The sequence below is a fragment of the Gadus chalcogrammus genome, chromosome 15, assembly GCF_026213295.1.
Source record: "Gadus chalcogrammus isolate NIFS_2021 chromosome 15, NIFS_Gcha_1.0, whole genome shotgun sequence".
Taxonomy (NCBI): domain Eukaryota; kingdom Metazoa; phylum Chordata; class Actinopteri; order Gadiformes; family Gadidae; genus Gadus; species Gadus chalcogrammus.
In genome coordinates this window covers 5361619-5617709 of record NC_079426.1, presented here as the reverse complement: position 1 = coordinate 5617709, position 256091 = coordinate 5361619, and the positions used below count along the sequence as shown (strand labels likewise).

The 256091-nt window shown below is 48.2% G+C and overlaps 13 protein-coding genes and 1 long non-coding RNA gene across 24 annotated transcripts; 5 read left to right on the top strand and 9 right to left on the bottom strand.

Annotated features, from left to right (window-relative positions):
* Window positions 1-18236: 18236 nt before the first annotated feature.
* Window positions 18237-26681, bottom strand: LOC130404797 (interferon-induced, double-stranded RNA-activated protein kinase-like). Its single transcript, XM_056609698.1, has 17 exons — window positions 25785-26681; window positions 25064-25354; window positions 24828-24951; window positions 24658-24734; window positions 24420-24569; window positions 23603-23723; window positions 21687-21748; window positions 21539-21596; window positions 21416-21447; window positions 21274-21333; window positions 21054-21173; window positions 20839-20964; window positions 20543-20744; window positions 19792-19932; window positions 19591-19689; window positions 19429-19491; window positions 18237-19310 (listed from the first exon to the last, which is right to left on the bottom strand). Exons 1-17 carry the CDS (start codon window positions 25886-25888, stop codon window positions 19152-19154), a joined length of 1989 nt encoding a protein of 662 aa, XP_056465673.1. The 5' UTR covers window positions 25889-26681; the 3' UTR covers window positions 18237-19151.
* A 2006-nt stretch (window positions 26682-28687) lies between these two features.
* LOC130404120 (interferon-induced, double-stranded RNA-activated protein kinase-like) lies at window positions 28688-40472 on the bottom strand. The gene is made up of 17 exons (XM_056608727.1): window positions 40197-40472; window positions 32984-33274; window positions 32778-32901; window positions 32608-32684; window positions 32367-32519; window positions 31871-32003; window positions 31442-31503; window positions 31303-31351; window positions 31127-31158; window positions 30970-31041; window positions 30729-30848; window positions 30512-30637; window positions 30216-30417; window positions 29987-30127; window positions 29787-29885; window positions 29628-29690; window positions 28688-29509 (listed from the first exon to the last, which is right to left on the bottom strand). Exons 1-17 carry the CDS (start codon window positions 40340-40342, stop codon window positions 29393-29395), a joined length of 2007 nt encoding a protein of 668 aa, XP_056464702.1. The 5' UTR covers window positions 40343-40472; the 3' UTR covers window positions 28688-29392.
* An 815-nt stretch (window positions 40473-41287) lies between these two features.
* LOC130404122 (interferon-induced, double-stranded RNA-activated protein kinase-like) lies at window positions 41288-47025 on the bottom strand. Its single transcript, XM_056608728.1, has 17 exons — window positions 46807-47025; window positions 45384-45674; window positions 45178-45301; window positions 45008-45084; window positions 44767-44919; window positions 44361-44493; window positions 43969-44030; window positions 43830-43878; window positions 43655-43686; window positions 43507-43569; window positions 43268-43387; window positions 43051-43176; window positions 42755-42956; window positions 42523-42663; window positions 42322-42420; window positions 42166-42228; window positions 41288-42048 (listed from the first exon to the last, which is right to left on the bottom strand). Exons 1-17 carry the CDS (start codon window positions 46911-46913, stop codon window positions 41932-41934), a joined length of 1959 nt encoding a protein of 652 aa, XP_056464703.1. The 5' UTR covers window positions 46914-47025; the 3' UTR covers window positions 41288-41931.
* A 288-nt stretch (window positions 47026-47313) lies between these two features.
* gpatch11 (G patch domain containing 11) lies at window positions 47314-50239 on the bottom strand. Its single transcript, XM_056608729.1, has 8 exons — window positions 50063-50239; window positions 49629-49855; window positions 49497-49538; window positions 49263-49383; window positions 49066-49156; window positions 48349-48498; window positions 48064-48145; window positions 47314-47982 (listed from the first exon to the last, which is right to left on the bottom strand). Exons 1-8 carry the CDS (start codon window positions 50110-50112, stop codon window positions 47927-47929), a joined length of 819 nt encoding a protein of 272 aa, XP_056464704.1. The 5' UTR covers window positions 50113-50239; the 3' UTR covers window positions 47314-47926.
* A 185-nt stretch (window positions 50240-50424) lies between these two features.
* Window positions 50425-79538, top strand: heatr5b (HEAT repeat containing 5B). Of its 2 annotated transcripts, none has more exons than XM_056608726.1 (36): window positions 50425-50483; window positions 50998-51206; window positions 51303-51514; window positions 52273-52381; window positions 52761-52910; window positions 53669-53840; window positions 54364-54521; window positions 54679-54928; window positions 56927-57082; window positions 57905-58155; window positions 58718-58829; window positions 59008-59160; window positions 59342-59441; window positions 59998-60107; window positions 60623-60786; window positions 61744-61919; window positions 62338-62443; window positions 63017-63207; window positions 63788-63947; window positions 64055-64244; window positions 64445-64614; window positions 65111-65252; window positions 66031-66210; window positions 66776-67039; window positions 68301-68482; window positions 68621-68689; window positions 70423-70602; window positions 71066-71315; window positions 72485-72730; window positions 73564-73691; window positions 74787-74931; window positions 75450-75725; window positions 76443-76667; window positions 77084-77235; window positions 77414-77627; window positions 78493-79538. In XM_056608726.1, the coding sequence occupies exons 2-36, from the start codon at window positions 51081-51083 to the stop codon at window positions 78798-78800; spliced, it is 6177 nt and encodes a 2058-aa protein (XP_056464701.1). In that variant the 5' UTR covers window positions 50425-50483; window positions 50998-51080; the 3' UTR covers window positions 78801-79538. The 2 variants fall into 2 exon arrangements, with proteins under 2 accessions (XP_056464701.1, XP_056464700.1); XM_056608725.1 differs by having other exon boundaries at window positions 54679-54973.
* A 252-nt stretch (window positions 79539-79790) lies between these two features.
* LOC130404397 (striatin-like) lies at window positions 79791-108784 on the top strand. 4 transcript variants are annotated; one of them, XM_056609102.1, is made up of 17 exons: window positions 79791-80149; window positions 89716-89819; window positions 92368-92441; window positions 94470-94548; window positions 96098-96271; window positions 97134-97269; window positions 97776-97938; window positions 99421-99525; window positions 101511-101654; window positions 102192-102328; window positions 102979-103154; window positions 103245-103292; window positions 103383-103504; window positions 103761-103928; window positions 104380-104520; window positions 104904-105092; window positions 105819-108784. In XM_056609102.1, exons 1-17 carry the CDS (start codon window positions 79937-79939, stop codon window positions 105986-105988), a joined length of 2343 nt encoding a protein of 780 aa, XP_056465077.1. In that variant the 5' UTR covers window positions 79791-79936; the 3' UTR covers window positions 105989-108784. The 4 variants fall into 4 exon arrangements, with proteins under 4 accessions (XP_056465077.1, XP_056465076.1, XP_056465079.1 ...); XM_056609101.1 differs by having other exon boundaries at window positions 97776-97950; window positions 105819-108783; XM_056609104.1 differs by lacking the exon at window positions 99421-99525.
* Window positions 108785-109204: 420 nt separating this feature from the next.
* Window positions 109205-131387, bottom strand: vit (vitrin). Of its 4 annotated transcripts, XM_056609801.1 has the most exons (23): window positions 131217-131387; window positions 126357-126438; window positions 125612-125677; window positions 125092-125248; window positions 123913-124046; window positions 123438-123515; window positions 122900-123070; window positions 122246-122293; window positions 121793-121825; window positions 121647-121697; window positions 120479-120547; window positions 119243-119308; window positions 116455-116529; window positions 116106-116171; window positions 115470-115532; window positions 114591-114653; window positions 113560-113607; window positions 112747-112812; window positions 112374-112521; window positions 111788-111891; window positions 110813-111039; window positions 109904-110417; window positions 109205-109388 (listed from the first exon to the last, which is right to left on the bottom strand). In XM_056609801.1, the coding sequence occupies exons 2-23, from the start codon at window positions 126388-126390 to the stop codon at window positions 109210-109212; spliced, it is 2460 nt and encodes an 819-aa protein (XP_056465776.1). In that variant the 5' UTR covers window positions 126391-126438; window positions 131217-131387; the 3' UTR covers window positions 109205-109209. The 4 variants fall into 4 exon arrangements, with proteins under 4 accessions (XP_056465776.1, XP_056465778.1, XP_056465779.1 ...); XM_056609803.1 differs by lacking the exon at window positions 115470-115532; XM_056609804.1 differs by lacking the exons at window positions 121647-121697; window positions 121793-121825.
* LOC130404865 (uncharacterized) lies at window positions 113837-115095 on the top strand. Its single transcript, XR_008904274.1, has 3 exons — window positions 113837-113890; window positions 113988-114080; window positions 114745-115095. It is a non-coding gene; the product is annotated as an uncharacterized LOC130404865 (long non-coding RNA).
* A 973-nt stretch (window positions 131388-132360) lies between the features above and the next one.
* LOC130404852 (visual pigment-like receptor peropsin) lies at window positions 132361-138278 on the bottom strand. The gene is made up of 6 exons (XM_056609790.1): window positions 138103-138278; window positions 137278-137483; window positions 134638-134737; window positions 133675-133779; window positions 133326-133549; window positions 132361-132977 (listed from the first exon to the last, which is right to left on the bottom strand). Exons 1-6 carry the CDS (start codon window positions 138230-138232, stop codon window positions 132510-132512), a joined length of 1233 nt encoding a protein of 410 aa, XP_056465765.1. The 5' UTR covers window positions 138233-138278; the 3' UTR covers window positions 132361-132509.
* Window positions 138279-152633: 14355 nt separating this feature from the next.
* LOC130404476 (spastin-like) lies at window positions 152634-158246 on the bottom strand. The gene is made up of 16 exons (XM_056609228.1): window positions 157918-158246; window positions 157744-157827; window positions 157572-157655; window positions 157053-157231; window positions 156576-156712; window positions 156386-156479; window positions 156186-156260; window positions 155981-156052; window positions 155316-155391; window positions 154750-154841; window positions 154556-154635; window positions 154285-154327; window positions 154089-154168; window positions 153902-153972; window positions 153769-153809; window positions 152634-153373 (listed from the first exon to the last, which is right to left on the bottom strand). The coding sequence occupies exons 1-16, from the start codon at window positions 158033-158035 to the stop codon at window positions 153248-153250; spliced, it is 1452 nt and encodes a 483-aa protein (XP_056465203.1). The 5' UTR covers window positions 158036-158246; the 3' UTR covers window positions 152634-153247.
* A 452-nt stretch (window positions 158247-158698) lies between these two features.
* memo1 (mediator of cell motility 1) lies at window positions 158699-165263 on the top strand. Its single transcript, XM_056609700.1, has 9 exons — window positions 158699-159119; window positions 160065-160146; window positions 160228-160296; window positions 160449-160561; window positions 160979-161090; window positions 161694-161836; window positions 161948-162024; window positions 162145-162249; window positions 162458-165263. Exons 1-9 carry the CDS (start codon window positions 159059-159061, stop codon window positions 162587-162589), a joined length of 894 nt encoding a protein of 297 aa, XP_056465675.1. The 5' UTR covers window positions 158699-159058; the 3' UTR covers window positions 162590-165263.
* Window positions 165264-167383: 2120 nt separating this feature from the next.
* On the bottom strand, window positions 167384-170979 carry mkks (MKKS centrosomal shuttling protein). Its single transcript, XM_056608960.1, has 4 exons — window positions 169771-170979; window positions 169277-169458; window positions 168790-168900; window positions 167384-168432 (listed from the first exon to the last, which is right to left on the bottom strand). The coding sequence occupies exons 1-4, from the start codon at window positions 170753-170755 to the stop codon at window positions 167998-168000; spliced, it is 1713 nt and encodes a 570-aa protein (XP_056464935.1). The 5' UTR covers window positions 170756-170979; the 3' UTR covers window positions 167384-167997.
* A 193-nt stretch (window positions 170980-171172) lies between these two features.
* Window positions 171173-206487, top strand: slx4ip (SLX4 interacting protein). 4 transcript variants are annotated; one of them, XM_056608957.1, is made up of 9 exons: window positions 171173-171211; window positions 171349-171468; window positions 172033-172109; window positions 179979-180071; window positions 180923-181043; window positions 194088-194165; window positions 195324-195412; window positions 204141-204247; window positions 204420-205898. In XM_056608957.1, exons 3-9 carry the CDS (start codon window positions 172083-172085, stop codon window positions 205711-205713), a joined length of 1809 nt encoding a protein of 602 aa, XP_056464932.1. In that variant the 5' UTR covers window positions 171173-171211; window positions 171349-171468; window positions 172033-172082; the 3' UTR covers window positions 205714-205898. The 4 variants fall into 4 exon arrangements, with proteins under 4 accessions (XP_056464932.1, XP_056464931.1, XP_056464933.1 ...); XM_056608956.1 differs by having other exon boundaries at window positions 171202-171267; window positions 204420-206487; XM_056608958.1 differs by having other exon boundaries at window positions 171203-171267; window positions 171349-171472.
* Window positions 206488-208157: 1670 nt separating this feature from the next.
* On the bottom strand, window positions 208158-239952 carry jag1b (jagged canonical Notch ligand 1b). The gene is made up of 26 exons (XM_056608955.1): window positions 239580-239952; window positions 238977-239282; window positions 232170-232215; window positions 229063-229320; window positions 228617-228677; window positions 226285-226415; window positions 225715-225834; window positions 223905-224018; window positions 223690-223803; window positions 223478-223591; window positions 222383-222429; window positions 221457-221630; window positions 220390-220540; window positions 219263-219427; window positions 218474-218587; window positions 217928-218041; window positions 217492-217605; window positions 216721-216837; window positions 216021-216048; window positions 215286-215371; window positions 214258-214371; window positions 213707-213816; window positions 212006-212245; window positions 210914-211045; window positions 210439-210580; window positions 208158-209689 (listed from the first exon to the last, which is right to left on the bottom strand). The coding sequence occupies exons 1-26, from the start codon at window positions 239637-239639 to the stop codon at window positions 209181-209183; spliced, it is 3681 nt and encodes a 1226-aa protein (XP_056464930.1). The 5' UTR covers window positions 239640-239952; the 3' UTR covers window positions 208158-209180.
* Window positions 239953-256091: the final 16139 nt, after the last annotated feature.

The window sequence follows — 256091 nt, the reverse complement described above, 5'->3', positions numbered from 1 at the left end:
CTCTCTCTCTCTCTCTCTCTCTCTCTCTCTCTCTCTCTCTCTCTCTCTCTCTCTCTCTCTCTCTCTCTCTCTCTCTCTCTCTTGTTCTCTCTCTCTTGTTCTCTGTCTCTGTCTCGTTCTCTCTCTCTCTCTCGTCGCTGCTAATGTACTTAACCCACTGTGGGCTCTATCCATGGCTGCTATGCATTCTCCTGTCAGGTCGTGTTTGTAACAAAAGAGTTGAGTCATGCAGGGCTGAGGCGGTGAACGCCTTACGCAAGAGTGCCGTGTTTTCATCTGAATGAATGACTAACACAGCCAGGCTAGGAAAACGTAGCCTCCAAAGCTAACAGGGCATTTCTGCAGAATTAAGGATTGACTCAGGGGACTTTGACGTTGTTTTCCTGTCTTTATCGGTCGCGAAATCTCCCGGGATCTGGCAGACCGGCTGGGATGGGGGCTTAGCCAGAGCAGCTTCTCTGACAGGCCGAGCTAAAGTCAACTCGTCTGAGCTCTCCGGTTGGTTGTGGAGGACGTTTAAGTATTTAACAACAGCCGCGGCGTCTGCCAATTTGCACGTGTTCAACAATGGTGGGCTGATTATTATTATTTATTCATGGTCGTCTGTGTCAGGTATTAGGGCTCGGTGTGGTGTGATCCTAGGAGCTGGGGATGCGGCGGAACATGAAAAGAGATGTACCTACACTAAGATCAGCCCGGCGTCTCATCCAGGCGCACGGTGCCGGTGGAGCGGCGCAGTACGCGCACATAATCCTCCGATATCAATTTCTAAACCTCCGCCAAAGATACCGGGGACGGGTCAAGTTTGAATGTCATGCAAGATTAAATGCGGTATTACAAATTACGCATGAGCAACCGACGCAGCATATCACACGCCTCTTTACTGCGGCGGAGTGGGCCAATAAATTACCACGGCGGTGTGCTGTGGCTGAGTTAACCTAATGCCCTGTTTACCGTGTGCATACGTTGAATGCGTAAGTCATCACTCTTATCGCGGCAACGCCGTCAGCGCCTCGCTTTAGAGCCTCGTTTTAGGGCCTCCAGGTGCACATGCAGGAGAACGGCGACGCAAACGACCTGCATGCATTGTATTTACAAACTCACACATGCACACAAACACACACAACGATCTGCATGCATGTATTAACGTACACAGAAAGCCACACAGAAGCGCACACACTTTGCACGCACTTTGCATGCACACGCAGGCACGGACACGTATGCACGCACAAGCGCACGGCGACACAAGTGCGCACACACACAAGCGAGCGCACACACACACGCGCGTATGCACACAACGGCTGTGATCCCTCCTCACAGAGCTTTCCTCGTGCAGCGGCCTCTCTCTCACACGCTCACACGCTCACACACACACAACGCCACGCATAAAACCTGCTAACCCAACTAGCCGCGCTGGCTGCTGGATCAATGCGCCTGCAGGTCAATAGGCTTATTAGAGGGGCCGCCGAGTGGAGAACAAAGCCGATTAGCCCAGTCTGCGCCGCCGCCGCCGTCTAGCATGTTCCCCCTCGGGTTGAACAGTGGAGCGGAGAGCTCGCTCGTCACAAGGTCAACCACGACCGTGTGAGGAAGCTCCTAGAGAGCAGACGCCACCCTCCTCCACCCTCCTCCACCTTCCCCCACCCTCCTCCCTCTCAATATAACGATTCATAAAACCTCTGGAACATTGATCAGCGCACTCTGTGCGTGCTGCTCTAATCCATGGCAACAACAACTGAATCCCATCGATTTTTTTTCGCTGCGCTTTCGCGTTCCCAGTCCGGAGCGTTGTCCGTGGTTACCGTTGACGTGCCGTGCGGCACGCTGAGTGTCCTGAAGTTAAGAAAGAATGAGTCGATTAAACCATTTTTATGATTAGCGCAACGCAGATGCACGAAGGCTTGTTTCTGGAACGCCCTCCCGTGTTTCGGTGAAGGTCAGCGATACAATGGGGGCCATTAATGACGGCAGGGAGGAGAAGCATCAGGTGAAAGCATTCGTACCGGCGGCCAAGGCAGAGTGGGTGGGTGGGAAGGGGAAGGGGCGGGGGGGGGGGGGGGGAGTTGATGGCCTGTCTGTGACACTCAAAGACGCTACTGTTCTCCGGCCAGAAGATGTATCATGAATGGACCCAGGGAGTCATTTCGTAACATTTACACCTGAGCCAATGTTTGAAAATCTGCCAAGACACACTCAGGACTTTGTCAATTCGGCCCTCCTAGGCAGGGGGAGGGCTGGGAGACTGCAACCGAGGAGTAAATGAAAGGAGGTTATTCATGCCTGGAGGGGAACGCTGTGATCATGGGAAAGCAGGGACTTATAAATCCGATCATTTAGCAACTTATGTGCCATGAATTATTGAGATTCCTCAAGCCAAACACGAGCTGTTGTACGACAAACGCATTTCATTATTCTTCAAACAGGCACATTGGGCAGAGCCTTGCGGAAGGGCTGTGCTTTGCGTGTTCAGGGTAAACAAACCAGCAGGCCGTGGTATAGAATGTATTTATTTACAACATGGAGATGATTCCGCGTTGGCTCGCGATCTGAGGAATAAGTGAGAGGGGGGGGGCACCAGTGGATACGCTTGAAAGGGAATGCAAATGGAAAAAGTACCATTTCCCAATCACATCCCCATGTGTGAATCCCGTCCCAAGGCCGAAGATGAATGGGCCACTCTTCTCTCGCGGAGATACAGGCCTTGTGTTTTGATCTCTGCCTTATGAATGGTGGGCACTCTGCCCTGTCACTTGTCAGTATCCTGAAACCCAGTACGGGTTTTCTTTTTTAAAAGGAGGTGGAGTGAGGGTGGTGGTGGTGGTGTGTGTGGGGGAGGGGGTGGGGGTCCTAGATGGGCCTGGCAGGCTCTGACCTCCTCCGCACAAAGGCCACCTTTGAGTGGGGGGGGGGGGGGGGGGCTCGGGGGCCTCGGATGAGGGGGAGGCCACGGCGGAGCAGAGGGCAGCGGGTATCTGATGACTAAGAGATTGCACACGCCGCCGTTGCAGCGACGCTACGTTGACAAATGCAAATCATCCACGGCCGGTCTTCACCCCCGGCCGAAACTCCCCTGCTCTGGGCCTCGCTTCTTGGGCCACGGCATAGGAAACTCCCCTGCTCTGGGCCTCGCTTCTTGGGCCACGGCATAAAAAAAAAACCGAACCCGAAAAAAAAAATATATATATAGGTGAAATCGTGAACTTTATTACAATTATTTTACAAATATTTTCCTCGCTGCCGCTGCAAACACAGCCATGTGACAGCGGCGGGCGGCTCTAATTTATGAATGCCAGGGTAGCGTCTGGAAGCCCATGAGATGAAGCATTGTCTGCAGATATTGACCCGGGGCCCGGTGTATCTCGTGCGCTGGCTCAGGGTTTATTTTCAGATGCTGTTACTGCAAATGGATCCCCGGAGCGCTCCGGATTCAGCTGATCCAATTAAAGCCCCTGAATAATTGATCCGACAGTGAAACCGAGCCCCTGTCACGCGGGGCCGGTGACATCATCGTTAAAGGGAGGGGGGGTGACGGTGGTTGGGGGTGGGGGTAGTGTGTGTTTGGGTGGGGGGGGGGGGATGAAGCTGTAAAACCTCTGCGACCGAATCATCCCGGGGTGGTCTGTTCCACGTCCGGCCTGACGTATCTGATATCCACACCGCCCCCCCCCGCCCCCCCCCCAGACCACCAACCGTCCCAAGACCACTAGACTCACTCACAGGCCGCGGATGAGGTCGTCTTTCCCGCTTGGACACACCAAAGTCTGTCGGACCGCAGCACCCCCTCACCAACGCTGCCCTCGGCCGTTGGGATGGCGTGCGAGGGGAACAGCGCCCGTCCGCTCGAGCCAGGGCCGCTGCCTTTGTCCTCTCACCCTGGCCGGCAGTTTGTTTGGGCTGCAGAGCTGCAGGCCTGATGGGGGTTGGAAGTTCGTGGAAGGGGGGGGGGGGGGCTCGCCTGCTGCATTGCGTGCAACGGAGAACAAGCTCAATAAACAAGACCTCCATGTGAACCAGATGGAGCCGACGCCGGCCTGTTTATCTCCCCGGCCATGAAATAAGGTGCAAATGGAAGCCATCTTTGACCCCCAGCCCCGGAGGAAGCTTAGATTGTAATATCTACTGATTCCCCCGCCGCCTCCTCCTCCTTCTCCTCCTCCTCCTCCTCCTCTTCATCTCCGTCCACGCCACGCTACACAAGTGGGGAGGAAGGGAGGGGGGAGGGCCGTCGGAGCCGTCGACATCTTGTCTGCATTATCCACGAGACCCCTTGGGCTGTGATTGGACGGCGTGATAGATGGGAGATGTGTGGGGGGGAGGGTGGGGGTGGGGTGGGGGTTGTGGGGTGAATGTACCCTGGATGTTCCTGGGGTTGCTCATGGGCGGTGGAGGGAAGTGCGTCGGCCGCCAGGGTCCTTGCGGTTGGATGCCGCGGATATTCCGCCGGCTCTGCACTTCTAGAATGGATCATTATCGAGACGGGGATCATTACGAATGGATGGTTTTCCCAACACGCGTGCCTCCTCGCTATGGTACATTGTGTACTCGTTGTACTTTGTGTGCTACGGGTCAGGGCCGGGAGCTCTATGTAGTAGTATAACTAGATGTGTTCACAGCAGGTGTTTTTTCTTTCTCTCTCTGTCTCTTTCTCTGTCTCTGTCACTTTCTCTGTCTCTTCCTCTCTCTCTCTGTCTCTCCCTCGCTCTCTGGCTCTCTCTGTCTCTGTCTGTCTATATGTCTCTCTCTGTCCCTGTCTCTCTCTCTCTCTGTCCCTCTCTCCCTCTCTCTCTCTGTCTCTGTCTGTCTATATGTCTCTCTCTGTCCCTGTCTCTCTCTCTCTCTGTCCCTCTCTCCCTCTCTCTCTCTGTCTCTGTCTGTCTATATGTCTCTCTCTGTCCCTCTCTCTCTCTCTCTCTCTGTCCCTCTCTCCCTCTCTCTCTCTCTGTCTCTCTGTCTCACTGTTTCTCTTTCTCTCACTCTTTTTGTATGCTATTTTCTCCCTCTTTTGCTGGTTGGAGAGGACACAGTCCTCCTCCACTTTGATCCTACAAAGAGATCAAACCCTTCAGCACAAACTGGTGTTCCTGTTTCTGAGTATTCACGTCCAGAGGTCATGAGCAAACAGAGTTCTCTAGCAATGACAAAGAGAACGCGTTTGTTTTTTTAAAAGTTTCGGGTTACATGCCCAAACCCTGGCACACTTAAACGACCCAAAAATACAGTTGTAAACATGGCTTACGATGAGCAACGTCACCACATCAGAGGGTGGGTTTCTCATCGGGTCATGCACATTTCCACCGCCAAAACCGGGCGTGGATCGTGGTCCTTCTCCTGAAGCAGCCAACCAGAGACTATGAGCTTCTCTGACCTACAAACCCTGACCTGTAACAACGACCAAATCCAACAGCAGCTCGGGTGAGCACCGCTAGAACAAATAAATAATATCCTCCGAGACATCTTGATTTGATTTGCATGTTAAGTAGCCCGGGTGATGTCGGCTTGACCCAAATGCCCGCGCACCTGAGCACACATCTATCAGAACCGAATCCATTTTCCTGGCACTGAACGGAGCATGTCAATTAATTAGCAGCCGGGCGGAGATGGTTCCATCCATCACCCCCGGATACTACCTTCTTTTTTTCCTGCCCAGAAACAAAGTTCAGTTCGAACATTCTCCTCATCCATCAAATGGGGGGGGGGGAATTTGCAGCAATTACAAAGACCACCAATGCCCCAAAGGGGGGAGCCGGGAAGCCGTCATGGCAGGAATGAAATTTTAAAACCGAATAACATTATGACATAAGCTTGAACCTTTCCCAGAGAGAGAGAGAGAGAGAGAGAGAGAGAGAGAGAGAGAGAGAGGGTCATACGGTGTGTGTTACCATAGCAACAGGGAACACTAGCAGCAGCAAAGTACAAAAAGAATGTGTTTGTGTGTTCGGCTGCTCGCTCCAGTCCATAGCGATGGAATCCAGTGGGCGGGTGGTGATGCTGGTGGTGGTGGTGGTGGTGGTGGCGGTGGTGGTGGCGGTGGTGGTGCTGCTGTGTGTGCATGCTGAGCGGCGATGCCACCATTCATTACTCTGCTTGGAGGTTTTTTCGGCCATTAACATCCATTAGGAGCCATGCCGTACCGTGTATATCCAGCTCTGGCCAAGGGAGCGTATTTTTAGACACACGCTCATTAACGCAGAGAGACCATCGCATATGAAGGGCAGAGAGAGAGCGAGGGGGAGAGGGGGAGAGAGAGGAGGCTAGTCCACCCTTTTAAAAATGGAGTCTGGGCCTGAGAAAGTGAAAAATAAGATAAAAAAAGAAAAGAGTCGACTTTACAGAAGGTGATGAAATCATAAGGGGTGAAACGTCAGCCCTTTGAGTCGGCTGATGTAACACGAAAGGGGGACAGAACAAGAGTACTAAACTGTTGGGCGGCGATATCAATGCAGCCGTACAATACTGTTGACATAAGTATTCATAGATTGAGTTTTTCCAATGAGCTCTTGGGCTTGAGGCCGCCAGTCAAAACCCATCCCGGTATTCATGAGTTCCTCATTGAGAAACATTGAATTACATGGTAAACGGACTGCATTTATATAGCGCTTTACAGAGCCTACCCGGGGAAAAATCCCTTTCCAATTTATGCCTGGCCTTTACCCATGCGCACTCTCATTCTCATTCACAGCGTGTCCGTCACACAACCAGCCTTGAAAGCCACCAACAGCCTTCGTAGTTTGGGGTCCCTCCTGTCTAAATCGGGGGACAGGGGAAGGGCCGGGGCATCAAACTAGCAACCTTACAGATACCTAGGCAGCCTACTGAGCTAATGCGGCCCCTAGCTTGTCCAACTCATTTCCATTGTTGGATATTCTGCAACTGGAATTTAGCATGCTTCCTGTTTTGGTCGTACAATGGCAGTATCGAATCAAGTGTTATCTTTGTTTTTTCTTTCGATAATGGGATTGCTATTTAATTTGCTGCAGGGGGGAAAGTGCCTCTCTCTCTCTCTCTCTCTCTCTCTCTCTCTCTCTCTCTCATCTCTCTCTCTCTCTCTCTCTCTCTCTCTCTCTCTCTCGCCAGGTAGAGGTTAGATTGAATAAAAACATAGTGCCATTGTCTTACACAGTGAGGACGCTGATACAGGATAGTCAACAGAGCGACTAGTTCACTCCTCCAAAGTGTTTACGCGTGCCGCACGCTGGTACAACAGTGCCCCCTGAAGGACATGTTTAGAAATGATCCGGCCGTCGCTAAAAGTTCAAGCTGGAGCCAAATTCAAATGTGGCAATTTAGGTATTTTGAGTTGTCTTTGCGGGCTAAACATGACACTGTTTACCATGTACATGAATAACACACAGCATCTGGGCCTTTAGTCAGTCATCCTTTTATTGTGGTGGGAGGTTTGGCAGACCATTCAGCAGTACAAGGAGCAGCTGAGTGAAAACACTAGCCATGCATATTTCCTCGAACAGACCTAAAAAGTTTAAGCACACGTTCTTGAGGTGCATCACGGGTCATGTCCCACCAAACACTACAGCTCCATAGCCCGGCGAGGACTCTTCTCGGTGGGACAAAAACTGTGTTTGAACGCCCATATCGCCAGCGAAGCACTGGAGATGCCAAGTGTTCTCTATGTTATGAGAGGCTGATCCAAGTGGTCCGGGCCAAAAGAGCCCCTGAGATTCTGGACTCGCTCCCAGTAAGCTGACAGATGGGTGTGTGTGGGAGGGGGGAGGCTGAAAGGTCAGACGGTTACAATGCAAGTCAGGTATTGGACGGTTATATATCATTTATGTTTACACACGTCAATGAATCCTAACGCATAACAAAACCTGTAGTCATTTATTTTTTTACATTTGGCATTCCAGACAGTCTAAAGCAGTTGCGGTTGTGGCAATTCGATTTCTTCCTACACCGCCAACAACGAGGTATTTGAAATAACACGTAAACAAGCATCTCAACGGAAGCATAAGGAAAACGTGTGAGCGTTAAAGATCTTCAATGTCCCCACGCTGTGGCCGGTGGTCGGGGTTAACGTAGGAGCTTTGAGACGCATGAATACAGGAACCACCGGACGAAACAGCAAAGCCCTCCTCAGCAGTGTAACCTTGAGAGGACACCAGAGACGAGGGAGTTGGAGTCAGAGGAGCCACACTCATTCCTCGTGCTGCCCTCCACTTGAAAACACAAGGGGGGGGGGGGGGGGTTTGTCTCGTAATTCCGAATAGCAGAATTCCCACTAACTCACAGCGCTGACACATCCTATAAACAACCCTAGCGAGGCTATAAATTGTATTAGACTCTGTGTGTGTGTGTGCGTGTGCGTGTGTTTGTGTGGGTGTGTGAGCCCACGTGTGTGTGTGTGTGTGTGTCCCTGCGTGCATGTCAGTGTGTTTGTGTGTGTGTGTGTGCGCGCTGACGTGTGTTTGTGTGTGTGAGTATGTGCACACTGACGTGTGTTTGTGTGTGTGAGTGTGTGTGTGTGTGTGTGTGTGTGTGTGTGTGTGCATGCTGACGTGTGTGTGTGTGTGTGTGTGTGTGTGTGTGTGTGTGTGTGTATTGGTGTACGTGCACACTGGCGTGTGTGTGTGTGCCTGTCTGCTGAGATGGGCAGTGCCTTGGCTCGGCACCAAGCGCACTCCAATTCAGCCCACGTCGCCTGCAAGGCGCCGCTCTGCACCTGAGAATTAATCAATCTCAATGCCCAGCTATTATTACCCAGCTCCCCTACTAGTGTTCATTGTAATTCGTTGCTGGTGCTCTCTCTCTCTCTCTCTCTCTCTCTCTCTCTCTCTCTCTCTCTCTCTCTCTCTCTCTCTCTCTCGCCCTAACTCTCATGTCCTCCCTGACAATGGCTCTCCACCTTTCTCTCAAACACAAACACCCACATGACATGTTCATTAATCCGTTCATACATTTGCCGGTCTCATCAGTATGCGTTTCAGCTCCACACCGACCGTGTCTGCTCATTGTATATAACACGGCATGAATAAAATATGAGATTGTGCTTTCAAATGTATTAATTCAGTAGTTGTAATGCCTGTGTGGTCGCGTTCCCCCCCCCCCCCCCCTCACCCCCCTCACCTACTAAGCTCGGACGAGAAGACGGACAGACTCTCAATCGGCCGCCTGCTTTCTGCTGCTATTCTATTTTGGAGGTGCCTTTCTCCAAAAACAACATACCACAGTAATATTGAGTAAAGTGGGACAGGTCTACTATGTACAGGGATAGACGGAATATAGGCCTTGTGTTCAAGGAAGCTAAGGTGCCAATATCGGATGCCAGTCACACCTCACACACTATTCAACCTCCATTTTTGCCACTGGCTCTGTTCCAAGTCTGGGGTGTCTGAGTGCGTCTGTCAAATTGTATATTTCTCCTTGTGCATCCGAATCCAATAATCAAAGGACATTTATACATCGCTGCATGTACTCATTATCACCCACGACGAGCTGCCGTGAGATAACAATGAGCGGGTAAGGAGAGGTGATTACGAACGAGCATGTGGAGAGAGACGCGGGCGCCGGGGTCTCGGGCGATAATCAGCCGTAAGATGGAGGAGATCTCAGTCATCAATCAGGCGGTCTCCGTCGAATCACTTCAGAGTGCCGCATGCAAATGTCACCCCATGCCTTTCCCGTCACGCACACACCCCTGGAAGTCAAAGCCGCGCACGTTGAAAGAGCTCTCAAAGAGAACAGCGTTGCTGTTGGTGGTGGTGGTGGTGGTGGGTGGATGATTTCCTCGGCCCCAGGGTTTTTTATTCACAGAATAATTTGTCTTTGTTCAGGTGTGTGGGTCGGGGAGGGGGGTTCAGGGAGGGGGTAGGGGGGGGGGGGGGGGGGCAGCACACAGAGGACAAGCTGTTGATGCCCCAGACTGGTGGTAATAGAAAAGCACAGGCTACACCAGCGGCGAGCGTGATGCCAACACGCAGGGCGGCGGTCTCAGAAGGAGGGCGGGGCGTGTGTGTGTGTGTGGCGGGGACACACACACACACACACGCAAGCACGCACGCACACACACACACACACACACACGCAACACACACACACACACACACACACACACACACACACACACACACACACAGACACACACACGGGGGTGGGTGGGTGGTGTGCATGTGGGGTACGGGGAGGTTGAGGAAGTGGCTCGGGAGGACGCTGGAAGTGCGCCGTCAGATCCAATGACAGATGGGCCGCGCGGCACGCAGACTCTCCTCTGATGCCTCGCACACAACCAGAAATCTATTTAGGAGATGGCTCTCTGTCTGGAGCGCCGCTAATTTGGCCCTGATGAAGAACACTGGAGCGGAGCGCGAGCGCCGGGACCCTCGCATGTCCCTAAAAGGATTTGTAAAAGGCCCAGATGTGCCACGGACCGAATTCAAATTAACTTTGTTTACCCTCGCGGGGGCTATTTTAGAAGCTGCCCTGTCAGATTATATAGCAGTCTTTGTATCAACCCGAAATGTCTGCAGTGATCCTGCCGTCCCCGATGTGCAGCCATAACCTGGAAGCAGCGTGGACCCGACATGTTAAACAGACGGAGGGTTTTTCCTTCCTTTTCAGGGAACACTGGGTGGGGATACGGTGGTCTTGGTCTGGGATCTGGGTGGTGGATCAGGGATGGGCTCGGCCTAGCTCAGGAGGTAGACTTGGGAACCGGACGGTTGATGGTTCGCTCCCCGGCTCCTCATAGCGTGCTCCTCCTGAGTGTCGAGGTGTCCCTGAGCGAGACACTGACTTAGAGTCACACCCTAGCTGCTCCTGACGGGCTCGCTGTCGCCGTTGTAAGTCGCTTTGGATACAGGCGTCTGCTAAGTGGCCTAAATGTAAGTGTAAATGTGAGGGGTGGATCCTGCGACCCCCCGACCACAGAGGCCTAGGTGTAGTCCACAGAGGGGCCATCTGTGCAGCAGGCTGTAGATACCCAAAGCAAGAGCGTTTGGAACATCAAGTACGTCTTGAAACACGTTCCCCTGCCTGGACTACGGCTTCCCAAGCATGTGTTTGATCTTTGCTTTACATTCCTCCTTGTTTCATTTTTTTCCATTTTTCTGTTGCCACGTTTCTGTTGCCTCCTCCGCGGTGGAGGCGGAACTACCCCCTCTACACGATTATGGGATGGTCTGGCCCATTTTTGTTTGTCCGAATCAGGTGAGATTGCGACAAACGGTCTGGAAGGCAACGCAGAGAGGGCCGACCGGCTTCACGCCGCCAGAGGCCCACGTCAGGCGGGAGACAAGGGGCTCAATCCCCCAACAGATCCCCGGCCCAGGGGCCTGATTCACAGAGGACCAGCCCCCCCAGAGGAAGCCCAGCCTCGCCTGAAGCCAGGCCCGACACAAACCAGGAGGAGGGCCGTCCAGAAGGGGCGTGGCTGTACGAGCGTGGGGGTGCGAGCGGCCTGGTGGTGTTGGGGGCTGGGGTGGTGGTGTTGGGGGCTGGGGTGGTGGTGGTGTTGGGGGCTGGGTAGTAGGGATGATTGGGGGGCTGTGATGGTGATGGTGGTGGAGGTGGGGGCTGGGTAGTAGGGATGATTGGGGGTTGGTGGTGGTTGTGTTGGGGGCTGGGTAGTGGGGGGTGGAGGTGCTAGTTGGGTGGTGGTGGCAGTGTTTGGGGCTGGGTAGTGGGGGGGGGGGGGTGGTGGAGGTGTGGGCAGAGCAGATGAAACAGATCCTAAAGAGCTCCTGGCAGCAGAATAAAACAGCTGAACGGGCGAGCGTGGCAGCGGCGGGGAGGCAGAGCGGTTGGCCTTCGTCTTCCTCTCTCCCTCCCGCCTTTGTTCCCTCCTGCCCTGGTGCGCCCAGAGAGAGAGAGAGAGAGAGAGAGAGAGAGAGAGAGAGAGAGAGAGAGAGAGAGAGAGAGAGAGAGAGAGAGAGAGAGAGAGAGAGAGAGAGAGAGAGAGAGAGAGAGAGAGAGAGAGAGAGAGAGAGAGAGAGAGAGAGAGAGAGAGAGAGAGAGAGAGAGAGAGAGAGAGGTGGCGGGAAAGGGTGTGCCGCAAACATTAACGCACAACCCTTTAATGTGTCAGTTCCTCTCACGGTTTGGGATCAACTCTTTCTTTCTCTTCCTTTCTTTGCCGTGACGTTCCCCCATAAGAGTAACAAGAAGTTGTGTGAATCGGGTTTTCCAGTAAACCACTGTAAAGACACGCCTCGACTTGTTTTTCTTCCCATATGAAGTTATGCAAGAGCACTTCCTTGCTCCACTAACTACAGTGAGGTAAAGACGCCGTGGTGGCTCATTGCCATTCTATCTGAGTCATTCGGCGCATTTCCACATACAGCCTGAGGGGGGTGCTGTTGCGTCGGCCACCATCCTCTATTTCTTATTTGTTGTTGCATCATTTATGGGCAGATATTTAATGTCATGATTATTTCAATAACCCTGGGAACAGAGGCTCAGTGTGTTAAGGTCATGGATGCAAAAGGTCTGTACTGTTGCTTTACAATCGCAGGGTCACTTCTGCTAGGGGAAAGCAGAGCGAATAGCACATGCTTTGTATAATTTATTTATACTTTATTATAAACATACATATACTTCGGTAGGACTTGATGTGCAGTGTTATACCTTTCTTTCTGCTCATGAATAGAATCCTATTTTTCCAAGGCCTGCTCTTGAGAATGGCTTATTTCTAAACGTTTTCCCTTTTTTATATGTAAAACCGTGATTTTTCTGTTTTATTTCTCGCTTAACCACCAACATACCTCTCCGCAGGGACCTATTTTCTATGATAACATCCCCATCGCATCATCTCACACGTGTGTTTCATTCGGACACGAAGGCAGCCAAACAGCTGGTTTGCTAGACCACTTCGTTTTTTCGTTATCAGACCAAACGTGGAAAGGGATGCTGATTGGCTAACACGTGATGTATCCTGCCACACTGCCTCCCTCCCGCCCGCTGCTGCATGCTCCCATGATGATTGGTCGATACTTCACATGGGAATGGATAAAGCACCAGTGAGGCTGGGCTATAGCAAATACACATGGAGATGAGGGTAAGGGCCAGGGAGCTGGTAATAGGCCAATGGATGGAGGCTTGTCAACAAAGAAAAATGCAGTCTCATCTGCGTTTTGATTTTGGCCCATATGAAGTGGTAAAAGGCAGAGTAACTCAAGAGTTTTTGACAGGTCTGCAAGCTGCCCCATAAATATATAGTTGTGAATGCACGCACACACGCACGCACACTCTATGTATGCACACTCACAATCTATAGACGCTTCGCAATACAATTCAAAGTGTACTGTAATAATTGGTTATGGTGATGTAACCATATTTTTTACTGAGACTATCAGTGAACAGTGTCAATTCAACTTTCATTTAGATGACCCCAGAGTCATTTTCCGAACAATTATTTGCTTTTGCTTCATGTTCTGGAAAACCAGTGTGTGAAAACTGAGTAAAAGTCCAACTATAAGCATTTCAACATTTAGCACTTATACTATTAGTGCTTGCTAAATAATTAATAAAAACTGAATAAAAGTCCTACTATCAGCCTATCAGCATTTAATTTAACTATTAAGCAATTATACTATATTAATGCTAAATAGTTTAAATCCTTTGACCAAAGATAAGAAATATGATGATTACATTCTATACCCTATTCAAATTTTACGCTAAAGCAACAACTAACTCTGATCCCATCCAATAACCGCCTGCTACACTTTGTGCCTAGCTGCTGTCAGGTGATTATGAAAAAAAATCGGAGGCAAAGTGCTTGATGGCTACGACCTTTGACCTCCATGAACGGCAGTCAACTCATTGTGAAGTCCTCTGCTCACTGATTGTTGGGTGCAGTGTACAGTTCTAAAGCCATGGGATCTGATTGGTCTACTGATTACCTTGGTCCAAGTGACCAGGTGCTCCAAGGCAAGCTGTTTCACTGGAATCCTACCTTCTCCGTTAGGGAATGCTGTTTTCCACACAGACCAGCATGTGCTGAAGGCCTGGTGAGAAATGTCACAGCCCTAGGTTAAGGCACTCACCTTAAACACTCGTAAACCAACAGCTCCCCCTAGTGGTCCTAATCGGTATGTAAGTGTAACTTCAGCCAGGCATGATTCAGATTGAATGATGTCCGTTGGCACCTATCTGGAATATTAATCAATAACCAAGTATATTAAGTAATAATCGTATATTAAATACTTTTTATCTATTAAATGAATCTATTGATTCATTGATTAAGCGTAAAAGGCTTATTGCTAAATGATAACCAATGCTTTGTATTAAGGGGTCTATGCAATGATGCTTTAAAAGTGCCATATTAGGGATCTACAATATTATGCAATGACATGCATGGAAGGCAGTGTAGTGAGCTGCCTTGCTTATTTAATATTGTAGCTTTCATGTTCTTGTTTACTGTTTGTGTTATTGTTTTTGTGGTAGCCTTTGTTGCATTGTTGTCAATGAGGGTTGTTGTCTGAGGTATTTTAATTCAGTCCAAAATAGATTAATGGTAGCAGCGAGAAGTAAACACTACATTTTAGTGATTTAGTTGCTAATTTGGGGGATTTTTTTCCAGCATCTTTTATATCTGAAGGGACTTTACGCTGCAGCAGTAGCAATAACTGCCTTAGTGTATCCTAGCGCAGCAAGCCTACAGCTCACCTCAAGTTCTGTGAAGCGAATGTTGTTCAGAATGTAAATCAACGGCCACCCCCTATATATATATTTAAATATAGGCCTAATATATATCTAAAATAAAAAAACCTGCAGCAAACTTGTATAATAAACCTGAACCAACAGATACAACTATGTTAACGTTCTCCATAAAAAAAAATTCTCTTTAAGAACAGTAACACTTTTTTTCATCAAATTTGTACTGGAGTAGTTTGAACTGCCACACTATATCCAACATGAGAATGATGACGCAATGAATTTAAGTAAAACCCGTTTATTACACAATTACAGACATGGATTAACAAAGGAAAATTGTGAATTCCTGATTTTAATTTAATTTGAAAGGTATTAGTTATGGCTTTTATTATTGCGGCTTTGTAAATAAAAAGAAGGCAGTGCCTATCCCTCCTAACAGACAAGGAGGGCCACCGCACTTCTTTTTTTTGGGCACAATGGTTTCACCACACAAGTCATAATTACTGTAGTTATGAAAACAGTGATCAATAGTGCAGTGCGAGAAAGGGATCTGCCAGGGAGGGCCTGAGGGCAGGGATAAGGTGTCATCAACTAACACTTGGGTGGGATGGAAATCCAATGAGGCGAAACCTTATCTAACTTTAGCTGTAGTGGCTAAAGCTCCATGGTTGTGATCAGTAAATATCTCTAAACAAATTCAGTCACTTAACCATGACATAAAGAACGAGGTCTACGTGTTTACTGTGTTGAAACGACGGTAGAGAAAAAGTGTGTTCGCTCCGTCTTTACTGAATGAAACAAATTATACAAATACAGTTTTACTCTCCCTAAATGCGTGAAACCCTACGTCATAACAGCTCGCTTTAAAGCAACTAATATATCCTATGCATCTCTAATAATTCTAAGCAATGAAAGCAAGTACACTAAACAGTTATTAAACAAAAATGTAAAAACTATGCAAAACAATTAGTCAATCAATATAATAATCAATCACTATATATGACTGTAAGGCAAGTAAACAAGACACCATAACGCTTGAATTGCACGCGTCCACGCTATGCTTCAAAAGGGGCCGAAATAATCGACACCGACGTTAGTCAACGTAGGATGGTCGAGCAGTAGACGATCAGGTAGTAGATTCGCCATCTTGTGTTCACTCACAGCAGCTTGACACTTCCGGTATTTCACACACTTTGAAAGCAAACTTCTCACCGCAGCAATTCCTTTGCATATCCAGACATTTTTTCTCAGCAGAGCAGGAGCAAGGGTATCTCCCTCCGTGTCCGATTTCCTCTTGAGCGTTCCTGATGATCAGGGTCGTGATGTGTTGATCCTTGGCCAGGATAACTGGATGCTTTGTGTGTTCTGGCAAGGCTGCACGGTGCAATCTTCCACCAACCCGGAGAACCCCATCTTGGAGGAAGGGATCCAGTTTCATGATAGAACTGCTTCTCTTGATCTTTTCCCCTTTCTGCAGAGTGCGAAGCTCCTCATGGAAGGTGTGACTGTGGCTGAACTGAATGATCACAGTTTCTGCTCTTCTGACGTCCTTGACAGTCAAATGGGTTCCTTTCAGGGTAGATCTCTGTTTCTGCATGTGGTTCTTAACTGTCTTGATTTTCAATTCTGGACTTTCAGAAGACTGGGTTTGAGACTTGTTACGCACAGACTTCGAAGCAGCTCCTTCAGCCTCAACATCCAGGCGACTGCCTTCTTCAGACTGTGCCAATCGGAGTAGTGATGAGTCAGCTTGAAGAGAGGGTCTGTGCTTGAGTCGACAGTCTTGATGATGTTCACACTGGTCGTACGCTTCACATCAGCGTCATCTTCACTTATTTCTCTTGAGAACTCTTGATAGGACAGGCCAGTGAGACTCACTCTTGGCTAGGAAGTCAGGACCTTCAATCCAGTTCTGACACTTTATGAAGTGCTCTGCATTCAATCCTCTTGATGCTTGATCAGCTGGGTTGGAAGCCATGTTGACATACTTCCATTGTGCTGGCCTTGTGTTCTCTCTGAATGCCGACACTCTGTTGGCAACAAATGTTTTAAAACGAGCGCCGTCGTTGTCGATGTATCGGAGGACGGTGGTGCTATCTGTCCATAGCATAGACTCTTTGAGGTCCACCCAAAGCTCTCGCTTCATGAGCTTATCCATTTCACCGCAATCGTAGCCGCTGTGAGCTTGAGGCGTGGGACTATGACTGTTAAGCGGCGTCACTCTGGCTTTTCCTAGAAGAAACGAGCAATGAACTTGACCGTGTCTGTTCTCGATGCGGAGGTAAGTGACGACACAGTAGCCCTTCTCGCTAAGTAAGTAAGCATTTTATTGTCTCTTTCACGAAATAAATTTGCTTTGGGCAAACAGAGAGCGTCGGCGACACATACATAAAGGTGTTTACATAGACATAACATGAAACACATTGCATTACCCAAAACATGGCCTCACCCAAACACATGGCCTAACCCCCACCTTGAATAGTAGTATAGTATTGCATTATTGCCACCCCAGTTATTGCACTTGTTCCATCACGGAAAGCTCCCTCCATTAAGTAGCTTAATTGATAGCGGTACCAGGGAGAACTTTAATTTATTTAGCATACAAAATGGGAGCCGGTATCTTTTGCCCAGAGGCAACAGCTCATACTCCATGTTTAGGACATGGGTTGGGTCTGTGGCTATCTTAGCACCTTGCTTCCTAACTGTGTCCTCAAAAATCTCCTTTAAGGAGGATGGGGGCTAGGTCCCCATTATTTTCCCTGCCCTCTTAATAAGGTTCTTGTTAACGTCCATTGCTAGTGTCTGAGAAATGATGCAATTGTGCTGACGTAACTGGACCAAATCCCTCTGGCTTGATGCACCTCCTGACAGAAAAGCTAGCGTACTGGCTCAGATCAGACAGCCAGGCGAACCATCTTTTTGCCACAAATTCTGGAATCTCTTCATCCCAGGTAAGTTTCATTCGACAGAGACTCTGGACGATGGTCTTCGCAAGAAGAATGAACGGAGACAGGAATCTAAGGGGGTCGTATACTGAACTTACGACCGAGAGGATACCTCGTCTGGTGATGGGCATGCTTTTCACGTGAATACGGAACTTGAAGGAATCTGATTCTATACACCAGTCCACTCTAAGGGCCCTTTCCATGGGTAGTTCATCCCTGTCCAGGTCTAGATTCTTGATCTCCTTTGCTCTCTCTTGTTCGGGAAGTGATGACAGCACTTTGCGGCTGTTACTTGACCACTTGGCCAAGCGGAATCCTCCACTCTCACCCAGTGCAATGAGGTCCTTAGTCAAGGTAATAGCTTTCTTCTCGACGGACGTTGAGACCAGGCAGTCATTGACGTAGAAGTGCTCTAGGACTGTTACTGCTTCAGGTGATGACCTGTCCTTTCCATCCTCTGCAATCCTTCTTAAAGCGTAGTTGGCGCAGCTCGGGCTCGACTTTGCCCCAAACAAGTGGATCACCATCTGAGTGAGGTCTGGACCCTGTAACAGTTTGTCGTTCATTGACTTCCCTTGAAACGAAGCAGCACAATCGAAAACAAACCGCAGCTTTCCCTTTTGTGGATGGGTCACGCCGTGATGGGGATGTACCATACACTCTGCCATCGTTGCGGTTGCGCTAGTCTTCAGGAACTTCCATTGCGTAGCCTTTGTTCAGCAGGTCTGACATGAATGCGCGAAACCCTATGTCATAACAGCAGGCTCTAAAGCAACTAATATATCGGCTGCTACTCAATTCAGGGGACGAATCCTTCGAAGGGCAATTGCGTCACTGCGACGCGTCAAGGCTGTCCCAAAGGCTCCTTCAAATGTTTGAATACTCAGTGGTTAATTTCATGCACTATATAGTGCACTTAAAATACCCAAAATTTGAGCATTCGAGTGTACACACGATGTACTATACATGTTACTCCCGTATACCACAATGCAATGAGGTCGTGTTTTTCCGGAGAAGAGGCGGAATAACCGCGAAAAAGAATACTTTTAATGATCACCGGCCTTCTTTTAGAAATGTCAATTTATTTGGGATTTAACATTGAAAATGTAACATTCAAAATTTATTTAAAAAAAACCTTGATCAAGGAAACGTAACATTTAACATCAATACTACCTCCAGGTTACCTCGTGAGTGCCCGTTTGTTTACATAATTTGGGCGCGTCTGTCTGCGTCACACAAATACCCGGCGCATTTACTGACGCAAATGACGTTTAGAAATGTTCAGCGTAGTGTCCGAATTCTCGTTTGTTCGTTCCCTATTTAGTGCACTATATCATGAACACTATATAGGGATTAGTGAACGATTTCGAACACAGCTAATGACCAAACTGTGTAAAAACATTTTTTTTGTTTAAAATAAAGTTGGGACCACTTTAAATTAGAAGCATAGAAGAAAAGATTATAAAAAATAGAAAATTACATATGACATAGAATAAAATAAAAAAAATAAAGTAAGAAGTGGACATCTTAGTGGGTTACATAAAACGGCTCCATGTTTCTCCTCCGCCGTCAGAGTGACAAAGTTACATAGTGCAGTTTAATAGATTAATAAGAATAGGGCGCTGATGACCAGGCCTTGTCCGCCCAATTGGTTCTGATCGGTCTCGCTGTGGGAAGATCCAACCGCTCCAGCTTAGCCATTATCTCCTCAGCAGAGGGTCGGGATTCAGGATTTTCATGTAGCATTGATGTAATTAGAAATGACTGCAAACAGACATAACAAATATATATTAAAGCATGCTAGGTCGTCATACATGGCAGTATCGTAAAAGTTGACTAGCATAATTGTAGGTCTACGCATGAAAGTACAAATTAATTTGACCTCTTTAGGAAATGACAGTGTGAAGTCTGCTGGAAATTTTTGTTTTCTGATGTCATCCCAACACTGTTAACATGAAAAATAATATGAATTAATTTATTAACACAATACTTGATATGGTGTTCAAAGATATGATTAAATAATGCCATCTATAAACAGACTTACTTTACTCTTTTCATGAACGGAGAAATTCCACAGCATCAAAAAATATACCAAGCCGGATGCAAATATATCCACCTTATTGTTGTATACGTTTTTGTACCTCTGTAATCAAACATACAGATAAAGATCATTGATAAGAGATATCCTTTAGGCTGCACTTTATGACAAATGTTTTTTTTTAGTTTATAAAACGGGTGTTCTCACTTGTTCAGGCGGCATAAACGACCTAGTGCCCGTGCCCATCGTTTTCTCCAACACGTTGCCTTCCTCGTCACTCTCTGCCGTCACCTGACCAAAATCCACGATCTTCACCTCTCCATCCGATCCAACCATAATGTTAGAGGGCTGAAAGTCACAAAGACAATATTTGAGTTGTTCATCAAGAGGTAACCATGTGGCATAGTAACTAATGTCCTTTTTCCACCGACAGTACCAGCTCAACAGCTGCTTGACTTAGCCCATCTTTTTTCACGTTTCGATCACCAAAATGAGGTACCTGGTACCTGCCAACTGGTACCTTTTTATTCTTACCTCCGACGAGGTTCCAAGAGAGCTGATCTGATACTTTTGTATGATGTTAACAGGCTGCTGACCACTGATTGGCCAGAGAGTGAGGCCACTGGAAGAGTCATGATGAATGCGACGTCCGAGCCTGACACCCAGCTTCTATAAATACAAGTATCAGCGCAAGAACACGTCTTGGACCGTGACAGAGATGGACACGCTCCTGCCCCAAGCCAAGCCCTTTATGTGTCGCGTGGATAAGTATGTCACTGCAGTTTCGCGCATGCGTGCTATGTCGACCTGCCCACATTGAAGAGGTACTTTATTCTAGATGGAAACAAGACGTTCCTTGCCTGGAACCAAACCAAGTCTTGCCACGCTAAATCGTGGCGTGTAGAGCTGGTACTGTCGGTGGAAAAAGGCCATAAATGTAACCCAAACTGTATGCCACCTTTAGGTCCCGGTGCATTAGATTCTTGGAGTGGATGTATTCCACACCACATATTATCTTCTTCATGATGTCTAAACTCTCCTTCCTCCGAGTGGGATCCTGATGCAATGAGTTCTTCTCCTGTATCCACTCATACAGATCCTTCATTTCACACAGCTCCATTTGGATGCACAGGAAAGTCCCGGACGTATCGCTGCTTGACCTTGTTATGAAGATAGAAATCAAAGCGTGAACCACCTGTAGCTTGCCGGATATTGTTTACTGTTGAACCTAATTGTAATGGTAGAATTACTTACTGGGAAGTCCTGAGACATTTACAGTTGGGAGGAATGTTTTCCTGATCCTCAGTCCAGGAGGTGTAATATCGAACGATATTAGGATGCTGTAGCTTTGCTAAAATCTTTGCCTCGCGCAGAGCATTCCTGATCAAATGAGTGGTAGCATGAAAATATTAATTTAGGTAAAATGAGCAACAAACTATACAATGAGATAAAAGCTGGAAGACTCTTACTCTTCATTGAGCACCATCTTGACCGCGTAATACGTATCCAAGTGTTTCATCCTTGCCTTGTGAACGTGACCATAGCCCCCTTGCCCAATACACTCAAAATTGTCGTATTCTGTTAAGAACCTATTGAAAGTAAGATGAGTTATTTTCTTCTCACACATTCATACAGACATTATCATGCAAAACAAAGACATTTGCAGGTGGAGGTTCGTGTTTGCCTTACTTAGAAGTAGTTGGACCTCTTGGTGTATCGGATGGTTCTTTTTTGAATTTCTCTCCAAGTCTTACAAAACAGCAATAATCACAATTCAGATTAAAGAAAGTGTACAGACATGGCAATTCTGAGAAATATTTAAATTACTTACTTAATTTTAGCCTTGATACCCAATTTTTCTTCCTTCATAATAGAAAAATATAAATGTTATAACTGAGAAACACATCAAATTAGTAACCCATGAAATGCAACTTTCCAAAAAAGCAATTGGTACCTTGGGAGGTGCAGAGGAATTGCTGGACTGAATCCAGCTACCAGATGCGGAGGATGCCCTTAGTGATTAAAAACAAGGATATAAAATAAACTTCTGGAAAGCAAAGTTACTAGTAGTTAGTATGTCATGGTTCCTTTTGAATCCTTACGTGTCTGATGTTGCTTTATTATTTGTGCCATCCTCTTCTGATTTGGCAGACTTCCCATTTGCCTGAAATAATAACAGTAATAGGCATTATTTAGTGGAGAACAATCTATCTATCCCTCCATCTATCAAGAGAGGCAGAGAGACAGGCATAGAGAGAGAGACAGAGACTGAGAGACAGGGAGAGACAGAGCAACAGAGAGACGCAGAGAGAAACAGAGAGGCAGACAGGTGTATTGTTTCTGTATTGCTCAACCGCTTTTTATGTCAATTTAGTTTCTCATGCCATTTAAAGGTTGGGTATGGAATTCTCTTTTTTGGGCATTTTTGCAAAATTACTTGAAATCCTTATCATAACCCACTTACAGCCACTGAGTTAGAAGTACTGACATGAAAATTAAACCAGTCAATCATCTGTGGAACGGGCTCGAAAGATTCAGCCAATGATTTCCAGACCCACCGAGTGGCATTGGACAGTAAGTACGTCAATCAAACAGTCGTACTGCACTCCCCCTCCCCCCGCACGTGACCCCTTCGTGCACGTACTCAAAGCTTGTGACCCAGAGCAAGCTTCTGTTTGTCGTTATCCTGCGGTAGCTACTGGAGCTAGCTAACGGCTCACTCTCGCGCATCTGTGTTTGCTCATGATTGCGTGTCCATGTACTTGGAATGGGTGGAGTCAAAGTCAGCATTGAAGGAGAGGGGGTAGGACCATTTGAGTAGTGTATTTTCAGAGTCTGCTGGGGTTTCGCAAATCCCATACCCAACCTTTAACCTTGTATTAGGGATGCACCGAAATGAATATTGTTGGCCGAAGCCGAAAATGCTGAAACAGTTGGCCGAAAGCCGAAACCGAATGTGGCTTTTGCTGTTTTTCATTCATTTTGCTTAATTTTCCCCATTGCATAAATCAAACAATTAAATGTCCTTTATAAACTTTTTTGTCTTGCTTTTCAATAAAATACATCGATTTTTTGATATTTAATACTGAACGATTTCTAACATTCCAGCAGACCTTATAGCAAGAATTTAAGATATGGGGGGCTGGGCTTACAAGGGGCAGGATATGACTTGGGGTCTAAGGTCGCAAGAGGCGGGATAAGTGCGGCCGCTGTCACTTTTTTGTTTTGTTTGACCGCAGACAGTACGGAGGCAGAATGGGCAGAACTCATCGCGATCATCTTAAATGTTTCTGCAACGATGCATCATTGGTCCATGCATACACAATATCAGAAGCATCGTTTGATGAAAGATTGGAGCATGAGTTAGAGACAAATAGAAGAAACGACGAAGAAGAAAGGCATCGCGAAAGACTGCGTTACCGGAGAAAGAGCGTCTTGTGTTACTTTATTTCACATATAACAAACACTGGGTCAAATGTAGTTGATTTCTGTGTTAGATTGAGAAAACGGAGTGGAATGCCGGAACCCTATAATGTTCAGCTACAACTGTTGTAAATAATAATAATAATTTTTTTTTGTAAGATGAATACTTTTAGGGTTATGATGAGACCTATCTTTTAGCGTTGACCACGAATGACTCTGAAAAGCATTGCCAACATTTAAATATTTTTATAACCATTCAGCAAAAAAGGCGACAGGCTGATTATCATTTAGGGTGCCACTCAATGACATGCAAATGCAGACCAAAGCGTCATCAACATGCCCACTGAAATGGTGTGAAATACGACTTTCTACTCCGCATTCACATATAAAAGGTAATTAACGTTTCCGCCGGCGAAAATACTACCTCAGGGCGAGTATTTTTTCAGGAGGCACAGAGACGGAGAGAGACAGAGGTGTATTGTTTCTTCATTGTTCACCCACATTGGCAATGTAAATTTTGTTTCTCATGCCATTTAACCTTTTTTGAATTTGAATTGAGAGGCAGAGAGACAGAGAGACGGAAAGAGAGAAATACCTTGCTGTCCCAGTCTGACAGCTCTTGGAGCACAGGCCAGGCCTCCTTTGCCGTCCTTTTTCTGGCCTCCTTTGCAGTCTTCCCCTTGACTTCAGGGTACTCCCTACCGCCAATAACCTCCCTGTAGAAAAAAAAAAGTTACTTAACAATAATTATATTTTCAATCATAAAAGTAACACAAGCAATTAAGATGGAAAACATTGGATAATAAAACAGTTGTACCTTCCGGTTTAGTGAATTGTGTACTGTCACGACCCCACTGGTATATTCAAAATGGCTCTCTGTCTAGGCGGGAGTCGAGACACATAAGTGGTAACAAACCACAGCTGGCAGGCAACTAGCTTCCGGCCACGTGAGCAGTGACACACCTGGGTTCCTGGCGAGCTCTAGTCTTCCCTCTTGTTGAGGGATAGCCCAAGCGTTGGGGTAAACGGTAGCCTGTCCCGTTTGGTTATTGTTTGACACATAACATAGACCAACACTTGACAAACATACACAACAAAGGAGTGGTCACGTTCCCTGTAGGAATCCCTAATCCAGTTACTGTCCTTGAGGGCGAATAGGCTTTACATAGTCTTATGGGTTCCAATAAGTGTAACCAAGTCTGGGCACCATGCTGTCTATTCAGACACCATCCTGCTTCTGTCCGCCATCTTGGATCCGTCAGGTGACCCTAATCAAGGTTCACCTGCAGTGAGCCACTCCCACAGTTACCATGACAACCAGTTACCCACCAGCTTAACATTACCCAACACTAGGATCGTAACAGTACACAATACATTTACTGATTCTCTCTCACATTACTGTTGATACTCACTGAGGGCAGTGTGCAGGACCACATCTTTTCACCAATAAGTCCACATTGCACATGTTCTCCTGCTGATGCTGGCTGTACAGTCCTAAGTATGTAAACTCAGTCAAGCCAGAAAGCTCTCCGAGGCTCACCTCCATATTTGCAGGTGAACCACTGGGGGATAGACGGTTAACAAAAACATCAACACTTAATCAAGAATCGATCGTCCACCGTGTGATGTGTTCATCCTCTCTGTACTCACATTGCCTCCGACATGTCTTGATTCAATTCATTTGTTTGAGGACTCGATGGCTCAACACTGCCACTCTGATCTACGGTCTTTGAAAGAAGAAGTTATATTGTGCTTTTATACATTGTGTTTATTACATCAGAACACACTATCTCTATTCCCTGCTCCCAGCCTGCACTTACATTTGATGGTGGATTTCTACATATCTCCTCATATGCAAGCCTGGCTGCTTCCTCCTTTGCATCCTTCTTCGTTCTCCCAGAGCCAGACGGGTACTCCGTACCGTCAAGCACAAACTTACAACAACTGAAAACACAGACAAGCACAACTTGCAACATCTGAAAACAGACATTCTGAGCCGAATGGCTAGCTCAACAGATGGGTAATGAAGGGACGAACCGCAGTCGCAGGGACTTACTGTTTAGTGTGGCCTAGTTCCATCGCGGTGGACTCCAGTGCCCGTATACGAACCCGGTTCTTCTGACTGTGCTCGTAGAGCCAACATTTGTAGTTGGGTTGGGTGAGCCTTGCCTGATTAATTGGCTCTGTAGCGTCCCTCATGGACCACCCCGAGACATGGGAGTGGTCTGAGTCTGTCTCCAAAACGCTCTCTAAAGCGTGTTTGGCTGCATTTTGCCGGGCCTCCTTCTTGGTTTTTCCAACGCCCTCTGGGTATGGTTTGCCGTTTAATATCACCGTTTGAGCAAAACTGAGGGACACATTTTAAAACCATTTTTTACAAGGGCTGAAAGAGTAGTCTACAGTGTTATACAAGGTTGAGCAGTAGGCCTTCTTACACATCCTGATAAGCGATAGGTGGTGCTCATTGTGTCTTATTGGCCTATTATCCAGACATTCCTTGCTATAACGGCAATTGCATGTGTTGGAGGAGGCTTGCCTTGATATTGACATATGTGATTGTTCCTTCTCAACATTCATATAATACAATACAACAGATGTTGGTTTGCGTTATGAGAGGTAGGCCTAGCTAATGGGACAACTGTTAATGAAAAATAAATTCCCTGAAACGGAGTCCAAATAACAATCCGATGTTGAACAAGCTGCAATATATACAGTATCAACTACAACAGATGGGCTGCCTAATAAAAACCCTATGCGTAACGGTGGAGCAAACTTACGTTTTAATATGAGCAGGGCCTTCGGAACCCACGTCGTACTTCAACTCACAGCCACTTTTCTGCACATACTCATTGAGTTTAGCGATGTAGTTGATTGATTCCATGGCGTGGTATGACAAACTATCCTAAGTGTATGTGCTCATGCATGTGTAACCAATAAACAGAATTTACTTGGGTTTGTGATAGCAGTGTACTATCATCCAGATTTACTCAACAATTGCTGGACTGAAACGCATCTTCTTCATCATAATGGAAATCGGATACACCATATAACAGTATCTTTAAAGCACATGGAAATTAAATTATGTTTTGGTTAACAATTGGAATACGAAAATAACATACATTTCCTTTTTTTAGGACGTTAAACAAAATACTCAAATGTCTCAAAAACAACAACAACAACAACAACAACAACAACAACAACAACAACAACAACAACAACAACGTATGGTCTTTCTCAGTCCATAAACAAACTAAATACCGAACGGTCTTGTTATCCAAAAAAATAGAATAAGTCTTCAAGTGTCCTTGTATTGTCTTTAGCAACAAGAAAAAGTAATAAAGTAAAGTAAAGTGCTGGCCAGCAAAACAATATTATAGAGCTGGTGATTTAAATGGTTTTGCCTGTAATCCTCGGGTCATTCAAAAGATGGCGACGGCTCCTGACGAGCCACTGGGAAAGGCAACTGAGGAACCAGAAAAGCAGCCGTCTCGTTCACCAATGTTCATTAACTCGGCGGAGTTCCATTCTTGCGGATACACGGCTTCTGGATTTTTATCAAAAGGAAACCGAGTACTTTTTACGGTAAATAAAATACTTTTAACAAGTTAAACTTCGAAGTAACAGCAGGAAAATTACAGACTGTAAACACATTGCTTGCAATGTGAACCCGCGCATTTTCTTCTTCTTTTTTTAATTTCCGGCAGTCTGTATGCCTTTGCGGCACATTGCTGTCACCCACAGGACAAAAAATAAATAATCACACAAACAACCAAAAAATAAATTGTATATATATATATTACCTATATGTATTTCAAACGCAATCAGTCCATCCTATTTCCATAGGAATAATCCAGTGGCCGTTATGAAATCCAGGACAGTTTTTATAGTCCCAGGCTGATTCTCAATGGGATTTAGAAGGCTCTTTAACCGGTGTAACCGGTGTTGTGCCCAGGCTTTCCACTGCCGCATACAGATGTTCCCTCTGTCGAGTGAGTCCAGTACATTCCATCAGGATATGTTTTACTGTTTGCTTTTTTTTACACACTCCGCATAGTCCATTTTCCTGTTTCCCAAGTCCCATGCCAGTCCGCAATGCCCCAGCCTCAGTCTGGTCATCATGACTGTATGCCTCCTTTCCTTTCCCAAAAAACACTGGCTCCTTGTGACTCTATTCTGCAAGCTGTAGTAATGCCTCCCCTTTCCTTATCCCACTCCCCCTGCCACACAGCCATGATGTTCTTTTTGATAATTGACCTACACTCAGTTAACCCCAGCCTCACTTTTACATCCACATCTTCCCTTCTTAAAGCCCTTTTTGCTGCCCCATCAGCTAGCTCATTCCCCTCAATCCCCACATGAGCTGGGACCCACATGAACCCCACTGACTCTCCCACCTGCTCAGTCCTGTACATCAGGGTAAGAATCTCCACCATGAGGTCCACCGTCCGACCTGGCTCCAAGCCCTCCCTCCGTCAATGTCATCAGCACTGAAGCAGAGTCAGAGGAGAGGAGCATATTACAACTGTCCCTGGCCTGACCTCCTCCAACCACTGCATAGCCCAGATTATTGCAAGCAGCTCTGTGGTGTAAACTGAAACCCCCTCAGACAGTCGCCTATATTTAACAACATCCAAATCTGGGATACAAAAAGCAAACCCAGACTTCCCAGTCCTTGGGTCTTGAGCCCCGTCAGTGTATATTTGTATAGTACTGTCCCCATTTGTTAGCCTTTCCTTTACAATGCCCCCAAATGTTGCAGTTCTCTCATGAGCTAACACACTTATATCTATCTCTGGCACTGGTAGAATCCACGGTGGTACAGTTGGCCAGTGCACTACAGGGGACACACCCTCCTCCCCAAACTCCATCCTCCCCATTTCCTTATTGACTTTAAAAATGAAACATTCCCTTTTCACTCTTGCTCCTCCCCACTCCCATGCACCTTCCAACGCCAGCTCCCCCACATTCTCCCCTCTTTTAAAGCTTTTGGTGTGAACGTACAGTAAGACTCTAGTTTTGATTTCCGGGTGTCTACGTCCACATCAGCTCATCTCACAACATGTCCCCGCCCATCTGGTGAAATTGTTTCTAAAGTACCACTCCTTATTGTATATAATGCATATACATGTATTTACAAACCATGTCACGTCCACCAAATTAATGTCAAGTTATGTTGGTTTGTTAATATACATATTATTATATCAACTGTACAAAAACATGATTTGGTGTTAGAGCAAGTCTGTTGAACCGGATTGGCCGGGCCATGAAGGGGACGAGTTTGAGTCGAAACTATGAGTCGTGGGCTCTCCTTTAGATCGTGTTTCGATAAATCCGAGCTGTTTGGGGGAGGTTAGGGTTAGGCTTATGGTTATGGTTATGGTTAACCCTAAACCTAACCCTAACAAGTCGGAGGAGAGCCATTCTAACCAATCAGAGGCGAAAAAGTGGAAGGGTATGCCGATGGCTAACACGTGATGTATCCTGCCACACTACCTCCCTCCCGCCCCCTGCTGTAAGCTCCGATGATGATCACATGGGACAGGATCTAGCCCCAGCGAGGCTTTTCTAGCCTTTTCTCTTAAAAACACTAACACATATTTTTTTATCCAATAGGTAGTAGTTTAAACTGCCACACTATATCCAACCATGAGAATGATGACACAATAAATTTAAGTAAAACCGCTTTATTACACCATCACAGACTGGTTAACAAAGGCAGATTATGAATTCATGATTTTATTTTCATTTGAAACGCATTAATCATATGGCTACCGTTATTTTCTTCCCGACGTTACACCACACGAGTCATAATTACTGTAGTTATGAAAACATTGATCAATAGTGCAGTGCGAGAAAGGGATCTGCCAGGGAGGGGCCTGAGGGCAGAGATAGGGTGTCATCAACCACCCCTGGGGGTCAGACCGGGAGGGGTGTGAGGGCAGGGATAAGGTGTCATCAACTAACACTGGGTGGGATGTAAACCCAATGAGGCGAAACATTGTCTAATTTTAGCGATTAATACCTTCCTCAACAGAAGTCATGGCTGCAGTGACAAAGTAACATAGTGCATGGCATCGTAAAAGTCGACTTGCATAATTTATGTCTATATGAAAGTACAAATTAATTTGACCTTTCAGGAAATGACGTTTCCATTACACACACAAGCAAAGTGAAAAAAATATATGTATCTTATAACGTAGAGCTACAGCAGGCCGGTAACAACCGCAAACCAAACACAACACAGATTTCCTGTTCCGATGAATACCTTCCTCAACAGAAGTCATGGCTGCAGTGACAAAGTTACATTGTGCATGTTAAAAATCGATTAAAAATGTTAAAAGGTTGTTGGTCCCAACACCTCCTTCCCCTCGTCCGTCCACTTGGGTCAGATCGTTCTCGGACTCCCTGTAGAACTATCCGACCCCTCCAGCTTAGCCTTTATCTTCTCAGCAGAGGGTCGGGATTTGGGATTTTTATGTAGCATCGATGCAATTAGATCTTGCTGCAAACGGACAAAAATATCTATATTAAAAATGTATATATTATTATCATGCATGGCAGTATCGTAAAAGTTGACTGAATAATTTATGTCTACGTATGAAAGTACAAATGAATGAGACCTCTTCAGGAAATGACTTTGTAAATTCTGCTGGAAATATTTGTTTTTTGATGCCGCACAACATCTGTTGATGGATTAAACAAAATTCATTCATGAACACACAAAACTTATTTATGATCATAAAGATATGGTTAAAAAATGCCATCTATAACAGACTTACTTCCCTCCTTTCCTGACGGGAGATATTCCACAGCATCAAGAAATATACCAAGCCCGACGCAAATATATCCACCTTTTGGTCGTATACGTTTTTGTTACTCTAGAATAAAACATACAGATAGAGATCATTGATTAGGCATATCCATTATGCTGCGCTTTATCACAAACGTTTTTTTTACTTTATAAAACAGGTCTTCTCACTTGTTCAGGGGCCATAAACGACCTAGTGCCCGTGCGCATCGTTTTCTCAATCACATTGCCTTCCTCGTCCCTTTCCGCCGTTACCAGACCAAAATCCACGATCTTCACCTCTCCCTTCGATCCAACCATAATGTTGGAGGGCTGTCCGACACAAAGACAATATTTAGAGTTGTCGTAAACAGGTAACCATGGGGCATAGAAATGAAATGTAACCCAAACAGTATGACACCTTTAGGTCTCTGTGGACTAGATTCTTGGAGTGGATGTATTCCACACCACATATCGTCTTCTTCATGATGTCTAAACTCTCCTTCCCCCGAGTGGGATCCTGATGCAATGAGTTCTTCTCAATTATCCACGCCTCAAGATCCTTCATTTCACACAGCTCCATTTGGATGTACAGGAAAGTCCCGGACGTATCGCTGCTTGACCTTGTTAAGAAGATAGAAGTCAAAATGTAAACCACCTGTAGTATGCAGAATATTGTTGACTGTTGAACCTAATTGTAATGGTAGAATTACTTACTGGGAAGTGCTGGAATGTTCACCTTTGGGAGGCTTGTAGTGCGAATCCTCAATCCAGGAGGTGTAATATCGAACGATATTAGGATGCTGTAGATCTGCTAATATCGCTGCCTCACGCAAAGCTTTCCTGTTCAAGATGAGTGGTAGCATGAAAATATTAATTTAGGTTACATGAGCAACAAAACTATACAATGAGATAAAAGCTGGAAGACTCTTACTCTTTATTGGTCACTATCTTGACCGCGTAATACTTATCCAAGAGTTTCACCCTGGCCTTGTAAACTTGACCAAAGCCCCCATCCCCAATTGGCTCAATATGGTCGTAATCTTTTAAGAACCTATTGAAAGTAAGATGAGTTGTTATCTACTCACACATTCATAGAGACATGATCGTGCATCGTGCACACCCATTCAAAACAATAACAGACATTTGCAGGTGGAGGTCCGTGTTTGCCTTACCTAGAAGAAGTAGTTGGACTTGTTGGTGTATTGGTTGCTTCTTTTTGGGCAATGTTGAATTTTGCTGCAAGTCTACCAAAATAGCAATAATCACAATAACGCTTAAAGAAAGTGTACAGACCTGAAGGGAATTTCGAGAAATATTTAAATGACTTACTTAATTTTATTCTTGCTACACAATTTTTCTTCCTTCAAAATAGAAAAATATTGTGACATTATAAAATTGTGATTACAAATTAAATAATAATAATGAAAATATTTTTTTTATGTTGGATGTAATAACTGAGAAACCCATCAAATGAGAAACCCACCAAATGCAACCTTTCAACTTACCTTGGAAGGTTCTTTGAACTGAATCAGGCTATCTGATGAAGAGGTAGCCCTTAGTGATTAAAAAGAAAGATATAAAATAAACTCCCAGACAGCAAAGATACTAGTAGCTGGAATGTCATGGTTCCTTTTGAGTCCTTACACTTCTGATGTTGCTTTATTAGATGTGCCATTCTCTTCTGATTTGGCGGACTTCCCAGATGCCTGAAATAAGACCAGTAATAAGCAATATTTTGTTTTCCATAAGTGAAGAACAGGTGGTTAAATCATTATTTGATTTATTTGACTAAATCTATTAATCTATCAAGAGAGACAGAGAGAGGCAGAGAGACAGAGAGAGGCAGAGAGACAGAGAGAGGCAGAGAGACAGATAGAAAAAGAGAGAGAATGAGAGGCAGACAGACAGAGAGATACAGAGGCAGAGAGACAGAGAGAGGCAGATAGAGATTGGGACAGTGAGAGGTGTATTGTTTCTGTATTGAATTGAATTTGACTTTAAGATGCAGAGAGACAGAGAGAGAGGGAGGCAGAGAGATAAGAGGCAGGGAGAGGCAGAGAGAGACATAAATACCTTGCTGTCCCAGTCTGACGACTCTTTGAGCACAGACCAGGCCTCCTTTGCTGCCCTTTTTTTGGCCTCCTTTAGAGTCTTCCCCTCGACTTCAGGGAACTCCTTACCGTCAATAACCACCCTGTAGACAAACCTGGGGGCACAAGGGTACAGGGATTACAATCTGAATATTTACTGTAAGGTCCCTCCATGAGGATACCATCATGGATTGAGGCAATTGATCCAGCTGTTTAACCAATCTTTTTATATATATATTGTTGGCAGAAACTATTCCGGGGATAATACACATACATTACATATACTTTCAGATTGAAGTAGGAAACAGTCAGACCCCAGAAAAGTAACTTGAAAACAATAACCATATTTTCCAACATAAAATGGACACTAGCATTTTAGCTGGAAAACACTGGTTTATAAAACATTTGTGCCTTTCGGTTTAGTGAATTGTGTACCGATTACATTTTCTTATCCTCTAATCATTAATGTTGATACTCACTGAGGGCAGTGTGCAGAACCAGATCTTCTCACCAATGAAAAGACCACTTGGCACATATTCTTCTGACAATGCTGGTTGAGCAGTCCTATGTAATTAGGCTCACTCAAGCCAGAATGCTCTCTGATGCTCACCTCCATGTTTGCAAGTGAAACACTGAGGGATAGACGGTTAACAAAAACATCAATACTTATTCAAGAATCATTCGTCCACTGTGTGATGTGTTCATCCTCTTTGTACTCACATGGCCTCTGACATGTCTTGATTCAATTCATTTGTTTGAGGACTCGTTGGCTCAACACTGCTAACGTGATCTACGGTCTTTAAAAGAAGAAGTTATATTATGCTTTTATACATTGTGTTTATTACATCAGAACACACCATCTCTATTCACACCTCGCACCCTGCACTTACATTTGATGGTTGATTTCTACATATTTCCTTATATACAAGCCAGGCTGCTTCCTCCTTTGCTTCTTTCTTCGTTCTCCCAGAGCCAGACGGGTATTCCGTACCGTCAAGCAAAAACTTGCAACGTCTGAAAACAGCAACATTTTGAGCTGAATGGCTAGCTCAACAGATGGGTAATGAAGGTACGAACCGTAGTCGCAGAGACTTACACTTTGGCGTGGCCCAGTTCCACCGCGGTAGACTCCAGTGCCATTATGGGAACCCGGTTCTTCTGACTGTGCTCATTGAGCCAGCACGTGTAGTTGGGTTGGGTGAGCTTTGACGGATTAATTGGCTCTGTAGTGTCCCTCACGGACCGTCCCGAGACATGGGAGTGGTCTGAGTCCGTCCCTAAAACGCTCTCTAAAGCGTGTTTGGCTGCATTTTGCCGGGCCTCCTTCTTGTTTTTTCCAACGCCCTCTGGGTATGGTTTGCCGTTTGATATCACCCTTTGAGTAAACCTGAGGGACACATTTTTAAACCATTAGTTATAAAGGCTGAAACAGTACTCTACAGTGTTGTAAAAGGTTGAGCAGTAGGCCTTCTTCCTACACATCCTGATAAGCGATAGGTGATGCTCATTGAGTCTTATAGGCCTATTATCCAGACATGCTTTGATATAACGGTAATTGCATGTGTTGGTGGAGGCATGCCTTGATCGTGGACACTATTTTTAGGGGTGCTCACGCATACCTAAATATCCTCTCTTACCCCTAACCCCTAGGAATTATCATTCATTGATATTATTTCAGAAATCATTTTTAGAATAGGCAGAAGTAGGTAGTGAATTTTAATGTTGTTATTACTGTGCAATTGACAAATCCAGTCAAATAAATGGACTTGTAGTAGACATATAGAATTTTTGTCTCAGAACAGACTCTTTATAACATTCTTAAATTTTTTGGAATAAGAAATAAGTAATAGTGAATTTAAGATCGTTATAACTGGTCAATTGGACTTGTTACATTGACTTGTAGATGGAATTTCCAAGTTTCAGCTAAGACTTTAAATAATATTCTTAACTTGACTTGAACTACATCACTGGTCACCCCAAGATTGATCCTTGATGATTCAGCCCCTTTTCGAAAAAACAATGGCTTAACCCCTAGGAATTATCATTCATTGATATTATTTCAGAAATCATTTTTAGAATAAGCAGAAGTAGGTAGTGAATTCAAGGTTGTTATTACCGTGCAATTGGCAAAACAAGTCAAATCAATGGACTCGTAGCATAGATAGATAGCATTTCAGTTTCAGCACAGACTCTTAATAACATTCTTAATATGGCTTGAACTACATCCCTGGCCACTTAGAGCCATGGCTTCTGTCGTGCCATGATGTCATGTAGGCCATTATTCAGAATACTACACATTTTCTGTACTGTAGCATTCAGAAATGTTGATTCAGTCACTCTTTTTTGGATGCAGCAACTGATCTTCGGCCACTGAAGGTTTTTTTAGTCTGAGACCGTCAAGTCTGATCAGTTTGCTTCTTGTCCAGATTTTAAGCTTCTTTCATTGCTTGCTGATTTGGTAGACGGTCCCCACGTGGTTCAGAGATTTAAACGACTTTGTTTGCATTTCTCCATATCTGCTTTTCTATAGCTTGTTCTTTTATTTACTTTAGAAACTTTGCCTAATTTTTCATAAACTAACTGAGTTCCTCTCTGAAACAGATATTATATTGACATCTGTGATGGTTCCTTCTAAACCATTAATATAATCGTTTAACGCCTACAGCAGTGGGTTGGTATAAGTAGTACCGCTCTTCAATGGTTTTCCTCTTATCTTAGCAATAGGTCTTTCACAGTGTCTATCGGCCAGTTCTCCTCCCCCTCTGCCCCAGTGTCCTGTGGGGTCCCCCAGGGGTCCATTTTAGGCCCTGTCCTCTTCTGCCTATACATGCTCCCTCTAGGTAATATAATCAGGAAGCATAACATCTCATTTCACCTTTATGCCGATGACTCGCAATTAGGTTTGCAAAGGGGTGGAGAATTTCCGGTAAATTTCCGAAAAGTTTCTGGTAAATGACCATGGGAAGTTAAGCTTGGGAATTTTGGAAATTTTAAAAATCTGAACATTATGGGAATTAACTAGGAATTTAGGGTAGTTTAATCGAACTGTATCATATCCAGGAATGAATATATATATATATATTTTTTGTAAGTAGACACCCCATCATGCAAAATAACACTACACAAAATTTATTAAAAGATTACAAAAACTTGAAAAACTTCATCTTAGCAGATTTATTTGTAAGTAGAACTTGAACAAGTTCTGATTATCTTATTCTTTCATTGAAGAACCAAAACATGAATATTGAGTTAAATATGCTCTGGGCTCAAAAGTGTGGTCCAGGGTTCGTCAGTGCCATGTGATGGAGGAATGCACAGTGCATGTAGGGGGCGTGGTCTCAATAGCCCTGCAGTAAGCAGTGTGCTAGCGTGATTGAGGAATGGCATAGATATTCAAGTTTACTTGCATGAAATCTGGTTGGGTTAGTCAAGATTATGCTAAAATATATTTTCCCCAAATATATTTAAAAGGGGACCTATGCTTTTTCGATTTTTATGACCTATAAACGTTGTTATAATGATTGATAGTCATGTTTAACCATACACAAAAAACGATGTAGATTTTCGGGAAACTCTTCCTCTAATCTGGGCGCTTTCAGCATTCTCTGTAAACGCTCGGTTTTGTCCTTCTCCGCCCCCTCGCCCCCCTCCTGCCAACCCAACTCCGTTGTGATTGGTTACCTTCCTTGAAGTGCGCGAGCGGGCAGATTTGACCAGGCATATGGGGGCGCGGCAGGAGTGCCTCTACGTAGATGATTTCCCGGAAATGTGAACAAGTGAATCGCAAACTTTGTCCCGAGTGTTTAGAGTTCTGCACAGCCACCCCAGACTGTCAGAAGGGAACACGTCGAAATGCATGTACGTCATTATTTGACACTTTATCATGGTTAAACATGACTATCGATCATTATAAAAACGTTTATAGGTCATAAAAGTCGAAAAAGCATAATAGGTCCCCTTTAAGTCCCTTGATAAGAGCCAACCTTCAATTTTGTAAATTCCTGTTAATTCCCATGGAAAGTTTCCAACTTTGAAAATTCCCGGAATTTTGCAACCCTACTCGCAAATATACATTCCTCTCAGATCTGCAAACCCGCTCCAGACCCTCCTTGACTGCCATTAACCTGCCATTGGGCCCTGGGGCTGAGAGGTTTCGTAGGCCCCCTGAGAGGGGATCTTACAATGAAGATGTGTAAATTATTTTCCGACATTTTGCCGTTGCCGACGAGGGGGGCCAGATTCACAATCTGGAAATAGTAATACATGCCTTCATCAGATCACGGCTGGATTACTGCAACTCTCTTTACCTAGGACTCCCTCAATTACTCCTGTCTCGCCTACAGCTGGTCCAGAACTCCGCAGCAAGACTGCTGACTGGATCCAGTAAGCGGGATCATATAACCCCCATCCTAGCATCCCTCCACTGGTTGCCCATTCAGCACAGAATTCATTTAAAACCCTACTTATGGTTTTTAAAGCCCTAAATGGCCTGGCCCCGCCCTACATCACATAGTTCATCCATCACCACTCTGCTCCAAGGTCCCTTAGATCATGTAGCATGGGTCTCCTGCACGTTCCACGCACTACATTAAAACAGAAGGGTGACAGGGCTTTTGCTGTGGCTGCCCCCCTCCTCTGGAACGAACTGCACCCTTCAATTATAGACGCTCCTTCCGTCAACATTTTTAAATCTAGGCTCAAAACACACCTCTTCTCCCTTGCCTTTCCTCCCCTTTTGTGATATGTTGTTATTTTTATGTTTTCATCTACGGCCTATGTATGTGGTATGTGTTCTTGTATATGCCTTTTTTGCACCATGTACGGCACTTTGGCCAGTGAAAACAGTTTTTAAATGTGCCTTATAAATAAATTGTACTTACTTTACTTACTATAATACAATACAACAGATGTTGGTTTGGGTTATGAGAGGTGGCCTAGGCCTAGCTGATGGGACAACTCTGAAAGGGGACATCTTATGAAAACACCACTATTCGTGGGATTTGGGTTGTTGTTTTGGGTCTCTGGTGCTCCCACACGCATGCAAACTTTGAAACAAGTCCGTACATGATTTCTTGAGTGAGATATGTATTTCTGAAAGTACCCCGCCTACAGTTACCAAACGAGCGAGTCAGTTTCGGCGCCCCCTCCTACGTAGGAAGGGGGCACAGTGGAATATTACCTCCCACTTCCCCACTCCCCTCCAATCAGAGCATAGCAGCCGGACTGCTGCCGAAGCTTCGGTGAGGCAGCTCCGGCGTGGGTAGCTCGGTGGCAGATCGGCAGCTCAGCTCCCGGAGTACAATCCCTTTCTCCTCCATGTCGCGGTTCATGGACTTCAGAGAGTCAAGGCAAAAGTTCCTTTCCCCCAATTCTTCTCAACCATGGCCGAGATATCTCCCACTACGAGTCTTTACTTGTTGTGAAAGTACCAGAGACGTCAGACGCAGTATTTATGATTCGTAATATCATCCGAGGTGCACATAGCTTTTGGCCGTTAGATTAGCTATAATATTATATAAATACCCATATATATTATTTATATTATATTATATTATATTATAGAATATACAATCCCTTCTCCTCCATGCTGCAGTTCAGTCTGACAGCTCATTGGTCAATGGGCAGCAGCTCATTTGCATTAGAGCAACACACACCAGAAACAGCACATTCGGAAGGGACTGAAACAGATGGGAATAGCGGTAGGCGAGATTTTTTAAAATCTCAAATACAATTTTAATTGTTGTGAAAACGCCATAATATGTCTCCTTTAACTGAGACTCTCTCTCTCACATATATGTATACATATCAGATATAATATTATAAAATACTATAAAAATTAAAATGTGCGATATTATAAAAATGAAAGTATCTCTTAGAAAGATAGATTGAAGATAAATTAAAGGGTGCAATGTGCAAATATCTCCAAATTCCCGCCGTCGATTTTTGAATTCGTAGTAGGCTCATTGGAAATCTGGGGAGGTCCAGTATCCATATCTGGTGTTATATTTAATGCCATTTCAAAGCTGTCCACTTGGAGGCGCAATGAATTCAGTAAAATAGCCAAATAGCCACACAACTTAATTCCTTTTTTTCCATTTCCTCCATGGATTTTTGATTTCAATTCAGGGTGTCAACAGAAAGCTTGGGAGGTTGATACTATATACCTGACCGTTTTATTTTAGTGTTCACTTGCTTTGGCAATGCAAATGTATATTTCTCATGCCAATAAAGTTTTCGAGAGAGAGAGAGAGAGTTTCTCTCTCTCTCTCTCTCTCTCTCTCTCTCTCTCTCTCTCTCTCTCTCTCTCTCTCTCTCTCTCTCTCTCTCTCTCGCTCTCTCTCTCTCTCTCTCTCTCTCTCTCTCTCTCTCTCTTTCTCTTTCTCGCTTTCTCTCTCTCTCTCTCTCTCTCTCTTACATACATATATATATTATTCAGCTCATTTGCATTAGAGCTACACACACACACCAGAAACAGCACATTCGGAAGGGACTGAAACAGATGGGAATAGCAGTAGGCGAGATTTTTTTAAATCTCAAATACAACTTTAATTGTTGTGAAAACGCCATAATATGTCTCCTTTAACTGAGACTCTCTCTCTCACATATATATATACATATCAGATATAATATTATAAAATACTATAAAAAGTAATATGTGCGATATTATAAAAAAAAACAGTTTCTCATATAAAGATAGATTAATTAGGTTAAAGATAAAAGTATTTGACAGAGAGAGAGACAAACTCTCTCACACACACACACACACACACACACACACACACACACACACACACACACACACACACACACACACACACACACACACACACACACACACACATATATACATATATATTTAAGCAATAGATCACGCCAGGCTGTGGTATGTGCTCATTATACCACTGTTAAGGGGCATTGTCCGGCCCCGACGCGCAGCGGAGGGCCGGCGACCCCCTTCACAGTGGTATAATGTAATGAGCACATGCCACTGACTGAAGTGATCTATTGCTTTTATACAACGGTTACTGTTATGGAGAAACGAAAGTCATGGACACACGACATTTAAAAAGAAACCAAGAAAGTCAGAGTAGCCGTTTTATTATAGACTACCAAAAGTAGTCCCTCCTGGCTGGCTCCTGGCATAAATATATTTATACAACGGGGGCCTGAATCCAGCGATCTGATTGGTTCCTAACTGTTGTATAATGAGCGTATACATAACTGCTATGACGCCCAATCATTTTGTGAAAGTATCACTCCGCGCCTTGAAGTGGAAAGTGTCAAATAATACCGTATTTTTACTAGTGTGTGTGTGTGAAGTAATTTTGCCATAATTTTAACAGTTGTATAAAAGCAATAGCACAGTTCACTGAAGTCTAAAATCGGCGAGTGAACTGCTCCATAGGATAAATTGCCGGCGAACCGCTCTATCGGAGCCTTCTCTCGGAGGGACGCTAAAGTGTGTTGCATAGCGACCGTCGATGCATAGCGGCAGCCAGGAGGGACTACTTTTGGTGGTCTTTAATAAAACGGCTACTTTGACTTTCTTGGTTTCTTTTTAAATGTAGTGTGTCCATGACTTTCGTTTCGCCATAACAGTAACCGTTGTATAAAAGCAATAGATCACTTCAGTCAGTGGCATGTGCTCATTATACCACTGTGAAGGTATCACTCCCTCCCCCCACACATAAAACAGTCAGACACCATTACAACCTTCAAGTCACAACTCAAAACTCACCTGTTCAAACTCGCACACAACGTCTAACTGATCACTGTTTTGATTGTTTGTTTGTTTTGTTTTGTCTTGTTTTTGTTTTATTTATTTCTTACGTTTATTTATTTATTTGTTTTTTTCCACAATGTCTTGTTTTTTTTTTAAAAACGATTTATGATGACTATATGCTCTGTAAGGTGACCTTGGGTATCTTGAAAGGCGCCTCTAAATTAAATGTATTATTATTATTATTATTATTATTAAGGGGGTCGCCGGCCCTCCGCTGCGCGTCGGGGCCGGACAACGACCCTTAGACAGTGGTATAATGAGCACATACCACAGCCTGGCGTGATCTATTGCTAAAAAAAAATATATATATATACACACATATCAGATATAATATTATAAAATACTGAGAAAAGCCGGATCATTGAATGTGGGGCTAACTTCAGCGTCCTCCTGTCACTCATATATCAAACTCCCTGAAGCCGAGTCCAAATAACCATCCGATGTTGAACAAGCTGCAATACTGTATCAAATACAACAGATAGGCTGCCTAATCAAAACACTATGTGTAACGGTGGAGCAGACTCACGTTTTAATATGAGCAGGACCTTCGGAACCCATGTCTTCGTATTTCATCTCAGTGCCACTTTTCTGCACAAACTCATTGAGTTTAGCGACGTAGTTGATTGATTCCATGGCATATGCAATATAAATTTCCCAAGTGTATGTGATCATGCATGCATATAGCACATCCTAACGGAGCATGGTAGGTGCCTCACCACTTTATCTGCCCACTAAAGGTTTAGGAAATGGACATTGGTTTATGACTCTGTTAGTTTCGATTTCCCGGTGTCTACGTCATCATAAGATCGTCTCACAACATGGCCCCGCCCATGTTGTGAGACGCCGTCACCGAGAGTGACGGTAAATACAACATGTCATCTCATCCATCCCGTGCTGCACGCAGCAATATAATGCATGTACTTATATTTACGAACCATGTAACGACTACCAAATGAATGTCAAGTTATGGAGGTTTATTAATATAAATGTACATTATATCAACTGTGCAATAACATTAATTGGTGTTAGCGCAAGTCTGTTGAACCGGATGGGCCGGGCCATGAAGGGGACGAGCTTGAAAGTCGAAACTATAAGTCATCACCTGGTCATGTATACCTTTCCAAACATGTTCCCTCTGTTAGTTGCTTGGATAATTTAAATAACGAAGGAATCGCTTCTGATCATTTTGATCAGTCCAATCAGTAGTTAAGCCCAAATGGTTGAATGAATACTAATACATTTTTTTAAATTATTTTATGATTTATTATTTATTTTAGAACAATACTACTCACTCAAAAGAACACATCTGAAACACATTATACATGCTAATTAACATGTCTTTAATTATATAAGCTATAATTATATGCTTTAAGGTCAGAGGCGAAAAAGTGGAAGGGGATGCCGATTGGCTAACACGTGATGTATCCTGCTACACTACCTCCCCCCCGCCCCCTGCTGTAAGCTCCCATGATGATTGGTCAATACTTCACATGGGACAGGATCAAGCCCCAGTGAGGCTTATCTAGCTTTTACTCTTAAAAACACTAACACATATTTTTTTATCCAATAGGTAGTAGTTTAAACTGCCACACTATATCCAACCATGAGAATAATGACACAATAAATTTAAGTAAAACCGCTTTATTACACCATCACAGACATGGGTTAACAAAGGCATATTGTGAATTCATGATTTTATTTCATTTCAAACGTATTAACCATATGGCTACCGTTATTTTCTTCCCGACGTTTCGCCACACGAGTCATAATTACTGTAGTTATGAAAACAGTGATCAATAGTGCAGTGCGAGAAAGGGATCTGCCAGGGAGGGGCCTGAGGGCAGAGATAAGGTGTCATCAACCAACCCTGGGGGTCAGAGACTGGGAGGGGCCTTGGGTTGGGATGGAAACCCAATGAGGCGAAACGTTGTCTAACTTCAGCGATTTAATACCTTCCTCAACAGAAGTCGTGGCTGCAGTGACAAAGTGCATGTTAAAGGGGACCTATTATGCTTTTTCGACTTTTATGACCTATAAACGTTATAATGATTGATAGTCATGTTTAACCATACTAAAGTGTCAAATAATGACGTACATGCATTTCGACGTACTCCCTGATTAAACATGACTATCAATCATTATAACAACGTTTATAGGTCATAAAAGTCGAAAAAGCATAATAGGTCCCCTTTAACAATAGATTAAAAATGTTAGATGGTCATTGGTCCCAACACCTCCTTCACCTCGTCCGTTCACTTGGGTCAGATCGTTCTCGGACTCCCTGTAGAACGATCCGACCCCTCCAGCTTAGCCTTTATCTTCTCAGCAGAGGGTCGGGATTTGGGATTTTTATGTAGCATCGATGCAATTAGATCTTGCTGCAAACGGACAAAAATATCTATATTAAAAAATATATATTATTATCATGCATGGCAGTATCGTAAAAGTTGACTGAATATTTTATATCGACGTATGAAAGTACAAATGAATGAGACCTCTTCAGGAAATAACCGTGAAAATTCTTCTGGAAATATTTGTTTTTTGATGCCGCACAACATCTGTTGATGGATTAAACAAAATGTATTCATGAACACAAAACTTGATATGATTACAAAGATATGATTAAAAAATGCCATCTATAACAGACTTACTTTCTTCCTTTCCTGACCGGACATATTCCACAGCATCAAGAAATATACCAAGCCCGACGCAAATATATCCACCTTTTGGTCGTATACGTTTTTGTTACTCTAGAATAAAACATACAGATAAAGATCATTGATTAGGGATATCCTTTATGCTGCGCTTTATCACAAACCGTTTTTTTTACTTTATAAAACAGGTGTTCTCACTTGTTCAGGGGCCATAAACGACTCAGTGCCCGTGTGCATCGTCTTCTCCATCACAATGCCTTCCTCGTCCCTCTCTGCCGTCACCAGACCAAAATCCACGATCTTCACCTCTCCATCCGATCCAACCATAATGTTGCAAGGCTGTCCGACACAAAGACAATATTTAGAGTTGTCGTCAACAGGTAACCATGTTGTGGCATAGAAATTAAATGTATCCCAAACAGTATGACACCTTTAGGTCTCTGTGGACTAGATTCTTGGAGTGGATGTATTCCACACCACATATTATCTTCTTCATGATGTCTAAACTCTCCTCCCCCCGAGTGGGATCCTGATGCAATGAGTTCTTCTCAATTATCCACGCCTCAAGATTCTTCATTTCACACAGCTCCATTTCGATGTACAGGAAAGTCCCGGATGTATCGCTGCTTGACCTTGTTATGAAGATAGAAGTCAAAATGTGAACCACCTGTAGTATGCAGAATATTGTTGACTGTTGAACCTAATTGTAATGGTAGAATTACTTACTGGGAAGTGCTGGAATCTTCACCTTTGGGAGGCTTGTAGTGCGAATCCTCAATCCAGGAGGTGAAATATCGAACGATATTAGATTGCTGTAGCTCTGCTAAGACTCTTGCCTCGCGCAGAGCTTTCCTGATCAAAATGAGTGGTAGCATGAAAATATTAATTTAGGTTACATGAGCAACAAAACTATACAATGAGATAAAAGCTGGAAGACTCTTACTCTTCATAGGTCACTATCTTGACCGCGAAATACTTGTCCAAGAGTTTCGACCTGGCCTTGTAAACTTGACCAAAGCCCCCCTTCCCAATTCGCTCGATATGGTCGTAATCTTTTAAGAACCTATTGAAAGTAAGATGAGTTGTTATCTCCTCACACATTCATAGAGACATGATCATGCATGGCACACCCATTCAAAACAAAAACAGATATTGGCAGGTGGAGGTCAATGTTTGCCTTACCTAGAAGTAGTTGGACTTGTTGATGTTGGTTCTTTTGGGGCATTGTTGAAGATTGCTGCAAGTCTACCAAAATAGCAATAATCACAATAACGCTTAAAGAAAGTGTACAGACCTGAAGGGAATTTTGAGAAATATTTAACTGACTTACTTAATTTTATTCTTGCCACCCAATTTTTCTTCCTTCATAATAGAAAAATATTGTGAATTATAAAATTGTGATTACAAATTAAATAATAATAATGAAAATATTTTTTTTATGTTGGATGTAATAACTGAGAAACCCATCAAATGAGAAACCCACCAAATGCAACCTTTCAACTTACCTTGGAAGGTTCTTTGATCTGAATCCAGCTATCTGATGAAGAGGTAGCCCTTAGTGATTAAAAAGAAAGATATAAAATAAACTCCCAGACAGCAAAGATACTAGTAGCTGGAATGTCATGGTTCCTTTTGAGTCCTTACACTTCTGATGTTGCTTTATTAGATGTGCCATTCTCTTCTGATTTTGCGGACTTCCCAGATGCCTGAAATAAGACCAGTAATAAGCAATGTTTGGTTTTCCATAAGTGAAGAACTGGTGTTTAAATCATTATTTGATTTATTTGACTAAATCTATCAAGAGAGTATCAGAGAGAGAATGAGAGGCAGACAGACAGAGAGACAGAGAGATACAGAGGCAGAGAGACAGAGATTGGGACAGTGAGAGGTGTATTGTTTCTGTATTGTTCAGCCACTTCGGCAATGTACATCTTTATTTTTCAGGCCAATAAAGCTTTTTTTAATTTAACCTTAAGAGGCAGAGAGACAGAGAGAGAGGGAGGCAGGGAGAAAGAGGCAGAGATAGACATAAATACCTTGCTGTCCCAGTCTGACGACTCTTGGAGCACAGACCAGGCCTCCTTTGCTGCCCTTTTTTTGGCCTCCTTTGCAGTCTTCCCCTCGACTTCAGGGTACTCCCTACCGTCAATAACCACCCTGTAGAAAAACCTGGGGGGTTCAAGGGTACAGGGATTACAATCTGAATATTTACAGTAAGGTCCCTCCATCGGGGTTTCCATTAGTGATTGCGGTTATTGATCCAGCAGGAAACAGTTGGTAGGAAGCAGTTGGACCCCAAAAAGGATAATCATATTTTCAAACATAAAAAGAACACAAGCATTTTAGCTGGAAAACACAGGTTTATAAAATATTTGTACCTCCCGGTTTGGTGAATTGTGTAGTACATTTTCTTATTCTCTATGCATTAATGCTGATACTTACTGAGGGCAGTGTGCGGGACCACATCTTCTCACCAATGAAAAGTCCACGTGGCACGAGTTCTTCTGACAATGCTGGTTGAGCAATCCTATGTATTCAGGCTCACTCAAGCCAGAAAGCTCTCCGAGGCTCACCTCCATATTTGCAGGTGAACCACTGGGGGATAGACGGTTAACAAAAACATCAACACTTAATCAAGAATCGATTGTCCACCGTGTGATGTGTTCATCCTCTCTGTACTCACATTGCCTCTGACATGTCTTGATTCAATTCATTTTTTTGAGGACTCGATGGCTCAACACTGCCACTCTGATCTACGGTCTTTGAAAGAAGAAGTTATATTGTGCTTTTATACATTGTGTTTATCACATCAGAACACACCATCTCTATTCCCTGCTCCCAGCCTGACCTTACATTTGATGGTGCATTTCTACATATCTCCTCATATGCAAGCCTGGCTGCTTCCTCCTTTGCATCCTTCTTCGTTCTCCCAGAGCCAGACGGGTACTCCGTACCGTCAAGCACAAACTTGCAACATCTGAAAACACAGACATTCTGAGCCGAGTGGCTCGCTAAACAGATGGGTGATGAAGGGACGAATCGCAGTCGCAGAGACTTACGGTTTAGCGTAGCCCAGTTCCATCGCGGTGGACTCCAGTGCCCTTATGGGAACCCGGTTCTTCTGACTGTGCTCATTGAGCCAGCAGGTGTAGTTGGGTTGGGTGAGCTTTGGCGGACTAATTGTCTCTGTAGTGTCCCTGACGGACCGTCCCGAGACATGGGAGTGGTCTGAGTCCGTCCCTAAATCGCTCTCTAAAGCGTGTTTGGCTGCATTTTGCCGGGCCTCCTTCTTGTTTTTTCCAACGCCCTCTGGGTATGTTTTGCCGTTTAATATCACCCTTTGAGTAAACCTGAGGGACACATTTTTAAACCATTAGTTATAAAGGCTGAAAGAGTAGTCTACAGTGTTGTAAAAGGTTGAGCAGTAGGCCTTCTTCCTACACATCCTGATAAGCGATAGGTGATGCTCATTGAGTCTTATAGGCCTATTATCCGGACATGCTTTGCTATAACGGTAATTGCATGTGTTGGTGGAGGCATGCCTTGATCTTGGACCCTATTTTTAGGGGTGCTCACGCATACCTAAATTTCCTCTCTTACCCCTAACCCCTAGGAATTATCATTCATTGATATTATTTCAGAAATCATTTTTAGAATAGGCAGAAGTAGGTAGTGAATTTGAATGTTGTTATACTGTGCAATTGGCAAATCAAGTCAAATAAATGGACTTGTAGCATAGACAGATAGAATTTTTGTCTCAGAACAGACTCTTTATAACATTCTTAACATTTTTGGAATAAGAAGAAGTAAGTAATAGTGAATTTAAGATTGTTATAAACTGGTCAATTGGACTTGTTACATTGACTTGTAGATGGAATTTCCAAGTCTCAGCTCAGACTCTAAATAACATTCATAACTTGACTTGAACTACATCACTGGTCACAAAAACAAGGGCTTCTGTCTTGCCATAACGTCAGATAGGCCAATATTCAGAATACTTCACAAATTCTGAACTGCAGTATTCAGTACATTTGTGTTTTTGTCTAAGTCAATCAGTTTGCTTCTTGTCCAGATTGTATGCTTCTTTCGTTGCTTGCTGATATGGTGGACGGTGGACGGATGTGGTTCAGAGATCTAAACGATGTTGTTTACATTTCTCCATATCTGCTTTTCTATAGCTTGTTAATTTACTTACTTTAGAAACGTTGCCTTATTTTTCCTAAACTAAACGAGGTAATGTGTGATTGTTCCTTCTAAACCATTACTTTTATACAAAACAACAGATGTTGGTTTGCCTTATGAGAGGTAGGCCTAGCTGATGGGACAACTATTCATATCCAACCTGTCACTAATATACCAAACTCCCTGAAGCCGAGTCCAAATAACCATCCGACGTTGAACAAGCTGATACATGTTCGGTATGAAATACAACAGTTGCCTTTGAAAAACCCTCGTCCATGCATAAAAGCAGAGCTGACTCACGTTTTAATATGAGCAAGACCTTCGGAACCCACGTCGTCGTATTTCAACTCGAGACCACTTTTCTGCACAAACTCATTGAGTTTAGCCACGTAGTTGATTGATTCCATGGCATATGACAATATAAATATCACACGTGTATGTGATCATGCATGCATATAGCACAGGCTAAAGGGACATGGTAGGGGCTCTCTACTTTATCTGCCCCATAAAGGTTTATGTTAGTTTCGATTTCCCGGTGTCTACGTCACCATCAGGCTCGACCCACATCATGGCCCCGCCCATCTGGGGAAAATCGGGATTATTGTTCTAAAATACCACTCCTTATTGTTGGGCTGTTATTATAATGCATCAACATGTATTTACAAACCATGTCACAACCACCAAATGAATGCCAAGTTGTGGAGGTTTTACCGGAAGGGCCGGGCCATGAAGGGGACGAGCTTGAGTCGAAACTATGAGTCAGTCACCTGTCACCTGGTCATGTATACCTTTCCTAACATGGAAATGTTCCTTCGGTTAGTTGCTTGGATCATTTACATAATGAAATGAACGAACATTTTTAAGAATCCAATCAGTAGTTAAGTCCAATTGGTTGATTACTAATAACAAAAAATCGTATTATTTTACATGTAGTATTCATTTTAGAACAATACTACTCACTTAAAAGTACACAGCTGAAACCCATTATATTATACAAATCAACATGCCTATAATTATACGCTTTTGGGTGACTGCATTGGCATAAAGTATTTTGGATGAATTGGTTCTAACAAGGTTAACTGTTTTCAAGTATTATATTGTATATTGATATTTTATGTCAAAAAATTGTTTTACTTAGTACCTTCTTACTACTCACCAACTTGCTGGTTAATCTTAAATTGATGCACCAGGTTCATGATAAATAACTGTACAATAAAACAAAAGTCTAATGCATTTCTGGATCCAACAGTGGTCTTTATACAACCACTGGTTCCATTTGGTAGTACTCTCGGAACAGACAATATACATACATTACAAAACGCTTTATTTACAACAAACAAGAGCTATATAGTTAAATATAGTCAGTTACACCATGATGAGTGCTCTGTCCCTGGTATAAAGGCAGAACCCATCATCTGCTTTACATATGGTCGGCGTCCGTATCCCCTGGACAATTGGCACACAAATCCTCTTCATCTGTTGAAATAAGTGTGATTTATTATTATTATTTTTCACACAGTAACAAAGCAACATAATGAAATCTTGTATTTCCCTTACCATTGTACGTGGTCCCACACCATATGCAGTAGAAATGGACCCCCCTGAGGTAGGAGGTCAGGATCTGCAGCTTGTCAAAGGTCTATGATAGACAGAAACAGAGATCTCCTTACACCGTGTCAGTATATCCTGAAATTGGCAAATAGACTTGCCAATTTATGTGGAAAATAAATAGAATCCAAATGCTTGAAGGAATGCTTGGTCTAGATTTGGAGGTGTCCGAGGGCCGAAATGGCCATAGTTAGTGGCACACTCATTTAAAATCAATCATCAAGAGGGTAATACCGTTAATTCCACTATCTCCTCCTCATCCTCTTCTTTTTCTTCTTCCTTTACTTTCACTTCTTCTTCTTCTTCCTTTTCCTCGTCATCATCTTCCTCCTCAACCGGCTCTGGTGTGGGCCAATACCAATCCTCCCTGGGAACGGAGATGTTCTAGAAATAGGACAAGAGTTTCAGTAAAGACCCTGTTCAATGGAACCCAGATAGCATTTTTCAAAGGTTTTCCATGAGGTGTATGCATAAAACCGGAGGTTGTTGGAGGACAACGCTTTTCAATAATGGGAGGGTTTGTCGCTGTGGCTAGGCTAGTGCTTCACTAGGCAGCTTCCCCAGATTGCGTTGCCGCATGAAAGTGAGCTTGCTAGCATTGATATTTGAATAATGGGGAAAACCAGAACCAATAAATACCAAAATATTGTCCCGTTGCCTACAGATTCTGCATGTATATGCAGATATCTGTACTGTTTATAGAGATGGTTTAACCCGGGTGCAGGCGTGTGTCATAACTACATTATACAGAGATGGACCAGAAGTAAGCGCAACATTTTTAATGTATATCGTGGATTTGAAGGAATTCGACAATAGCTAACCAAATTTGGACCTTAGAGCATATTTGTATTTCATGGGAACTTTAAAGATGTTCTTTTCTGTGATGAAATGAGAAAACAAACCAAGCAAGTTCAAAAACCAACAAGTTAATGTGCAGATGAGTTATCCAACCTTTTGACTGTCAAGTTGTTCACATGCCCGCTGACTCCTTCTAAGATCTCCTTCAATCTTCCTCTCCTCTCGCTCACTCCTCACCCTCACTCTGGAAAGAAGGTTGAAAAACGATTTGTATGATTTTCCAGCTTACATATCAACACATTTAGAATATCAAATTTTCTTTGCCGTCTCAAGATTGCTGCGAGCCTTACTTGAAATCTTCCAATGATTGTGTCTCATTCTGCTGCCTCACTTGTGCTTTATGTCGATAGTGTTCAAGTTCCTGCTCTGCTTTTCTCTTTTTGACTTTTTCCATTCCAATGCCCCCCCTGTCTTAGGTATAAAATAAATAAATAGCACAGGCACATTACAAGAGTACTTTACAATCAGGAGAATGGCATGTTATGACTAGTCAGTTTTTGGTTTAGATAAATTTAGTAACCTACCGGTTTTTATATTAAGCGGAATTGGTTCAACTCTTCCTGCACCTGAAAAAGACAGAGAAACACAGTAAATATGCAAAACTAAAAGTGATCTGTTAAAGGCAAAGATAGACAAGTACAGGGAAGTAAGGTTACCCTGTTTTCCAAGGCCTTGCCCAGCTTTGTAGCCCATTTTCTGCAAAAGTGCAAATCCTTTGTTCCCGCTGGTGATGGTGTTGTGCATAGCTGCTTCTCTGCTTTCCTTCTCTTGCTCTTTATAGGTCTTCTGACGATTCATAAGATTCCTCTCCTTCATTTGCAATTCCTTCTTCATTGCATCCTTTACCCGCTTAGCCATCGGCAAGCCTGGCTTCACATCTTGTCTGACAGAACAGAAAGCAGAGAAAAGCACGATTACAATAGATGTTAATCTAATGACAGCCTTGAACTATTTTAATAATCTATCGACGTCTGATGGAGCTGTAGTATCAGTGGGGCCACAAACGAGTCACTTTGTTAAAAGTAACGTTACATTTATTACTCTGAGATGTCTATTTTTTTTTAACACGAAACACATTTAGTCAAATTACGTTTTACTGATGAATGCGTCGGACATATAGTCCTCTTCCTCGTCTGACATCTTGAATTCGGGACAAAGTTTGAGCTCTGCTGTTTAAATGTGACTTCTTAGTGCTTAGTAGTAGCTTGCTCTTGTCGATACAGCTAATGTTTGGTTCGCTGAAGAATGCATTCCGAAAGACATGTAGCGAAGCGCATAGTTCCTGTTTATCATCCATCAAACTCACATGGTTAATTAATCTAATACAAATGTAAATAAAAAAGCATATAGATATATTTTAATATTTATAAACGTTTATATTTTATACACCTACACATATACCTGTGCGTCCTTACCTGTTATGTTTGTTTCCAATCGAACCCAATTCTTCGCAACACCTCCATTGCCCAATGATACGTCGTCATATTCATCCCTGGTAAAGCGATCGACAGGTAGGATAAACAAATGACCCGCGTTTCCGATTTTTAATTCTTGTTAATGTCATAATTTCCTTGTACAACACACCCGGGCTGATTTGAGAGCCGGGTTTGTCTCTCAATAGTACGATAGTACAGAACCCAGCCGGTTCCTTAACGAAGCTAGCTTATTTGTAGCTCCCTCCCATCCCCTCCACAGCTGGAGGATCGGACAGACCGCTGTCAACAACATAGAGTTAACTATACTTACCTTATTGATGCCGGGTTAGGGCCCGATACACAGCACAGATACACAACACGGTTGGTACATCATCGTACCACTTTCTGCTTCCGCCACACACTCCCTCCTCTACTGCACACAGTGCAGTAGAGGAGGTATTTCACCCAACTTTGATGAATGTGTCACAGCCACCTTTGGCGCTGTGGGGGTTTTAAAGGTCTGACGTGAATGGATGCATGGATCAAGAATATAGAGTGTAATGTAAATAATGTATAATGGCGTGTATTCGTGTTCGATATCTCAATGCAGGGTGAGGTTGTCTTGGCGTCGCCGCATCGCTCGTCCTTGGAAATATCCGATTCCTCAGAGCCCTGGGTGGTTGGTAGTTCGACATGGAGCTGGCGCATAGTCTCCTGCTCAACGAGGATGCCTTGGCCCAGATCACCGAGGCCAAGAGGCCCGTCTTCATCTTTGAATGGCTTCGCTTCTTGGATAAAGTTCTCGTGGCAGCCAATAAGGTGAGTTTGTATATTAAGCGTTTGTTATTGTGCGCTGATAAGACAAACTGCGGCGCATTGCATTGCAGTTAAATGGTCCAATCTTCTGTCTAAAAGGTGGACGTGAAGGAAAAGCAGAAGAAATTGGTGGAGCAGCTGACAGGACTGATAAGCAGTGCTCCTGGACCCCCGACCCGGAAACTACTGGCCAAGAACCTGGCAACCCTTTACAGCATTGGCGACACCTTCACTGTCTTCCAAACTTTGGACAAGTGTAATGACATTATCAAAAGCAAAGATGACACACCAGCATACCTGCCAACCAAACTGTGAGTTCCCAATTACATAAATCATTATTATATATGTTCATAGGAGTTAGTTTCATGCCAGTTTTCTTTGCCTGCAGTAGCGATTGAGTGTTAAGGTCATCTGTGCAAGTTATAGGCCAAAACCTTTCAAACTTGCGGTTGGTGTATAATGGGTGTGCCCACAGGCTGGTTTATTAGAGGATGAGATACGTTTTAATCCGTCGAATGATGATAGTATTTAAAAGGGAGGATTAGTGCTAGGGATCCTCTTTTGAAATACTGCGGCCTTCTGGGGCAAAGCAGCGTCAGTTGTTACATGCATATTGACTATTAAGCCATACACAGTGTAGTATACAATCGTACAATATAGTGGCAATTTGTAATCTGAATTGTTTATGTCATTTGTGTTAAAATAATAATTGCCATGAATATGTGGAGGTTTCCACATATTCATATCTTACCTTATATTGATACATTTATAAATTGTATTTCAATATAAAGAAAAAATGTATGCACTTGTTTTATGTTGTACATCCTGGCACTTAAAAATAGTACTTAGCATTGTTTAGAATCTTATTCTAACTATCTTTGTGTATGGGGAACCTAGTAATGGGTTAACCTAGCAATTGTTGGTGCTTTGCACTTGTTTCTACGAACATTCTTACTGTACCGACAGCATTATATTGTTTCTCCTTCTGACAAATGTACTTATTGTAAGTGGCTTTGGATAAAAGCGTCTGCTAAATGTAAATGTAAAATGGCCTGTCTTGTGTTGGCAGTGCTGCCGTGGCGTGTGTGGGGGCCTTCTATGAGAAGATGGGCCGAATGCTGGGGAGCTCCTTCCCTGACACCATCAACAACATGTTGAAGGCCTTGAAGAGTGCAGAGGTGAGCCTTTCATACACAACAAGGTCTGAGCCGTATTAGTCAATTTTGAATAATGAAGAGCACTGTTAACAGCGTGCAATACCATACGTTATTATAAAGCAGTAATAAAAAGTTATTATTATGTTCTTATTTATTTGCATTAATGAATGAGAATGACCCTTCTCTCATAATGTATGTAAAAAAAACAACACTTATAGTGTTGGTAGACAGTACCTACTTCCACACACATAATGATCAATTTATAAGTGCGAGCAACAATAACGCAACATTACTTGGACCAGGTTTACCACGTAAAGCTAGGTTTGAAAAACGGGAATGTGTGATAATGATAAAATCCTCAAAATCCGAATGGCCTTGTCTCTCTCTGGCGCCTCTCCAGTCCCAGGGTAGGGGGGAGATGCTGATCAGCCTGCAGAAGGTGCTCTGTGGACTGGGCGGGGCCGCGGCCTCCTGCCACAGGGACATATACAAGAACGCCCGCTCGCTGCTCACGGACCGCTCCATGGCTGTGCGCTGTGCAGTCGCCAAGGTCTGTTGTCGCCCCTTCCACCTTGGTACTATATGTTCATCAGCGTCGGGCGACGGTGCTGACGAGGAGGCAGGACGGATGAATCGTGTCAGCATTTGTTAGTCATGATTAGTAATATTATCAATTGGAATACAAATGTATATAATAGATGACCCAAAGTACATCAGATGTAATTGTATTGCATAATACATCAATGTTGTACAAATGTATGATACATTGTGTATAGATTTGTAACATCAAAGTAAGTGCTTCTACCGTTTCAAAAGTCATCTATGTGTGAAGAATCTAAACTTTGTACCAATGTTTTGGATAAGTGCAAGTGTGTTTCCGTTCTTTTTTGGGGAAGACCTGTTTCACAGCTCTTCCATTTGTATCGAATGTTTGTTACATTGCTTCTTCATAGGGATCGACCGATATGGATTTTTTTAGGGCTGATACAGATTCAGGTTTTTTTTTCATCAGCCTTAGCCGATGACCGATACGCCGATACCAATTTTCTTGAGTCGATATTTGGAGCCGATACTGCTTTTGCTCACTCCATTAACATCATAAATAATACACAAAGATAATAACAAATGTTACAAGTCTCAATTTTAAAAAAGGAACATTTATCGGGCTGTCTGTAAATCATGCGGGGAAAAAATAAACTAAAAAAATGTTTTTTCTTAAAAGAAAAATCGGCGCAAAATATTGGCCGATGCAAATACACGTAAAAAACGCAAACTAGTTCATGCTCTCCATTCCTCCATGCTGTGCAGTGCCTGCTGGAGCTACAGAACGAGGCTGTGTTCATGTGGACCACGGAGCTTGAGAGCCTGGCCACGCTGTGCTTCAAGGCCCTGGAAGGCTCCAACTATGGTGTGCGTGTAGCGGTGTCCAAACTACTGGGGACGGTCATGGCCACAGCCCTGATGCCCAAGCAAGCAGCAGGTCAGATTCCTCTCTGGTGGTAAAGCGGTCAAAACACGATGAGCGACCAACGCAGCGCTAGGTGGTTAAGTTGGCCGGGCCGAATATAGCCAGTCAACAGACGGGACTGCTATTAACTCGTACCACTAATACAGTGTGGTGCTTGAAGTGGCTTACATTTACATTTAGTGCATTTCGTTGACGCTTTATCCAAAGCGACTTTCAACCATTTTTAAACACACACTGACAGCGGTGTCAACCATGCAAGGCGACAGCCAGCTCATCAGGTTAGGTGCCTTGCCCAAGAACACCTCGACACTCGAGGGCGGGATAAAACTAGCAACCTTCTGGTTTCAAATATCACCACCGACGTTGAGAGCTCATCGTGTGTTGTTCACAGCTTAAGACCGGTCCAGTGTTTGGCGTTTCCTCTTCTGAGCCGTCTAGCTCCTGTGCTAACTAGCTAGCTGTCTAGCTCCCGTGCTAACTAGCTAGCCGTCTAGCTCCTGTGCTAACTAGCCAGCTGTCTCCCGCTTGTCCACAGTCATGCGTCAGAACGTGAAACGGGCCACCCTGGAGGAGGTGCTGGAGCTGATGGCGACCGGCTTCCTGCGCGGGGGCTCGGGTTTCCTGAAGAGTGGCGGGGAGATGCTGAAGGGGGGGGGCTCCGTCAGCAGGGAGGTGCGGGTGGGCGTCACACAGGTGAGCCGCCTCCTCCCACTCACAAAACAAGTTTGCCAATAAACTAAATATTGGAGAGTCATTAGTATTTCAGGTTTTTCGTCCACACTCTCACATCCGGCCCCCTCTTCTACCTTTGACCCCCCCCCCCCCCTCTACTCTGCTTGCCCCCTCCCAGGCCTACGTCGTGTTCGTGACCACGCTGGGCGGCCAGTGGCTGGAGCGTAACTTTGCCACGTTCCTGTCCCACGTGCTGGACCTCGTCTCGCACCCGCGGGCCACGCAGACGCACGTCGAGGCGGTGTACTCGCGGCGCTGCGTCTCCTTCATGCTGCGGGCCACCCTGGGCGGCCTGCTGGGCGAGAAGGCCCAGATCGCCGCCGGCATGGAGCTCTGCCAGGCCATCGGCAAGCAGATGAGGGCTGTGGGTAAGGAGGAAGGGGGGGAAGTGTCACGGTTCAGAGCGTTGCAGAGTAAGTACTCATCTGTTATTATTACCTCCACTTTTTCGTTTGAAACGTTCTCTCCCCTTCTCACCTCAAAATGCTTTTATTGTTTCAGTTCGGGCATGGTTTGCTGGTGTGGTGTTGCGCGTTTGTGTGCGTGTCCCGTTGGGTTTTTCCATCTTTCCTGCATGTTGCATGCTTTTATTATTTTGGTTGATCTGATTGGTTTTTCTTTGCACTTTTCATAAAGTTATAATATCAAGAATACAATTTAATCATAGTTCCCTTTGTCATTAAAAATTCGCCCTATTGCCATTTTGCTGACTCAGGCCGTGCCGGGCTTCTTGCCTGTTTATTTCCAACACTAAGTGTCAGTTAGCGTCTTTAGCTACCATTAGCCTTTAGCATACATTGCAAGAGAGCTGGCATGTGTCTCTTCACTCACCCGCATGCAAACTAAGCTGAGTAGTCCCTTCACCATCCCTCATTAAGCCATAACATTTGAAAGAGTTCCTTTCATTTATTGCACATGAATTTATTCCCCTACATTACATGACTTGTCCATCATGTTTCTAACCCCCCCCCCCCGCCCCCATAACAAAAGGATGATCCTTACTCTGTGATTTGCTTTGAAACCTAAAAGATGACACATTCACGTGTCCCAATGCAGTCTCACAATGCCATGTGTGTTCTTGTATTCTGTCTTGATGTTGGTACAGGATGGATCAAGTCCACCTCAATATCCACTGAGTCTTTCAGCAATTAGGATTTAATCATCTTGGATATTATAGTTTTATTTTCTGAAGACTGATGAGCCAAAGTAAAGGCTCTTAATTTAAGTATTTTTAACATAAAAAAGGGCTAAATATAAGAGGTGAAATTCCTTCTGGGAGAGTAGCAGTAATCAGAGCTCTATTGCTCTCTAATGGTTGATGACCAGAGTCCTACTCGTTTAGAATAACGTGCCTGGTATGTTTTGGTAAACAATTTACTTATAATATGATATAGAATATATTAATACAAATAATAATAACAGATATTCTTAATATTATAAATGGGCTTCCTTCTTTTGTGTTTTAATCTGATCCTCTTCTCTCTAAATCATAAGGCGACTCAGGCCAGTGTAATTCAATCTTTTTCTTATTGCCACCTCTTATTTGCAGAAAAAAAGCATTTGTGTGCAGATTTACGATGCTGTAAATACATCGGCTTTTCAGTGGTTTGGTAGTCAATTTGATCAATAAGAAAAACAGAATCACACTGACCTTCTGCGTATACTTTGCCACACTTGATCAAAAAAAGTCTAAAATCCTGTAGAGCCCCTTTCATCAAAGATTTGAATAATGGTTCCAATTTGTTAAAAATCAAATAGAAAAATATAGAGATAATATAATATATTTCAATCTTAAATTATCCAACACAAAACAATTAATTAACATGAGTACAACAAACACCACAAAACCTTGGTGGATATTTTAAATGACACCCCTGATAGTATTAACTGTGTATTGACAGCACAGCGAACCAGTTCTAATGATAATTGTTAGGGGTACAAAACAACAAGGTGATGGGGTCAGAGGGCCATGTGCCAGGGGTGTGGTGCCCCAGTTCCTTATCCTTTGTTTCCATTTGATTGCGTGTGGTGACAGTGGTAGCGTGATGGATGCCACGGTGGCCTGGCCCAAATGAGCTGCTCTTAATTTGGAAAACCTTGCCGCAGTGCAAGTTCAAACGAATCACTTTAACGGAACTCGAAGCTCAGCAGATTTTAAATCGGCGAGGTCACCGCAATCCCACCATGCTGTGCGTTGATAAACGGCGTTTACGCCGCAAAAAAAGCCATCGCTAATGAATTCATCTACCGTATATTGTTATTGTTCTCCTTACTGACCATGTCCCCCTCCACCACCACCACCACCACCACCACCACCACCACCACCACCACCACCACCACCACCGCCGCGCTCCCCTCCCCCACAGAGGCCGTGGTGAGCGACCCCAGCGGGGATAACAAGTCCGGGGCGGCGGACGTGTCGGCCAGCCAGCATGTGATGGTGTGTGCCCTGAAGGAGCTGGGCAGCCTGGTGCACAGCCTCAGCGCCACCGCCTCGCCCCTCATCCAGGAGCCCTCCGTCGGTAGGAAGGGGACCAGGGGGAGCCCTTACATTCAAGATTTCTTATCCTTAGCCATCACTGTTTTATACGGGGAACGGGTTATCCTGGCAATTGTTGCTGCTTGGCTCTCGGTTCTACGAATATCCTTACTGTACCAACGGTGATATATGGTTGTTTCTCCTCTTCTGACAATTGTACTTATTGTGAGTGGCTTTGGATAAATGCGTCTGATCAATGCCCTGAATGTAAATGTAAGAAACAAAGAGTTTTATTTGTCACATTCATGCAAGTGTGCGGTGAAATGGGAAAGTGAACGTGCCGCAGAAGCAGTGCAATATAAAACTCACTCACTCTCTCTCCCTCCCCCAACACTCACTCACCCCTCCCTCCTTCCCTCCCTCCCTCCCTCCCTCTCTCCTTCCCTCCTTCCTTCCTTCCCTGCCCCCCTTCCTCCCTCCTTCCCTCCCTCCTTCCCTCGCCCTCCCTCCTTCCTTCTTTCCCTCCTTCCTTCCTTCCTGCCCTCCTTCCCTTCCTTCCCTCCTTCCCCCGCCTCCCCCCTCCTTCCCTTCCCTCCCTCCTTCGTTTGTTCGTTCCTTCCTTCCCTCCCCCCTCCCTCCCTCCCACCCTCCCCCCTCCCCCCTCCCTCCCTTCCCCCTCCCTCCTCCCTCCCTCCTTCCTTCCCTCCCTCCCTCCCCCTCCCCCATCCCTTCCTCCCTCCCCCCCTTCCTCCCTCCCCCCCTTCCCTCCTTCCTTCCCTCCCTCCCTCCCTCCCTCCCCCCCCCTCCCTCCCCCCCCCCCTCACTCCCTCCTCCCTCCCTCCTTCCTTCCTTCCCTCCCTCCCAGGCCTCCTGGAGACCGTCACCTCCGTCCTGCTCCACCCCAGCATGGCGGCGCGCCTGGCGGCAGCGTGGTGCCTGCGCTGCGTTGCCGTGGCGCTGCCCTATCAGCTGACCCCTCTGCTGGACCGCTGTGCCGAGCGCATCAACAACCTGAAGAGCTCGCCGGAGGCCGTCAGCGGCTACAGCTTCGCCGTCGCCGCCCTGCTGGGCGGAGTGCACCAGTGCCCCCTGGGGATCCCCCACAGCAAGGGCAAGGTGTGTGTGTGTGTGTGTGTGTGTGTGTGTGTGTGTGTGTGTGTGTGTGTGTGTGTGTGTGTGTGTGTGTGTGTGTGTGTGTGTGTGTGTGTGTGTGTGTGTGTGTGTGTGTGTGTGTGTGTGTGTGTGTGTGTGTGTGTGTGTGTGTGTGTGTGTGTGCAATCCTTAATAATAACAATCATGGATGGGAAATGATAGCTGCCACGGCAGCAAGTACAAGAATGTACTTGCTAAAAATAGAAAACAAATTATACAGAACATATGTCTGTATTTTTCACAATATACATTATGCATAGAGAGATATGGAGGTTTATATCTCCGTAATCATTAGTGGTGGTACTGTACTGAGGCCCCGCCTCACCATAATCACTTTACAGTACAACCTTTAGAGCACAAAAATCAATGTTACAATTACACAGAGATGTACATTATAGGCATTTCCTGCAACGTAAATATGTAAAAGATAAATCAGAACCATAAGCCGAACTTTGATGGTTTCAGTAAGATGACTCCCAGGCACGTTCGCTGATTACAACGTTGTGTCCCCCCCACCACCCTCTAGTTAGTGGTGAGCATAGCAGAGGACCTCCTGCGGACTGCATCCCAGAATAGTCGCCTTTCCCTGCAGAGGACCCAGGCAGGCTGGCTGCTGCTGGGGTCCCTCATGACTCTGGGTGAGACGGCCGCTGCATCCGATTGGTTCGAATCGGATTCTAGCCAATCGAAATCAACAACTGCATTTACCTGTGTTTTGTGTTTTCTAAAGCGTTTTTCCTGATCCTTTCCGTCTTTGGTCGCTCTTTCACACGTCACACGCTCAACATTCTGTCTTCTGATTGTCTGCGGCCCCAGGCCCCTCCCTGGTGCGCTACCACCTCCCCAAGATGCTGCTGCTGTGGAGGAACGTGTTCCCCCGCTCCCAGAAGGAGCTGGAGGCGGAGAAGGCCAGGGGGGACTCCTTCAGCTGGCAGGTCACCCTGGAGGGCCGCGCCGGAGCCCTGTGCGGTACGGGAACATCGGCCCAGTCGTTCTCCAGACTCCCCCTGTTCCCCTCCCTGTGCATCGTGACTCATTCCCCTTAACATTTACCCCCTCCATGGACATCCCGACTCATTCACCTTAACCTTTACCCCCTCCCTGTGCATCGTGACTCATTCACCTTTACCTTTACCCCCTCGGTCTGCAGCCATGCGGAGCTTCGTGGCCCACTGTCCCGAGCTGCTGACGGAAGACGTGATCCGCAGGCTGATGACGCCCATCGAGTGCGCCATGACCATGCTGTCGCAGTGAGTAGGAGGCCCCAAGGTGTCTAGGAGTCCCTCTATGAAGGGAACAGGGAGGGCGTGATACTCATGCCTTGAAGGAGTGCAAAAAGAATTGTTGATTTCTGTCGTGTTGTTTTGTGGGGATTATAGCTCTGATTTGATTGTCGGCTCCGCAACTATGCCTGTGTTTTGAGAGAATTATGTTTCGGAGGGTACCATTTTCCATTATTACTTAGACTTGGAAGACTTGCGGTCGTCTTAGCTCAGGAGATGGAGTGGGTCGACTTGTAACCGGAAGGTTGCTAGTTCGTTCCCCGGACACCCTGAGTGTCGAGGTGTCCCTGAGCGAGACACCTCAACCTCACTGCTCCCGACGAGCTGGCTGTCACCTTGCGTGGTCGACACCGCCGTCGGTGTGTGGATGTGTATGAACCGTCTCTTTGGATAAGAGCGTCTGCTAAAAGTAAACGTAAACTTTCCCCTATTTCGTGCTCCGCTGTCTGAAGTTGTAGCATGTAGCAGACTTGATAAGCGTCTTTTCCTCATTGCTGCGGTGGTGGGTGTGTGTTCCTCGCAGTGTCCCGGCCATCATCAAGTTGTACGGGGCTCACCTGAAGGCCAGCGCGGCCATGGTGAGGCTGAGGCTGTACGACATCCTGGCCCTGTTGCCGCCCAAGACCTATGAAGGTACGGTGGCCCGCCGGTGCACTCAGTCCTACTCTGGGCCAGAATATGAACCCTTTGAAAAATTATAGGTGTCATTTTCAACTTTTTATGTATTGCAAAATGTGTGCCCCTGACAAAACTGGATGAGATTAATCCAATTGTTTTCTATAAAATCAACTGATTCAATATCACGTTAATATAGGTCTAGATGTATTCCTGTTAGCATAGGATAATTGCCCAATTCATATTTTAGCCAAATTGTTATATCTAACCTAACTACTCTCCTAATGCTAAGCCAATCAGAGTCATCTTAAGCTTTTTTTTATGCTAAATACAAGAGGAACCTTAAAATATGACTTGGGCAATAATGCTATGAGGCTAACAATATACAGGAATTATATTTTGTATGTTGAAATAAACAAGTAGAGAACACGGGGGAATCTTTGATGACCACATTGAATGTTCAGGGTCAGTTCTTCGGCGTATTAAGTCATTGCCCTTGAGGTGTGATCTGAATCGCTGTCCGTCTCCTACAGGCAGCTACAACGCTCTCCTGAGAGAGCTGGTGGCCGAGTTCACGCTGACGGATAACTCGGCCAACACCACCACCTCGTTGCTGCGCTCGCTGTGTCACTATGACGACAGCGTGCTCATGGGCTCCTGGCTGCAGGAGACGGACCACAAGTCCATCGAGGATCAGGTAACGCTCGAGGTCTTTGGTGGGGATGACGCTGGGTTCACTTTGCTCACATGTACACACCTATAGCAACCATTTCATGATGAATCTCACTATAGTGACACTCTCATGACGCCTATAACTATAGTAACACTGTCATGACGGTTATAACTGTAGTAACACAACTGTCACGAAGACTATAACTGTAGTTACACTTTCATGACGACTATGGGATGGCAACACTTTCATGACGGTTATAAAAACAGTAACACAGCTGTCATGACAACTTTAACTATAGCAACACTGTCATGACGGTTATAACTAGTAACACAGCTGTCATGACGACTATAACTATTGCAACACTGTCATGACGGTTATAACTGTAGTAACACAACTGTCATGACGACTATAACTGTAGCAACACTTTCATGACGACTACAAGGATAGCAACACTGTCATGACCGCTCTAACTATAGCAACACTTTCATGACGGTTCTAACTGTAGTAACACAGCTGTCATGACGACTTTAACTAGCAACACTGTGATGACCACTGTAACTATAACAACACTGTCATGACGGTTATAACTGTAGTAACACAGCTGTCATGACGACTATATCTATTGCAACACTGTCATGACGGTTATAACTGTAGTAACACAACTGTCATGACGACTATAACTGTGGTAACACTTTCATGACGACTATAAGGATAGCAACACTGTCATGACCGCTGTAACTATAGCAACACTTTCATGACGGTTCTAACTGTAGTAACACAGTTGTCATGACGACTATAACTAGCAACACTGTCATGACGGTTATAACTGTAATAACACAACTGTCATGACGGCTATAACTGTTGTTACACTTTCATGATGACTAAGGATAGCAACACTGTCATGACGACCATAACAGTAGTGACAGAGCTGTCGTGACGACCATCGCCATGGTAACAATGTGCTGCTGCGGGGTTGTGTAGCTGCAGCCCAACAGCGCGTCGGGCAGCGGCGCCCTGGAGCACGACCCCTCCTCCATCTACCTGCGCATCCCGGTGGGCGAGGCCGTCCCGGGGCCCCTCCCCCTGGGCGTGTCCGTCATCGACGCCTCGGTGGCCCTGTTCGGAGTGGTGTTCCCGCACGTCTCCTTCAAGCACAGGTGGGAGAGCGCGCCGACGGGGGGGGGGTGGGGGGGGGGGGGGGGGGGGGGTTTGGTGTCACTGTGTTGGACAACTGTGACGCAACATCAGCTTTCATCCCCTCTGCTGCATTGAGTACATTTTCTGTCCATGGTCCTCCTCTCTAAGAGGTTCCGTTTCTTATATATTTTGCATTTTTCTGTAAAATTTGGGTTAGTGAATTTAAATGTGAATCAATTAAGGTTCCGTTAATATTCAGACTTTAGGATCGCATTCCTTGACCCCCGATCGATTTTCAACAATGGTAGAATTGATGCTGACCTGTCCTTTTCTGTGGCCTGCAGATTTTTCGACGAACCCAACACCCAATGTGTTACCAATATGTGTACTATTAGCTCAGGCACCGTTTAACACAAGGGTCCCCTCTGTGGAGCGCAGGCTTCAGATGCTGGACCACTTCGCCGAGTGCATCAAGCAGGCCAAGGGAATCCGGCAGCAGGCGGTGCAGCTCAACATCTTCACCGCAGTACTCAGTGCCCTCAAGGTGAGCCAAGACCGACCGCCTGCCCCCGCCTCACTCTCCAGCGGAGAGAGACTCCAGCACACTGTCATTACTCAGATGACCCACCTTCAGCTGTGACCTCTCCTTTCTCCCTCCTCTGCACTCTTATCTCATCTTTTCCTCTTCTGTTTTTTTTTTCCCTCCCCTTTCCTTCCCTCCCTCCTTCCCTCCTTCCCTTCCTCCCTCTTTCCTTTCTTCCTTTCTTCCTAATCCTCCCTCTTTCCTTCCTTCCTACCCCCATCCCTCTTTCCTTCCCTCCCTCCCTGTTTCATTCGCTCCCTCCCTCCCTCCCTCCCTCCCTCCCTCCCTCCCTCCCTCTTTCCTTCCTTCCTTCCCTCCCTCTTTCCTGCACTCCTTCCCTCCCTCCCTCATTCCTTCCTTCCCTCCCTCCCTCTTTCCTTCACTCCCTCCCTCCCTCCTTCCCTCCTTCCTTCCCTCCTTCCCTCCCTCCCTCATTCCTTCCTTCCCTCCCTCCCTCTTTCCTTCACTCCCTCCCTCCCTCCCTCTCTCCCTCCCTCCCTCCTCCTCCCCTCCTCCTCCCCACCCTGCCCCCAGGGCCTGGCGGAGAACAAGAGCACCCTGGGCCCGGAGGAGGTGCGTAAGTCGGCCCTGGCCCTGGTGATGGGGGCCCTGGACAACCCCAACCCCATCCTGCGCTGCGCGGCCGGGGAGGCCCTGGGCAGGATGGCCCAGGTGGTGGGAGAGGCCACCTTCATCGCCAGGATGGCCCAGTACAGCTTCGACAAGTAGGCCGCTGTTTATCACAAAGTAACCTATATCCGACTTTAGGTCACTGAACTCTGATGGCGGACGAGCTCAGATCTGGGTGAACGGAGAGTTCGTTTTTCTTTTGCTTCACATTTATTTTAGACCAATCATGTTGGCAGGGATCTGTCTGCGCGTAATTGGCTATTAAAAGCATACACAAACCTGTAGTAAACAGTATAAAAAGTAAGGGTTTCCAATCAAAGACCGGCCACTGTAGAAATACACAAATTCGTTTCTCTTCGGTGGAATAATTTTGATAATGAAACATTAAACAAGGTGTTCCTCTGCCCCTTACCTTCTCGGTGCCCTAATCCGCTCCCTCCCCTCAACTCAAGGACCTTACTCTATTATTGAACACATAACCTCTGTTGAAAGTGTTCCGACTCCGTCAGTGTCCCGTGTTTGTATTGCCTTTTTAACTTAATTGCAATAACATCAAGATCATGACCATTCATTTCATGTGTTTAGCGACTTTTAATTTGATCCATCGTATTGTTTCTTATTGTTTTAATGTTCTCATTTTGCCCTTCCGCCACCCTCCACACCACCCACCTCCAGGCTGAAGTCTGCCCGGGACGTGGTGTCCAGGACGGGCCACTCTCTGGCTCTGGGCTGCCTGCACCGCTACGTGGGGGGCATCGGCTCGGGCCAGCACCTCAAGACCAGCGTCAGCATCCTGCTGGCCCTGGCACAGGACGGCTCCTCCCACGAAGTCCAGGTGGGCGGCGGCGGCGGCGGCGGCGGCGGTGGCGTCCCAGCAAAGAATCGTTCCCCCGCCATCGGTCCACTTTAATTAAATTGTGCTGCTCTTTTGTTCGTTTCCAGACCTGGTCCCTGCACTCGCTGGCCCTGATCGTGGACTCCAGCGGTCCGATGTACCGGGGCTACGTGGAGCCCACCCTGTCCCTGGTGCTCACCCTGCTGCTCACCGTGCCCCCCTCCCACACGGAGGTGCACCAGTGTCTGGGCCGCTGCCTGGGGGCCCTCATCACCACCGTGGGCCCAGAGCTGCAGGGTAACCAGCCATCCTGATATAATGGGAGCTCATGTGGGGCTGTTTGGTAGTTTGACCAGCAGGTGGCAGTGTGATCTCCTTTTCTTCTTTTTTCAAGCAACGTGAATCAACACACATAAACAGGGACACTTATCTACTCGATTTTTTTTCTCTATTCTGTAACTTTCCGACCTCAACCCTTGAGTGTTTCGTCTCTCCAGGGAACGGTGCCACCATCTCCACCATCCGCTCGTCGTGCCTGGTGGGCTGTGCCATCATGCAGGACCACTCGGACTCCCTGGTGCAGGCGGCCGCCATCTCCTGCCTCCAGCAGCTGCACATGTTCGCCCCGCGCCATGTCAACCTGTCCAGCCTGGTGCCCTGTCTCTGCGTAAGAATCCACCCAGCACCCTCCTGCCCATGGACCCTTCCAAGTATAAGTCCAGCATCCGAGGATCCTGGTTCCCTCGGTCAAAAGTCTCTGGGAAATATTTTTTTTTTTGAATGATCGTACTTTACAAACTCTGTAGGTGTTGAAGTAAAAGCCGCGTCTCGTTTTGAACTACACACCTTTTCCATCTAGTTTCGACTGGGTTTTGGGATTTTCGGTGCCGTTAAAGTAATATACGATTATTAATGCTACTTTAACGGCACCGGCAATCCAAAACTAGAGTGGAAACTAGATTGGGAAAAGTGTGTAGCTCAAAACAAGACGCAGCTTTTTACTTCCTCGCCACCTACAGAGTTTGTTCTGCACGATCATTCAAAAACACCACGTAATGTTGCCGAGGAAACCGGAGCGCTCGGAGGCGGGACTTATTCTTCAGCGGCCTATTGGCCTGATCTCGGGTGACTCAGTCGTCGTTTACCCCCCCCCGCCCCCGCAGGTCCACCTGTGCAGCTCTCACCTGCTGCTGCGCCGCGCCGCGGTGGCGTGTCTGAGGCAGCTGGCCCAGAGGGAGGCGGCCGAGGTCTGCGCCTACGCCATGAGCCTGGCCAAGAGGGCCGGGGACAGCAGCGGCAGCATCAGTGAGTACGAGTGAGCCCTCACGCTACCCCCACCGCGGGGACACACCAAGAGATTCGAGAGTTAAAGAGGGAGCGCTGAAGAGAAGGGTTTTAAAGGTAAACAACCAGGAGGAGTCCCCTATCTCTCAGCTCCCTCGCTCACTATGTTCCTCTGCCCAAGAGGAGTCTTGCATTCATGCACTTTTGATCGACAGGCCAGATGGACGCCTCTGAACCAATCAGGGAAGAGATACCTTGAACGGTCAGAAATGTGCCTGGAGCGGTCTAAAATCAAAATTTGTTGCACAAATATTATTAATAAAATCCTTATATGCCACAGCGCATTTCACTCACTGACAGCTGCAGAATGGCTGGGCTACTTCTAACAAATCACCCTAAAATAATAGCTGTTAAATCTTACTACAGCACCTTCAAGTCTAACCGACTTTATCCGACATAATCATGATAAAATCAACGTGGGATTTGCGAGTGTTTTAAATTTAATTTCCGTGCAAACGCTCACGCTATTCTCGGCCAACTTCGCAGTTTAAAGGTGTAAGAACGCCGCGACGGAGAGTCTGCTGCGCCACCGACTCTTATTGGCATCCACGCTCACACTTCCCCCCCGCTCGCCCTCCTCCCGGCTCCGACCTCCACCATCTGGAGGCTCGACCCCCCCCCTCCCTGGACCGCTGAGGCGAGGCCGACCCTCTGGACAGGGGGCAGCGAGTGACGGCGTGTTCCCTCTCTATGCTCTGATCATGTGCCCCTCCCTTCCCTCTCCCTCCCGCCGGCCCAGAGCTCAACATCACGGAGACGGGCCTGGAGGGGGTTCTGTTCGGCATGCTGGACCGGGAGACGGACCGGAAGCTGTGCGCCGACATCCACGACACCCTGGGCCACATGCTGTCCTCGCTGGCGGTGGAGAAGCTCTCCCATTGGTTGAAGCTGTGCAAGGACGTGCTGGCCGCCACCACAGGTGAAGTACTAGTTAGCAATGCTGCGAGTCCCTTTCGTTGAGATATGTAGGAGAGGTAGTGTTTTCGTTTTTTGGTCGCCCTCCTTCCACTTAGATTTGGTTTCAAAGGTCAGCGGGGAGTAGGCCTTTTATGCACAATGTGGGTATGCGGTCTCTTCACACAGTTTGTGTCTGTGTGCTCACAGAAAGGCCAATGTCCCCGCAGCCTGGAGAACTCTTGGCTGACGATAACTCTATAGTCTGGGAACGCCGCGGCGCGATTCGCACCAACTGAGCCGAACATAATGCAATTTGTAACGAGCGCATATTCAATTAGTAACGGCATAGCCCAGAAGGGTAACGCTTAAAGACGGGCTGACATCAGAAGCAAGATTAAAATTGATTTAAATTGAAAAGGGAAGGGGGAAGTGATTTCACAAGTTTAAATTTAGACCTGGATCTCTCTCTTGTGTCTTTCTCCGTCGAATCAATCCGACGGACGACGCAGAGGGAATCATTATAAGCACGAAGCCCTAATCATTATATAACATTAAAAAAAACTAACATCCACCCCCCGACCCCACAGAGGTGGGAGGCGGCGCCGTGACCTTCAACGCGAGCCGGGACGACGAGGACTCGGAGAAGAAGGACGCGGAGATGGACGACGACATCATGTTCACGGGTCTGGGGGAGGACGACAAGGCCAAGCCCTCGGTGGTGGCGCCGCGCTGGGTCACGCGCGTCTTCGCCGCCGACTGCCTGTGCCGCATCATCCTGCTCTGCGAGAACGCCAACAAGGCCCACTTCGACCTGGCGGCCGCCCGCGCATTCAGAGTGCAGAACCCCAAAGGTACCCCTCAATGAAACGCCGTCTCCCCCCCCACCCCACCGACACCAATAGGGCTGAACGATGAATCTAATTCAAACCAACAACGCAATGTAATAGAATGCGATTTGCAAATCCTAAAGGCTGAGATTAAAAAAAGGTTTTCCAGAGTGAATAATACAGAACGTAAAGAACTTTTAAAAAGAGAATTTGCGTACTAAAGCGCAATCCCAATCCCAATATTGGTCCGAAATAATCACAATTCGATTATTTCCCCAAATCGTTCAGCCCTAGTCACCAGACAGCTTGGCTCCGGTATCCCTCAACGAAACCATCCCCCCCACCCCCCCGTCCCCATCCCCGTCCCGTCCCGTCCACCCCCCCGTCACCAGACAGCCTGGCTCCGGTACCCCTGGAGCCTTCCTGGGTTTTTGTGATTTGTCACCTGCTGTTTCCCCTCACTCGGTGACGGCTCATTAGTTTCCTCTCCTTTCTCTGGGAGAACTAAAGAATAGTCCAATTTGTAGGAGAAGGGCTCCCCCTTGTAATTGGTTTCCTCCAGTTGAGTGTGTCGATGTGTACTTTTGGTTCTACTGCACGATTTCGGGGGGGGGGGGGGGGGGGGGGGGGGAATGCTTCAAGGCGACCCGTCTGGTCTGAAGGTTAGCTCATTTTGAAACCACTGTTTTTGGGGGTTTTCTGCCATAAGTGGTGGAAGAGGCCGCCCTGGCTCTTCCCCGGCGTTTCAGAATGTAACGGTGGAGCCAGGCTAGCGATGATGAGTAAGGCTGCTCATGCTGTCAGGGAGAGAAGCCGGCGTTTACATAAGATTGGTACACTCCAACGCAACGGCTAAAAATAAATGCTCCCTGTGAACGAGCCACTCTGTACGCCGGTGTATCTGTCCTTTATGAAATGTTCTCAATTATCCCCCCCGCCCACCCCCCTTAAAGGTCAAAGGCCTTTGATCCAGTGAGTTTCAAATATGCTTCTCTCTCTAACTCTCTCTTTGTGTGTCTCTCTCCCTCTCTCTGTCTTTCTCTCTTTTTTTTCTCTCTCTCTCTCTGCCTCTCTGCCTCTCTCTGTCTCTGTCTCTGTCTCTGTCTCTGTCTCTGTCTCTGTCTCTGTCTCTGTCTCTGTCTCTCTCTGTCTCTCTGTCTCTCTCTCTGTCTCTCCTTCTGTCTCTCTCTCTCTCTCTCTCCTTCTGTCTCTCTCTCTCTCCTTCTGCCTCTCCCTCTCTCCCTGTACCCCCTGTGGTTTCTCCCATGTGTCCCCCGGGGTGCAGGAGACCTGCTGGTACTCCACCTGTCAGACCTGATCCGCATGGCCTTCATGGCGGCCACGGACCACAGCAACCAGCTGAGGATGGCCGGCCTGCAGGCCCTGGAGGACATCATCAAGAAGTTTGCCACGGCGCCTGAGCCCGAGTTCCCCGGACACGTCATCCTGGAGCAATACCAGGCCAACGTGAGTCACTCGCAGGCTCGGTGAAACATTCTGCATACGTTACCGAGTTGAACTGTTTGCAAAGCAGCTCTACTCTTGTAAAAAACAACTGCAACAGTTGCAGCTTCAAGGCTAACCACTAATTGCACAATCATGCAGGTCGGAGCGGCCCTCAGACCTGCCTTTTCTCCAGACACCCCGTCCGACATAACGGCCAAAGCATGCCAGGTAAGTCGCACCCGATGGAGGAACTCCCTCAACCCTCGCTGACGTGTCCTTCATGTATTCGCCCGGAGCGTTAGCGGCATGAGGCAAACTAAATAGACCTGTCGTCTGCATACAGCGGTAGGCATTAGTGCTTCGACTGCATGGGTCCACAGTAGCACTGCCACAGCAGCAAATTGCATAGTGCCGAACACTGCATAGTGAGTCATCGTCACCGTTGGAAGCTGATTGTGCCGGTGCTCTGGCAGCAAAGGCTGTTGTGCGGAGGATGTAGCACTTCACTTTAAAGGTTTCCCCTGCCTCTCCTGGTTCTCTCTCTCTCTCTCTCTCTCGCTGGCTCTCTCTCTCTCGCTGGCTCTCTCGCTCTCTCTCTCGCTGGCTCTCTCGCTCTCTCTCTCGCTCTCTGACTCTCTTTTGTGTGTGTGTGTGTGTGTGTGTGTGTGTCTGAGCTTGACCCCTTTGCTTTATTTCGAGTGTTCCCTTCCTTACACTGTACAGAGTGACTCACTCTGCCATTTTTAACACAGCATTTTCCCGGAGGGGGGATTGGCAGCACGCCCACAGGCCGCTATAGAAAGAGATGCATCGAAGCGTCAGGCAGCTTTACATGCATAATACAACGGAAGGCAGGAAGACGTGGCTCTGGGACGCTGATGGAGAGCATACAGTCAGCCATACAGCCAGCCATACAGCCAGCCATACAGCCAGCCATGCAGCCAGCCATAGAGCCAGCCATACAGCCAGCCATACAGCCAGCCATACAGCCAGCCATAGAGCCAGCCATAGAGCCAGCCATACAGCCAGCCATACAGCCAGCCATACAGCCAGCCATACAGCCAGCCATACAGCCACTCATACAGCCGGCCATACAGCCAGCCATACAGCCAGCCATACAGCCAGCCATACAGCCACTCATACAGCCAGCCATACAGCCAGCCATACAGCCAGCCATAGAGCCAGCCATACAGCCAGCCATACAGCCAGCCATACAGCCGGCCATACAGCCAGCCATACAGCCAGCCATACAGCCACTCATACAGCCAGCCATACAGTCATCCAGCCAGCCATACAGTCGATTCCTCACCAGTGGCCGTTACTTTAGGAAGCTGACCTCTGTCTCCCACTGGTGAGGTTTGGGTCAACCCTAAAACTACTTATCTAGAGATCCAGGGATCCCCCTTTGCCAAGTTCTACTTCCTGATTTCGTCCTAAATTGGCAGCCAAACAGGCAGCAGAAATAGCTTAATTAAACGTTGTGACCCCCAGTGTTGAACAGCGTTAGTGTCAGTGTAGTGAGATTGACTGATGCACAGCGAGCTTTGTTTTTCCCTGAATTTTTGATTATTTATGTATATATATAATATAACTACACCAATGTACGTCAATAAATATAATTTAGTGGTGCATAATATAACCCTTTAGGTCAACTTGTTGCCCAGAACCATTTTGTTAATATTGAAGCTCGGAATACATTTTATGAGAAGGATCTGCATCAATAAAATAATAAAAATATGTTGTAGGTTACAAATTGTTTAGACTATAAAAAATGAAAAGGTCATGAGATCTCATGACCATTTCATTTTTTTATAGTTTATACAATTTGTAACCAACAACATGTATTTATTATTTTAATGATGCATTAAAATAAATAAATGGATCATTCTTTAAAATAAAAAATCGTGCATCTGTCACCTCGTTCTGATGAGGAGGAGGATCGTGACGCGTGTGATTGACAGGTGTGCAGCACGTGGATCGGCAGCGGCGTGGTCAGCGACCTCAACGACCTGCGGCGCGTCCACACCCTGCTGGTGTCCTCGCTGGACAAGGTGCAGGCGGGGACGGGCTCGTCCAGCCAGCTGTACAGCGAGAGCGCCACCACCATGGAGAAGCTGGCCGTGCTCAAGGCCTGGGCTGAGGTCAGAGTCTGCACGCACGCACGCACACACGCACACGCATGCACAGGCACGGGCAGACACGCACCTGGCAGGCACATACATGCAGACACACACACGTAAAGACACACACACACACACACACACACACACACACACACACACACACACACACACACACACACACACACACACACACACACACACACACACACACACACACACACACACACACCCCCACACCAACGCACGCACACCTGGCATGCAAACACACACCTGGCATGCAAAACACACACAACAGCCATGCACATAAACACCTGGCACACACACACACACATACACTTGAGATACACATGTCTGTACAACACTAGTCTCAATAGCGGTTATGTTGTTTGGCATCCAGTCGGAAAGAGTGCCGTGTTCGATCTCTGATGCCGACACCAGCTTACCCGCAGGATGTCTTAACGGCCCCTGCCTCCCCCTCCAGGTGTACGTGGTGGCCATGAAGATCAAGAAGGAGGCGGAGTCCAAGCCAGAGCCCCTGGCGCGTGGCGGCGGAGGCGAGGAAGACGAGGACGAGGAGGAGGACCTAGGGGGCGCGGTGCTGCCCCCAGACAGCCTGATCAGCCTGGTGCAGCCCGAGCTGCCCTCTCTCAGCCGGCTGTGGCTGGCCATGCTGCAGGACTACGCTCTGCTCACGCTGCCCGCCGAGTTCTCCAGCCAGCTGCCCCCTGAAGGTACCGCCTCCGTCCCCCTAGGGCGTCCACCGCACGCACACCCAATGAATCCCGGGCTCCCATACATCTGCGACCTCCTCCAAGAATACCCTCCCTCCCGCTCCCTCCGCTCAACCTCTGCTGGACTACTATGTATCCCCACATCACGACTCACTACAATGGGTGCCCGGTCATTCAGCTGTTCAGCACCCAGGCTCTGGAACTCCCTCCCCCCACACATAAAACAGTCAGACACCATTACAACCTTCAAGTCACAACTCAATACTCACCTGTTCAAACTCGCACACAACGTCTAACTGATCACTGTCTTGTTTGTTTGTTTGTTTTGTCTTTGTTTTATTTATTTATTTATTTATTTATTATTATTATTTTTCCACAATGTCTTGTTTTTAAACGATTTATGATAACTTTATGCTATGTAAGGTGACCTTGGGTGCCTTGAAAGGAGCCTCTAAATTAAATGTATTATTATTATTATTATTATTATACCCCCTGTCCGTCGCGTTTCCTCATTACATATTTGCATAAAGCGTGTTGTCTAGTTCTCTCGGTGTACTCCGGGAGTGCCTTGCCCTTTTGACTGTGCTATTGATTTGATTTGAGAGTGCGGTAGAGATGCCACGGTGTGAGTCAAGCCGAGTGTACATTTAACACCCCCTCGTCCACACTCGCTTAGTCTTTAATCACCAATTATTTCATTCCGCACGTGAACTCACTGACCTGTGCAAATAACAACCCGACAGCTGATCACACAACCCTGTGCTTTTTTTGATCATGCAAAAAAACGCGAGCCAGACTCCAAGGGAACGACCGTGTTATAATCAGACACCCTTGTTCGTTTGAAGTCCATCACTAAATGTGGCAGCGTGTGGCTCCGGAGGTAGAGCGGGTTGGCTGGTAACCAGGAGGTTGCTATTCCGATCCTTGGCTCGGAGTGTGCCTCGGAGACGCCTCACCCTGACTGCTCCCAACGAGCTGGCGGTCGTCTTGCATTGTGGAGACCGCCGTCGGTGTGTGACTGTGTGCATGAATTGGTGAATGTAAGGCAATGTTAAAAAAGCGCTTTGAGGTGTCCACTGGTAAGGAAAGCATTATATAAATGCAGTCCATTTACCTTGTATGTACTAACCCCCCCGGTGCCTGTCTGCTGTTGGGGTGTGTGGCTGCAGGCGGAGCCTTCTACACGCCAGAGACCATCGACACGGCCCGCATCCACTACCGGGGCTCCTGGGCGCCCGTGCTGCACGCCGTGGCCCTCTGGCTGAGGAGCACGGGCTTCGGGGCCGGACAGGAGCCCATCGAGCCCCCACCGGACCCCACCAAGGCCCCTGGGTTCTTCCCCAAGGGGGCCTCCTCCGCCGTGGCCCCCAAGAGCTTCGAGGACCTGGTCAAGGACAGAATGCATCTCATGTTGGGTAAAGAGACACAATACACACAAATGCACACACACACACACACACACACACACACACACACACACACACACACACACACACACACACACACACACACACACACACACACACACACACACACACACACACAGTGGGGTAGATGAGTCCTGGCATGCTTTGATGTCTGGTATCTGATCTTAAAATAGAGCTGTGGAGAGGTTCATTCCGGAATGGATACCAGAAGCTTCATCAACCTTGTGCCTCTCTGTATTTCAATGAAACACACATTCCACATAATTGTAAGATTACGGAGGGATCTAGACTCTACATTGATACCAACCCTTATGAAGTTGATATTAATTGGTACATTCATATCACCAATCCAAAAAATACATGCATGCATCCCGAAAACGTTCAACACAAGATCAGCATCCAGCAATGCACTGGCTCTAGTTTTGTTGTTGGGAACAGATTTTCGCTCTCATAATATAGGATTTCCGTGCTTTTAACTCTATACTCTGTATTAAGGTTGAGGCATCAAGAAGGCTGTTGGCGTTTAGGTTCAGTTTCTGTTTCAGAATGTCACACAAGCGGTAATCTGATTGGACGCACTTCGACGGGTAGCCGTCAACCAGGTCAAAGTTGCATTAGTTTGAACTTTGGGGGCGACTTCAAGGGGTGAAAGAATCCCAAGAAGCGTCAACACCGAGTTGAGCTGCAACGCCGGACTCCAGCGGAACACATTTCCACCGCCGACACGAATAACGGCTGAAAGCTCATCACATATTCACGCCTAACACCAGACGTCCTTCTGGTATCTGACCCTGGGCTGTCTGTGTCGTCTCCTCTCGCAGGCGTCAGCATCGAGTTCCTCTGCTTCCCACGCGCCGAGGAGCCCATCGAGAACGTGACGTCGTGCCTGCAGGGCCTGTGCACCCTGCTGGACTCGCCGTGCGCCAAGACGCACATCGCAGAGGACCAGGTACGGGCTCGGGTCCAGAGCGTTACAGCATGCATGGACACCAGTCAAGTGCAGCTCTGGAAAGATCAGCTTTCAGAAGGAGAGATAATTGCCATGCAGAACACATTAGAGACGGTGCTATGTGAAACTCCTTGGGTTTTCCTGCAGCTTCTTGAACAGTACAGTATGTATCGTTTTACAGTCTAAGAGCTTAGTCTTCTTGCGGTCTATATACATTTGCACAGTTAATCCATTTTTACAGTTATAGAAGCGTTGCTTGCTACCGGTGGCCCGTTGGAGCTGGGCCAGGGGGGGATTAGAGTTATAGAGTGTAGGGCTCTGAAACGCATTCGACCTCCGGAAGCATAATGTACTCTGACAACATTCTAGTCGACTTTCACGGATGTATCTTCGGAAAGGAGAATAAAAGTTGTTTCTTTCCACTCTCAAGCAATTACTAGGAAGTACCGGTACTTAAAATTAAACTTCTAATCAATTAATTGGGTTTTAATGGACCTCCCTCGTATTGTTGCCAACTACTCAAAATAATTGCATACGGTCGCACCTACATCCTCTATTCCCCACCTTCTCGAATGTTCCCCCCCCCCCCCTTCACCTGCCATCCTATCCTGACAACCGCTACGAGTTTTGGATCTTTCTGCTCTGTGGCGAAGGCAGACTCTGGGTCATTAATATAGACTCTGGGTTAGGGCTCCTCGATTATGGGAAAAATCATAGTCACGATTATTTCGGTCAACATTGAAATCACGATTATTCAAACGATTATTTTTGAGTTTGACAACATGATGTATTTATTCAGCATGTCTCTCCCAAAAAAAACGTTTTAACTGAGAACTTTGAAATTTCACTTTTAAAAAACATACATAAAAAGAAAATGTTCCAATCTAAAATAATATACAGATATGTATCAGCTGTTCTGCCCTTTCTATAAAACATAAAATAAAATAAATAAAAAATAATAATAAAAAAATCGAAAAACTGGATTATGTTAATTTTGTGATTGTTTGACGCGAAAATAGAAACCGCGATCTAAATTCGACTAATCGCCCAGCCCTACTCTGGGTCTGTACCAATGGACGTGTGCCTGTTCCCCAGCTGCTGGCCGTGGAGCTGCTCAACGTCCTCCACCGCCTGCTGCTGACCCGGGACCCCCCCGCCGTGCAGCTGCAGGTCACCGCCGTGGTCCAGGAGACCATCAGGGCCGCCGTGGAGCACCTCCAAGAGAAGAGGACCCAGCAGGGTCAGGCAGGCAGACAGACAGACAGACAGACAGACAGACAGACAGACAGACAGACAGACAGACAGACAGACAGACAGACAGACAGACCTTCAGACAGACCTTCAGACAGACCTTCAGACAGACCTTCAGACAGACCTTCAGACAGACAGACAGACCGTCAGACAGACCGACCTTCAGACAGACAGACCTTCAGACAGACAGACCGTCAGACAGACCGACCTTCAGACAGACAGACCTTCAGACAGACCGTCAGACAGACCGACCTTCAGACAGACAGACCTTCAGACAGACCGTCAGACAGACCGACCTTCAGACAGACCGACCTTCAGACAGCGAGACCGTCAGACAGACAGGCGGTCAGACAAACAGACCTTCAGACAGACCGTAAGAACACAAACACAAAAAGGCTAAAGACGCGTTTGTTTGTTTTGCTACAGCATCCTCTTGCAGATTAAAGGGTGCCTGTACATCGTTTCTATATGGAGCTCCACTAGAGTGTGTTACCTTCTCCTCTTCAGGCAAAGAGGACGAGGGGGAGAAGGACTGCCCGCCCACGGTCCTGGGAGAGGGGGGCGAGACGGGGGAGCTGGTGCCGGGCAAGTCGCTGGTGTTCGCCGCCATGGAGCTGCTGGTGTTCATCCTGGTGCGCCACCTGCCCCAGCTCAACACGCGGGTGAAGGAGTCCCCCAGCCACGCCGCCCTGAGGCCCCAGCGGCTGCCCGGGGAGAGCGCCTGCCTGGTGGCCAACACCGTGTCCATCCTGGCTGAGCTGCCCTCGCTCTGCACCCCGGCAGGTGAGGCCCGGAGCCCACCCACACTGCACGTACAGTCGGAAACGCACATGCAGTCACAAGCCCCCTCGCCTGCACACACCACACACAGACACACGGATAGACAGACGCACACTCCAGAACACACACACACACACACACACACGGTCACACACGCACATACTGTGTGAAGCCCGCTCGCATGCACACACACACACACACACACACACACACACACACACACACACACACACACACACACACACACACACACACACACACACACACACACACACACACACACACACACACACACACACACACCAGAATGCACAGTCACACACTAGAATGCACAGTCACGCACGAACACATGCACTACACTACAACTAAAACATAAATACAAGATTGTCGGACTGACTAGACCTGATTTGGCAGACAAAAGTCTGCTTGGAAGGCTGTTGGACTGGCTAGCCTATTGTGTTTGTTTGGGTGTGGACGTGGCCGAGTTTGTGTATGCATTGTTTAACGATTAAGAGACACAAATGTTTTCATCAAGTCAACATTGTAGCGGTAATTCTCTCTCTCTCTCTCTTTCTCTTCTCTTCTCTCCTCTCCTCTCCTCTCCTCTCCTCTCCTCTCCTCTCCTCTCCTCTCCTCTCCTCTTCTCTTCTCTTCTCTTCTCTCTCCTCTTCTCTTCTCTCCCCTCTTCTCTTCTCTCCCCCCTCTCTCTCTCCCTCTCAGGGAGCATGACCATCCTGCCCACTGCGCTCTTCCTCATCACCGGCGTGCTGCGGGAGACGGCGCTGAAGAACGCCGACCTCTCGGTCCCCATGCCGGTGTCCGCCGCCCTGCAGGGCCTCAAGACCATCATCACCTCCCCCCTGGCGCGGGCCGACTGCACCCAGACCCAGTGGACCAGCCTCGTCCGGAGCAGCCTGGCCTCCGTGCTCGAGTACTCCCAGCCCGGTGGGTAGAGAACGCAGAGCAGTACCCCGCGGCGACACACCTCCAGGGGGCTGTGTGGTTCAGCTGGTAGAGGGTGGCAATTCTAGGCGGCATGTGGCTCAGGAGGTAACCAGAAGGATGCTAATTCGAGTGTCGAGGTGTCCCTGAGCAAGAAACCTCACCCTAACAGCTCCCGACGAGCGGGCTGTCGCCTTGCATGGTTGATACCGCTGTCAGTGTGTGAATAGTGTATGAATAGGCGAATGTTAGGTAATATTGTAAAGCGCTTTGAGTGGCCACTGGTTAGAAACACGCAACATAAATGCAGTGTTTCTTCCTCGTTTACTAAGATGCTTTTATCTCAAGCATCACACAGTATATAACCAGCGCTATTTTACACATGGGAGTGATTGTTGTGGTTCATGTGTGTTCCTCAGATGACTCCAGGCCCGACATGGACGAGGTCAGCATGTTGACGGCCATCACCCTCTTCCTGCTGTCCGCCAGCAGCGAGCTGGTGGGGGTGACCGTCCTGCAGAAGGGCTGCATCGACCGCTTCAAGAACGCCCTGAACTCCAGCGACCCCATGGTGAGGGGACCCCCCCTCCCACGGACGCCACCCCCGTCACACCGGGCGGGGCGGGGGGGCGCTGACACTGTGTTGGCAATGATCTCCACACCTGACTCAATTTATTTTGTGTGTCGGTGTGTGTGTGCGTGTGTGTCTGGTGTGTGTGTCGGTCTGTGTCTGTATACTACTGTGACAGGTCCAGACGCGGTGTTACCAGCTGTTGCTGTCGGTGTTCCAGCACCCCAGCCGGGCGCTGGCCACCCCCTACATCCACGCCCTGGCGCCCCTGATGGTGGAGAAGCTGAAGGCGGTGGAGCGCAGCCGGCCGGGCTCCGCCGGGGAACTGCAGGCCGTCCAGGAGGGCATCAGGGTCCTGGAGAACCTGGTGGGCATGGGCGAGGAGCAGAACCGTAAGTGCACTCCCATGGGTAACAGTCGCCTCCTTTTTGAAGTAGAGATTTTTCCCATCACATTGTTACCTCCGCGATTCCGATTCCTGAACTTGAGTATCGGCCGATACCGAGTATACAGCATACCCATACAGCGTCTACCATTGTAACTACTGATAGCGCTTGTTCTTATTGAAGGGTTCTCTTACGATGACAGCAATATATAGTCGGTTCACTCTCTGTCGACAATTTACATTTATAATCTATAATCAAAATAGCACATTTGCATTCTTGTAGTGAAGCGTGAGCATCTATGTTTTTCTGACTTGGTAGCTTGAATGGAGGATGAAGGAATTTCCGATGCTGGTATCGGTATCGGAACGATTCTATTTCAAAGCTTTGAGTTGTTGTTGTTGTGGTTGTTCTGCTTATAATGTATTGACAGATCATGTGATCATCACGATGATCAAGTAGCTCAGTGAACATTTGTAACATTTGTGAATTAAGCGTGTTACTATAGCGAGTTACACACGGGTATGTGGGGCCATTCAGAACAGATATTAGTATATTATATATAGGGTTGTCGATTTCTCTCCGTTATTTGTTTGAACAGAAGGGCATTTGAAAGCTATGTGTATGTTTTTGTCATCTGTGCAAATACATGGCCAATCCGCATGTGAACTGATTGACAATCTCTGTGTACATTACTAATCTGTATGCATATATTGACAATCTGTGTGTCAAATTTGTTTAAACAAACAGAACTTCAACATACGATTTCAAACATTGATTCCAAAATGTAAACGTCAGACAGCCAGGGCTTGAACGAACGAACCAATGCACAGTAGACCGAACGCCCCTCTCTCCATCCCCACCCGCCCTCCAGGGGTCCAGCTGCTGGCTCTACTGGTCCCCACCCTGATCTCCTACCTGCTGGACGAGAACACCATGGCCCAGGCGGCGCCGGCCTCCAGCGGGCTACACGACTTCGCCCTGCAGAACCTGATGTGCATCGGGCCGCTCTACCCCGCCGCCTTCAAGACGGTGATCGGGGCGGCGCCCGAGCTCAAGACCCGGCTGGAGTCGGCCATCAGGGCCAACCAGGCCAGCAGTAAGGCCCGCGAGGCCGCCCGATTGGCCCAGCCCGCCGTGCAGGCCGCGCCCACCATCAAGCTGAAGACCAGCTTCTTCTAGACACTCTGGAGATGGCCTTTTTGTCTTTGTGTGTGTATGTGTGTGTTTTGTTTGCTTGGAAATGTGTGTTTTATTTTTGGCTGGTGTATATTTTCCATATCGATTACAAGCCTCTATCCGGTTTATTTGTATATTGTAAAGCTACATTCTGACCGTCGTTTCTCTTGAAGTGGGCTCTTTTGATTAATGTATTCTCATGTGATGGCCATTATTAAAGGGTATTTGAATGTTTACTGTCTACTGACTGAATGTTGACAGATTTCTGTTAGAATGTACTTTTTCACACAATGCACATGCATAAAGGGACACAATCAAATATTTTTTCTTCAGTACGATTGTGTTGTTTTTTTTCCTGGATGCCCAGCAGTTAAATGTCACCAAGCCATTGTTAGACTTAGTTATAAATTAACATTTGAATGGCAGTCCAGTTACAATTTAATTTTAAATATTTTTCTTTTGTTCATTGTCTTTTAAATCGAGATTGTTCACTGAATGAGGCCAGCTGATATGTTTGACACTTTCACTTGTTCTGTTCTACTTGAAGTTATGAAATCCAATTACTGATGTACATATGCGATTCACTTGCCTAATGTTAGATACTTACAATTAACGTCAGTAAGTGTCTTTAATTTAAATTGGATAACAAAAGTTAAAATAATTTACATTTTTCTCTGCTTATGATTTAATCGTGAAGAAAATAAACTCCCTGCAAATACATGAAAGCTTGTTTGACCCTTAATAATCCTTTCTCACTTTCGGTTCATGAAGTTCTTTTAAATGTAAAAGTCGCTGTAGACAGAGCGCACTGCTCTCCTTTTCCTTCTTACATTGCGATATGAGACCCTAATATATGGGTTGTTGTTCCATATTGTTTGCAGATGATGAATAATGCAGGATGAGAGCCTCCTCGCAGAGCGCTGTGGTCTGCCAAATCAAGTGCACCCGACTTACATGTTAGGGGCGTGTTCTTCCCCGCTGACGTCACCCAGTGACAGCTAGCTGTCAGAAAGTGAGTTCATTCCCCGGAGCAGAGACACGGAGAGCGTTGACAATAGTTTTTTTTTTGCCTTTCCGTTCTTTACCTTGTACCTTAAACCGGCGACACAATAGACAGGGGTTTTTCACCGAGCCCGGCCATGGACGAACAGGCAGGGCCCGGCGTGTTCTTCAACAACAATAACAACCCTATTCTACCCGGTGGTGGTAAGGGACCGCTGCCTGATGGCGACGCTGGGGAGGCGGCCCGGGCTCAGTACAGTATCCCGGGGATCTTGCACTTCCTGCAGCACGAATGGGCCCGTTTCGAGGTGGAGAGGGCACAATGGGAGGTGGAGCGGGCCGAATTACAGGTGAGAGGAGTGCTAAGTGTGTGGGCTATGTCCGGGGCTTCGACTGTAAATACCGTAGTTGTGTTACTACGCGTCCGTGGCGGTGTCACGCTATGTGTTGGTCTGATTGTGGGAGCTAGCGGAGTTAGCTTGCTAGCCGCCGCGGCTAACGGACTAGCAGGGCAGCTTCAGCGCCCCCTGTCCTACCTGAGCTGTTAGCATAGCTTTCCTCTTAAGCAGCTAACTGGCTAACGGCTAAGCTATATAGCTGCCGCAGCTAGGCTAGCAGGAGCAGCTGCAGCGCCCCCTTACCTGAGCTTTTAGCATAGCATTCCTCTGAGGCAGCTAACCGGCTAGTTAGCACCAAGCGCTGAGACAGCCGACAAGCCGAGTAGAAATTATGCATTTCCGAATACTTTGAGGACGGGGAACTCATAACCTTTCGTGAAACCGTCACTCGCAGCTCGATATTACAACTAGTGTAAAAAATGTGGTTGTGTTACTTCTTACTATTGTGTCGTGACGTTCTGCACCCGTGTCATTCACGTATTTAAAAGCGAAACGCCACACTGAGTGTTCATGGTTGAGGAATGATGGCCTGTGGTAATGCGTGTGAACCAAATGTCCCGTTTGTGTGTACGGGATGTTTCTCTGCCTCCCAAAGCGTTACATCAACAACACCATTTCAGATTATAGCAATACGTCAGTCCAGCATGTAACATGCGTATAGTCTACTCTAAATGACCCAACCTTTCAGCCAATATCATCCTAACAGTAATCCAGTTTGATGGAGTATATTAACAAATTCTTGTTAAAAGATATGTCATTCCTAATGTATTAAACGTCTTTGTTTGATCTTTTGTCTGCCTTCTCTGGTGGGTACAAACCTATTCCTATTTAGTGGAAGCAGCAGGCCTATTTAGACCAAAACAACTTTGCCTATTGGCCTGGGGGCACTATTAGGTTTGGGGTCTGTTCAATGATCGTTCACATGCCTAGTTGACCCACTACACTGACCCATTCGTCTCCTAGTACAATCCGCTCGTCCCCTCAGCTTCACAGTGGTACTCCACTCTGTTAGATTAAATTGTGTTTCTAGCAGTCAAAGAGCACTTTGAGATTTTGTGTGTACATTGAAAATAATTATTGTGCCTGTAAAACACTTAAAGACTTCGATCTCTTCAAAGCAACGGTGTAAGCTTCATGAACACAATATTGACCCTGTGTATTTACACTGTAATGAAGCCAGATATCGGTGAGAATGTGTCTTAATCCCATCCCATCAAAACTTTCCCCTTTTGCGGTAAGTGAAACAGTTCTGTTTGGTTGTGTAGAAGTGATACCCCATGGGTGGTGGGGTGAGATGAGAACATGAAGGGACAGTGGAGACAGCCTTGCAGGGCGCTTCCTTGATACTTGGCCCTGGCTAACAAAGATGGGAGGAAAGAATGGCTGATCTATTGTGTCTTGAAACGGATGATATCAAAGGCTGATCCGGTTAGTTTGGCGCGTGAGTCATCTACGTAATGCAGCTCTCCTCTGATTGGCGTGTAAGGTTATGTTTCCTGCCCGTCGTCGGTTAGCGAGCTTATCGGAGGAGAAACACTAAGGCTTCTTAGCGAGCTCATGGGTGGTTTGTGGTGGAATGGTTGTTATGCGCTCTGGCTTTCTTCTTTCTGCTCCTCTTTTCTTCTACTGTGCCACTGTAAGATGACCACTGCATTTTAGAAGGTCTTTCTGCACATATGACTCATTTGAAGGCTTATCCCTTTCTCTGTGCAAGTGTGTACACACAGTCATACTATGCAAAGCCTTTGTAATTATGTTCATGGGAAAAGACACATTGGTATTTCCCTGAATTTGCCTGCTGTTCATCCCCATGTTTTTATGTAAATGTTGCACTATTCATTGTTAGTATAAATGTGCAAGAATATCTTGATGATGAAAAATAAGTCTGCTCCTCGTTGATGCTGACTTCTTGCATAACAGTAGAGTAACCTTAAATAATAGAAACATGTTCAAAAGAGGTAGGCGTAATTGTTCTTCAATAAATAATGAATGCGGTTAGTGTGTTTGTAGTCGTCAGCATAGAATCACACACATGTAGCTGTCGTTGTTTCACTTCGCAATCGTAACGGCTTTGACACAATATTAACGTTATCAACATATAAAAGCCAAAACAGTGTGTACCCGTTGAGGACACTACCTTTTGCCTTTGAAACTGTTCAGCCTAAGTCAGTGAAGCCAATCCCTGGGCTTGCTTGGAATGCAGTCAGGCCAGCTTGTTAGGTCATGCTGCAGCCACTCCTCTCTGTTGAAGCACGCCTATGTCCGTTCAATATAGTGCTGTGCTAGCCTCCAACGCACACGCTGCTCTCTCCCCTGTTTACTCCTAGTCCAGTGGTCATTGATAATCAATTAAAGGACCCGCTAACCGGAGATGATATGCCTTGTTTTTATCCTTATATTGGCTGCAAAAGATGCCTCAGTTTTTACATCAGGAGGCTTGAGTGGGTCTCTTGGGTCTTGGCTGTGTTGCCTGAATTCAGAGTCAAGTGGGCACCGAAATTGAATGTTCAGGATTTCTCTAGGATCTCCTTTGTTGCAGACACCCACATGGCTTTGTGCTCTGGGCGTCAAAACCGAGATTAGCTTCTGAGATTCTCTCTGGCAGGGGGCCGGTGAAGTGGGCTCCGGTTACGCAGCCAAGAAGCCACCCAGTCCGCCCTGTCAGCCCCCTCCCCGTCACGGGAAATCCCTGCCCGACGGCCGTGCTTCCTTGCCAAAGGTATCTAGTCAGCATTCATGATCCGACGCCCGGTGAAGGGCAAAGGTCACTCCGGGTGTAAGGTGGCCGCAGGAGAGTTTAGTGGTGAAAAGTGGGCAAGGTCGTGTGACTCTTTTACTCATTAACTGAAAAAGGAGACGCATTTATATGTTTTACTCATTGTTGTTTAAAACCCTTTTTTGTTGTGGTATGTTAAACGTCTGAAGATTTGTGTCACATTTTATGATTTTTATACTCTTTTTTTCTAGGTCTGGACATGGTTGGACACTTTGGCTTTTCACTAATGGTAAACGCACAGGAAGAGTCTAGTAGTGGATCAACAAGAGGGAGGACACTGAGCCTAACACACATGGTGTGCTGTTGGAAGCCGTCCAAACGGGTGCCACTGTCGTTCCTCGACACCGCCTCCTCCCCGAAGCTGTAGTTATTTTTGCTTGCCTGCTCAACTGGGCTCGGTTTAGACTGGACCAGGGCAACAGCACGCAGGCCCAGTTAAACATAACCTCCAGTTTCTTCATCTCTGTTCCCTACACTTATTTAACTATTTGTCTCTAGCATCCAAACAAAGACTACCGTAATTCGATTTCGATCAAATCCTTAGGACACCAGAATTTGCTTTTTAAAGTATTTTATTGGCAGAATACAATGTGGGGTTTTGTAATAAGAAGTGTGAGTCACTATCTAGTTCAGTCCTTTTGGAGCCACACAAGGGCCTTTCACCCTGGTCATAGGGCTTGACCCGGTCAGCTTGTTAAATCCTCTGTCCTCCATTCACACTGGCAGGCTCGGTCTGTCTACGTAGGTGGGAGGAACAGCTGTCGTGTGTGTTTGTGCGTGTGTTTGTGTGTGTGTGTGTGTGTGTGTGTGTGTGAGCGCTTCCCTCCCCCGGTCTTACAGTAAATCTGAGTCCTACTAAATCTGGGTCCTCCGATCTGTCAAGGAGTTGTAAATACCAGTTCAAACTGCCTGGTTCGTCATCTGCTGGGAGTGTGCACTTACTGTACTTGCCACCATTCACCACAACTAGAGGCTTTCCCAAACCGGTCTGCTGTTGTGACTGATGATTATATCTTATTATTATCAGATCAGTTGTTGATACTGCTACTCAACAAGCCTTTAATAATCCCCACAGAGCTAAACGGCCACACTCGTTACTTCATTCATTTTATTAATTTGCCCGAATTTGATTGTGTCATGATTTATTTTCTCTGCTCTAGCGCTTCCTTGAAACTGCCTCCCAGTTCTGGGAAAGTTTGTCATGATATTTGCGGTAACAACAACGCTGGTTGCCGTTTGTCATTTAGCTCCAGGACATCATGTGAATGCATTTTGTGGCATGGCCTAAAAATCAACCAGCCCATTTGTCAGGGAAAAACATGGAGGTGGCTGGCCTGAGTCCCATACAAGGGGGCAAGTGCTCTAAATGTATTCATAATGTCGCAACATAGGTGGCAGCAGCAGCAGCAGCAGCAGCAGCAGCATCCTCCCACACATGGTCAATGAATGTCTCTGTCTGCACCTACCGCAGGGTAACACTGCAGTGTCAACCTGGTGCAGTCAATGTAACGGCACACTGCAAAATGTAGATCCGGTTGAAGGCGGCACACCCCCGGGTACGACCCCAGACTTTAACGGGAGGAGGGGAACGGTCGGTTAAGCCAGCATGGGGCTGTGAAGTGGGACCTTTCACACTACACACACAGCTATATATTTACCTTTTTTTTTATCTCTGGAGCAAAGTAATGGGGGGTAGCCTGGGTAATTCCTTACCAAGCGAGATCTGAAATATTGAACCATACCCCGGCCTCACCTTGACCTCGATGGTGATTAGAATAATCCTCCTTGGAAGTGTGCTGCTTGAGTCGGTCGGCTGTGTCTTCGTGAGCAGGATTGACTTATCTTAATCGGGCTCCAGCTGTGGTCGGCCTGTTCTGTGTGTGTTGGTCCCCGGAACTTATTTGTCAGAAGTAAAAGCCCTGTTTTAGAATGCAATCTCACAGGTCGGTGCGCTACCACCCTCATGATGCTCTCTGCTAGTCTAGGAAAATACAATCAGCTTGTTGAACAAAATTGACTCGATGTAATGGACAAAGGGGAAAACTACACTCCTGGCTAATGGGTGTGTTTTAAGATCAACATGATCATTAAACTACTGCCAATAATGTAGGCCCATTTAATAAGATGGATTAAATCTTTCTATTTTACATTATGGACATGAAGACTTGTTTTTGAATCAACTTAATTCCACATTTCAAGCTAATCTTTATGCTCTCCTGCCTTTGAGTTTCAAACATCACTTGAACATATTCTGGCATCGATATAAATAGACCTGCTCTGATGTAGCTGTGTGGCAACATAACAGCGTTTCTTGTTTTGTATGTCTAAACTTTAGCCTTTTATCCTAACCTCGTTGGGTCTATTTTAAAAGGGACGATTGTGGTTGTTGGGATTGCATATACGGTTCTGGAATTTTTGTTAATTATTCATAGCTATTTGAGTGTTGGTTTATTTTAAAAGCTTTGGGATGGTGCCTGCTATGTGTTTTTTAACAGCTTCTCTCTGCACACGGGAAAGACAGATTTGTGGGAGCCATACACTAGTCACTTTCCATAGCAGCACCCTCTCTGCCTTTGGCTGTGTATTTTTCTTTACTTGTCTCTTGGTACTAGTGTAAAGGAATTCATGGAATGTACTTGGCTTGTTATCAGGTTGGCCGTCTTGCATTTTTAGGCTTTTGTAACTGACTGAGCAGTCCCCTGTTTTAATTGAAAGTGAGTTTGATTGTATTGCAAATATTAGGGTGTTTCCCAGGTTGTCGTTGGGCTGGTTGTTGTTTGGTTCCGGGAAACTGAAGTCAGGTCTGTGTTTTTGTCAAGTAGTTCTTGTTCTGGGCTCCATTTTGTTTGTAAGCACATCGCGCTCCCAAGTGGACTTCTATATATTTTTGTTCAAGTTTAAGTCTCCCTGTGGTGGCGAGATGCACTGGTCTTCTCACAGCGTTGGCTGTGTGTGGATTAAAGGGCCTCATTGTGTCTTTGGCCATGACGCAGAACTAGTCTGGACGAAAACATGTCTGGAATGCACATATCCCAACCTTTAATAACCTCTTTTTCGAAAATAATTGACGCTGATGTTTTGCAGTCCATACATGTACTCGCAGTCCTCATTCTGGGGTGGTCTTGATGATATTTGTACCATATCAATGTCTCGCCAGTGCAGGAACGGCTACAAATATCCAATATTTCTTGATTCTATCTAGCTGTTATTTAAATGCCTAACTGTCTCGAAGCATATATTATTACATTATCCAGCATAAGATGAACCTCACACTTCTAAAAACTGAGGGGGTTCACCCATATTTTCAATTTTTTTTGACTACATTTAATATTGTTTTCCCGCCAGACTCCATTGTTTCTTTCCTTACCATTTCTTATGATTCTTTTTACAGCGGATGTGGACAACATATCGACGTTGATAGAGTTGCAACATTATGGCTCATAATTGCACATATCGCAAGGTGTCATTGCTTTTCAATCATAAATTGGAGAAAAAAAACTGTTCCGACAAGCGACCGACACAGGCGGAGACAAATTTGACCGGCGTTTGGCCGGCCGCCCGTGTTGACGTCCCTCCCCAGTATATCAGGCCAGTTCCTCCGTCTCCCCCTTCCTGTGTCTGAAAAGGCCCAGCCTCACTCCATGGACGACCCATTCTACCAGCCGCTCTGGGACAGACTAAGAAGCCCTTATCCGCCCCGGGCCAATAATGCAGTCAGTGTGAGGCGCTGGAATCAAACGCTTCCTGTGTGTCCTCCGCGGCCTCCTCCACTCACTTTCACCGCATTCCTTCCACCGTTAATGTTTGATGGCCGGGAGAGGCCGCGCCAGATACTCACACAGCGACTCCCTTCTCCGTCTCTGGCAGCGCGGGGTGCCCCGGCGCCCCCCTGGGGCCGGTGTGTCTCCAGACGAGGAAGTCAGCGGCGGCTGTCTCCCGTCCCATCAGAGCAGATGCAGCGGCTACGTCTGCAGCGACATGCTTTAGTGGGGTTACGCGATGGTGTCACTCTGTTGTGGTCCAGGGTACCACAGTGTCAAAAGTAGAGTTGTTTTTCCGACATCGATACCAGTATTGGACATTCCTTGACTCATCACAAAGAATATCACAAACGCGTGCGGTGTTATGCTGCGTTCTTTTTATGGTCGGAGGTGTGAAGTCGGACATGGGAAACGGGTCATCTCCGACCTATGTTCCTCGAGCTACCATGTCGGAAAAACATGGATGCATGGACACGTAACAACAAGAATGCAAATGTATCATTATAATTATAGATGTGAATGTTCTACTTTTGAAAAAGGGAACCGACTCACTACATTGCGGTCGTCGTAAGAGAACCGTTCATTAAGAACATTGTTATTAGTAGTAACAATGCTAGATGCTGTATCGTATATACTCGGTCAGCCGATACGTTCAGAAATCGGTATCGGGAAGGCAAAAATAGTATCAGAACATCTCTATCAGGAAGAACAACAAAGCGATTTAGCATCGTATCGAAGTCTTGATTAAAGGACCTTCAGCAGCTAGCCAAGTTTGAGGGAATTTGCATGGCAGACATCAGATAAACAGGCAGTCACCTTTTTATTCCCTCACAAGTTCGCTGCTAAAGAAGCTATTAGCCTAATTGGCACCTTTCTGGAACGGTCGCACTCACTCTTGGATGGGAGCCATTTTAGTCATTGTGATATTTTGGGCCAGCACACAGTCTGGCCTCTCCAAAACAGTGACATATTTCCTTGTGTGCATCTTGTGCTGTATGTGTAGGTGTCTGCCCCATATCTGCCTGTAGGCATTGTCCCTGCAGTCCGCCTTCAGTAGTACGCAGTAGTATTCACCGTATAAGCATTCTCCTTGTATATAATGGAAAGGCCTCCATCCAGTCAGCTGGTTGTTTTTTATCAATGGAGAGAGATCGGATGTGTGCTTTTTTCTAACATAGGAAGTTGCTTACTTGTGTTCACTATGTTGTATAACACGTTAGATAACACTGTTTGTTCTTCATATGCAGTGTATTACATATCTCTCCAACTCAAGCTGTCTGTTTTTATCTGGTATTGATCACCTACCCATCAAAACCATTTTGAATATGGCAATGTGTTCTGCACACTGCAATGTGTTCTGCCTTCCTTAACATGATTTAGAAAATGTAATTGGTATGAATCCATGAGTTAGAGGCTGGAGATATTGCAGTTAGGCTCAGCATCTCGTATGACAAGCACTTAACTGAATCATTGTGCGTTGGGGTTGTTTGGTCAGAATTGACAGTGCAGTTCTATGCTAGCCGGCTCTAGATCTTTACATTATTTAATTTGGTTTGTTAACTGAAGGTCGTTTTTAGTTGCTATCATGACTCTGTTCAGAGGGGCTCGCCCACCAACAGAACCGACATGCAGTGCTGAAAGCAATTATTTCACTGAGATAGTTTTTTTATTGGATTTAAAAAACAATATATATATATATAGAGGTTGAATCGAAGACATCACTTGGGAACCCTTGATTTGTATGCTTAAAGTCAATAGATTAAATGAGACTGGCCATAATCCTCATTAGCTCTAACGGCGAGTTCTGTGACTCCTGGGGCGGTAGCAGCCCGGGGATGGCTCCACTACCCAACACTGCTCTCATTGTCTGGCTTAGTTATTGTGCTGCAGTGACAACACGGCAATGCAGAATGACCGGAAATGATGTTCACAGCCTCCATGAACCAGCATATCCACCACAGTTCAGTTTAGTTCAGCAGGGCATGATGCATGGTACACACAGACAAAGATGTAACTCGAATGATACAAAGATAACAGAAAAACAATAACAGAGATACAAGACAGATGGCATTGGTAGGAGAACTATTCGTATACAGAGAAAGTGCCAAGTGTGCAAGATTAAGTACGAGAATCATATTATTGTGCAAATGTATTGCACATGGTACGAATAAGGGTCTATGTCTCCCCCATGAACGCAGATGACAGCTTGCGAGTCATTTGGCGGCTTTCGCCTTGTTGATGCTGTGTTTATTAATTTGTGCAATTAATGAAACGGCATATGCTAATATGTTATTTCAAAGTGCGTGAAATGTAAGAAGTCATAAAGAAGGCTTAAGTTTAAGGTTAAAGGCTTTGCACACTGAGGAGAGGGGAAATAAAATCTGGATCTAAAAGGATTTGCATGAGTCAGAAATGAGTAGACGAGAGAGGGAGGGACACTCAAAGGAAGAGCCGTGGTGTCTTTGCATAGTTCTGCTTAAAAGGTTACTCTATTTAACTATGTAGTAAAAGCGCTTGCATAAAGTCATGTGGTACGTGCCTCTAACCGTTGGAAGGCTGGACGACTTATACCCCATTGTGTGTTGTAACGATGACTCAAGACCTGCTGTTGTTACTGAAGAGGGAATGTGGAAATGAGAATATATATACACTAACATGCTATACGAGTGGGTGCGTGGGGGGGAGATTTCCACTTAAAATAGAAGCCTGCAGACTTAAAAAAAAAAAAAAAAAATTCTCATCCTCAACACTGCATATCGATTTGCTAAACTCCTATTCCAGTTTGTTACCCCCTACCCCTTCATTCCGTCAGACGCCTGCCGCGGACTAAGTTATCTTCACCTAGCCAGCCAGCAAACCCCTCAAGACGCACAAACGCTGTCTGCTCTGCACCGGCTTAGGTGCCGATTATCTCGCGCTCCCCCCCCCCGCGACTGTGTGCAGCAGCGCCGCTATAAGACGTGATGTTTCTGTGTTGGCAGGCCCAGATCGCCTTCCTGCAGGGGGAGAGGAAGGGCCAGGAGAACCTGAAGAAGGACCTGGTGCGGCGGATCAAGATGCTGGAGTTTGCCCTGAAGCAGGAGCGGTGAGTAGCCCCTCCTGGGAACCAGCCCCCCCAACACCCCCCCCCCCCCCCCCCATACACACACACGCACACACACACAGGTCTTCCACTGTGAGCTTTCAAAATAGGTGAAGAGCATATTTGACGCATGGCAGAAACACGCGCCGCACAGCAGGCTTCAGAGGGCCCCTGTCCGCGTGACGTCTTGTTCCGAGCGCCTGCGTCAGTCTTCGGCGTTGTCCAATGAGGAGAGGGCGTGTGACGGGACAGAAAGCTCCCCTTTTCCCCAGAGTGTTAACCCATTCGTCACGGTTGCTTCGTCCCTTCACCCAATCAAAGATTATGCCTACGGTCAAGCAAACATTTCATTTCGGAAGTGAGTCTGTTGCATATTAATGTGAGCCTCTACAGTCAGTTGCTTTCACAAATAAACGGTGATGTTTGTGTCTGCATACAATAGTCCCCCACGCGTGCGTCAGGACAAGACACCGCTACGCCTTTGAGCTAGCGGCTACGGGGCTCACGTGGCTAGTTGTCGTAGAAACCGTAAACAAAGCACAGGGATGCAGCAGCTGTGTTTTTTTTCTTTTTTCAGCGCTCATACGCTGCATCCCAGCACATCACGCTCTGTGGACACGGGCCGTGATGGTGTAATCAGCTGAGCTAAACGGCACTATGCGCCTCCACCACACAGACAGACCATCTCCTGCCTGGAACACTCTGTTTGTACACGGCCGTTGTATACAGATTATATAAGGGCCGGCGGGGGGGGTTGGGTCCGTTTAGAGGCTGCATGCGCCTTTTCATTTGATCAATCGAAGAGGCCGGCTGTTGGTTTGGTCGCGGACATGGTCAGTTGGCGTGGCAACGCAGCATCGGCCGCCCCGGGATTCCCAGGAGCTGTTTGCTGGTGTCATGTGTCTGCAGAGGAGTCTGCCCGTTCTGTTGACTCTGCATTGTCCTCGTGGATGAGGTGCAGGGGATAGAAAGCCTGGTAAAAAATAAATAAAATGTTTACTACGGGAACAGCGATCAAGGTCGGCTTCCCCCCCCCCCCGTAGAACCGTTTGTATATTTCTCTCCTCTTCTCGTTGTTAGTTTAGCGTTTTCCTCCTCCTGCTCACAAGCCTCTCTCTCCAGACCGCTCGGAACCAGGTCCCCGGAGCAGCTGCGTGAGCGCGGCACGTTCTCATTTCCTGTCTGCGCTACACATCACATGGCTGAACCCCGGAGCAGGGACACAGAGATGATGTCACTGCGTCTTCTCTTTCATCTCCCCCCTTTGTTATGAGAGAGAGAGAGCCAGAGAAAGAGAGAGAGAGAGGGTTCAACAGTGGGGGGAACGGCGTTAGGAAGGCTTGTAACGGCATTGCACTGATGCACAACACTATAAGGGGATTAGGAGGTCTATAAGGTGTCGCACCCACAAACGCAGGTGTGTTCCTAACCACATGAATAATGTGGTGTAAAAGGTGTCCTCCTGACCTTACCTTTTGTTATGCTGTGGGTACTACAAACAGTAAAGACAGCTCGCAGGGGTACTCACAGAATTTACTGGTGCTAAATTACACGCTGCAAGGTACACCATTTTTCACAGTAATTTGAGTGCCGCACATGACACTGCTATGCTCGTTATGTCACCATTTTCTACGGTGAAAGTATACAGGACGGGAGGGTAATTAAATGTAAGTGTCACATCAACAATTTTTTTGCTTTAGCCATCCAACTCCATTGTTGTCGTTTTGATTTGTTGATCACAGGAATCTTAAGCTTTCATTTCTATTATATTATTTCTAATATTTCACACTGATACCGAAGTTTTTGGCTTGTGGCTAAATATAGGAGTTGAAATGTATCAGATCAGTTTGGTTATGTGTAACCTTTGAATTCAGAGCGCAGAGTCAGGAAACGACAACCAGAGCGCAGCATCAGCCCAGTAGCATTGCTGTGCTCTCCTATGACCACAGTGGGTAAGGTGAAGAGTTGAACTGGTGAAGTAGTTCCCACGATAACGTGGTGAGATCAGCTGTCCGACCCGTGGCGGTTGTCTGTTTGTGCGTCTCTCACCTCACGATCCCCACTGCTTGCTCCAGTTGCATAGCAACAGGTCATGCCTTCGAGGGCTTCTGAGTGAATTTGATCCGGACTGGCTGCTAATGCGTTTACGTTGTTCTTTCCGTTTGACGGCACAGTGCGAGTTGCGTTCCCATTATGGCTCCTTGTTTAACTCTCGGACTTGCCTTCAAGTTTAAGGGGTTAGGGTCAAGTCTGTCAGAAATGGTACTAAAGAAGGTATTACTGGGGCTTGTGTAGTGCTACAAAGGCCTCTGTACGCAGCTCTCATCAGATGAATAGCTGCAGTTAAACTAGATGTCCCAGGATGGGTAGTGTTGAATACCACCACAGCCACCTTCTGTGAGTAATAGCGTGTTGGCGCGAACATGATGGTTCCAAGTGCATTCTTTCTATCATATCTTGTGTCTTCACTCTTCACAGCCTCAAATGACACCATTTAATGAAACATTCTCTCTCCTATCTCTTATCTCTCTCGCTCACTCCTCTCCCTCAGGGCGAAATACCACAAGTTAAAGTATGGGACGGAGCTGAACCAAGGTGACATGAAGGCACCAACCTATGACTCTGGTAAGAGGCACACGCACACACGTCAGATGTTGAACCCTGTTCTTCTCTGTGGTTTCATCACAGCAGTGTTCCTACCTTGAAGGTATTCTAAGAGCAGTTCTCGCTGAATGTTTGCTTAAGTTGGGCAAGGGGTGGGTGTGTGTGTGTGTGTGTGTGTGTCTGACAAGCCCTCTTTGTATTCGTAATGGAGCAGAGCAGTATAGCTCTGGTATAGACCCTGAATTGAACAGTTTTGTTTGCAACTAGATAGTACACAAACTGGAACAAAGGTCTTACAAAAAGTAGTCCAGAGACAAGTGTTACCCAGTAGTCCTCAACACCACATGTTAAAAGGCCCCAACATTACCACCAGGTCTGAGTGCGTTTCAAAATCTGCCCTTCCCTGGGAATTAGTGACATCACAAGTGGGCGTGTCCACCCAGTATGACGGACAGATCAGCCTACTGGGTTCAACAGTCCAGAGTACGCTACAAGTAGCGCAATACTTTCTATTCCTCCGCCAATCAAACAGGCTTTCAACCGTCTGTCAGTGGTCAAATGGTTGGTTGTGTTCGTTCCCCTCGATTTGGTGCGGCGGCCAACTGAACGAACGACGGACCCCGCCATTGGTCGGGAGCGATTCACTCAGCGTATGCCAGAGATGGATTGGTCTGCACGCTTGTCTCGCTGGGAACTGCTGTTCATCTACAACGGAAACACTTCGGAAACACTGCCCGGAGTCGGACGATAAAATAAAAATAAGAGTCTAGGCCCGATTTTATGAACCCTGATTTATTATTACTTTGGTCTGCCCCCCCCCCCCCCATCCCCCGGTGGTACCAGGAACCCCGCGGCTAACGTTTGATCCAACCCGCTTGACTGTTGACAACGTGGACGGTGTAAACCTGGCCGTCTCCCCACACACGCGATAAACAGTTTGTTTGCGATGGGTCCGCTCCGTCTCGTCTCTATTCATGAGGACTGCTCAGGATTGGGGCGGGGGGGGGGGTCGTAGCCCCCCCAAAGTGTTGATGAGACGGGGAGACGTGTCAGCAGGGGAGAGGGAGGTGTTTTTAACACGTAGAGCGGCGCACCTGCCTGCTTTGCCACCCACACATCCCCCTCCCCCGCCCCCCCGCCCTGCCTCAAATAAGCCATGACCCAGTTTTGAGGCAACCTCCAGCCTCTTCCCCTGCCGACTCCCACCCGCAGCCTCCTGCCGAACAGAGACCCCCATCCAATCTCCATCCTATTAACACCACACACACACACAGTGACTTATGCACTCTCTCTAACACACACACACACACACACACACACACACACACACACACACACACACACACACACACACACACACACACACACACACACACACACACACACACACACACACACACACACACACACACACACACACACACACACACACACACACACACACACACACACACGGCCCAGGCCCTCTGCAGCAGCAGCCAGAGTGCTGACTGCGTTGAATGTGTAATATCAACGAGTGCTCCGATTCCCCATTGTTGTCGGTCACGTATTGGACCGTGTCGGTCAGGTATCAGGCTGTAGTTAAAGCCGCAGTACAGTACCAGGCCGACGGTAACATTGTTTGCCCGGTTGTTACGCTATCGACAACCTCGAGGGAGGGGGGGACCTGGTCGATTATCTGAGTCCCTTGTTTGGTTTCGGTAGTCTTTTAGCGTTGAGTGTTAGAGACCAAGTCTTTGAAAAGAGATGAGTGTTAGACCTAGTGGTTCAACCGGGTCCTGGGTTGGTTCGCTCTGTGTTTGCAGAAAGCGTTACGCTCACCCCCCCCCCCCCCCCCACTCACCCTCCTTTGAGTAAATTACAACTTCCGCAGACCCAACGAGGCCTCGGGCAGGCCGAATGTTTGCGGTTGCCTGGGTTGCCCTCGTACATGCAGGAATGTGCTGCTGCTGTTTGTGGAGCTCAATGTGTGGCTGTGTGTATCTTTGGGGAGTGCCCGCGTTGGGATTTGCGTCTTCCTTAATCAATCCATCACTGATCCTTCCCCAGATGAGGCCAACGAGAACGAGGGGCCCGGCCAACTCAACAATCAGCTGTCGTGGAAACAAGGCAGGCAGCTCCTCAGACAGTGAGTACACGCACGCACGCACGCGCACAAAATCAACACAATCTCGCCATCTCAATCGATGAATCATTAAGAATAGCGATGGTTAAATATTCTATTAGGCTGTCGAGCTAGTCTTCTGTTATTTGCGTTTCCTGATGCTCAGCAGCCGAGGAAACACTGCACTGTAAAAACACATGGAATAGCTCCCCCGTGTGGTCAGAATGAGACATTACTTCCATCAGTGCTTTGAAGAGTGTTTGCTGCTCTCAATCCTGAATGCGTTGCCAGTGAGCAGGCCTCCTTTGGCGCCGTTCACAGGCTGTGTCACACATCATCTGCCATAACACGCCTCCTCGCGAGCCAGCGTGTGTCAAGTGACAGATCAACAGTGTTAAAGGCTTCCTCCACCAGCCTGCCCAAGCAGTGCTCCCACTGTGGACTCTCATACACGCCGCGCTCAAGAGGAACAGGAACATTAGCAGTCACGAAGCGCTTACAGGCAGCGCCAGAGACTTTCTTTCACCAGCTAATTTATCGAAAAAGTGGGTTTGTTAAAATGGAGAAACCGTCTGCTTGTATGCAAAATTAGGCATTGTTTTCTACAGCTTTATAGATAGTAGGGATGCACTTTAATGAGTTCTATGTTATCTATTCATATTGTATACAAAACAAAACCATTAATTTTATATTCTATTGGTTTTTGTTTTGTCTGTGAAGTCCATTCCTCTAAGTCAGGGGTCAGCAACCTTTTCAACATGCAGTGCCAGTTTGACATTTTCTCGTTAATGAGTGTGCCTTAAGCAACAATATATAAAAAATGAAGCTGAATTATGACACAGCGACCAAAAACATTTCCAGAAGACCTGGAATTGTACTATTTTCATATAGTCCACAATCATGCATCAACATTTTAAATGTTTTTTTGGTTGTTATATTTGCAACATGGGCTTACAAATTATAATTACATATGTCCCATCTTAAAACACCATTTTCAGAAACTCATTCAAAAACATATTTGCACTGTGAGAAATGTAAAAAACGAGAATATATGAGAATGTTGAAACAAACCATCCACATCAATATCTTTATGACATGTACAGCTATGCAAAACCATGTGAAGGTGATGCATACAGCAACAACACCACTTGCAACCATATTTTAAAATATTTTCTTTTCTATTACTCACAACATAGGTTTAAAAACTATTAATTGATCCCGTTTCGGAACACTGGTTTCTGTAACTAATTGTAACATATTTGCACTGGGAGGAAATGGCCAAAACAGAATAAAGTGCAAAAAAAAAAATATATATATATTTTCTTTTTTTTTAAAGTGTGCCAATGATTATGCTGCCCCGTGCCAGTGGTGGCACGCGTGCCGAGGGTTGTCGACCCCTGCTCTAAATAGAGAGTTTTGTCCCAGCCCTGTCCCAATGCAAATCCTACACCACACGGATGAATCCTATTAAAGGAGACCGGTTCAATCCTCGAACACTACCGTTCAGCAACGACCCGCCGATTTGACTCTGCTCGTTAGTTGCTGTGTTTCACTGCATTCTTCACCCCCCCAGGTACCTCCAGGAGGTGGGCTACACAGACACCATCCTCGATGTGAAGTCCCAGCGGGTGAGGGCCTTGCTGGGCCTGGCTGGGGACAGCGGAGGGGGGAAGCCGGGAGAGAAGGCCAGCGCGGAGCCCCTGGTCAACGGGACGGACACCTCGGCGAAGGGCATGGCGACCAGAGGGTCAGTTGGAGGAGTGGAGTAGTGTATTTAAAATGGTATGCCAGTGCGTATGTATGCGTTTCAATTAGGGCACCCATTGCACTGCTGATCGTCCCTGGAAGGAGGGATCTGCGTTCCAGCTCAAGATTTCTTCTTTGCTTATTAAGGGAGTTTTTTTCTTGCCCTCTTGGGGGCTAGGGTCACGGTCACGGGGTTGTCTGACCCTAGCTAACAGGCCATATAAATATAGGGCCTGTTAAGGCCTTTGAGACTGGACCTGATTAAGGGCTATACAAATCAAATGTTATTGAAGTGCTGGGTGGGTGTAGGATATAACTTCCGTGTTTCACGTCGGAGCTTCATTACATGTGCTGGTCGTAGTGTGGTCTGTGGTCTGCCTTACACGGGAAGGAGAAGTGTGTGTGTGTGTGTGTGTTATCGGCCATCGTTCAGCCACTCCTTGCTAACGACATCTGACAAGTTTGAATGTGTCGGTTTCAGCGCCAAATAGTTTGTTTTGAGCCCGGCTTGGCTGTGTATGCTCTGTAGGGAAGTAACTCATAACCAATATCGTGGTGTATAAAAGCTTCAATGAATGTATGGTATGAATGGTTATCATTGACTGGAGTAGATCCGGAAATATGCACCGCTATCTATTTACTGAATCGGTATCGATTTTGAATCAGAAGATTTTTAAATCTGATTTGTTTTGAAGCTAAAATCTATTTTGAATCAAGTAGCGATTATTATTATAATATTATTCTTATTATATCGTGACCACAACCACTTCTGAGAATCACTCAAAGATCCACATTTTGAGACAGAGAGTCCCGCCCCCCTCCCGGTTGTGTGCGCGGCGTCTGATTGGCCGGTGCGTCCACAGGAAAACGGAGCTGTCGGACCCCAGCGCCGTGCTGGAGGCCTTCAAGTTCATCGAGAGCACGGCGGCGGAGTACAGCGACGAAGACGAGGACGAGGAGGGCGAGGGGAAGGACCGCACCATCATGGAGTCCAGAACGGTGAGAAAAACAAATGTTCTCCAGCAGACACGCAATGCACACACACATGTGACATACACACGCATTCACGCACCCACATGCCTAAGCACACATGCACGTACTAGCACATACACATACATATAAACAAGTATGGTCGTGCACACACATACACATAAACATGCACACGTGCACAGCACACACACGTACACACTGCTTAGGTTTTGGTTATTGGTGTTACTGTTCAACAACACGCATATCTTTAATTTTTTTTTGCCATTATTTTTTGTGCGTACGGTTAAATAGAAAAAAAACACATCATCTCTGAAACCTTGTTGAATGAAAACCAATAAGCAACACCCACTCTCACTCACTCACTCACTCACTCACTCACTCACTCACTCACTCACTCACTCACTCACTCACTCACTCACTCACTCACTCACTCACTCACTCACTCACTCACTCACTCACTCACTCACACTATTTCCCACCACGCTCTGAGATTTCCTCTCCGTGCTCCTCCTCAGATCCTGAGGAAGAAGCCGTCGTCGTCGTCTTCCTCCACCTCGGTCCCGGCCAGCATGGACACCAGCGAGGACCCAGACACAGAAGAGGCCCTGAAGGGCTTCGACTTCCTGTCCAGCCCGGACGAGATGGACACCTCGCCCGAGTCAAGGGGCACGGGCGACGGTACGGACTGGGGTAAGCCCTGTTGGGGTGGGGGGGGGGGAGACCACTAGGTCTGGAGCTAGTAGGAACCGGCCTTGCAAAGCATGATGGGAAAAGGAAAAACAGTTGACAAATCAACCTCAAAGTAGTACTACAAAAAAAGATCCTTTACACTTTTTTTTAAATCAAAATAGTTTTGTCATTTTAAGTGTTTTTGAAGAAATATGTAGTTTCTTTATAACACAAATTTCCATTCTGTGTGTGTGTATTTTTTTTTCAATCTAAATGTCGATCATCTGCCCATAGTTTGGTGACTGTCGTAATATCTCTGCCCATTATTCCCACCCAGTCACTCTGTGTAAATCATCCAAATCTCCACGCTTGAACTCTCTGTATTTAATCCATAGTGTGTGAAACGTGTCCACTGTGTGTTCCCATAGCTAGCCCGTCAACACAGTGTGTGTCCCCCACTCCCACCCCCTGTGTTATTATGGGATTAGCCCTCCACATCTTCTGTCCGGAGCGTTGAACACCAGGTCGTGATGTCCCCTGCAGGTGTCCCAGTGTGTGAGGTTGACACCGTGTGAGATGGGTGACCCTTCACGAGATATTGCGGGGAAGGGCAGAGCAAAAGACCTCACGTTTTAAATTGAAATTTTTAACTACAAGATATATCCAAATGGCCAGTTAAAGGAACCCTTAAACTACCAAACAAAGACCCTCCCTCCTCTATCCTCCACATTAGGAAGAGCTGAACAATGTGTAGGTCCGCGATCATTTCCCACATGATGCCAGGTCTTGGCAAGGCCTGCTGCCACTCTCCTTGAGGCTTTCAAACCCTGCCCCCCCCCTACCCCTACCCCCCTTACCGTATGGAGACTCACCAGGACTCAGATCCTGGCCTCGTTGAGCTTTGTTGATCCTAGCCTTGTTGAGCCTAGCCTTGTTGAGCCTAGCCTTGTTGAGCCTAGCCTTGTTGATCCTAGCCTTGTTGATCCTAGCCTTGTTGATCCTAGCCTTGTTGATCCTAGCCTTGTTGATCCTAGCCTTGTTGAGCCTAGCCTTGTTGATCCTGGTCTTGTTCCTAGCCTTGTTGTTCCTAGCCTTGTTGAGCCTAGCCTTGTTGTTCCTAGCCTTGTTGTTCTTAGCCTTGTTGTTCTTAGCCTTGTTGAGCATAGCCTTGTTGACCTAGCCTTGCTAACCTGGCCTTGTTGACCTAGCCTCGTTGATCCTAGTCTTGTTGACCTAGCCTCGTTGATCCTAGCCTTGTTGACCTAGCCTCGTTGAGACTAGCGTGTTGCACGGTGGACGTAAAACTTCCAGGAGAGATGCTGAGCACCAACCAGAGACAGTGGCGGGCTAGAGGGGGGTTTCCACACTCTACCCTGCCTGCCTGGCTACAGTAGGGGACTCCTGGACCAGGGCAGCTCCTCAACAGCCTCTTGGTCTGGTTTTGTCCTCTCCTCCTCCTCCTCCTCCTCATCCCCAACCTTCCCTGTGTAGACAAGGACGAGCAGGACTCTGAGGCCTGGGATGTGGACCAGGGCCTGATAACCAAACTCAAGGAGCAGTACAGAAAGGAGCGCAAGGGCAAAAAGGGGGTGAAGAGTAAGTCCTTGTCTGCGGCCTGCTGCCACCCCTCTCCGCCTACTCCTCCATCTACTCCTCCTCCTCCTCCTCCTCCTCCTCCTCCTCCTCCTCCTCTGCCTCCTCCTCCTCTCTCTGGTAGACGCTGGTTTCCTCACAAATCCTGTAAACCAAAAAAAAAAACGAAAGCCTCAAATCAGGAGCAGACATCCTCGCCGTGTTTCTCATTTCCCACTCCTGGCTGCTCTCCTGTCCTCCCCCCTCTCCTCCCCCCTCTCCTCCCTGCCTCCCGTGCTCTGTCCTGCACTCCTTCCCCTCCTCTCTGCGATGTCCCTCGGAAACGTAGCCTTTAGCAACAGCCAAGCCGGCATGTACAACCATTGGGACAGACCTGTTGTTTCACCGGCTGGACGGTACAATTGTTGTACGTCGAAGGCCACGTAGAAACCAGCTGAACTCTGACCTGCTCCTCTTTTTGCAACGCCAACCGTGTCATGCGGGTTCTTCCGTTGTACCGGCTACACGCGCCCTTCACTCACGCGCCCTCTCTCGGTCACCGGGGCCTTTCTCCTCAACGGACGTCGTGCTTTAATGTCTTTACGCTGCATGCTTTCATCCCCCGCTCCACCTACTCCCTTCTCATCCGTTTGTGCACTTCAGTTTTAACTGTGCAGAACCATGTTGTCTGTGATTACCATGTCCTCTCCCGGCTAGTGTTTGTAATCTACTACAACACGGACAGCTTCACCATTCACCGTCATACTCCATATTCTATTCATAGTCTATTTCGTCCAATTCCATATTATTATATTTTTTATTTTGGTTTAAGTTTTTCATTGGGCATTTAATAGTTATTATAACGTTATCATAGTTGGGTTATAGCTGTAGTTTTTGATTATACATTTTCAGGGTCTCAGATGTCTCCACCTTGTCTTTCTGGGTTTACATAAAACCCCAGAAAACTCTACTTTTTTTCTGATAAGACGTATTATTAATTAACCGAGACGAGGCCTGTTGAGGTTCCACTTTGTTCCCAGGCTGACGTCTTCCCTGACCCCCCCCCCGCCACCACATTCCCTCTTTATTTAGACCCATGAACGTCATCCTTTTATCAGTCTTTCTGTTTCAGGCACGCTCGTTTCTCCTGCTCTCATTGTGGCAGTTAAGGTGTGGGTGTGGAGGAGGAGGATAATTTGCTACAGCATTGAGTCATCTGATTGTCTTAACCCCGCCAGTGCATAATTAATCATTGTTGGCAGGCCTGGTGTTTTCTTCCCAAAGTTATGAAACCCTCATTGGGCCTAAAAAAAAAATTTGTTTGGTTCCGGTTTCCGACCGACCCTGTCAATTTATGTGTGACCCAAATTATTTTATGAGCTTTATAAAAAAAAAAAAAAAAGATTTTTTTTGATGCAAACTATAATTACGTTTTGGTACAGCACCTCTTCATTCTGTACAAGGATGAGCGAATTTTCTCGTTTTTAAATGAAAACAACCTACCTATCATTCGCTGCCGCTGGAAATAAAAAAATAAAATAAATTCCCTACCTACCCATGACCTCAACTGACAACCAACAGGAACCAAACTTTTTTTTTTTTTAGGCCTTGTGGACGTTTAAACTCCATGTGGACAACGTATCGTACTTTAAAGATCTTCCTCGTTCGCACACCACAGCTTTCACTGCGTTTTCTTTCAGTTCGGCTAACAAGGACTCCCAGCTGCTGCTTCCCTTTTCATATTTTCTCTCCCTCTCCACCTCCCTCGCTCCTATGGTGCATCGATTATTCACTCATTTGTATTCCCTTTCAAGGCTTATTTTTTTTTTCAAGGCTTATTTTTTTCCTCACTCACATCGTAGGCTTCTCTTCCAGAGTGCCGTAACATTTCTAATCCTTTTCCTCGACGTGTCTCCGGCTCTCTCGCCTCCTTCCCCCCCCCCCCCCCCGCCCACCTTCCCTTCCTAAGTCGTGTCCGTGCTAACATGCACCCGCCTGTCCTATGTCAGGGCCCAACCGGTCCAAGCTGCAGGACATGCTGGCTAACCTCCGCGACGTGGAGGACTTGTCCCACATGCAGCCCCCCGCCGCCCCCCAGGCCAGGCCCAGCGTGCCACGCCTCAACGAGCACGAGGCCAGCCGGCCGGACGAAGGTCAGTTCGGTTTGGGTCCACAGTGGGTCCGCTGCCACGGGCATATTTACAATTCTGTTAAAAAAAATCAAATTCAAAAAAACTTTATTTTTTTCCCGTGAGGGAACTTCATTTGTGGTCAGACACATACAAACAAGACATACTTCAAAAATATCTGTGTGTAGGGGTGGAGGTGTGGTTAGGGACAATAGATTGTTAGTCTGGGGAAGGTGAATAGGTTGAAACCTTTGAAAGTGCATTATCCTCCTTCCTAAGTAGCAATCTCATCCAGAGTCAAGCTCAAAGTGCTTTAGGTTTTGATCTTTGAGTTGTGAAGAGAGAGACGGCAGAAGAGGGCAAGATTTTGAAAGTGTACCGCCCCTTCGCTCTCTGGTCCCTCCCTCACTACATATCTCAGTCGTGTCTCAAACGACCCTGAACTTAAACCTAATAAACACCTGGGTCTGTTGCCTTCGGCCTGCGGCTGACCGCTGGCCCTCAGCCCCCCCATCCAGGGGTTCTGTGTTAAACCTGCCGGTTCTGCGTGTCCCTCCCCAGTGGAGGCGCTGACCTTCCCCCCCGCCTCGGGGAAGTCGTTCATCATGGGGGCCGACGAGGCCATGGAGAGCGAGCTGGGACTGGGCGAGCTGGCGGGGCTCACCGTGGCCAACGAGGCGGACATCCTGACCTACGACGTGAGTGTCCCCCAGGGGTGGGAGGAGACGCACAGCCATGCGTCGGGGTCAGAGGTCACGGCCGTGGGATACATTTCTGAAAATGCAATACTAAGCACTTTTACATAAAGTTCATATGAGTGCTTAAACTGGCAAAAGTAGTCACTATTGTGTCCTGGTCAGAATATTGGCATAATATGTTAGGGATAATGTATAGAACGCCGGTCATTATCGGGCAAATAAGCCCTGGCAGCCCCCTGAAGGGGATTATTTTCGCTAATGACCGGTGACGTTCTATACATTATCCCGCTTATTACACGGCTATTTGCCAAAACGAGAAAGATTACTTCACGCGGTATTTCTTTTTACAATTTATTTGTTACCAGCATTCATAGTGTTGATCAGCAGAGAAATAGTCTAAAGACGTTGACGTCGCTTAGCAACCAAGTACACTGGGGTTGACAAGTTACTGGAATACTTGAGGAGTGATACGAAAGCCGCCAAAAAATCCACTTTCCTTGACAGCGGTCAATTATACTTAGCAACGGTGAATTACCAAATATAATTCACTGTCGGAAGTTGGGAAGGGCCGATGCAAGTGAACGGAGCGTTCCACAAAAACACACGCACACGCCGACTCTGAACACTCTGTTCTGATCCTGTCTCCTCAGATCGGCAACAACAAGGACGCGCTGAGGAAGACCTGGAACCCGAAGTTCACCCTGCGCAGCCACTTTGACGCCATCCGGGGGCTGGCCTTCCACCCAATTGAGCCCGTCTTGGTCACGGCGTCCGAAGACCACACCCTCAAAATGTGGAACCTCCAAAAGACAGCTCCCGCCAAAAAGTAAAGGAGGCCGCCGTTTTTCATTTACCGTTTTCTACAATACATTATCGACTTCAACGTGCCTTAATGAAAATCTTTTTTTATCCACAGGAGCACCTCTCTAGATGTAGAACCTATCTACACGTTCAGAGCTCACCGGTAAATATTATGTTTTTAATCATTGATTAATGGTTGGGTCAGTGAAACTGAATGGTGGTCGCTCAAACATGTGGTCCTCCACTCCACCAGGGGAGCTGTTCTCTGTGTGGTGATGAACAACACGGGGGACCAGTGTTTCAGCGGGGGCGTCGACGGGACCATCCAGAGCTGGAACACGCCCAATCCCAACATCGACCCGTACGACTCCTACGGTAACGGCATTTCCTCCTTTACAGACGATGATTAAGAACGACCAAATGTTGTCCATGTTCTGAGCCACACAAGGTGGTCGTCTTAGCTCAGCAGCTAGAGCAGGTTGACTTGTAACCGGAAGCTTGCTAGTTTGAACCCGGCTCCTGCTAGCTGAGGGTCGAGGTGTGTCCCTGAGCAAGACACCTCACCATTGCTGGACATACAATTTGTCCCGCAGACCTATAAGAAACGTATCTCTCTCCCCTGCGATCGCAGAGCCGTCTGTCCTGCGGGGGGCGCTGTCCGGACACACGGACTCGGTGTGGGGGCTGGTGTACAGCAGCGCCCACCAGCGCCTGCTGTCCTGCTCCGCCGACGGCACCGTGAGGCTGTGGGACGCCAACAACACCAACCCCGCGCTGGCCGTCTTCAACGAGAACAAGGGTAGCCATTTTAGAGTTGACGTGTGTGTGTGTGTGTGTGTGTGTGTGTGTGTGTGTGTGTGTGTGTGTGTGTGTGTGTGTGTGTGTGTGTGTGTGTGTGTGTGTGTGTGTGTGTGTGTGTGTGTGTGTGTGTGTGTTCGTGCTCTACGGCCCCTGTTTAGTGTAACTTGTAGCATCGTTCTGGTGCCAGTGAATCAGAGTTAAAATGGATATCAACGTCTCCACCTGCGTTTTTGTGTCACTCCGTCACTTACAAGTTATCCTTATATTATATAACGAGCATAATGTGTATATAGAATGTTTCTCTGTACGCATTGGTCCTTGTTTAAAGATAATTCAAGTATGTGAAACGGCGGTAATGCCGTTTCACATGAGGCTTCAATAAATTACTCTTTATGACTTGAGTGCAAAATAAAATCGGTACTGACGTGTTGCTCCTTGTGCCTGTCCAGCGCTGGGCGTGCCCTCCTCCGTGGACCTGGTGTGCAGCGAGCCCGCCCACATGGTCACCTCCTTCACCAGCGGGCAGATCGGCCTCTTCAACATGGAGACCAGACAGCTGGTCCTCAGCCTGGAGACCGCCGTGGACTCGGGTAGGCCCCAGCCCCCGACGCACCCCCCCCAGCGCACCCCCCCAGAATGCACCCCCGGGAATAGGGCTCATCCAAGGCCATTCCTCTCTAAAGTCGATTTGGATAAAAGTGTCAGCTTCTGATAAATGACTCAATGCTAATCCTTCATGCATAATAATTACATATAATCAATCGCTTATTTCTCATCTGGGATTAATAAAGTAGGTTTTAAACTAACGCATAACCGTTACTACAGAGACCCTCAGCGACGACTAAATGTCGTCTAACGTTTACAAAGTATTTTCCGTCACTTCGGAACAAAACGTCAGCCGCATCGGACCCCCCCCACCCCAACCCCGCCGATTTGGTTGCCCTAACCGCGCCCCCGGCCTCTCTCGCTGCAGGCACGCCCTGCCAGATCAACAAGGTGCTGAGCCACCCCACGCTGCCCATCACCATCACGGCCCAGGAGGACCGCCACATCAAGTTCTACGACAACAACAGCAGCAAGCTCATCCACTCCATGGTGGCGCACCTGGACGCCGTCACCAGCCTCGCCGTGGACCCCAACGGACTCTACCTGATGTCGGGCAGTGAGTAGCCGCGCCGGGGCCCTCGCCCCGCTCGCCGCTGGGGGGGGGACCCTGACCCACTTGACCCTGACCCTGACCCACTTGTGCGAGGGGTTGGATTCAGAGAGTAGCACATAGTTGAGAACATGGGTTTTTTTTCTTTGGGGCGCTTTCAAGCCTGTGGATTTGATTTCGGGGTCAAACAGGTTGTATTGGGGCGAAGGGTTTGAGCAAACAGAGTACAGTAGGGGGTTTTACGGAGTGGTTTTTGGATTGGATGCGTCTTCATATGTCTCATCCATTCATTTTAAATGGAATCGTGTGGGTGCCAGTGCGGTATGCTAGTGCAGGTGTGTGTGAGTGTGGGAGATCAGGCATCTGTGCTAGGGGTAGGGTTGGGGGTGCATGTGTGAGAGAGAGTGACCCTCCATGATGGATGTTTGGTAGATAACGTAATCCTTCATGTTATAATCAGACACAGAACCCTTCAGTTGTACAGTAGAACACGTGGGCTCACTGTGCCTCACGCAGACGTTCAGACAGCTCACTAAGACTTAATAACAATGATGCAATATCCAGAGATATCGAAATATCCGTCAGTCTAGACTCCAAGCGCTATAGGGCAGTGTTTTGAATAAATAAATTCCTTCCCTCAATCTCTTTCTCTCCCTCCCTCTCGCCCCTCCTTCTCTCCCTTGCCCTCCCTCTCTCTCTCGCCCTCTCTCCCTCCCTCCCTCCCCTCCTTAGGCCACGACTGCTCCATCCGCCTGTGGAACCTGGAGAGCAAGACGTGCATCCAGGAGTTCACGGCGCACAGGAAGAAGTTCGAGGAGTCCATCCACGACGTGGCCTTCCACCCGTCCAAGTGCTACATCGCCAGCGCCGGGGCCGACGCGCTCGCCAAGGTCTTCGTATGACGCGGGTGCGGGCCCATCACGCCTCGCCCCGCCCTCCTCCTCCTCCCCCCCTCCTCAACCGCCACCGCAGTCCCCACCACCACCACCACCGCCGCTGGCACCGCCCCCCCTCGCCCACAGACGCAGCCTCCAACGGGTCAGGGACCAATCAGAGAGAGAGAGACGGACGTAAGGGCGGGGCGAACACCGCACGCAGGTTTCCAGTGATCGCCGGCGCCCGCTGCCCTCCTCCCTGAACGTGGGTTGGTTGGTTCCCCCCCCCCCCCATTTTGACGGGCAGACTATGTAGCCAATCCCCTGCTCCCCTCCGGGGGGGCGGGCCCTGAACGCTCACGCTGTGCGGGCCGTGGTTGGCTGGGAGGCGCGTTCGATGGACAGCGGTTCCGGGGCGCACGGTACCCGAGACGCCCATCGAGCATCCAGGCCGGACCTGGTTAACTGACAACAAGAGGACCCTCTCTCACACACACAGCCCCTAGCCTACCCCTAGCACCTAGGGGCTCATCACACACACACACACACACACGTACACCTGCACTTGCATCTCACACACACAGTCGCATAACACGCACACACACACTCGCACCGCACACACTCGCATAACACTTACTCACACCCGCATACTGCACACACTTGCATAACATCCACACACGTACACATAACATGGACACGCAGCATTATCCACTTCACAGGAGATGGAAGAGAGTACACTGGAGAAATGAGATTTTAAACAGCTCCTCTGCCCCCCCCCCACCCCGCTCCCCCAGGTGTGAGCCGCTGCTCCCCCACCTGTGATAGTGTTGCAGACGCGGGGGTCTCTGCAGGCTTACCCGAGCTATTGTGGAAATATTCTTTGGCTTTTCTCTAACCCCCACCCCCACCCCACCCCTGAGACGGACTCTGCCTGCCCGCCTGCTTGCCTTTTGCTTTTCTTTAGAAAAAATATGACAACAAAACACTTATTGACAAATGTGCCTTTGATTAAAAAGAAAAAGGTATTGAAAAATGTAATTTTACCTTCCTTGTTTTGGGCAGCAGGAAGGGTTGGGGTCTATACGCTGGAGGTAAGGGTTGTCCCAATGTTGTCCATTTTAAGAAAACATTGGATGTACAATTACAAATACTTATAATAAACAAAAATATATATCCAGTCTTAAAAATCTATCGTGCAGCGTGAGTTTGATTTCCTGTTTTTGGTAAAAAGTGGCCGGGGAATCACATTCTGTTTGTTTCAGTTTGCGTTTTCTTTTCGCTGGGGAGCGCAGCTGACAGAGTGACACAGATTACTGAGTATATTGCCTGTGTGTTGATGAGTTGTACACGTGAAAGAGCTAAGATAACAAAAAACTATGTCTAAACAATGTAAACCATTTTGGTTATATAACTACAATTTCAAATTGGTCCTACCTACTTGTCCGTTTTAGGAATATCCATTTGATATTTTGGCCAGTTTGCTCTTGTTTTAATGGATTGGCTTGTGCTGTATGTAGTTTTCCCCCCGATGGGTAAGACCTGCCCGAACCGCAGTCTTGACTGTTCATGTCCAAAATATAGATGAGTAGACCAATGTTTAGCAGGACGGTTGGCGCAGTACATTATAAGACTATTCTAACTGAAAATGAAACCTAAAGGAGCGGCGTCTATGGTTATCCTTCGGGCCGAAAGGTTTTACTGGTAGGATGTGTGCAGAACCGGAGTGGTCAGAATCCACATTATGTTTAAAGTACAGCTTCAATGAGCCTCTTTCTCAGTCACTGGTTTGTATATGAAAGTCTGTTCCAAATAAAAAAACTGCTGTAAAATCTTAACCGGGATCCTAGTTTTATTAGTCGATTTGTCCAGTGTTGTCAAATTTGGTAAAAGTCTACAACTTTTTTAAATTATTTTCAGACTTACAAATGCTAAAGTCCGACGGGAAACGTTTTTTAAGACAGTTTCAAGAGTGCTGTTAAAACTGTATTAATTGTGTATGAGCTTGAAAACAGAATAGAGTACAAAAACTTCTTTAACAAATGCTAAGAGCTTGTCACTCTGAATCTAAGACCTTGGCTCTCGTCTCTCTCGTTTCAGAGATGATACAAAGGAAGAAAATGTATATATTTTTTTTACAATTTTATTATAAACAGAATTTAAAATAAGGATTAATTATATATCTGAACATTATAAGCAAAATACCTTTTTTAATATGCATATGTACAAAGAGGCCATAAGAAGGGGTAAGATATTATAAATACTCTCATTCAACACATCCAACAAATAACTGCCGGGTTAAAAAGTAACCCGGGCAAACTATTACAAAAAATATGAAATGGATTTCACTCAGGAGAACTGCATGTCCAGGTTTATATCATTGCTGTTTACAAGGGCTACGATCTTGCCGGCACCTTATTCCTCGTCAGTCGGATTCTTACTGTTGTATTGTCCAATTGCAAACATGTAATGGCCTATTTTACATCAAGGTGTCGATGTATTGGTGATGGAATGTGAATGCGAGATCTACGATCGAATGGATAATACCAACACGAGCATGCAATAATATTATGCACCATTGTCTTCTTTTTGTTTGAGGAACTTCAACAATGTCCTCACTGGGAAGTCTCTTCTAGTACGAAGTTCACAATGCACCTTTGCCTCATCCTAGCTCAGGGTAAGCCATAGGAGGAATTGCCAGGCGTTCCTTTGAACGCTAAACTCTCTCCACAGGCCACACAAGGTAGTATTACTTTACATTGCACCAATAGAAATGGAGAATACATCCTGTTACCTTAGCGTCACTGACTGTCATCCACACACAACGTTTCCACTGGCCTTGTGGTCCCCAGTGTCCGGCCAGATAATGCCTTTTAACTTGAGATCATTATTTGTTTTTCCAACCCCCCCCCCCATCCCTCACCTTATTCCTGAACACTGACCCACCTGCCACAATCAAATAGTTTTACCCTGCAGTCAATCTATGACCGCAATCTGGGCCAAAGAACGCTTAACGTTTACAACCTGTCTGCTTTTAAGACCACCCCCAAACGGATCTCACCGTACAACTAACAAATAGACATTGACGTTGCCCCCCCCCCCCCCCCTTCCCTACCTATTCCATGTGTCCTTCCCAATTTGTCCCACCCCCTAGCCACCCTTCCCCTAATCTGATTGGTCAATAGGAACTTTAACCTGGTAAGGGCGGTCTCCCCCCTTCCCTCCCCCCCAGGCCCCCGTCCCGCCATGCTTCAGTTCCGTGGCTGCGAGTTGAATTCCTGGCAGATGTTGTTGATGATCTTGGGCACAAACTTGTACAAGCTGTCGAACTCGTCCACGAAGAAGGAGTGCTCTTTGTCTGGGTCGGTGGCGATGTACTCCAGCTCGTCCTGGGCGGCCCACGCGATGCCGATGGAGTAGGCAATAACACCTGGAGGGAGGGGGAGGGAGAGAGAGAGAGAGAGAGAGAGAGAGAGGTTAGGAGGGAGGGTGAGGAGAGAGAGATGGGGGAGAGAGAAGTAGAGAGAAAGGGAGGGTGGGTGGGAGGGTGAGGAGAGAGAGAGAGGAGAGGGACGGTGAGAGAGCGAGAAGGTGAGAGAGAGAATGAGAGATGGTGAGAGAGAGAAAGAGAGGGCCAGAGACAGAATGAGGGAAAGAGAGGGCGAGAGAGAGAGAGAGAGGGCGGGTTATGAACAGGCCTCACATCGCCCTGCTGATGTCACATGCAGACGCTCACCGCCACCCCGCACCTCTGTGTGAACTCACACACACAGGCGATGAAGCAAGGGGGGCCTTCGGACAGGGTTAGCATGCGTGTCCGTCGGCTAACTACCGGTCATCATCATGCCAGTGACGAGACAACGTCACGCTTGCTACCGGATCGAGGTCGGGTCAGTCTTGTCAAAGTCGTGTACTTTACCCCCCCCCTGCTCCACCCCCCCACACCTGTGCGGTGGACGGCCAGCGCCGGCGCCCTGACGTCGTCGTAGCTCCGCCCGTCGGTGATGACGATCATGATCTTGCGCTTGTTGGGCTTGGACTTGCTGAAGAGCTGGTCGGCGGCGTAGGTGATGGCGGCGCCCGTGCTGGTGCCGCCGCTCCAGTAGTTGACGCGCTTGATGGCGTTCAGCAGATCCGCCTTGTTGTTGTGCTGGCCGAAGCCGAACTCCAGCCGCTGCTCGTAGGTGTACTGCACGGCGCCGACGCGCGTGTCCGTGTCGGAGATCTCGAACTCCCGCGTGACGTTGGCCACGAACTGCAGCACGGTGCGGAAGTTGCCCGTGCCCACGCTGCTGGAGCCGTCGATGACGAAGGCGATGTCGTTGGCGTTCAGGCAGGTCTTGCTGCACATGAGGCGGTCGGTGTCGCACACGCGCTTCACCAGCGGCTGCACGGCCTTGCGCAGGGCGAACCAGCTGGACACGGGCAGGGAGTAGAAGCCGTTGGTGCGACACACCGCCTGCAGGGGGAGACGTTGCTGATTGAGGCCGCTGGGGACACACGGTGAGCTCGGATGGACATTGGTGAGCATGTGATTAGGTCTGGATGTGGATCTTTGAATCCCAGTCTCAGAACTCCTTTTAAAACAAAGTGAAGAGTTCTAAACCCAGCGGAGAAGAGTTCTAAACCAAGTGGAGAGATCTTAACCCCTGGGTTTAGAATTTTTACTAAACCCAGTGCGGAAGAGTTTTAAACTCCCTGAGGAAGAGTTCTTTCTAAACCCAGTGAGGAAGGGTTTTGAACCAAGTGAGGAAACTTTCTGACTAAACAAGGTGAGGAAGGGTTCTGAACTCAGTGAGGAAGGGTTTTAAACTCCTTGAGGAAGAGTTCTAAACCTAGTGAGGAAGAGAGTACCTTATCCACAAAGTTGGCCTCGACCACGTTCAGCTTCTCGTTCTCGTCGGGGCCCTCGATGGTGACGAAGAAGATGTTGATGCCGGACTCGCGGGCCAGGCGCGAGGCCTCCTCCACCTTGTCCGTGGGCCAACCGTCCACCAGCACCACCACCACGTTGGGCGCCGCCCCCCGGTTACCGTTGCTGTCGCTGAAGTACTGCCTGTTGACGAAGGAGAGGGCCTTCCCTGGGGAGACACAAGGGGGCAGCAGAGCGGCGCGGTCAAAGCCGTTCCTGGAGTACCAACACCTCAGGGGATGTCTGTCGGGGCAGGCTTTGGTTTGGTGTGGAGATGATAAGCCTGATGCTCAAAGTGAAACATCTGGGACAGGTTAACATTGTTTACCGTGCTCAAAGCTAAATTATATACGATCTTAGACGTGGAGTCTGTCCTTAGTCTATCTGAGATCTATATGGAACACATTCAATAGGCTCTTATTATGAGCCTGAAGGAATAGTTGCAGGGTCCATCTGAGAGGGAAATATCTGTCATCAAGTATGACTCGAAACACAACTACTGGAATTGTCGTCTGATTAGTAGGGACATCGGCGCAGAAATAAAGAACTCTGTTTGCTTCAGGCTTCTGCATTTAGGACACGGGCACAAAGTCCAATGAATAAAAGCTGACGCCAGAGAGAGGCAGAAAAACACCACTTACAGTTTGAAAGCTGACCCCCTGGGCTGGTAAAGCCAAGATATGCGTTTTGGTTAGACCAGGCGAAAACCACTGCTTACAATAGCTAGGCTGTAATTTAGCAGCGCCTCGCAACAAATTTAGACATAATTCCGTCCTCGCATGAGAACATGTGAGTGGAGATTGAGTGAGTGACGAGTGGGTAAAAACATGATAATCGCCTCGCTTTCCACTTTCACACTTTCAGCCGTTTGCAAAAAGCCTTCATGTGGCGTTCCTCAGGGCAGCTCGATCGCTTACCCACGTTGGAGAGGCCTCCCTTCTGGGCAATCTTATCCACGGCCGCCTTCACGTCCCGGGAGTTGGAGAAGGACTTCAGGCTGATCTCTGTCACCGGGTCATCTCTGAGGGACGAGGCGAGAGAAACGACACAAACCTATTGTCACCGCATTCACCTCAGTGAGTTTGCGCTATTAGACGCAGAGAAATTATAAAACAAAAAGGCAACACATTGCAATAGCATTGATTAAGCAATTTATAACCATTAGTTGATGCAGCAATGCAAATTAACTGACAATTAACTAACAGTTAACTAATGCCTAGTATTAATTTACGAATGGTGTTCATGTTTACTACTGGTGTACAAGTTAACTAAGGTCAATGTGTTCATGTTAACCAAAGTATTAATTAATACAATATTTAATAGGGTTAGGGTTAACCCTAAACCCACTAACACGAACCTTAACCCTCGCCCTAACCCCTATGCTAATACTATGACAATGCTTGTCACCTCAGTACCTAACGTTAAACAGTTAGTTAACATACACTAACCGTAAAGCGGACCAACAAGCAGAAGTTAAACACTACAGTATAGCGCGTTGGTTACCCGTATTGGATGACCCCCATCATGGGCCCTGCCACCCCCAGGTTGATGACCTGGGCCACCTCCGCCAGGAAGTCCTTCTGGATCTTGAAGCGTCGCTTCCCGATGCTCCAGCTGCCATCCATTAGGAAGGCCAGGTCCACCTTGCAGTCTGCAGAGGGGAGGGGGGGGGGGGGGTCTCAGTGAGCATGGGAGGGGGGCGGGTCTGGTGTGTTGGTGTGTGTGTGTGTGTGTGTGTGTGTGTGTGTGTGTGTGTGTGTGTGTGTGTGTGTGTGTGTGTGTGTGTGTGTGTGTGTGTGTGTGTGTGTGTGTGTGTGTGTGTGTGTGTGTGTGTGTGTGAGAGGTTCTGGTTGGTTGCTGGAGGTACGGGACCTACTTGGGTCTCCCTGGGACACGGGTTCTGGGGCTCTGGGGATGGGGTCTTGCTCCCGGGTGTTGAAGCCTGGAGGTCAAATCAGGGTCGTGTCAGGGAATCAGGAAGGGTTCTCTTGTATACAGATGCAGCAGTAGGATCAACACGTATGTATACTTACCTCAAATGTCTTTACATGGTTCACTTGTTTATGCTTTTATATTCGCAAGAAAAATGCTTTATGGATAAAAATAAAGTACTAAAATTGAGGTACAAATTAAATATTATTTTTCTTTCTGTTAACTTTTATTTCAGTGGTTGCCAGTTTTATACTTGGTACAGTACCATTCACATTTTATGTTCCCACATTGATGGTGGAAACGAAAACCCAGTTGCCTCTAAAGTGGTGGATATCAAGACTTACCAGAAGAGTATTCTCATCCAGCGCACCGTTAGAATAACCAGTGGAGCGCCCAGTTTAGACACTCCTTTACAGCCTGTGATTGTCAGAAGCCAAATGGGCCGGGTGGATGTTTTTGCGGACTGAATTGGCCACTGACTAAGCAGAACAAATAACCAGGAATCCTGCGCTGAGCTTAAGGTCGGAAGAAAATCACTTTTCCCTTTTGATCTCGCCATGCCCTCTCTGCGTCCTCATAAACCCCAAAACACAGCATGCCTGAGGTGCCATTACAAGACAAAACCAAGGGATCAACGACATGACCTTGTTTGGGTTTCAATTTTTTTGGGATATTTTCTTCGGACCGAACCGTAAAATCCGAGGCTTTAACTAGAGCCTGGGAAACAGTCGCAAAGGAGCCAGGCGTCTCATCTCACCTGATTCATACAAGGGAGTGTCTGGCCTCCAGGAATCCACCGGCTCCACTGAATGGAGGGAAGCACAATATTAGCACAGGAAAGGCACATACACACACGCCTGCTGGTTATGTGTGGATATGGTTCAAACAGTAAGTAACCCATGCACGGTTAAGCCTATTTCTTTATGGATGACACACGCATCACACTGCATAACCTGTAGAGGCACTGCCATTGAGTTTGGGAGTGAAGTGGTTTTGGGGGCGGAGCTACAGCCAGGTAATAGAGAATGGAGGGAAATTCGAACAGTGGGAGGGGCAGATGGGACCAGGAAGTACACAAAGGAGATCAGGTATTTTGGGCTCTGGTGGGTGGTGGGCCATGAAGAAATGCAGGCGACTGGAACAGCTCTGCTTTAGCTTGCTGCTGACGTTTCATTCCGCCATTAGAGTGTAGAACTGGAGACTATTTGGAAGTGACTCAAGACACACACCATACCGGATGGTCCCAGGCCTGGAAGGCCCAACTATCCTGTACACCAGGTGAGATCTTTCCTTTTGGATTATATTGTAGTGTCCCAGATGGTGCACATTGTTGAAGCATGTGTTGGTTAGTTAGTCTTTCAGTTCTGTTGTATGCTACTAAAAGGTGTCTGTGTTTTGTGCTCCTTGTTTTGGTGTTGTGTTTTGGAACTGAAGTGGGGGTCTCTTTTTGGGGGACGGACACGCTGTGTTTTTAATTAGCTATTGGGTGATACAAGCTGTAGCTTTGTGTGTAAATGTCATCATTTCATGGCGACAAACCTAAACGTCGAAGCTTATAACATTAAGTAGACTCATACAAATATCACCCAGCTTCACAAAGTAGACCAACAATATGAGGGGTGCTTGTTCTCCAAAAATGGAACAGGCGCTTAAAATCAAAACCGGTTATTCAACCAAACAAGAGGCCCATCGCCTTCTGCTTAATTATACAGAAGAGAATCACGGCTTCCTCTCAGAAGCAGCACAGCAGGAGGAGGGCTGGTGGTAATAACAGCACCGGCGGCTCACCTCGGGTGTGGGTTGCGTCTACCGCTGGTTTGCGAATGCCTTCTGAGTCAGGGGCGCGGGGTGCTGAACATAAAGAAAACCGTCAAAACCACGTACACTCATCTGGACATTGGCAGAAGATCAACGTTGAACTCTGAATGTCTTCCATTTGCAGGACACATGGTCGCGTCGAATGAAATCGAGTGCAGCATCAAGACGACTTGCAGGCCCACACTTAAAAGAGGGCTTTGTGGTGTCTTTATGATTTGTTAACAGAGTCGTTTGTGTGTTCTGCTGTGACGCTTGTGATTTTAAATGAGTGACCAAACACTGCAATAAAACTTCAGCCCCAATCAGCGTCATGTTCCTTGCCTTAAGAACCATAGCAACGGGTGTCCTCTGGTGCAGTCTCTGAACATGAAGTGCAGTTGCAATGACAGTGTTTCACCATGAGTGGCGCTGTCTCACAGGTTAGAAGTTCTATGTGAAGAGTTACTGTTGTTCTTGGTCGTAGTGTTCTAAGGAACTAGATAAATGTTGTGTGGTGGTTCTTCATTCGTGATGTTATTTACATGGCTTGGTTCGTGCTTAATGGTGTTGTTATGTTATGATGGAGAGAAAGAAGGAGGGTAAGTTTACATGGGAAATGAAACCTACTTAAGTTTAAAATAACATCGATCTCACCTTCGAGGGACCTTAAAATGATGCATTCACATGGAACAATAAAAGCTTCAAACATAACAACAAACTGTATTGAAATACTAAAGGCACAGCAGTAAACAAGAGTGTCAGTGAGTGTCAGTGAGTGTGTGCGTGTGTGTGTGTGTCAGGACAGCATCAAAACAACCCATCCCCTAGACGTTTGTTAGTTCCAAGTAAATGAAATAGAAAGTCACTTACGGTAAGGTCCATAGTTATAAAACCAGCGCTCATACTCTGACAAGTCAGGCCTGTATTGACGAGCTAGAAGAGGATGGCGTGAAGCCCCATTAGTAGTCCCAACAGTTTGCCCGTGAAAAGAAAAACCCACACATTTTCATGGTTGGGATGTGGTCTTCTCTTATACAATTTATATACATCTAACCAATCCCATACCAATGAAAGGAATTCCCAACGTGCCTACTAAACCGCTAGCGGCGTCTTTATTGACATGCGTAAACAATAAACCCAGCTGTATCATCCCGGCTGTGGCATACATTACAGGGAGGAGAGCCTTTCCATATGGCAGGCATACAGAGCCCCCCCCCCCCCCCCCCTAGCCAACCCCCCAGCGCCGAGAGCCAGGCCTGTCATATGGACACACTTACACACTGAAAGAGCGGAGCCAATCATTGGATACCAGGTTCAACTTTGTTTACATTCAGACATGTATCAGAAGCAGATATCCATGGAGGGGGTCAAGGGTGCAGGGATGGGGGGTGAGGGGGGCATGCTCCTGGGACAGGGGGAGAGATGGGGAGGGAAGGAGGGAGGGAGGGAGGGAGGTTGGGGTTGGGAGGGAGGGAGGTGTAGGACAGTAGGTTGGTGTTGACTTACGTGCAGCCTCAGGTGTGTCCGTCTCGCCCCAGCTGTAGCCAGAGTCGGGAGCCACGTAGCTGACGTCTGATTGGACAGTGAGGGGAGAGGGTCGACCAATCAGCAAGGGAAGGGGTTGTGCTTCGCTGCTGATCACTAATTAAAGCCGGATCGGGACTGTGACTTCTAGCAACAATGTTTTATACCCTCCTAAATCCTAGGAGAAACATAACCAATGCTGCACTGAACTATCGTTTGTTCACCTCAACACGAGGTCACCTTTAGACTATTAACCTGTCCACATGATTAGAGGAGATTTAAGCAGGGTTAAATGATGAAGGTGGACAGTCCGCCCTCTGTGACGTGATACCTGCCGGTCGTCGGGCGCCGGGGAACCAATCGGGACGTGCGAAGGGGGGTGGCGGCCAATCCCGTCGCGGCAAAGCTGTGCAGGAAGAAGACAGAGAAGAGAGCCTGGTTTCGTTTACAGGCATCAGCGGCTGTCACTCAACAGAGCCGGCCTATCTGGGATCTCCACAGGAGCGGTCACGTCGGTGGGCCCGGGGGTCGTGCACAATGTGTTTATCCCCAGGGTGGAGACTCTGTCAGGGTCTCCACGCTGGGGATAAACACATTGTGCACGACCCCCGGTCTCACCGATCAGCAGGAGACGCGCATTGAGGCCGCGGACTGCAGCCTGCTTTCAATTCAGTAATTGCGCGCCGGCTCCTGTTGTTCCTACCTTCGGGGCAGAAAGATAACCCCAAACGCACAGGAATCCCAACACTGCTGTCTGCCTTTTTGTTTGCTCAGGGGCACGCATTCAGGCTCTGGGCGGCGCAGGCGCTCGGAGAGACAGTCAGTCAGTCAGTCAGTCAGTCAGTCAGTGACGGAAAACCCACTTTAGTGTCGAGCGTCGGCCTGGTTGCTTAAGACGTAGGAGACGACGGAATACCTGTTGACCTAAAACGGTCCAAACAAATACACGGTAGCAGCACCCTACACTTTAGCGGCCGGCTTTAGCTGACCCGCAGCGACACACGTTAATTAACCTCTCTGTTTAGGGTGGACGTGGAGCTTGTTAAGCATACAGCCCTGGGCTCCAGGCTCCCGTATGAGTGGAGCCACACAGTGCAGGGTCTCTGTTGACCGGCCATGAGCCGCTCGGGGAGACTGTGGAGCGTGGGAGTATTGTTGTAGCGCTGGTGTCAACCCAGGGACAGTATACTCGGCCGGTGCATAGATTAGGGCAGTTTGGCGCTGGTCGAGAGCCCATCCAGAGAGCAGCAGACAGTGGGGTTTAATTCGACCTGAACCTGGGGGTGTTAGAGGATTACCTTCAACACACACCCGGTTAATCTCCACTTTTTCTTTTGTCTGTGATTGTTGCGACCACAAGGGTACCAGGAGGCCTCTGTACACCTTTTGGGTAAGACGGTTTCAAACTGGATCAGCCCATGGCTTCCATGTTGCAGAACCCACTTGATGACCCTTTAATAAGGGGATACTATTCTCTTATTGTTGTGGTTACCAAGGGGATATTGAGGGCCTCATGGTGGAATGGAATGGAACTCGGATCATAGGTTCCACTTGGGGGGGGGGGGGGGAAACCCCAACTGTTGATAAGTAACGGGGCTGAAAGGATTCTGGTATCTTTGGCATCCCAAACCTATTTTAGACAACCATGGTTTTTGTGTTTCACAAACAACAAGACCAGCCTTCCAACATTCCTTGGAAGGCGGATCAGAGGGTTAGACTGCTGTTCTAGAAAAGATGCATGGATTGCAATCTTTGTCTCCCTCCCTCACCCTCCCTATCCTTCCCTCCCTCTCACCTCTACCTCTCTATCCTTTCCTCTTTCTCTCCCACCTCACCCTCTCTAGTCTTCCCTCCCTCTCCCTCCCTCCATTTGAACCTCAACCTCTGTCCTTCTCTCCCTCCCTCTTTCTCTCCCTCTCTAGCCTTTGCTCTCTTTCCTTCCCTCCCTCTCTCCCTCCCTCCCACCTCACCCTCTCTAGACTTCCCTCTCTCTCCCTCCCTCCCTCTGAACCTCAACCTCTGTCCTTCTCTCCCTCTCTCACTCCCTCCCTCCCTCTTTCTCTCCCTCTCTAGCCTTCGCTCTCTTCCCTCCCTCCCTCCCTCCCTCCAAACCTCAACCTCTTTTCATTCTCTCCCTCTCTCCCTCCCTCCCTCCCTCTTTCTCCCCCACCCTCCCACCTCACCCTCTCTATCCTTCCCTCTCTCCCTCCATTCCACCTCACCCTCACTTCTCCCTCTCCCTCCCTCTCTCCCCCTCCCTCTCTCCCCCTCCCTCCCTCCCCTACCTCCCTCCCTCTGGTAACAACACAGGACTGCGTGGTGCTTCGTCTTTCATCTCGCTCCATGTTTCGGAGCATTTACGAGCAGAGGGACGAGGGCCAGAGCCGACGAGGGCCAGAGCCACCGAGGGCCGGAGCGAATGAGATCAGGTCGCCAGATTGGTATCGCAGCACTGACAACAGTTCATTACTCAGCCTGCTCTTATCTGAGGAGGGGGCAGCCAACTGTACTCCGAGTTCACCGATGCTCAGCGAGCCGGCGGAGACCCGCAGAGAGAACCATGACTCTCAGGTCTTGTGGTGATTTTGCCTGTCACTATTCTAGTGTGCGCCCCTGTGTAATACCGTGTGTGGTGTTACCGTCTGATGTTGTTGTCACTTTTGTGTACTGCTGTGTATCACCGTGTGTGGTGTAACTGTTTGAAGTTGTGTGATGTGTGTTAGTGTGTAGTTTTGTCTCTCCTCGTGTTTTCGGGGAAATGATTTCCCTGTTGGGTCAACTGACTAACTGACCTACTGACTCACTAACTAGCTGTGATGTGTCCCAACACTCACGAGTCTGGTTCATCTTTGAGCCATCTCAGGTCCTGTGTTTCGCTGATGCTTCAATCACAGCTCACATGTTTGCCCTCTCAGGCTGCTCCACCGATTAACCTCAGCCTCAGACAGAGATTTGTTCTGGTGAATTCTCGATAATCATGTACTTTGAACCTGGTTGATGAGCCGAGGGTTGATGAGTCGAGGGTCTGTGTTTGGGGTGCAGCAGGTCATGCTCCCTCCGCTTCACATCCTCCTACACTGTTTATAGTATTCCCCCAGCCAGAGCCTGCTGGTTCTTACCGGGGTTGGCCTGGCCAGCGCTGGGGATCCTCTCTGCTGCTGGGGCCGGCTGCACCCTGTTAAAGGCTGAGAGAGAGAGAGAGAGAGAGAGAGAGAGAGAGAGAGAGAGAGAGAGAGAGAGAGAGAGAGAGAGAGAGAGGAGAGAGAGAGAGAGAGAGAGAGAGAGAGAGGGAGAGAGAGAGAGAGAGAGAGAGAGAGAGAGAGAGAGGAGAGAGAGAGAGAGATGAAGTTGGGGCAGAGTCTAAATGCAATGGCCCACTGCTTCACCATTTACCCCAGCAATCAAAAGTTTTTCCAACGGCGGTTTGATTTCACATCACACACCGCGGTGTATTCGCAGGTCCTGAAACATACTGTAGTTATTTTCATCGTAGTGGTCGGAATATGAATACAGGAATACGACGAGGGGCGATGGGTGGTGTGTGTGAACCTGCAGAGGCTTTGGGGAGGAATGCCATGAGTGGATGGAGATCACAAGATCACGGTGACGGCCAGGAGCCAGGAGGGGTCAGAGGTCAAACCCCGGAGGGCTCCTGGATCTCTGCTTTCACTCTCTCCCAGTAAAACAAGCATCTGCGGCCCGGCTGCCTGCCGCTATTGACCTTGACCTGGTGTGTGTGTGTGTGTGTGTGTGTGTGTGTGTGTGTGTGTGTGTGTGTGTGTGTGTGTGTGTGTGTGTGTGTGTGTGTGTGTGTGTGTGTGTGTGTGTGTGTGTGTGTGTGTGTGTGTGTGTGTGTGTGTGAATGTTATTACCGCTCTGTTTGTGAACATGTGTACGGGTTAGTACTTGTATGTTTGTGTGTTAACATATGTACAAATTAGTACTGGCCTGTGCGTGTGTCTGCATGTTAGTATTGGTCTCTGTGTTTGTTTACATGTTTAGTATTGGTGTGCATGTGTACTTCCTAGCAGCGGCATGTGGGTAATTAGTCGGTTCTCGTGCATACATGTCTGAGTGAGCACTTGTTGGGTTGTGTTTGTCCGGGGGGGCCGCGAGACCCACAACTCCCGGGCCCTGACGGTCATGTGCGTGTGAATGGGCCTGTATTGCAAACAGAAATCCACACACGCGTCACATGTTTGTCTTTCAGAGCGTGTACATCACTTTATGGCCATACTTAACCTAAATGTGTGTGATTCATATTTTTCAGTCTCTGTGTGTGTGTGTGTGTGTGTGTGTGTGTGTGTGTGTGTGTGTGTTGCATGCTTGTGTGTGAGTGCATATCAAAGATTAACCTGTGCCAACTGGAGCGATGGGCTGCCTTCGAATGGTGGACCCTGCCCCCGCCTCAGGTCTGCGCAGACCTGCGACCCCAAGAGAGATGTAACACAATGCACTCCAACACAATACAACACAAAGCAACACAATGACAGCACAATGACAGCACATCGTGAGACAGCAAGGTAATAAACAGAGGAGGTCATCCCACACAGTGACCGTGATGCTGGTAAACAACGCGTCTGTATGAATGGCGTGCGACAAGCAGAGTACAAGGTGTTAGTAGCATAGAGCTGCAGTTGTAGAAGACGGCTTACTCTTTGCCAAAGACCGGCTGAACAACACTATCCACACAAAGGTGCTGAGAACATGATTTAAAGGTGTGATATTATGCCACCAGGTGCGAGTTTGGTTTGCCATTACATCGGTTTGAAAGTCTGCCTTTTCCTGTGTTTTAGTGTTTCCACCTAGATGTATGCTGGATAGATCAGTCTACCAGCCTCCCAAGTTGACTGTGGCCAATGTTGCACGGCTATCCATCCTACAGCTGGGCGGACTTTCAAACGGCTTGTAATGGCTGATCACACTCACACCTGATGGCATAATATCACCCCTTTAATTTGTGGTGTTGTGGTGGAAAGATTAGAGAAACTAAGATAAACAACGTACATTTGATGCTCCCTTCCTCCAACAGTTCATTTCTAGATTGACAACGTAAACCTCCGCTCGTCCTTCCATCATGTTGAATACTAAGATTTCAAAGGATTCTCCTTTTAGAGATAACAAAATACGTTGAAACAAAACAGGCTCTGCTGGAGCCTTCTGGTCCCTTGGCTATAGCGGTGTTGTCAAAGTAATGGCGCGGTGTTGTCAAAGTAATGGCGCTGTGCAGCAGCAGGCAACAGAGACAGCATGCAGAGTCTAAAGAGTTTGGCCCGGCGAGAACAGGGCAGCGTGAGTACATGTGTAAATATGTATTCTAGATGTGTGTTGTTCAACGTTGTGCACGTGAGTGTGTTGGCACGCACGTGTGTGTGTGTTTGTGTGCGAGTGTGTGTGTGTGTGTGTGTGTATTTTTATGTGTTGTGTAGTTATGGTTGAGTGTGCATGTATGTAACCCTACATCCAAACGCAGACATAGTATAAATGAAAGTGATACATCAGGATAATTAAAGCAGGGTTTACCTTGATTTACACGTGCTGGGAATCTATTCGGATAGACACTTCCTCTGAGCACTAGAAACGCAGGCGTGTTCGTTATTATACCACGGGATATTCAGTCATAACAGTTTCCCAAGATCTTTTTAAAGTCTGTGAGAATGTAAACATACCTTGACTGGTCGCCTTGCCGGTCTGAGTCTGCCCTACAGCAGTGTCGAGAATAACACAAGGTGGGCGAATTTAAGTGGAAAATACACTCGTTTGTTGTAATGTTTACACACAACATACACAGGCCTCGACAACTACCACCATCTGTTAACCCGAAAAACATCCATAAAATGAATTCAGACGCGTTTCATTCTTTTAAAGAACTGAACCCAAGTGCCTTTCCGACGCTGACACACCACAGTCCCGTAGGACTAGCGTGAGAGCACTACTGCTGTTCACCTCACCCACGAGCACCGTGGCTGCCCTGGGCTAACCCCACTACCACCTGCACCACCACCACCACCAACAGGCCCACCAGCTAAGCAAAGCACCCCCCCCCCCCCTTCACCCCCCTGAGCCAGCACCACCGCATCCTGCCTCGACCAAGCCACCAGCCCTCTGCTGGCTTCACTTACTTGAACTAGCAGCTGCGGCCACCGAGGCAAAATAGGGGTGGCTGCTGCCTGGGTAGGACAGAGAGACGGAGACAGTCACGCAAAGAGGAGGGGAAAGACGAAGAAAAAAGAGGTGGATGGATGGGAGGTGGTCAGGAAGAAGAGAGAGAACATGTGGTTTGTTATACATTAGCATGTGGGTCTTGGGTATAGATAAATATACCAGACCAACAGACAAAGAAACAAACAAGGCACGGTGAGCTTTTCATTTGAGGGTTCAGGAGTGCTTTGGTCAAATGGAACAGCTCTAGAGGCCATTTGTCCGACTCCTTCTCCTCTCTATCGATGCAAATGAAGGTTTCACGACAAAGCTGCCAAAGCAATAATTGAGAGACTGCCGGTTGTCAGTTGTCAGTTGGGAAATCGTTAGGTCTCAAGCTGACGAACAGACAGAAGTGGATCATTCTGGTTGGATTGGCACTATTGGATCGTCTCTTTGCAGATGATAATCAGAACATGTGATCCTTTCTGTTATTTCTGCATCCAAATGAATACGCAATCCTTCCCATCACATACATGGATCCAATCCACATGTGTGTAGATAACATTTAAAATGTGTGGGTCTGACAAATATAACGGTCACATTTGTGTGTCCATTATAGATCTGTCTCCTACCTGCATCCCTGATCTTATGGATTGCGGTGCGGGCTTTGGTGGTGGTGGGTAGGGGTGTGGTGGTGGTCGTGGTGGTGGTGGTGGGGGCTTGAGTGGTGGTGGTGGTGGTGGGGACTGGCGTTGTGGTCGTGATGGGTTCGGGTGCCATCGTTGTCGTGGTTTCCTTCTGGCCTGTAACGAATGGAGGAGGGCGCGGGCGATGCAGATTAAACATCAATGAAACAAGAGCGGGAACACTGGAGCTATGGTGCTCTAGAGCTACGGTTTTCTAGAGCTGCGGTGCTATTAGAGCTACGATGCTATAGAGCTGCAGCACTATAGAGCTACAGCGCTACGCTCATGTATTCTTCACATTCCTGGAAACCAGCTCATGGCTGCTCACGCCTGGAGAGAGTTCAAGGAGCCAAAGCCGTACGAGTGATCTTTTGAACTGTAACAAAACGTGATGTGTCGAGTTCTGTCAGGTACACAGGTGTGTTTTTCCCCTATTCATATTTTCCGGGGAAATTCCATTCAAGTGAAGGGTGGGACTGCTCACTGGTTTTCACGTAGGTTGGTCTGGAGGGTGTGAAGAATAGGGTGGAGGGGTAGATCACTCCTTTCTTTGGCTTCCCCACTGAAACACAGCAATGATAACAATTTGTCAAAAGTACATTTGTCAGAAGAAAGAAAAACAATATATCGCTGTCGGTACAGTTAGGATGTTCATAGAACCAAGTGCAAGCACTAACAATCACTAGGTTAACCCATTCCCCGTATGCAACAAAGATAGCTAGGATAAGATGCTACACGATGCCAAGTACTATTTTTAAGTGCTAGGATGTACAACATACAGTAAGTGTGTATATATCGTAGTGCACAGTGATATCGTAGTATAATGAGTACATGTTATTATGATTGTAACATTAGTTGTATTCATTGTTTTAGTATTGGGGTTAGTATTATGTGTTTTGAATTAATATCAGATATTAATAGTCATTTTGTGACATGTTGTGTGTCCTGTTGTCGGGTACCTGAGAGAACGAAGGACTCCCTCCACTTGGGCAGGGAGAGAGAGCGAAGTCCATTGGAGTTGCTGCCCTTGTATACATTCTGCCCCGGCATCTTCTTCACGATGACCTTCCCCCCAGAGTTGGTGATGATCCCACTGAGAGGGAGAAGAGCGAGAGCTTTCATGACCAACACAAAAATACGACGCAGCAAGAAAAACCCATGAACCTCGTTTATGAGAACTTAAACCTGCAGTATGTGCTTTTTCTACTGCAAATATTTACTCCATTAAAACCAGAGCTGCCAACTCTCCCGTTTTTCCCGGGTTTCTCCCGTTTTCTGATCCATCTCCGGCCGCCCTCCCGTTTTGTCATTTCTCCCGGTTAACTCCCGTATTTCACGATGTCCAAACTTATTTTATTTATAATCAAATCAAAATGTGTGTTGAATGTTCTAAAGTTGCCAGAACATGTATCAAACGCAAGCATGAGAGGCAACGCAAGCGTCAGCCAATCAAATGCATTTGCAGCAAATACGACAGCACAGGCTGTAGCCAATCAGATCACGTCTATGGTCACTTCTCAAGAGCGCAGAGCTAAAAAAAAAAACATGGCGGAGCAAACTCCGTAAATGGTCGTGAAGCGGGTGGCAAAAAAAAAAAAAATGGCAGAAGCGGGTGCACCATCGAAGAAGATTAAATATATGTGTACTTTTAAGTCGGAATGGACCAAAGAGTATGATTCAATATCAAATAGTCACCTGGACAATAGTCACGCTTTTTGTAAAGCGTGTCGGGTTGATTTTAATATAGGGCACGGCGGTAAAAATGACGTCCGTCAACATTTAAAGTCCCTGAAACATGTCCGTGCTGCCGGGGAAGCACCACCTCTAACCACCTCTGTCATCCATGCTCCCCACCACCGGCCCCGCCCCCCGCCGCCGAAATCTCCCGGATTTTGCTAGTCAAATGTTGGCAGGTATGATTAAAACGAGTATCCTAACTAGAAATGTTCCCAAGAATAAAACGTGGCCCATTCACGAGTCAGTCCATCCAGTGAATATCCTCTATAAATTGTTTTATATTTGATTTTCTGAAATCATTTACATCTCCAACTGTAGCTCCAACTCTAGCCACTAGAGGCCGCTTATGTAAAAACGTACATAGTGCAGGTTTAAATAGAGATTTAGAACGAACACAATACTTGTGTATGGCGGCATTGCAGATGCTGGAGATGGAGGCGAACACCCCCGTGCCGTAGACCTGCTGCTTGGACTCCTTGCAGTGGGAGGGGCACTTCACTATGAACTCTGGGAGGTTGACCTTCCCCGCTCGGACATCACACTCTATGGCTGGAACCACTGGAGACAGACAGACAGGGAGGGGGGGGGGGGGGGTCACGGACCATACCATCCTGGGGGGTCCAGTGGGTAAAGCAGGGTTGTGACACCTAACCTTCCCCCCCTGTCTCAGATGGTGATACGAACATCTATCTAATATAAAAAGTATTTTTATAGAACAACCAGAAAATGCTTGGCATGCTCTTTATCCACTGGGGCTTATGGATTCCGGCCCATTTTTTATTAAAAACTGCATTTGATTGAAAGGAGCACCTCAAGCGATATACAGGATGGACGTGAAGGTGGATAATACAATACAGGGGTGAACCTGGGGTTACAGGGGTGTGTGTGCGTGTGCGTGCATGCGTGTGCGTGTGCGCGTACCTTGCTTCGGCTTCTTGTTCTTCGATCCGTTGGGCTTGGCCAAGCAAACACAAGACACTAGGAGAGCTGTGGGGGGTGAAGGGGGGTTGGAGGGGGGGGGGGGACAAGATGGCTTCATGCAACAGTAGTCAAGGTAACACGACTGCCGGCGTGTTTACTGTACGCAGAGGCTTTGTGTGTTCGGTTGGCATCCGCTGCCCACCATAATAAGCAGCTAATAGTGATGGATTCAGCCCTGTTATGAAGACATTAGTAGCGGGGACTGTGTTATCCACAGGGACACCATTCAGACGTGTTTGCTTGTTGTGGCCCGGCCAAACAACATGACACTGTAATGTGTGGGGAGCTGTGCGGTCAGGGGGAGAACAATAGAGAGCCCCGGAGATCGACAGGGGGAGAGACAAAGAGATGAGAGGGAGAGAATGAAAGAGGGAGTGAGAGAGAGAGCTAAAGAAGGAGGGAGGGAGGGAGGGAGAGCGAGAGAGCTATAGAATGAAAGGAGGGGTCAGTGAGAGAGCGAGCTATAGGATGAAAGAGGGGGAGAGCGAGAGAGTGTGAGCTATAGAATGAAAGGGGGAGAGAGAGGGAGTGAGCTATAGGATGAAAAAGGGGGAGAGCGAGAGGGAGTGAGCTATAGAATGAGAGAGGGAGGGAGTCAGTTATAGAATGAAAGAGGGGGAGAGAGACAAAGAGAGCTATAGAATGAAAGCGGGAGAGGGAGTGAGGATATGAACAGAGACGTTACCCAGGCCGATGGCGATGACCGGTGCTCTGATCATGATGCTAGGGGGCTGGTTCAGAAGATCAGGGAGACGTCCTGATTCAACCTGACAGTAGGAAGAGAGAGAGAGCCTTAGAGCAGAATTGCCAAAGTCATATTTCAAAAGTTTTCTGAAAAACTGAAAAAGACATAGGATTTTTTTATTTTTGCTGTAACAGTACGTTCGACCAGATGTAGCCAATATATAGACATAGCCAATGAGGCACAATAAACCAGCAGCGTATGGAGAGTAGAGTTGGGCAGATGTTACAATTTGGCCAAAATATGACTTGGGCAATTATGCTATAATGCTAACGATTTGTATCTTAGTCTTCCATCCTCTCATTGAGCCATAGGAGTTCCTCAAGAAAGTTGGAAACTGCAGCCATCACTTTAATTCTACAATTGTTTTGAAAGAAACTTCTGGGTTGATGGAGCCTCTTGTGTTGCATCCTTATAAAACCTAAAGCAATTCAAATGCTTCGGCACAAAAGTGATGCTAAAGTAACCTTAACATTGTGACGAAGTAGGTGCTTTTGAAGTACAAACGTGTAACATTATCAGCTTGTGCTTTTCTGTTTTCTGATCCAATATTACTTTATATCAAATGAGTTCACATGCAGTGCATCTTGATTTCCATTAGTGTCTACTGTTATTAGACCTGGCTTGCTGTTCCACTACACTTATGGCCGTAAACATCTGATAGAATCTGAGACACGACATGTTTGAACTTCATGTGCAGCATTTCGCAAGAAAGTAAGCCAAAATCTAAATATTTGATGTCTCAATCTCAAAAAACAGACCATCGGGTTAAACCCAACGTGCTTCATCTAACCGACACATCACTTGTCATCGGAAACCGGGAACTGTAATTTTCTCCTTATTACATCTGGAAGTTCCTCAAGCCGAGATGCGATGGAGGTGCTATAGTTACAGCACACAAACAGAAAGCTCTTACAGTGAAACGTGCACAGTCAACAGAGAGATCCCGCACAAAGAGATGAAGCCCCACCGAGGAGCCTGTGTCAACATGAAGCCGGACAGACCGGGCGCCTGCGGAGACAGACACCTTGATGTCACGCACCACAAGCCCTCTTAATGACACCGCGAGAGTAATAACGCAGAGGAGCTTTCACTGGAACACTGGAGCTCAGCCTCTGGTGCCAGACGTCCGTCACAAACCCAGCAGCGGCTCGAGAGGGCTAGTGTTGCCAGGCGCGGGGCAGGGGGTGGGTGGGGTGGGTGGGTAGGGGGGGGTCAGAAGGGCCGGCCTCAGAGTGTGTGCCAGGGCGCCCGGGCAGAACTCATCGCCTGCGAGGTAATGACTGAAGTCTCCCCCTGGACAATGGAATGCCATGCCACCCACTGAGAGGGACATTGTGTCTGGCCCTGTGGTGGCCATGTCGGGGAGAGGGGTGGTGGAGGTGGTGGAGGTGGTGGAGGTGGTGGAGGTGGTGGTGGGGCGGTAGTACCATCAGATGAAGTGGAAATATTTAATCAGAGGACGAGGATGATGATGATGAGATTCATTAAAACATGTCTGCACGCTCCGCATGTGTCGTACCCCGGCTCCCCGAACAGTCCCCCCGCTGGTAATCATTTGAGTCCACCGACAGTGGGATCCACTCCTGTAGCTTCACTTTCCCCACCACTCTGAGGTGAGTGAACACGTCCATCTCCAACGCGCTGCATTCAAAGCGTTCGTAATAAAGCCCTCTGGTGCACTTTCTACTGACATTCATAGGCGTTGACATCGCTTTTTCCACAGCGGTGTGCTTTGACAAGCTGAATCCCCGCTGCACCAAACTACAATATGCACCCATGATGGGAACAAGCTGTGGCAGATGGCAGGGTGACGGGCGGGAAGGTGTGTGTGTGTGTGTGTGTGTGGTGTGTGTGTGTGTGTGTGTGTGTGTGTGTGTGTGTGTGTGTGTGTGTGTGTGTGTGTGTGTGTGTGTGTGTGTGTGTGTGTGTGTGTGTGTGTGTGTGGTTGAGTCAGCAGTCTCCGACTGGATGAATTGAGGCCTCACATCAACCACTTGTCAAACACCTTTTAAGGGGAATCCGCGACACATACACACACACACACACACACACACACACACACACACACCCATCCCGACGTCCTGCATCAATTGATGCAGGACGTCTGCAATCAATGTAGGTAAGATTGATCGCAATCACTTCATAACTCTGCTGCGCCTTTCATGTCGAAGGGCATGTGTCTGTGTGCGTGCTTGTTGCCGTGTGTGCCTCAATTTCCACGGTCAAAGATCTACTGCGTCTGAAGTTTCCGAACACACAATAGATGGCGAGCAGACATGCCAGGGCACAGCTCTCAGTTCTGTCGATTAAAAAAGAAAAAGAAAAAAGAAACTGAGCGTCAGAACATCGTGTGAAGACGGACATCAGACAAACCCACAGCACTCAGGCAGCGCTAGATGGATGGCGCTTGTCGCGGTATGTGCGGGCGTCTACAGTGGCATCCGCTGATCCACGTAATTCAAGATGTGCGCTGGTGCGACGGCAGGGTCACGTACTGTATTTGTGTTGTAAATCTGGTGGAAAGGGCCCGACACACCTGTGCTGTACCCCAGACACTTTAATGCAGGGGTCTCAAACTCAACCTACCTGGGGGCCGCTGGAGGTAGAGTCTGGGTCAGGCTGGGCCGCATCAATTATTCCACAGAAAAAAGGAGCACAACTGACCCAGTCTAAGCTAATGATCGGGCTATTATTAGATCACGTTGGCTATGTAATCGCTGACAACAGCGGACATTTCATAGTGGTTGGTGTAAACCGGGACATTTTAGCGTCCTTTGGCTTTTGTCGGGACTCAGGACACGCAACTCAAAATTGGGACTGTCCCGGCAAAACCGGGACATCTGGTCACCCTATCACAAGTGATAAAATAGCGTGGCAAGCCACTCAGCAAAAATGTGCGTTTGACAGAATGCGCGGGCCGCACCAACATCAGACTTTGATGTCAAGTAGGGGGCCACAAAATATCATCCCGCGGGCCTCAATTGGCCCCCGGGCCGCGAGTTTGAGACCCCTGCCTTAATGGCTCGGGGCGTACTGGTGTGTTACCCTTTGCTACCTGCATGAATGAAACTCTATCCCGTTGCCTCGTTTGCTGTGAATGACACCAGAGATGATGGTGTGACAAGAACTGGTTTCATTGTGCACATCGTTTGCTACAAGTGTGTGTCATACAGCAATGAAATGTATAAAAAAATGAATTTGAGAATGAAACAAGGGGAAGTTGTTGTGCACAAAGCAAGGGCTGTGAGTCTGCCCTGAAGTGAGTGATTCAGCCCGTGTGTGTGTGTGTGTGTGTGTGGATGTTTTTCTTTGCTTTATGTGGAAAACTCAACATGCCGAAATCTGATACAGAGCTTGGCAAAATCTGCCCTTAATGAAAGTAGGCCAACGCATTGTTTTTACCAAATGTTTACGTGGTGAGGTGAGTGTAGTTGAGGGGGGTGGTGAGTGCGAAACATGACTTGCAGTTGTTCTAGGCGTGTTTCAAAGACCGAGACATACGATAGCTTTGGTGAGCTCTGTTTGGCTCCTTACTGTGGAGTTCAAAGAAATTCAACATTTGTGGTGTGATGTGATATGGTGCATATTGTTACGTAAGACGAGTAAAAACAAGACCAGAAAATGCAACCGGGAGCGTAGATCTCATTTCATGCAACTTCATTTGAGGTTTTTTTCCCTCCCCTTTAACTTTAGGTTAACTCAGTGTTGCATTTCAGCAGCACTGCATTCCTCGTCGAGGTGCATGGAGAGTGGGGGGGCTTAGGGAAGGAAGCACGGTCGTCAAATCCTGACAGGCTGTATACTCTACTCCTGATAGTGTGCTGTGTGAGCACATTACCTATTGGCGAACTCTGGTTGGACAGTCGCGCACTTTGTGATTGGTGCCATCGCCTTAATCGCCGGTAACACACAACTGAGCGTGTTCACAGGTGCCAGTACACACATTGCATGGGCTAAAATTCTATAGCAGCAAGCCAACTGTGAATTATTGGACAGATCAGAGCTGAATGAAAACCCAACAAGTCTCTACAGGGTCAATCCCCTGCACAGTCTTTTCATTTGAGGCTGTGTTTGTTTATCAGGCATAACACCGGCGTTACTTTAAAACCTGGCACTGCCTGTGTTGCAAGCCGGATCTTGAATATTGCTGCTGGACATGTTGTAGGTGGAGAATCCCTCAGATTATCAATAGGTCCTTTTTAATAACATAAAGTGGAGAATTGGTGTCTCCTATTAATTTCTAAGTCATGATGCAGCATTGACAGATATGCTTCTCTGATGAAGAGGAAAGCCTGATAATTATAGTCGTAAAGATAATGTGGTTTAAATTACCCCTACCATTACTCAAGGGGGAGGCTGTCATGTACACGCTCGTCCCCTCCACAGATTGGGACAACCAGAGGGGGAGAGGGAGCGTTGAGCTGGAAGCCCCTCCAGTCAGGCTCTGCTGGGGACGTCTGGGGCGTCCTGAACTCGGGGCAATAAACCCATTTCTAGAAGGTTATTTGAGGATTTCATTGGCTCTCTGCCAACCTCTGTGTGTTTTTTGTTTTAAATGGACCACTGGTTTGCTATGCGTCGCAAACACGTTTATTAAGGCTTTATTATCATCACATACCTGATCGCTTCTAAGATCTTTGACGATTCCTCAACAACGTGGTGAAAATAACCCCACTCCAAGTAAACTTCGATTTCCACCTCGTAGCCTACTTCAACGTGAGCAGTGCAGATCCAGCAGCCAATATCAGTGCAATAACACAAATAAAATAATAATTGAAAAAAACAGAGACGCGAACTCACCTGCAATGTAAAAACAAAACAAATTCCCAAAGCAACAATTCCCCTGCAGCGCGGTGTTCAGAATCGATGCTCTCCGTTCGTGTGAGGAGCAATGTGCATGATCAGGCATGTGCACTATCACTGGTCTCCTTCAGTGGGACCTGGAGAAGTGCTGCCTGAGCGGAGTTATGGAGGAGCGCACGTTAGGAGCAGTGTACGGGATGGGGCCACAGCAGAGCATTCTCCCCCCCCCCCCCCCTCCCTCCCTCTGCCCGCCCCACTCTGAGCGCACACTCCCGCTGGCCTGCAGAGCTCGGCCCAGGTCGAGCAGTGGAGGATGCTTGCTCATGTCAAATTCAAAAATTTGGTGGAACTTTTCAGCGTCGGTGTTTGAACGAGTGACGTTATGGCTAGTTGATTAACATACGCATGATTTGCGTTTTTGCAAACCCCCTTGTTGCGCAATGCTTCTCCAGGTGCGTAGGCCTAACGCATTCCTGGAGTTTATACAGAAAACCAAGATTTTAAATTCCTTGGTCTGATCAATGTATACAAACTTTGCGCACACATGCACTCACTCACTCACTCATGCATGTACTCACGCACGCACTCACACAAGCCTTGCTCTTGCAGTAGTTTAGCACGGGATGCTTGCTCGATGTCACTGTGCCAAGGACACCGCGGACTCTGCGTGATGCATCCGTTAACTAAACGTGTGGGAGCACATAAGTGAGATGATCCAATTGGGAATGAACGGGCTTCAGTATGGAAAAGTGCTGCTGGGCAACAGGCGTGGGATAAAGGAAAGAACAACTGGGAGGAGGATCACGTGACATTGTGTGACTCATGCGTCTAAATGTCGTCATGCTTCATTTAACTCACCGAGATTACAGACTGCAGTTTAAACTAGAAAGATACGTTTTAATTTGCCTGCATTATGGCTAACTGTGCAAGCACCACTAAACAACACAATGCATATGATTTATAAGCGCACAATGCTATTTTGAGTGTGTGGGTGTGTGTGTGTGTGCGTGTGTGTGTGTGTGTGTGTGTGTGTGTGGGGGGGGGGGGGGGGGGGGGGGGGGTGGGCGGGGGGCAACACCCCAGAATGACAAATGAAAACTTGCGCAAAAAGGCGTGTGTGAATCACCGATCGAGGATTGGATGTTGTTTATTAAAAGGCTTACATACACAGGTTGTCGGTGTTTGGCGGGACCACAAAATAAAAATGTTTGCCTTTTTTTATAATTCAAGTACAGTGTAATTCAAGTTTATTCCAAGTCAAATATTCAAGGCGGCGGCGTCGGCCATCTTTCAAAGTCTGTCGCACCAGTATTGTGACGTTTCGATGTGCGAGGGCAAATCGCCGCCGACGCCTCCCTTGGCGTGAGGGCACGGGTTCGGAGGCGGGCCGGTCACCCCCTGGTCGACGTACGGGTTCTTCGGGTTCGGCTCGGAAACGGCGTATTTGCTCCCTGGCTTCTGAACACGAAGGGCTCCCCCGGGTCCGCCCTCGGCCCTGGGTCCGAGGGTCTGGAAGTGCTTCAGCCGCACCACCTCGTGGCTCCTCCGGATGCACGGCATCAGCTCCGCCACCTCCTTGCGGAACTTGGAGCTCATGCCAAAGTAGATGAGCGGGTTGTAGAAGCTGGCGGACTTGGCGAAGAGCCGGGTGATGATGCTAGTGGTGTTGGGAACCTGGAAGCCCCAGGCGGACCACATGGACACCACGGCGTAGGGGGACCAGGCCAGGACGAACGCTGTGCAGATCACGATGGACACCTGGAGACGGGAGAAACAGGAGCCACAGCGGTCAGGCATCAACCATAATCAGGCTTGAGCGAATGCTACTTTATCCTAGCTAGCTTTGTTGTAGAGAGGAATGGCTTAACCCTAGCGATTCTTAGAGCTGGGCACTTTGTTCTATGAACATCCTCACTGTACCGACAGGACAGCGTTATCTTGTTGGTTTACTTTCTTCTGACAAATGTGCATATTGTAAGTTGCTTTGGATCACGGCGTCTGCTAAACGCACTCAATGTAAATTAACAGATCCCAGGCACTGACAGAACCCAGCATCTGCCCCCGGGTCCCTTAAGGGAAACAGTGTGTGTCATCCCGTCGGCTTACCCTGGTGACGTCCCTCTCCACCGTCCTCTGGTGGGAGGTGAGGTAGCCGTCGGCGGACATGGCGTTGGTGTTCTTCACAGATTTGATGATGGAGACGTAGGAGAAGAACATGATGGTCACCGGGACCACGAAGCAGGAGATGAGGATGGAGATGATGTAGGACTTGTAGATGGTGGAGTAGTTGGCCTTGGACCAGTCGATCTCACAGGTGCCGTAGCCCCGGTCTAGCGGAAGACATGGGACATGAGTATAAATGAGTATAAGGAGAAGATCAGGGGTTTCATCGTGCGTCTCTCAGTAGCTCGGTCGTCTCTTAGTGAGGTGGGAGGTGGGCCGTGTGGAGACAGACCTGTGAAGCTTCCCCATCCCAGCAGAGGGGCCGCAGACCAGAAGAGGGCCCCCATCCAGATGCAGAGCAGGGAGACGGCGATGGTGTTTATGCTGATGCAGTGAGCTGTGAGCGCACAACACAAGGAGAACGTCAAACCGTCTTCCTTTAACGGGACAGAACGGTAAAAAAATAAGATTCTATAAACCGCATTCTGCAAATGTTTTTGCTTTGGCAACCCTTTAGCAGAGAAGTTGACAAGCATTCCCGCCATGTCTTGAACGTCAAACTTTGACATTTATTGAACAATAAGTTCTTTTCTAGGCATGCCAGCTTTGGCAAAGAATTTTGACTGAAAAGAACCACTGTTGACTCGGTACACATGGCTTTGTATTCAGTGACAGATAAAAAAAAACAAGAAATCAATTGGGTTGTTCTATTTGCGGCCTCCGACCTGCCTCATGGAACAAGTTTGAACAAGAACACACTCTATATCATACAATACACTATCTATTCATCACAGTTTGTCTTGCCTCTGATCGCTGTCGCTGATGTGTCCGGGTTCTTTTTAACGTAGGCTAAATGTAATTTCATGTTTATGTCGATTTAGGCCAACAGATGCTTTATTTAATTTAATAAAATGAATAATATACAGTATCAAATCAAATGCATGGCATTCAACTCCAAACACATACCAGGCCAATCTTTTCATTCCCACTCCGACAACAGAGGCGGTTACTCTCCGTCATTTCCACATATAATTAAGACATTCTTCAGTGTATATTGCCTCAAATGACCTTAATTACATGTAATTCTAACATGTAAATGGGATTGCTTTGAGTGGTGATTACGACAGAGAAGTTGGAGAAAGATAAGAACCAGTGGAATGTGCGTGCAGGGGGGGGGGGGGGGGGGGGGGGGGGGGGGGGGGGGGGCGAAGAGCGAGCTCAGCCAAGGCCAACTCCTAACTCGTAAGGCCCTTACCTTTGTTGGGGTGGCAGCCCCGGATATACCTGGTGACGCTGATAACAGTCAAGGTGTTGATGCTCGCAAGGCCAAAGAGCAAGGTGAAAAAACCGTCGACCTGCAGAGAGAGGGGACGGGGGGGCGGGGGGGCGGGGGGGGGGGGGGGACGGGGTCAGTATGTGAGATTACGTCCCCGGCTCTTGTTTGTTTGCTCCGGCAAAGGAGGGATCAGCAGGGGGGCCTCCTCCAAGCTCTGGGGGGGGGGGGGGGGGGCAGGGATTAGACCGAACCGAAGACTTAATGGTTCCTTCCAGCCTTGTTTGGTTGAGAGTGTTTTGGTTTTGGGTGCTATCAGATCGAGACACTGCAGTTTAAGCTCTTTGAGTCCATGTGAACATGAAGCCATGTTGTCCTCCGAGACGTGATCTGGCGATTCAGAGATTGTCATCCGGCCATCTTGGGGGTCGCTGGTGGGAAGGAACCAGCTGATGGAGATACAAGGCTCAACATGTCTAATGAATGTAGAAAACCGTTAAGCATTTTCACGCTTCAACTGTTTTATTTGTCACATACAGTGAAATGAAAACATCTAAGCGTTGTCATCCAACCCTGGAGACTGAATCTGTAACGCGGAGAGTCTACATATTAACTCCTTTCCTGATTTGACTTCTCCTTGGACTCAGCAGACTATAATCTCTGAAGTGGTGCTCTGGCCTCATGAGATTAGCCAGGGACTAAGGGATCCGGGGACACTCGGCAGACACTGCTGGTCTGAGTACTACTGCGCGACAACCATGAGACATAATCCTATTACCAGCACGTTCTGCTAGCCGTATCCTTTCACGTTTATGGCATGGTTTTGCAGAAACTCTTTCCAGTTGGACAAATAAAAAAAACTATTTTCCTCAACACATTGAAATGTATAGCCCATTATGCCCTTGGGATTCGATGGGCTGAGTTGATCCCAGTCTATCCCACATTGCACTATAGAACTACAACACCGGTTCTCCATATGAGCCAATAAAAGGAGAACAGGGGTGCTTTGGTAGACTGGAACTGGGTCCAAGTCTGGTTCTGCCCGTGCTCTGTGGAGCTGTTCATGTCCCATCACGCTGATGCCGTAATCTGGTAATACTTCTCACATGCCTGTCTTTCTGTCTCTCCCACTCTCTTGCTCTCACTCGCTCGCTCTGTGTCTGTCTGTCTGTCTGTCTATGTCTCTCCCCCTCCCCTGAAGCCAAGCCAATCTCACTTCTTCTGCTTCCTCTTTTCACACCTATCAATGCTCTACCCCACTCTCTCTCTCCCGGGGGACCATGTATGCACACTATACCCTTTACCTCTCAAAATCCCTTCACCACTCCAAAACACATCTGAAAGTTGCATGTGGCTCCCCGGTCACCCAGGTAGATGTTTCGGGAGTAGTTGCTATATCGCTGCCCTGCTTCTGGTGCTCTCTATCTCTTGGCAGAGATTATAGGATCTATGGGTCCGAGAGCAAGGCTGTTATTGTTAAGCCAATGTGTTTTTCCCTGACTCCACAGAGACCCCTCTCATTGGAGCAGGGATATCATGCTTTTCCGCCATGGGTTTGCCTTGAGCTAGAAAAATAAGCTGGAGAAATTCCAGGCGAAGGTATGAGAACTATTTCATTGCGAACCCAAAGGCCAAGGTAAATAAGCCCGAACATAAAGGCACAAGTACACAGAGAGGTGGGCCGTAAATGCTGTCCATATGACACGAGAGAGATCTTATCGCGGGCGATAGGAAGGCGAGCTTGTTGAAGTGTGTGACATGTTGCCAAAAGCCGTGGCTATCCAGTGTTGAGTAAAGTGTTGATGTACAGATCTTAATACTCCATCGGTGCATCAGCCTCTATCAAGTTTGCCACGTTAGCCTAGCTTCAGGTATTCGTCAGGCTTCTTAAACTCTTTGTTCCGGAGCTCATGAAAGGCGGACTGTGTGGTTTCTCCGGGGCGTGTGAGCCTCGTCTTCCGCCGCGCGGCCGGGGATCTTATCTGATGGTGTCGTTGATTAGCGGAGGCCCCTGGGGTTAACCTCTACTGGGAGTGGATGGGGAAGAGCTCCGTTCACACTCTGATTCCCTCCAGAGAGGCCGGTCATTGGACACCTGATTGACGTGAAACACGGCTAACACATTCCGGAAAAAGGCTTTCCTATTGTCAGGTATCCCAAAAGATGAATTGGACGTTTTAATGGAGGGGCATAGACTAATTCAATTGCAAACGTCCATTCTTATTCAGAGAGTACGTGGCTATTGGCCACAACCAAGAACCAATGAGTTTTCCGCCCTTATTTAAAAGGACCTCCAACGGTAAGCTGATTACAGAATTAACCTTCTGCCCACATGCGTGCTAGAATAATCCCTCACACATACATACACGCACGTGCACACACACACAAACACACTCTTTCTCTGATTATTTCACTGTACTGCATTATTTGGACGGACATTGCGATCGGTTGTGGATTCATCCAATGGAAATGGCTGTTGAATGGCTAGGCGAGAGCCTTGATTGGATGGATTCAATCCCCAATGAGCTGGTGTTTGGGACCTAATCATTCCTTTTATAGACTTGGACCAAAGCCAAGTAGGAGGAAGAAGTGTTACAGGAAAGGTGTGGGTGATGCCTTTACCTGGCAGGTCCATATCCAGGTGATCAGGTATCCGTCATCCTTGAAGAGGTTGAATATCTCCAGGATTCCTCTGGAGTAGCCAAACACTGAGATGCTGGCGTCGGAGAAGGCGAGGTTAAGAGTGAGGAAGTCTGTGGCCTGCAGTGATGCCCTCTGTCTGTATAAGACAAATATCACCAAGCTGTTGCCGAACCAGGAGAGCCATCCTACAAGAGAACAGATAGGAACTCATGAAGGCTAACATTTCTTAAATTAAATGTTGGGCGTTCTTCCAAGAATGTAGATTTGTTGACCATCAGCATTTCCTATCTCCCAAACAATTAAAGTAAACAACTAGTGGGTGTTATGCACTGTATTATATTTGTTAAGATTTTGCACTGGTTTCTAACGGCATCATATGAGGAGATAGGGTTATCATATGACAACACTGAGTGTGTAGAAACATTTAAATTGAGTCTTTCTTGTTGATACGAAGTAAGAGTCAAGTGTGCCACCTCAAAAGCAGACAAGCAACACATCGCAGCTGCTTAGTTGACCTTTGGAGACAACAATTGTTCGCATTCATAACTCGGTTCCAACAATGTTTCCCTCACACTGGCTGACATTAGAAACCAAAAAGAATCAATAGTGACATTTAGGGTCTCATTGCAGCATTGTCTTGCCTGGGAGGCGTGTGAAAATTCACAATTTAATGATCATTCCAGCACAGTACACAAAAACCCAAATTTGGATGCACTTTTTTCCATATTAAAGACTCAACGATATCAACGCAATGAGGCCAACGCTCCTTTCACAGGGGAACCAAAGAACCAAAGAGAGCCTTACCAAGCACCAGGAGATACACTCCGATGACGGTCTCTCCTTGCTCTGACAACGGGGGCTCCGTGTGCACCAGGCTCAGGTTGTTGTTCCTCCATGGTATGTTCTTCACAGGAACCCTCAGTGTTAACTCCATGGCGTGGCCTGCGGTGCATGCGGCGGCATGGACCCCTCGCTCGTATCTTGTGTGTGGGTCTCTGAGCGCCGACCTCAACAGATACGAGCGCACATGCGAGGACGGCAGAGGGCAAGCGGTGGTCAGTCCGCTGTAAATCCAGCTTAGACACACAACATGCGCTAATGCTCCGCTACTCGCTTTGTAAATGATGAGTGCCTGTAATCCCACTCAGTTTCTCAACGGCTAATTAGAAATAGATTGTGATTGACTGGAATTAAATCTTCATTCACGATGCGCAACTCTTCATCATAGTGGCCTCTAAGTCTATCCACAGCTCATAATCAAGCCTTTAAATGTGTTTACTGTTTACAATTTAGTCATCTAACATATATAATTCTCCTAAATCATTCTTTGCATTTCATTAATGAACAGTTTTAGGTGGGTGTTCAACATCTTGTCGAGTGAACATGTAAAGGTGGGGTTTCACCATTTTGCCCAGCAGACATGTAGGCCTATACAATAAGATTACAAGCTCACTCAGATGGCAATGTTGTGAATCTGCGAATGGCTGAATGGTTTTTTCATCGTTGCCGTACTGCAGTCGCACACAAGAGATCACAACATTATTGTTAAAGTCCCCCCCCCACGGCCGCGGCTAATATTTCACTGGACTGTATCGAGGTCTGTTAACAATTAACGTCACAGTAATCATTTACATCATTTAAACCTCACAGAGGAACACAGAGTAATGTTATCTACTCTTCCTTCATCTTCCTCCGGTTCTCTGCCAGTTCTTCATCGTTGGTAATTGCTTCCACAGAGAGCTGACCTGGGAGGTCAACGCCTCAGTATACTGGGCTGTAAATGTGTCGGCGCTCATCTGGAAAGCTCAACTCGTATTCAAGCGAGGGAAGAACAAGGAGGGACGAACGAGAGTGTATGTTCTTCTTCTGTAAGAGCGTGAATTCAAAGTACATGCGGTGAGGTACAAGTTATTAGTGTTCAAATAAATTCCAATCGAGGAGTTCCAATTGATGGAATTGAAAGCACACCCCGCCCCTGACCACATAATCGTCGTGCACACACACACACACACACACACACACACACACACACACACACACACACACACACACACACACACACACACACACACACACACACACACACACACACACACACACACACACACACACACCACTCCCTCTATCCACAGTGCGCTTTTCTCCAGTGAGGCAGCATGCAGGGTAACCCGACTACCCCACCCTCCCAGAACCCTCCTCTCTCTCTCTCTCTCTCTCTCTCTCCCGTCTGTTTAGATCACAGTGTCCACCTTGTTCACCTCCTCCCTTCAGGATGTGGAGGGGCAGGGCCATGGCTACTGCTGCTGCCATCACGCCCCCCCCCACCCACACCGGTACTGACGATTCGATCCTTAAAGGCAGGGAGGGAGAGGGCTGCCTGATCCAACCTCTGACCCCACCTGTCACTCGTCTGGCGGTGAACACACTGCTCCTAGTCAGCCTCCCTCGGTCACCCCCACACCCTCCCTGGGTCTCCCCGCACCACCCCACACCACCCCACCCAGCGATGGATCATCCCCAGACGCCGCACCGTGACAAGGCACCGGCTCCCCCTGGCTCCTGGCCCCCGACTCTCTCTATCTCAAGGACCCAACTCTCAGACCCCCCCCCCCCCCGACTCCCCCTGACACCCCTGCCTACAGATCCCTGACTCCACCTGGCTCCAGGCACAGCTGTGGTTTGGTGTGGTTTAGGTTAGCCGGGACGCAGTGATACACAGTCAGACTTTCTACTGAGACTTTACCCTACAGAGGTACTATAACGCATATCACTCATCGATGTGCACCCTGATCGGTAATGTTCATCGGAAAAATAACACAGGGTATAGATCTAGTGTCTGGAAGGATGGAATCCCTGCACTTTCCTGAAATGGGATTGCAGCTGTTGAAGGTCCGCTGCTCAGGACCAAGCAGGAAGACCGCTTGAGGGCTGTGGCGAGCATCCTGGCATGTCATATAGTCTGACAGCTCCCTCTGGCTCTTTACTGTAGCCAAGTGGAGAGGCTGGAGGGTGGAGGGTGGAAACCCTGCCTTCTGCAGGTGCTAAGTAGTAGAGCCCGTTTAATGACCATTGATGCAGACTCATCAACGGTTTCATTAGCTTTTTTTTTTGTTATGGCTTTGTGCTGGCCAAGCAAAATACTCTGCCGATACAGTCCCCTCTGTGCAATCCACAATGGGGAGGTGTGAGCGGCTTCTGGAAGTGGTTGCACTGATTAACTTAAACCCCTGCTTTGTGTGCTTTGGCACAAGGGCGTAAAGCGTGGAAATAACAGTACGGCCACACTAGCCCACTGTATCATTAGGCTTATGGTGATTACATCTCTTGTTTGCTCTCTCCTTCTCTCTCGCCTTGCTCGTCCCCTCGTCTATCAATCTTTCTCTCAGTCTCGCTCTCTGTCTCTCTCTCGGTCTCTCTTTGTATATTTCTCTCCCTCTCTCCGTCTGTCTCTCAGTCTATTTCTGTTTCTTCCTCCTTCTCGGTCTTTCTTTGTCGCTCTCTCTCCTTCTCTTTGTCTCTGTCTCTCACTCTCTCTCTATCTCCGTCTCTGTCTATGTCTCTCTCGGTCTCTAACTCAGCCTCTCTCGGCCTCTCACTCGCTTTCTCTCTCTCTGTCTGTCTCTCGCTCTCAGTCTCAGCCTCTCTCTCTCTCACTCTCTCTCCAGCATTCTAGGGGACAGGGGGTTAAAGGCTTACAGTTCTCCCAGTGGAAAACCACAGACACGGATACCATTATGGAGGTGTGTGCTGGGGGCTGTCTGTGGGGCGACAAAGCCCCTCTTCAGGGGAGGAGATACAGCAGGTCAGGAGTCCCCACATAGGTTCTCCTTATGGGCATGGCCTCGCCGGCGGCCCGACACAGCAGCCCTCTCTCTTGGCTGTCACTTAGAAGCAGTCGGCATACAGGCGCTGCTTGTGTGAACGCCACACAGCGCTTTTTAAATTTCCATCCCCAATGTGTGTGTGTGTGTGTGTGTGTGTGTGTGTGTGTGTGCGTGTGCGTGTGCGTGTGTGTGTGTGTGTGGGCAGTGCATGCGTGCAAGCAGTGCGCTGCACCCGCACATCTCAAGTCAAATATGCTAACTTTTGCCGCACGTCTGACACGATTGGATCCACTGCATCTCAAAGAGGAAATGTTTTCCTTTCGACAAACAGCAACCAAGCAGCTGGTTCGCACCTGAGGATGGCACCGCTCCAGCAACACCGGCCAGTAAACCGCCACCCCCCCCTGCGGACACTGTGTTCACACCTCCGCTCGGAGAGGCAGCATGCCGCTGGACCCAGCCGCGGAGTGACCGAGGTAATGACAACATGTGTCATGTGTGGGAGAGTGCTCGTCTCGAGTTTGTCTCTACGCCACGGGGCTGGGGATCAGTGTGAGGATCAGTGATGAGGGACGGATTCTGAAACAAGATGCAAGTGTCTTACCTCAGGGGCCCGGGGCTGCCAACGCAGATCCAGTGGCTCCGACAATGTGGCTCTGAGGTGGAGGAAAGTCTCGGGGCGAGGAAAGGGCTGCTGAAACTCATCAGTGTCGACCACAGTTCATACAAGTACTTAACCGACGGTACAAAGGCCCGTCTGTGGTGCACTTTTTTCTGCTAACACCACAGCACTTCCCACTCTAGACAGACCGAGCCCCGCTAGAGTAGACTCCCGGGGAATAATCAGCTTCGTTTAACAATATCAGAAACGTAATACCCGATGCGTGACAAGCGCTTTGCAGGCGAGAGACTGCAATTGAGTTATGCACAATTTAAGTAAACCGCGCACAAATAAACCTGGTGCATTCATTGCGCGCCTTGAGTGGCTTGCAGATGTGTTTTTGTCTCGGTGAAGCTGGCCCATTGTGTTCAACAGCTTAGGCGTCGTACCGCTCGAAAGTAAACTCCCGTGAGGAAATAATGGTGATATGGTTTGGTACGAGCGCCCTCAAACGCGAGCGGACAAAGGCTCTGTATGCAGAAACGCTGGATTGGTTTTGTAGCTTAATTTCTTTGGCAGAGAACCACATGCAAACATTTATTTAGGCAGGCCGACTGAGTCGCCGTTTCCACACCGGGCTTGTTTGTTTTAGCAGGTAGCTTATGTAAGAACGGCCACATTTAGGACGGAATACTGTACAACCCTGTCCCAGCGGGGCTGGGGTGCCATGTTCTCCACACAGTGAGACTTGGACGGATTACAGAGCAACTTCCGTGCAAAATAAATAGCAAAAGTTTAAAGAGACATTGACCTGCGATGGCAAAAACAAAGTATTGACCCATGGAGAAAACCAAAAAACTTTGACCTTTTTCTTTGCGGTTCTGGTGAAGCACTCTAAGAGATGCACAGAAGTCTAATCTTTCTTATTATTCTTCTTATTGAACCACATATCCTAAAGCTAGCATGGCTTCACAGTCTAAAGAAAAACCCATTCAAGTATGTGCATCCTTTCGGATCCTTTGCCCCCTGAGAGAACTCTCTGGTTGCTCTCTGGTTTGGCCGACGAACGGCTGTGGACCGTGGTTCTGACCAAAGGCTTCCCAGAGGAAGGAAGCCCTGGCGGGCCTGTAGCTCTGCTGGGCACGGCCGGGACAGCCTACGTGTCTACACTGGACACAGGAAATTGTCCTTATGCCTTCTGGAGGAGGAGTGGAGTGGAGTGGAGGGAAGCGAGAGCTGAGGTTGCCTTAACCCATCCCAGAACTCACTCATCTCTGAAAGGAAGAGCCCACCTACCCCTCCGGCTGGGCCAGCGGTGACACTAAGCCCACGTTGGAAGGCAGTCAACAAGTTAGAAACTGTCACAAAGGATCAAACCAGCTTTTCTAATCCCTTTAAGGACCGTGACCCTGGTGAAGACGTTGACGTTTCTCAGCTGTCCTGACACCCTCCCAGGTCACCACCTTGGCCTGGGTGTGACCGAAGGCTGGCGGTAGGGAGGTTGGGGGGCTGGGGGGTTTTAGGAAGGCATAGCAGTGCAGACACCCACCCCTCCTCCAACGACATGAAGGGCAGCTGGGCCTAAAGATGACACCTCCAGTCCATCTGATGACTCGCGAAGCATGGCCTGTTTGGGCTCATTAAGGAGGAACTGGGAGATGGCCACAGCTACTGACCACTGGCTGAACGTGGATCTGTCAGAGGGGATGAGGGAGACATATCTCTGGTCAGTTCATCTGCCACAGGAACACTCCTGACCGGGCCCTGAGATAAACCCTATTGGTCATCCGACGAATAGATGCATGACGACACATTTCTTTCATGCTTTAAAACGATGATTGTCTGATCAAGTCTGTTTCTATTGTTTTCATTACAGTTGTTTTCCCGACCCTAAGATGATATAAGCTGAGGATGTTCAGGTCAGACTTAAGAGAGCACCGTCTTTCCTGCGAGGTAACTCAGAGAGGGAAAAGGTCACATCTCTGTTTACCACCCAGCTGTAGCACACCTGGCATGGACCAGAGTCACACTTAAAATACCTGCCACACTGTATTCTGTGTTTACTGACGTGTGCGTTTCGAGTGGTTCTCTACAGAACAGGTGGGTGCTAAAGATTGAAAAAGGTATTTATCGCCAATGAAATACAAAGCTGTTAAGCAAAGAACCTATTTGGGGCTGCACTGTTTATCGTAAAGGAAACATAGTATAAACAATAGCAGACACAAATCTACAATGCAAGCACGGCAGGACTTGGACTAAGACAGGGGGTGAAGAATTTTGACTTATTATTTAACAATTCCCTGGGAAGCAGACTGAATCAGACCCAACACACCATCATCTCATTTTTAGGGCTAGCCAAACCAAATTGGTTGCAGACAGGGTACTGAGCCATTTGAGTCCAATCCCTGCAGCTTTGGTTGAAACACCTTTCCAGAATCAACAGAAGTTATATTTACTCGATTTTTCTTCATGGTGAAAAAAAGAAAATGTCTGGAAGGCCGATTCACAGATTCCCTTTTTAATTGAGGCTTCTAAAAACAGGGTTGTCTCGGGCCACAGATCCAATGACCTACGGGCACGGACGCCACACCAATTACCCTGCAGAGCGAACGAATGCTTATCAGTAATTACAGAGGCGCTCAGAAAAGGATTCTCCAAGGGCGTGGCGTTATAATAGTAGCCATGATACTTCCCTTATTCAGCATTATCTCGGATGATCGCTTTTTCTCCTTTAACCGACTAGCTGTTACTGGAGTGAATCAGCACTGAGCATCTACTCTCAGCCTTCTGACATGCGTTGGTTCTTTACCATGACATTGTAATTGGGTTCTTTACCATGACATTGTAATTGTGTTCATGGTGTTCCATGACCTTTGCACCACACGTTAAAAAGGTGCTGGGCGAATTAGCCGAAGACGTATTCGAACACCTTCAGGAAATCTGTGTCAGCCAGCCCCACCCGTAACCTCCCCCAGTAAGGTGAAGCGCTGGGTGGAACGATGGGGATAAGGAGCAGTCCTCTGTATAAGGAGTCCTCTGTCTGACGAGAGGAGCGTGGGGGCGAGGGGACGTCTTGTGATGCACAGCCATCTTACGACACCTACTTCCCATGGCAACAGAGGGGAAGAGAGAAAATATAAATAAAAAAATATATAATAAATCATACCTTTTCCCGAGGCGTTTTGCTCCGATCCAAAGCCCCACTCGCTAAGAGTTTTTCTAACCTGTGGTAAGATTGGGTACTGCGGGCGGTATGTGGGATTGTAATCTTGAAATAGACAAATGAAAAATAATACATGTATAAAAAAGAATGAAGATCATTCAAAATAAATATATGATGAACATTGTTCGGCATACAAAGTTTCATCAAACAAAGTGTCAACCTTTGACATTACATCATATGTTTTCTATTGGGTACGTTTTTCCATTGATGTGTGATTGAATTAGTTTGCTCAATAATCCATCTGGGAGCATAGACAGCGTTGCTGACTTTATAGTTCCACTGCTTCCCACTGGCCATGGCCTTGCGGTAATAATGTTGAGAAAAGGGGGAGTAGGCATAGGCACACCTTTTACTCAGTTATCTGCTCAGCCACTGCGTGTGCATTTGGTTGTTATTGTTTGTGTGCGTGTGCACGTGCACGTGCGCGTGCACTTGTGCATGCGTGGAGACGTGTGTGTGTGTGTGTGAGATGCTCCAGAGATGAAGGGGGTGCTGGGGACAGGGTCTGGGCACCTGGCCAGCACGGCCCAGCTCTGAGCCATCCTGATACGAGCACTCTGCAGTGTGTGTCTGTGGCATGGCGTCAGCCCGCTTTGATGTCCCCCTAGAACACATGTGTTCGCCATCCGCCGGGCTCCTCCAGAAGACATGTGTACCATGGGACATGTCTCCCACAATTAAAGTCGTTTATGTCTTTTTGGGTGAGATAAAAGAAGGCACCGGGGAACGATATAAAAACAACGCTAGGCCCTGGTGTATGATCTCACACACTGAGGTGACTCCCTCTTCCTGTGGGATGTGGATGATGACGATGATGATGATGAGGAGGAGGAGTAGGAACACAAGCGTTTGAACTGATTAGGAATGAGATTTAAGACCACTAATGTTGCAGTTGAGGTTGTCCGGAAACAGGAAACTCATATATTCGTTTGTTTGGAAACATAGTCGTAATAAAATGGACACACGACATGATATTCCTGGCTGTAAAGTAAACTCCAAAATAAACATCAAAGGCTCTAATGCAAAGAGTTAAAAAAAAAGAGGGCTTCTTTGACATAAATCTAAAGTAGAAGCTCTTAGCCTAACCACGTGAGGGAAACATATCATAATAAAATGGGTTGTCTATTCGATGTAATGTTTGGCCCTGAAACGATAATGACATTGTAAAGACAGGCAGCTGCACATCAGCATGTTCCGATTCGTTCCGATCTCTCCGCTGCTCATTAAGTCTGCCCCTGATGTGTGTTGCGGTCTATAGGAAATGCCAAGGTGGGGTAATTACTTTCAATTATATCTACTACGCTAACTTTTCTATACCCACTTTTAAACATGCCACAAAAAACTTGGCTGTGAGAAAAACTGTGTCTCAACAAGTCAGCATGTCAGATACATGTCTGATCCGTATGGAAGGACCAGGCTGAAATACCTGGTGAGACGAGGTCCGTACGGAAAGACTAGGGTGGAATCGCTGGAAGTGACGGCTTCAGCCCGGAGCTCCTTATTTTTTTCAACGGCAGAGCGCACACACATGTCAAAGTGACAAAAGTGTCAAGTGACAAAACGACGAGTGATGCCAACTGATGTAATCTGCTCGGTCTGCTCACAAATGGCAAGACTGGGGCACCTGCTGTTGGCCGGCAGTCTTTAAAGGCTGGTATTTGTGATTTGAGATATTTGGATATGTAGGATGGCATCTGGTCTTGTTTCTGCATGTCAGCAAACCTACGTAAGAGTGGCTGCTATGTTGTTCTCTGACAGGTGAGTATTCTTGTCCGATCCGATGGGATGGTTCTCCTCCCTGCCGTAGGTTGAGCATGCGATTTTTATTTTGAGCGAGTTTGTTTTATGAGAGTATTTTGCTAATCTCTGCTGACTGTATGTGTTCATATCTTGTGCAAAATACACGAACACACCTGGTTCAGTGTGCAATTTATTGGTTGTACAGGTGAGTACTTGGATGGAGCTTTTGGGTGTTGTGCTGTCAGATATTAAAGGCCTTATTCTCCCATCTGTCTTTGTATAGTCTGTTTTAGATGTCCGGCCTGGTAGACCCTAGACCCCGGGCACAGGATTGAGTGTTGCATCAGCTTTGTGTTAAATGGATTACAGTTGTGTAGCCTGCCCTGTGGACACTTGAAGCACTTTACAATTAACGCTCCACATTAACCCATCCGTACCCTCATTCCCACACCAATGGAAACCCAAACTTGCAGTGCAATATCCAGCCGGTTAGGGTTGAACGCCTTGCTCAGGAATAACTCCATAGCTAGCAGCCAGATTTATCAGAGAATCGAATCCACATCCCAGGTCTTCAGACAACCGGCTCTACTGCTGCCGATGTTTATTCCTTTTTTCATTATACATTATACATTTATGGTTTATATTTCGCGATTATAGTAAACTTAACGTTAGGCTATGCTCAATATTTCCTTACATTTATATGGCCCATTTCAAGACACCCAAAGCAGCCCTAATATTAATAGTAAAGAATAATATGAACTAATTGTGTTCATGTGTGTGTGCGTGCGTGTATGACACCTCATCCACAACCAGCGCTGCTTTGATCCTCTCCGCGGCATCGTCCACATACCTCGTCCCAAAGGTCAGTCTGCATTGTCTGGGTGGGTGGGTGAAGGGAGGCGCCTCAGCCGCCCAGTGATCCAAGTTAAGCCCACTGGTTATCGTGGCTGAAGGTCAGCCCTGATGAACCCTCTGTTTGTCTTCCTGCTCCGAGGGTCCGAGGGGTTACTCTCGGTGTGGTTGCTCGGTGTCCCATTAGCGGTTAATTGGTCATGTCAAGTGTTGAGGTGAACGCCGGAAGTGTTTCTTCAGTCCTGCTGTTGTTTTTCTTGAATGAGGACTGGGAGTGGCAGACTGCCTCAGAAAATGTAGATTTATGTTTTTGTTTTTTTTAAGATTTACTTTTGAAGGTTTTATTATTTTAATGGCAGGGTAAGTAAGACAGGAAGGTATGGGAGATAGAGGGGAAGACATACAGCAAAGGACCACAGGCAGGAATCAAACCCCGGTCGCTGTGGCAAGGACCACCGGGGAGCCTTTGTCGATACCTTTTGTCTTCGAATATCGTCTTTCTCGAAAAACCAAAGAAAAAATTACATATCATATGTTGATATGATATGCATAAAATATGTCGTTAAATATGCTCTCAATAACCTCTTAATTAAAGGTCAATTATATCCTTATTTATCCTTGATATATCCTTATCATTTCAACCATATCTTTGAACAATCAACAAGTGAAGCACTGCTTCTGGAAGACCAACAAGATGAAAGCATTCTACTATTCTCTAAAGAGTCAGTTGTTCTTTATCAGCTCAAATGGATGGGGGAAGCTGTCAGTGGCCCTGGACTTATGTCTGTCTGCATGAGGTAAGCCTGGGGCTAGAGAGAGAAACATAGTTGTTGTCAGGGGTTGGAAGCATAATCAATAATCATGTGTAGATAGTTTTTTCCACAGGTAAACAATAACCTTGTGGCCCCCCCGATTTATCTTCAGGGAGATTTCCTAAACAAACATTGGCCTAACAAATAAATCAAGCCAAAGAAGATTGAAATTCAACGTCACTGACAAGAGGGGCAGGCGAAAAACACCTTTTAGTTTGGTTCTCTTTTGATGAATAGCAGTCAAAGAACAGGACACAGCTGCTTGCGGAGAGGCGTCACTTGAGCCAAGATAAGTGTCTTGGTCTGACCGTAAAGGATGCGCACACATCTGTCACCACTGCCATTCGTCAGCTGACAGCAACAGGGGTAAACACGCTGTAGCTTCCGGCTCAGATTAGCGGCGAGTTATAAAACAGCAGGGGGGGAAACAGTTGCGTTCCACATCACGGCCCTTGTCTTGGAAGAAAAGAAAGGGAGAAAGTATGAAAGAGAAGGGATAAAAGGGTAAGAGGTGTTAATTGGCCGCAGTTCAGCCCAGGAGGTCACGGCTCCGATCTGGCACGGGGGGGGGGGGGGGGGGGGGTCAGGGCTCTCGTTGACCGGCAAGTGTGAAGTAGGAGTTTAACAGGCGGCCATCGCTGGGAGTCGAACCTGACGGGGGGCCAAAGGTGGAGGTGAAGCCCTCCTGTCCCTGCATGTAGGGCCGTGGGCGGCGGAGAGAGCAACAAAGATAATGAGAGACGGAGAGAGTGCAAAGAAAAACAAGAGGGAGCCGAGGACAAGCCGAGGTGGGGGGAGGTGTGCGGGAGCGGTGATCGCCGACGGACAGACCATCGCTCTCGTGGAAGCTCGGCACGCCTCACTTTCACTTTTCGTCAAAGTGTCTTTGGCTGCGCGCAGCCGAAAGGAATGCGCCGCCGGGTGACCCGCAGCTCACCCGATGATCAACCAGCGCCCCCTCCCCCTATAACCGCCCCACACCGCCCCCTCGCCCGCCCACTCACGCCCCTGGTGTCCCACCCGGAGCCAGGTACTGCGTCGGTGTAAAGGGGGGGCTCGGAGAGCCCGCCAAAGCACAGAAGTCACAATGAAGAGACGTCATGGATATGTCTCAGGGCATCAGGGTCAGAGAGGAAGAGGCCGTCCGCCTCCTTCAAACCTGATTCAATACTGAACATGATAGGGAAATACTGTGGATGGATGAGGCAGGCCAATGCGAGCAAGTCTGAAATGTCTGTCTGGATGTACTTTTCACAACAACAAGGGAGCTGTACGACAGAGTGTATTCTTTCAGCCGGATATTAACAAGAGTAAAACATTTAATTGGGATGAGTCACTAAGAAATGCCCAGCTTGTCCTTAACAGTTATGTCCCGTGACAACCACCCCCTAAACAGGGATACCCATATGCTCAACATTAGTTACTTTGATGTTTGAAGGTCTGACTCAAAGCAAAACATGTCTGAGAAGTTCCGCTCAGACAGACTGCAACTCTTATTCACGTTGACACAGTTTCTGTGCCTTCGAATGCGACTGCAGGCTCCATGTTTCCGTGGCACCTCCCTCTGACTCCAGAGAGCTCGCTCCCCAGGTCTAGCCCACTGTCATTCTTTATAGCTTCGTGGCTGCAGGCGACAGTTAAAAGGAAAACACATGCTGGTATCTCAGCGAACTCTGCGGCATGCAGACATGAACGTGCTCACTCTGAAACGCGTTGGTGTCCCGTAAACCCCATATCGTTAAAATCATTTGCCACAAACCCTAAACTCTCCTTAAAAGCCCCCTGTCTCTTAACTGTTTGCAATTACCCATGCCGTACATGTCCACCTTATTTTATAAGACCGTGGTGTCCCCAGGCAGGTACTGAGGTTGAAAGCTTGCCACGAGCACATTACTCCCGGGGGGATTAAAGATGGAAATGCCACTTACTTGAGTTACATTAGACTAGTCTCTCAAGGGCCGTCCACTGACAGCATAGAGAAGCGTTTCCCTGGCATCCTTCAAAAGGTGGGAAATGGAGAGGCTACCAAAACTAGAAACAACACTGGAAGAAAAGCCTTTTAAGCCTCTGTGTTCACACCGCTGTCTCGTCCCTTAATGTATCACACACATCTGTCTTGGATCACTTTGTAGCTGGTGCTGGGGTTGTTTTTTACAATGAAATCAAGGAATTGGAAAATTTATAGCATAACCGGCGCCTGATTATATTTTGGCCCCTGAAGCGAGAAATTGGCAAAGCGATAAAAAAATACCAGCGTAAGCAATGTGAGATTCCTACATATGTACTCAGACCTCCCTAGGTTTACACAATGATCCACACACACACACACACACACACACACACACACACACACACACACACACACACACACACACACACACACACACACACACACACACGTGCGCACAGGCGCACACGCAATCCATACATAAATAGTGAGCTAGAAAAATAAATTTGCTCATAAAAGACAGATGCGGCCGTTGAAAGTAAGATCAGATTTGCCAGCAGGCCTCCTCGGAGAGAGTAGGATAACACGTGCAGGGTAAAGGAGATTCTGTTTTGACTCTGTAGGGAACGCGCAACAGAAGCAACCAGTTATGAAGAATGGACACTCTGGGAGCTGAAAGAGGACCGTTGTGACAACCCGAAACACACCTTTTAAAATGAAGGTAAACGGAAATATGTGTGTGTGTGCGTGTGTGTGTGCGACACTCTCCCATCTAGTACTCTAGGGGGCAAGCTGTTGATGGACAAACGAAACAAAACAAGTACAAAGTACACTTTCAGTAACAAAACCTCACAAGAAGCGAGGTAGTCATGTAGCCACACACACACGATGGGCCCAGAACCAAACACAACAAACAGGCCCTCAACGAGTCCACACACACAGTTTTGATAGCGGACCACTTGAAGAAACACTCTGTGTGTTTGCTCAGTTGGCGGGTTGACTGTTATTCTTCTCACAACAGGGTGGGCGCCTTCACGGGACCTGTCCAATTATCACTTTCAATTCACTTCAAGGCCCTCCTCCCCTGGGTGGGTGTGGCATTCTCATTTGTTTCTTATTTAGTGGAGAAAAAGCATTGTCTGCTCCCCATTGGAGGAGCCATTCGAGATTTAAAGGCCCCTAGGTCAATTTAAAATCAACCCCATAGTGACATCACACATGGGTTGTCCACCCAGAAGTCTGAAATAGATCAGCTAACCAGTTGGTGCAGTACCCTGGGTAGGTTGACATTTACCTTTACGTGAAGGGCATTTAGCCAACGCTTTTATCCAGAGCGACTAACAATAAGTACATTTGTCAGAAGAAAGAGAAAGAACAATATATCTCTGTCGGTTCAGTAAGGAAGTTCATAGAACCAAGTGCCAAGCACTTACAATCGCTAGGTCAACCTATTCCCCGTATACAACAAGGACGGCTAGGAGGGCTGAACTGTCCATTGTGTATCTTTGTGGAAACTCCCCACGTGTGAAACAGAAGCCGTCGAACTGAAGCACAATGCTGCTGCTGCTTGACATCACGACAAAGCTAAAGGAGGCATCTTCACGGTGCTCCCAGCGTGACATCACTCTAGGTGTCTAGTACGAGGAGAGATACTATCGTTAAGGGGCAAGGAAGACAGGTTGACCCGCTGTCTGTGGTTGAACACGTTTAAATGCCTCCATGGTTGAGCGCATGCATCAGTGTATGCCTAGCTGAGTACATGGGTAAGCAGGACTGTGTGTGTGTGTGTGTGTGTGCATAAGTATGTACTGACTGATGAGTGTGCGTGCGTGAGTGAGTGACGTCTGGGAGTGTTTAGGTTTACGTACTTGTGAGGACATGTGTGGGGGTTTGTGTTCCTTCTCAACAGCAAAAGCGCCACTGACGGACATTTCCGGACACACATAAAGTAAGAGGCTGTAGCGACGGGCGACAGGGCGGGTAGGCCAGTGGACCCACAGCTAACGTCACTGGTGCAGAGGGAGGAGACCTTGCGTCCCGGTATGGACTGCAACTTTAATAAAAAACACTTGTAAAGCTGTTGACAGGTCTCAAATGACCTCACACTTGCACTAAACTAGGCTTCTGGCCTCCCTCTGTGTGTGATTTGATGACAGTTTGGGTAACGGGAGCTAAACCGCTGCACTTAGCTATTTCAGTTGTATTATTACACGGACGTGCACACACTAACTGAAAATCACAGGTAAACCAACTAAAACGCTTATTTTATATTCAACCAAGTGTAGAAAAAGGTGAAACAAAGAAAGGTTGCATAGTCTGGCATTATCTAATATAAAGACGTTACCTCGGTAAATCAGTTGCATATGATTTTATTTATTGTATGTTAGTATGATGCATTCGCAAATAAAAACAAAATTCAAACGCTCTAATTAATTTATCAACGCTTTACGTTGCTCACTACTGAGCAAGCGCGATGTAGTATGGAGAAGTTTGCTGCCCTCTTCAGGAGGGCAGGGAGTATTACAGTACAGCAGTAAAAACATATCAAAAGTCATTATGAATGGAGCAAATTAACCCAATTATTTAAATAAAGCCCCTGAAAACCCTTATTTTCAACCTATATAAATAGGGGATAAAAAAAATACTAAACTGCATTGTCGGGACCAGCAATACTGTACAACACACATCTTAAACAGTTTTTTAATGAATACCCCCTAATCGCTTTCTAAAGGTCTAATTAGGTTAATGCTGTTAATATAGTTTAAATATTTCAATGCACAAATAAAATACTATAGGTCTACCTCACATTGTGCCAAGTACCAGAGGTAGAAATTCAAGAAATAAACAGAAAGGTCAGGCATTGGGGACAAACTGCATGGCAGTCAGTGCCAATACATTCAAATTAGTAGCCAATGTATTTTACAGTGCCCACTGATTAGTTCCATGCATTTAGAAAGCTGTCGTGTCCCCAAAGTCTTTATTCCATTTCACATACAGACCCAAGGTCTGTGGGCTGACACTGGGCTTGATACGCTTCAGGGAATCCTCAAAGTCCTTCAGCCTCATGCGCCGCATCTGAAGGTAAAGAAACAAGTTTGTATTGGCTGCCGAGTTCACCTAGACTCTGCATAGCCTCCCCCCACACCCCTCTTACACACTTATTGTATGTTGTACATCCTTGCTCTTCTTAGCATTGTGTAGCATCATCTCCTAGCTATCTTTGTTGTATACGGTGAATGGGTAAACCTAAAAATTATGAGTGCTTGGCACTTGGTTCTATGAACAGTCCTTACTGAACTGGCAGCGATACATTGTTGATCCCTTTCTTCTGACAAATGTACTTATTGTAAGTCGCTTTTGATAAAAGCGTCTGCTAAATGCCCTAAATGTAAATGTAAATGTGATGTAAATAAACCCTAACTGAGTATACACCTGTACCAAACATGAACATGTTGAATGCAATGCCTCACCTCGCTTATCGCTACGCTCTTCACCTGTTCGGGTCCCATTTCTGCGTGTAAAAAAATAATTAGCAGCCGCTTTCAAAACAAAGTGGCAGTTGTAATGAAATGAGAGTATATATTTAACCGGGAACATCCTTACCCCTGATAGGTCCCAGAGCGGCGTCTTTGGCTAACGAGGTGAGGTCACTTCCTGAGTAACCAGCTGTCACCCTTTTGAAAATGCACACCATGGTATTAGGGTGATGTCATGGCCGACTTAATAGATTCACGACTGTGGGAGGGGAATAGTGTGCAAATGAGGTCTTAGAGGATAGAGAGGCACCCACTTGGCAAGATGTGCAAGCTCTTTTTGGTTCAGTAGCTCTCCTTGCTTTCCTAGGAGATGTGTGAGCAGCTTGAGTCTAGTCTGGAGGTTAGAATTGACACATCATAGGCACATTAACATTCACTGCTTTCTCCAAGACAAAAAGAAAGAAAGGACATTTAGAAAAGGCAATCGACGGATGAAAACATAGTGCTTACTTCTTCATCCGGCAAGGCCACGTATATCCTTTTGACAAAGCGTCTGACAGGGAAAAGCATGCATATTAATAAGTTAAGAATGTTGTGGTTAGCACACTTGAGGACAGATCGAGTAATAGCGAACCTTTAATGTTGAAAGGGAGACAATAGTGTGTGTGTGTGTGTGTGTGTGTGTGTGTGTGTGTGTGTGTGTGTGTGTGTGTGTGTGTGTGTGTGTGTGTGTGTGTGTGTGTGTGTGTGTGTGTGTGTGTGTGTGTGTGTGTGTGTGTACCGCAGTGCTGCCTCATCCAGCTCCTGGGGCCGGTTTGTTGCTCCCATGACTAGTACTCTGTCATCCCCCCCTGACTGCACCTGAACCAGGAAAAAAAAAAAAAAAAAGCAGGTGTTCAGGAAAAGTCTGCACTTATACAACTGTGCAGATTTTCAGTTTCTCTCGAGACTGAAGTAAAGTGAAGCTCGTCTTACGCCATCGAACTGGAGGAGGAACTCGGTCTTCAGGCGACGGCTGGCATCATGCTCTCCTTCCCTCCTCTCGCAGAGCAGGCTGTCCACCTCGTCTGAACCACACAGAATATCACAGTCCAAGTCTCTTGTTTGTCATCGGTCACGGTATAACACAGGGCCAGACTGAACACCGAACTTCCTCAAGTGGCAAATCCACAAGTCACAAATAGGAGCAAAAATATGGCAAGACTAGCAAAAATACACATAGTACAAATAAAACACCAGCACAATTCCAGAGTATATGAAAATAGGGAACATAGCATATATCCGGTTGGTTATGTATATATTGAGAGTATTTAAATATATTATAAATATAAAGTAGAGGTGCGCCGATGAATATGTACATAAATGTAGGTAATGTAAATGGAATGTACAACTGAGCAAAGAATGTCTACACATGTTCAGGTGCTCAGTATGATCAATATGTTAAAGCTGATGAAAAAGGCTGTTCAAATCAGCATTTCCCAGGCTGTACATTTGAACATGTGACATTTGTTTACAAAGTTTCACAATACATAATGACCCACCAATGAAGATGATTGATGGCTGTAGTTCCCGGGCGACAGCGAACAAAGCTCGCACAAGTTTCTCACCCTCTCCCACCTTTGGCAGAAATTGAACCAATACAACAATGGCTTTCATAACCCACAGCAATGACATACCTACCTAGCATTTCTTTTTCCAATTAAACACCGAATCAACTTCAAAATCTTGCTCATCACCTACAAGGCCCTCAACAGCCTAGCCCCCCCCCCCTACCTTTCCGACCTCCTCCATCACCACGCCCCCTCCCGATTCCTCAGGTCCATCTCTGCCATCCTGCTACAAGTCCCGCGGACTAGGCGCCGGACTTGGGGTGATCGGGCCTTCTCAGTTGCTGCGCCCACCCTTTGGAATTCCCTCCCCTCCCACATCAAAGTCTCTCCAACCCTCTCTTCTTTCAAATCTGCCCTCAAAACATGCCTTTTTACACTAGCCTGCCCAACCTAACTCCCACCTTAATCTTCATGTTTAACCTCTGTTTTTCTTTTAATCCTAGTCTGTCTTAATATATGTCTGTTACATAGTTTAGATAGGGCAATATGTAAAGCGTCATAGAGTACCATATTAAGAGCTATATAAATTTCATTTATTATTATTATTATTATCCCTCTGATCTCGCTGAAACTTGCCAGTAATAAAATGAGCTCACGTATTTAGAGGTCAGGGTAGAAGCGCTGATGTTGAAGAAGGTAGAGTCAGACTCCCTGGCGACTGCTTTGGCCTGGCAACAGGACAGGTAACAGAGGAAAAAAGGCGATACTGCTGCATAAACATCTGCCATTTGTCTTTGTTGAGAATAGGGACCACAAATATATACAATATTTGACACGGCAACATCTGTCATGGTAACTCACCAACATGGTCTTTCCATTCCCAGGGGGACCAAACAAAAGCAGCCCTCTGGCTGGAGCCCTCAGGCCGGTGAAGAGCTGAACGGGGTAAGATTCAGTGGTCACTGGTGTATCGGTGGGGTTTGCTTTACACAGAATGAAGATGGAGAACCTGACCACTAAACCTAAGACCACATGCATGCGCGGTATTACATGTGATGTACCTCTGGCCTCAATGCGGGAAGAATGACAATTTCTTGAAGCACTTGCTTCGCTAGTTCCTGTCCGGCAATGTCCTCAAAAGATATGGCTGGTCCACTGCAATGAGCAAACAAAGAAACCTCTTATTCATCGACGTTCGGGTGCTAAATAAGAAGTGGCTACATTTTCAAGTGAAGTTAACTTATTTTTTACCTGTCAACAATTTCATTGAGGATCATGTTGGCCAGTTTGCTGTCAACGTTTTTGAAGTTTTTCATATCACTCTTGCGGGGTTGCTTCGACGCTGCCGCACCTTTAACAGTCGGCCCTCTGCCTGCCTGTGGGGTAACCTTGGGGAATTGAAATTCACAAAACATGAATTCAATTCAATGTTATTTGTATAGTCGTTAATCACAGGTACAGTCTCAAAGGGCTTAACAGGCCATATATGTATGTTACCCCTCTAACCCTAGCCCCCCAGAGGACAAAAAAGAAACTCCCTTAATTAGCAAGGAAGAAATCTTGAGAAGGAACGCAGAGTGGGGATCCCTCCTTCCAGGGATGATCAGGAGTTCAATGGGTGCCATCATTTACATACATGCAGGCAAAACATTTTCCGTTCAAGCAACACAAGCGTTAGAAATTTTGTTCTACTGTTCATAACCACTCTACACTTTCTGTGAAGTTCACCTTTGGGTTGATGGTTCTGGGGGCTGGCCTGCCAGGGGGGGGCGGCCTGACCTGACTGGAGGCGCCACCAGCTGCAGCCGGGCCTTTTGGGGCAGGCTTGGGTTGGGGGGCCGGCTGGCTTCCACCATTCTGGGGACTTCTGGGAGCTGGGAGGCCTCTTGTAGATTCCAAAGTGGCCTCTGTAGAATATACATAAAATATAATAATATTCACATTTAGCAGCTCCACTACTTTGGTTTAGAGTTGGCATGAGGCATGTCTGACAATCTAGCTGCTCGACGGGGTGTTTTAATGTTTCCATCATACGCCACTCTTCCTAGGCCTATCAATTGTCTCTCATTATTGTCAACCCTATTTGTTGTTATTCTAGAAACATGAGGACAAACAAAAATTAAAATTAGGTTTTAAAAAATTGAACTTTTGCTGTAGCTGATTGCTTAGTGGGGCGGGCAGTCAACTAATATTCAAATGATATATCACTTTATTGAAAGTCTAAATGACAAGCTAAAATGCACTTACCCAAAAGTGAGACCCGATCTTTTGCCATGTCGAGAGTGTTGACCATCTTATCTTGGAGTCTCTTTGTACTTTCATACTGGTCTCCTTTAACATAAAGAGAGTGAACCGGGAAGTCAGCAGGGGCATGTCAAAACGCATACACAACATGTGTTCGATCGAAGTGCGACCCTACCCTCTCCTGTGACTTCTACGGCAATCCCACGTTGAAGGTCCTCAATGCCTTTCTTGTACCACTGGACAACCTCCTCTTTGACTCCTGTCATTCGAAAGACAGGGGAACATGTCGATGAGCAAGCCCACTGCTACACATCATAACAGACACATGATAAAAATACAATACACAAACCTGTATCATCCTCGTCGATCCTTAGCGCTACGGATATGTACTCGAATGCCTGTTTATGATAGCCTTTAATAATGTCTCTATTGCTTTTGCCTTTGCTGCTACTCATTCTGGACGCCATCACTGCAAGTTGGCTCGTAGACGTGACATATAGTTTGTAGCTCAGTCTTGAACTTGTACTAAAAGCTTTTTCACAATCAATAATGTCTTAATTAAGGCAATAATTGGGATACGGGCAAGTAAAGGCTGACTGTTTCCTGCTCAGAGAACAAAACGTAAACATCACAAAGGTTACTACTTCCGCCTTGGTCATCAGCACTTGACCAATCAGAGGCCTAGGACTAGAACATTGGCGATAGTCTTTTGTCGACCTTCTTTGACATATGATTTTACTTCCTTACTGTCGAAATTATAATTAATTATAATTAATTGACTTCGTAAAATGTTGTAACAAAAAAAAGGAATGGATTGCTTAGGAGTTTTAATAGATGTTAGTAAGTTAACTGTGAATCTCGATTATGCCTCCTTCATATATGCTTGAGGGATATTGGGCATGTTTTCATTTTTTTTCCAACTTTAAATATTGGAGTCCATCTGTACACATCTACATATTGTTGTAAAATCTCGAGAATTTATTGCACGTGACCCGGGCTGAACTGGCACAATAAACGAGCTTATGCCAAACGATAGCCACGCCCGTAGGACTGGCGTCTCATTTTACACCTGTCGTTCATTGGTTAAGAAACGACCACACTGTGACGCGCCTATTTCAGACACGCCCCGTTACCTGCCTCCATATCCTCCACGATCAGTATTCTGCCCCAGAACAACACTACTCTGACAAGCCTGCAATTGCCCACTAAACCCTCGTTACAAAGACAGTTACAGGACTTTTTTTTGCTTGATTATAAAGGTAGTCGATTACCTAGTCATTCCTTTTTATAACCGGTTAAAAAAAGAAGATAAAAAGAACTACAGGCAGACTGTACACCAAAGCCTGCTAGTCCGGTAGCTTTCTGTCTGAGCTACCCCCTGAACTCAACGAGACAAAGCACTCTATTTTATCTAAAAAACGATTCCGTGGTGGTGTTTTTTCAACCCGACCAGAGTTCAGAGAACCAAGATAGGCAGCTTTGGATCCAAGATGTCGAACCGAGTGGTGTGCAGAGAAGCAAGTCACGCCGGCAGCTGGTACTCCTCCTCGGGTAACTTGTCCGCCGACCGCAGCGCTAGCACACCACCCCGCTACAGACAGGGCTTTAACCCGCAGATCGACGGTCCTCCAGCCCGTCCTCTCTCCTGCTCGCCCTCCTAACATTTTCTGTCTAGTGGTGGTAGTGACAGTGACATCTGTAGTTTTGGTTTGACACCTCGGAGGGTGAGGTTCAACTAATCCAGCTACTGATCTGAGCTAGCTGCCGTCCACTGTGCTTCTCCATTATTGCATTTGCTGCAATGGTGGTTTTAATCCCGTTAAGAAATTTGTCAGTGGATGGACAATATACATTCCCGTATTTGACTTCTGCCATTATTTATTTGGATTTTTTTTTAGATCAGGGTGTTGTATGAAAGGAAGAACAGTCAGCTTGTCTTGTATTGCAGGACTATCCGGCCCAGGCAGCTAGGCTGGCAGATGTCATAATGTAGTCATTTTGAAGATGTTTGATTTACGGAGATATTTCAGATTGATGAGTCCACGCAAAACATATAGTTCGTCCCGCTGTGTGTGAACAAAGGATTGATAATGGCTGTGCAAAACATTGAAGGTTCATATTGCCACAAAGACCCCCTCCCCCACCGTACCAACCATATAGCTTCTCTGCAAAATCAGCCCTGCTCTAGCGTCATCCATGCCCCTCCTGCTTGTTTTTCCAGACTGTTTAACCTAGCCAACCCCTTTAGCCATCATGTATGTTGATGGGTCATGGATGTCAGCCACATTCGCGTTTACTTCTCATTCTATTTGGATGTATAAACCAAACCATGTTTGCACCAAATATTCTAACCACTTGACCAGAATATAAAGATTCATATGTAGAAGCAATTTCTCTGGTTTCTAATAAACTCGAGTTGTACCAATTTTATTTGAATGGAAAGCTGTATCGAATGAATAACTAAATGCATACATGTATTTTCTGTTTATTTCCCAGGATCACAGCTGAATGCACAACTAGATAGCTGGTTGTCTCAGGCACAGTCCACCATTGGACCTGCAAGAGCCATCATTGCACCGTAAGTAGAAATGGATTCATGACTCACCGCAATGATTAATGCCATGGTGTCCACTGCTAATATTGCATCTTTGTTTTCCAGCCACGCCGGCTACACCTATTGTGGTGCCTGCGCAGCCCATGCATACAAACAAGTGGACCCCTCTGTTACGTGAGTCATTTGCTGCCACTGCTTCACACCCTAGTGAAACGCCTCATGTTTGATAGATTGCAATAGTCGGTAGAGAGTGACAATCTGTGATGGGCAGTGGTGGGGGGCATGTGTCTTGGATTCAGTGAGGTAAAGTCCTGTTGTTGCTCCAGTCGTAGGGTGTTTATTCTGGGACCCTCACACCACGTGCCCCTGTCCCGCTGTGCCCTCTCCCTTGCCGAGGTCTACAAAACACCCCTCTATGACCTGAGGATCGACCAGAAGGGTATTGACTGTGTCTCATTAAATTGGTATTGGATGATATGTCACAGCTTCACTCATAAACGGCATGGGGAAATAACACACAGAGCCACACTGTGCCTATTTGTTCTGCTATAATCATCTTGTATAATCCTATAATACTAAAGAGTGATGGAAAAGGAAAAAAACGGTTCTCTTGATTATTCTAGTCCAGAAAGCTGTGCCATGCAGGCTTTATACAGTGCTTGGAGAGACCAGACGCCTCCCTTGCTCAGAGGGCAATGGTGTGATTAATAACCAGGGCCGGAGTGCCGCAGAGCATCGACAGAGATGTCTTTAAAGTACCTTCCTCCTCGCCGTTGAAACAAAAGCAATCCAACCCCGAGAGATTTGAACAAGGTTATATATGCACACTGAAGTACCACCCCCACTTGTCTTCCAGTTTATGCTGACCTCTGGAAAACAGGCATGTTTGAGCGGATGAGTCTGCAGACAGACGAGGACGAGCACAGTATTGAAATGCACTTGCCTTACACCGCGAAAGCCATGGAGAGGTGAGCAGGCTACCATGTTGTACTGTAGAGCCTATGTTACAAGAACAACGTACGGCACACCTTGCTTCCTGTGTGCCAAGGTTTTCGGCACTTGGCACCGATACACCGGGAGCTAATAACCATATCTTTTGTTTTCTTCTTCCACTTGAAATTAACTCAGATTTCGATACATAGCCCCCAAAGTACCGCTACAAAGTGCTACGCTCACCCATGGCATGTGTTGGACATGCATAATTAATGTAGCCTTCTGTGTGGTGGGCAGCAGTTCAAAGGCCGTTTCTAGCTACTGAAACGCTGGGAGCAGGTAATGGAACGAGTCGAGCATCTACCGTCGTAGTGTGTGCGCCTAAAATGTCAGCAGCGTAGGGGGCTCACCTTCCGAAAGGTTCGAAAGAGTTCCATAGAAGTCCTTAGTGGAGGAGTCCCCCTTAGCTTTTCCTCTAGAAGGTAGCAACAGCTCTCACCTTTTTTCATATCATTGGTCAGATTTGTTGTCTTATTTGTACATTGACCTATCAATGAACTCTTAATTGTCTCGCACACACCCCACGACATATGCAGTGTAGGACACGTAGTAAAAGTATGCCACCATCCTATCTGCAGCCACAAAGATGAGTTTAGCATCGTCCCTGTGCTGGTGGGTGCACTGAGCGAGACTAAGGAACAGGAGTACGGAGCACTGTTCAGCAAGTACCTGGCGGACCCCTCCAATCTGTTCATCATCTCATCCGACTTCTGCCACTGGGGTGAGTGCCGCCTCCATTATGTCCAGCTGTTGAAAACCTTGATCATGATTGTGTATGTTGTTTTCCACTAGCTGGTGGTGTAGCTGACATTCCTTCTACCTACCTGTTTAGGTCAGCGTTTTCGATACACGTATTACGATGAGTCCCAAGGAGAGATCTACAGATCCATTGAGAACCTTGATAAAATGGTAGGTCCAGATCTAAACTGTGCTTAACATAGAATGTGTCTTAAGAAAGTTAGTTGGTTGTTAGTTAGTTAAATCTCTTCTTAAACAATCCTAATGTCTCTTGCCGTCCGGCCTCTGAAGGGGATGGGCATTATAGAGCAGCTGGACCCGATGTCTTTCACCAACTACTTGAAGAAATACCACAACACCATCTGTGGCCGTCACCCCATTGGAGTGCTACTAAACGTAAGTGCTACCACCTCCCAACTAAACCCGAAACATCCCTCAAATTAGGAACTATGTTTAGGCCTTAACATTAGTAAGGACAGCTGTAAGGAATGATAATGGTCTGGTTCTGGAAGACGAGCTGGAGGTCTTGTTCCACACTGCGTGTTCCTTTTGGACGACTTTGATCGTCAATGTGTCCGATTTTTTTTGATTCGTTGCTTTGCAGGCGGTGGCGGAGCTGAGGAAGAACGGTTTAGAAATGAACTTCTCCTTCCTGAACTACGCCCAATCGAGCGAATGCCGGAACTGGCAGGACAGCTCTGTGAGCTACGCCGCCGGGGCTCTCATAGTTCATTGAGGTCTGCCCCGTGGGGGAGGGGACCACTGCCTATTGCCATAACCTGATCCAAACCCCCCCCCACCACCACCGTCACCCACTGAGCACCCACCATCTGCAGGAAGGACCTAGAGAACCTAGAATGCCAATGACTTCCCTCCATCATCCTCGCTTAGCTCTCCCGCCGATCTCCCCTCGGTGGGGGGGTGGACCGTTTTGCTGGGATTGCAGTTTTGCTGATTTATAGGAGCCTATGGTTCAGTAGCGGGGGGGGGGGGGGGGGGGCGTGCTGGGTATTTTGGGGTGCGTAGGGTAGGAGGAGGAGGGGGTATTTTGGATCTCGTAAGGACTGGGGTTGGTCAAGTCCACTTTTTACTCCTCTAAATAGGACTGAGGATACAAGTTGAAATGTAAATTTCATTTTATCGCGACTCTCCTCCTGTGTGCTCGTGTTTTTTTTTTTTCCCCCTGAGAAAGTATGATTAAAGAGAAACTTCTAAAATGATTCAAGAGCATTTCGAGGTCACCTGGAAGAAATGGGTTTGACCGACATCCTCAAGCATTATGCTGACTGATAATAGGGGTTGCTACTACCACGGTTTGTACAAACCTGCTTATTGGTGTGGCTGCTAAAGGGCTGCATTCAACCCAGTTCACTAACCCACTGCTGTACATACCAAATACATTTACTACTATTATACTTATACTAGTCGATTTAAATATAATCCTTTATGCATCATTTTTTCTCTTTATTTAATCAGATTTTGTTAGTTTTTCTTAGATTTACTAGTATTTACAAGCAGTGTGGTGGTACAATTGAACGAGAAAGTGTTGTCATTTATGCTCCCCATTGTTTAGCTGTACCCAGTTTTCCAGCGACCCCCTCGTAGCACTGAATAGATGTATTGGCAGTGTCTGACTGCTGTCTTCATGCTGTGTGAACATACAACTACTAATTTGAATCCATAACGTTCTACAGACCTTAGGATAAAAAAATATGATTAAATCTATTTAAACAGGTAATTTAGTCAATGTTACAAATGGTCTTCTGGGCAACCGACTCAAGGACTCAGTCAAATGTAGCGTTGCAGCACATTTTCTGTGTGCCTCACTGAATCTATTCTCTTGTTACTGGTGGATCCTTCTGCTGAAGTCAAGTGTTTACCAATTTTAAAATGATGCACTCCTAGCACCCCTCCTTTTTAGAAAATAAAAACCTTGGTTTCTGGTTTCAACATGGGAATTGGTTGAGGTTTGTTAATGTTAAGATAGCCAACTGGTCAAAATCTATTGACCGCACAACTGAAAAAGCGAGTCGGCCTTGACTCATCGAATCAGTGAAGAACACCACTAAAGCATGACACACTGTGCTATTGTGCCTTCGGATCACTGCTGCACACTGAAAACCATACTTTTCCTTGTCTTATTTTACACCATACGCTCTGGTTTGTTTCTCTCTATATGTATCTTCTTTTTTTTGAGGACCCTGTATTGTCTTGAAGTTATCTTCTTTCCTACAGTAGGGAGTGGTCTCCCCCCCCCTGCCCAAAGCCCTAAGCTGAACCTCAGCACGGCTTCATTTTGAGTTTGTTTTCTGCCGTTTAATTGTTAGATGTGTTTTTATTTTTTGTATTATCTCTCTTGCATAGAGAATGGAATTTCACAAGTCACAACACCTCCAAAATATACTGCTTAAATACTCCTGCAAAGGAGCTGTTTCTAATCTCAGGTTCCACAGAGGAAACAAATCCCAAAATACAGTCAAGGCTTAAGATTCATGTTACAAAAAAAGTAAAAATATATTGAAATGGATGCATTCTCCTGTCTTTATTGAACAATAGTGATGTGTTGCTCTAACATGCAATCGAAAAAGTAACGTATTTGAGAGATTATAATTCAAATGTCTGTAAACACGGATGTATGAAATGCCCATTTAACAGTGGTGTACAATATAATGTATGTAGACAGCTTTGTGTGTCCACATTAATGCGATATGCATACAAACGTACCTCGATTTTACCAGTAGAGGGAGCTATAGTAAATGATGAATCAAGTAAACCTAAAATCTTCCCATTTCCCAGTATTGTGGTCCTTACCTCTTCTGAACATCCCTCTCCTGGTCCCATGCCGTTTTTTTGTTGGTAATTGTCCTCCACCAATGATAACCTTAACCATCAATTATATTTTTTATTCAATTTTAGTTCAATGTACAATTAACATGAATTGGGTGTTGCCATTAGACTCCATCCCAATAAAACGTTGATATAAAAGGGTGTAAACTAATATTCTAATTCCATTCACCAAGCATTCATTACTACTTACTTCAATGAATGGTGGCATTTGTCTCTGCTAGTATTGTTTGTTCTATTTCATAATGCATTCATAAAGCATTAATCTGTCCCCTGTTTCTTTAAAAAGGGTGATTGAGTTCAACAGTACTGGCATTCATGAAGGATAATCGGTAATCTCACAGTGACAGACCTTGTATCTCTACCTTTCAATCTTTCTGTTTGAGAATACTTAGTTCCCCTCTTTAGCTGTTAAAACTGCACAAACTAGAAACTGACCTTCAAATGTTCAAATTTCTCTTCACCTTTTTCAATCAAAAGACTTGGGTTACTCCTCATATTCCTTCCCCTTCTCTGTTGAAGCTTGACGGGTTGGACTCTGAATAACCCGATTCGATCTGACTGCCGACCCATTAAAAATAACTTGTTTTAAAACGGTACCGTTGATTTTCCTGTTGCTGTTACCAAGCAGTTGTCATTTACTGTAATGGTGGTCGTCTCTCTCCTTGCCAACCATGGCTCCTTAGCGCTGAGAAATGGGTGAGACCTTCCAGGGTTGAGGTCAGAGAGGACATTTCCCAAACAGCCAGGCCACCCAAATGCTGTCGCACTGCAGTTTTCTCCCCAACTGGCAATTCAAAAGCCCACTGGTTGCCAGTGAGTGATTCATTATGAGCCCTGGGTCTGACTCCTGCCGGGCAATGTGTTGGCGGGGTCCATATAACCACTTTTATATGAGTTTCTGGTTCCTTACTTCTGAAAGAGGGACATAGAAGCTGGGGGCTCCAACAACCTCTGCATATTCAGCCAACCCCTGGGCTGCTGTCAGCCGACAAGCTGAAATGTTTTTTATTAACATGTCGTGTTAGTGTGTAGCAGTACAAAAAAATACATCCTGTCTAATGATGAGCATGCAGCTCAAGATGGCTTCCTTACAGAGACTGGTGACCGAAAGGCAAAAAAAAAGTACTTTGCCCAAACTATTCTTGTGTTGGTTTCCTCACGTTTAAGAGGTGGCGTCCTAATTCTTGTCTGACTTGCCGCACTCTCTCCTTCTATTTTGGGAAGGAGTTAGCGATGCTGTCTTTTTCTTACTGATCCCCTGCTGAGATAGGCAGATCCCTGAGAACACAGGGTGCCCCAGTCCAAACCAATCTGGAGTCAGAGTTGCATTAGCCATGCTAACCTGATAAGCTGTGTAAGCTAGACGGGAATTCTGGCAGAACTGGTTACAACTGGTCGGTCTATCGTGGCAGGCCTGGTTCCCCCAGGAGCTACCTGCCCGATCCAGGCTTCACCACTCAAGTTTCTGACATGGTACAGAGGCAGCAGCGCGGGAATGTACCTGCAGTTTGTGTCAGCCGGGATGCACTACTTCCCAAGGTAATGGAGCGCAACTGGAGTGTCAAGTTTGATCAGGGTTTTGTACTGAAGGCCCTAGCAGAACCTTAATCGGTCTGATATAGATAGGCCTATTTTGTAAATTGGGGGAACGTATTTTGAAGTTGCAATAGCATCAAGGAGAAGGGTTTGTGCTCTTGAAGGAAGGATATTGATTTTCCAAAAGTAAAGTCAAAGTAAAAACAAGGTATGTTTCATTCGACAGGCTTAGTAGGCTACTGTGGCAGCTACAGATACCAGAGTGAGGGCTTCAATACGGGTTAGGGGTTCCTACTACCCCATGCTAAGAATTCATGCACATGGTATTTAGACTGTTTAACTTGGATGCTATTAGGATTACGATGCTGTGGATGAAAGCGTTCCACCAAATGGCATGTATTCATAGCTTATCTCTGTATGATTGAGATAGTGAGCAGCTGCCCGGAATGAAGAGGCGACACCACTTGGATGTCTAGAGGCTGCCAATATTTCCACTGCACTTCATCAATAACGCTTTTGCCGTTGTTATTGTTGCATTTGTCTGGCAGATATTTGTTAACACTAATGGACGCATTTACTCTGAGGCCAGACAGCTTTGCCTGACCAATAAGCGCAAAATATTGTTGCTATTATGAAACTTGGGTAATAGTAACGTATTAATAATCTTAATAGTTTTACGAATCTTGCCTTGCCTACTGCAGGGGGAAAGGAGAAACAGGAAGGATCCTCCAGAAATTTCTAAGTGGAACAAGGTGCCTCCTGTCCAATTCTTATGAGATACCCGATCCTTATTTGTATTTCAAAGGTCCATAGATCAAAGAAGGGGAACTTTTCACTAAGTATCAGGTCTGTTTCTGCTGTCTGCCTAGGGAGATAACTCGGGACTGAAATACCTCCTCATTGAACTTGAACATTTTGTGAAGTTAATAACTATATTAGTGTTTGGTAATGTCTATCAGATGACCGTAAAGAAACATGGCTTTGAAGTAGAGACAAACAGATGTGATGATGGGCACATACACAAACACGCCACATACACAAACACACACACACGCACACACACAGGAAGTGCTCAAGCAGACACATGGTTGACCTTCTGCTGCACACTAATAAGCAATATTGCGTAGTTACATAACTTTATGGAGGTAACACGCAACACATATGGGAATGATTTCATTACTTTATTTAAGGCTTCATATTTGTAAACTTATATTTATAAACTAGCTTCTAGAAAAGAGCTGCGTTCTGACCCCAAGTATCACTGTGGTGAGGAAAGTCATCAATAATGATTGATTTTTCATGTGATGCATCATGTGTTAAACAACAAGCATACGACAAAGGATATTTATAGACCAAATAATCTTTGCACTAGACGTTTATATAAGTGCATCTGGTATAAATCGAATAAAACTGAGGGCATTTTCACCTTACAGTTGTGGCATTTTAAGCGGCTGAGGCCGCTTAAAATGCGGCAAGAAATGTTTCAGAATGATATCTTCCATGTTGTAAGGAATCACTTTTCCCCACACACAAATGTTCTATGGACGCCCAAGAGCTGATGACTCCTGTGGCTTAAAAACATATCAGTAACTAATAAATCACGATTGAACGGTCTTGCACACGCTATTCAGAGCCAATACTCACACCTAGTGTTGTGATTAAAAACTGCAACTAAAATAAAAAATAAAAAAAAAATAACTATTTACTTTGGAATAACACACAATAATACACAACACTAAAATAGAATCTGTCATCTACGGCCTAGTTTTTATCTTGAACTATATATCGAATATCCTGCAAAAGATTAGCAGTTTCCACCGCAACCTGCAGTGCGTTCATCTTGGCGGCGAAACAGTCCAGTACGGCTGGCTGCGCCGCGCTAGCACGACCTCCAGGCGGCACGGCGGGAGAGAACTCGGCGTACTTGGTGCTCAGGAAGGTCCAGCTCTCCACGGACGAGCCCCTCACCAGGCCACAGCCGCAGCGACGCAGGGGCTTCCCCTCCAGGTCCGGGGCCTCGTCTACGGGGACGGCCCAGTGGTGGCCGTGGGTCAGGTCCACCATGGGGGTCCCGCCGTCGTGCTCCAGAGCCCGGGCGACGCCCTCCAGGGAGCGGGCGAAGGCCTCGGTGCCGAGGAGGTACTCTGTGGGTGAGCAGCAGAGCGACGACGTAGCCTCGGCCGCCCTTCTGATACCCTGTGAGGGGGGAAATAGAGAGGTGATTAGTGTGGAGGTCGGCTCAGAAGTCTGTATGGTGTCGGTACAAAGGAAGAAGGAATGTATCAAAATGTATGATTGGATGATGTGTTGTCGGGGGACGATATTGTTTTTATTTATTTTTATATTGTCTTTTTATTATTGAGGGAGATAGAAAGGAAGCTTTGGGGGGAGAGAGGGGGAAGACATAAAGCGAAGGACCACGGTCAGGATTCGAACCCGGGTTGCTGCAGAAAGGACTAAGCCTTTAATGGTACATGCTCTACCAAGCGACGATATTGTTTGATTTTCATTTTTAGTCTTATCGCAGCGGAGAGGGGGGAGAGGGATCAGGACCTCGTAGCGAACGTAGGCAGCCAGGTGGGTCTCGGTGCACCCCCCTCCCAGCAGGGCAGAGGGCTCTCTCAGGGTGAGCCTCAACACATGCTGGGCCTTCTGAACCACCACCTATAAAACAACCGCACGAATCATCGTGTTGTCATCATCAGATCTTATTGTATGGTTACAGTGACCTCTGCAGAAATAGAAGCAAGCTTTAGAAATATGTAATAGGTATAAACTCCCACTTTATGAATGAATAAATGGTTCTGCTGCCAGAGTCCCAAGACCAGATCACATAGCTTATCTCTGTTTGTTGCGATGAATATGTATATGATGAACATATATAGCTTAATACTTGTAGTACACTACTATTACCATACGGTAGTGCTGTGGTCCAATGTCAGGTGGGAATGTTAAACGTCTCTTCATGGAGATAAAAAGAAAAAAGAAAAAAAAGACAACTAACGTTCTAAAAGGTTTAACAATCTTGCCCAACGTTTACCTTCAGTTCGCTCAACAGGGTCTGGTTCCTGTGGCAGAGGACCATAGTGCAGATCACTGCTTCACCGGGGGCTTCCAAATGGAGCATCTTCTTGGAGCCAAAGTTTTTAACATTCAGGCCTCTTGCGAGCCCGTACGCCTCTGGTGGTATCGTGGACAATAAACTAGCCAAAGGTTGTGAACCTGATAAGAGAGTGACAATTGAGATAAAATATAAATGGAAGACTTTGGATAAAATATACTGATCATACAATACATTACATATCAATGCCAATAATACATTATCAATCAGGTCGTCAATGTTCGATGCACTTTAAAAAGTAGGATTAATAGCCCACCTATTCAAAGTAGCATTTTTATCAGAATGAGAATCTTCTTCTCATTTTTCTATCAAGCAGTAAGTAGCGGTTGTTTTGACTGCTATACAGATTATTTATATCATACGATTCATATAAGATTACAAACATGCATATATATTATAGATATGGGGCCCACCTGTTAGTTCAGCAAGGGGTTCAACGAGGGCAGCACCAAGCCTTTCCAACACCACGACGTCATGCTGATTGAGGTACTGCTGCAGCACCGGGTGGATGACCTTCTGACACACAAACAGCTCCACTCGGTCCTCCACCGCACACCGCCCCAAGACCAGCAGCTGGTCCAAGATCTGGGACTCTACGTCTGCTCCATGGTACACCTCCACCGTCCCCTCGTCCGTTTCAAACAAGTCCCCAGAGAGAGACACACTGAACAACACCATTTTCGTTGGCTGGGATTGGAAGTTATTCTTGTTGGAAAGTTTGAAATGATCTGGTATCTCCACCATCAACCCAGGGAACACAGCAGATTGTGCAACAGGAGGGCCTTCGACAGACACTGTCACTGTGCTACCTAGCCTGACATTGCCAGGAGATTCACATGGGACTGTTAGCAAAAAGGCTTGCACAGCAAGCATGCTTATGTGCAGTGCTTCTTGTTCTCTTAGCATGCACGCTGGCTTGCTGGAGATGACACTCCGAGCTAATGTGATCAAGTTCTTGCTGCTGCTGAAGTCCAACTTCACTTTGCAGCCACATTCATCTTGGTGGAGGTATGCAGTGCATATGTCCAACAGATATTGGTTTATACTGATGGACACGTTTCTTCTGAGACCAGACAGCTTTGCCTGGTCGATGAGTGCAAAACAAAGGATTGCTGCAAACAAACCACAGTCACTGAAACGACCCACATGGTTGAGGACAGAAGCTGCAATGAACTTGAGGAGAGGGTGTGACGGGGACACAGACTGGAGGAGAACCTCGGAAGTGGATGTAGTAACAGAGTGACCCCCTATGTTGTTATGGACTTGCTTAAGTTTTCCATTCGGTCCGAAACACGACGTTAAAAGCTGTTTGAAGACGTTCAGCTTTTGACAAATATCAGGGTTTTCAAGAGGCAGATCAGTGCACAACGCTGGCGATTTCTTTGAGAGACGAGACATGACTTGGTCCTAAATAGCAGTCGACAATAGGATTCTACAACCCCAAGCCATACTAAAAGAGCATGCACGACAACTGACTTGTCTTCGGTTAGGTCCAATTATCCACCTGCATAATATATGTATCTTCTCTACAAATATTCGGGGATATATGTCATAACCTTATTGTCCATGTTACCAGTGGTTTCCGAGTCAGGGATAACGCGTCTGTAGTCTGTAGTAGGAATAGTGGGGGCTACAATATTGCCTGATGAGAAAAACATCATAACAGAGACACATTTAGATCGGCAAGAATCTATATATTTTTTAAATCGGTAAATTAATTATAAAACATAGGAGTATGGCTATTGTGTTGTATTTCCCGAAACAATTCGTCAATATAAACATACTTTCTAGCTCGGCGAGCGGTTTCTGTAACGACAACATTCGGGTCCTTTTGGGGTCCATTCGCGCGAAGCGGTTAGTTGCTGAAAATGTCCTAACTTTTCCCCTGTTTTAAACCTTGTTGAATAAAGGTGCCGTTAACTACTCTACTAGTATACTAAAAATGCCTTCATCTTTTCATGTTTGCTGATAACATAAAAGTTTACTTACAGTGTATAGATGCAAACTGTCCCTGACTGGATGCGGTGATCTGACGTCACCAATAATAAAGTCATCCCGCCGCGTTTCAAACGAAGGGTGGCAGCGGAGTGAATGTACAATTGTAATATTAAGTAAGTAAGTGGATACTTTATTCACCCCCTTGGGGAAATGCAGGTATCCAGTAGCAACAGACATTACAGTACAGTTGACAAACTATAAAATGGACAAACAGTGAAAATACAACAATATCAGTCAATATAAGTCAATAGAAAACTAGCAATATTGCACATAATTAAAGAGAGCCAGAGGTAGATGTATCTATAATCTCTATCTATCTATAATCCAATTGTACATTGTCCAGTATGTGTGGGGGTTGGTTGGGGGGGAGAGATGGATGGATAGAAAGAGACAGGATAGGCCTACCTTCGCCTGAGGTGTTGTATAGTCTGATGGTTATGAAAATGTGGTACACTATGTCAGTGCCATATATTTAAAAGTCAAAGACGATATGGATAGATATTTCAATGTTGATTCTCTTTGTTCAGCCATAATGGCGCAGTTGCAAATTTAACACAATAATGTAACATTGGAGTAACTCATAGCTCATTCTAGTAACGTTATGGGTGATATTTCATATTTGAATGTGGCAACTTCACTGTTAATTGTTATACCGTTATGCTTTATATTTATTTCAGATAGCCCTGGCCCCTATTGACTGAAGGTAACTGAGTGGTCGACTAGAATCATGGCTCCTCAAAAACTTGTCATCAAGGTAAGTGGGACGTCTCAGATCAGGATACCTTAAAATACATCTGCCCTCTTTACTGTCCAAATGTTACATCTGGCGGCCATTTAATATTTTATTATTATGGCATGTTTGTGATGACAGACTGTTGAAGACACTTTTTATTAGTCTTGTTTCCATTAGAAGCCGATGATTTGTTTTTTATTCAGAATAGTCAGATAGTTTGTTAATTTAACAAGCCCTTCACAGCTCTATGGCGCTGATGCACATTATACAAGTTATTTATCCACAAGGGGGTGCTGTAGACCCGTACCACTCATCAGATACTCGGACGATGCGTTTCAAGTCACAACGGGAAGTCTCAAGGCTGCCTTGCCCCTGAATGTAGTAACGATATTGGGCGAAGAGAAAACGCTTATTATTGAACCACCAGAACTGTCCATGCTCCGTCTGCAATAATTCACATCAGATGTTCCCGCTAAGTGCAGGTAAAGCTGACGGCCCCCTCCCCTTGTTGATGTTTCATTTATTGAACCGTGTGGATGAGTGCATTGGACCTTCTCACTGATCTCCCACATCCTCCGTAATTCCTCCTGTGCCTAGTTTGACCAGATATTGCATTTATTCAGTCCATTTGTTTCCTATGCATGCCTGCATGCCCCCCCCCCCCCCCCCCCCCCCACCCTCACCCCCACAACTCCTTCAGTTTGGATGTGGGAGACTAAAGCCCTTGTTTCACTTAAGGTTGCTTCCCAGCGGGCTTATAAAAACAGTGTTATGTGGCTCTGCCTGAGAAAATGTCGAGAGTCTACGCACTGTGCTACACCAGCTGACCACAAACAAGCATAAGGGAAGGGAACTGTCCAAACAATAGCATTTAAGGCGCAACCCAGTGCTTCCCTTTCACTAAGCAAACCGCCACCAACATGTGGTTTAATGAATGGCAAAAAAAACAAACCAATGGGAAACAACAGTTTGCCCGCCTCTTTTTTGCACACACACACACACATCCACACACACACACACACACACACACACACACACACACACACACACACACACACACACACACACACACACACACACACACACACACACACACACACACACACACACTAGCCAACATGCAGATACAAACACACACACAAACCAACTCACTCTCACTCACCAACGCACCAGCCAAAGTTCAGACACACAAGTAAACTTTAATCATACTCTACTCCAGCCGATACTCACACAAAAACACACCAGCCAATACACACACACACACACACACACACACACACACACACACACACACACACACACACACACACACACACACACACACACACACACACACACACACACACACACACACAACTTTAATCATACTCTGTAGTCTGCGGCTATCTAATGTAAAAGTTATCTCCACAATGTCCAAGGGGGCTGTGTTTGAGGTGGTCCGGCCGTTACTGGGCTTTACGATCTTGGCTCCTTGCATGTTTTTCAAAAGCGGCTCCCTCAGTTGAGGCCGCCGAGCCGCAGGGGGTGCTGGAAACCTCCTTTACACACATAGCCGTGTGCCTCCATGACCCGCCACTCAGACCTCCGCTAAGAGCCCCCGGGCGTGGAGGACAGATCCTCTGCTCCGGGGCTCACCGGGCCGGTCTGGCCGGGGGCCTCGCTGGTCTGCTGCGGACCACCATCTGCCCTTCAGTGGTGTCCCGGTACCACAGGGACCCTCTTTTCCTGATGTAGCGGGTGGACCAGGGGGGGTTTCAGATTGGGTTTGAAGGGGGGGAGGGGGGAGCGCTTGAGGGATCCCAGCACTGTACTGCGTCAGAGGTTGGGATGTGCTGTGAAGTATTACTGTGGCTGAGCTCATAGCGGACCTCACATTAAGCCCTGCGCCGTGAGCAGAAACTATTCTTTCTTTTTTTTATTTGAGCTGTGATTAGGGTAGATTAGGTGGCTGACCCAGGTTCCTCTTTGATCCCCTAATCTGCTGCTCTTCTCTGGGAATGAGGACCATGGCCTTCCTTCATGTGCCTATCTCTTCTCCAGTATATCAAGGATGGCTCTGACCTTGCTTTGCATGTTGAATGTTAGCCGGAAGATATTCCTGTCTGTTCTTGCTCTTGGAATTTCTCTCCTTGGCTGTGCTCCTTTCTTATCATCAAATGTAAAAACCCTCAGGTGTCCTTTTAGGGAAAAATTCGCTTCAGTGTGCAATGCTTTTTTGGGAACAAAGCAAAACGATTCGTTCAATTATGTCTCCCTGCAACAATGATAGGACAGGCACTGGTAATTATCTAAAGAGGAACGACAGGTGAGCCCGAGAACAAAGACCGCAGGAGTGGACTTTAAAACGCCGTGAATGTGGCTTTTAAACACGGTCGTCACATTGCACAGATGTAAATACTCCCCCCAGGGCAGGGAAAGAAAAAGAGGGAGAGAGAGAAAGGGAAAGAAAGAGAGAGAGATGCAAGTTTTATTGAGTGAGGCTGCATCTGCTGCCCCTTCTATCCCAATGTAAACATCTGTGGCTGGTTAGTGTTAGCCCCTGGGCTAAGTGCAGACCAAGGGGCTCTGGTTCTTGTACAGTGTGATAGCAAAGGCAAAGGGCAGCGAGCGAGGTGGGGGGACGCTCCGCCCTTGCTCACAGCGCTTTGGGCCCCGTGCCCAACTCTGAGCAACGCCGTTGGGAGGATTTGCTGCATGGTCTGGGAGGGCGATAAGGAAAAAGGTAAAGAGTGTTTCTTGGGGGGGGGGGGGGGAACTGAGGGTTGATGTAGGCCAGAGCCTTCACCAACAGAAAAAGCGAAAGCATCGTTCAGTGTGGATTGATTGGCCGTTTGTTTATTTACTGGTCGCTGGCCAAAAATAGACTAGTTTATGGTGCTTGGGTTTGAACCGTGGGGCAGTGAGCGGGGTCGTCGCTGTAATCTTCCTGATATGTTTTCTCTCCCCTCCTCGCTGTCCATGGCACGCCACGCGGTGGATTATGGGCAGCAGGGAACTATTAGTAGGGGAAGTTGGGCTTAGCCCGCAGGAAGACTCGTTTTTCTATTCATTTACTGTGGGACGGTTCACAAAGGATGGCACAATAAAGGAGAGGGGTATTAAATATCACTTTTTGGTGCGCTCACTCATTCCCCCCCCTGCTCCCAGTTTATCATAAAAAAACAGTGGATGGCAGAGAACAAAACACCGCTGGCCCACTTTAGCGCTCCTCTCTGTGAAGGGAGACTTCCTGTGGAACTTTCTCAGCGCAGCGTTAAAGGGCCCGATCCCTGTCTGTCTGTACCATGCCTTGAGCCGGCTGTTGTATACAACAACAACAACGATACAAGTGCTCTACTCCCAATTCCCATGCTGCTCCTCTGGCACAGCGATGATTAACATGATGTTAAAAAACAGTGTGATCCATAGCACTGCACTGGGTGTTGAGTTCATTAGCAGTCTCACAACAACACGTGATAATCTGACTTTAAATCTAGACGGAGCCTGGATTGTCAGCTTGAAAACTGATATTGTGTACTGTGTACAAAGATGGTGCATCAATTATTTATCCTTATCTGCAGACATCAACGTGCTGCACTGAATCAATGGTTTTGGTCGTGTCAATTGAAAAATGAGGTAATTGAAGCTTAAGATACGCTGCTGTCTGTAGGGCATAACAATGAAAGCAGAGGAGGAAGTGAGGGGACGAATTTCATGTTAACCGATACGGTACACAGCAACATCCAACAGACTCTGCCCTGTCTAAATGATTACCTATCACACGGAAATGGGAGATGAAAGTTCAATCTTCTTCGTCAATACTTTTGTATTGTTGTTCAAAGTTGTCAAAGTAAAAACATAAACTTTAGAGCAAAAAATGCACCCTGTTTATGTATTTAGGTTAGAGTGATAGGTTGTGGAATGTTAATTTTGTGCCTTTGATAGTAGACAGAAGATTAGGCTGACTTGCTTTTTAGTTGTGTGCACCAGGAACCTTTTTAGTTTTTTTTTCTTTTCAGAGCTCCTCATCTCTGGGATACACGGTTCATTTGGTTTCCATGAATACGTCCACAAAGGTTTCTTTTTTTTTTTTTTTGCTGCTTGTGAAGTTTTGCATCAAATGGAGACGGCAGCTTGGTTTGGAAGGCTCATCACATGGGGGTCAGGGGTCATAGCCAGGGTTCACCTCACAGGACCCTCTTTGTGTTCTAAGATGGTCAATATAATCACCCGATAGGATTGTAGTTGGAGCCTTTGTGCGCGTTTAGATTCCACCAAAACCACTTTCTTAAACCTCAGGTTAGAGAGATTAAATGTTGCAGTCTTATGACAAAAATAAAGCAACCCAAGAATGCAGGGCCTTCACTGAATCCTGAAATGCGCTAGGTGAACTAATACATTCTTGTTAGTGTGATTTTGGTAGGTTGTGTTCTTGGAAATAATAAAGCCCACTATTCAGAAAACCCCTGAAAATCACATGTTGTTTGTTCGTGTGAGTGGTAGAGAAATGTTATCGTTGATGGCGAGTTCCCAGGCTAATCTTGTCTGAGGCCTGTAATGTGATAAAGGAGGACCAGGCGAGCGTGTCTGGCTCTGTGTGCAAAAAAAGAAGACAAACTTAATAAACTCACTATTTTGGTGGTCTCTTTCTCCTCTCTCTCTCTCTCTCTCTCTCTCTCTCTCTCTCTCTCTCTCTCTCTCTCTCTCTCTCTCTCTCTCTCTCTCTCTCTCTCTTTCTCTCCCTCTCCCTCTCTCTCTCTCTCTCTCCCCCCCCTTGCTATATGCTACTCAAGAGCGACCACCAGATGCCTTCCCCTTACCTCGGGATATTGATCACATTAGTTGTAATTGTAAGCCGCGAACCCTGGTGCATTGACCCCTTGGCAAATCCTGCTCTGACCATCAACGGATCGATGGCTCGGATTCAGTGTTCATTCGTCAATAACCCTCCCAGCCTTGAGTGACCCTATCTCATCGCACATCGGAAAACAATAAAGCTCTGTAACAGCTGGCCAACCGCAACTGTGTGTTGACATTTTAGGCCCCAAAAGAATGTCATGCTAGGATCCGGACACCGTTGTCGTCCCTGCATTCAGCCCGGGACTTAGCATGCCGTCGGGGGGCTTCACGGCCTTATTGACAGGGGCCCGTTCCCCACGACTAGGGTTTCCCACGGACCAGTAATTGTTGAAAGCAGTCAGCTGAAGCCACTGACAGTCCTTAGCTCGCCATGAGACAAAAGGGATCTTTAGGGGAGAGCGGTCCCCACACTGACACACACAGACGCACACATCCCGTTCTATACGTGAGAACCACCCGCATATTCAGAGCCATGCTCCGGCTCATTGCTTTTTATGTCCCTGGAAGAACGGGTGTTTAAAAATAACTTTTATGATCGCCCGATCGCCCTCTCTAACCTATGCTTGAGTACGATGATGATGGTGAGAGCATTGAATATTTTTAAGTGACTTGATTTGAGGCCTACCCCTGTTGTTGATTATTAACAACCTTTTTAATGTGTCACAGAGTCAAAGAGGAACGACATAAATCTGGGAAGTAATATAATTGTAATTTTACCATAAGACATGCGTCAGGTACTTTGTCTTTAGGGTCATTAATCGGTGCTCGGTTTTGTCTTGTTAGTTCACACAGAAACATTGTACGTATGAGTGGATTAGTAACAGTTCATCAATAAGAACAAATGTGTCCATTATTAAAATGAGAACTTGATTCCCTTCTAATTCACCGGCGCAATGTTAACCTTGAATAAACAGACAGGGGGTTGCCGTGGTTACATCTCCACAATGACATTGCAACCATTGAGCGGGGTTGAATGAGCCTTTTGAATCAGGGGCCACACCAGAGTTTCATTGCTTAGGGGTGGTGGTGTTGGGGGTGGGGACGCCATTTTATCTTTGAGATGCCGGTTCCATGCTGTGTGACAGCTATAATTCCCAAGACTCTTTTGCTGAAATCTGGGGTTGTGTAAATCAGAAAATCAGGTAAACTGGCCGGATACACTCAGTTAGTTTAATGTTTGGCTGTATTTGCATTAGTAATTGGTTACAAACTGTCCCATATGTTAAAGAGTTGCAGGCCGACGATTCCTACACACGTTGAACGTTTAATGAACGTTGACCATGTGAGGGCGCTCTCCCCACTCCACAGCGACTCGCCGTTTAGAGAACATTAAACACTGGATAAAGACAACCGCCAACTGTTGATATTCCCCTTCAGGGGAACAATGACAATGTTGAAGCAATTGCCATGTCAGTTGGACAGATTGCATCCCCATGTTGTGTACTTAAAGTAACGTGATGGTTGTATATCTGCCCCCCTCCCTCCCCAAGATACGAACATTAAAGGTACTAAAAAAATATCGTTATCTTGCAACAAGTAGCCTTGTGTCTAGAATACGTAATCCGTCATTAATAAACGTATGAATGTATCATTCATATATTTATGATAATGTATCTATGCCAGGAAAGTTAATGTCGTGGAAGATGAAGGGGCTTTCGTTTAAAAATGTTCTTCTACAAAGAATGTTCTTGTCTCAAGCAGGCTTGGGTCTGTATTGTGGTCCTGATTGAAATAACATCTCAGTGGAGACCTCGCCCCGATGAGGCCTAAACACTCACTGTTATGAAGTGACTACAGCCCGCCCCCCCGGCCGCAGTGTCCGGCCTCCGCTCCGCTTCCGGAACCGTGACCTTGGCTTGGAAGCGCATGTGTGTGTGTGTGTGTGTGTGTGTGTGCGTCTGGTATTGTCTTCATATGCGCCTCTCCGCATGTCCCGTTCCCGTCTTCGAGGCCGTCGAAGTCCGGGGGTTGAGGTGGGGTTAGGAGGGGGGGGGGGGTCTATGTCGTTGCCTTCCGCGGCCCCGGGAAGGAACTGCTCGTCGCCCGGCGCCAGGTGTTGTCACTCGGCGGGGGGGTCCTCCGCCGCCATCCATCACTTCCCGGTCCGGCGGGACGCGGGGCTCGCACGAGAGAGCCCCGGCCTCCGCCGCCCGGCTCCGGGGGACGGTGGGGGGGGGGGGGGATGGTGGTGGTGGTGGTGGTGGGGGGACGTGCCGCTCGCCCATTTGTACTCATGTGTAAACCATAATCAGGGCCGCCCGCGGACGAGATGTAACGGCGGCCTAACCAGCTGTGGCGTCTGGAGCGGGGGGGCCCTCTTGTCGGTCCCGCGTGGCCCGCCGTCGATGACATGATGACGTAGAGCGTCGGGAATCCGGCTGGCTGGGGGCCCCCCCCCCCTGGCTGGGCTTTCTGCAAGGCTAGGAATTTATAACCCCTGGCCTGCAACGGAACCTCTGTGTAACGCTCGCAGCGGTGTGTGATGCCTCAGGACAGATGTGCGCTGTTTGTGTCTCTCTGTGTGTGTGTGCGTGTATGTGTGCGTGTGTGTATTGCTGTCACCTGTGTGCAGAGAGCTGCCCGTGTCTGGACTCTGAATGCCGGGGCCACATCGAGCGACTAAGTAACATGAGCTCACGTGCCTTCGTCGTCGTTGTTGTTGTAATTACGATGGTAAAACTGGAGGAAACAGGTTCAGCCTCACCTTATTGTTTTGCGACCAGAGAGAGAGAGAGAGAGAGAGAGAGAGAGAGAGAGAGAGAGAGAGAGAGAGAGAGAGAGAGAGAGAGAGAGAGAGAGAGAGAGAGAGAGAGAGAGAGAGAGAGAGAGAGAGAGAGAGAGAGAGAGAGAGAGAGAGAGAGAGAGAGAGAGAGAGAGAGAGAGAGAGAGAGAGACCGACCCTCGGGTGACAACGCACAGGGGGTCGTTGGACGGGGTTTTGTGTCTCCCCCTGTCAATCAAAGCGCACTCTGATTTCCCTTTGTTGTCTGGAGCCCCCCCCGACATGCCCCTCAGCAACCTGTGGCTGCACCGGCCCTCTTTGTGTTGCAGTGTGGGAACGTCGCCGTGCTGGTGGACGTGCACGCACTGCCCCTGGGCGCCCGGGAAGAGGACACCAGCTGGTTGACTGCGGAGCACCTTGAGGTACGGGGCACGCAGGGGGGGGGGGCAGAGAGGAGGGCTTGGATGGTGGCTGTGGATGTATAGCTCATGTTCCGGTCGGGGGGGTGCGGTGACAATGGGAAGCTGCAGCGTGGAATCCGAAATGACTTTAAGCCTTTCTCTTTCTTCTTCCCGGGGATTCTCACGGAGAAATGCTAACTCTTTTCTTTTACAGAGACACCCATCATCCCCCCCCCCCCCCACCCTCCACATGGGAAAAATCCCTGTAGTTGACAAAACACAAGGTTCCTAGTATACCACCATAATTTTTCCTTAGAGTTCAATCAATTAATTAAATAAAATAATGAATTGATCAAAGAGCGGGTTTAAGGGAAAACCATTGCACTTGTTATTTGATATCAAAGGAGGGAGCATTGCTCGCTCCAGACACGTTTTGTGGAACAAACCGCGGCCTGCAACATCAACACCGTTTTTGCGCAGAGATATGTGCGGAGAAGTCGGGCCGTTTACGTACTTCAACCGAAGCAGTACTCGATTATATAAAATAATATAAGTGACGGTTCCTCCTACTTTGGAAGTTGCTTCTGATGCAGATAAATTGGATTAAGGCTCACTGATCGTGATCTCCGCTGTGCTGTGGTAGGAGGTAGCAGTGCTGGTTCAGGGTGCATCGTGATCCCCCCCCCCTGTGCTGTGTGGTAGGAGGTAGCAGTGCTGGTTCAGGGTGCATCGTGATCCCCCCCCCTGTGCTGTGGTAGGAGGTAGCAGTGCTGGTTCAGGGTGCATCGTGATCCCCCCCCCTGTGCTGTGGTAGGAGGTAGCAGTGCTGGTTCAGGGTGCATCGTGATCCCCCCCCCTGTGCTGTGTGGTAGGAGGTAGCGGTGCTGGTTCAGGGTGCGGTGGAGCAGAGGGTGAAGCTGCATGCCGAGCGCCTCCATAAGCCGGCCAAGCACAGGAAGGAGCTGCTGCCCGCCAAGGCCTTTAGCGCTACTGGTATAGTACACACACACACACACGTGTACAACACACACATCCACGCACACACACACACACACGCGCGCACACACACACACACACACACACACACACACACACACACACACACACACACACACACACACACACACACACACACACACACACACACACACACACACACACACACACACACACACACATCCGCCGACGCACACACACACACACCGATCTACACTAACGCACACCCACTCACCAGTAAAGCAGTAATCTACATCCACAAAAGGAGATCGCCTCAAATGTTCTGCAGTGTAGGCAGCATGGATGATTCTCTGTTTTTCTTGCAGATAGCGATCATTGAAACATTCAGAGGACGCTAATTAGAACACATGATTTATCGGCTTTGAATTCAAGCCACAGCTCATTCCTTCAACAATCAAGTCATTCATTCTCCTTTCTTCCATTCCTCTATCAATCTTTCTTTGCTGTGTCTGTCACCAGGCCTTGGATCTGAAGGGGCTTTTATTTTTTTTTATGTTGAACTTGGCTCTTTTATTCGTTCGGCGCCACCACTTGTTCCATTTAAGCTCAAGCTGCAGAGATATGACTCTTTACTGTACACAGGGGCAGGTTGCACAAATCCTCGAGAAGGGTGGGAAGGGAGTTTCAAAACATTCGGCAATGTGTGTCATGGCTACCTTCTCCCTTGGAGAGGAGTGTGGGAGGAGAAAATAACCCGACTAGTTGAGGCACGGTTGGCTTTCGACAACCAGGGTGTGACCCGTGGAGACCAGCTCTGATACAGTGCTTTTCCTATTGTGTTCCCCTGTGTTTGCCTTGGCACATCTCGCACCCGGGTTTCACATGCACGTTGGGAGGCCATTAAACACAGCCAGAGCTAACCTCTTCCCAACGTGTTTTCTTGACACGCCTTTGTTGATGAGTTGTCAGGCAGCCTAATAAAATAGAAGGAAGAATGTTATTGTCAGTCAAATAATGAATCCATCAAAACACTAAAGCCGGTGAGAACGGCATACCAAGCAATCAGATGGAGGGCTGAGGGCCCCATGGGATCCACAGTCAGCTCATAAGAAACAAACCAGATTCGGGGCCGCTGTCATCCATTCTCTGGTTGTCTGGATTGACAACAAATTGAGAAGCCGCAGTTGCACAAGACAGGACAACACGCCTGTTACCGAATGGTTATGTCACGTCTTTAGTTTAGTTTAGTTTATTAGGATCCCAATTAGCCATTACACTTGGCAACAGCTACTCTCCCTGGGGTCCACGTTTAACAAGACAAACATGCAATCAATCAACAATACACAAAAACAGGATAAAGAAGAAAAGAGAACGGTTGACAGAAAAAAGAGATAGAGAAAAGAAAAAAAAGAAAAACAATGTACAGTTATGACATCATAGAGAGGGGAAAGAAAGACATCATATATAGGTAAAATTGTTAAGTAGCAATTATGATGTTTCATAGCAACACTCCAAATACATCGCATAATCTCCACACAATCTTTGACAATCTTTAATCGTTCTTTATTTCTCTTGACCCTGGACCATTACCTGTCCAGGTGAAAAAATTTAGACAATGTGGAGCAGCCAGCAGTTAAGGGGCTGTTAACTAGAGCTCACTCAGCAGGCCTGGCCTGACTGTCAGAGGGGGATTACAGGGCAACCAGCCCCATAAAGTTTCTCCTGTAGCAAAAGAACAAGACTCTCACGCTACACCCTTTCCAGCTATGCCTTAGCCTCAGCTGCACGTGTGCGTCTGCGTGTTTGCGTCTCCATGTCTTTGTGTGTGTGTCCGCTTGTGTGTTGGTGTGTGTGTGTGTGTGTGTGTCTACGCGCGTGTGCGTGTGTGTGTGTGTGTGCACGCGGCAGGGCGTGTGTTTATCCACACAACAATCTCACATGCGTACGTGCACCTGCCCGTTGGTATGCAGATGCACAAGGGGCGCGGGCCGCGGCGTGGGCACAGTATAAACATGTTGTCAGCATTCGCACTTGCATCAAGCTCCCCGCGCGCACAGGCTGAGGTTTATTTGCAAACTTTCTCTGTGTATGCGGTCGGTGCTTTGTGCATCGTTGTGTGTGTGTACATACTCGCACAGGGAGCGACGGGGAGGGAGTGACGCCGTGTTGCTGGGTTATAGCCTCCCCCCGGGTTAGGTGTGAACAGGCTGACAGGGTAAAGTTACTGAACAGCCTGACATGTATTCCCACTGACAGACTGCGGATAGACGGGCTCTGATGGGATGACTGTACTCAGAAAGGCAGGCAGGGAGATTGACAGGCAGGCAGATAGAAACTAGACAGACAACGATGCGCTACCGCAGACACGCACACGTACACATACGCGCACAGAAATACAAACTGACACACATTCACATAAATGAAACCCACTCATACGAATAAACATTGACATGCAAAGTCACACACAAAATTCACATTTAGGAACATGCAGGCATGCACAAATGCTCAACTACACACCAACAGTCAGAATGACTCACACATACACACAAACACACAAAATCAACTGTGTGAACAAGGGTCGAGATGAGCAATAGTAAAATATGCATGTCAAAAATAATTGTGTTTCCTGCCACGCTGCCAAGAACAAAACTATCGGAACATAGCTCCATTCCAATATCGGAGCACCACCACCAGCACCACCAGCACCACCCCTCATGCTCTCCACCTCCCCACCCCTCGCGTCCTCCACCTCCCCTCTCCACCCTCTCCTCATGACACGAACCAGAGTAGCGCCTCAGCGACGGCCTCGCCACAACCCACGGGCTCCCGGTCCTCTTAAAGGTCTTAAGGGAGCGTATTGACATTCTTGGCTTTTCGTTTGTGGCCCCACGTGAGCGAGCGAGCGAGGTAGAGCAGTGATTGAGGTGGAGGGAGAAGAGAGAGAGAGAGAGAGAGACTGTGAGAAGCGCCGGGCTTGTTGGAGCCATAAAACACGGACCACAGACTCCTGGCTCTGGGAGGGAAGCCCGGCAGACCTCAGGGTGGGGTATTAAGTATGGGGGTCATTCTTTTACTTTTTTTTTTTTTTCTCCGGCAGGGTCAAACGCTAACCTGCTAATCCTCGCAGAACTTCACAGAGCGTTCAAGAGGGGTCATACGGTGGTAGTGAAGATGGTCTTTCCCGCCGGTATCCCAATGAACGTGTCGGCTGTTTAACCTCTTCTGTTTATTCATGTAGCCCCGTGAACTACCTGAGGGAGGGATGTGTGTCAGACAGACGATGAGACACAGAGAGGCCGCGAGTGTGTGTGTGTGCGTGTGTATATCTGTGTGTATATTTTCCACGTGGTGTGCACACACACGCGGGGCCTGACACCTAAGGTGCCAAGTGCGGTTCTTTGTATTGATGTCTGGGCCAGGAATAGGACCTGGGTTCAGCGCGGAGCTGGGTTCAGCCTGTAAGGTGGTTGGCGGCGAGGACGCTGGTGCCAGTGTGGGCTCCACAGGCCCCACGCCCGCCCGCGCACCCGGCCCGTGGAACCGCGTAACGGCCTCAGCTGTTGGCTCTTCAAATGAGCCATCAACAGCTCAGAGCATTCCACCACGCTGCGACGTCCGCGTCCAGAAGGCATCCGAGGAATGGGATATTTGTGGACTTTGTGTTTTTTTTTTTTGGGGGGGGGCGTTTATTTAGTTAAGTTGCATGTTTTTGTCCGCCAGTGTTTTCTTTTGTGTGTGTGTGTGTGTGTGTGTGTGTGTGTGTGTGTGTGTGTGTGTGTGTGTGTGTGTGTGTGTGTGTGTGTGTGTGTGTGTGTGTGTGTGTGTGTGTGTGTGTGTGTGTGTGTGTGTAATGTGTGTGTGTGTGTGTCTTAGTGCAGCACACATAACACCCATTGAACATGTCATAGAGGTTTAGTCCCTTATCTCTTGGGAAGATAAATCCTGCCAATTTCCCTAAATCTCAGCTGCCAATTTTTTTTTTTAAATGTCAGCCACAACCCCCCCCCCCCGAAACGTCTCTTCCTCCTCCTCCTCCTTCTTCTTCTCTTCCATCTTCATCTTCTTTTTGCTTTTTTTTTTAAGGCATGCTACTTGAGAATTCATGATTAGCTCATAGTGATGTGATTTATTTATGTTTTGAGAGTGCTGGACACGGGGAACTTTTCCCACCAAAACCTCTTGGCTCTGGCCGAGCATAAATGGACACGCTGGACCCTAGAAGGCTGGGGAGCCGGGGGGAGAGCTTGGGAGAGGCTCGCTGCATTCCCTCTGCTGGACTGCAGCACACCCACATTTTTACAGGGTAATTACACATGGAAGAATGAGCGGGTAGTGGGTTCTCTGTGTTTAGAGGAATACTTTTTTTTTTTACGCGTGCGTGTGTTATTTGATACGAGAGGCATTCAAGGGAGGAAGCTGGTGGTTTACGCTGTTTGAATGTACTGTCCCGTCTTCTGTTGGTGGAGATGCCCTGATTTGCCCCTGCAGGAATGAGTGGGAAGCCCCGATTTGTCAGATCAGGACCATGAATAACAATGCAATGTCACCAAAGCATATTATCATTCAGACGGGAATAAAACAACTATTTGCCTTTACTTATTGTTTCATCTTATCTAATCTTACTTAAGTAGTTGACTTAAGGATATCGCTACATGTTTGGTTCTCAGTCTAGTTCTATTTATGACTCGATTCGATGTTGCTGTGTATTCGGCGAGCCGTGTGTGTACTGTGTGAGCGTCCCCCCCACTTCCCATGTCCCCAATGGGGGCGTAAAAAGAGACGCGTCCCCTCTAACACAGATTCAGCTAAAACGCCATTTCAATAAACCGCACACATGCCTCACGTCCAAGCATCCACGCGCCAACCTCGCTATCGATTCGTTGCTTGGTCGTCGGTTCCCCGGCCCCCTGCTGCGCCCGCCCCCCTTCCCAAGCCTCCAGCGGCCGCGGCGAAAGTCCCCACCGCGGTACCCAGCCTCCTCGCCTTCTTCCTGGCCAGGGCCGGCAGCTCGGGTCCCCTCTCTCTCTGGCTCTCCCCTCTCACACAGGTGGTGGGGCTTTAGGGGGAGGGAACACCTGCCAACCCGTTCCCCCATGGCCACTGCAGGCAGCGCAGGCATTTTCCCAGGCTCCCCAGATGAATGGTCACTAATAGCCGTGGGAGAGAGCTTTGCGAGCCATGCACAGTGTACCACTGACTCCCCTTGGCAGCGTCTACCGAGGAGGCTTAGAGCTGCCCCGGACAGGGCCGCCGCGGACGGAGCACAAGTGTTGCCGGATTGCTTTACTTGTGTGAGAACGTGTTTACGAATGACCCACCAAGAATGCGGAGGATGTGTGAAGAGCCGAAATGAAGGGGCGGGATGTCCGTGTGTGTGTGTGTGTGTGTGTGTGTGTGTGTGTGTGTGTGTGTGTGCGGGGGTTAATTATTGCCTTTCCTATTGCCTTTCTTTGCGGGGCGCTCGTAAAAAACGGCCTGCAGTGTTGACGTGTGTCCGAGAGTGTTTCGGTCAGCGAGGCATTTCGCTAAAATACATATTCTCCCTCCCCTGGTGATGAAAGGATCCACGCTCAGTGTGTCCGCCCGAGAGACTCTGGGGCTCAAGTTATTGTGTCGTGTGACAACCTGTATGATTAGACCCCCCCACCACCACCACCAGCACCACCACCACCAGCCACTGCTATTAATACGTGTGTCCGTTGTGTGCGGTGTGGCCTGCCTACCCAGAGCAGAGTGCAGGCTGTAAATAGAGAGGCATGCCTGTGGCAGGGTTACCTGCCACTTGCCGCGGCCTTGCCGGCTGCAAGGCTGCCCGGGATCAAGGCGGGCGGGTGGGTGGACAGGGGGGATGGGGGGAGAGGGGGGGTGGGGGGGGGGGTTGCATGGGAGGAAGGGGGGTGGGAGGATGGGGGGTGGGCGACCTGTGACAGGAACAAAGGAATTCCAAGGCCCTGGATGGAAATGGATACCAATTGGAGTAGCCACCCCCAGCCTCTGCCATCCACCCCCTTTTCCACTCCCCCCCCCCCCCCCCCCCCCCCCCCACTCGCCCGCCCTCCCAACCTCCATTCAAACCCCTCCGGCCCCCTGGTGCTTTGTGGTGTTGCCGTGGCCCTGCAAATCCTGCCTGTAAGCCTCTGGCCTTACTCAGCAGCTACACATTGGACAGTCTGACTCCAGCGCTAACCCCCTCTCGCCATTCTGGCCTGCAACACACACGCACGCACGCATGCATGCACACACTCATGCGTATCCGCACGCACACACGCACACGCGCGCGCGCACACACACACACACACACACACACACACACACACACACACACACACACACACACACACACACACACACACACACACACACACACACACACACACACACACACACACACACACACACACACACACACACACACACTTTTATCCCCAAACACACTTTTATCAACGTGCATCCACACACACGTTCTCTATTATCTCCTCTATCCTTTTCAATTCCATCCCATTCACTTGGTCTTCATGCTCCATCTCTGCCTCTTTTCTCCTGGTGTGCTGCTTTTGAGTTCCCTCTCTCTTTCTCTCTCGCTCTCTCTTTCTGTCTCTCTCTTTCTTGCTCTCTCTTTCTGTCTCTGTCTCTCTCTCTCTCTCTCTCTCTCTCTCTCCCCCAATCTCTCTCCCTCTCCCCCACTCTCTCTCTCCCCCCACAGGGTCAGCTGCAGTCTCTTAGGACATGACCGCAGCCCCAGTCATGGCTGTCACACCACACTCTTTCCCATATAATTAGGGCAGAGGAATGGTAGCCTGAGCACGGATCACATTCATGTGACTGTTCCCCCCCCCATTTCAACCGCAGCTTGGTCAGGGCGACGGCCCTCGGTCTCCTGAACCCGGGCTCGGTCGCCAGGTCCTACTGGAGTGAGCACTGTTTCAGAACTTATGCTCAACATGTCTGAGGTCGGCTGTGTTTTCCTCCTACGCACGCCGGTTGATGTTTTAAATGAGTAGTATCCCATATCTCTTACATATCATAGGATCTCCTTTGGGCTTTAGTGTGTGTGTGTGTGAGTGTGTATCTTTGTGTGTGTGTGTGTGTGTGTGTGTGTGTGTGTGTGTGTGTGTGTGTGTGTGTGTGTGTGTGTGTGTGTGTGTGTGTGTGTGTGTGTGTGTGTGTGTGTTTTATGTGTGTTTCAATGGAACAGGTGTCATGGCTGCACAGTGTGCCAAATCGACCTTGTGCTGTCCGAAACAGCGAGCTCTGAGATGGCGATAAAGCGACGCTGCCCGCCGGTGTAATTCGGCCTTTATGCATTTATTTCTAGGTACAAGGTCACTACGGCCCTTAAAACATAAAATAAACAGCTTTTATGAATTATGGATACCTTATGGATATTATTATATACACTTGTTTAACCCCTCGTGTTACCTGGCATGTCTGAATTCGTTAAGCAACGTTGGCTTAACACAGAACAAAATCTCCATGTTTTCTGTTGTGAGCCTTCATCCATCTAGATTAATAATCAGCACGGCCTCGCAGATTTACAAGGGGAACCGGCAATCACGGGCACTCTGGGTCCGATGGGACCTTGATCGGGGGGGGGGAGGGTTCAGAGAGGTTGTGCAACACAGAACTCGAGTGCTCTCCAAGAATCACACAACATTTATCCAAAGTAGCTTAGAATGAGAAGAGGGGAACGGCTTCACACTCGTTTCGGTGCTCTGCTGCAGGAATCTTTATGGCCGCTGGTGCTAATTAGTACGTAATGATTGATCAAAGCGACCGTTTGTGATTCTTTTATCAGGCCATGTTTCTATTTTTCCCCAAGAGGATTGTCCTTTGCTCTGAACCCCTCCCCCACCCCGCCCCTCCCCCCGCTCCGATCACCATGGTCACATGCTGCATTATAGGTTGGCCCCAAGCGCTAACACGCTGCGTCCCATTTCGTGACCGCGAGCAACGGTTCAACCAAATGTTTAATTGAGCGCTCATGTGCAAATATTGTTTCAGGTGGACGTTGAGCCAGATGATAAGGCACTGTGCTCCGACACGACACACGCTGAGAGAGAGAGGGAGAGGGAGAGACCGGGGGAGAGCGCTGTTCTTCCTGGAAAGCCCCTTAACCCCCCCCCCCCCCCGACTCCCCCCCCAGACCACCACTTCCACCTCCTCTCCCGTACATGCGGCCAGCTTCCTCATGCTCTCATGTAACTCTGCCCCGTCCCCCCGCTAGAGAAGCCAACAATGTCAGAGACAAGGGGAGAGTTTTTGATCAGACAATATTGCCCAGCCCGGCTCACAACTTGTCGTCCTGTGTCATTAATACGATGCTTCCCCTGGCCCACTGACAAATATACAGCCAGAATGCTGCTTTCCAAGACCCCCCCCCCCCCCCCCCGTGTCCCCCCTCCCCCCTTGTCACTGTGTTGTGCTCAGAACAGTATAGGGTGGTTGTTTTGGGAAGGACTACGTATGCGTGCACAGATACTGCATTTTCATGTGCGTTGAACAACAAGAGCAGCAGTGGGCAGTGGTGGAGGGGGGGGAAATACAAGAAGAAGAAAAAAAGAAGTGGGCCAGGCTTTTGGCTCTGTGGCTGTTTTTAATGATCTCCTCAGGATATGACTGGAGTTAATGAAGTCTGCACCATGGGGGCTTACCTTTGACCCTGGCTCAAATACCTCTCGACCCTCTCTGTTCCGTCTTACAGTGCTAGTTACTCCGGGTGCCTTTGGTTTGTTGACTTTTCTTTCCCTTCATTGTTTTCCCAGGAAGCGGTGAAAGCTGTGGGGATGTGTGAGTGTGTGTATGTATGTGTGTGTGTGTGTGTGTGCGACTCACTGCACAAGTACAGTAAAATACCCTTGGCAGCCGACCCCATACTCGCCTGCATCTTGTTCTTGTTCCGCAGTTGTCTTTGTGGTTGTGTTTTTCGATGGCTGACGCAAACTCCACTCCGAGACCCCTCTCCGGGGCCATTGCGTGACATTGCTTGTTTACTGAACGTTTCGATCCGTCATAATGTTGTTCAGCGGCAGGTTTTGACACATCAGCGGACGAGGCCGGGTCACCCGCCCTCGAGGAAGTCAGGAAATCAGAGCCGCTCTTCCAAGGTTCTCTCGCCACACAGAGCAGCGGTCTCTCTCTCGCTGCACTGTGGGTTCGAGTGGCCGCAGAGAGAGAGGCCACCCGTTCCCTGGGGAGGCACCGGCAAAACTGTTTGTGAGAGAGAGACATGAATGTAAGCTTAGCACGAGAAAGCCCGGGCGATTGGCCAAGAGCAACTCTGCGCTGCACAGGACGTTATGAAGTTGAAGCAACAGCTGATGTCTTGAGTCAGGCCGACATGGAGTTGGGAACCAAGTCCGCGTCCAGACGTCCCTGTCAGACTTTGTCCTGGGAATTGGCCGAGCTCAACCCACCAGGGGAAAAGGCAACTGGAATACTTGTCGAGCACAGACATGAGGCAAAAGAGTGTAATGGGCTGAATCAAAGCTCTTCCAAAAACACAGAGAGCCATCCATGGGCAGTGAGATGGTTGTTTCCTGGTGGCTCCATGATCCCTAGAATGGGCAGGGAAAACAGAACCCAGCTCCAGTTCTGCATTCCTCTCTGAGTAGGCATCCAGCGCGGTAATAGACGACCACGGGGGCGTCCTGCTAAAAGAGAAACGTTGGATTCTTTCCTCATAAAGGAACGGTCCCAGACAATTAAGGTGCCCTGCAATCTGTATTTATAGTAATGCATGGTTTGTTTGTCGACATCCTTGCGTAATAAATGGCTTGATCCACGGTGTTGTGTAAATGCCACCAGACCGGAGATAATTAAAGCATACTGTTTCAGATTGGGCCGTTTAAAAGCAGTAAGGGTCTGAATCAGAACCAGTCAGAAGTCTTCTATCCGGCCCTCTCTCTTGTCCTGAAAATTGACAAAACTGCAGGGGATGGACCTTTCTTTGTTAAAACACAGCTGGAAGAGTGGAGCTACCATATGAGGTCAAAGGCCCATATTTGCCAGCCATTAGTGTGTTGGGAAGCAAAGGATAAGAAATAATATATATATATTTTTTTACATATGTACAGAATCACATTTGGCATTATTAGACTTAATCCAAAACAATGTAACAGTGCCCTGAACTAAAACACAGTGGTAAACTCGCACTTTCCAACTTGTTAGTCTCATTGAAACACCAAGGCTGCCTATAGAAAACCAGCCACGAAACATGTCCTGTATATCATTCTGAGCTGCCACACGACCCACCTGTTGCTGGGAGACCCCTAGCCTAAGGGGCCCCACCGAGAATGCACCTACAACCATCTCCACCGCGGCCCATGATAGCACTGTGGACCTTTCTATAGAGGAAGTCCTCTCCTACACTTAAAAAACCCGAACCAGTTACAGCTTATCCTCGAACAGGATGTCCATATTTGGTTCCGCTGATCAAAGCGCATTTGGAACCATAAAGAAGTGTTTCCAGGGAACCATGGCTCTATTATAAGGTCGCACCACAGGAGGCCTTTTGAAGTCCCTGCATTTGCAATGCTTTAGTTATGCACTCTGTACAATAATAGAATACATTTCAACCTGTATGCGAGTTTCTCACACAGAATGCCCACTCCTGTAAAACGATCCGTCTTCAAAGCAGAGGAGCAGCAGCCAGAAAAAAAAACGAAACCCACCTCTTTACCAACAGCGCCGATTGATTACCGATTAGGCCCATTATTATAGACTTTGTAGCTTTGCAAGTTAACAAACCATTACTAGGCAACAAGTGTAGGAATAAGCCGTAGGCGTTTTGCCTGAGGGCAAATCCAGGGTGAATCTTCAAAGATTCACCCTGGAGGGTAATACATTCTTCAGCAGCAGCCAGACCGGCAAGTCCAGCAGCCTGTCACACTGATAATAGCTGCAGTGTATTATCTATGAAATATTAGGGTGTATTGGCATTTTCCTTTTCAGTTATTTTTGTCCTCGGTTTACCAGGTGTCTAGACTTGCACTGGGGATTAAGGTGGAAGGTAATGTGGAGGGATGATGGTAAACAAGAAGTGATGCCAAGATAAAATCGATTGATCATGTCAATAGATATTGCTTCTTTTATTCACCATATTCAACATATCAGAAAGGATGTGCTATTTCTTCTTCTTTTTTTTCCTGCATAATGCACAATAGGATACAACGGCATAGCCTTATGATCTCACTTTTGCTGATAAAGTCAAACAAAAGTTGTATATCTAATAGCATGCAGCTACTGTTTATTCCATCCACTTAGATGTTGACCATGCAGCCCAGTCCACATGCCAAGGGGAAGAGACGGAGGCGGTGCCATCAATCATTAGCCAGTGGGCTTTCTGTCCACCTGTGACAGTTTTGTGGCGAGACGTTTTCTCTAATACCATGTCATTACCTACTGTTCCCCCCAAAATGGCTGCCTCTTCGAAGATGATAATTAGATGCTACAATTGAACAGGGAATTCTCTAGCCAACAGTGAAAGGGAGGGAGGGAGGGAGGGCATTGACATACGCCAAATTGACCAGTATGAAACCACGTCCTGTCTACTAAACATATTATATTCAACACATCTTGTCCACCCTTCCTAAGCCACCCCATCTTGGTATGTGATCATTATCGTGGGATTTATTTAGGGGCTAAACGTCCATTATCAGTGGTTTTAAAATCTGCCCCATGGATATAAATTAGTTTCCAGAAGCTGATGGCTGAGTCTAGATGATAGCCAGGTCCATGGGTTCCAACCCTCCGCGACTCCAGGTCTTCTGCTTGATGTGAACCGCCGCAGAGGTGGACACTGATTGCCCCTCGAACCGTCCGTAGCAGGGCACACCCATAGGGCAGCAGCAGCCCCTCTTTCAGACTTGTTTCCCCCCCGGGACAGTTGTGTTGTTTATTAGCAACAACTGTGTTGCGTGTGTTCGCTGGGCCCCCGCTTTCGGTCAACAAATTCCTACCAGATTAGGCAACAGGCCTTCGTCTTTGGCCGGCGCATCGCACATTCCGCACATAATGACAAAGTTGCGCTTACGGCCTGGCCGGGCATCCAGCTGAACGCAGAGCCGGACCGACTCTCGCTAATGCTAATGCTAATCCTAATGCTAATTATTGGGCTCCTTGCACATCAACAGTCAAACCCCAGAATGAGGACAGCACTGTTGATGTCGTGCATTATTAAAGGGCCAGGCCACATAAACAGATTGAGGCTCCTGTTTTGGTACTGGGAAGAGTTTTAAACAAATGTTGTAGATATCTAATATAATCTGTGTAATCAGTTGCAGTTTATAATAGATGCCACCTACTGCACGTTTTACATCACTTCTCTGTGTCGTCGGCCGGCAGAAGGAATAGTATTTAGACTTTATGCTGTTTTTGCGGTATAAACATGAAAACACAGAAAAAGCATCGCCGTTTACTGATACTCTGCGAGCGAACAGCAAAGGTGAACACAAGGCTTTCCTTGTGGTTCCAAAGCTGGTTAAAGCCTTTTGAGTGGTAAGTCGAAGTTTGATGCCAATAATTCAACTTGGCATCAAACTGGCACCATTCAAACCACCAAATAAGTCCTTCTCATGATATAAAAACAACAACACATTGACCATGAGTTATTTTAGGAAAGTACCAATAAAGCAATGCAAATAAAATGGAAAAGCACAAGGTTTTGCTACTCTCCTCCGCTGTTCAGTTTGAACTGGAAGTGTGTGCTCCTGGTTCCATCCAGCCATGCGGTCCCCCATCAGCGGAGGTCGCGGTGAACCAGTAGTGAAACCAGTGGTGAAACTCATTCCCAGCAGAGTCTCACACAGGAGCGATCATATTTGCGTTGGCCCATCCCATCGTTGGCCTCCTTTATCCATCTGCTTTGTCCACCTGTTTTGCATGGGCCTCGTATCGATTTGAATAGCAGCATCAGAGTAGTGGCCACTCTCTCTCACTGCACCCTCATGCAATGGAACGGATTATCAAACATCAGCATTCCAAACATTCATATAAAAAAGCCGGCAGAAAGGGATCAAGTATTCAGAAACAATGTTTTTTGCCTGTTATTTAAGTACATTTTTTTCCCCTTTGTTTTGGTAGGTACAAGCTTCAACCTGGTGGCAAATTTTCTGAAGAGACATTACAACCTCAGATGTCTTGTAAAAGATCGCTATGGAGGTATGCTAGACCTTTTTTTTTTACCTTCAATACGTCTGTTTAATGGGCCTTCTCTCCGGGCTCCCACTAGGCCACATCTCACGCGAAAGTGAAGAAAGTGCTGCCTGGGCTCGCAGCGGTCAGAATATTTACCTCCCTTCCCCCTTGTCATTTCCACGTCCTGTTCTTACCTGCTCAGGTGTTGCGAAGCGAGCAGACAACCATTAAGTGATTCTCCAGCATAGGGATTCGGTAAGGGGGGGGGGGCGTGACGGGCCCATGGTCTTCAGAGGGCAGTAAGAATCCATCTCTCCGGTCTGTCTACAGCCACTGACCCTAGGCCAACTTATTCCAGAGCCCAAGGTGATCCCCTTCCTGTCGGTGGATTTAATTCCTGCTCTCACGAGATGTTGATGTTCAAGTAGCACTTGGACCTGCTGCAAGCTGCGGTCTTGACCTCAGTGAGCAGGTCCCCCTCGCGTTAAGTGACACACGCTCAACTACTGTAAATAAAAGATGTTCCATTTGTAATTCGACTTAGACAAAACACTAAAAAAAAAAAAACTTTTTGGCTCTGGTGTTTCACGCTAGTAAATGTTTATGTGTCAACGTAACAACAACACTGGGGCAACCAAATATTTAGAGAGAAACGCTTGGGACCACACACGATGTTATTAGCCGTTCCGATTCTCGATGTCACAAATCTTGTCAGTCATCGGGTAGTTAAGTTATGTTTTTATTATATGGACTAGTTCATCTGAAAAAGGATTTACTACGTCCTGCTAATAGATTATCAAGCTGCCGACGTGAACGATACAAAAATAAAAATAGTTCCTAGTGCTTCTACGGTCTTACCCCCGGAGCAGATAAAACATCGGAATCGCTTCCTGTGAGGCCGATTTTGTCGAACGTCAAAAACGTCGTAATAATTCACGCCGTTCACGTGGCTCATAAAGGCCGCCAACGGTCTGTAAGCTGTCATCTTCTCCTCGGTCTGAGGTCTAGTAAAGACTTGGAGCTCGTTCGATGGCCTCACTAACCTCCACCGCAAAACTATCCACCCCCCCCGCCCCCGCCCGTCTTAAGTCGGACCCCCCCCCCCCCCCCTGGAGTCTGAGCCCGCACTTATTAACCAGCCCTGCTTTGCTCTCTGTCTTGTGTCTCCTCCCCGGCCCGCAGAGCTGCGTGTGTTTCCTGAGCGCGGCGTGGTGTGTGTGAGCCGTCCGGAGGATGCCTCGGCGCGGCCCGGTAACCCGAACCAGGCGGCGGTGAGTGCTGTTTATACTCCGCCGTTTCCTCTTTTAGTCGCCTGGTAAAGAGAGAGAGGGAGAGGAAGAAAAAAAGAAAAAACGACCCAAAACACTCCCGGCCGCACGGTTTCTGTGTGTTATTACGGAGACGCCGCGCGCCAAGTTGTACGAAAACCCCACCGCCGCCACCCCTCTACCCCGTCTCCGCGCCTCCCCCCCCCCCCCCCCCCCCCTCGCCGACGTTATATACGCTAGACCTGTTTACACACGGTGGTCTCCCATCCCGCTGGGCGTGACGCGGCTAAGCCCCCTGAACCCAGCCATGGGGAAAAGCAGGGGGAAGAGGCTCTGAAGCCAAGGTGTCGCTGGAAGAGCCAGGGATTAGCCAGGGCCCCCCCCCCGAGAGTCTATGTGTCGCTGCTGTCGCCGCCATGGGAGCGCGGTCCCTGGGGTTTAATAAGTAAAGCAAATTAATATCAAGTGGGTCGTTAGAGGGCACCAAGCGCTCCTACGGAGGAGTTGTTATCTTTGTTTGATGTGTGAACCAGTGAAAGACAATAAACCACGGATTCAAGGATGGTTGCACAACGTTACATTCGAGGACAAGGACGTCTTCTCGTCAGCAAAATAAGCTTCGGGTGTTATCTCAGGAGATCTGCTTACACAGTAATAAACTCCGTCCCAGCCAGCGTGGAACTTGATCATTTGAGATCCTAAGCCCAAGGTTTGCCCAGTTCAGGTTTGTGCATATATTGTATTTTTTGCTCTTCTTTTACGGAAATGGAAAATGCGTTTCGATGTCGTGTTTTGGTTCCAGTAATGCCGTCCACATGCACAGGAAAAACAAACAAACAAAACAAATGATTTCTTTATTTGGAGAACATCCCGGAATAGTTTCCACATGGTAAGGCGGAAACCCCTTTTGTCTCTAAAGACAACAGAGGCATTGGCTCCCCCGGTGCCTAGCGGGAACAGTGGACGGCTTTAACAGGCAGACGTATCTAAAATTACATCAAATGTGCAAGTTATTTTCCCTTTAAGAATGCCTCCCACTGCTGCCCCTGTGTTCGCCAGGAGATACGCGGCTTGCACGCTGGAAGGGGGGAACATTCTGCCTTGTCAGCCCAGCAGTGCAGTCAGAGGCTGTGTTCAGACTGCCTGCAAACGGAGGAGGGGGTGGGGGGTGTGGGGGGGGTTACATTTTCGATCGTCTCACAAAGATGTATTTTTTCGCTCGTGTGGCGTGAAAAATGGAAGCAATAAAAAGTAACAACGTGAAATAAATGCGATTTCATTTGTTTCCATTCTGGAAGCGGGGAAGGGGGAGGACCTGCTTAGAATTTAATAACAAGAAAATCATCTGCAGAGATTCGTCAGACTGGGTCTGTTAGCTCGGTTTAGGTTGCGTAAGATTTATAAGGTTGAGCGCCGGCCAGAGAGTATGCAGGAGACTTGCTGATAAAAAAAAATAAAACCTCTGGCCGTGCAGCCGTGTGACGCTAACTAGCGTAGCACGGCCAGCTGGGGGGGGGGGGGGGGCGTGAGTGGGAGGGGCTAGGGAGTGTCCGGAGCTCCATTCCTGCAAACAAAGACAGCGGTCCGGGCTGGTCAGCATTCTGTTATTTGTACAATATATCAGTTATAAGATGGGATTTTAATGATAACATTATGGGAATAACTGAATCAATCAGCATTGAATGTAAGCTACGAGCGAGTTGAAATGTAACGCATTACGACTTTAATTCAGACATCTAATCGATTGAAGTATACATCTAATTATCCAACCATGTATTTGTTTATGGATCACTTCTAATGTGGTTAAAAATCGAATAAAGCTTGTTAGGAAAAGTGTTTACGGTGTTACTTCAGTCCTACAAACAGTTCTTCCTGTGTACGTGTACATTCTTGTCTGGGCTGTTGATATGATTGTCTGCAGTCCGGCATCATGCGCCATGATTGATTGGATTCAGGTGGAGGGGCGCTGGGTGTTTTCCCCTTCTTAATGTGTATATCATGTTGCACTAATGTCCAAGTCATGGGTCTTTAGACTGCAGCTCTCTTGTTTTTTTTTCCCCCCTCTCCATTCATGTGAAGGGCAAGTATCTGTTGACCAGTGCTAAACCCACTCCCTCCCAGGAGTATTCTGGGAAAGTATGGTGGAGCCTCTCACCTTGGCACCGAGATCAAGGGCAGACATCACATCCCGTGATCAGTGGCCCTGTTTTTCTATGGAGGCTTTTTGCTATTGTTTCCCTTTGAAAGTCCTCCGCAGTCTCCATCCACCATTTGGCGTCCAATGAAAGCATCGATTGTAATATTCTGAGCGGAGCGGCGCAGTCGTCAATGAAGAGTTCAGATGGTGTAACTGAGTTTTCCAGTTCAAGGAGGCACCGCTGTCGATTGCGTTCCTCCTCTCAGGATGTGGTTCTCGGGGCTCGCTCAGCGCGAGCCGAGGGATTTGGAAGGGGTGGGAGTGCTGTGGCAGGGCTGTAGCCAGCCCAGCCTCCACACTGCTGCGGTCGGCAGAGGAAAGATACCAGACGGCAAGACTCAAAGTATTTCAGATGACAGGAATAATTATTTGTTTACTTCCTCCACTCATTTGTCAGATTTGGTATTTTGTGTGCGATTTTGCTCGGTGCCAGGAAAGTTCGAAAGCTGAACTTCATGAACGAACAAAACAAAAAGACGGAGTGAATCGCAACTGTTTGTCAGTGGGCTAATATCAGATAATGAGTCTGTCGAAGATGTATGTCAGAAGTAATCAACGGTCTAAGAGGGGGTCTTTTGAGTCCACGACTGTTGACATTGCGAGCCCGTTGCTGCTCCTTGCCCAGCTCCCAGACCAAAGAAAATTCTTGTTTTCTAACTTTTTTGGTCTGTGTGTAATTTGTTGAACAAAATCCATCGACCACAGTGGAAACGTAGCCTCACCAAATTAGCACTTTTCATAAGGTCAGGGGGTTACGTTGTGAGGGAACCAGGGTGACATCATGGTTCTGCTCTTGCCCAGTCCAGTGAGAGTCAGCTTCATGCTGCTCTTTATCCGACGTGCCCAACAGCTCTCGCATTGTGTGCACGCAGTTTAGTGACATCCTGAGCCCTGCTTCAAGCCTGCGGATGTCGTGGATTGACAGTAAAACTCTGCCTTTTGAAAGGCAAATCTTCATAGTTGGAGCGTTTGCATGATGCTGTGGGAACCGGCTAATCAAAAGCAAAAGGCAGCTCTTTCTGACCGTGCGCCCGATGTAGCCTATTTGTATTTCAATTGACATTTAAAGCGTGTGAAGGACTTATAAAGAGATGCCCCCGCCTCTTTCGTGAGTCAGCACAAGAGGAGAAGGGGGTGGGGTTGGGGGGGGGGGGGGAGGCTGGGAAAAGACTGTGGCTGTTGTTTTGTAGTAGGGCGTAGAGCGGGCAGCCAAGGTGAGGGCCCTGCTGGGCTGAAGAAGGCTTGATCAAAGGCAGAGCAGATGTGATTCTGTCCCCCCTTCCCTTGCAGCAACCCTGACTTCCCTCTCCCCCTTTGGCACCTGGAACACTCTGTTTTTGCTCATGACCTCAGCGATGCCTCTGCTGCTACAACAGTTTTACCACAGCACGGCAACAGCTCACTCAAAATGGCCCCGGAGAAAGGACAAACTTTACTTGTTTCTCTCGTCCACCCCGGTGCAGTTTTTGCGGCGTTAGGGAGAAACCCTACAGCGCAATTCAACTGCAACCGCGAGCAGCAAACACACTGGAATCCACCGATATGAGCCGATCAGTCACAAAGGGATTCTAATAAGCCGGGCACCGCCACCAGACATAGTTGTGTTGGGTTACTTTGCGAATTACCGTGCGAATAAAAACAGATTCCCTGTCTGGTGTGTGTCTAGATTGAAGAATGTGATGGATAGTCATATACAGTACTTCAGACTCACTCTATACTCTAATACCTGACACCCTTGCGGCTGTACTTAGCATGGGGGGGCAGAGTTACAGGGCTGGCCGGTCTCAGCGCTTATAGATGGAGCCAGGGCGGGGCCAGGACTTTCTCATTGTGAGGGATAACAACACTCCTCCTCTTGATAGCAGTGTGCGCCCCTACATGTCTGTGGGCTTTGTTGCATGGGCGATGCGGTGAGCTTAGACAAATAGCGCTCGTTTCTTCTGTGGGCGTGTGTGGAGTGGAGAGATATTTGCGTTTTTGCCCTGCTTTTACGAGGGCAAGTGCCGACAGTGAAATGGCTAAACGTGTGTGTATCTATTGTGCTTCAGCTTAGGTTTAATAACTCAAGAACCCAAATATAGGAATTAAGTAATTAATCGTCTCTTTACAAAACGTGAAAATCCATCAATGTCCTGATGGTAGTTAGGATGGCTTCTTGTGGATTTAGCTTCATGCAATCAAGGAACATTTAAAGCCCTATTCAGACTGTGTGTGTTTGTGTGCAGGAGGGAGTTGTATAGAAGAACACGTGTTCATATCGCCTCTGTGGTAAAAGTTAAGTGTCTCCACAGCTTTTTTCTTCATGGAACGAACCTGGAAGTTTTCCAGGGTTTCTCTTTTATCACACACACTATCATAGTAAAAGTGTATATTAACTCCTGCAATGCCTTCCAAAGCAAACCAATATAGCGCACCATTAATAGACAAATACCCAGTTGCACCATTTTAGGGCGCCCATGGTAGAGTGACAATAAAAATATATATTATACACCCCATTTTATTTCCTTCGGGACGGGGGGCAGGGATGGGATCGGGGAAGCAGTCTGATCCTGTGAGACCACCAGCTACCAATAACCGCTCCATCACTTGTATACAATCGACCACAGCTCCCCCAGAGAAACTAATATTATCGTCCGAATGTGGCTTGAGCCCTCGCCAGACATGTAAACCAACTAACCAGGCCGGGGGCCAACATGCCCCTAGCAGACAGCGACGACCATTACGTTTGAGTCCAACACGTTGGATAATTCTAGTGGATATAGGAGTAGACATGGAGACTACTTATCTCAAATATATGCCCACACTTAAACACATACTGTTCAGATCCTGAGAAGAGGTTAAGTATCCAAAGCCAAAACCAGGAACGCCAAGAGCTTTCCTTAGCCGTGCCGCACTGTCAAGGTCTATTAGGCCAGAATAGCCCTATTACGTTCAAGAGCAGCAGCATTAAAAAACAAAGATAACCCGATATGATCTGCAGATCAGTTTTTACCGACCCCTTTATCTCAGGATGTATGAGAGGAGTCTATGAATCACCTCGAAGCAATCTGCTATCTGTCAGACGTCGGCCTCACGCAGGTCACGCAGAGACGGAATGAAATGCGGGCCGTGACATTTGGATAACGGCGTCTCGTAAAAAAATCATATATTCCCACCCCACCCCACCCCACCCCTTATTTTCCAGCGTTATCCTTATGATTCGACGTCCAGATGTGCTCGCCGTGGTGTCTCCCGTGTGCCGGCGCGGGTGTTGTCTGCATACGAGGGGAGGAGGAGGGCATGGGTAGACTGCTGCACGTGTTGCATCACGAGAGCTGTTTCGCAGCCACCGTGTGGGGGCGAGTAGACTGGATGGCGGTGGCCGGGTCTGGGGTGGGGGTGGGGGGGGCGAGAGAGGGAGAGGGAGAGGGGGGGAGAGAGAGAGAGAGAGAGGGAGAGAGAGAGAGAGAGAGAGAGAGAGAGAGAGAGAGAGGTTAAAGAGTGGTTGCCGAAGGAGACGCGGTTGTGGCGGTGGCTCGGGGTTTGTGTTCACCACCAGCCCCTTGGCTCCGCCCCCTCTTATTCACCATCGCCATGGCGACACCACCACAGGCCACCACTGCACCGCACCACTCGGGGGCCACCTCAGTTCCCACACTTTACCTGCCGGCCAGTTCCCACAACCGCTTCATAGATGATCTTTCTCTGTCTCTATGTTCTCTCTCTTTCTGTGTGTCTCTCTCTTCTCTCTTCCTCTCTTTCCTCTCTCTCTCGGGCTCTTTATGTCCCTCTCGCTCTGTCAGACTGTGTCTCTCTCTTCTCTCTCTGTCTCTTTCCTCTCTCGCTCTGTCAGACTGTGTCTCTCTCTTCTCTCTCTCTCTGTCTCTTTCCTCTCTCGCTCTGTCTGTCCCTGTCTCTTTATCTGTCTATGTACCTCTCTCTCTCGCTCTCCTTCTCTCTCTTTGTTGTGGAGCAGAAGGAAAATAAACAGATGCATTGTTGTTTTCCCTCTGCTCTCCTCTCCTCTCCTCATCTCAGTGTTGGGATGAAATACGCACAGGAACCGGCCAGGAACTGTTAGTGCAACCTAATGTTTTTCTGCTGTCGGGTTGTCCTTTGAAGTTCATATCCACAAACATACAGGCCATTACCATGCTAATGGTTGTACCCACAAAGGTTTTCCGAATTGGTGTTTTGGTGTGTGTGTGTGTGTGTGTGTGTGTGTGTGTGTGTGTGTGTGTGTGTGTGTGTGTGTGTGTGTGTGTGTGTGTGTGTGTGTGTGTGTGTGTGAGAGTGTGTCTCACATGGGAGAGAGAGGGAGCTAGGGAAAGGGGAAGGAAAGAGGCAGAGTTGAGACAGATCATTCAGCCCACACTCTTGACATTGATTCCATTGCCACACAAAGGAGAGGCTGTGGAACACTTCCTGTGTTAAGGATTCTTGTGTTTGTGGGCACGCTGAATCCCCCCCGCCCTCTCTTTCTCGTTCTCCTGTTCTCCCTCTCGCCCTCGCTCTCTCGTTCTCTCTCTTTCTCATTCTCTCTCTCGTCCTCTCTCTCTCGTTCTCTCTCTCGTTCTCTCTCTCTATATATTTTCTTCTCCTTCTCTCTCTCTCATTCTCTCTCTCGTTCACCCTCTCTCTCTGGTTCACTCTCTCTCTCTTGTTCTTTCTCTCTATATATCTTGTTCTCGTTCGCTCTCTCTCTCTCTCTCGTTCACCCTCTCTCTCCCTCTCTCTCTCTCTCTCTTGTTCAGCCTCTCTCGCTCTCCCTCTCTCTCTCTTTCTCGTTCTCTCGTTGTTTCTCTTTCTCTATATATCTTGTTCTCATTCTCTCCCTCTCGTTCTCATTCTCTCCCTCTCTCCCTCTCGCTCTCTCTCTCTCGCTCTTTCTCTCTCTCGTTCACCCTCTCTCTCTCTCTCCCTCTCTCGTTCTCGTTCTCTCTCTCCGCCCAGTCCTCCGTTCTGCAGATCATGTTGATGTACTGGCCCGGGGTTCACACACCCATTGCCAAGCCACAGTAACCCAACTTGGCCTTTGAGCGGGGGTCACTCGCTTCCTTCAGGCTCCTTGTAAACGTGCTGATGTATCGTCATAAATAATTCGAAAGGATATATTATTTTGCCTAATCAGCATCACATGGGACTAACTGGCCTGGCCGCACTGGTAACAGGATCTGGACGTTTGTAAAGTTTACCAGTCATATTGTTTGTTATACAACCAGTCTGTTTGGACGGTTGAGTAGGAATGGATAAATACACGATAATGTGTTACCAGTGGAGTACAGAAATAGCAGCCGCAACAGCCTATTCCCACAGTGTTTAGCTACTGGATTATATTGATTTGTCAAGCTAGCTTGTGCTCATTAAGTTCAGTCATTATAGTCCTAATCGTCTTTTAAAGCTGCTTATTTGCATTTTCTTTACTTAACACACACACACACACACATGCACAATCACGCGCACGTGCACACACAGAGACACACAAACGCAGGCCTTCCCCTGTGTTCAGGCCCTGGTCTGTTTGGGTTCAGCCAAGTGAAGGAGACATGATTAACCTTTTATTAGTGGCCTGTTGAAGGCACACATTGGTGGGATCCAATCTCCCCTTGTTCTGCTCCAGAGGTCGGCCAGCCCAATATTAACGGGACTTCAAAGTATGTGTGTCTAGTGAACTTTTAGCCTCTTTTAACTGGGAAAGTTAACCTAAAACACTTTTTCTTCCATGACAGTGACCAGGGTTACAAACACTGTTTACACACACACACACACACACACACACACACACACACACACACACACACACACACACACACACACGCCTGTAGAGTGAATACTAGATTAAAGGCCACCAGTCTACTCTCCTTTACATTTGTGTGGTTATTATGGAGTCACTATGCGTCCTTTCCCCTGCATTGACTACGTGTCGTTGCGTTTTCTTTAATCTTCGCTTTCACTTGTCAACAGCAACCGTTTGCCCCCGAGAGCCAACATCACTCGCAGACTGTCAGAGCAGAGACTGTTGAGGCAGAGAGCCTAGCCTGGACGGCCCGGAGATTGGTTCCCTTGTGAAGCTTTGAAGTGGTATTCTAGAGCGACGTCAGTCATGCAGAGGATCCGTCCTCTGTTTGCCAGAGGCGGGGTGTCGCTGCGTGACTCTGGAGACAGGATGGAACTCCAGCATTTCAGTGTAACTCATCGTAGCCTCGGTACAGCGGTTAAACTGCGCGCCTCGGTTCATGTAACCCAGCTCGGTTCGCGACGCTGTCTCGGGGGCCAGGAGCTGCTATGCTGTAGCCGGTCATTGAAAAAGGGAGCGGGCTGGGAGCCAGCTGTTCCCTGGCTCTCAGTCGTACTTTGTTATTCCATAATTGTTATCATCTTGCCGGTTATATTTCTTCTCTCTCAGAGATTAAGTCGTATTACAAGTAATGTGGCACTCTGGGCCGCGCAGCCAAGACGATGACACAAGGCCGAGGCAGCGCCAAGACCTTTTCTCGGCGGCCGCCAGGAATAATATTTTTTTGTTGACACTGATTCTGTGCTCGTCCTCTCCAGAGCGAACGGGGCGAACAAAGCCGCTCAGAGTATTTTTCCAGAGTGGGAGGAACCCAAGAGCCCCTCAACAGCTCCGTGAAAACAAAGAGGAGCGCACTTCAAAAGATGTGAGCAATGATCTAATGCAGAACCCCGCCCCCCCCCCAACCCGAACCCGAACCACACCCCCACCCCCAACCCCAACCCCACCGGCCCGAGTGGAAGCACGTGCAGCGGTTCACAGACCAGTAGGTCCTTCCTCAAGCTCCTCTGATTGGTGTTGTCGTGTTTCTCTTTCAGGGCCAGACACGTTGGTGTCAGAACAGAGATCCGTGGCGCGGGGAGCTGGGGGGCGGCTCACACAGGAGACACCGCTGAGGGCCAGGGTGTGAAGCCCTGGGCTGGGGGGCACCCTGGGGTGATGGAGGACCCTGGCCCTGGAAAGCCTCTGGGAGTGGTAGAGCACCCTGTGGAGGGAGGCCACCCTGAGGTGGGAGGGGGCCTTGGGCAGCACCCTGAGGTGGGCAGGAACCCAGGGGTGGGACAGCACCCTGAGGTGGGCAGGAACCGAGGGCGGGGACAGCACCCTGCTGTGGGAGGTCATCCTGGGGTGGCAGAGCACCCTGGACAGCACTCCGAGGTTGTCGGGAATCCTGGGGTGGTGGAGGGCCCCGGACAGCACCCTAAGGTGGTAGAGCACACTGGCCCTGGACAGCACCCTAAGGTGGTAGAGCACACTGGCCCTGGACAGCACCCTAAGGTGGTCGAGCACACTGGCCCTGGACAGCACCCTAAGGTGGTAGAGCACACTGGCCCTGGACAGCAACCTAAGGTGGTAGAGCACACTGGCCCTGGACAGCACCCTAGGCTTGTCGAGCACCCTGAGCCTGAATCCGTCCCTCCGGAGAAGGTATCCAGTCCTGCAGAGATCTCCGTCCCTGAGCAGCAGACCCGCCTTACCTCCCCAGTGGACCCCCAGGTCCAGGTGGTGGAGGAGAGGAGGAGCAGGAAGAGGAGGAACGCTCCCTCTGAGAAGGAGCCCCGGGCCAGACCCCACGACGCCACCGCCTCCTCCTCCTCCTCCCAGCTGGCGCAGAAGACCCGAGGCGGCAAACGAGCCAAGGCCGGCAGCGTCACCGGGGAGCCCCTCACGCCCAGCGCCAAGAGGACGTGCCTCGGAGCCTCTCCAGGTGCGTCTCCGCCCCCGCAGCCCGCCATCGCCGGCTCCTCCCAGGCCTCAGGTCGTGACCATCTCCCTCCTCCTCCTCCTCCTCTTCCGTGCCCCCCGCCGCCGTCACCCCCCCCTCCCGCGGTGAGAGCCAAGGCAGCGTCTACGGCTTCCCCGGGCCCCGAAGAAACCACAGGGGAAGCGGAGCTGCTTACTCCAGGGAAACCGGCCTCCGGGCTCCCCGTCACCAGCAACGGCACCGCGGAGCAGGCAGACCAAAACAGGCCGGCCGCAAGTCTGAGGGGCCCGTCTGTCAGGCCCCCGTCCCCGGGCACGGCTATTAGTTCCAGATTCCCGCTCCGGGGGCAGCAGGGGAGAGAGAATGTGGCCAGGACGTCCAGAATGCGACGGCTGAAGAGGAGCTGAGTGTGGGGTTACAGTGTCGCTGATTGATTCTGTATGTTGTGGCAGTTAACATGGTGTCAGGTTAGATGTTATCTCCTCCGTGTGTGTGTGTGTGTCTACTCTCACAGCCTACACACACTCGACATATAATTGCATTTTTTGCTTTTGTTACACGTGCTTTGTGCGGAATCCACTTACTTATGCAGACGCACTTATTCCCATGTTGTTCTAATCACTGTGCTTATGCACGTACACGCACATACTTGACACACTCCCCTCCTCACATTCCAGCCCCTTCACTTAACCAGACATGCACTCACACACATACACTAACAAATAAAAATGCTTAACATCTTGTGGATATCGATACGTGACTGAGTTTTGCTTTTTGTCAAATAGTTGAAAAGGCTCCACCCAGATGTAGCGGTGGTCAGGAAGGGGCTTACGAATTAAAGTGAATAAAAACCTTTAATTGGAGTTTGTATTTGGTTTTGTGTTAAAGATGGGGGTTTACAGACAGGCAGGAGCCACTGCAGTGCGTCATGGCTCCTCGCCTGAAACACTGGCTCCTACGCGTCTGAAAAGCCGCCAGTTTCCTCGCTGACGTTGTGGTGGGTGAAGGATTCCTGTTTCCACTTTTTACTTCATCACCCCGCTTTGTTTTTCGGGATTGTGTCAAAGAATCCTTTTTGTATTTTCATGGTTGATATTTATTCATGTTCATTTCTACTTTTTTGAACAAGGGGATCTTTTTAAACGGTAGTAGAACGTGAAACCCTTTGTCGCGAGAAAACACAGCAAAAATGCGAGTTGCAGTGAAGGAATAGTTGGGGTTTCTGTGGTAATGGCTGGCTGGCTCTGCTGCTGGATGTTAAGGTGTAGCTCTTGGTAAAGCCACTGACTCCATAGGCAAACCCACACTCGCATGCAGGGATACAAAGGAAGATATCCTACATTAGACCGCTAGGGGCCAAAAAGGCATACTTCAGTCCTGGCAGGGGGCCTCCAGTCAAGACCTAAGACGTTCCACTAGATGAGTCATCAAGTGGGCCTGTGAACACTTTTCTCAATACATAATTTGGTATTTCTTTTACGGAAAATAGTTTTTTTGCAAGGTTTTGAATAATTACGTTTTTCCATGTCAAAGGATTCCCCGAGTCTTTCTGGATCGCCGTACCGTTGCCATTTGTTTACAGCAACCCCGGTACACAATACTGCTAGGCCCGAATTCGAAATGCTCCCCGACACCGTTAAGGAAAGGCCATCTAGTAAATTAGCTGGGGCCTCCACGGTGTTTCAAGTGAAGTGGCTGACCAGTGTAACCTGAGCTCGGAAGCATCTCGCTGTCCCTTCCCAGAGGTCCCTAGATCCAACTGAATCGTCCTGATCAAGGAAGAGATGGTGGATTATCGCTAAGTGATCCCGGTGTTTTAACTCCTAACGTGTTCCCGGGCCACTCTAAAGAGGCGTCGTAATCTGTCGCAATAATCGGTAATCCCTTTAAAGCGATCCCGCGGCCCCCGGCGCTGTGAAACCTGGTCTGACGACACGTTTAGACCCAAGGTTTCTCAGGTTGTGCAGCATGGGAGAGAGGTTTGTTTTCCTCCGCCCAACTGGTCGAGCAACAAGACCGCCATTGTCTCGTGGATCATGAGGAGCGAGGATATTTTTGTCACAATGTCTCGTCTCTGGCAGTCAGAAGATTAATGCGTTGCTTGTTTTGCTGCAACGCAATTAGTTGTAAACACATTTAGACAGAGGGTTCTTCTCTGGGTCTGAAGATCCTGCAGCCCGCCGTTCCCACAGCGATTTCGGCGACTGAGGGAAAACCTTGTTGTAATGTCGAGACATGTTTAGACGCTAAGCATGGGAGACAGACTCTCACTCAATCTCCAGATCAGACACTTTAATTCTCTTTTCATACAAAATATTTAATAAATATGACTTTTTCAAAAATATATTGCCAGATCAACACAAATACTCCTCAAATTCGTAACACAAGAGTCAAAGGAAAAAAAAAAACGAAAGGACAAAATTTTTGCCATGATCTCATAGGTTTAACGGATGAGATAAAACATGTTTGTCTTTTAAGAGCCTTACTTAAAAAAAAACTGGTTAAAAAAAAAACGTGTGCGCAGAAGCACAGATCTCCCGCAGAGCAAGGCAGTGTATTGGATCTGAATGTTCCCATCCCTCCCCTGCTCTTCCATCGAGTACTAAGGCAGAAGAGAGTTGCGGTGTGTCGTTTTGCAATTTTCACTTTTGGTGTCAGCGAATTTTCGACAATGGCCACAAAAGGTCAAAAGGTTAACTATTGTAAGCTGCTAATGGATTTTTGTTCCCTTAAGTGTTTTGTTTCGTTTTCTGGTTGGGGGGGCAAGCAATATGTCTGCCACCTCTACAGTCACAACAGCCGTCCCTCTGAGAAGCTCCTGTCACTCCTCTAACATCAGTCACAGTAGAGAGAGGCCCTTTGCGCATTAAAAAAAAAAACTAGGTGAATGAAATGTCCAACATGGAAACAATAAAGAAGACAAAAACAGGCCGTAAGTTTCTCGTCTTCCTCGAAATGTGAAATTACCATTTAAAAGAGCGCATTTTGTTTAAAAAAAAAAATTGGGGGGAGAAAAAAAGAAATTCCACAGCCATGAAAACCTTCAAACAGAACATATAAATAAAAAGGAATGATATCTTAAGGCTCTTGATTATTAAGTTAATAAATCAAATATACACATTGATTAATAAAAGGAAATGTACATATCTACATATTCTAAATCGACACATAAATTCTTCATATTGGCAGCGACTGCTGACCGTGACCCCCCCCTCGCCCGCTCCCTCCCCCAATTTGCTTTTAAAAATAAATAATAAAGTTGATCTATCTTATGTTTTGACAGTTGCTGAGGTCTAAAGCTGAAAAAGGCATCTTCTCCAAACAGAAGTATTTGTTCATCACCCAGGCAAAATTCAAACATACACTACAAATATTTCAGCTGTGGTGTTGACGCGTGATCGACACTTTTAGTCATTGTACAACAATTACAACTACAGGCTATTTTTAAACGATGCTGAAAAGAGGAGGACCGATAAAAAAAAAAAAAAAAAAACGTCCCACCGAATGGATAGAAATGAAATGTATAGCAGGACAACGGGGGTCCACTTGTAATGAAATGTGTATCAGTGCCTAGTGTTCCCAGCCAACCGAAGCAACCGTCACTGCCAGTGTAAGCCAGCTTGTCAAAACTTAAATTAACACGGGGAACAGATGCAAAAATACTAACTGCGGGGCCAGGCGGTGACGCTACAGTATAGGAACTACACATCCAAAAAAACAGTCCCCCTTAATTTTCGTTGTTTTTTTTTTCCGTTTTTCCTCTCTCGCTCTTTTCGTTTCTTTGTTTTCTCGTTTCCGGACCCACCAACTGCGGCGGGGCTTTTGTAAAAAAGGCATCGGGCTCGGTTGCACAGCAACCTCAGCGGTCTGCGTGCTATACGATGTAGTCCATCCTGTTGATGCTGTTGGCCGTCTCGAGGTCTCTGTTGTCCTGCTTGTTAGTCCAGTTGGGCTGCTTGCCCGGCGCCGCCGACGACAGCACCCCCGCCGACGCCTTGTCGTCGCGCTCCACCGGCGCGTACGCCGGCTGCTTGGCGAAGCGGGCCTTGGGCGGGTGCCTCTCCTTGTCGTCTTCGTCCCCCGGGTCGGGGTGGTTTGTCCTTATCTTGGCGATGATGGCGTTCTTGTCCTCGTACTCCTTGATGGCCACCGACAGCCCGGCGTGCTTCTCGATGGGGTTCTTGATCTGGTTCAGCTGCTCGCGCACGTTGTTGGTGGTGTTGTCCTCCGAGCCCGGCGACAACGCCGAGCCCACGCCGCCGCCGCTGCTGCCGCCGTGGCCGCCCTGTTTTCGCCGGCGCCGCATGCACCAGAAGAAGAGCGACACGAACACCAGGACCCAGATCACGATGAAGACGGAGCTGAGGAGTGGCACCAGGTAGTCTGAGGGGAGGACAGAGAACACACCCAGGGTTAGATAGTGCTTCTGCTGCTGCTCGGGTCGCTATCGGCCACACATCACCAGCGCCCGAGGTGGGAGTCGGGGTTGGAGCGTTGCATTTACACTCCCAGGGTCGCGGCGATTCCCACGAGGGCCACCCGTGCCAAATATGTCTGTGCGCTCGCGTTATCGTGAGAGGCTTTGGATGAAAGCATCCACCAAATGCCATGTTTCAAAAACACATGCATGCACACCAAATTGGTTTACGTTCAATTATATTTAGAGATTTACATTGTTGGAACGTAGCCGCGTGTGTAACCAGATCTGCGGACCGTTAACAGGCGGGGGGGGGGAGAGAAAGGTTCCCAAGTGTGCGTCACCTTGATGATGAATGACACAAAGAGGCCAGAGCCCTAACAACAAATGTCTCCGTGTCTCCAGACGGCTGCGACTCTGAGCCAGGCTGGGCTAGCTGTCGCCAGGAAGGCTTTGGCCTTTCCAGCCCTGGCTAGGATGACTCTCTGTTGTAATAGCCAGTGAGAATTAACCAGCGTGAATGGAAGGTGCGGGGGGGGGGGTCGTTAGAGAGTGTGAGTGAGTGTGAGTGTGAGAGAGTGAGTGAGTTGCATCGCAGGACCTTGGTGCTCCATAGATTCTCAACCTCTTAAGGGACCTATAAGCCGGCACTTTGCCAGTGTGTGTTGCCACTCATACGGTCGGCTGATGGACCGTCCCGAGTCAGGGTGCCTACCTGTCTTGTCGAGACTCAGCACCCGCAGCTCCTTGATGGAGGAGATGACGGTGTCGTTCCCGCTGCGCTTGCCGACCAGGTCCACCATGCGGTCCGTGAGCTCCTTGATCGGGCTCCTGTCCAAGCGGTGGTCCTCAATGGACTACAGACCAATCAGAGGAGAGAGAGAGGGGGGGAGGGGGGGGGTCATCATTTACTGAAAGCGGTTGGAAAAGGATTGATTGCGGTTTCCTTCTGCTTGAGTTGACGTGTTGTCCCCACCCAGATATGTTTTGGCTAAATCTACCACCAAAACAGGATGTAATTTGAGTATAGACAACGGCGACGTTGAATGATCCGCCTTCCGTTCGTACAGGAAGCAGGCAAACTTGAAACAAATCCACTAGGACGTGGATTTGCTTCAAGTCGATCCAACATTGGGTTGATCCAACATTGGGTTGACCCCCTCCCCTCTCCCATCCAGGGGACTACTCACGATGCAGACGTGGATCTCGTTGCTGGCGGAGGCCGACGGCTCACAGGACACGGACACAGAGTGCTCCAGGGACAGGTTCTTCACCATGTGCAGGTTCCGGAGCTCCTTACACACTTGCTCCACCGTCAGGCCCTGGACACAGAGCAAGGGTCACATTACGTTAGAGAGACACACACACAAAAGGAGGAGGAGGACTTCTACTGCTACACCATGAGTTATCCGCTACCCAACCCTTTTCCCCTGCGTTCAGCAATGTCAACAAATGTACCCTCACGTATGCTTTACGCGTTTACCCAGATAAAAACGTATGTAACGTGCGTGCAGAGAGAGAACAAGGAAATGTAAAAATGAAAACTGGAGGGCGTCTTGGCCAGTCTCCGAGGCTCCCCCCCAGACCCAGGACCACAGGCTCATATGCTCGTCACTGTCGGCTGTCGTGCTTGTTAGGAGGCTGGCCCGTCCGGAGCCGTGCGGTGGCCGGAGCGCCAGCGGTCCCGTTTCAGGCCGACGACGTGGGATCCTGGGACTAGTCTTACGGTGTGGTCGGGTCATGAGGGGGGGGGTGCGGGCGCTGGTTGGCAGGAGTCGCGAGTGTGTTTAGTTCGCTGGGAACGTCGGGCTAATGCCGGCGGTAAGACGTCGGGAATAGGACAAGGAGAGACCATCCCCCCCCCCCTCTCCCCCCAACCCCAAGCCCACTCCCACCCTATGCATGCCATTTTTTCTCCCTGGAACCTATTCTTGACAGGATCCTCCACGAGCAAGAGAGAGAGCCAGGCAGACTCACACAAACACAGACGGAGACGGAGCGAGAGAGAGACAGAGGGAGCATGGGGGAGAGCGAGGGAAAGACCAAGACAGGGAGAGAAAGAGAGAGTCTGCTGGAAAGTTATTTCCCAGAATGGGGGCAGCCGAGCAGTCCTTAAAACCCGATCTCTCAGACTAATTTCAAAAGTAAAAACACCCTAAAAAACAAAATGTACCGGTGGAAATTTAGGGTGGAGGCCGGAAAAACAACCCCAACGCCCACCACCACCACCACCACCACCACCACCTTTTAACCTTTTCCTCCCCCCTCTCCGGCCCGCTCACCTTTGGCAGGGTGTCCTTGTCGAAGGTGAGGGTGATGTTGGCGCAGCTGTTGTCCTGGTAGGCGGAGCTGGGGTGGCACTTGGGCGTGGCCGGGGGCGGGCTGGAGCGCCAGCACTCCCCCAGGCCCACGCAGGAGCGGACGAAGCAGTGGCCCTCCCGGATGGGCACGCAGCTCTGGCCCGAGGGACAGCCACCCCGGCCCTTGGCCCCCAACTGGCAGGACTTGGGGCCACACGACATCTGGACCAGGGAGACGAGGAAATCGATCAACATCATTTATTTAACCAGGCGAAAGTTTCATTGAGCTTAAAATCTATTTTTCCAAGAATGACCTGGCCAAGAATTGGTAAATGGACTGCATTTATACAGCACTTTCCTAACCAGTGGCCACTCAAAGCGCTTTCCAATATTGCCTAATATTAACTCATTCATGCACACAGTCGCACACCGACGGCGGTGTCGACCATGCAGGGTGACAGCCAGCTCATCGGGAGCAGTCAGGGGTGAGGCGTCTCGCTCAGGGACACCTCGACACTCGGCGAGGAGGAGCCGGGGATCGAACTAGCAGCCTTCCGGTTACCAGCCAACCCCGCTCTACCTCCTGAGCCACGTGCCGTCCCCGAGGGGGGTATCACGGCGAGTTCTTCACCGCCAAGCTCAAGTTTTATCGCTGACGCCTTGCGGGTGAGGACGTCCCCTGGACTCGGGTTCTCACCGGTCTCGCTGCAGTACCGCCTGGAATTTCTCCCGTGTTTTTCTAACCCAACCTACTCCTTAAAAAGTGAAGCCTTATAATAAACATTTCAAATCTCCAGATAAAGCCACAATTACATATTGTCGTATACGTTTTCTCTTTTTTTTATGAATTAAAGTGGGTCCCTACAGTCGTTCTTTTGTTTCGTGTTTGTTAACAAAACACAGCTTTTGATTTAAAAACCTCAGCCATGTTGGCCTCATCCTCTTCTTCGCATCACTAAAAAAAGCAGCCAACACCGCAGCAAAATATACACTTTGTTACTGCATATGCAGCCCTTGTGCGTCCATGCGGATATATCTCTTGATAGAGTGAGCGTACCTGCCAGCCCTGAATCAATGGATCCTAAGATAAACTTCTTCTCTTTGGGGAGAGGGCTGTCACCGACAATGAGAATACACTGCCTCAGCCAAGACACCCCTTCTTCAACCCAGAGCCAACCCCCCCCCCCACCCCGACCTTCCTACACTTCTAATTTCTGAACCCGATGCATTTCGACCCGATTACGAAACGACGCTGGAGAACAGGCTTTGGACAGCGGCGCTGTAGTTCCTTTCAAAACATGTTTCCCCTCACAGAGACGTGAGTGTTTAGAACTCCACACCCCCGCAGACTGCAGGCCAGAAGACACGCCGGTCCTGTTGCCTTTGAGTGCGTTTCAAGGAGTCAAACTACGGCCACTAGAAACGTCTTATTCTGAGAACACTCCCGTGCGCGACCGCTCACCATGAACACAAACGGCTGTATCTTTCCTAAAAGAGACACAACCAACCGAACGTGCTCCATCTTATAGAAGTAGGTGTGGGGTGCCATGATGCTCAGGCTCCAGAACGGGACGGCACCCCCAAAGGGATCGCTGAGCGCACACGCCGCGCCGCGCCGTCCACCGCAGACACATGGAGTAATAAGGGGTGGGATGGGTTAATGAAGAGCGTGCGACCACCTACCCGTGTGCACGCCACCTTTCCGTTGGCGCAGTGGCAGGTGTTGCAGTCCTCCTCCCAACGGGCGCCGTCCGGGGTCACATGACCGTTGACGCTGCAGTAGCGGCGTGTCACTGAAACGCACACGCACGCCGACACGTTAGAACCACGCTGATTGAACACAGGTTCTTAAATGGCAGTATGTTGTCGTTTGTGTGAACGTGTCTGAGTGTGAGAGTGTGTGAGTGAGTCTGAGTGAGTGAGTGAGCGGGTGAGTGAGTGAGTGTCTTAGTATGTGAGTGAGCCTGAGTGAGTGAGTGATTGATTCTGAGTGAACGAGTGCGTGCATGTCTGAGCAAGTGATTCTGAATGAGTGAGTGAGTGACCGAGTCTGAGTGACCGTGAGTGTGAGTGTGTGTGAGTGAGCGCGCGAGTGAGTGAGCGAGCGCCTGAGCACGTGAGTGAGTGAACGCGCGAGTGAGTGAACGCGCGAGTGAGTGAACGCGCGAGTGAGTGAACGCGCGAGTGAGTGAACGCGCGAGTGAGTGAACGCGCGAGTGAGTGCGTGTGCACACCTTCTTGACACTGGGGGCCCGTCCGTTCCGGCGGACAGAGGCAGCGGTAGCCGTTGATCTCGTCCACGCAGCTGGAGCCCAGGGCACAAGGGGACGACTGGCACTCGTTGATGTCTGTACAGCGGAGGGAGAGGAGAGCGAGGACGTTAAAAACGTTAGAGGCCACGAGCCCCAAGGGCCAGCGGTACACACACACACACACACACACACACACACACACACACACACACACACACACACACACACACACACACACACACACACACACACACACACACACACACACACACACACACACACACACACACACACACACACACACACACACACACACACCAATCCAGCTCCAAAAAGGCAATTTAAGGGTAAAGTCCTCGCGTATCATCCGAACCACATGTACACGCAGTTCATAAAAAGACAAGTAAACAGGGCTGGGATTGAGGCGGGGCTCCGCGTGGGTCGATATTAAAACTCCTTCATTAGCAGGTATGCGGGTAGAGAGAGAGCTACAGGCTGGACTTAGCAGAACAAAGTCTTTCCCAATGGGAAGGAATGCGGCCATCTGAAAGCCTTTAAGAGGGAAAACAATCTGAGTAATCAGTGTCAGGGAGCACGGCTGATTAGCCGACGGCCCTGTAAGCCCCTCCCCTCCTCCCTCTCCACCCCAACCACCACCGCTACCCCACAGACCAGGGAAATTAGCCGGCGAGACAGGTCCAGGCTAGAGGGTGCTGGGGCGGTCAGCCCGTCAACCCGGGGCCCTGTCCGAGGTTAGGGCTGCGCCGTTGGAACAGCAATGGGACTTATGCACGCCAAATAGCGAGCCTGCGATTACTCACTGAGGTTTATTCAATTCAGGCACGTGAATTGAATTAAAGTTTTGAAAAAAATTGTTTTTTTATTTAGTTGTGTAGTTTGCGTACACATGGTTTTTATACAACTTCGACCGTTCGACCAACTACAGCAGAGGCCCGACCCACATCTCGATCCCCGTCAACACGTCAACAGAGAACGGCGGTGGTACTCACTGATGCGGCAGTCCGGTCCTGCGAAGCCCGGGGCGCACTCGCAGCGATACCAGTTGTCTCCGTCCACACAGGTGCCGCTGTTGTAGCTGCAGAGGAGAAGGTAAAAAAAACACAACACAGGCGGGTGCGTTTAGAGGGAAGACGGAAGAAAACAGGAGCGGGTTCACGACTGAGGCGCCCTGTCCCCTAGGGCACTGGGATGCCACACTGGTCGGCGTGCCCCGAACGCTAAACGCAATGCATATTTCGCCGCTTACTCATCGTGTAATTGGGGCCAATCAGACGCTGTGCGTGTGTGTGTTGTGAAGCGTTTTTCGTTTGATTTTTTGACAGGTTTTAAATGGCTGTGGGCGTGGCCTCAGCAGAGGGCCTAGGCGGCGCCACAATGGGGAGCTGGGTGATTGCGGTTCAGGAATGACAGTGGGGGGGGGCGTTGGTCCCCTGCCCCCCAGCAGATAGGCGGACAGATAACCGTGGATGTAGTTCAAAGTCATGGAGAGAGAGGACGGTATGTAGCGGAAGAAAAGGGAGAGGGAGAGAGAGTTATAATTAGATATGAAATGAAAGAAAGAGGGTGGGGGAGTAAGTAGGAGGGATAATTCGACATGTAATGGAAGGGAGAAAGAAGAGAGCGAGATAATGAGATACCTGAGTGAAGTCAGAGGGTGAGGGAGTGAGAGAGAGAGAGAGAGAGCGCGAGCAGGTGAAAGGGAGGCGGGCGGTGCGTCCACTTACCATGGGTGGGGACTGCAGTCGTTGGTATCTGAGGGAGGCAGACAAAAGGGAGAGAAAGCAGAAGTCAGTTTGTGTTTGAGCACGGTTTAACTCTTTCATAACACTCGTCGGAGCGACGGGAGGCACGAGACAAGGCGGGCAGGGATTGGCTGAGCCGACCCCCCCCCCCCCCCCCCCCCGAAGCTTATCAGTCAATCAATCAATCCATCAATCAATCCGAGTCTCGCCTCCGACGCAGAGACTCTACCGCCATCAGTCATGTGTGTGTATGTGTTTGTGTTTTTGTATATATGTGCATGTATGTGTGTGTATGTGTGTGTATATATATATATATATTTGTGTATATGTGTGAGCCTGGAGAAAAATATAAATGGAGCAAGGCTGTAAAACATGCCTTCATGACACTGTTTGGACAGGAATGCCAGAGGGGGGTGTGTGTGTGTGTGTGTGTGTTAGGGGAGGGACAGGGAGAGAGGGAGGGAGAGGGGGGTGTTTGCAGAAACATCTGCCTCCACTTTTCTTTATGTTTTCGGAATCCCTCCCTTTATGCTTCTTCTCATGGCCATAAATAGCACACCGCCAGAGACAAGGGGGAGACCGGGGGAGACAGACAGACAGACAGACAGACACCCTCGGAATCCCACAATGAGATTCCGGGACTCCCGAGGGAGTGTGTGTGGGGGGGGGGGGGGTAACTCACTCTGGGTGCAGGTGGGGCCCTCCCAGCCCTCCTTGCAGACGCAGGTGAAGGTGTCTCCGCTGACCACGCAGGTGCCCCCGTACTCACAGGGGTTGGGCAGGCAGCTGGAGTTCTTGGCTGAGGGGGAGGGAGAGGGAGGGAGGGAGGGAGAGAAGTGTTTAAATCGAGGTCTGTCAACCACTCGGGCCAAGTGGATTATCTGAGCATCGGCGTTCCTAATGATTTATAGCGGCCTTAAGAAGGGCTTGCAGCCCTTTTTTTTTATCTGCCCTTTAAGGGCAATTAGCATTCCTTAAGTGAGGGAAAGTGTGATGAGGAAAACGAAGCGAGAAGGCTGTTTATCATACAGGCTGTCAAAACATGTGCAGACGCAGGGGGAGAGGGCGATAAAGAGGCTGGAGGTGTTGACTGAGATTAACATCGGTGTGTACCTTAGGAGATCTGCAAGATTCAGGGCATAAAACGAGTCCGCCCGACCTCATACAGAGACCCCCCACGCACACACCCACCCACCCAACCATTAACAGAAATGGTCTCCTTCTGCAACTCAACTTCCTCTCCAGTCCATTCCGTGTAAACACACATACCCACAACAACACAACCTCCGCCAGTCAGTCTATACATTCTGCGTGTAGACAACCAGGAATTGGGTGGCCATGATGGTGGTGGCGGTGGTGGTAGGTATTGCTGAGTGTGGTGGCGGTAGATAATGACGAGTGTGACGGCGGTGGTGGTGGTGGTGGTGGGAGCGTGCACCCTCCAGGACCTCACCTATGTTACAGGTGGCTCCCTCCCAGCCCGGGGAACACTTGCACTGGAAGGCGTCTCCCTCGTCATGGCACGTGCCCCCGTTGTTACAGGTCGCCTCGTCACACTGGCTCTCCCCTGGAGGAGGAGGAGGAGGAGGAGGAGGAGGAGGAAGGAACACAAACACAAGTCAGTCGTTAGGGGGCGGCGGCTTCAGACGATGTGTCTGCGTGCTATCGTGTGTGTGTGTGTGCGTGTGTGTTAATCTGCCGTCAGCACGGCCAAGGCTGGCGGGCTGATTATACACATGGAGCCCTCACGCACATACCAGGAGCCTGTAGGAACAGACAGCCAGGCACAGGGTGGGGCATAACACTTGTTGTGTTATGCGTGTGCAGGAATGAAATGGACAAGTGGGTGGGTGGGGGGGGGGAGAGAACAGAGAGAGTGGTACTCTTACGGGAGTGACAGGTCTTCCCCTTCCAGCCGTTCTTGCACTCGCAGAAGAAGTCGGTGACCAGGTCTCGACAGGTCCCTCCGTTGTGACAGGGGCTGGTGCTGCAGTCGTCGATGTCTGCGGGGAGGAAAGGCGCGTTGGGTTAGGTTCCCTGAGCTCCACGTCTCTGAGCACCGTTATCAAGGGTCAACGGGTCAAGTTTGGGTTCGATCGTAATGACGAGTACTTCTGCTTCACTGGAGGGAGCCGAGTGTCGGTTGTGTTGCCGCATGTGCACATGTGCGTCGAGACGGTTTGTGTGTCAAGATAAAGATGTGTGGGCGAAGATGGTTGTGTGTGTGTTGTGTGTCAGCGACAGTGTGTGTATGCCTCAGAGACAGTATGTGTGTGTGTGTGTGTGTGTGTGTGTGTGTGTGTGTCAGCGATCGTTTGTGTACGTCAGCGGATTTGTGAGTTTGCGCCCGTGACCGACTGTGTACATCATTGACACAGTGTGTGTAATGTGTATGTGGCGTGCGTCTGCGTTTGTGTGTGTAGGTGATCACTTACTGATTTCACAGTGCTCTCCCTCCCAGCCGTCGCCACAGATGCACTGGTACACGCTGACTTTGTCGATGCAGGTGCCGCCATTGCGACACGGGTTGCTCTCACAGTCGTTAATGTCTGGGGAGCACACATGACACAGCTTCCCGTCAGCCTTCTTCCTCGAGTTAGCCCTTAGCTTGACTGAGATAGCCCTTAGTTTGAGTTAGCCTTTAGCTTGACTTTAGAAAGGCCTGTGCTAGATTGAGGTAGCCTTTAACTGAGTTAGCTTGTTACACGAGTTAGCTCTTTATTCAGTGGTTAGCTCCTTTTCAAATCCAAATTAGATTTGATTTGTTTCCGAAGAGAAGGAGAAAAAAAAGCTGAAAAAAAGTGTTCATTTGACAAAGTAACAGGAAGAAATGCGAATTTTCCTCCTGGCATATCCAGGGACTTACCCACTCCCTTAGTGGTGTCATTCGGCCGATTTATTCACTCAAACCCCTACATTCCCATTTAGCCAAACTCGGGTTACACCCTTATAAAAAAAAAAAAATCAGCCCCCTTTGCCGGACGCCACTGATGGAATGGAAACACCCAAAATGTTATGTGTTTGAGTGATTTGTATGCGAGAGTGAGTACATGCGTGTGCGTGTGAGTGCACACATGTGTGTATACGAGCATGTGTGTATATGCTCTTCCGCATACGTATGTGTGTGTCTGTATGGATATGAACATGTGTGTTTGTGTGTGTGCCAATGCGTGCATATATGCGTGTGTGCGTGTAATTATGCGTATGTGTGTACGCGTGCTTACTCTCATGACAGTATGTGCCTCTGAAGCCTTCCTGGCACTCGCAGCTGAACTGGCCCCCGGCCTGGCTCCGGCAGCGGCCTCTGGGCCCGCACACGTTGGACGAGATGTAACGCTCCCCACCCGGCGTGCTGTTGGACGCCACGGCAACCGTGCAGCTATCGATCACTGGGGGGAGGGGGGGGGGGGGGGGGGGGGAGTTAGTACAGAAAGCAGAACCGTCAACATGGATGGAGGTGGTGGGGGGGTATAGAGGAAAACATCCGTGCCAGAGAGGAGGGAAGGGAAAAATAAAAGTGTAGTGGTTTGTTTGTTTCTGCCGTTCTCTGATTGGATCGTTCCGGCGCTCCGAGCAAGGCGATGGAAAAGCGATGACGAGCTGGCGGCGATAAGCTGAAATCGGTTCTGCTTTCAGAACCGATTCAATGGGATCTAACCACCCCCCTCCTCCCTGCTTCTCTGAGTGTCTGGAGCACTTAGGAGTCGGGGTTGTATTTGGTCCCCCCCCCCCCCCCCCCCAACAACCCCCTTTCCACCCTGTAATCATGTAATTCCTGCCAAGAGCAGAGAGAAATCACACAGTATCTGGAATCAGGCTGCCACACACACACACACACACACACACACACACACACACACACACACACACACACACACACACACACACACACACACACACACACACACACACACACACACACACACACACACACACAGTAAAAGGGGGGTTACCCACCAAGTCATTACTCTGAACACAGTGTGATCAGCCTAGTGCCAGATATTCTGAGAAGTAAAAGGGGGGGGGGGGGGGGGGGGGGGACTGGCTGGAAAAGCTCTCTTGGGGGGAGGGGGGGGGGGGGGGCTTTTAAGGAAACCACACACACACACACACACACACACACACACACACACACACACCAGCCCTTATTTTGTTTTATACTACTACTATTAGTAGCTCCAGTACGAGAAAGCAAAGGCTCACGTTGAAGCCTCGTCTTACTCAGCGTTTTTTTCCCCCTAGGAGGGGCTGGGATCCCCCCGGTGGTCCTGAGGAGCAGGGGGAGGGGGGGGGGGGGGGGCGACGGGGAGAGGGGGGGGGGGGGGGGAGGCGCCGGGGAGAGGCTGGTTACCTTTGCAGGTGGTGGTGCGGCAGTGGTCTTTGAGGTGCGAGCAGTTCTTGCCCTCGTAGTCCTCGGGGCAGGCGCAGTAGTAGTCGTCGGCCAGGTTGAAGCAGGCCGCCCCGTTCTGGCACGGGTTGGGCAGACAGTAGTCCACGTCCAGCTGGGGGGGGGGGGGGGGGGGGGGGGGGAGAGAGGGGGGGAGAGGGGGAGAGGGGTGAGTCCAGGAGACGGACATGATCGATGAGCGAGGCCTCCCTTATGGCGGGCCGTGCCAGCAGAGGAGCACACGCATAAACACTTAGAGGGGAGACAGAGAGAGAGAGAGAGGGGGAGAGAGGGGGAGAGAGAGACACAGAGGGGAGTCAGACAGAGAGAGAGAGAGAGAGAGGGGAGACAGGGACAGAGGAAAATAGAGAGATAGTGAGCGACAGAGACAGAGCGAGCGAGGGAGCGACTCAGACGCAGAGAGTCACAGAGAGAGAAAGACTGAGAGGGAGAGAGAGAGACACAGACGGAGAAAGAGAGAGAGAGAGAGAGAGACACACAGACAGAGCGAGAGAGAGACACAGACAGAGAGAGAGACACAGACAGAGAGAGAGAGAGACACAGACAGACTGCGAGAGACAGAGACGGGGTGGGGGGAGACGAGGGGGAGACGAGGGAGGGCGTGTAGGAGGTGAGGCAGACATAAGAGCCGTCCTCTGAGTCTGGGCTTTCAGTGTAGGAATGTACCCCGCGTGCGCCAAGAGCAGCCTCCAAACAAAGCCCTCCCCCCTCCCCCCCCCCCCCCCCCCCCCCCCCCCCATTTGCTCTCTTCTTTGTAAGTCAGGACGGTGGAACAACGACCATTTAAGAGGGTGGGGAACAGTGAAAACTATTTTTTTTTTTTACAACAAACCCAGAAGAGACAGAGCGACTATTACTGGCGGCATCGCGGGGCCAGTGACGCTGCAGAGCTACAGCTGGGAGCCAGGCGTTTGGCCCCTAACGCTCAGGGGCCCGCTATTTCCCTGCATGTCTTTCTGTTTGTTTGCTTGTTTGTTTGTTTGTTTGCGTGTGGCCCTTCTCTCGCTCACCTGGCAGAGGTTTCCGGAGAACCCGGCGAGGCAGAGGCACTTGAAGCCGTCCACCTCGTTCTGACACTGGCCGCCGTTGAGGCAGGGCGCGCTCACACACTCGTCCACGTCCTGCTCGCAGTGGTCCCCCGTGAAGCCCGGAGCGCACGCACAGCGGTACGCGTTCACCAGGTCCTGGGGGGGAGAGAGAGAGGAGGGTCAGCACGGTGCAGCCAAACTCTGGTTGGTTAGGTCTGAGCGGTTAATATTCAACTGGGGAGACAATTCAGAAAGAGCAGGAGTGTGGGAATGTGTGAGTGGAGTGGGGTGTGTGGCAAAGAGTGAGAGGGAAAGAGTGAGTGCATGTAAGAGAGAGAGAGAAAGAGAGAGAGAGAGAGGGAGAGAGAGAGAGAGAGGGACAGTGACGGGCGGCGTCGGTCGGGTGGCAGATAGAGACGGAGCGAAGGAGTTGTTGTTTCTCTTTCCTCCCGGCATTATCACAGCTCCGCAATTATTTCGACACATTTTCCTGGCAGCGGCTCAACACAATAATGTTTATGGTAATCCTAGCCGGTGCGGTCAGAGAACTCTGCTGTCCCTCCCTCGGAAACCCCTGTGAACCCGTTCCCCCCGTCAAGACTGCCATTTCCAGGGAGGAATTCCACAACAATTGCGCTGCGTCGGTGGGTCGAGCGCAGAGAGAGAGGAGAGAGGAGGGGTGGATGGATATATATATATGAGAGAGAGAGAGAGAGAGACAGAGAGAGAGGGAGAGAGAGAGGCTCGGGCGGCCACTTATTTAAACCGCTGCCCAGGCCAGGGGCCCCCGCTACGCATGAGGCATGGACCGGGCGGTTTGGGGGGGGGCGGGTACACAAACAAACAAACAAACAACAACACGGGGGCAGGAGTGGTGCTGATGGCAGACGGGCTGAGGCGGGGCGTACCTTGCAGGTCCCCCCGTTCTGGCACTGGTCCTTGCAGTCGTTGATATCTAAGCAGGGGAGGGAAAACAAATGGCAGTGTGAGTGAATGAACGCGCTATTTCAGCCAGACGGTCTGCAGTCTCCCGTGTTGTCCCCCCACCTCCCCGCTGGAGGTGTGCCAGTGTGTGCGCGCGAGAGACACTGTTTCTGTATGTGCCCGTTTGTGTGTGTGCCCCTGTTTTTCTGTTTGTGCCTGTCTCCCTCCCTTAGTTTGTGCCTGTCTCTCTCTCTCTCTCTGTGTTTGTGCCCGTCTCTCTCTCTCTCTCTGTGTTTGTGCCTGTCTCTCTCTCTCTCTCTCTCTCTGTTTGTGCCCGTCTCTCTCTCTGTTTGTGCCCGTCTCTCTCTCTCTGTTTGTGCCCGTCTCTCTCTCTCTGTTTGTGCCCGTCTCTCTCTGTGTGTGCGCGTGCGCGTGTGTGTGTCTGTGTGTGCCTGTGCCTGTGTGTGTTTGGCGTCTTCGAACCTTGAACATGCGCAAGCAAAACACTTGGCCTCACACGACATCACAGCACATGTGAAACCCTGCTTTGGGGCAAAACATTCCATTCGCGTTGCCAAGGGAAGCAAGCGATGAAGTCGTTTTTTTTCCCCCCCTTTTCTCTCGGGCCGGGGCTAATCACCGTAGCCGTGGCCACACACACGGGCGTAATAATGATGAGGTGGGATCGTTTACACACAAGAGAGGCAGAACTATGCTTTGAATTCGAAATTCACAGCCCAACAATTGCCCACGAAGAGCCAAAGAAAAGTACAGACAAAAAACAGACAGAGAGAGAGTGAGACAGGGACAGAGAGACAGAGAGAGAGAGACACAGAGAGAGACAGAGCGAGAGAGAGACGCACATAGACCGAGTGAGAGAGGGACAGAGAAAGAGAGAGACAGACACACAGAGAGAGAGAGAGAGACATAGAGAGAGACCAAGAGACGGACAGAGAGGCCGAGACAGAGAGAGATGGAAAGACTGAATGAAAGAAAGAGGGAAAGAGTGACTACAGAGAAGTGGCAAATGCTGGACAGGTGTCTCGCCCCGCGGCTGCAGCTGACAGCTGTCAACTTACTCGTGTCACAGTTCTGGTCGGTCCAACCAGGCGTGCACTCGCAGAAGTATCCACCAATCAGGTTGCGGCAAGAGTTGGCATTGACACAGGGCTTGCTGTCGCACTCGTTGGCATCTGTTGGTTTGAAGAAAAAAAAAAAGGGCAGTGTTTATGCGGTGTGTGGCGCGTGTGCGTTTCTATACATGCGAGCGAGGGTCCGCCGGGAGGCTCACCGATCAAGCAGGTCTTGCCCGTCCACTGCGTGGGACAGTGACACTTGTAGCCGTTGATGAGATCCTGGCAGGTTCCTCCGTGGCTACACGGGTTGGGACTGCATTCGTCGACATCTGCAGGGGGTGGGGGGGGGGGACATGCCATTGTGTTACAGTAGAAGGACCCCGCGACGGCGCCCATGTTTGTAGTCTTTTAGAGACTCGGGTCTTCTTACTGATGCTGCAGGAGGGGCCGGTCCAGCCGGGGCCACACTGGCACTCGTAGCCCTGGCTGGTCTCCGTGCAGCTGCCCCCGTTGGCGCAGGGGTTAGACAGGCAGGCGTGCTCCGCTGTGGGGAACGGGGGGGGGGGGGGGGGGCAGAGCGGTCAGGAGGGCCCGCTGTCTACATACCCTCTCACGTCTTTCCTCCAGAGAACGCACCATTCCACACCGCTGTCTTTATACACTCACGCCTTCCTCTGAAGAACAACCTCTTCCACACTAGACGTGGTTGCCCTCTTATTCCCCCTCTCTCTCTCTCTCTCTCTCTCTCTCTCTCTCTCTCTCTCTCGAGGAACCCCTGGGATTGTCCCTCAGAACACAGCTTTGGAGGGAGAGACGGCCCACCACGAAGACCACTAACTTAGCCCCCTTAAACCACACACACACACACATACACCTCATTAACCGCACGAAGGACCACACCAGGAAATCATCTTTCATGCCGAGTTAACCCGACCGACCCGGCGTGCCCCCCCCCCCCCCCCCCCCCCATCCTCCCCCCTCCTTTCCTCTCCCCAGCCATTCTTCGTGAGAGCGTGGCCGGTGGGATAGAAAGGGAGGTACGGAAGGGGGGGGGGGGGGGCAAGCCAAGGTGAGAGAGAGGGAGGGAGGGAGGGAGAGGAAGTAGGGGCAGATGTGCAGTCTTCCCGCCCTTTTCACGAGTCAGGGATGAGCGACTCCTAAAACCAGCGCGCGGCAAACCGATGAATGATTCACCGGGACGATAAACCCAGGCCGGTGAACGGTGACCAGGAGGAACCGGACTCGGAATGTCCCGGGCGGGCGAGCGTGGGGGAGGAGGGAGGGGGGACGGGGGATGGGTGCAGGGTTGTGGGGGGTGGGGTCTGAAGGGGGGCCGGCCCTCCATATCCTCCTGGTTTGCTGACGGGCCTCCCGTTACAGAAGGGCAGAGTTTCCTGACATCCCTGCAGTTAAGCTGTCAGCGCCCCGCAAGGCTCCCATTTAATGAGGAGACGTGGTGCCGCCCCCAAACCCCCCCCCCCCCCCCCCCCCCCCCCCCTCACCACCCCACCACCCCACACCCCTAACCCTGGCCCATCATCTCCATGGTGAAGGGCTGTGGAGCAGCTGAGAGCCGGCAGCTCATCACGCAACCACGCCCGTCTGCACCTCCATGAGAGGAGCCCGGGGAGAGAGAGAGAGCGAGAGAGAGAGAGAGAGCAAGAGAGCGAGCGAGAGAGCAAGAGAGCGAGCGAGAGAGAGAGCGAGAGAGAGAGCAAGAGAGCGAGCAAGAGAGCGAGCGAGAGAGAGCGAGAGCAAGAGAGAAGGAGAGAAAGAGGGAAAGAGAGAGAGCGGGCAAGCAGGAGAGAGTGAGCGAGAGAGCAAGCGAGAGAGAGAGAGAGAGCGAGTGCGAGAGAGGCTCATCAAGCCAGAGGATGCCCTGCCCTCTGGGGTATCCAGACGCACACTCAAACAGATTAGGGGCCAAGTTACCACCTCCTCTGATTACAAACTCACGGCGACCTCTGACCTCCGAACCCCCCCTCCCCGCCCTATCCCCTCCCCCCTCTGTCGGCTCATCGAGCGCCGAGTCTTTCCTGCCTGTCATCGGGGTGGGGGGGGGGGGGGGGGAGGGTGTTCTTTTTCTACCTCCTCCTCCTCCCCACAGATTCCCGCTCACCGCACATATTTCACTCTGGGGCCGGAGCCGCACTCTGTGGAGGCCCCTGAACATGTAAACGGTGTGCTTTAACAGAGCCCATAAAGACGTCAGCGGTGCGGCGAGAGCGTCCGGGACCTACCTCGCTCACAGTTGGCCCCGGAGTAGCCCTCGGCGCAGGTACACTGGTACTTGTCGGGCCCCGTGTTGATGCAGGTGCCGGCGTTCAGGCAGGGCAGGTGGGTGCCGCAGAAGTTCAGGTCTGGTGGGGGGGGGGGGGGGGGGGAAGCGGAGGGTTTAGTAGAGGGTCGGAGCGGACCCCTTCGTCTCACTGGATGTCAGGCTGCAGATTGATTGGCTGTCTTGTCGTTAAACACGTTAAACAGCCGCAAACGACGTAAAATATCATTGTTTTGAATTGTTCGATATAGGTTGCGTTACCACTTTACAATTTATACCGTTTGCCATGTTTGTTCCATTTGTCCTTACTTTAGCATTTACTTCCATTTTTGTTTTCCCTAGCACTACTTCTGTAACACAGGAATTTCAACTCCGGGAGATTCATTTAGGTGTATCTATCAATGAATAGGTTCAGGTCATGCTCCTTAAATGGCTACAGGTAGACTGACCACCCCTCACAGATAAGAAAGCTACGTTTGAACATTGAACGTTTACAGTGGCAGTCTGAATGTCAATCCACTTGGTTTCGAACCTTTGTCGCAAAGATGGCCGCCCCAGTTGGTGCCGCAGAGGCACTGCCACGGCTCAACGCAGGTGCCGTGCACGCAGCCCGGGTGAGGGATGCACTTGTCACAGTACTGGCCCTGCCAGCCGTAGAGACACCTGCACACAGAGGAGCCCGCATTCACATCAATAAACTAATAACAGCCTGGTGACCTCATGACATTTACGGGCCTCATATTTTCTCACACACACACACCACTTAAAAGTTGTATAAATATAGTCGAGAGTTATCTGGAAAGTGATGCATGTTTATGCAATGATTTGGTGATAAGACAAACACATTAACACATAATAGATTGGAAGCCGTACAGAAGGAAAAACAAGTTCTCTTCTCTCACTCTCCTTCCTTCCTTCCTTCCTTGCTAGCAAACTAGCCGCGTTGAACGACCGCGAATGATCCTGAGTAACTCGTTTTTTGTCTGTTTTTTGGGTTTTAAACAATGCACAGGATTAACACCAAACGGGCAAACAATATCAAGTGTTTTCAGGAAACAGAAGGACACCAAATATGGTTCCAGAGGGTTCTTTGGGCTAACATTAGCACGCCGCCAGACACTCGGTCACAGCTCCGAGCCTGTGCCTTGGCAATCACAGCCGGGGGGGTGGGAGTCTTCGCCCCGTCCTCGGAGCCGGGAGCGGGGACCCTGTACCGCGGCGGCGGCGGTCGAGGAGGAGGAGGAGGAGGTCCCCCCCCCGGGGCCTGGGGGCCTGGTTCCCACGGGTCGGGATGAGTCCCGGTCTGAGCCGTGGGAGTAGTGTAGTAGGTGGTGGGGGGGAGGGGGACAGTCTGACCACAGCAGTCGTCCCGCTCCGTAATTAAGCTGATAAACGCAGTGCGCCGCCGGCTGCCTCCGTAATTAGCCGGACAGTGAGGGGCCATTCGCTGCGTTGTAAGGAGGGGCAACAACGAGAGGGGGCCCGTTGGCGATATGATGTTGATGTTCCCCCCGGAGCCTAGCGACAGGAAATGCGGCTGACCTTCTGGGGGGCGGAGGGGGGGGGGGGGGGCAAACAGACAGGCAGTAAAAATAAACGCGGTGGTAAAGAAGGCCTTGCTCTGTGATTAAAGCTATATTGATGCTAATGGCGTGCCAGGCCTTTCCCAGTGGAACTTGCATAGGATTTCTCCGCCACCCCCCACCCCACCCACCAACAGCAACCGTCACTTGAGTCATTGTACAAGCACGTCATCGCAGGAAACACTGAGGTCATCACCTTTTAAAGATTGGAGATATCAAAAAAAAAACCGACATGTATGTGCGGTGCCGTTTCTAGCGAGAGCGTGCGTGCATTCTTCTGTGATGCAACGAGTGTCAAGTCAGCTTATGCAAAACGCGGGGCGTCACTAAACAATAAACAGTAACCGTTCCATTACAGGTCGCTGTGACCCGGTGGGGTGAGCGATGAGAGGACAGTTTAGCCCGCGGGCGAACGGGAGCCCAGGTATAACCGCATTGGGTAATGGCACATCGCATCGCTCTGCCAGCAAGCACAGGCGCTGGCACACACTGGATGAGAACACCTCCACGGCTGGCCGCGCTCCAGCTCGACATGCATTGACAGAGGGCTGGGAAAGAGGGACACACCTGTGCGCACCACCCCAGGAATGTCCCGGCCCTTCCAGACGTCGCAACCTACGGGCGTTGGTAGCGACGGATGAGGACGGTTACGACGGATGAGGAGCTTGGGAAAACGCACAAGGGCCGCTAGAGAACAGAGCAAACCTCGGCACCCTATGTGCTCCATATGGGGCCAAACGACACCTGGGGCCGCTGATGTCTGGCCCCCAGCGCCCCCCCCCCCCGGTACGAAGGGGAGCAGCCCTGCAGGATGAGGATGTGACCGCGCTCTCTCCGTTTGGAAGCTGGGCACACAATGGCCCCCCCACTGATATGCATCGGTGCATGACTTTCCCCCCTGGCTGTGTTCATACACACGGCGTTAGGGAAACCATTAGCTACACAAACAGAGCACTTTGACGGGATCTCAAGAGTCCCACATGATCGCACCGATAACGCCGGCGTCATTAGAGAGGGGAGAAGGGCCCGCCCTTAACCTCTTCCTGCTCGTTCCGAGCTCCTACTCTTTTGTTTTTGACTTTCTGTACCCGGCATTCCTTTAACCAGCCAGGATAGTGGAAACCGTTCGCCAAACAGCCGGGCCAACATCATCTGTTGAGCCCTGGTCTCCGACGGCTGGGACGGCACCACAGACATGCGGTGTCGGGCCGCAGACGGCCTCTCTCTTTCCAGCGTGTGTATGTGTGTGTGTGTGTTTACATGGGGATGGTGAGTACTTACTTGCAACCACCTGGCTCGCTGCAGAACCCGTGCTCGGTGCTGCACCCTTGTCGGCAAATGGCTGAAGGGGAAGAGAGGGGGAAACTCTTTTTTTTTACTGGGCTGGCAACTGGTTCACTAGTTCATGGCCATTTTAGAACATTTCTCGTTGATTGTGTTCAGAGAATTGTAATTCCCCCCACGGCTGATTACAGATTATTTTCCAATGGTATCCAGACCTGGGATAAACTCTGCCACATTGAACAGAACATGCTCACACAGGTCCATCCAACGGTAACGTACGGCGTAGCGATCAGAAAATAAACAGCTTTTCACAGAGACGACAATAACGACATCAACTCCCCTCTAGACATCCCCTCACAGGCTACTCACGATGACGTCCCCGTTAGAGCTTGTCCAGTACCCATAATGCTCGCTGCTAGAGAGGGGGTGGGGGGGGGGCTTACGTGTGTCGCAATCTGCCCCGGACCAGCCCTCCAGGCAGGTCTTGTTGCCGTTGGAGTCGCACGTGTAGTGGCCGAAGAAGTCGTTCCGGGGCCGGCAGAACTTGTTGCAGCCGAAGCCATAGTAGTGTTCGTCGCAGCTGACCCGGATCTGGTACTCGAACTGGGCCACGTGCCCGTTGTGCGTCAGCTTCTGCCAGTTGGGCGAGGGGTTGATCATGCCGGAGTGCGAGGACATCTCGATCACCTGTCCCTCGACACCTGGCAGGACAGCGGGGCGAAGACACGGTTAACACATGGCTTTGTGTACGCTTGTGGTTAACGACCGTTCTTCAACAGAGTCCTTAATGTACAGACAGCGATAAAAAGTCGTTTCCCTTTCTTCCGACAAATGTAGCATGTCGCTTTGGATAAAAGCTTCTGCTAAATGCCCCTAAATGTCAACAATGAGGTCAATTTTATCTAGAAAAGGAAGTGAAAGCAAATGCCGTCTGATGTCATGGTTTCCACGTGCTTTGTTGTGATGGCCACCCGAACCGTGACGTCAGGGGACACGACCGAAAACTAAACAACTAAACACACACGGAACCGAGTAGCAGAAGAGTTCTTGGAGGCTGTGTAATTAATGAGCGACGAGAGGAGAGCGACCCAGCGAAATGAAAAGCCTCGACTGTAACGAGCACCGCTAACTGCTTTTTTCTCACGCTCCGTCTCCCCGCCCGGGCTCTGTGTGTCAACGCTTTACCGCCGGAGGATATGGCTGCCCTCTCTCTGCTGAGAGCGAGGACAGAACCGCACTGACCATAAATTACAGCTTAAGGACAGAGGGATGCCACAGCCACTGCTGGGATGCCTGCTAGCGCACCATCAGCAATTTCCGTCTCTCCCTCTTCCCCTTCCCCCTCGCTTACGTTCGTAAGTGTAACAGGCCTCAGTCAAAACACTCCCGACCGAGTCACGTTTGGTTTCTCTTAGAGCCTCTTTTTCCCACCGAGACGTATGACTCCGTATCTGTCTGCCTCGCGGCAGCGGCGGAGCCAAAGACACTGCCGACGCATTTTATTCCCACAACTATGCGATTCCACAAACAAAGAGGGCCTTTTCTTGTCGCTGCCACGGCAAACAGACGGGGGGGGTCATGGGCCCGGGAAGGCGGGGTGTGGGGGGGGGGCAAGGGCCGGAGCCCACACACACAAAGCAAATAAGACAAGCAAACACACGGGAGGCCAGGCGCCAACCCCTTAACGACCGCTAACCGTACTGTACACAGCGGACACGAGTGGCGACCCCCATCCCCCCCCGTTCACTGCGCGCACACAACCTGAGAGTCAAACGTCTAGCACCCGGCCCACCGTATATACCGTACTTTAGATCAAAATCGGCGATCGGGAGACAATGAAATACGTAAAAAGTGGTCAGGCCAATGACTTCGCTCGGCCGAGGTCATGGGAGAGGGGGGTGCGGGGGGGGGGGATTCTGTGAATCACTCCTCTGTGAAGTATAGGTCAACACCGAAGCCTGGACACAGATGCGGGGAGGAGGGTATTTACTCCCTTTGGATGATGTCCATGTTTGAGTGTGTGTGACTGTGTGTATGTGTATGACTGTGTGTGTGTAGGAGGCAAGGATGGGGGTGCATGCTGAATTCACAGTGCACGGTAACATTTCACAATGAGCTGGAATCCAGCGCTCAGATGTGTGGCATTTCTCTACCGGCCGGAGGCGCGCGGTCTGGACTGGCACGTCTTCACTACCTGATGCCGGGCTCGGAGCCACGCGCAATTCAGACAGGCCCGTTTTCTAACAGCCAAGCAAAACACACAACGCTGTTGCACAACCTATTTCGGGTTAGATATTTTCCCCCCTTTGTTTGGTCTGAAAAAAATGGGGCTTGAAGACCGTGTGGAAATTATTTGTGGACGCGAGCCAGATATATGTTGAAATTGAGTTGACGTTTCTGCTTAGAATTGCATATTTTAGGATTTAAGACGGCACTGCCGTTATACATGTTATACAACTATACTCACAAAACAAAGCCTTTTCCTTCGGTCCAACTTTCTTATGTTTTCTCTTTTTATCTTTCGGGGAGTTTCTCGTCAACGGGTTGAGGATAGAGGAGGCCAGCCTCACGCTTAGCACGGCCGAGCTCAGGGGGCTTAGCCGGGGCCGAGTGTGTACATTCAGGGGGGGCTTTTCACACCGCCGCCCTAATAGCTCTCTGGGGAGCGGCAAATACAGCAGAAAAGACTCAAGCCCCGCTGACCTCAGACGGACCTGCATAAACAAGCCGGCCTTAGGGCGGCGAAGGTACGAGCCTCCACTTGGCTGCAATCCCCAGGCCGTCGCTAATCCAACCGCCAACCAGTGGGAGCCCGGACCCATAAATCCGGGAGCGTCCAAACGTAACAGTGTGCAGACGAAACCCTCAACCGCCAAGCAACCTTTTAGCGGCTCTCCGACATAATGAACCGTATTTGGGAAGAAAAAACAACCCCGGGGCTTCTTCCACCACAGCCCCCTGAGAAACCCTGCACCGGGGGTCGCCCTGGCAACACACGAGCATCGCATACGTTCGACGCTTGACCGCAAGTATGCGGTTGGAAAGGGAAGCGAACCTATCGGGGCTCAGAGGTCCCGGCCTTCACGGGGTCGACCGGGGCGGCTGTGTGGACTAAAGGTTCTGCCGTTGCGACGCGAAGACTGTGTCGGTTCCTTGGCTGCACCGGCAGGCCCCCCAGCTGCCTACAAGTCCTCCTTCTAAAGAACACGTTTTTCCATAGGGGTCGGGGCCCCCCCACCCAAACGGAACCGGCCCTACATCGGCCCCGTCTGGAGCCTCTTCCTCTTTCCTGCCACTTCCCCGCCCTCATCCCCTCCGCTAAAAGGGAAGGTGTCAACACCTCCTCCTAAAAACACACGCCCGCTCCACCGGCACGCCGCGACCAGGACCGGGGACGGGGGGGGGGCGGGGGGGAAGTATAAACTTCCTGTTCTGAACATTAGCGGTCTGAAAGGAGAAGGCTCCGTGGACGGCGGTCACCTGCTTCCACATTGTGGTTATGAACACAGAGGGGGACAATGGAGAAAAACAGCAGTGTGCGGATACTCACCGGCGGTTTCGAAGTCCCAGGCCTCCACTATCAACGTGTAGGACCTCTAAGAAAGACAGAGACACGGTGTCAGACATAGCAGCACACAAAGCAACACAGAGCAGGACTGTAGGCCACACTTTGGGTGGAAATGGAACACTTTCAGAACAATGATACTTAGGAAAGCTTATGATCTGGAGAATAACAAAGAATTTATAAAATCACGATAATCTAAACACAGAAGGACCTGACAATTGAGCGTACAGGAATGAACGTTGAATGTACGCTATTTCAGACTTTGTCATACAAGTTATGCAATACGAGTTCAAATAGCATGTCTTAAACCTAGTTACGAACTCTGTTTTAGGATGCGTCAATGTAAAACAGACCACAAGCGCCTTGTTTCATATAGTTGGCACTCAGAAGACCTTTTAATAACATGAATTCATGCCTCCTCATAGCTTCTATCATTTAAAGTTAAATCAACACACTAACCAAATTAAAATCGAATTTTACTCACAGTTTACTCACCAGTACTTATAATGGATAACTTATAACGGCATTGATCAGATTTGTCCAGAGACGCAAAACGCTGTTGATATTACAACATGGGTCTAATGAAAGGTTACTGGTCAGCTCTGGCCAGTGACGCACTCAAGGGTCAAGCTCGTCTCAAATGACACAGAAAACCGGCAAGGATCACTGGCAGGTCAACACATTATATTTCAAAGAACAAAAAATAAAAATTCAAATAATTAGTCTCCTTGGAGAGGCTAACCTGCCATATCCTCATAACACACTGAAGCATGTGTCTAGCTCAAATCAGGTTGGTTTTATTTCACATAGACTTTTTGATTTGATGGGTCACTGTTGGTATTTGATGTCCAAACATGCTCTGCATAAAGCAGCCTAAAACCATACCGTTAAAAGACACCAAACAGAAACTTGTTTCATAGGCTGACCCGAGAGCAGGGACAAAGAGGACAGAGAGGGAGAGAGAGAGAGAGAGAGAGAGAGAGAGAGAGAGAGAGAGAGAGAGAGAGAGAGGAGGGGAGAGAGAGACCGTGAAGAAGGAGAGAAAGGGAATGAAACAAGCTGAAGGGGGAGGCTTATAGGCTACAAGAGAGAAGGGGGAAAAAAAGAAAGAAGAAAAGAGATGCTCGACCTAGGAGTTGCATTCTCAAAGGGTGGAGGAGGTGGAGGGGGAGGAGGAGGTGGGGAGCTCTCTGGAGGGGCCGGTCTTGATTTCAGCACTCCTGAAATGCTTTGTCTGATTCAGGGTCAGTAGCGCTCACACCAATATCAGCTTACCCCCTCCACACTGCCCGGTGCCACAGTCATGCGGGAACGGAGCGCACTCTTTTGAGTGCGTCTCTCTGTGGTTTTGAATGAGAGCAGGGAGGGGAGAGACACAGACACAGAGAGAGACAGAGAGAGACAGAGACAGAGAGAGAGAGAGAGAGACACAGGGAGTGAGACGGGGAAACAGAGAGACCTGGTGTAGGGAAGAGAGAAGGAGACCAAGAGGGGGAGAGAGAGGAGAGAGTGAGGGGAGAGGGACAAGAGAGTGAGGGGTGAAACACAGAGAGAGGGAGAAAGAGAGCGAGGCTGCGAGAGAGCTCAGGGCAAGAGAGGGAGAGGGCGAGTGAGGGAGAGAGAGAGCTACAGGCTGAGCGAGAGCGAGGGAGGGAGAGAGAGAGAGGGAGCATGGCTGTGAGAATGTGTGATCCACTTACAGTGCTTCATCCACTAGAAGCACCTACTTGTTACAGTCACACACACGCTGGCCACCAGCGCCACGCCACACAGGCATGTTACAAATGCCGCGTGCCCTTTCTGTGCACGGACCTCAGGAGAACGACAACACACAGCAGCCGCCGCCCCCCCCCCCCCCCCCCTGGTCCGGGGCTAAAAACAAAAGTCCACCTTCAACCTATGGAAAACATAACGACACCGGCCCGACAACCGCTTATCTCATAGCGGCCTGGCCTCGCCAGTCCTTTGGATCCGACCCCCCCCCCCCCCCCCCCCCCCGACGCCCGACCCAGTCCTCGCGTCTGATCTCGTGCCAGCGCTCCAACCCCCCCTGCCCCAAACCCCCAAACAAAAGGCGCTCTTGTCTTGAAACGCTCGGGCACATCCACAATAAAAGCCCCCGTGACATATTATGAAGCAGAAATCAAATAAACAACAGAGTGTGTGTGTGTGTGTGTGTGTGTGGGGGGGGGGGGGGAGTGGCAGGAAGTGTTTTCAGCGTCCGCAACACATTTCAGTAAGTTTTTAGATTCGACAAGGTCCAAAAAAAACAACAACAACAACAACAACCGGTTTCTGCTACACAACATGAATCATGGAATCAATCCGTTTGTTTGTTTTTTCTCTCCCAACTGCCACTTTTACCTGGCCCATTGTGGACCTGCACATCATATCGGCCCACACAGAGACACAAAGAAGTCAACTGTGGGCTAAACTGCCATTACAGCCAGATGGCAAATACCATTTACTTTGAAACACACATGTCACAATCAGTCAGTCCATTCATCCATACAGAAGCATTATGGTTTGATTTATTACATCTTTTTCGGTCTAGTCATGATTTAACCCCAAACAGGTATTTGTGTCTGCCTTCGGCAGGTGGTAATTTCAGTTCCTGTTCCTGAGAAGGGAATTATGCCATTTTTCTGTCTAACCCAATACTAAAAATGTGTTACTTTTTGAACTAATTCATAGCTAATGCTTATTAATAGGTACTCCTCCTACCCGAGTAGGACATATAACCGTCTTTTGCAAAGACTTCTCTGATGTTAACTTGCACTTAAAACCAGCATAGACCAAAACAGTGTGTACAGTTCAGCCTCACTGCCAAGAAGTTGAAAGCTAAATACTGACCCTCTGTAAACAAACTCAAACCTTGGCTCTAGAACGGGGCTTAGTCTGTTTCTCAGGACGGGATATTACCCCGATCTGGTTAACGTTATTAACCCTCATCTCGAGAAAGTAATAGGTTAAACTTGAAGACTAAAGGATAGGTTCTGTGGTGGCACCAACGCGATAGCCTGGCGAACGTGAAACAGAACCCGCCTAAGTGCCGCTCGGCCAACACTCCATAACTCCTCAGTGGTTATCAGTTTGGAATTGTGTACTACTGCCAGGTTCGCTTTTCCCAGGCTCCCAGCTGACTCACAAGTTCCCTTTGAACTACAGAGAGAGCGCACACACACACACACACACGCACACACACACACACGCACACGAGAATATAAGTAATTCAAGTTTGAGTTACACACTAGCCAAAGAACACTAGTACCTCTTAAAAAAAGGAATTTCCCTTAAACGTGAACAGAAAGAATGGGTGTTCACTTCACTGCATGCTGTATGGATTAAATTCATGTGGCTTTTCGGTGTACCGGTGGTTCGATTCCAACGGAGTTACAAACCGTAACCATCCCCTTGGCATACAGGCAACTGTAACAGCAGCGGCCCTAAATAAAGGCTTGGTCAAAGGGAGACTAGGGTTACACAGGCTGGGCAACGATAGGCCGCGCGGGTATGTCAATAACGTAAAAGGATGTTGACCTACTGTATCAGTTGTCATGAGTCAATCAACTTGGACTGTATCAGCCATGGACCTGGCCACGACTCCACACTGTCAGGCAACACACCCTGTTGTCCATAAAAACACAGATTCCCTGTTGAAAGGAGGACCCTAATGATCACCCCGAGACAGCCTGTGTGCGGCACCCCCCAGACTGCAGGACACGTTTGTTTGCCAAGAGCTTTTCATCAAAAACCAAAAGTCGACTGAAGATAAAACCCTTCCAACATCCCAAACAGTTTTTTCTTCTTTTTTTTTTTCTTCACGAAATTCCCCTCCCTGGGACCAGACAAACGGATTGGAAACAGATTTTCCTCCATCATGTTTCAAGCTTCTCGAAAAATAAAAAAAATAAACGCAAACCAAGAACATAAGATTAGGCTGTAACAAAAAAACAAAAAGAAACATGGCCGCCACCACCACACATGTAATCAATTATTACATCTCATTCAAACTTCAAACCCTCTGCCTATATTGCCCTTACGATGCCTTCGCCGCCCGGATAGATGTCAAACAGTGTCCAAGTACGCGTTACGCACCGATGAGTGATTTCGCTTAAATAATTTGCGCTAAACTCTCGGCGCAGACGTAAATAAAGCAAACAGAGAACACCGGCAAGGCCTGGGGGGGGCTGAGCGGATCTCTGTTTCAACAACTCACCTGACCCCTGTTCTGAGACCGCTCTGAAGCAGTCATCAATCATTCTGATGCTGACAAATCCCAGGGCGAGAAAGACTGGCCAGCTTTGTGTTAGTTAAAAAACAGCCCCTAATTTGACTGGCATGACAACAAAGGCGCCAGAGAATTAGATTCATTACGAAAGGAGTAGAAAAAACAGTGAAGAAAAACAACGACACCAATGGATTGCACATACCACCCTCCCCCCCTACTGATAACCAGCTAAGACCGGTCCATTTCACTAGTGTGTGTGTGTGTGTGTGTGTGTGTGTGTGTGTGTGTGTGTGTGTGTGTGTGTGTGTGTGTGTGTGTGTGTGTGTGTGTGTGTGTGTGTGTGTGTGTGTGTGTGTGTGTGTGTGTCAATAGTGTTTAGAAGACGTGATCTGCTACCCTAACCCCAACCACCCAGGCGGCGCTCTGCTGTCTGGCGGTCAGCAGACCTTTGTGTGGCCTCGTCTCGGGGTGAGGGTCAACTCGCCGCGGTGGCCTCGGACCGAACTGTGGTAAGGATTTGTCTAAGGGCAAACAAAAAACTCCCAACGCATCACTGCTGAGTCCACCGGCACCGGCTTCCTGTTGCCTGACCTACGCCGGCTTTCAGCGTACATCAGCCTCCATTATGCCCTTTAATCCTCACTGTAGTCAGTGAGGGCACGGCCATTGTCCCAGGGCCGATAAGCCGCGCGGCGGGCCTGCTTCAGACTGGCCGGCTGGGCTCCACACTCTGCAATCCCCGATAAAAAAAGTGTGAAAAGAGGCTACGCTGAGCGAGGCCCAGTGGCCAGTGAATCCTGTGTACTAGTGCTTCTATAAAAGAAGGGAGAAAAAAAAAAAAACAGCAAAAGTCTGGAGGTATCTGTTCACGTTAAACACGCGAAGGCTGAACCATTTAGCGGGGACGCCTGGCTCTCTTGCCCTACCTGATCCGAGCACATGTGTGCGGCCTCATTAAGTGCAGCAGTTACTGTGGGTGGCGAGGTTAAAGCGATGAAATGCCTGGGGTCCAACAGAGCGTGACTTAAACAAAGCCCATGGTCTGGACAAGAGGCCAGCTTCATGCGGCTCTCAAGGGGAGAATGAAGGGGACCAGAACATATCCCCCCCCCCCCCCCCCCCCCCCCGGCCGGCCGCCCCTCCCTCTCTCTCTACTTTGTCAAACCTCAGTGAACCCGAGGTACCCGGCAACCTGATTGCCCCCGCACTGTCATCTGTCCGCAACAGCCAATCAGCGTCTTGGAAAACGGACAAAGAGTGATATCATACCTGCCGATTGTAATTGTGCACTGAAGGGAAGAACTGGGACCCGAAACACAATGAATATTCTTTGGGGGGAGTTGGGGAGGTTAGCGGGGCCAACAACTACACAGAAACGCACAGACGTTTTCTGTCGGTTCAGACAGTTCAGTTGGTTCAGAAGAAGGGAGGAATCCAAGACAAATTCCGCCAATGGCACACGAGTTCACTTTGCATGGCTATTAGCAGAAGACCCGTGTGCCAGGGTGCTGTTCAGATGGCCAGGAGGAACTTTAATCTGGCACTGGTGTATGGGTCCTGATGCCATCCTAGTGTTGCCACAGCATGATGATAAACAGCAACCATTGTTTTGAATATGCAAGGCGCCCGAAAAGAACTAGTAAAAAATCTGGGGAGGACGAAGGATCAAATTGCAGCAGTGCAGCAGTGGTGGACACACTGTTACACTGCTTTCTCAAATGAAAACAATCTGTACCCGAGCTGCAAATCCAACCCACTGAAACACTGAAACATGGATGTGGGAATTAACGAATAAGAAACAATCATCATGTTCTGTTGTGGCAGTTCATATGCCTATGTCACAAAATCACAAAGGATCCCTTGAACCGAATTGGAATAACATCTAGAATGTAATACTAGCCGTTATACATACACGTGCCGACCAATAAACAGCGTCTCACACCCACAAAGAAGGTAAGGCCTAAAACAGCTTAGGGACCTAAACAATGGGGCCATGTTCCAGCCCATGTTCCACTCTTTCCAACTCGAGTTGGCCCTTTCAATGTGGCTCTGCGGGCCTCCTTATATTTCATCATTAATTGGTGACACTTGAAAACTGATCTCCAACGTGAGTAACGCTTCATGTAGCCCAATACTTTAGGGCAAAACTTTAACAGCCCTCCACACTCACACAACAACGGACTTTCCAAGGCACTGGCGTTAATTGCATAATTTCCAATTATCTGACGCGTCAAAAAGGAAATAGGCCAAGGTCTGAGGAGGAGGACAACATCAACAACAACACGCGCACCTGGTTAATTAGCCGGGATAATGAGGGGGCCACATGGGGTCTTATTCCAAGAACAATTCATGGAGGGTCGCCCATCGTGGGGCAGTGACAGGGAGAAAGATTAATCATTTGTTTTTACTAGGGGAGAGGAGGGGGGGGGGGTGATTGACTGACTGACAGTAATTGCACACAATTGCTCCAAGTTGAAAACGTCGAGAACTAGTCAAAGTGCGTCGCAGAGATGGAAAGGTTTTTTTTTTTTTTCTCAACCACCTCCACCGATTGAACTTACCGGCCAGGCAAAACGGAACGGCAAATCTATCCTGGATCTTTCATTCCTGCCAGAGCTCTTGAAAGTAAATGTATTCCCTCCTAGGACGGGGGTAGATCCGGCTCCGAAACTACACGGTCCTCCGGGGAAGACTCGAGACTGGTATTCCTTCAAGCAGACTTTGAAAAAGGTTTCGCACTGGTCCGGGGTGCATTTCTGATCCGCGGTGCTCGGGGAGCCGTCGCAACACTGGCCGTTCAGCAGCTCCCCGTTCTGGTTATGCATCGATAACATTTGCAACTCGAATCGTCCGGATCCCTCTGACACCTGTTGGAAAGTGAATTCAATAAAAAAAAAAAATCATATATTTTTTTAAAACACCACACACCACTAAAGCGTCGCCATCGTGCCCGTGAACTACGCCACAAGAAGCGCGTCCGTGGTGCACTACGGTGAACACGACGACTCCGTTGGACCCAAGTGGCCGACGAGGTTTTGCATTGAGAGCATGGGTCATAGTTAACGTTAGCATAGCCCTGCAGAACACCACATACACCATGTAAAAGCAAAGACATCCATGAAGTTGCATGGAGTGAGCTCTCCCCCCTGGATCTAAGCACGTACCTTGGCCAGGAAGGAGAGTAAAAAGGCAGCAGCCACCACCGAGCAGCGTCTCAAAATCATGCCTCCGAACTGGTGCTGCCACTCGTACGAATTCAGTTGTCTGGCCGAAGCACGGCACTTATGTCTTCTCTGACTCAAACATGCACGGGTGGAAAAGCCCACACTTTGTTCAACCGAGCACAGGTTGCCCGAGTCATAGATATGCACTTCCTCGTATGTCCTCAGATTTACGAAGCGTTTTGTCTCTTCTTGTTATTATCCGACAAGCTTTCCAACTCTTAAGCGACGAGTCTACACAGTAGCCATGCGGCAGCCGAGCCCACAACTGACTGCTGGTCCGAAGTCGAAGTAGCTCCACAAGTTCATGAGGGCGTGGTCGAGAGTCGCCTGGTATCCATATTCATAAGGTGAGGAGGCGGAGACAGAACCACCTCTAATATGTTCTCAGTACAATGCACTAGTCTGCACTCTGCAGCCCATGCATGGCTGCTATTGATCATATAAATTGGAATGAATAACATTGAGTCGTGGTCAACCTGACATCAGGGTGACCATCAACACATACTTAAGCATTATCCTTAAAAAAAATGGTCATGAAATTCCTATAGCAGCATTTATTTGTTTTGGCATAGGGTGATGTCCTTGCCCAAAACCTGTTGAATAAATCAAATACCTGAATTTGAAAGAAAGGCATCATGACATAAGCATTATCACACAGAAAATCTTAATCCCAAGTCTAGATATGTCTCAACAGCAGGAGCCTTATCTGAATGCCGTGCGTCTATTTTAAGGTTGTTGTCTGTTATGCCAAGAATGGAGGAAAATAACTGTAAAACGATCCGAATTCAATGCAACAAAGGTGAACCTCTACTGGATCAGCAACTATGCAGACACGCACACGCACGGGGACACAGGCAGGCTCACTCACGCACGCACGCCACCCAGACTTGTGCAGACATGTTGGGAGAGAGTATGGGAATCCTGGGAACCCCTGTTCCCGGGTAGTTAGTGATTTGTGTGGACCAATTACACAGGTCATTCACTTGATCACAGGGGAGGGAGCCGAATCTATTGTAGGGGCGGCTATTGTCAATGAGTAACCAAGCAATGTTTCACCTTACATTTTATAGCCATTTATGAGAGTCACGCTTGTCGCAAACGTCACCCGATTTTTCTGCGACATCAGCAGAAATATGTGTTCATTTTTTTGTCTCATTTGTATTTAATCGCGTGCCTCTCTTACACGGTTTGTTTCAAAGTCCTTATCTTTTTGTCGTGTCGTGTTTTCAATGTAGATGTCATGCCAAAACCTTCTTTGGAAATTGTGGCCCACGGTGGGTGACCATTCATCAGTTTGCTCTCTGGTCAACAGACCTGCTTAGTGTGTTTGGTGTCACACACAAGCAGAACAGGAATAGGGATCACAGGCCCTAGCATGTAATTCACCATCATCAACATGCAGATGAGGCGCCGTTCCTGATTAAAGCTGGGGTGCAGAAGAATGGGCTCCACACACCTGCCCTTCTCATTCATCACCGGCCCGCGGGCTCAGGTTACAGCGCCTCGCTGCCGCGTTTCCTCCACTGCTGATGAGGGTTAATGTGAATGACATTGAAACCCAGGGGAGGGAACCTTTTTAGAAGTATGCATTCATGAGGGGACCGGAGTGAGGTTTGAAGTAGTTTCTACGTTGGGGAACGCGATGACAAACGATGTTGACCGGGATGTTGATCGCTGTGGGGAAGAAGGTGTTTACCTCGTTATCTTTTGTAGATAAGATCGGTGATCAGTGGTGCCTCAGTGTCACTGATTAGACTGTGCTTGTGGAGACAGAGAAAGACACACAGAGAAAGAGAGGGCTAATACATGCCTTTCCTGTTTGTTCGCCACAGTCGTGAGTTTTTAACCGTTCCCGACGATTAAAATGTTTGATAACGTAAATAGAAGAAAAGAGAAGTAGAAAGAAAATTACTTTTTTTGGTTCCCTTTATATATACTGTATATATGTATATATATATATATATATGTGTGTGTAACTAAATATATTTACACATATTTACATATATATATACATAAAGTGTGTGCATACTGTATAAATGTATATATATACTGTTTATATATATATATATCTTTGTCATGGAGAGCACTCTCCATGACGATAGTCGTCATGGAGCAGAACATAGAGGGGTCACTCCTCTGAGGCCAGGGTGCTAATCTCCTGCAGCCTTAATGTGATTATGGTAATGAACACACATATGACCCCGCGGCTCTGAGTGTGTGTGTGTGTGGGGGTACGTGTGTCTGTGTTTGTGTGTGTGTGTGTGTGTGTGTGTGTGTGTGTGTGTGTGTGTGTGTGTGTGTGTGTGTGTGTGTGGTGGAGGTGTGTATGTGTGTGTGTGTGTGTGTGTGTGTGTGTGGTGGAGGTACATTTGTGTGTGTGTGTGTGTGTGTGGGGGTGGGGTACGTGTGTATGGGGGTGGTCCTTATCCACATATCTACACACAGAGTGCACGATCACTGTGGCTCCAGCAGCAGCAGCCGCCGCCGCCGCCACCGCCGCCGCCGCCCTACACGTGCGTGTGTAGGCAGCAGACAGCAGACTGGGCCGGTCCTGGTGGCCTGGCCCCTGTTGTTCTGTCCTTGCTGAGCTGGGAATAGCCCAGTGAATGACCAAATAAATTCCATCCAGCAACAAAAGAGCTCGGTGGCCAGGGGAGAGATGGATATCTTTTGTTGTCGGACACTCAATGCCGTATACCAATCCAATTACCTCAGCCCTTTGCAACCCCTCCCTATCTGAGCGCATGGCATTGAGGCTCGCCTGAATGCAGCCTCGGACCCCGAGCAAGAATGCGCTGGATGGATTACGTGCTTAATGAGCATGTTCCTCCCCTTAACTCTGGCCAGAATCGGCTCTGCACTCCCCTCCACTGAAAGGACCAAGGGGCTTGCTTGTGAAATCCGAGGGCCTCATTGAGCGATTGAGTTATTCTCTGGTGTGTTTTTCTGAAACAGTTCACCCTTCTGGCGGAGAAAAAAAAAAACTAGAGATAATCAAAACAAGCACCTCCCCTGAACAATGAGAAGGCGAATAAAAGTGTGTTTTTTTCGCACTGTTGCATCTACACTCCGTTTGTGGACATGTCAACACAGCGCAACACGAGGAAGAGCTGTAGCCAGTTGGCAAAGAACAGCAAAGTGTCAGGCTGTCGACGACACCCTACTAGTGGAACTTAGATGATCCCGCTTGCCTGGAAGGACGGCTATCTGTCCTCTCTTCCTTCTCAAGGTTCCTACCCTTGGATTAGGGGAGTTTCTACTGGCCCTTCAGACTGCTTGGGGGCTGCTGTAAAAAGAAGGCCTGTGAAGAGGATGTGACTGTGATTTAGACTGTGAGTTAGACTGTGATTTACAGATAAAATAGACCTGACCGGACATGGTCTAATTACACGTCTTGTTTTGCGTAGTGGACGATGCTGAGTGGAAAGGTGCACCCCCATCTGGGACACGAGCAGTGGGTGCTGCTTGCTGTGTCCCTACAAGGTCGACTGGGACCCCATAAACCACACTCCCTCGGCTGGGAGGATAGATGTGCTGTTCAGGCCTCTCGGCCCGTTTCAAAGCCTCCTACTGTTTACACGGCGGTGTTTACGGGACGTGCTCTTACGGAACGTGTTGGGTTAGATGGTATCCCTGGGATAAATATTATCTTACGCCCGTAAAAGGTGGCCGGCTTTTGTTATTTTTCCAACATCTAGTCAAAGGGATGTGATGAGGAGGGAGGAGGGGGTACCTTCTGAGCTCTCGGGTTGTGTTTGAGGCACAGGTCGTAATGCAGTCGCCGCAAAGACACACCAGCTGCTGTGTGGCAGATGAAGAGGAAACGTTAACGTTAGCCGCTAGCTTAAGGAGTTCAATGCTATCTGTCATTTGTCCACATGTTTGTACACACACATGTCCTCAAGGTGAAACAGCGTACGTTTACCTACTGTTTAATCATTTAGCAGACACTCTTACCCCAAGAGCGACTAGTCTGTGGACATGGGAATCAAGCTCACTACCATTGGCCTCTTTGCTACCCTGCTCACCTGTTTGTACAACTCTTTTTAATTGTTGAGCGCTGTTACATTTGTTGCTGCTCCTCAGTCGGTCTCAGCAGTAGAGACCTGCGGGGAAGCGAGAGCGTTGCATTCAGTGTTTTGTTCATGTTGTGCGTCAACAGTCATGAGAGCGGAGAATGGCTCAGGGTTCCTGCCAGGGCACATGCTGGAGCAGGCATGGCTTCAGCGCTTTGACTCAGATCAGGCGTTACGCCATTCAGTCATGCACCAGGTGGAACCGGTAACCTGGAGAACCTGGATCCTGTGCCTGGGTGTGTGGGTCTGTGTGTGTGTATGTGTGTGTCGCCTCACACGTCCTAAGGGTCTGGATGTGTTTGATCCAGCGGGGGGGGTTGGAGAAAGGGGCGGAGCAAAGGGTTTCTCCCAGCGGAACAGAGCAGTGAACACGCACTCTCACACATTAGGCTATAGTTCCTCAGAACAGTATTTCCATACACAGTCTCGTACCGCTGGCCTGACTCTGGAATTCATGTGATTAATGACAACTGATTGTGTGTGTGTGTGTGTGTGTGTGTGTGTGTGTGTGTGTGTGTGTGTGTGTGTGTGTGTGTGTGTGTGTGTGTGTGTGCGTGCGTGCGTGCGTGCGTGTGTCAGTGTGTGTGTGTGTGTGAGTGTTTTTGTGTGTGTGTCATCGTGTGTTTCAGTGTGTTTGTGTACATGACTGTGTGTGTTTATGTGTGTGTCTGCACCCCCCCCCCCGCCCCCCCCCCCCCGCCTCCCCCCATCCCGTGTGATCTTGGGAACTGTGCACGGTTCGCCCGCCCTATTCGTGCATGCCTCCAACGTGAAGTAGCGCAGCAACCTAAATTTGCATCTAATGTGATTTTCCTCCGCGGCAGGAATGCGGCAGGAATGTGTGGGAACGTCTGCGGCCCTAAATCGGTAATCTGTGCGACAACGCGTTGGCAGGGTGAATGCCAGCGGTTCAGCCGGAGAGATGAGATCCTGTAAACATCACACCGGTGGAGGTGGTCCACTGCAGGAATAAGCAGCCCCTGCCCGCTCTGCCCTGGGACTCTGCGGGTCAGCGGAGCATCCTCAGCGGGCAGGATATTGGCCCCAGAGCCGGCCCAGCCGGGCTAATTACCTGACCTTCCTACCTAGAGGAGGGGACCACCGTAAAGAAAACCCCTCTTCCTCTGCTAGGTCGTTCTTGTGGCACATTAACGCACTACCGTTTGGCTGTTTGTGAGTGTGTGTGTGTGTGTGTGTGTGTGTGTGTGTGTGTGTGTGTGTGTGTGTGTGTGTGTGTGTGTGTGTGTAGGTGGACATGTGTGTGCATGTGTGCATTCGCTGTGTGTATGAGTCTATCTCTCCAAGTGTGTGTGTGTGTGTGTGTATGTTTGTGCGTGCGTGCGTGTATGAGTGTGTGGGCATGTAAGCGTGCGTGTGCATGTGTATGTGCAAGTGTTCGCGCATGTGTACGTGTACGTGAACGTGTGTGTGTCTGAGTGTGTGGTTGTGTGCGTTTGCATGTGTGTGTGCAAGCGTCTCAGTGTGTGTTCGTGTACGTGTAGGTGTATGTGTAAGTGTCCGAGTGTGTGTCTGCGTGAGTGAGTGCGTGCGTGCGTGCGTGCGTGCGTGCGTGCCTGTGTGTGTGTGCTAGGTGTGTGTGTGTGTGTGTTTGTGTGTGTGTGTGTGTGTGTGTGTATTTGTGTGTGCGTGCGTGCGTGTGTGCTAGGTGTGTCTTCTTGTGTCTGAAAGATAGATGGACTTTCCTTGGGCCTGGACCGGGCCAACCCTCCAGGTCTGATATGGCCGCGTTGCAGGGAGGAAGTCTAACATGTCGGCCCAGACAAAATGATCGGCATTGCCAGCGCCCAATGAAAATATTGACGCTGGCTCGGTCTTCAAGTCCCCAGCAGCATGACGTATCGTTTTTTCCATGACACATTTGATGATTGCTTCCAAATGGGCCTGTCAGTTTTAATTATGGCGGCCCTGGCATTTCACTTTCCTGTAAAGTAAACAATGTCCCCGACTCTCCCACCCACCCACACACTCACATACACACACCCACACACGCACACGCACACACACACACACACACACACACACACACACATACACGTCTGCATGCACGTATGCACTCACACGCATACACACAAACAAATACACACACACAAACACACACACACACACACACCCACATCTGCACACACACATGCACGCGCACACACATGCACACACACAGACACACACACACACACCCACGTCTGCATCCACGTATGCATGCGCACATACACACACACACACAAACACAAAAACACACACACACCCAGCATGAACGGCTCTTGAGGTATCGCAGGCGACTCAGGGCTGATGTATGATTTCATGTCTAATCTGCTCACTCCTAGTAGATGGGGATAGGCAGTGTGGACACTTTGGATTAATGTTGTTGTATCACATTGCCAGTTGAAAGCTGGACTGTTGTTTCATGGAACTGGAGGCAAACCAACGATACGACGTTGAAGAATGCACACTCTGTATCAAAGTCAAGTCAAAGCACGTGACCCGAAAATACTTGCTGGATGTCAGTGCTTTAATACTTTGTGCTCCAAAGAAGTCAAATATTGGTTCGAGGTAATTCAGTTATCCTGTCCGAATTACTCACCACACTCAAAAATGCAATAAGTCTATTTTCTATCTCAGGACTTGGATGATACCCAATCTCAACATCCAGGAGGTTATACATAAAGAACACGAAGCGCAACATGAACTAATGCAATCCAAATAATGAAGGAAAATTCTGAAGCATAACTAAGTGTCCAGTCATAAGTTGTAAACATCTATGGCCCATTTGTAGGAGACGTTTCTAGAGCACAGTCAGACGTATAATATTGGATCTTGCACCGGAGCAAGTCCACTTGTTACCGTCAAACTAACCAGCCCTGTTTGCGCTGCTTTCCTAAGAGGCCTTGCACCTCAAGCGCATAACGGTGTCAGCGGCTGGCCCTCGAACACGGAAAACAGGCTCTCCGTTTGTCCGCTGCTCCGGCTCTCTGTCGTCGGGGCGCCTTGCACATTCTTGTCTCACTGAGAAGCTCTTATCCGTCATATCTGAGAGGGGGAATTCTTGTGCAAAGCAACATTAAACTCATTTCACAGATCAAGGCAGAGCGAACTGCATGATGTTCCACACGGTGGACATGGGGCGGGAGGGGGGCTGGGAGAACACGACCTCTGGGAAGCAGAGGGAAACAGAGTTGGAGGGTTGCAGAGAGTGGAGAAGAACTACATGGGTCGTATGACTCGACCAGACTCAGAAGTTGTATAAACCCCACCAAAAAGCCAAAATAATTAGGTTACATGTTATGTAACCGGTTTAGAAATGTCCGGTAAGGGATTCAAGAAACACATCTTATCTCATCTTATCTTATCTTACACTTAGGCCGGTCATAACTGAACAAACACTAGACACAAGACAGTCAGCCAATCAAACAGGACTAAGAGTGGTAGCTTTGTTGATCAGGGTGGATTCACTCTGAACCAGCTGGTCTTTAGTGAGAGGGCCAGCCTTTGCTTTTAAAACCCTGGTCCGAAACTGGACACCCCTCCCTTGGCCGGGGCATAGACACTTTTGCTCTTTGAAGGGGTGTCCACTTGCAGAATTTCAATATTCACTGTTAACTCTTGCTGGATATGTTCTGCAATGGTAATGCAGTGCTAAATGGCCCCAGGGTACATCTGTACAAACAACATGTTAGTGTGAACCGTTATGTAATAGTGTTAACTTTAGAGAGCAAGAGATGGAGAGAGATAGGCGGGTTACGCAGTTTACACAGGAAACTCCCCCTTTTTACATTGTTCACCACATTGACTTATTCATCCCAGGATGGCAGAGAGATCGATTTTGGACAGGATATTTCACCTTCTTACCCTCACATAAACACCAGAATGGAAGAAACGTTTGATAGAAGGATGGACTGCTAATTGAGATTATGACTGTAAAGCAATAAAGTACCTTGAATGTTATGATTTGCATCTGAGATAAATTAAAAAACGGCGACTCACCCCTCGCATTAATCTATTAAACAATCTAAAAACAAATTAGAAACCAATTGATGTGACCTTTATGTATTTTGAACGTATGTAATTATTTTACGCCCCTTCACCAACTTTTATTTAGAAATAAGTGGAGTATTTCAAAGGACATCCTATATTGTGTATTTTATAGCAAAAGAAATGCCCAGGTCAGAGCCTGGGAAATGTGAGGGTCGGCTCATTAAAGACCTAAGAATGTGCTCCCATCTGGGCCTTTCAACAATCCCCCCCCTCCTCAGAGGCACAGCGACGTCTGGAGTGTGTGTGTGTGTGTGTGTGTGTGTGTGTGTGTGTGTGTGTGTGTGTGTGTGTGTGTGTGTGTGTGTGTGTGTGTGTGTGTGTGTGGTGTATGACAGAGAGAGAGAGACAGAGAGAGAGAGAGAGAGAGAGAGAGAGAGAGAGAGAGAGAGAGAGAGAGAGAGAGAGAGAGAGAGAGCTAGAGAGAGAGAGAGAGAGAGAGAGAGAGAGAGAGAGAGAAAGAGAGAGAGAGGAGAGCGAGAAAGAGAGAGAGAGCGAGAGAGAGAGAGAGAGAGAGAGAGAGAGAGAGAGAGAGAGAGAGAGAGTAGGGGGGGGGGGGGGGGCGGGAAACGTAGTCACTCCACACAATGTGCGGCCACAATGCAAACACGTTCTCATTGCCGACATGAAAAACAACACAAGCCAACGCACGTCATATTAATTCTAGCTCAATTAATACCCAACGCATTCACGTTTAGCCGGCAATCATCCCGCTCCAGCGATCTAAAGGCCATTGTCACACGGGCACTTGAAGAAGAAGTCTTTTGTGTGCCAGAAGAATGGCGTTGTGACCCCCCGGTGGGGCAGAGCAGGCCGGGCCAGACGTGTGTTCCCCTTTTCTAGACCACCGCACCGCCCACCTCCACCCACCTCCACTACCACCGCCCTGCAGCCCCAGGGGGCTAGAGTTTCAGCGACCGGGCGACCGTGAGAGGTGATGAGTGAAGAGAGAGGGAGGGGGAGAGAGAGGGAGAGAGAGAGAGGGGGGCCCTAAACTCTGACGATTGAAACAAAACACACAGCAACCCCCCCCACCACCACCCATCACTGCCTCCACAATCCATCCGCCCAGCCCACCCCACCCCAACCCAACCCACTCCTCAACCCCGTCACTGGAACAATGGCCTTGTGGCTAAGTTGACTGTCATGCACTTGGGAGTGAAGCGGTGAAGCAGAGAGGGAGAGAGGGAGAGAGAGAGAGAGAGAGAGAGAGAGAGAGAGAGAGAGAGAGAGAGAGAGAGAGAGAGAGAGCGAGAGAGAGAGAGAGGGTCAGGATCGGAGAGTTTCTACGGTAAAACCTGAAGTAATCAGTCCACACTTGGTAGAGTCGCCTCATTGGCTGCAGATGGTAAACAGACTTTGTGGCAACTGACAATGATTTTCCGACAGCAGATGGTTGCCTCTGAGATGTTTGCCGGTGGGTTTAAATGACCACACAGTTCGATCTTCCGTCCACAAAATACAACCGCACACTCATCGCCTGTGAAGCACTAAAACACAAATGTTGCTTGCGTCCATCCCATTCTGGCAACCTCGTCCACCAATGTTTTGGAGCGCAAGTGGATCAATCTATCACTCTTTCATTTAACCCGACTATGTGTTCAACTGTCTACAAACTGCCTGGCTGGCAGTCGTCTGTGTTTGTTACACTGGTGCCGCTTGCTTTCAGGAGGTGAAGCCCGACACGAATGGCCATCTCAAGTTCGAACGTCACGAGATGCGAAGTTATTATGAGGCTTAAAGCAAAAGCCGCGACGGGTAAGATATCTCTAAGCCCGTCAACTCTGTGACAAGCCTCCTGAGACAACGAATCAAAGGGTAGATACTGTTTCAACCGCATGCCCGGACTCAACATCTGGTTGCTACAACAACCAAACAGTAGTTTCACTGTAAATCCTCAGCATTGTTTGTTGTGTGAAACCGTTTCAAAGTGAAGCTACCCATGGAGGTGAGAGGGAGTGGTTGATGGCAGCCGAACAATTCACTTGAAATGGCCGTAGTTGCTGCCAACATTAGTCACATAAATCGTGATATGATTCCCAAAGCAATAACTGCATGCCGGCCTTCGGGGTCATGGTACAGTTCCAACGTTTTCTTCTTGTTTGTTTTCTTTGGCTCATTCCTGGTGGATCCCCAAGAGTCATGACTATCAGTTCAGGTAACTCTGAGGTGAGTGGAAGGTATCCTCAGCCCTTCCTCTGTCAAAGAGCAGCTTTTACCCTGCCTTGTCGCCAAGCAAACAGAGTACGAAGAGAAAGGTTCTCAAGAGAAGATCTCTGTGCAAAGGGGGCCAGGCTGCAGTAGGAAAACCAGTGTTGATACAGCTGATCTCTGTTGCTCCAAGTGAAATATATGGCCCTGTTTGTTTTGAAAGGTCGTCCCAACGCTTTGCTTCAAGTTCATATTTATCCAGCGAGGGGAATATGTCCTCTCTGATCTAGTTTGCCCGCACGCAGATTAACACACTCTGCTCTCCCTGTGCTGAGGAGGAGTCAATGACCTCCATGCTGTTGTTGTGGTCAGGACGGATCAGAGGGTGATTCTCCCTGGTTTCCTCGTCAGGACACTAGAACATCACATCCAAACATAACACTTTTGGCGGCCATCTTTTAATTGAAGGGGTCTTAAACCTGCCACAATGAGAGGTTATCATGTGCTGTAAGCCTTCCGCTGGTCTCAAACCTCTTCCGCTCATCTGAACTATGTGGCCATGGGACTCGTCCTGAGAAAAGCCGTGGCATCTCGTAGAAACTCAAGACATGATTCTCATTGGCTGTCAGCGATGTCACTCGTAGCTCCGGCGTGGGTGAATCAGGTATGTTCCATGGCTATGTTCTGTGTCTATCTCCTTGTTGTGTGTCCTTGTGTATATTGTGTTTTTATGTTTTTATGTGTACCTGACTGCAAGACAAGTTTCCCTTTTTGGGACAATAAAGTTAAACTGAACTGAACTGAACTGATGTTCAGTCTGTCTATGTTCGTTCCCCGTCGCTGTGATTGGCCCTGCTTACAAATCAATCAAGATCTCTTTCTGACCAGAGGGTGGTTCTTGACCCAGTTTAGCCAGGCAGTGTTTCAGGCTTCCCGTGTGGAAAGGCCAACTCTGTGAGACTTCAGCAATCCTTATTTGCTGTATAAATACTATGGACTATGCAGCATAAATACCAATGTCTTATGATTATTTCACCTCTCTATTCTGTTGCATATAGATAGGTTGATTTACAGGTATGTTTCACCAGAAAGGAACATTCCTAACCATCTCTGTGATGGAACTAATTACCTTTTGACACTTTGGTTAAAGGTGTGGTGTGAACGTGGCAGTTTTTCCTTTATAATCGACTGAAGGGGGTGTAATTTCATAGCCAGGTGAGGCGACAACATTTTGTGTAACTGTTCTGTGCCCAGGCAAGGAATGCATAAGGCCCTGTGTGACTTTTAAAAAGCCTTTTGTCTGTGTTTGAATTACACACCCAAAGTCAACAGTAAAAAAACATGAGAATAACACATATTGCAACTTGAGAAAACACGGACCGTAATTCCTAAATCACAGTGGATCAAAGCGCTTAGTACCTCGCTTTACTCCTCTTTTGTTGATATCCTTTAAAACATTTCGTCTCTATCGCGAAACATATTACAAAAACGTATTCCCGCACTGCAAGAACCACCAAACACGATCTAACTCAGGCTCTACTTCCCATTAGTTTAAATGTTGGTTGAAGTAATGATATTACCTCAGTGGGGAATGAGGCAATGCAGTGTTCCTCTACGTCTTCGGAGAGGACGGGGAAGTCCCTGCGTCTGTGCGCCGGGTGAGTAATGCAGACTGGGATTAGGTGGGGCTGCCTTGCAGCGGGCGGCCCTACCTTGCATTGATTTGTCTGGACTCACAGAGACCGAGGGGCTGATTCAGAAACGCAGCTGGTTCAGGTTCTGCTCTTTATTTTTTGTTAGATTTTGATTTTGACTATGCCTGAGCAAGGGTTCATAACACACACACACACACACACGGATGCAGACGGGGTCCTGTCAGGCATGTGTCACCCTCTCTGGACACCACTCAGTCTGGGGGGGGGGGGGGGGGGTGGGAGCCGAGGTCTGAGAGAGAAGAACCTCTGTCTCCAGAGAAGCAGGGCTGAGTGTCTCTCTGGGAGAGGGAGCTCACAGACTCACCAGAGCTGCAACATGTGCTCCACTGGCTCCCTCAGACCCAATCTAATAATAAAGCCTGAGCCGTAATTAAGTTAAAATGAATTACGACGGCAATCGGCGCGAGAAGCGCGTAAAAAAAAACAGAGGAGAAGAAGAAGAAAAAGAAGCAGCAGTAGAGAAGAAGTGGCAGAAAAAACAACTCACTGTGGGAAACGTCGCAGAGTAAATCATCTGGGAGGAAGAGGCCTGGCGTGGCTTTTTTAAAGGCCCCGCCGAAGCCCCGATGAATGGGGAGGAGAATAGGACAGATGGATCCTGTGTACGGCAGAGTCCACTCATATTAGCGGTCGTACAGTTCACCCATTGAGGAACACCCGTGTCTCGACGATGACAACCGCAAACACACAGCCCCCCCCCCCCCCCCCCCTCGTCCCACTCCCCTCTCCCCTGGAGCTATCCTTCCTGATTATCCTCCTCAGTTCAGGGGAAGCCGACTCTGAGCAAAGAGTTTCAAACCCGCAAACTGACGGCACAAAGGGATCGGTCGATTCTAATTAACGGAAAAGGAACAGACGTTTTCTGAGGGGGGGCTGGAGTGGTCGTTTGATGAGACACACACACACATGAGGCGACATGAATAGCCCCCCCCCCATGCTTGATTGTTGCTCGCTTTAAAAGCCCTGCTTACAGGTGTACTTAATGAGACCACACTGCGTGTGGACAGAGACCGAGGGCGGGAAAGCCCCCCCCCAGCGCCCACACACACACACACACACACACACACATGCATGCGCACACATCCACACGCACATTCATGCACACACGCACATGCATTGCACACACACACACACCCACACACACACAAAGACATACAACGGCATACATGCACGCACGCACACATACATACACGCACACGCACGCATGCACACATGCACGCATGCACATGCAAACATGCATGCACGCACACACTTAAACACAGACACACACACACACACACACACACACACACACACACACACACACACACACACACACACACATACATGCACGCACAAACACAGCCCCAATCAGCTGCATGTAAAAGGGGGGAAATTGCCTGTATATTATCAGAAGATTACAATCTAAGCAGTGTGGAGTGTGCACATAATTCATCCCATATCCTGTCAAAGGCCTGGGGTTAAACAGCGAGAATTAGGCTGCACATACAAGACGGGAACAACGTTGAGGCCCACGTCTGATCGAGAGAGTGCAATTCTCAGCAACCACTTTACATTGAATGACACAAAGTTTGGAAGGCAGTTCAACAACATTTTAAGAAAGGGAAAAATAAATACTTTGAGACCGTTGAATCATTGTAAACTCCCCGGCACGTGGGGCTCATGTTTCAGCGGCCCCCTTTAACTTTTCATAATTTGATGAAATAACAGCAAAGCTAAATGGTCATTTGAAATGCGAGGGAAAGTGAAGGAGATGTTAGAATGATAAGAACGGTATACAAGGAGGTGGTGGGTTGAGGCAGTCTGCAGAGTAGACATGGATGCTGGAGTGATGGATTGGGTGTGTTATTGGTGTGTGCATGTCTGTGTGTTCATGTGTGTTGCAAGGCTGCTTGTGTGCCTGCATGTTTGTCTATGTGATTGTGTGTGTGTGTGTGTGTGTGTGTGTGTGTGTGTGTGTGTGTGTGTGTGTGTGTGTGTGTGTGTGTGTGTGTGTGTGTGTGTGTGTGTGTGCATGTCTGTATGTTTTTATATGCGTTTGACTGTGCATGCATGTCTGTGTGTCTGTGAGAGTGTGTGTTGTGTGTGTGTGTGTGTGTCTCAACATGCATGTGTGTGTGTGTGTGTGTGCGTGTGTGAGAGTGTGTGTGTCTCAACATGCATTTGTGTGTGTGTGCTTGTACGTGTGTCTCAACATGCATGTGTGTGTGTGTGCGTGTGTGAGAGTGTGTGTGTCTCAACATGCAATTTTGTGTGTGTGCTTGTACGTGTGTCTCAACATGCATGTGTGTGTGTGTGTGTGTGTGTGTGTGCAAGCATCTGTGTGTGTCTCAACATTCATGCATGTGTGTGTGCATGCATGCATGTGTGCGTGCATTTGTGTGTGTGCGTGCATCTGTGTGTGAGTGCGTGCAGGCCAGCAGCATATCTAATGGCTCCCAGCTGGCTCAGTGTTTCTCACAGGCCAGCGTTGACGGTCTCTGTTTCCGTCCCGAGGGCCGAGCTCAGCTGGGCCGTCCCCCGGCCCCTCGGAACCCGCCGACTGACAAACTGTAGCAGTGAGAGAAGTGTTTGACTCCTGCACCTCTGCTAAATTGGCCACCCTTTGCAACCCTATGCATCCCCGTGCATAGGAGCCAGGGCCACTTTCACATCATTCTTCTCAAGATTGGCATTAAGGCCAATGGAGAGTTCTCTCCTTGGGCAGGGGGATTTATTACGAAATTTGCCCGAGTATTTTTATGTTCCCCAAGTTGTTCCCTATGAAGTCACCCTCATGTCTTTGTATGTTAAACTGTTATTTTGGGTTGGGTTTCTGTCCCGCAGTGAACTCAAAATAAGATGAAACGGATAAGATCTGAACTGAGCTGAACTGTGTCTTGGAACCTCGGGGAGGCTGGTGGTTTGTGTGAGCGGAGGAAGGCCAATGGCTGTTTGGTTTACAGGTTTGTGTTATAGTGGAGGTCCATTTATACGGACTGCGTGTGTTTACACACATTCATTGGGGAAGGGGTTCTGGGGACAGCATGCAAACACTGCTTGACAGATGTGCCCTCACTTGTGTCAGTGCTCGGCCAGGGAGACTAAACACTGGTGCTGGGACTGCGACCCGACTAGTGGCCCCACTGAAGCACAACGCGCGAGGGTCAGCAAACCTCCCTCCTCTCTTTCTCCGTCTCTGGCTCTCTTTCTCCAGCCCCCTTTTTCTTTCTTTCCATACTCCTCTCTCGCACACTCTATTTTTACTTCCTGCCCTCTCTCTCTTTCTCTCTCCCTCTCTCGCCCTGATTGTTTCTCTTTCTGCCTATCGCTCCCTCTCTTTCTCCCTCGTCCACCCTCTCTTTCTCCCGCTTGCCCACATTCTCTTCTCTTTCTTGCTCTCACTCTTTCCTTCTCCCCCTCTCTCTTTCTGCCCTTCTCTGACTCATCACTCTCCATCCCTCTCTCCCTCACTCTCTAATCTCTCTCTCTCTCCCTCACTCTCTAATCTCTCTCTCTCTCTCTCTCTCTCTCTCTCTCTCTCTCTCTCTCTCTCTCTCTCTCTCTCTCTCTCTCTCACTGTTCCCTGCCAACCTTTTAAAGGGTCCCATGCTGCCAATCAACACCTGATTAACACCAAAGGCCTGAGTTTGCTTTCGCCTCCATGCTTTCATCTTCCTGGTGTTTCAGTCTCAGTGAACTGGCTCACCGTGGATTGGTCGAAGCCTGCTGGAACATGTTATCAGCACCTCGACCACTATGAACGAATGTCATGGAAGAATAGAAATGAACAGCCTCAAGTGTGTTTTTCTTTATACTTAGAGAAGCAGGGACTGTGTCTGAATATAATAACTTTAGATAGTTTTTCTCTGATTCGAAGGTATTATTAACACCTCAACCACCTCAACAGAATATGAATATGAAGAAAAAGTGCATATGATTTTAACGCGAGGGGCCTTTTAAATGTGTTAACAGAAACAAGGAAATTAATTTGGAATATAATTGCATGTTATGCATTATTATCCCCTCGATAACTCGATAACTAATTCAGCAACTTTCCCCTTTTTTTGCAAGCCTAGAGAACCAAGGAAATTAGGGGATGTGTCTCCATATTATACCCTTGTCACCGTCTTTCTTTGCGGAAACAGAGTTTCGGCCTATCAGCATCCATGCAGCCGTGACTACTTTGAACTTGGATCGCTGCAGAAACGGAGGAAATCCAACCCAGCCCGAAACGGAGGCAAATCGTCTCAGGTTAACGATAGGTCAGCAGGCAAAGGGGAGACTCAGGCCCATATACTTCTTGAGCTCCCCTGGGAGGGGCTATCTGCACGGCCCATCTGGTAGGGAAGGTATAATCAGGGCAGGTCACAGGTGAAGCCCAGATGGTAAACGGATATATCACTGCATCTTAATGGCCCAGGCAGAAGGGCCACCGGCCAGCGCGACGTAGCCGCAGCGTCTGCACCAAACACCCGCAATTT

What these genes read in the sequence shown, in the direction of transcription:
- heatr5b (XM_056608725.1), top strand. Translation starts at nt 51,081, where the DNA reads ATGGAGCTGGCGCATAGTCTCCTGCTCAACGAGGATGCCTTGGCCCAG. An exon ending in ACGGTTCAGAGCGTTGCAGA is followed by an intron (nt 54,974 to 56,926) that starts GTAAGTACTCAT and finishes CCTCCCCCACAG; the next exon opens with AGGCCGTGGTGAGCGACCCC. An exon ending in CAGTACTCAGTGCCCTCAAG is followed by an intron (nt 62,444 to 63,016) that starts GTGAGCCAAGAC and finishes CCCTGCCCCCAG; the next exon opens with GGCCTGGCGGAGAACAAGAG.
- LOC130404120 (XM_056608727.1), bottom strand. Translation starts at nt 40,342, where the DNA reads ATGATCACATACACTTGGGAAATTTATATTGCATATGCCATGGAATCA. An exon ending in CGTTTATGGCCCCTGAACAA is followed by an intron (nt 29,886 to 29,986) that starts GTGAGAAGACCT and finishes GTTTTATTCTAG; the next exon opens with AGTAACAAAAACGTATACGA. An exon ending in CAAAGTCATTTCCTGAAGAG is followed by an intron (nt 29,510 to 29,627) that starts GTCTCATTCATT and finishes GTCCGTTTGCAG; the next exon opens with CAAGATCTAATTGCATCGAT.
- jag1b (XM_056608955.1), bottom strand. Translation starts at nt 239,639, where the DNA reads ATGATTTTGAGACGCTGCTCGGTGGTGGCTGCTGCCTTTTTACTCTCC. An exon ending in CGGGGCAGATTGCGACACAC is followed by an intron (nt 228,678 to 229,062) that starts GTAAGCCCCCCC and finishes CTTCCCCTTCAG; the next exon opens with CCATTTGCCGACAAGGGTGC. An exon ending in CGGCCCCTCCTGCAGCATCA is followed by an intron (nt 223,804 to 223,904) that starts GTAAGAAGACCC and finishes CACCCCCTGCAG; the next exon opens with ATGTCGACGAATGCAGTCCC.
- LOC130404476 (XM_056609228.1), bottom strand. Translation starts at nt 158,035, where the DNA reads ATGGCGTCCAGAATGAGTAGCAGCAAAGGCAAAAGCAATAGAGACATT. An exon ending in CGTAGAAGTCACAGGAGAGG is followed by an intron (nt 157,656 to 157,743) that starts GTAGGGTCGCAC and finishes TTTATGTTAAAG; the next exon opens with GAGACCAGTATGAAAGTACA. An exon ending in TTCCCGCATTGAGGCCAGAG is followed by an intron (nt 156,261 to 156,385) that starts GTACATCACATG and finishes TACCCCGTTCAG; the next exon opens with CTCTTCACCGGCCTGAGGGC.
- LOC130404122 (XM_056608728.1), bottom strand. Translation starts at nt 46,913, where the DNA reads ATGGAATCAATCAACTACGTGGCTAAACTCAATGAGTTTGTGCAGAAA. An exon ending in GAACTGGGCTACGCTAAACC is followed by an intron (nt 45,302 to 45,383) that starts GTAAGTCTCTGC and finishes CTGTGTTTTCAG; the next exon opens with ATGTTGCAAGTTTGTGCTTG. An exon ending in TAGTCCACAGAGACCTAAAG is followed by an intron (nt 42,664 to 42,754) that starts GTGTCATACTGT and finishes TGTGTCGGACAG; the next exon opens with CCTTGCAACATTATGGTTGG.
- slx4ip (XM_056608956.1), top strand. Translation starts at nt 172,083, where the DNA reads ATGGCTCCTCAAAAACTTGTCATCAAG. An exon ending in TGTAAAAGATCGCTATGGAG is followed by an intron (nt 194,166 to 195,323) that starts GTATGCTAGACC and finishes CCCGGCCCGCAG; the next exon opens with AGCTGCGTGTGTTTCCTGAG. An exon ending in AGGAGCGCACTTCAAAAGAT is followed by an intron (nt 204,248 to 204,419) that starts GTGAGCAATGAT and finishes TTTCTCTTTCAG; the next exon opens with GGCCAGACACGTTGGTGTCA.
- gpatch11 (XM_056608729.1), bottom strand. Translation starts at nt 50,112, where the DNA reads ATGTCAGACGAGGAAGAGGACTATATGTCCGACGCATTCATCAGTAAA. An exon ending in GACGCATTCATCAGTAAAAC is followed by an intron (nt 49,856 to 50,062) that starts GTAATTTGACTA and finishes CTGTTCTGTCAG; the next exon opens with ACAAGATGTGAAGCCAGGCT. An exon ending in TCCGCTTAATATAAAAACCG is followed by an intron (nt 49,384 to 49,496) that starts GTAGGTTACTAA and finishes TTTATACCTAAG; the next exon opens with ACAGGGGGGGCATTGGAATG.
- LOC130404852 (XM_056609790.1), bottom strand. Translation starts at nt 138,232, where the DNA reads ATGGAGTTAACACTGAGGGTTCCTGTGAAGAACATACCATGGAGGAAC. An exon ending in GGGCTGCCACCCCAACAAAG is followed by an intron (nt 133,780 to 134,637) that starts GTAAGGGCCTTA and finishes GTGCGCTCACAG; the next exon opens with CTCACTGCATCAGCATAAAC. An exon ending in GGGATGGGGAAGCTTCACAG is followed by an intron (nt 133,550 to 133,674) that starts GTCTGTCTCCAC and finishes GTCTTCCGCTAG; the next exon opens with ACCGGGGCTACGGCACCTGT.
- mkks (XM_056608960.1), bottom strand. Translation starts at nt 170,755, where the DNA reads ATGTCTCGTCTCTCAAAGAAATCGCCAGCGTTGTGCACTGATCTGCCT. An exon ending in ACCCCTTGCTGAACTAACAG is followed by an intron (nt 169,459 to 169,770) that starts GTGGGCCCCATA and finishes CTCTCTTATCAG; the next exon opens with GTTCACAACCTTTGGCTAGT. An exon ending in CCCTGTTGAGCGAACTGAAG is followed by an intron (nt 168,901 to 169,276) that starts GTAAACGTTGGG and finishes GTTGTTTTATAG; the next exon opens with GTGGTGGTTCAGAAGGCCCA.
- LOC130404797 (XM_056609698.1), bottom strand. Translation starts at nt 25,888, where the DNA reads ATGGAATCAATCAACTACATCGCTAAACTCAATGAGTATGTGCAGAAA. An exon ending in AAGATGGTGCTCAATGAAGA is followed by an intron (nt 20,965 to 21,053) that starts GTAAGAGTCTTC and finishes TCATTTGATCAG; the next exon opens with GAATGCTCTGCGCGAGGCAA. An exon ending in AAATGTCTCAGGACTTCCCA is followed by an intron (nt 20,745 to 20,838) that starts GTAAGTAATTCT and finishes CTTCATAACAAG; the next exon opens with GTCAAGCAGCGATACGTCCG.
- memo1 (XM_056609700.1), top strand. Translation starts at nt 159,059, where the DNA reads ATGTCGAACCGAGTGGTGTGCAGAGAAGCAAGTCACGCCGGCAGCTGG. An exon ending in CAAGTGGACCCCTCTGTTAC is followed by an intron (nt 160,297 to 160,448) that starts GTGAGTCATTTG and finishes TTGTTGCTCCAG; the next exon opens with TCGTAGGGTGTTTATTCTGG. An exon ending in CCTGAGGATCGACCAGAAGG is followed by an intron (nt 160,562 to 160,978) that starts GTATTGACTGTG and finishes CTTGTCTTCCAG; the next exon opens with TTTATGCTGACCTCTGGAAA.
- LOC130404397 (XM_056609101.1), top strand. Translation starts at nt 79,937, where the DNA reads ATGGACGAACAGGCAGGGCCCGGCGTGTTCTTCAACAACAATAACAAC. An exon ending in CCATCATGGAGTCCAGAACG is followed by an intron (nt 97,270 to 97,775) that starts GTGAGAAAAACA and finishes GCTCCTCCTCAG; the next exon opens with ATCCTGAGGAAGAAGCCGTC. An exon ending in CGTCTTCAACGAGAACAAGG is followed by an intron (nt 103,929 to 104,379) that starts GTAGCCATTTTA and finishes GTGCCTGTCCAG; the next exon opens with CGCTGGGCGTGCCCTCCTCC.
- vit (XM_056609801.1), bottom strand. Translation starts at nt 126,390, where the DNA reads ATGATCAGAGCACCGGTCATCGCCATCGGCCTGG. An exon ending in ACCAACCTACGTGAAAACCA is followed by an intron (nt 123,071 to 123,437) that starts GTGAGCAGTCCC and finishes CATTCGTTACAG; the next exon opens with GCCAGAAGGAAACCACGACA. An exon ending in CATCGCTCCAGTTGGCACAG is followed by an intron (nt 119,309 to 120,478) that starts GTTAATCTTTGA and finishes TCTCTCTCTCAG; the next exon opens with CCTTTAACAGGGTGCAGCCG.